The sequence below is a fragment of the Hypanus sabinus genome, chromosome 7 (genome assembly GCF_030144855.1).
Source record: "Hypanus sabinus isolate sHypSab1 chromosome 7, sHypSab1.hap1, whole genome shotgun sequence".
Classification (NCBI taxonomy): Eukaryota; Metazoa; Chordata; class Chondrichthyes; order Myliobatiformes; family Dasyatidae; genus Hypanus; species Hypanus sabinus.
In genome coordinates, this window is record NC_082712.1 from 112,940,280 (window position 1) to 113,228,637 (window position 288,358).

Below are 288,358 nucleotides of genomic sequence, written 5' to 3' on the forward strand. Positions count from 1 at the left end.
ATAGACAGAGTGCTGTTGTCAGCTTTGTGTGTGTTTGATAGAGAGAGTGCTGTTGTCAGATGTGTGTGTTTCTGTGTGATAGACAGAGTGCTGATGTCAGCTGTGTGATTGTGTGATAGAGAAAGTGCTGTTGTCAGATGTGTGTGTGCGTGATAGACAGAGTGCTGTTGTCAGATGTGTGTGTGTGTGATAGAGAGATTGCTGTTGTTGGATGTGTGTGTGTGTGACAGACAGAGTGCTGTTGTCAGCTTTGTGTGTGTGTGATAGAGAGAGTGCTGTTGTCAGATGTGTGTGTTTCTGTGTGATAGAGAGAATGCTGTTGTCAGATGTGTGTGTGTGATAGAGAGAGTGCTGTTATCAGATGTGTGTGTGTGTGTGACTGAGAGAGTGCTGTTTTCAGATGTGTGTGAGTATGTGACAGAGTGTGATGTTGTCAGATGTTTGTGACTGTGTGATAGAGATTGTGATGTTTTTGGATGCGTGTGAGTGTGATAGTGAGAGAGCTGCTGTCATATGTGTGTGAGTGTGATAGAGAGAGTGCTGTTGTCAGATGTGTGTGTGTGTGTGATAGAGAGATTGCTGTTGTTGGATGTGTGTGTGTGTGTGTGATAGACAATGTGCTGTTGACAGATGTCTGTGTGTGTGTGATAGAGAGAGTGCTGTTGTCAGGTGTGTGTGTTTGTGTGTGATAGAGAGAATGCTGTTGTCAGATGTGTGTGTGAGTGGTAGAGAGAGTGCTGTTGTCAGATGTGTGTGTGTGTGACAGAGAGAGTGCTGTTTATAAATGTGTTTGTGTGTGATAGAAAGTGTGATGTTGTCAGATCTGTGTGTGTGGGTGATTGAGTGCTGTTGTCATATGTGTGTGTTTGTGATAGAGAGAGTGCTGTTGTCAGATGTGTGTATGTGACAGAGAGAGTGCTGTTGTCAGATGTGTGTGTGTGTGTGATAGAGAGATTGCTGTTGTTGGATGTGTGTGTGTGTGATAGACAGTGTGCTGTTGACATATGTCTGTGTGTGTGTGATCGAGAGAGTGTTGTTGTCAGATGTGTGTGTGTTTGATAGAGAGAGTGATGTTGTCAGATGTGTTTGTGTGTGATAGAGAGAATGCTGTTGTCAGATGTGTGTGTGTTTGATAGAGAGAGTGATGTTGTCAGATGTGTGTGTGTGTGACAGAGAGAGTGCTGTTTTCAGATGTGTGTGTGAGAGAGAGAGAGAGAGTGCTGTTGTCAGATGTGTGTGTGTGTGATAGAGTGCTGTTGTCAGATCTGTGTGTTTGGGTGGTAGAGAGAGGGCTGTTGTCAGATGTGTGTGTGTGATAGAGACAGTAATGTCAGATGTGTGTGAGTGTGATAGAGAGAGTGCTGTTGTCAGATGTGTGTGAGTGTGATAGAGAGAGTGCTGTTGTCAAATGTGTATGTGTGTGATAGAGAGAGTGATGTTGTCAGATGTGTGTGTTTGTGTGAGAGAGTGATGTTGTCAGTTGTGTATGTGTGTGATAGAGAGAGTGCTGTTGTCAGATGTGTGTACTTGTGTGTGATAGAGAGAGTGCTGTTGTCAGATGTGTGTGAGTGTGATAGAGAGAGTGCTGTTGTCAGATGTGTATGTGTGTGATAGAGAGAGTGCTGTTGTCAGATGTGTGTGTGTGTGTGATAGAGAGAGTGCTGTTGTCAGATGTGTATGTGTGTGATAGAGAGAGTGCTGTTGTCAGATGTGTGTGTTTGTGTGAGAGAGTGATGTTGTCAGATGTGAATGTGTGTGATAGAGAGAGTGCTGTTGTCAGATGTGTGTGTTTGTGTGAGAGAGTGATGTTGTCAAATGTGTGTGTGTGTGATAGAGAGAGTGCTGTTGTTCGATGTGTGTGAGTGTGATAGGGAGAGTGATGTTGTCAGATGAGTGTGTGTGATAGAGAGTGTGATGTTGTCAGATGTGTGTGAGTGTGTGACAGAGTGTGATTTTGTCAGATGTGTGTGAGTGTGATAGACAGAGTACTGTTGTCAGATGTGTGTGTGTGTGTGATAGAGAGATTGCTGTTGTTGGATGTGTGTGTGTGTGTGATAGACAGAGTGCTGTTGTCAGCTTTGTGTGTGTTTGATAGAGAGAGTGCTGTTGTCAGATGTGTGTGTTTCTGTGTGATAGACAGAGTGCTGATGTCAGCTGTGTGATTGCGTGATAGAGAAAGTGCTGTTGTCAGATGTGTGTGTGCGTGATAGACAGAGTGCTGTTGTCAGATGTGTGTGTGTGTGATAGAGAGATTGCTGTTGTTGGATGTGTGTGTGTGTGACAGACAGAGTGCTGTTGTCAGCTTTGTGTGTGTGTGATAGAGAGAGTGCTGTTGTCAGATGTGTGTGTTTCTGTGTGATAGAGAGAATGCTGTTGTCAGATGTGTGTGTGTGATAGAGAGAGTGCTGTTATCAGATGTGTGTGTGTGTGTGACTGAGAGAGTGCTGTTTTCAGATGTGTGTGAGTATGTGACAGAGTGTGATGTTGTCAGATGTTTGTGACTGTGTGATAGAGATTGTGATGTTTTTGGATGTGTGTGAGTGTGATAGTGAGAGAGCTGCTGTCATATGTGTGTGAGTGTGATAGAGAGAGTGCTGTTGTCAGATGTGTGTGTGTGTGTGTGATAGAGAGATTGCTGTTGTTGGATGTGTGTGTGTGTGTGATAGACAATGTGCTGTTGACAGATGTCTGTGTGTGTGTGATAGAGAGAGTGCTGTTGTCAGGTGTGTGTGTTTGTGTGTGATAGAGAGAATGCTGTTGTCAGATGTGTGTGTGAGTGGTAGAGAGAGTGCTGTTGTCAGATGTGTGTGTGTGTGACAGAGAGAGTGCTGTTTATAAATGTGTTTGTGTGTGATAGAAAGTGTGATGTTGTCAGATCTGTGTGTGTGGGTGATTGAGTGCTGTTGTCATATGTGTGTGTTTGTGATAGAGAGAGTGCTGTTGTCAGATGTGTGTATGTGACAGAGAGAGTGCTGTTGTCAGATGTGTGTGTGTGTGTGATAGAGAGATTGCTGTTGTTGGATGTGTGTGTGTGTGATAGACAGTGTGCTGTTGACATATGTCTGTGTGTGTGTGATCGAGAGAGTGTTGTTGTCAGATGTGTGTGTGTTTGATAGAGAGAGTGATGTTGTCAGATGTGTTTGTGTGTGATAGAGAGAATGCTGTTGTCAGATGTGTGTGTGTTTGATAGAGAGAGTGATGTTGTCAGATGTGTGTGTGTGTGACAGAGAGAGTGCTGTTTTCAGATGTGTGTGTGAGAGAGAGAGAGAGAGTGCTGTTGTCAGATGTGTGTGTGTGTGATAGAGTGCTGTTGTCAGATCTGTGTGTTTGGGTGATAGAGAGAGGGCTGTTGTCAGATGTGTGTGTGTGATAGAGACAGTAATGTCAGATGTGTGTGAGTGTGATAGAGAGAGTGCTGTTGTCAGATGTGTGTGAGTGTGATAGAGAGAGTGCTGTTGTCAGATGTGTATGTGTGTGATAGAGAGAGTGATGTTGTCAGATGTGTGTGTTTGTGTGAGAGAGTGATGTTGTCAGATGTGTATGTGTGTGATAGAGAGAGTGCTGTTGTCAGATGTGTGTACTTGTGTGTGATAGAGAGAGTGCTGTTGTCAGATGTGTGTGAGTGTGATAGAGAGAGTGCTGTTGTCAGATGTGTATGTGTGTGATAGAGAGAGTGCTGTTGTCAGATGTGTGTGTGTGTGTGATAGAGAGAGTGCTGTTGTCAGATGTGTATGTGTGTGATAGAGAGAGTGCTGTTGTCAGATGTGTGTGTTTGTGTGAGAGAGTGATGTTGTCAGATGTGTATGTGTGTGATAGAGAGAGTGCTGTTGTCAGATGTGTGTGTTTGTGTGAGAGAGTGATGTTGTCAAATGTGTGTGTGTGTGATAGAGAGAGTGCTGTTGTTCGATGTGTGTGAGTGTGATAGGGAGAGTGATGTTGTCAGATGAGTGTGTGTGATACAGAGAGTACTGTTGTCAGATGTGTGTGCGTGTGATAGAGAGAGTGCCGTTGTTCGATGTGTGTGAGTGTGATAGAGAGAGTGCTGTTGTCAGATGTGTGTGAGTGTGATAGAGAGAGTGCTGTTGTCAGATGTGTGTGTGTGTGATAGAGAGAGTGCTGTTGTCAGATGTGTGTGAGTGTGATAGAGAGTGTGCTGTTGTCAGATGTGTGTACTTGTGTGTGATAGAGAGAGTGATATTGTCAGATGTGTGTATGTGTGATAGACAGACTGCTTTTGTCAGATGTGTGTGAGTGTGATAGAGATAGTGATGTTGTCAGATGTGTGTGTGTGTGTGTGATAGAGAGAGTGCTGTTGTCAGATGTGTGTGTGATAGAGAGATTGCTGTTGTTCGATGTGTGTGAGTGTGATAGAGAGAGTGCTGTTGTCAGATGTGTGTGTTTGTGTGAGAGAGTGATGTTGTCAAATGTGTGTGTGTGTGATCGAGAGAGTGCTGTTGTTCGATGTGTGTGAGTGTGATAGGGAGAGTGATGTTGTCAGATGAGTGTGTGTGATACAGAGAGTACTGTTGAAAGATGTGTGTGTGTGTGATAGATAGAGTGCTGTTGTTCGATGTGTGTGAGTGTGATAGACAGAGCGCTGTTGTCAGATGTGTGTGAGTGTGATCGAGAGAGTGCTGTTGTCAGATGTGTGTGAGTGTGATAGAGAGAGTGATGTTGTCAGATGTGTGTGTTTGTGTGAGAGAGTGATGTTGTCAAATGTGTGTGTGTGTGATAGAGAGAGTGCTGTTGTTCGATGTGTGTGAGTGTGATAGAGAGAGTGCTGTTTTCAGATATGTTTGTGTGTGACAGAGAGAGTGCTGTTGTCAGATGTGTGTGTGTGTGTGTGTGAGAGAGAATGCTGTTATCAGATGTGTGTGTGTGTGACAGAGAGAGTGCTGTTGTCAGATGTGTGTGTGTGTGTGTGAGAGAGAATGCTGTTATCAGATATGTTTGTGTGTGACAGAGAGAGTGCTGTTTTCAGATGTGTTTGTGTGTGACAGAGAGAGTGCTGTTGTCAGATGTGTGTGTGTGTGTGTGAGAGAGAATGCTGTTATCAGATGTGTGTGTGTGTGACAGAGAGAGTGCTGTTGTCAGATGTGTGTGTGTGTGTGTGAGAGAGAATGCTGTTATCAGATATGTTTGTGTGTGACAGAGAGAGTGCTGTTTTCAGATGTGTTTGTGTGTGACAGAGAGGGTGCTATTCTGAGATGTGTGTGTGTGTGTGTGACAGAGTGTGATGTTGTCAGATGTGTGTGTGTGATAGAGAGAGTGCTGTAGTCAGATGTGTGTGAGTGAGTGACAGAGTGTGATTTTGTCAGATGTTTGTGACTGTGTGATAGAGAGAGTGATGTTGTCTTATGTGTGTGAGTGTGATAGAGAGTGTGATGTTGTCAGATGTGTGTGAGTGAGTGACAGAGTGTGATTTTGTCAGATGTTTGTGACTGTGTGATAGAGAGAGTGATGTTGTCTTATGTGTGTGAGTGTGATAGACAGAGTGCTGTTGTCAGATGTGTGTGTGTGTGTGATAGAGAGATTGCTGTTGTTGGATATGTGTGTGTGATAGACAATGTGCTGTTGACAGATGTCTGAGTGTGTGATAGAGAGAGTGCTGTTGTCAGGTGTGTGTGTTTGTGTGTGATAGAGAGAATGCTGTTGTCAGATGTGTGTGTGTGTGGTAGAGAGAGTGCTGTTGTCAAATGTGTGTGTGTGTGACAGAGAGAGTGCTGTTTTTAGATGTGTTTGTGTGTGATAGAGAGTGTGATGTTGTCAGATCTGTGTGTGTGGGTGATAGAGTGCTGTTGTCATATGTGTGTGTTTGTGACAGAGAGAGTGCTGTTGTCAGATGTGTGTATGTGACTGAGAGAGTGCTGTTGTCAGATGTGAGTGTGTGTGATAGCGAAAGTGTTTTTGTCAGATGTGTGTGTGTGATAGAGAGAGTTATGTTTTCAGATGTGTGTGTGTGTGATAGAGAGATTGCAGTTGTTGGATGTGTGTGTGTGATAGACACTGTGCTGTTGACATATGTCTGTGTGTGTATGATAGAGAGAGTGTTGTCAGATGTATGTGTTTGTGTGTGATAGAGAGAACGCTGTTGTCAGATGTGTGTGTGTTTGATAGAGAGAGAGATGTTGTCAGATGTGTGTGTGTGTGACAGAGAGTACTGTTGTCAGATGTGTGTGTGATAGAGAGATTGCTGTTGTTCGATGTGTGTGAGTGTGATAGAGAGAGTGATGTTGTCAGATGTGTGTGTTTGTGTGAGAGAGTGATGTTGTCAAATGTGTGTGTGTGTGATAGAGAGAGTGCTGTTGTTCGATGTGTGTGAGTGTGATAGGGAGAGTGATGTTGTCAGTTGTGTGTGAGTGTGATAGAGAGAGTGCTGTTGTCAGATGTGTGTGAGTGTGATAGAGAGAGTGATGTTGTCAGAAGTGTGTGAGTGTGAGTGTGATAGACAGAGTGCTGTTATCAGATGTGTGTGTGTGTGACAGAGTGTGATGTTGTCAGATGTTTGTGACTGTGTGATAGAGATTGTGATGTTGTCGGATGTGTGTGAGTGTGATTGTGAGAGTGCTGCTGTCATATGTGTGTGTGTGTGATAGAGAGATTGCTGTTGTTGGATGTGTGTGTGTGTGACAGACAGAGTGCTGTTGTCAGCTTTGTGTGTGTGTGATAGAGAGAGTGCTGTTGTCAGATGTGTGTGTTTCTGTGTGATAGAGAGAATGCTGTTGTCAGATGTGTGTGTGTGATAGAGAGAGTGCTGTTATCAGATGTGTGTGTGTGTGTGACTGAGAGAGTGCTGTTTTCAGATGTGTGTGAGTATGTGACAGAGTGTGATGTTGTCAGATGTTTGTGACTGTGTGATAGAGATTGTGATGTTTTTGGATGTGTGTGAGTGTGATAGTGAGAGAGCTGCTGTCATATGTGTGTGAGTGTGATAGAGAGAGTGCTGTTGTCAGATGTGTGTGTGTGTGTGATAGAGAGATTGCTGTTGTTGGATGTGTGTGTGTGATAGACAATGTGCTGTTGACAGATGTCTGTGTGTGTGTGATAGAGAGAGTGCTGTTGTCAGGTGTGTGTGTTTGTGTGTGATAGAGAGAATGCTGTTGTCAGATGTGTGTGTGAGTGGTAGAGAGAGTGCTGTTGTCAGATGTGTGTGTGTGTGACAGAGAGAGTGCTGTTTATAAATGTGTTTGTGTGTGATAGAAAGTGTGATGTTGTCAGATCTGTGTGTGTGGGTGATTGAGTGCTGTTGTCATATGTGTGTGTTTGTGATAGAGAGAGTGCTGTTGTCAGATGTGTGTATGTGACAGAGAGAGTGCTGTTGTCAGATGTGTGTGTGTGTGTGATAGAGAGATTGCTGTTGTTGGATGTGTGTGTGTGTGATAGACAGTGTGCTGTTGACATATGTCTGTGTGTGTGTGATCGAGAGAGTGTTGTTGTCAGATGTGTGTGTGTTTGATAGAGAGAGTGATGTTGTCAGATGTGTTTGTGTGTGATAGAGAGAATGCTGTTGTCAGATGTGTGTGAGTGTGATAGAGAGAGTGATGTTGTCAGATGTGTGTGTGTGTGACAGAGAGAGTGCTGTTTTCAGATGTGTGTGTGTGAGAGAGAGAGAGAGAGTGCTGTTGTCAGATGTGTGTGTGTGTGATAGAGTGCTGTTGTCAGATCTGTGTGTTTGGGTGATAGAGAGAGGGCTGTTGTCAGATGTGTGTGTGTGATAGAGACAGTAATGTCAGATGTGTGTGAGTGTGATAGAGAGAGTGCTGTTGTCAGATGTGTGTGAGTGTGATAGAGAGAGTGCTGTTGTCAGATGTGTATGTGTGTGATAGAGAGAGTGATGTTGTCAGATGTGTGTGTTTGTGTGAGAGAGTGATGTTGTCAGATGTGTATGTGTGTGATAGAGAGAGTGCTGTTGTCAGATGTGTGTGTGAGAGAGAGAGAGAGAGTGCTGTTGTCAGATGTGTGTGTGTGTGATAGAGTGCTGTTGTCAGATCTGTGTGTTTGGGTGATAGAGAGAGGGCTGTTGTCAGATGTGTGTGTGTGATAGAGACAGTAATGTCAGATGTGTGTGAGTGTGATAGAGAGAGTGCTGTTGTCAGATGTGTGTGTGTGATAGAGAGAGTGCTGTAGTCAGATGTGTGTGAGTGAGTGACAGAGTGTGATTTTGTCAGATGTTTGTGACTGTGTGATAGAGAGAGTGATGTTGTCTTATGTGTGTGAGTGTGATAGAGAGTGTGATGTTGTCAGATGTGTGTGAGTGAGTGACAGAGTGTGATTTTGTCAGATGTTTGTGACTGTGTGATAGAGAGAGTGATGTTGTCTTATGTGTGTGAGTGTGATAGACAGAGTGCTGTTGTCAGATGTGTGTGTGTGTGTGATAGAGAGATTGCTGTTGTTGGATATGTGTGTGTGATAGACAATGTGCTGTTGACAGATGTCTGAGTGTGTGATAGAGAGAGTGCTGTTGTCAGGTGTGTGTGTTTGTGTGTGATAGAGAGAATGCTGTTGTCAGATGTGTGTGTGTGTGGTAGAGAGAGTGCTGTTGTCAAATGTGTGTGTGTGTGACAGAGAGAGTGCTGTTTTTAGATGTGTTTGTGTGTGATAGAGAGTGTGATGTTGTCAGATCTGTGTGTGTGGGTGATAGAGTGCTGTTGTCATATGTGTGTGTTTGTGACAGAGAGAGTGCTGTTGTCAGATGTGTGTATGTGACTGAGAGAGTGCTGTTGTCAGATGTGAGTGTGTGTGATAGCGAAAGTGTTTTTGTCAGATGTGTGTGTGTGATAGAGAGAGTTATGTTTTCAGATGTGTGTGTGTGTGATAGAGAGATTGCTGTTGTTGGATGTGTGTGTGTGATAGACACTGTGCTGTTGACATATGTCTGTGTGTGTATGATAGAGAGAGTGTTGTCAGATGTATGTGTTTGTGTGTGATAGAGAGAACGCTGTTGTCAGATGTGTGTGTGTTTGATAGAGAGAGAGATGTTGTCAGATGTGTGTGTGTGTGACAGAGAGTACTGTTGTCAGATGTGTGTGTGATAGAGAGATTGCTGTTGTTCGATGTGTGTGAGTGTGATAGAGAGAGTGATGTTGTCAGATGTGTGTGTTTGTGTGAGAGAGTGATGTTGTCAAATGTGTGTGTGTGTGATAGAGAGAGTGCTGTTGTTCGATGTGTGTGAGTGTGATAGGGAGAGTGATGTTGTCAGTTGTGTGTGAGTGTGATAGAGAGAGTGCTGTTGTCAGATGTGTGTGAGTGTGATAGAGAGAGTGATGTTGTCAGAAGTGTGTGAGTGTGAGTGTGATAGACAGAGTGCTGTTATCAGATGTGTGTGTGTGTGACAGAGTGTGATGTTGTCAGATGTTTGTGACTGTGTGATAGAGATTGTGATGTTGTCGGATGTGTGTGAGTGTGATTGTGAGAGTGCTGCTGTCATATGTGTGTGTGTGTGATAGAGAGATTGCTGTTGTTGGATGTGTGTGTGTGTGACAGACAGAGTGCTGTTGTCAGCTTTGTGTGTGTGTGATAGAGAGAGTGCTGTTGTCAGATGTGTGTGTTTCTGTGTGATAGAGAGAATGCTGTTGTCAGATGTGTGTGTGTGATAGAGAGAGTGCTGTTATCAGATGTGTGTGTGTGTGTGACTGAGAGAGTGCTGTTTTCAGATGTGTGTGAGTATGTGACAGAGTGTGATGTTGTCAGATGTTTGTGACTGTGTGATAGAGATTGTGATGTTTTTGGATGTGTGTGAGTGTGATAGTGAGAGAGCTGCTGTCATATGTGTGTGAGTGTGATAGAGAGAGTGCTGTTGTCAGATGTGTGTGTGTGTGTGATAGAGAGATTGCTGTTGTTGGATGTGTGTGTGTGATAGACAATGTGCTGTTGACAGATGTCTGTGTGTGTGTGATAGAGAGAGTGCTGTTGTCAGGTGTGTGTGTTTGTGTGTGATAGAGAGAATGCTGTTGTCAGATGTGTGTGTGAGTGGTAGAGAGAGTGCTGTTGTCAGATGTGTGTGTGTTTGACAGAGAGAGTGCTGTTTATAAATGTGTTTGTGTGTGATAGAAAGTGTGATGTTGTCAGATCTGTGTGTGTGGGTGATTGAGTGCTGTTGTCATATGTGTGTGTTTGTGATAGAGAGAGTGCTGTTGTCAGATGTGTGTATGTGACAGAGAGAGTGCTGTTGTCAGATGTGTGTGTGTGTGTGATAGAGAGATTGCTGTTGTTGGATGTGTGTGTGTGTGATAGACAGTGTGCTGTTGACATATGTCTGTGTGTGTGTGATCGAGAGAGTGTTGTTGTCAGATGTGTGTGTGTTTGATAGAGAGAGTGATGTTGTCAGATGTGTTTGTGTGTGATAGAGAGAATGCTGTTGTCAGATGTGTGTGAGTGTGATAGAGAGAGTGATGTTGTCAGATGTGTGTGTGTGTGACAGAGAGAGTGCTGTTTTCAGATGTGTGTGTGAGAGAGAGAGAGAGAGTGCTGTTGTCAGATGTGTGTGTGTGTGATAGAGTGCTGTTGTCAGATCTGTGTGTTTGGGTGATAGAGAGAGGGCTGTTGTCAGATGTGTGTGTGTGATAGAGACAGTAATGTCAGATGTGTGTGAGTGTGATAGAGAGAGTGCTGTTGTCAGATGTGTGTGAGTGTGATAGAGAGAGTGCTGTTGTCAGATGTGTATGTGTGTGATAGAGAGAGTGATGTTGTCAGATGTGTGTGTTTGTGTGAGAGAGTGATGTTGTCAGATGTGTATGTGTGTGATAGAGAGAGTGCTGTTGTCAGATGTGTGTACTTGTGTGTGATAGAGAGAGTGCTGTTGTCAGATGTGTGTGTGTGTGTGATAGAGAGAGTGCTGTTAGTTGTGTGTGTGTGAGATAGAGAGAGTGCTGTTGTCAGGTGTGTGTGTGTGATAGAGGGAGTGCTGTTGTCAGATGTGTGTGTTTGTGTGAGAGAGTGATGTTGTCAGATGTGTATGTGTGTGATAGAGAGAGTGCTGTTGTCAGATGTGTGTGTTTGTGTGAGAGAGTGATGTTGTCAAATGTGTGTGTGTGTGATAGAGAGAGTGCTGTTGTTCGATGTGTGTGAGTGTGATAGGGAGAGTGATGTTGTCAGATGAGTGTGTGTGATACAGAGAGTACTGTTGTCAGATGTGTGTGCGTGTGTTAGAGAGAGTGCCGTTGTTCGATGTGTGTGAGTGTGATAGAGAGAGTGCTGTTGTCAGATGTGTGTGAGTGTGATAGAGAGAGTGCTGTTGTCAGATGTGTGTGTGTGTGATAGAGAGAGTGCTGTTGTCAGATGTGTGTGAGTGTGATAGAGAGAGTGCTGTTGTCAGATGTGTGTACTTGTGTGTGATAGAGAGAGTGATATTGTCAGATGTGTGTATGTGTGATAGACAGACTGCTTTTGTCAGATGTGTGTGAGTGTGATAGAGATAGTGATGTTGTCAGATGTGTGTGTGTGTGATAGAGAGAGTGCTGTTGTCAGATGTGTGTGTGATAGAGAGATTGCTGTTGTTCGATGTGTGTGAGTGTGATAGAGAGAGTGCTGTTGTCAGATGTGTGTGTTTGTGTGAGAAAGTGATGTTGTCAAATGTGTGTGTGTGTGATCGAGAGAGTGCTGTTGTCAGATGTGTGTGTTTGTGTGAGAGAGTGATGTTGTCAAATGTGTGTGTGTGTGATCGAGAGAGTGCTGTTGTTCGATGTGTGTGAGTGTGATAGGGAGAGTGATGTTGTCAGTTGAGTGTGTGTGATACAGAGAGTACTGTTGAAAGATGTGTGTGTGTGTGATAGATAGAGTGCTGTTGTTCGATGTGTGTGAGTGTGATAGACAGAGCGCTGTTGTCAGATGTGTGTGAGTGTGATCGAGAGAGCGCTGTTGTCAGATGTGTGTGAGTGTGATAGAGAGAGTGATGTTGTCAGATGTGTGTGTTTGTGTGAGAGAGTGATGTTGTCAAATGTGTGTGTGTGTGATAGAGAGAGTGCTGTTGTTCGATGTGTGTGTGTGATAGAGTGAGTGCTGTTGTCAGATGTGTGTGAGTGTGATAGAGAGAGTGCTGTTTTCAGATATGTTTGTGTGTGACAGAGAGAGTGCTGTTGTCAGATGTGTGTGTGTGTGTGTGAGAGAGAATGCTGTTATCAGATGTGTGTGTGTGTGACAGAGAGAGTGCTGTTGTCAGATGTGTGTGTGTGTGTGTGTGAGAGAGAATGCTGTTATCAGATATGTTTGTGTGTGACAGAGAGAGTGCTGTTTTCAGATGTGTTTGTGTGTGACAGAGAGAGTGCTGTTGTCAGATGTGTGTGTGTGTGTGTGTGAGAGAGAATGCTGTTATCAGATGTGTGTGTGTGTGACAGAGAGAGTGCTGTTGTCAGATGTGTGTGTGTGTGTGAGAGAGAATGCTGTTATCAGATATGTTTGTGTGTGACAGAGAGAGTGCTGTTTTCAGATGTGTTTGTGTGTGACAGAGAGGGTGCTATTCTGAGATGTGTGTGTGTGTGTGACAGAGTGTGATGTTGTCAGATGTGTGTGTGTGATAGAGAGAGTGCTGTAGTCAGATGTGTGTGAGTGAGTGACAGAGTGTGATTTTGTCAGATGTTTGTGACTGTGTGATAGAGAGAGTGATGTTGTCTTATGTGTGTGAGTGTGATAGAGAGTGTGATGTTGTCAGATGTGTGTGAGTGAGTGACAGAGTGTGATTTTGTCAGATGTTTGTGACTGTGTGATAGAGAGAGTGATGTTGTCTTATGTGTGTGAGTGTGATAGACAGAGTGCTGTTGTCAGATGCGTGTGTGTGTGTGATAGAGAGATTGCTGTTGTTGGATATGTGTGTGTGATAGACAATGTGCTGTTGACAGATGTCTGAGTGTGTGATAGAGAGAGTGCTGTTGTCAGGTGTGTGTGTTTGTGTGTGATAGAGAGAATGCTGTTGTCAAATGTGTGTGTGTGTGACAGAGAGAGTGCTGTTTTTAGATGTGTTTGTGTGTGATAGAGAGTGTGATGTTGTCAGATCTGTGTGTGTGGGTGATAGAGTGCTGTTGTCATATGTGTGTGTTTGTGACAGAGAGAGTGCTGTTGTCAGATGTGTGTATGTGACTGAGAGAGTGCTGTTGTCAGATGTGAGTGTGTGTGATAGCGAAAGTGTTTTTGTCAGATGTGTGTGTGTGATAGAGAGAGTTATGTTTTCAGATGTGTGTGTGTGTGATAGAGGGATTGCTGTTGTTGGATGTGTGTGTGTGATAGACACTGTGCTGTTGACATATGTCTGTGTGTGTATGATAGAGAGAGTGTTGTTGTCAGATGTATGTGTTTGTGTGTGATAGAGAGAACGCTGTTGTCAGATGTGTGTGTGTTTGATAGAGAGAGAGATGTTGTCAGATGTGTGTGTGTGTGACAGAGAGAGTGCTGTTTTCAGATGTGTTTGTGTGTGATAGAGAGTGTGATGTTGTCAGATGTGTGTGAGTGTGTGACAGAGTGTGATTTTGTCAGATGTGTGTGAGTGTGATAGAAAGAGTACTGTTGTCAGATGTGTGTGTGTGTGTGATAGAGAGATTGATGTTGTTGGATGTGTGTGTGTGTGATAGACAGTGCTGTTGTCAGCTTTGTGTGTGTGTGATAGAGAGAGTGCTGTTGTCAGATGTGTGTGTTTCTGTGTGATAGAGAGAATGCTGTTGTCAGATGTGTGTGTGTGATAGAGAGAGTGCTGTTATCAGATGTGTGAGTGTGACAGAGAGAGTGCTGTTGTCAGATGTGTATGTGTGTGATAGAGAGAGTGCTGTTGTCAGATGTGTGTACTTGTGTGTGATAGAGAGATTGCTGTTGTTGGATGTGTGTGTGTGTGATAGACAGTGTGCTGTTGACATATGTCTGCGTGTGTGTGATAGAGACAGTGTTGTTGTCAGATGTATGTGTTTGTGTGTGATAGAGAGTGTGATGTTGTCAGATGTGTGTGAGTGTGTGACAGAGTGTGATTTTGTCAGATGTGTGTGAGTGTGATAGACAGAGTACTGTTGTCAGATGTGTGTGTGTGTGTGATAGAGAGATTGCTGTTGTTGGATGTGTGTGTGTGTGTGATAGACAGAGTGCTGTTGTCAGCTTTGTGTGTGTGTGATAGAGAGAGTGCTGTTGTCAGATGTGTGTGTTTCTGTGTGATAGAGAGAATGCTGTTGTCAGATGTGTGTGTGTGATAGAGAGAGTGCTGTTATCAGATGTGTGTGTGTGTGTGACTGAGAGAGTGCTGTTTTCAGATGTGTGTGAGTATGTGACAGAGTGTGATGTTGTCAGATGTTTGTGACTGTGTGATAGAGATTGTGATGTTTTTGGATGTGTGTGAGTGTGATAGTGAGAGAGGTGCTGTCATATGTGTGTGAGTGTGATAGAGAGAGTGCTGTTGTCAGATGTGTGTGTGTGTGTGATAGAGAGATTGCTGTTGTTGGATGTGTGTGTGTGTGATAGACAATGTGCTGTTGACAGATGTCTGTGTGTGTGTGATAGAGAGAGTGCTGTTGTCAGGTGTGTGTGTTTGTGTGTGATAGAGAGAATGCTGTTGTCAGATGTGTGTGTGAGTGGTAGAGAGAGTGCTGTTGTCAGATGTGTGTGTGTGTGACAGAGAGAGTGCTGTTTATAAATGTGTTTGTGTGTGATAGAAAGTGTGATGTTGTCAGATCTGTGTGTGTGGGTGATTGAGTGCTGTTGTCATATGTGTGTGTTTGTGATAGAGAGAGTGCTGTTGTCAAATGTGTGTATGTGACAGAGAGAGTGCTGTTGTCAGATGTGTGTGTGTGTGTGATAGAGAGATTGCTGTTGTTGGATGTGTGTGTGTGTGATAGACAGTGTGCTGTTGACATATGTCTGTGTGTGTGTGATCAAGAGAGTGTTGTTGTCAGATGTGTGTGTGTTTGATAGAGAGAGTGATGTTGTCAGATGTGTTTGTGTGTGATAGAGAGAATGCTGTTGTCAGATGTGTGTGTGTTTGATAGAGAGAGTGATGTTGTCAGATGTGTGTGTGTGTGACAGAGAGAGTGCTGTTTTCAGATGTGTGTGTGAGAGAGAGAGAGAGAGTGCTGTTGTCAGATGTGTGTGTGTGTGATAGAGTGCTGTTGTCAGATCTGTGTGTTTGGGTGATAGAGAGAGGGCTGTTGTCAGATGTGTGTGTGTGATAGAGACAGTAATGTCAGATGTGTGTGAGTGTGATAGAGAGAGTGCTGTTGTCAGATGTGTGTGAGTGTGATAGAGAGAGTGCTGTTGTCAGATGTGTATGTGTGTGATAGAGAGAGTGATGTTGTCAGATGTGTGTGTTTGTGTGAGAGAGTGATGTTGTCAGATGTGTATGTGTGTGATAGAGAGAGTGCTGTTGTCAGATGTGTGTACTTGTGTGTGATAGAGAGAGTGCTGTTGTCAGATGTGTGTGAGTGTGATAGAGAGAGTGCTGTTGTCAGATGTGTATGTGTGTGATAGAGAGAGTGCTGTTGTCAGATGTGTGTGTGTGTGTGATAGAGAGAGTGCTGTTGTCAGATGTGTATGTGTGTGATAGAGAGAGTGCTGTTGTCAGATGTGTGTGTTTGTGTGAGAGAGTGATGTTGTCAGATGTGTATGTGTGTGATAGAGAGAGTGCTGTTGTCAGATGTGTGTGTTTGTGTGAGAGAGTGATGTTGTCAAATGTGTGTGTGTGTGATAGAGAGAGTGCTGTTGTTCGATGTGTGTGAGTGTGATAGGGAGAGTGATGTTGTCAGATGAGTGAGTGTGATACAGAGAGTACTGTTGTCAGATGTGTGTGCGTGTGATAGAGAGAGTGCCGTTGTTCGATGTGTGTGAGTGTGATAGAGAGAGTGCTGTTGTCAGATGTGTGTGAGTGTGATAGAGAGAGTGCTGTTGTCAGATGTGTGTGTGTGTGATAGAGAGAGTGCTGTTGTCAGATGTGTGTGAGTGTGATAGAGAGAGTGCTGTTGTCAGATGTGTGTACTTGTGTGTGACAGAGAGAGTGATATTGTCAGATGTGTGTATGTGTGATAGACAGACTGCTTTTGTCAGATGTGTGTGAGTGTGATAGAGATAGTGATGTTGTCAGATGTGTGTGTGTGTGATAGAGAGAGTGCTGTTGTCAGATGTGTGTGTGATAGAGAGATTGCTGTTGTTCGATGTGTGTGAGTGTGATAGAGAGAGTGCTGTTGTCAGATGTGTGTGTTTGTGTGAGAGAGTGATGTTGTCAAATGTGTGTGTGTGTGATCGAGAGAGTGCTGTTGTTCGATGCGTGTGAGTGTGATAGGGAGAGTGATGTTGTCAGATGAGTGTGTGTGATACAGAGAGTACTGTTGAAAGATGTGTGTGTGTGTGATAGATAGAGTGCTGTTGTTCGATGTGTGTGAGTGTGATAGACAGAGCGCTGTTGTCAGATGTGTGTGAGTGTGATCGAGAGAGTGCTGTTGTCAGATGTGTGTGAGTGTGATAGAGAGAGTGATGTTGTCAGATGTGTGTGTTTGTGTGAGAGAGTGATGTTGTCAAATGTGTGTGTGTGTGATAGAGAGAGTGCTGTTGTTCGATGTGTGTGAGTGTGATAGAGTGAGTGCTGTTGTCAGATGTGTGTGAGTGTGATAGAGAGAGTGCTGTTTTCAGATATGTTTGTGTGTGACAGAGAGAGTGCTGTTGTCAGATGTGTGTGTGTGTGCGTGAGAGAGAATGCTGTTATCAGATGTGTGTGACAGAGAGAGTGCTGTTGTCAGATGTGTGTGTGTGTGTGTGAGAGAGAATGCTGTTATCAGATATGTTTGTGTGTGACAGAGAGAGTGCTGTTTTCAGATGTGTTTGTGTGTGACAGAGAGAGTGCTGTTGTCAGATGTGTGTGTGTGTGTGTGTGTGAGAGAGAATGCTGTTATCAGATGTGTGTGTGTGTGACAGAGAGAGTGCTGTTGTCAGATGTGTGTGTGTGTGTCTGAGAGAGAATGCTGTTATCAGATATGTTTGTGTGTGACAGAGAGAGTGCTGTTTTCAGATGTGTTTGTGTGTGACAGAGAGGGTGCTATTCTGAGATGTGTGTGTGTGTGACAGAGTGTGATGTTGTCAGATGTGTGTGTGTGATAGAGAGAGTGCTGTTGTCAGATGTGTGTGAGTGAGTGACAGAGTGTGATTTTGTCAGATGTTTGTGACTGTGTGATAGAGAGAGTGATGTTGTCTTATGTGTGTGAGTGTGATAGAGAGTGTGATGTTGTCAGATGTGTGTGAGTGAGTGACAGAGTGTGATTTTGTCAGATGTTTGTGACTGTGTGATAGAGAGAGTGATGTTGTCTTATGTGTGTGAGTGTGATAGAGAGTGTGATGTTGTCAGATGTGTGTGAGTGAGTGACAGAGTGTGATTTTGTCAGATGTTTGTAACTGTGTGATAGTGAGAGTGATGTTGTCAGATGTGTGTGATTGTGATTGACAGAGTGCTGCAGTCAGATGTGTGTGTGTGAGTGTGATAGACAGAGTGCTGTTTTCAGATGTGTGTGTGTGTGACAGAGTGTGATGTTGTCAGATGTGTGTGTGTGTGATAGACAGAGTGCTGTTATCAGATGTGTGTGTGTGTGACAGAGTGTGATGTTGTCAGATGTTTGTGACTGTGTGATAGAGATTGTGATGTCGGATGTCTGTGAGTGTGATTGTGAGAGTGCTGCTGTCATATGTGTGTGAGTGTGATAGACAGAGTGCTGTTGTCAGATGTGTGTGTGTGTGTGTGTGTGTGTGTGTGTGTGTGTGTGTGATAGAGAGATTGCTGTTGTTGGATGTGTGTGTGTGATAGACAATGTGCTGTTGACAGATGTCTGAGTGTGTGATAGAGAGAGTGCTGTTGTCAGGTGTGTGTGTTTGTGTGTGATAGAGAGAATGCTGTTGTCAGATGTGTGTGTGTGTGACAGAGAGAGTGCTGTTTATAGATGTGTTTGTGTGTGATAGAGAGTGTGATGTTGTCAGATCTGTGTGTGTGGGTGATAGAGTGCTGTTTTCATATGTGTGAGTTTGTGACAGAGAGAGTGCTGTTGTCAGATGTGTGTATGTGACTGAGAGAGTGCTGTTGTCAGATGTGACTGTGTGTGATAGAGAGAGTTATGTTTTCAGATGTGTGTGTGTGTGATAGAGAGATTGCTGTTGTTGGATGTGTGTGTGTGATAGACAGTGTGCTGTTGACATATGTCTGTGTGTGTGTGATAGAGAGAGTGTTGTTGTCAGATGTATGTGTTTATGTGTGATAGAGAGAACGCTGTTGTCAGATGTGTGTGTGTTTGATAGAGAGAGAGATGTTGTCAGATGTGTGTGAGTGTGATAGAGAGAGTGCTGTTGTTCGATGTGTGTGAGTGTGATAGAGAGAGTGCTGTTGTCAGATGTGTGTGAGTGTGATAGAGAGAGTGCTGTTGTCAGATGTGTGTGTGTGTGTGATAGAGAGAGTGCTGTTGTCAGATGTGTATGTGTGTGATAGAGAGAGTGCTGTTGTCAGATGTGTGTGTGTGTGTGCGATAGAGAGAGTGCTGTTGTCAGATGTGTATGTGTGTGATAGAGAGAGTGCTGTTGTCAGATGTGTGTGAGTGTGATAGAGAGAGTGCTGTTGTCAGATGTGTGTGTTTGTGTGAGAGAGTGATGTTGTCAGATGTGTATGTGTGTGATAGAGAGAGTGCTGTTGTCAGATGTGTGTGTTTGTGTGAGAGAGTGATGTTGTCAAATGTGTGTGTGTGTGATAGAGAGAGTGCTGTTGTTCGATGTGTGTGAGTGTGATAGGGAGAGTGATGTTGTCAGATGAGTGTGTGTGATACAGAGAGTACTGTTGTCAGATGTGTGTGCGTGTGATAGAGAGAGTGCCGTTGTTCGATGTGTGTGAGTGTGATAGAGAGAGTGCTGTTGTCAGATGTGTGTACTTGTGTGTGATAGAGAGAGTGATATTGTCAGATGTGTGTATGTGTGATAGACAGACTGCTTTTGTCAGATGTGTGTGAGTGTGATAGAGATAGTGATGTTGTCAGATGTGTGTGTGTGTGATAGAGAGAGTGCTGTTGTCAGATGTGTGTGTGATAGAGAGATTGCTGTTGTTCGATGTCTGTGAGTGATAGAGAGAGTGCTGTTGTCAGATGTGTGTGTGAGTATGATAGAGAGAGTGCTGTTGTCAGATGTGTGTGTTTGTGTGAGAGAGTGATGTTGTCAAATGTGTGTGTGTGTGATCGAGAGAGTGCTGTTGTTCGATGTGTGTGAGTGTGATAGGGAGAGTGATGTTGTCAGATGAGTGTGTGTGATACAGAGAGTACTGTTGAAAGATGTGTGTGTGTGTGATAGATAGAGTGCTGTTGTTCGATGTGTGTGAGTGTGATAGACAGAGCGCTGTTGTCAGATGTGTGTGAGTGTGATCGAGAGAGTGCTGTTGTCAGATGTGTGTGAGTGTGATAGAGAGAGTGATGTTGTCAGATGTGTGTGTTTGTGTGAGAGAGTGATGTTGTCAAATGTGTGTGTGTGTGATAGAGAGAGTGCTGTTGTTCGATGTGTGTGAGTGTGATAGAGTGAGTGCTGTTGTCAGATGTGTGTGAGTGTGATAGAGAGAGTGCTGTTTTCAGATATGTTTGTGTGTGACAGAGAGAGTGCTGTTGTCAGATGTGTGTGTGTGTGTGTGAGAGAGAATGCTGTTATCAGATGTGTGTGTGTGTGACAGAGAGAGTGCTGTTTTCAGATGTGTTTGTGTGTGACAGAGAGACTGCTGTTGTCAGATGTGTGTGTGTGTGTGTGAGAGAGAATGCTGTTATCAGATGTGTGTGTGTGTGACAGAGAGAGTGCTGTTGTCAGATGTGTGTGTGTGTGTGTGAGAGAGAATGCTGTTATCAGATATGTTTGTGTGTGACAGAGAGAGTGCTGTTTTCAGATGTGTTTGTGTGTGACAGAGAGGGTGCTATTCTGAGATGTGTGTGTGTGTGTGTGACAGAGTGTGATGTTGTCAGATGTGTGTGTGTGATAGAGAGAGTGCTGTTGTCAGATGTGTGTGAGTGAGTGACAGAGTGTGATTTTGTCAGATGTTTGTGACTGTGTGATAGAGAGAGTGATGTTGTCTTATGTGTGTGAGTGTGATAGAGAGTGTGATGTTGTCAGATGTGTGTGAGTGAGTGACAGAGTGTGATTTTGTCAGATGTTTGTGACTGTGTGATAGAGAGAGTGATGTTGTCTTATGTGTGTGAGTGTGATAGAGAGTGTGATGTTGTCAGATGTGTGTGAGTGAGTGACAGAGTGTGATTTTGTCAGATGTTTGTGACTGTGTGATAGAGAGAGTGATGTTGTCAGATGTGTGTGAGTGTGATTGACAGAGTGCTGCAGTCAGATGTGTGTGTGTGAGTGTGATAGACAGAGTGCTGTTTTCAGATGTGTGTGTGTGTGACAGAGTGTGATGTTGTCAGATGTGTGTGTGTGTGATAGACAGAGTGCTGTTATCATATGTGTGTGTGTGTGACAGAGTGTGATGTTGTCAGATGTTTGTGACTGTGTGATAGAGATTGTGATGTCGGATGTCTGTGAGTGTGATTGTGAGAGTGCTGCTGTCATATGTGTGTGAGTGTGATAGACAGAGTGCTGTTGTCAGATGTGTGTGTGTGTGTGTGTGTGTGTGTGTGATAGAGAGTTTGCTGTTGTTGGATGTGTGTGTGTGATAGACAATGTGCTGTTGACAGATGTCTGAGTGTGTGATAGAGAGAGTGCTGTTGTCAGGTGTGTGTGTTTGTGTGTGATAGAGAGAATGCTGTTGTCAGATGTGTGTGTGTGTGACAGAGAGAGTGCTGTTTATAGATGTGTTTGTGTGTGATAGAGAGTGTGATGTTGTCAGATCTGTGTGTGTGGGTGATAGAGTGCTGTTGTCATATGTGTGTGTTTGTGACAGAGAGAGTGCTGTTGTCAGATGTGTGTATGTGACTGAGAGAGTGCTGTTGTCAGATGTGAGTGTGTGTGATAGAGAGAGTTATGTTTTCAGATGTGTGTGTGTGTGATAGAGAGATTGCTGTTGTTGGATGTGTGTGTGTGATAGACAGTGCTGTTGTCAGCTTTGTGTGTGTGTGTGTGATAGAGAGAGTGCTGTTGTCAGATGTGTGTGTTTCTGTGTGATAGAGAGAATGCTGTTGTCAGATGTGTGTGTGTGATAGAGACAGTGCTATTATCAGATGTGTGAGTGTGACAGAGAGAGTGCTGTTGTCGGATGTGTATGTGTGTGATAGAGAGAGTGCTGTTGTCAGATGTGTGTGTGTGTGTGATAGAGAGAGTGCTGTTGTCAGATGTGTATGTGTGTGATAGAGAGAGTGCTGTTGTCAGATGTGTGTGTTTGTGTGAGAGAGTGATGTTGTCAAATGTGTGTGTGTGTGATAGAGAGTGTGCTGTTGTTCGATGTGTGTGAGTGTGATAGGGAGAGTGATGTTGTCAGATGAGTATGTGTGATACAGAGAGTACTGTTGTCAGATGTGTGTGCGTGTGATAGAGAGAGTGCTGTTGTTCGATGTGTGTGAGTGTGATAGAGAGAGTGCTGTTGTCAGATGTGTGTGAGTGTGATAGAGAGAGTGATGTTGTCAGATGTGTGTACTTGTGTGTGATAGAGAGAGTGATATTGTCAGATGTGTGTATGTGTGATAGACAGACTGCTTTTGTCAGATGTGTGTGAGTGTAATAGAGAGAGTGATGTTGTCAGATGTGTGTGTGATAGAGTGCTGTTATCAGATCTGTGTGTGTGGGTGATAGAGAGAGTGCTGTTGTCAGATGTGTGTGTGTGATACAGAGAGTACTGTTGTCAGATGTGTGTGTGATAGAGAGATTGCTGTTGTTCGATGTGTGTGAGTGTGATAGAGAGAGTGATGTTGTCAGATGTGTGTGTTTGTGTGAGAGAGTGATGTTGTCAAATGTGTGTGTGTGATAGAGAGAGTGCTGTTGTTCGATGTGTGTGAGTGTGATAGGGAGAGTGATGTTGTCAGATGTGTGTGAGTGTGATAGAGAGAGTGCTGTTGTCAGATGTGTGTGAGTGTGATAGAGAGAGTGATGTTGTCAGATGTGTGTGAGTGTGAGTGTGATAGACAGAGTGCTGTTGTCAGATGTGTGTGTGTGTGTGTGTGTGATAGAGAGATTGCTGTTGTTGGATGTGTGTGTGTGTATGATAGACAATGTGCTGTTGACAGATGTCTGTGTGTGTGTGATAGAGAGAGTGCTGTTGTTCGATGTGTGTGAGTGTGATAGAGAGAGTGCTGTTGTCAGATGTGTGTGAGTGTGATATTGAGAGTGCTGCTGTCAGATGTGTGTGTGTGTGATAGAGAGAGTGCTGTATTCAGATGTGTGTGAGTGTGTGACAGAGTGTGATGTTGTCAGATGTTTGTGACTGTGTGATAGAGATTGTGATGTTGTCGGATGTGTGTGAGTGTGATTGTGAGAGTGCTGCTGTCATATGTGTGTGAGTGTGATAGACAGAGTGCTGTTGTCAGATGTGTGTGTGTGTGTGTGATAGAGAGATTGCTGTTGTTGGATGTGTGTGTGTGTGTGATAGACAATGTGCTGTTGACAGATGTCTGTGTGTGTGTGATAGGGAGAGTGATGTTGTCAGATGTGTGTGTGTGTGATAGAGAGAGTGCTGTTGTCAGATGTGTGTGAGTGTGATAGAGAGAGTGATGTTGTCAAATGTGTGTGAGTGTGATAGACAGAGTGCTGTTGTCAGATGTGTGTGTGTGTGACAGAGAGAGTGCTGATGTCAGGTGTGTGTGTGACAGAGAGAGTGCTGTTGTCAGATGTGAGTGTGTGTGACAGCGAAAGTATTTTTGTCAGATGTGTGTGTGTGTGATAGAGAGTGTTGTCAGATGTGTGTGTGTGTGATAGACAGAGTGCTGTTGTCAGATGTGTGTGTGTGTGTGATAGAGAGATTGCTGTTGTTGGATGTGTGTGTGTGTGATAGACAGTGTGCTGTTGACATATGTCTGCGTGTGTGTGATAGAGAGAGTGTTGTTGTCAGATGTATGTGTTTGTGTGTGATAGAGAGAATGCTGTTATCAGATGTGTGTGTGTGTGTGATAGAGAGTATGATGTTGTCAGATGTGTGTGAGTGTGTGACAGAGTGTGATTTTGTCAGATGTGTGTGAGTGTGATAGACAGAGTACTGTTGTCAGATGTGTGTGTGTGTGTGATAGAGAGATTGCTGTTGTTGGATGTGTGTGTGTGTGATAGACAGTGTGCTGTTGACATATGTCTGCGTGTGTGTGATAGAGACAGTGTTGTTGTCAGATGTATGTGTTTGTGTGTGATAGAGAGAATGCTGTTATCAGATGTGTGTGTGTGTGTGATAGAGAGTGTGATGTTGTCAGATGTGTGTGAGTGTGTGACAGAGTGTGATTTTGTCAGATGCGTGTGAGTGTGATAGACAGAGTACTGTTGTCAGATGTGTGTTTGTGTGTGATAGAGAGATTGCTGTTGTTGGATGTGTGTGTGTGTGTGATAGACAGAGTGCTGTTGTCAGCTTTGTGTGTGTGTGATAGAGAGAGTGCTGTTGTCAGATGTGTGTGTTTCTGTGTGATAGAGAGAATGCTGTTGTCAGATGAGTGTGTGTGATAGACAGAGTGCTGTTTTCAGATGTGTGTGAGTGAGTGACAGAGTGTGATTTTGTCAGATGTTTGTGACTGTGTGATAGAGATTGTGATGTTGTCGGATGTGTGTGAGTGTGATTGTGAGAGTGCTGCTGTCATATGTGTGTGAGTGTGATAGACAGAGTGCTGTTGTCAGATGTGTGTGTGTGTGTGTGTGTGATAGAGAGATTGCTGTTGTTGGATGTGTGTGTGTGTGATAGACAATGTGCTGTTGACAGATGTCTGTGTGTGTGTGATAGAGAGAGTGCTGTTGTCAGATGTGTGTGAGTGTGATATTGAGAGTGCTGCTGTCATATGTGTGTGAGTGTGATAGACAGAGTGCTGTTATCAGATGTGTGTGTGTGTGACAGAGAGAGTGCTGTTTTCAGATGTGTGTGAGTGTGTGACAGAGTGTGATGTTGTCAGATGTTTGTGACTGTGTGATAGAGATTGTGATGTTGTCAGATGTGTGTGAGTGTGATTGTGAGAGTGCTGCTGTCATATGTGTGTGAGTGTGATAGACAGAGTGCTGTTGTCAGATGTGTGTGTGTGTGTGATAGAGAGATTGCTGTTGTTGGATGTGTGTGTGTGTGATAGACAATGTGCTGTTGACAGATGTCTGTGTGTGTGTGATAGAGAGAGTGCTGTTGTCAGGTGTGTGTGTTTGTGTGATAGAGAGATTGCTCTTGTTGGATGTGTGTGTGTGTGATAGACAATGTGCTGTTGACAGATGTCTGTGTGTGTGTGATAGAGAGAGTGCTGTTGTCAGGTGTGTGTGTTTGTGTGTGAGAGAGAATGCTGTTGTCAGATGTGTGTGTGTGTGGTAGAGAGAGTTCTGTTGTCAGATGTGTGTGTGTGTGACAGAGAGAGTGCTGTTTATAGATGTGTTTGTGTGTGATAGAGAGTGTGATGTTGTCAGATGTGTGTGTGTGTGATAGTGAGAGTGCTGATGTCAGGTGTGTGTGTGACAGAGAGAGTGCTGTTGTCAGATGTGAGTGTGTGTGTCAGCGAAAGTATTTTTGTCAGATGTGTGTGTGTGTGATAGACAGAGTGCTGATGCCAGCTGTGTGATTGTGTGATAGAGAAAGTGCTGTTGTCAGATGTGTGTGTGCATGATAGACAGAGTGCTGTTGTCAGATGTGTGTGTGTGTGTGTGATAGAGAGATTGCTGTTGTTGGATGTGTGTGTGTGTGATAGACAGTGTGCTGTTGACATATGTCTGCGTGTGTGTGATAGAGACAGTGTTGTTGTCAGATGTATCTGTTTGTTTGTGATAGAGAGAATGCTGTTATCAGATGTGTGTGTGTGATAGAGAGTGTGATGTTGTCAGATGTGTGTGAGTGTGTGACAGAGTGTGATTTTGTCAGATGTGTGTGAGTGTGATAGACAGAGTACTGTTGTCAGATGTGTGTGTGTGTGATAGAGAGATTGCTGTTGTTGGATGTGTGTGTGTGTGTGATAGACAGAGTGCTGTTGTCAGCTTTGTGTGTGTGTGATAGAGAGAGTGCTGTTGTCAGATGTGTGTGTTTCTGTGTGATAGAGAGAATGCTGTTGTCAGATGTGTGTGTGTGATAGAGAGAGTGCTGTTATCAGATGTGTGTGTGTGTGTGATAGAGAGTGTGCTGTTTTCAGATGTGTGTGAGTGTGTGACAGAGTGTGATGTTGTCAGATGTTTGTGACTGTGTGATAGAGAGAGTGCTGTTTTCAGATGTGTGTGAGTGTGTGACAGAGTGTGATGTTGTCAGATGTTTGTGACTGTGTGATAGAGAGAGTGCTGTTTTCAGATGTGTGTGAGTGTGTGACAGAGTGTGATGTTGTCAGATGTTTGTGACTGTGTGATAGAGATTGTGATGTTGTCAGATGTGTGTGAGTGTGATTGTGAGAGTGCTGCTGTCATATGTGTGTGAGTGTGATAGACAGAGTGCTGTTGTCAGATGTGTGTGTGTGTGTGATAGAGAGATTGCTGTTGTTGGATGTGTGTGTGTGTGATAGACAGTGTGCTGTTGACATATGTCTGCGTGTGTGTGATAGAGACAGTGTTGTTGTCAGATGTATGTGTTTGTGTGTGATAGAGAGAATGCTGTTATCAGATGTGTGTGTGTGTGTGATAGAGAGTGTGATGTTGTCAGATGTGTGTGAGTGTGTGACAGAGTGTGATTTTGTCAGATGTGTGTGAGTGTGATAGACAGAGTACTGTTGTCAGATGTGTGTTTGTGTGTGATAGAGAGATTGCTGTTGTTGGATGTGTGTGTGTGTGTGATAGACAGAGTGCTGTTGTCAGCTTTGTGTGTGTGTGATAGAGAGAGTGCTGTTGTCAGATGTGTGTGTTTCTGTGTGATAGAGAGAATGCTGTTGTCAGATGTGTGTGTGTGATAGACAGAGTGCTGTTTTCAGATGTGTGTGAGTGAGTGACAGAGTGTGATTTTGTCAGATGTTTGTGACTGTGTGATAGAGATTGTGATGTTGTCGGATGTGTGTGAGTGTGATTGTGAGAGTGCTGCTGTCATATGTGTGTGAGTGTGATAGACAGAGTGCTGTTGTCAGATGTGTGTGTGTGTGTGATAGAGAGATTGCTGTTGTTGGATGTGTGTGTGTGTGTGATAGACAGAGTGCTGTTTTCAGATGTGTGTGAGTGAGTGACAGAGTGTGATTTTGTCAGATGTGTGTGAGTGTGTGACAGAGTGTGATTTTGTCAGATGAGTGTGAGTGTGATAGACAGAGTACTGTTGTCAGATGTGTGTTTGAGTGTGATAGAGAGATTGCTGTTGTTGGATGTGTGTGTGTGTGTGATAGACAGAGTGCTGTTGTCAGCTTTGTGTGTGTGTGATAGAGAGAATGCTGTTGTCAGATGTGTGTGTGTGATAGACAGAGTGCTGTTTTCAGATGTGTGTGAGTGAGTGACAGAGTGTGATGTTGTCAGATGTTTGTGACTGTGTGATAGAGATTGTGATGTTGTCGGATGTGTGTGAGTGTGATTGTGAGAGTGCTGCTGTCATATGTGTGTGAGTGTGATAGACAGAGTGCTGTTGTCAGATGTGTGTGTGTGTGTGATAGAGAGATTGCTATTGTTGGATGTGTGTGTGTGTGTGATAGACAATGTGCTGTTGACAGATGTCTGTGTGTGTGTGATAGAGAGAGTGCTGTTGTCAGATGTGTGTGAGTGTGAGTGTGATAGACAGAGTGCTGTTATCAGATGTGTGACTGTGTGACAGAGAGAGTGCTGTTTTCAGATGTGTGTGAGTGTGTGACAGAGTGTGATGTTGTCAGATGTTTGTGACTGTGTGATAGAGATTGTGATGTTGTCAGATGTGTGTGAGTGTGATTGTGAGAGTGCTGCTGTCATATGTGTGTGAGTGTGATAGACAGAGTGCTGTTGTCAGATGTGTGTGTGTGTGTGATAGAGAGATTGCTGTTGTTGGATGTGTGTGTGTGTGATAGACAGTGTGCTGTTGACATATGTCTGCGTGTGTGTGATAGAGACAGTGTTGTTGTCAGATGTATGTGTTTGTGTGTGATAGAGAGAATGCTGTTATCAGATGTGTGTGTGTGTGTGATAGAGAGTGTGATGTTGTCAGATGTGTGTGAGTGTGTGACAGAGTGTGATTTTGTCAGATGTGTGTGAGTGTGATAGACAGAGTACTGTTGTCAGATGTGTGTTTGTGTGTGATAGAGAGATTGCTGTTGTTGGATGTGTGTGTGTGTGTGATAGACAGAGTGCTGTTGTCAGCTTTGTGTGTGTGTGATAGAGAGAGTGCTGTTGTCAGATGTGTGTGTTTCTGTGTGATAGAGAGAATGCTGTTTTCAGATGTGTGTGAGTGAGTGACAGAGTGTGATTTTGTCAGATGTTTGTGACTGTGTGATAGAGATTGTGATGTTGTCAGATGTGTGTGAGTGTGATTGTGAGAGTGCTGCTGTCATATGTGTGTGAGTGTGATAGACAGAGTGCTGTTGTCAGATGTGTGTGTGTGTGATAGAGAGATTGCTGTTGTTGGATGTGTGTGTGTGTGTGATAGACAATGTGCTGTTGACAGATGTCTGTGTGTGTGTGATAGAGAGAGTGCTGTTGTCAGGTGTGTGTGTTTGTGTGTGAGAGAGAATGCTGTTGTCAGATGTGTGTGTGTGTGGTAGAGAGAGTTCTGTTGTCAGATGTGTGTGTGTGTGACAGAGAGAGTGCTGTTTATAGATGTGTTTGTGTGTGATAGAGAGTGTGATGTTGTCAGATGTGTGTGTGTGTGATAGTGAGAGTGCTGATGTCAGGTGTGTGTGTGACAGAGAGAGTGCTGTTGTCAGATGAGAGTGTGTGTGACAGCGAAAGTATTTTTGTCAGATGTGTGTGTGTGTGATAGACAGAGTGCTGATGCCAGCTGTGTGATTGTGTGATAGAGAAAGTGCTGTTGTCAGATGTGTGTGTGCATGATAGACAGAGTGCTGTTGTCAGATGTGTGTGTGTGTGTGATAGAGAGATTGCTGTTGTTGGATGTGTGTGTGTGTGTGTGATAGACAGTGTGCTGTTGACATATGTCTGCGTGTGTGTGATAGAGACAGTGTTGTTGTCAGATGTATCTGTTTGTGTGTGATAGAGAGAATGCTGTTATCAGATGTGTGTGTGTGTGTGATAGAGAGTGTGATGTTGTCAGATGTGTGTGAGTGTGTGACAGAGTGTGATTTTGTCAGATGTGTGTGAGTGTGATAGACAGAGTACTGTTGTCAGATGTGTGTTTGTGTGTGATAGAGAGATTGCTGTTGTTGGATGTGTGTGTGTGTGTGATAGACAGAGTGCTGTTGTCAGCTTTGTGTGTGTGTGATAGAGAGAGTGCTGTTGTCAGATGTGTGTGTTTCTGTGTGATAGAGAGAATGCTGTTGTCAGATGTGTGTGTGTGATAGACAGAGTGCTGTTTTCAGATGTGTGTGAGTGAGTGACAGAGTGTGATTTTGTCAGATGTTTGTGACTGTGTGATAGAGATTGTGATGTTGTCGGATGTGTGTGAGTGTGATTGTGAGAGTGCTGCTGTCATATGTGTGTGAGTGTGATAGACAGAGTGCTGTTGTCAGATGTGTGTGTGTGTGTGATAGAGAGATTGCTGTTGTTGGATGTGTGTGTGTGTGTGATAGACAGAGTGCTGTTTTCAGATGTGTGTGAGTGAGTGACAGAGTGTGATTTTGTCAGATGTGTGTGAGTGTGTGACAGAGTGTGATTTTGTCAGATGAGTGTGAGTGTGATAGACAGAGTACTGTTGTCAGATGTGTGTTTGAGTGTGATAGAGAGATTGCTGTTGTTGGATGTGTGTGTGTGTGTGATAGACAGAGTGCTGTTGTCAGCTTTGTGTGTGTGTGATAGAGAGAATGCTGTTGTCAGATGTGTGTGTGTGATAGACAGAGTGCTGTTTTCAGATGTGTGTGAGTGAGTGACAGAGTGTGATGTTGTCAGATGTTTGTGACTGTGTGATAGAGATTGTGATGTTGTCGGATGTGTGTGAGTGTGATTGTGAGAGTGCTGCTGTCATATGTGTGTGAGTGTGATAGACAGAGTGCTGTTGTCAGATGTGTGTGTGTGTGTGATAGAGAGATTGCTATTGTTGGATGTGTGTGTGTGTGTGATAGACAATGTGCTGTTGACAGATGTCTGTGTGTGTGTGATAGAGAGAGTGCTGTTGTCAGATGTGTGTGAGTGTGAGTGTGATAGACAGAGTGCTGTTATCAGATGTGTGACTGTGTGACAGAGAGAGTGCTGTTTTCAGATGTGTGTGAGTGTGTGACAGAGTGTGATGTTGTCAGATGTTTGTGACTGTGTGATAGAGATTGTGATGTTGTCAGATGTGTGTGAGTGTGATTGTGAGAGTGCTGCTGTCATATGTGTGTGAGTGTGATAGACAGAGTGCTGTTGTCAGATGTGTGTGTGTGTGTGATAGAGAGATTGCTGTTGTTGGATGTGTGTGTGTGTGATAGACAGTGTGCTGTTGACATATGTCTGCGTGTGTGTGATAGAGACAGTGTTGTTGTCAGATGTATGTGTTTGTGTGTGATAGAGAGAATGCTGTTATCAGATGTGTGTGTGTGTGTGATAGAGAGTGTGATGTTGTCAGATGTGTGTGAGTGTGTGACAGAGTGTGATTTTGTCAGATGTGTGTGAGTGTGATAGACAGAGTACTGTTGTCAGATGTGTGTTTGTGTGTGATAGAGAGATTGCTGTTGTTGGATGTGTGTGTGTGTGTGATAGACAGAGTGCTGTTGTCAGCTTTGTGTGTGTGTGATAGAGAGAGTGCTGTTGTCAGATGTGTGTGTTTCTGTGTGATAGAGAGAATGCTGTTTTCAGATGTGTGTGAGTGAGTGACAGAGTGTGATTTTGTCAGATGTTTGTGACTGTGTGATAGAGATTGTGATGTTGTCAGATGTGTGTGAGTGTGATTGTGAGAGTGCTGCTGTCATATGTGTGTGAGTGTGATAGACAGAGTGCTGTTGTCAGATGTGTGTGTGTGTGATAGAGAGATTGCTGTTGTTGGATGTGTGTGTGTGTGTGATAGACAATGTGCTGTTGACAGATGTCTGTGTGTGTGTGATAGAGAGAGTGCTGTTGTCAGGTGTGTGTGTTTGTGTGTGAGAGAGAATGCTGTTGTCAGATGTGTGTGTGTGTGGTAGAGAGAGTTCTGTTGTCAGATGTGTGTGTGTGTGACAGAGAGAGTGCTGTTTATAGATGTGTTTGTGTGTGATAGAGAGTGTGATGTTGTCAGATGTGTGTGTGTGTGATAGTGAGAGTGCTGATGTCAGGTGTGTGTGTGACAGAGAGAGTGCTGTTGTCAGATGAGAGTGTGTGTGACAGCGAAAGTATTTTTGTCAGATGTGTGTGTGTGTGATAGACAGAGTGCTGATGCCAGCTGTGTGATTGTGTGATAGAGAAAGTGCTGTTGTCAGATGTGTGTGTGCATGATAGACAGAGTGCTGTTGTCAGATGTGTGTGTGTGTGTGATAGAGAGATTGCTGTTGTTGGATGTGTGTGTGTGTGTGATAGACAGTGTGCTGTTGACATATGTCTGCGTGTGTGTGATAGAGACAGTGTTGTTGTCAGATGTATCTGTTTGTGTGTGATAGAGAGAATGCTGTTATCAGATGTGTGTGTGTGTGTGATAGAGACTGTGATGTTGTCAGATGTGTGTGAGTGTGTGACAGAGTGTGATTTTGTCAGATGTGTGTGAGTGTGATAGACAGAGTACTGTTGTCAGATGTGTGTGTGTGTGTGTGATAGAGAGATTGCTGTTGTTGGATGTGTGTGTGTGTGTGATAGACAGAGTGCTGTTGTCAGCTTTGTGTGTGTGTGATAGAGAGAGTGCTGTTGTCAGATGTGTGTGTTTCTGTGTGATAGAGAGAATGCTGTTGTCAGATGTGTGTGTGTGATAGAGAGAGTGCTGTTATCAGATGTGTGTGTGTGTGTGACAGAGTGTGATGTTGTCAGATGTTTGTGACTGTGTGATAGAGATTGTGATGTTGTCGGATGTGTGTGAGTGTGATTGTGAGAGTTCTGCTGTCATATGTGTGTGAGTGTGATAGACAGAGTGCTGTTGTCAGATGTGTGTGTGTGTGTGTGATAGAGAGATTGCTGTTGTTGGATGTGTGTGTGTGTGTGATAGACAATGTGCTGTTGACAGATGTCTGTGTGTGTGTGATAGAGAGAGTGCTGTTGTCAGGTGTGTGTGTTTGTGTGTGATAGAGAGAATGCTGTTGTCAGATGTGTGTGTGAGTGGTAGAGAGAGTGCTGTTGTCAGATGTGTGTGTGTGTGTGACAGAGAGAGTGCTGTTTATAGATGTGTTTGTGTGTGATAGAGAGAGTGCTGTTGTCAGATGTGTATGTGTGTGATAGAGAGAGTGCTGTTGTCAGATGTGTGTGTTTGTGTGAGAGAGTGATGTTGTCAAATGTGTGTGTGTGTGATAGAGAGAGTGCTGTTGTTCGATGTGTGTGAGTGTGATAGGGAGAGTGATGTTGCCAGATGAGTGTGTGTGATACAGAGAGTACTGTTGTCAGATGTGTGTGCGTGTGATAGAGAGAGTGCTGTTGTTCGATGTGTGTGAGTGTGATAGAGAGAGTGCTGTTGTCAGATGTGTGTGAGTGTGATAGAGAGAGTGCTGTTGTCAGATGTGTGTACTTGTGTGTGATAGAGAGAGTGATATTGTCAGATGTGTGTATGTGTGATAGACAGACTGCTTTTGTCAGATGTGTGTGAGTGTGATAGAGAGAGTGATGTTGTCAGATGTTTGTGTGTGTGATAGAGTGCTGTTATCAGATCTGTGTGTGTGTGTGATAGAGAGAGTGCTGTTGTCAGATGTGTGTGTGTGATACAGAGAGTACTGTTGTCAGATGTGTGTGTGATAGAGAGATTGCTGTTGTTCGATGTGTGTGAGTGTGATAGGGAGAGTGCTGTTGTCAGATGTGTGTGAGTGTGATAGAGAGAGTGATGTTGTCAGATGTGTGTGTTTGTGTGAGAGAGTGATGTTGTCAAATGTGTGTGTGTGTGATAGAGAGAGTGCTGTTGTCAGATGTGTGTGAGTGTGATAGAGAGAGTGATGTTGTCAGATGTGTGTGAGTGTGAGTGTGATAGACAGAGTGCTGTTATCAGATGTGTGTGTGTGTGACAGAGTGTGATGTTGTCAGATGTTTGTGACTGTGTGATAGAGATTGTGATGTTGTCGGATGTGTGTGAGTGTGATTGTGAGAGTGCTGCTGTCATATGTGTGTGAGTGTGATAGACAGAGTGCTGTTGTCAGATGTGTGTGTGTGTGTGATAGAGAGATTGCTGTTGTTGGATGTGTGTGTGTGTGTGTGTGATAGACAATGTGCTGTTGACAGATGTCTCTGTGTGTGTGATAGAGAGAGCGCTGTTGTCAGGTGTGTGTGTTTGTGTGTGAGAGAGAATGCTGTTGTCAGATGTGTATGTGTGTGGTAGGGAGAGTTCTGTTGTCAGATGTGTGTGTGTGTGACAGAGAGAGTGCTGTTTATAGATGTGTTTGTGTGTGATAGAGAGTGTGATGTTGTCAGATTTGTGTGTGTGTGATAGTGAGAGTGCTGATGTCAGGTGTGTGTGTGACAGAGAGAGTGCTGTTGTCAGATGTGAGTGTGTGTGACAGCGAAAGTATTTTTGTCAGATGTGTGTGTGTGTGATAGACAGAGTGCTGATGCCAGCTGTGTGATTGTGTGATAGAGAAAGTGCTGTTGTCAGATGTGTGTGTGTGTGTGTGATAGAGAGATTGCTGTTGTTGGATGTGTGTGTGTGTGATAGACAGTGTGCTGTTGACATATGTCTGCGTGTGTGTGATAGAGACAGTGTTGTTGTCAGATGTATCTGTTTGTGTGTGATAGAGAGAATGCTGTTATCAGATGTGTGTGTGTGTGTGATAGAGAGTGTGATGTTGTCAGATGTGTGTGAGTGTGTGACAGAGTGTGATTTTGTCAGATGTGTGTGAGTGTGATAGACAGAGTACTGTTGTCAGATGTGTGTGTGTGTGTGATAGAGAGATTGCTGTTGTTGGATGTGTGTGTGTGATAGACAGAGTGCTGTTGTCAGCTTTGTGTGTGTGTGATAGAGAGAGTGCTGTTGTCAGATGTGTGTGTTTCTGTGTGATAGAGAGAATGCTGTTGTCAGATGTGTGTGTGTGATAGAGAGAGTGATGTTGTCAGATATGTTTGTGTGTGATAGAGAGTGTGATGTTGTCAGATGTGTGTGAGTGAGTGACAGAGTGTGATGTTGTCAGATGTTTGTGACTGTGTGATAGAGATTGTGATGTTGTCGGATGTGTGTGAGTGTTATTGTGAGAGTTCTGCTGTCATATGTGTGTGAGTGTGATAGAGAGAGTGCTGTTGTCAGATGTGTGTGTGATAGAGAGAGTGCTGTTGTTCGATGTGTGTGAGTGTGATAGAGAGAGTGTTGTTGTCAGATGTGTGTGAGTGTGAGTGTGATAGACAGAGTGCTGTTATCAGATGTGTGTGTGTGTGACAGAGAGAGTGCTGTTTTCAGATGTGTGTGTGTGTGACAGAGTGTGATGTTGTCAGATGTTTGTGACTGTGTGATAGAGATTGTGATGTTGTCGGATGTGTGTGAGTGTGATTGTGAGAGTGCTGCTGTCATATGTGTGTGAGTGTGATAGACAGAGTGCTGTTGTCAGATGTGTGTGTGTGTGATAGAGAGATTGCTGTTGTTGTATGTGTGTGTGTGTGTGTGATAGACAATGTGCTGTTGACAGATGTCTGTGTGTGTGTGATAGAGAGAGTGCTGTTGTCAGGTGTGTGTGTTTGTGTGTGAGAGAGAATGCTGTTGTCAGATGTGTATGTGTGTGGTAGGGAGAGTTCTGTTGTCAGATGTGTGTGTGTGTGACAGAGAGAGTGCTGTTTATAGATGTGTTTGTGTGTGATAGAGAGTGTGATGTTGTCAGATTTGTGTGTGTGTGATAGTGAGAGTGCTGATGTCAGGTGTGTGTGTGACAGAGAGAGTGCTGTTGTCAGATGTGAGTGTGTGTGTGTGATAGAGAGATTGCTGTTGTTGGATGTGTGTGTGTGTGATAGACAGTGTGCTGTTGACATATGTCTGCGTGTGTGTGATAGAGACAGTGTTGTTGTCAGATGTATCTGTTTGTGTGTGATAGAGAGAATGCTGTTATCAGATGTGTGTGTGTGTGTGATAGAGAGTGTGATGTTGTCAGATGTGTGTGAGTGTGTGACAGAGTGTGATTTTGTCAGATGTGTGTGAGTGTGATAGACAGAGTACTGTTGTCAGATGTGTGTTTGTGTGTGATAGAGAGATTGCTGTTGTTGGATGTGTGTGTGTGTGTGATAGACAGAGTGCTGTTGTCAGCTTTGTGTGTGTGTGATAGAGAGAGTGCTGTTGTCAGATGTGTGTGTTTCTGTGTGATAGAGAGAATGCTGTTGTCAGATGTGTGTGTGTGATAGACAGAGTGCTGTTTTCAGATGTGTGTGAGTGAGTGACAGAGTGTGATTTTGTCAGATGTTTGTGACTGTGTGATAGAGATTGTGATGTTGTCGGATGTGTGTGAGTGTGATTGTGAGAGTGCTGCTGTCATATGTGTGTGAGTGTGATAGACAGAGTGCTGTTGTCAGATGTGTGTGTGTGTGTGATAGAGAGATTGCTGTTGTTGGATGTGTGTGTGTGTGTGATAGACAGAGTGCTGTTTTCAGATGTGTGTGAGTGAGTGACAGAGTGTGATTTTGTCAGATGTGTGTGAGTGTGTGACAGAGTGTGATTTTGTCAGATGAGTGTGAGTGTGATAGACAGAGTACTGTTGTCAGATGTGTGTTTGAGTGTGATAGAGAGATTGCTGTTGTTGGATGTGTGTGTGTGTGTGATAGACAGAGTGCTGTTGTCAGCTTTGTGTGTGTGTGATAGAGAGAATGCTGTTGTCAGATGTGTGTGTGTGATAGACAGAGTGCTGTTTTCAGATGTGTGTGAGTGAGTGACAGAGTGTGATGTTGTCAGATGTTTGTGACTGTGTGATAGAGATTGTGATGTTGTCGGATGTGTGTGAGTGTGATTGTGAGAGTGCTGCTGTCATATGTGTGTGAGTGTGATAGACAGAGTGCTGTTGTCAGATGTGTGTGTGTGTGTGATAGAGAGATTGCTATTGTTGGATGTGTGTGTGTGTGTGATAGACAATGTGCTGTTGACAGATGTCTGTGTGTGTGTGATAGAGAGAGTGCTGTTGTCAGATGTGTGTGAGTGTGAGTGTGATAGACAGAGTGCTGTTATCAGATGTGTGACTGTGTGACAGAGAGAGTGCTGTTTTCAGATGTGTGTGAGTGTGTGACAGAGTGTGATGTTGTCAGATGTTTGTGACTGTGTGATAGAGATTGTGATGTTGTCAGATGTGTGTGAGTGTGATTGTGAGAGTGCTGCTGTCATATGTGTGTGAGTGTGATAGACAGAGTGCTGTTGTCAGATGTGTGTGTGTGTGTGATAGAGAGATTGCTGTTGTTGGATGTGTGTGTGTGTGATAGACAGTGTGCTGTTGACATATGTCTGCGTGTGTGTGATAGAGACAGTGTTGTTGTCAGATGTATGTGTTTGTGTGTGATAGAGAGAATGCTGTTATCAGATGTGTGTGTGTGTGTGATAGAGAGTGTGATGTTGTCAGATGTGTGTGAGTGTGTGACAGAGTGTGATTTTGTCAGATGTGTGTGAGTGTGATAGACAGAGTACTGTTGTCAGATGTGTGTTTGTGTGTGATAGAGAGATTGCTGTTGTTGGATGTGTGTGTGTGTGTGATAGACAGAGTGCTGTTGTCAGCTTTGTGTGTGTGTGATAGAGAGAGTGCTGTTGTCAGATGTGTGTGTTTCTGTGTGATAGAGAGAATGCTGTTTTCAGATGTGTGTGAGTGAGTGACAGAGTGTGATTTTGTCAGATGTTTGTGACTGTGTGATAGAGATTGTGATGTTGTCGGATGTGTGTGAGTGTGATTGTGAGAGTGCTGCTGTCATATGTGTGTGCGTGTGATAGACAGAGTGCTGTTGTCAGATGTGTGTGTGTGTGATAGAGAGATTGCTGTTGTTGGATGTGTGTGTGTGTGTGATAGACAATGTGCTGTTGACAGATGTCTGTGTGTGTGTGATAGAGAGAGTGCTGTTGTCAGGTGTGTGTGTTTGTGTGTGAGAGAGAATGCTGTTGTCAGATGTGTGTGTGTGTGGTAGAGAGAGTTCTGTTGTCAGATGTGTGTGTGTGTGACAGAGAGAGTGCTGTTTATAGATGTGTTTGTGTGTGATAGAGAGTGTGATGTTGTCAGATGTGTGTGTGTGTGATAGTGAGAGTGCTGATGTCAGGTGTGTGTGTGACAGAGAGAGTGCTGTTGTCAGATGAGAGTGTGTGTGACAGCGAAAGTATTTTTGTCAGATGTGTGTGTGTGTGATAGACAGAGTGCTGATGCCAGCTGTGTGATTGTGTGATAGAGAAAGTGCTGTTGTCAGATGTGTGTGTGCATGATAGACAGAGTGCTGTTGTCAGATGTGTGTGTGTGTGTGATAGAGAGATTGCTGTTGTTGGATGTGTGTGTGTGTGTGATAGACAGTGTGCTGTTGACATATGTCTGCGTGTGTGTGATAGAGACAGTGTTGTTGTCAGATGTATCTGTTTGTGTGTGATAGAGAGAATGCTGTTATCAGATGTGTGTGTGTGTGTGATAGAGAGTGTGATGTTGTCAGATGTGTGTGAGTGTGTGACAGAGTGTGATTTTGTCAGATGTGTGTGAGTGTGATAGACAGAGTACTGTTGTCAGATGTGTGTGTGTGTGTGTGATAGAGAGATTGCTGTTGTTGGATGTGTGTGTGTGTGTGATAGACAGAGTGCTGTTGTCAGCTTTGTGTGTGTGTGATAGAGAGAGTGCTGTTGTCAGATGTGTGTGTTTCTGTGTGATAGAGAGAATGCTGTTGTCAGATGTGTGTGTGTGATAGAGAGAGTGCTGTTATCAGATGTGTGTGTGTGTGTGACAGAGTGTGATGTTGTCAGATGTTTGTGACTGTGTGATAGAGATTGTGATGTTGTCGGATGTGTGTGAGTGTGATTGTGAGAGTTCTGCTGTCATATGTGTGTGAGTGTGATAGACAGAGTGCTGTTGTCAGATGTGTGTGTGTGTGTGTGATAGAGAGATTGCTGTTGTTGGATGTGTGTGTGTGTGTGATAGACAATGTGCTGTTGACAGATGTCTGTGTGTGTGTGATAGAGAGAGTGCTGTTGTCAGGTGTGTGTGTTTGTGTGTGATAGAGAGAATGCTGTTGTCAGATGTGTGTGTGAGTGGTAGAGAGAGTGCTGTTGTCAGATGTGTGTGTGTGTGTGACAGAGAGAGTGCTGTTTATAGATGTGTTTGTGTGTGATAGAGAGAGTGCTGTTGTCAGATGTGTATGTGTGTGATAGAGAGAGTGCTGTTGTCAGATGTGTGTGTTTGTGTGAGAGAGTGATGTTGTCAAATGTGTGTGTGTGTGATAGAGAGAGTGCTGTTGTTCGATGTGTGTGAGTGTGATAGGGAGAGTGATGTTGCCAGATGAGTGTGTGTGATACAGAGAGTACTGTTGTCAGATGTGTGTGCGTGTGATAGAGAGAGTGCTGTTGTTCGATGTGTGTGAGTGTGATAGAGAGAGTGCTGTTGTCAGATGTGTGTGAGTGTGATAGAGAGAGTGCTGTTGTCAGATGTGTGTACTTGTGTGTGATAGAGAGAGTGATATTGTCAGATGTGTGTATGTGTGATAGACAGACTGCTTTTGTCAGATGTGTGTGAGTGTGATAGAGAGAGTGATGTTGTCAGATGTTTGTGTGTGTGATAGAGTGCTGTTATCAGATCTGTGTGTGTGTGTGATAGAGAGAGTGCTGTTGTCAGATGTGTGTGTGTGATACAGAGAGTACTGTTGTCAGATGTGTGTGTGATAGAGAGATTGCTGTTGTTCGATGTGTGTGAGTGTGATAGGGAGAGTGCTGTTGTCAGATGTGTGTGAGTGTGATAGAGAGAGTGATGTTGTCAGATGTGTGTGTTTGTGTGAGAGAGTGATGTTGTCAAATGTGTGTGTGTGTGATAGAGAGAGTGCTGTTGTCAGATGTGTGTGAGTGTGATAGAGAGAGTGATGTTGTCAGATGTGTGTGAGTGTGAGTGTGATAGACAGAGTGCTGTTATCAGATGTGTGTGTGTGTGACAGAGTGTGATGTTGTCAGATGTTTGTGACTGTGTGATAGAGATTGTGATGTTGTCGGATGTGTGTGAGTGTGATTGTGAGAGTGCTGCTGTCATATGTGTGTGAGTGTGATAGACAGAGTGCTGTTGTCAGATGTGTGTGTGTGTGTGATAGAGAGATTGCTGTTGTTGGATGTGTGTGTGTGTGTGTGTGATAGACAATGTGCTGTTGACAGATGTCTCTGTGTGTGTGATAGAGAGAGCGCTGTTGTCAGGTGTGTGTGTTTGTGTGTGAGAGAGAATGCTGTTGTCAGATGTGTATGTGTGTGGTAGGGAGAGTTCTGTTGTCAGATGTGTGTGTGTGTGACAGAGAGAGTGCTGTTTATAGATGTGTTTGTGTGTGATAGAGAGTGTGATGTTGTCAGATTTGTGTGTGTGTGATAGTGAGAGTGCTGATGTCAGGTGTGTGTGTGACAGAGAGAGTGCTGTTGTCAGATGTGAGTGTGTGTGACAGCGAAAGTATTTTTGTCAGATGTGTGTGTGTGTGATAGACAGAGTGCTGATGCCAGCTGTGTGATTGTGTGATAGAGAAAGTGCTGTTGTCAGATGTGTGTGTGTGTGTGTGATAGAGAGATTGCTGTTGTTGGATGTGTGTGTGTGTGATAGACAGTGTGCTGTTGACATATGTCTGCGTGTGTGTGATAGAGACAGTGTTGTTGTCAGATGTATCTGTTTGTGTGTGATAGAGAGAATGCTGTTATCAGATGTGTGTGTGTGTGTGATAGAGAGTGTGATGTTGTCAGATGTGTGTGAGTGTGTGACAGAGTGTGATTTTGTCAGATGTGTGTGAGTGTGATAGACAGAGTACTGTTGTCAGATGTGTGTGTGTGTGTGATAGAGAGATTGCTGTTGTTGGATGTGTGTGTGTGATAGACAGAGTGCTGTTGTCAGCTTTGTGTGTGTGTGATAGAGAGAGTGCTGTTGTCAGATGTGTGTGTTTCTGTGTGATAGAGAGAATGCTGTTGTCAGATGTGTGTGTGTGATAGAGAGAGTGATGTTGTCAGATATGTTTGTGTGTGATAGAGAGTGTGATGTTGTCAGATGTGTGTGAGTGAGTGACAGAGTGTGATGTTGTCAGATGTTTGTGACTGTGTGATAGAGATTGTGATGTTGTCGGATGTGTGTGAGTGTTATTGTGAGAGTTCTGCTGTCATATGTGTGTGAGTGTGATAGAGAGAGTGCTGTTGTCAGATGTGTGTGTGATAGAGAGAGTGCTGTTGTTCGATGTGTGTGAGTGTGATAGAGAGAGTGTTGTTGTCAGATGTGTGTGAGTGTGAGTGTGATAGACAGAGTGCTGTTATCAGATGTGTGTGTGTGTGACAGAGAGAGTGCTGTTTTCAGATGTGTGTGTGTGTGACAGAGTGTGATGTTGTCAGATGTTTGTGACTGTGTGATAGAGATTGTGATGTTGTCGGATGTGTGTGAGTGTGATTGTGAGAGTGCTGCTGTCATATGTGTGTGAGTGTGATAGACAGAGTGCTGTTGTCAGATGTGTGTGTGTGTGATAGAGAGATTGCTGTTGTTGTATGTGTGTGTGTGTGTGTGATAGACAATGTGCTGTTGACAGATGTCTGTGTGTGTGTGATAGAGAGAGTGCTGTTGTCAGGTGTGTGTGTTTGTGTGTGAGAGAGAATGCTGTTGTCAGATGTGTATGTGTGTGGTAGGGAGAGTTCTGTTGTCAGATGTGTGTGTGTGTGACAGAGAGAGTGCTGTTTATAGATGTGTTTGTGTGTGATAGAGAGTGTGATGTTGTCAGATTTGTGTGTGTGTGATAGTGAGAGTGCTGATGTCAGGTGTGTGTGTGACAGAGAGAGTGCTGTTGTCAGATGTGAGTGTGTGTGACAGCGAAAGTATTTTTGTCAGATGTGTGTGTGTGTGATAGAGAGAGTGTTGTCAGATGTGTGTGTGTGTGATAGACAGAGTGCTGATGCCAGCTGTGTGATTGTGTGATAGAGAAAGTGCTGTTGTCAGATGTGTGTGTGCATGATAGACAGAGTGCTGTTGTCAGATGTGTGTGTGTGTGTGATAGAGAGATTGCTGTTGTTGGATGTGTGTGTGTGCGATAGACAGTGTGCTGTTGACATATGTCTGCGTGTGTGTGATAGAGACAGTGTTGTTGTCAGATGTATCTGTTTGTGTGTGATAGAGAGAATGCTGTTATCAGATGTGTGTGTGTGTGATAGAGAGTGTGATGTTGTCAGATGTGTGTGAGTGTGTGACAGAGTGTGATTTTGTCATATGTGTGTGAGTGTGATAGACAGAGTACTGTTGTCAGATGTGTGTGTGTGTGTGATAGAGAGATTGCTGTTGTTGGATGTGTGTGTGTGTGTGATAGACAGAGTGCTGTTGTCAGCTTTGTGTGTGTGTGATAGAGAGAGTGCTGTTGTCAGATGTGTGTGTTTCTGTGTGATAGAGAGAAAGCTGTTGTCAGATGTGTGTGTGTGATAGAGAGAGTGATGTTGTCAGATATGTTTGTGTGTGATAGAGAGTGTGATGTTGTCAGATGTGTGTGAGTGAGTGACAGAGTGTGATGTTGTCAGATGTTTGTGACTGTGTGATAGAGATTGTGATGTTGTCGGATGTGTGTGAGTGTGATTGTGAGAGTTCTGCTGTCATATGTGTGTGAGTGTGATAGACAGAGTGCTGTTGTCAGATGTGTGTGTGTGTGTGTGATAGAGAGATTGCTGTTGTTGGATGTGTGTGTGTGTGTGATAGACAATGTGCTGTTGACAGATGTCTGTGTGTGTGTGATAGAGAGAGTGCTGTTGTCAGGTGTGTGTGTTTGTGTGTGATAGAGAGAATGCTGTTGTCAGATGTGTGTGTGAGTGGTAGAGAGAGTGCTGTTGTCAGATGTGTGTGTGTGTGACAGAGAGAGTGCTGTTTATAGATGTGTTTGTGTGTGATAGAGAGAGTGCTGTTGTCAGATGTGTATGTGTGTGATAGAGAGAGTGCTGTTGTCAGATGTGTGTGTTTGTGTGAGAGAGTGATGTTGTCAAATGTGTGTGTGTGTGTGATAGAGAGAGTGCTGTTGTTCGATGTGTGTGAGTGTGATAGAGAGAGTGCTGTTGTCAGATGTGTGTACTTGTGTGTGATAGAGAGAGTGATATTGTCAGATGTGTGTATGTGTGATAGACAGACTGCTTTTGTCAGATGTGTGTGAGTGTGATAGAGAGAGTGATGTTGTCAGATGTGTGTGTGTGTGATAGAGTGCTGTTATCAGATCTGTGTGTGTGGGTGATAGAGAGAGTGCTGTTGTCAGATGTGTGTGTGTGATACAGAGAGTACTGTTGTCAGATGTGTGTGTGATAGAGAGTTTGCTGTTGTTCGATGTGTGTGAGTGTGATAGACAGAGTGATGTTGTCAGATGTGTGTGTTTGTGTGAGAGAGTGATGTTGTCAAATGTGTGTGTGTGTGATAGAGAGAGTGCTGTTGTTCGATGTGTGTGAGTGTGATAGGGAGAGTGATGTTGTCAGTTGTGTGTGAGTGTGATAGAGAGAGTGCTGTTGTCAGATGTGTGTGAGTGTGATAGAGAGAGTGATGTTGTCAGATGTGTGTGAGTGTGAGTGTGATAGACAGAGTGCTGTTATCAGATGTGTGTGTGTGTGACAGAGTGTGATGTTGTCAGATGTTTGTGACTGTGTGATAGAGATTGTGATGTTGTCGGATGTGTGTGAGTGTGATTGTGAGAGTGCTGCTGTCATATGTGTGTGAGTGTGATAGACAGAGTGCTGTTGTCAGATGTGTGTGTGTGTGACAGAGTGTGATGTTGTCAGATGTTTGTGACTGTGTGATAGAGATTGTGATGTTGTCGGATGTGTGTGAGTGTGATTGTGAGAGTGCTGCTGTCATATGTGTGTGAGTGTGATAGACAGAGTGCTGTTGTCAGATGTGTGTGTGTGTGTGATAGAGAGATTGCTGTTGTTGGATGTGTGTGTGTGTGTGATAGACAATGTGCTGTTGACAGATGTCTGTGTGTGTGTGATAGAGAGAGTGCTGTTGTCAGGTGTGTGTGTTTGTGTGTGAGAGAGAATGCTGTTGTCAGAAGGGTATGTGTGTGGTAGAGAGAGTGCTGTTTATAGATGTGTTTGTGTGTGATAGAGAGTGTGATGTTGTCAGATGTGTGTGTGTGTGATAGTGAGAGTGCTGATGTCAGGTGTGTGTGTGACAGAGAGAGTGCTGTTGTCAGATGTGAGTGTGTGTGACAGCGAAAGTATTTTTGACAGATGTGTGTGTGTGTGATAGAGAGAGTGTTGTCAGATGTGTGTGTGTGTGATAGACAGAGTGCTGATGCCAGCTGTGTGATTGTGTGATAGAGAAAGTGCTGTTGTCAGATGTGTGTGTGCATGATAGACAGAGTGCTGTTGTCAGATGTGTGTGTGTGTGTGATAGAGAGATTGCTGTTGTTGGATGTGTGTGTGTGTGATAGACAGTGTGCTGTTGACATATGTCTGCGTGTGTGTGATAGAGACAGTGTTGTTGTCAGATGTATCTGTTTGTGTGTGATAGAGAGAATGCTGTTATCAGATGTGTGTGTGTGTGATAGAGAGTGTGATGTTGTCAGATGTGTGTGAGTGTGTGACAGAGTGTGATTTTGTCAGATGTGTGTGAGTGTGATAGACAGAGTACTGTTGTCAGATGTGTGTGTGTGTGTGATAGAGAGATTGCTGTTGTTGGATGTGTGTGTGTGTGTGATAGACAGAGTGCTGTTGTCAGCTTTGTGTGTGTGTGATAGAGAGAGTGCTGTTGTCAGATGTGTGTGTTTCTGTGTGATAGAGAGAATGCTGTTGTCAGATGTGTGTGTGTGATAGAGAGAGTGATGTTGTCAGATATGTTTGTGTGTGATAGAGAGTGTGATGTTGTCAGATGTGTGTGAGTGAGTGACAGAGTGTGATGTTGTCAGATGTTTGTGACTGTGTGATAGAGATTGTGATGTTGTCGGATGTGTGTGAGTGTGATTGTGAGAGTTCTGCTGTCATATGTGTGTGAGTGTGATAGACAGAGTGCTGTTGTCAGATGTGTGTGTGTGTGTGTGATAGAGAGATTGCTGTTGTTGGATGTGTGTGTGTGTGTGATAGACAATGTGCTGTTGACAGATGTCTGTGTGTGTGTGATAGAGTGCTGTTGTCAGGTGTGTGTGTTTGTGTGTGATAGAGAGAATGCTGTTGTCAGATGTGTGTGTGAGTGGTAGAGAGAGTGCTGTTGTCAGATGTGTGTGTGTGTGACAGAGAGAGTGCTGTTTATAGATGTGTTTGTGTGTGATAGAGAGAGTGCTGTTGTCAGATGTGTATGTGTGTGATAGAGAGAGTGCTGTTGTCAGATGTGTGTGTTTGTGTGAGAGAGTGATGTTGTCAAATGTGTGTGTGTGTGTGATAGAGAGAGTGCTGTTGTTCGATGTGTGTGAGTGTGATAGGGAGAGTGATGTTGTCAGATGAGTGTGTGTGATACAGAGAGTACTGTTGTCAGATGTGTGTGCGTGTGATAGAGAGAGTGCTGTTGTTCGATGTGTGTGAGTGTGATAGAGAGAGTGCTGTTGTCAGATGTGTGTGAGTGTGATAGAGAGAGTGCTGTTGTCAGATGTGTGTATGTGTGATAGACAGACTGCTTTTGTCAGATGTGTGTGAGTGTGATAGAGAGAGTGATGTTGTCAGATGTGTGTGTGTGTGATAGAGTGCTGTTATCAGATCTGTGTGTGTGGGTGATAGAGAGAGTGCTGTTGTCAGATGTGTGTGTGTGATACAGAGAGTACTGTTGTCAGATGTGTGTGTGATAGAGAGATTGCTGTTGTTCGATGTGTGTGAGTGTGATAGAGAGAGTGATGTTGTCAGATGTGTGTGTTTGTGTGAGAGAGTGATGTTGTCAAATGTGTGTCTGTGTGATAGAGAGAGTGCTGTTGTTCGATGTGTGTGAGTGTGATAGGGAGAGTGATGTTGTCCGATGTGTGTGAATGTGATGGAGAGAGTGCTGTTGTCAGATGTGTGTGAGTGTGATAGAGAGAGTGATGTTGTCAGATGTGTGTGAGTGTGAGTGTGATAGACAGAGTGCTGTTATCAGATGTGTGTGAGTGTGTGACAGAGTGTGATGTTGTCAGATGTTTGTGACTGTGTGATAGAGATTGTGATGTTGTCGGATGTGTGTGAGTGTGATTGTGAGAGTGCTGCTGTCATATGTGTGTGAGTGTGATAGACAGAGTGCTGTTGTCAGATGTGTGTGTGTGATAGACAGAGTGCTGTTATCAGATGTGTGTGTGTGTGACAGAGTGTGATGTTGTCAGATGTTTGTGACTGTGTGATAGAGATTGTGATGTTGTCGGATGTGTGTGAGTGTGATTGTGAGAGTGCTGCTGTCATATGTGTGTGAGTGTGATAGACAGAGTGCTGTTGTCAGATGTGTGTGTGTGTGTGATAGAGAGATTGCTGTTGTTGGATGTGTGTGTGTGTGTGATAGACAATGTGCTGTTGACAGATGTCTGTGTGCGTGTGATAGAGAGAGTGCTGTTGTTCGATGTGTGTGAGTGTGATAGAGAGAGTGCTGTTGTCAGATGTGTGTGAGTGTGATAGACAGAGTGCTGTTGTCAGATGTGTGTGTGTGTGTGATAGAGAGATTGCTGTTGTTGGATGTGTGTGTGTGTGTGATAGACAATGTGCTGTTGACAGATGTCTGTGTGTGTGTGATAGAGAGAGTGCTGTTGTCAGGTGTGTGTGTTTGTGTGTGATAGAGAGAATGCTGTTGTCAGATGTGTGTGTGAGTGGTAGAGAGAGTGCTGTTGTCAGATGTGTGTGTGTGTGACAGAGAGAGTGCTGTTTATAGATGTGTTTGTGTGTGATAGAGAGTGTGATGTTGTCAGATCTGTGTGTGTGGGTGATTGAGTGCTGTTGTCATATGTGTGTGTTTGTGATAGAGAGAGTGCTGTTTTCAGATGTGTGTATGTGACAGAGAGAGTGCTGTTGTCAGATGTGTGTGTGTGTGTGATAGAGAGATTGCTGTTGTTGGATGTGTGTGTGTGTGATAGACAGTGTGCTGTTGACATATGTCTGTGTGTGTGTGATCGAGAGAGTGTTGTTGTCAGATGTGTGTGTGTTTGATAGAGAGAGTGATGTTGTCAGATGTGTTTGTGTGTGATAGAGAGAATGCTGTTGTCAGATGTGTGTGTGTTTGATAGAGAGAGTGATGTTGTCAGATGTGTGTGTGTGATAGAGACAGTAATGTCAGATGTGTGTGAGTGTGATAGAGAGAGTGCTGTTGTCAGATGTGTGTGAGTGTGATAGAGAGAGTGCTGTTGTCAGATGTGTATGTGTGTGATAGAGAGAGTGATGTTGTCAGATGTGTGTGAGTGTGATAGAGAGAGTGATGTTGTCAGATGTGTGTGTTTGTGTGAGAGAGTGATGTTGTCAGATGTGTATGTGTGTGATAGAGAGAGTGCTGTTGTCAGATGTGTGTGAGTGTGATAGAGAGAGTGATGTTGTCAGATGTGTGTGTTTGTGTGAGAGAGTGATGTTGTCAAATGTGTGTGTGTGTGATAGAGAGAGTGCTGTTGTTCGATGTGTGTGAGTGTGATAGAGAGAGTGCTGTTGTCAGATGTGTGTGAGTGTGATAGAGAGAGTGCTGTTGTTCGATGTGTGTGAGTGTGATAGAGAGAGTGCTGTTGTCAGATGTGTGTGTGTGTGTGTGATAGAGAGATTGCTGTTGTTGGATGTGTGTGTGTGTGATAGACAATGTGCTGTTGACAGATGTCTGTGTGTGTGTGATAGAGAGAGTGCTGTTGTCAGGTGTGTGTGTTTGTGTGTGATAGAGAGAATGCTGTTGTCAGATGTGTGTGTGAGTGGTAGAGAGAGTGCTGTGGTCAGATGTGTGTGTGTGTGACAGAGAGAGTGCTGTTTATAGATGTGTTTGTGTGTGATAGAGAGTGTGATGTTGTCAGATCTGTGTGTGTGGGTGATTGAGTGCTGTTGTCATATGTGTGTCTGTGACAGAGAGAGTGCTGTTGTCAGATGTGTGTGTGTGTGTGTGATAGAGAGATTGCTGTTGTTGGATGTGTGTGTGTGATAGACAGTGTGCTGTTGACATATGTCTGTATGTGTGTGATTGAGAGAGTGTTGTTGTCAGATGTGTGTGTGTTTGATAGAGAGAGTGATGTTGTCAGATGTGTTTGTGTGTGATAGAGAGAATGCTGTTGTCAGATGTGTGTGTGTTTGATAGAGAGAGTGATGTTGTCAGATGTGTGTGTGTGTGACAGAGAGAGTGCTGTTTTCAGATGTGTGTGTGTGTGAGAGAGAGAGAGTGCTGTTGTCAGATGTGTGTGTGGGTGATAGAGTGAGAGTGCTGTTGTCAGATGTGTGTGGGTGATAGAGAGAGTGCTGTTGTCAGATGTGTGTGAGTGTGATAGAGAGAGTGATGTTGTCAAATGTGTGTGAGTGTGATAGAGAGAGTGATGTTGTCAGATGTGTGTGTTTGTGTGAGAGAGTGATGTTGTCAGATGTGTATGTGTGTGATAGAGAGAGTGCTGTTGTCAGATGTGTGTGAGTGTGATAGAGAGAGTGCTTTTGTCAGATGTGTATGTGTGTGATAGAGAGAGTGCTGTTGTCAGATGTGTGTGTGTGTGTGTGTGATAGAGAGAGTGCTGTTGTCAGATGTGTATGTGTGTGATAGAGAGAGTGCTGTTGTCAGATGTGTATGTGTGTGATAGAGAGAGTGCTGTTGTCAGATGTGTGTGTGTGTGTGTGATAGAGAGAGTGCTGTTGTCAGATGTGTATGTGTGTGATAGAGAGAGTGCTGTTGTCAGATGTGTGTGTTTGTGTGAGAGAGTGATGTTGTCAAATGTGTGTGTGTGTGATAGAGAGAGTGCTGTTGTTCGATGTGTGTGAGTGTGATAGGGAGAGTGATGTTGTCAGATAAGTGTGTGTGATACAGAGAGTACTGTTGTCAGATGTGTGTGCGTGTGATAGAGAGAGTGCTGTTGTTCGATGTGTGTGAGTGTGATAGAGAGAGTGCTGTTGTCAGATGTGTGTGAGTGTGATAGAGAGAGTGATGTTGTCAGATAAGTGTGTGTGATACAGAGAGTACAGTTGTCAGATGTGTGTGCGTGTGATAGAGAGAGTGCTGTTGTTCGATGTGTGTGAGTGTGATAGAGAGAGTGATGTTGTCAGATGTGTGTGTTTGTGTGAGAGAGTGATGTTGTCAGATGTGTATGTGTGTGATAGAGTGCTGTTGTCAGATGTGTGTGAGTGTGATAGAGAGAGTGCTGTTGTCAGATGTGTATGTGTGTGATAGAGAGAGTGCTGTTGTCAGATGTGTGTGTGTGTGTGTGTGTGATAGAGAGAGTGCTGTTGTCAGATGTGTATGTGTGTGATAGAGAGAGTGCTGTTGTCAGATGTGTATGTGTGTGATAGAGAGAGTGCTGTTGTCAGATGTGTGTGTGTGTGTGTGTGATAGAGAGAGTGATGTTGTCAGATGTGTGTGTGTGATAGAGACAGTAATGTCAGATGTGTGTGAGTGTGATAGAGAGAGTGCTGTTGTCAGATGTGTGTGAGTGTGATAGAGAGAGTGCTGTTGTCAGATGTGTATGTGTGTGATAGAGAGAGTGATGTTGTCAGATGTGTGTGAGTGTGATAGAGAGAGTGATGTTGTCAGATGTGTGTGTTTGTGTGAGAGAGTGATGTTGTCAGATGTGTATGTGTGTGATAGAGAGAGTGCTGTTGTCAGATGTGTGTGAGTGTGATAGAGAGAGTGATGTTGTCAGATGTGTGTGTTTGTGTGAGAGAGTGATGTTGTCAAATGTGTGTGTGTGTGATAGAGAGAGTGCTGTTGTTCGATGTGTGTGAGTGTGATAGGGAGAGTGATGTTGTCAGATAAGTGTGTGTGATACAGAGAGTACTGTTGTCAGATGTGTGTGCGTGTGATAGAGAGAGTGCTGTTGTTCGATGTGTGTGAGTGTGATAGAGAGAGTGCTGTTGTCAGATGTGTGTGAGTGTGATAGAGAGAGTGATGTTGTCAGATAAGTGTGTGTGATACAGAGAGTACAGTTGTCAGATGTGTGTGCGTGTGATAGAGAGAGTGCTGTTGTTCGATGTGTGTGAGTGTGATAGAGAGAGTGATGTTGTCAGATGTGTGTGTTTGTGTGAGAGAGTGATGTTGTCAGATGTGTATGTGTGTGATAGAGAGAGTGCTGTTGTCAGATGTGTGTGAGTGTGATAGAGAGAGTGCTGTTGTCAGATGTGTATGTGTGTGATAGAGAGAGTGCTGTTGTCAGATGTGTGTGTGTGTGTGTGTGTGATAGAGAGAGTGCTGTTGTCAGATGTGTATGTGTGTGATAGAGAGAGTGCTGTTGTCAGATGTGTATGTGTGTGATAGAGAGAGTGCTGTTGTCAGATGTGTGTGTGTGTGTGTGTGATAGAGAGAGTGATGTTGTCAGATGTGTGTGTGTGATAGAGACAGTAATGTCAGATGTGTGTGAGTGTGATAGAGAGAGTGCTGTTGTCAGATGTGTGTGAGTGTGATAGAGAGAGTGATGTTGTCAGATAAGTGTGTGTGATACAGAGAGTACAGTTGTCAGATGTGTGTGCGTGTGATAGAGAGAGTGCTGTTGTTCGATGTGTGTGAGTGTGATAGAGAGAGTGATGTTGTCAGATGTGTGTGTTTGTGTGAGAGAGTGATGTTGTCAGATGTGTATGTGTGTGATAGAGAGAGTGCTGTTGTCAGATGTGTGTGAGTGTGATAGAGAGAGTGCTGTTGTCAGATGTGTATGTGTGTGATAGAGAGAGTGCTGTTGTCAGATGTGTGTGTGTGTGTGTGTGTGAGATAGAGAGAGTGCTGTTGTCAGATGTGTATGTGTGTGATAGAGAGAGTGCTGTTGTCAGATGTGTATGTGTGTGATAGAGAGTGTGCTGTTGTCAGATGTGTATGTGTGTGATAGAGAGAGTGCTGTTGTCAGATGTGTGTGTGTGTGTGTGTGATAGAGAGAGTGATGTTGTCAGATGTGTGTGTGTGATAGAGACAGTAATGTCAGATGTGTGTGAGTGTGATAGAGAGAGTGCTGTTGTCAGATGTGTGTGAGTGTGATAGAGAGAGTGCTGTTGTCAGATGTGTATGTGTGTGATAGAGAGAGTGATGTTGTCAGATGTGTGTGAGTGTGATAGAGAGAGTGATGTTGTCAGATGTGTGTGTTTGTGTGAGAGAGTGATGTTGTCAGATGTGTATGTGTGTGATAGAGAGAGTGCTGTTGTCAGATGTGTGTGAGTGTGATAGAGAGAGTGATGTTGTCAGATGTGTGTGTTTGTGTGAGAGAGTGATGTTGTCAAATGTGTGTGTGTGTGATAGAGAGAGTGCTGTTGTTCGATGTGTGTGAGTGTGATAGGGAGAGTGATGTTGTCAGATAAGTGTGTGTGATACAGAGAGTACTGTTGTCAGATGTGTGTGCGTGTGATAGAGAGAGTGCTGTTGTTCGATGTGTGTGAGTGTGATAGAGAGAGTGCTGTTGTCAGATGTGTGTGAGTGTGATAGAGAGAGTGATGTTGTCAGATAAGTGTGTGTGATACAGAGAGTACAGTTGTCAGATGTGTGTGCGTGTGATAGAGAGAGTGCTGTTGTTCGATGTGTGTGAGTGTGATAGAGAGAGTGATGTTGTCAGATGTGTGTGTTTGTGTGAGAGAGTGATGTTGTCAGATGTGTATGTGTGTGATAGAGAGAGTGCTGTTGTCAGATGTGTGTGAGTGTGATAGAGAGAGTGCTGTTGTCAGATGTGTATGTGTGTGATAGAGAGAGTGCTGTTGTCAGATGTGTGTGTGTGTGTGTGTGTGATAGAGAGAGTGCTGTTGTCAGATGTGTATGTGTGTGATAGAGAGAGTGCTGTTGTCAGATGTGTATGTGTGTGATAGAGAGAGTGCTGTTGTCAGATGTGTGTGTGTGTGTGTGTGATAGAGAGAGTGATGTTGTCAGATGTGTGTGTGTGATAGAGACAGTAATGTCAGATGTGTGTGAGTGTGATAGAGAGAGTGCTGTTGTCAGATGTGTGTGAGTGTGATAGAGAGAGTGCTGTTGTCAGATGTGTATGTGTGTGATAGAGAGAGTGATGTTGTCAGATGTGTGTGAGTGTGATAGAGAGAGTGATGTTGTCAGATGTGTGTGTTTGTGTGAGAGAGTGATGTTGTCAGATGTGTATGTGTGTGATAGAGAGAGTGCTGTTGTCAGATGTGTGTGAGTGTGATAGAGAGAGTGATGTTGTCAGATGTGTGTGTTTGTGTGAGAGAGTGATGTTGTCAAATGTGTGTGTGTGTGATAGAGAGAGTGCTGTTGTTCGATGTGTGTGAGTGTGATAGAGAGAGTGCTGTTGTCAGATGTGTGTGAGTGTGATAGAGAGAGTGCTGTTGTTCGATGTGTGTGAGTGTGATAGAGAGAGTGCTGTTGTCAGATGTGTGTGTGTGTGTGTGATAGAGAGATTGCTGTTGTTGGATGTGTGTGTGTGTGATAGACAATGTGCTGTTGACAGATGTCTGTGTGTGTGTGATAGAGAGAGTGCTGTTGTCAGGTGTGTGTGTTTGTGTGTGATAGAGAGAATGCTGTTGTCAGATGTGTGTGTGAGTGGTAGAGAGAGTGCTGTGGTCAGATGTGTGTGTGTGTGACAGAGAGAGTGCTGTTTATAGATGTGTTTGTGTGTGATAGAGAGTGTGATGTTGTCAGATCTGTGTGTGTGGGTGATTGAGTGCTGTTGTCATATGTGTGTCTGTGACAGAGAGAGTGCTGTTGTCAGATGTGTGTGTGTGTGTGTGATAGAGAGATTGCTGTTGTTGGATGTGTGTGTGTGATAGACAGTGTGCTGTTGACATATGTCTGTATGTGTGTGATTGAGAGAGTGTTGTTGTCAGATGTGTGTGTGTTTGATAGAGAGAGTGATGTTGTCAGATGTGTTTGTGTGTGATAGAGAGAATGCTGTTGTCAGATGTGTGTGTGTTTGATAGAGAGAGTGATGTTGTCAGATGTGTGTGTGTGTGACAGAGAGAGTGCTGTTTTCAGATGTGTGTGTGTGTGAGAGAGAGAGAGTGCTGTTGTCAGATGTGTGTGTGGGTGATAGAGTGAGAGTGCTGTTGTCAGATGTGTGTGGGTGATAGAGAGAGTGCTGTTGTCAGATGTGTGTGAGTGTGATAGAGAGAGTGATGTTGTCAAATGTGTGTGAGTGTGATAGAGAGAGTGATGTTGTCAGATGTGTGTGTTTGTGTGAGAGAGTGATGTTGTCAGATGTGTATGTGTGTGATAGAGAGAGTGCTGTTGTCAGATGTGTGTGAGTGTGATAGAGAGAGTGCTTTTGTCAGATGTGTATGTGTGTGATAGAGAGAGTGCTGTTGTCAGATGTGTGTGTGTGTGTGTGTGATAGAGAGAGTGCTGTTGTCAGATGTGTATGTGTGTGATAGAGAGAGTGCTGTTGTCAGATGTGTATGTGTGTGATAGAGAGAGTGCTGTTGTCAGATGTGTGTGTGTGTGTGTGATAGAGAGAGTGCTGTTGTCAGATGTGTATGTGTGTGATAGAGAGAGTGCTGTTGTCAGATGTGTGTGTTTGTGTGAGAGAGTGATGTTGTCAAATGTGTGTGTGTGTGATAGAGAGAGTGCTGTTGTTCGATGTGTGTGAGTGTGATAGAGAGAGTGATGTTGTCAGATAAGTGTGTGTGATACAGAGAGTACAGTTGTCAGATGTGTGTGCGTGTGATAGAGAGAGTGCTGTTGTTCGATGTGTGTGAGTGTGATAGAGAGAGTGATGTTGTCAGATGTGTGTGTTTGTGTGAGAGAGTGATGTTGTCAGATGTGTATGTGTGTGATAGAGAGAGTGCTGTTGTCAGATGTGTGTGAGTGTGATAGAGAGAGTGCTGTTGTCAGATGTGTATGTGTGTGATAGAGAGAGTGCTGTTGTCAGATGTGTGTGTGTGTGTGTGTGTGATAGAGAGAGTGCTGTTGTCAGATGTGTATGTGTGTGATAGAGAGAGTGCTGTTGTCAGATGTGTATGTGTGTGATAGAGAGAGTGCTGTTGTCAGATGTGTGTGTGTGTGTGTGATAGAGAGAGTGCTGTTGTCAGATGTGTGTGAGTGTGATAGAGAGAGTGATGTTGTCAGATAAGTGTGTGTGATACAGAGAGTACTGTTGTCAGATGTGTGTGCGTGTGATAGAGAGAGTGCTGTTGTTCGATGTGTGTGAGTGTGATAGAGAGAGTGATGTTGTCAGATGTGTGTGTTTGTGTGAGAGAGTGATGTTGTCAGATGTGTATGTGTGTGATAGAGAGAGTGCTGTTGTCAGATGTGTGTGAGTGTGATAGAGAGAGTGCTGTTGTCAGATGTGTATGTGTGTGATAGAGAGAGTGCTGTTGTCAGATGTGTGTGTTTGTGTGAGAGAGTGATGTTGTCAAATGTGTGTGTGTGTGATAGAGAGAGTGCTGTTGTTCGATGTGTGTGAGTGTGATAGGGAGAGTGATGTTGTCAGATAAGTGTGTGTGATACAGAGAGTACTGTTGTCAGATGTGTGTGCGTGTGATAGAGAGAGTGCTGTTGTTCGATGTGTGTGAGTGTGATAGAGAGAGTGATGTTGTCAGATGTGTGTGTATGTGTTAGAGATAGTGATGTTATCAGATCTGTGTGTGTGGGTGATAGAGAGAGTGCTGTTGTCAGATGTGTGTGTGATAGAGAGAGTGATGTTGTCAGATGTGTGTGTTTGTGTGAGAGAGTGATGTTGTCAAATGTGTGTGTGTGTGATAGAGAGAGTGCTGTTGTTCGATGTGTGTGAGTGTGATAGAGAGAGTGATGTTGTCAGATGTGTGTGTGTGTGATAGAGAGAGTGATGTTGTTCGATGTGTGTGTGTGTGATAGAGAGAGTGCTGTTGTCAGATGTGTGTGTGATAGAGAGAGTGCTGTTGTTCGATGTGTGTGAGTGTGATAGAGAGAGTGATGTTGTTCGATGTGTGTGAGTGTGATAGAGTGATGTTGTCAGATGTGTGTGTTTGTGTGTGATAGAGAGAGTGATATTGTCAGATGTGTGTATGTGTGATAGAGAGATTGCTGTTGTTCGATGTGTGTGAGTGTGATAGAGAGAGTGATGTTGTCAGATGTGTGTGTTTGTGTGTGATAGAGAGAGTGATATTGTCAGATGTGTGTGTGTGTGATCGAGAGAGTGCTGTTGTTCGATGTGTGTGAGTGTGATAGGGAGAGTGATGTTGTCAGATGAGTGTGTGTGATACAGAGAGTACTGTTGAAAGATGTGTGTGCGTGTGATAGACAGAGCGCTGTTGTCAGATGTGTGTGTGTGTGATAGAGAGATTGCTGTTGTTCGATGTGTGTGAGTGTGATAGACAGAGCGCTGTTGTCAGATGTGTGTGAGTGTGATAGAGAGAGCGCTGTTGTCAGATGTGTGTGTGTGTGATAGAGAGATTGCTGTTGTTCGATGTGTGTGAGTGTGATAGACAGAGCGCTGTTGTCAGATGTGTGTGAGTGTGATAGAGAGAGTGATGTTATCAGATGTGTGTGTTTGTGTGAGATAGTGATGTTGTCAGATGTGTGTGTGTGTGATAGAGAGATTGCTGTTGTTCGATGTGTGTGAGTGTGATAGAGAGAGTGATGTTGTCAGATGTGTGTGTTTGTGTGTGATAGAGAGAGTGATATTGTCAGATGTGTGTATGTGTGATAGAGAGATTGCTGTTGTTCGATGTGTGTGAGTGTGATAGAGAGAGTGATGTTGTCAGATGTGTGTGTTTGTGTGTGATAGAGAGAGTGATATTGTCAGATGTGTGTGTGTGTGATAGACAGAGCGCTGTTGTCAGATGTGTGTGAGTGTGATAGAGAGAGTGCTGTTGTCAGATGTGTGTACTTGTGTGTGATAGAGAGAGTGATATTGTCAGATGTGTGTATGTGTGATAGACAGACTGCTTTTGTCAGATGTGTGTGAGTGTGATAGAGAGAGTGATGTTGTCAGATGTGTGTGTGATAGAGTGCTGTTATCAGATCTGTGTGTGTGGGTGATAGAGAGAGTGCTGTTGTCAGATGTGTGTGTGTGATAGGGAGAGTGCTGTTGTCAGATGTGTGTGAGTGTGTGACAGAGTGTGATGTTGTCAGATGTTTGTGACTGTGTGATAGAGATTGTGATGTTGTCGGATGTGTGTGAGTGTGATTGTGAGAGTGCTGCTGTCATATGTGTGTGAGTGTGATAGACAGAGTGCTGTTGTCAGATGTGTGTGTGTGTGTGATAGAGAGATTGCTGTTGTCAGATGTGTGTGTGTGTGATAGAGAGAGTGCTGTTGTCAGGTGTGTGTGTGTGTGATAGAGAGAGTGATGTTGTCAGATGTATGTGAGTGTGATAGAGAGAGTGCTGTTATCAGATGTGTGTGTGTGTGACAGAGTGTGATGTTGTCAGATGTTTGTGACTGTGTGATAGAGATTGTGATGTTGTCGGATGTGTGTGAGTGTGATTGTGAGAGTGCTGCTGTCATATGTGTGTGAGTGTGATAGACAGAGTGCTGTTTTCAGATGTGTGTGTGTGTGATAGAGAGAGTGCTGTTGTCAGATGTGTGTGTGTGTGTGATAGAGAGAGTGCTGTTGTTGGATTTGTGTGTGTGGACTGAGTTGGGGACAGATTGAGGGGTCACATCTTTCCAGTACGAGTGTTTTCTGCACACACAAAGCCTGGCACTGTGATCTGTGGGACTAATACTAAAGAGGTGAGAACCATCTCTGACTGTAAGTCTTTGTACCCTGGCTCTTTGCCTATGACCATCAGTTGTCACTGGTTCTCTCTTCTCCTCTCACCGGTGATAAGAGTAAAGCACAACACACATGCATGTGTAGCAAATACAGAAAAGAAATCCTGAGGGTTTGTGCGTTTATGTGGAGTAAATCTGATCTGTGACGAGTGTGGAGTGGTTTCCTGCATCGATGTGATATGTAAGTAACCTGTAGGTGTTAAGCTGTTTTTTATATGAGATGTATGTGCTGTGAGAACTTTGTGGATGTATAGGCGGTGTCCGCTCCACTGGAGTGAACTCGTGTACTTCAGGGTGGATATGTCGAGCTGCTCTGACTATTGTCTGTGTCTGATTTCCTTGTGAATCATTTCCAATAAAAAAGCTATTCTGATACAAAGCGTCGGGAGCTGGAGTGGTTGAACTTCGAACAGGCGCAGGCGAGCCTTGCTTTCCAATATGATCACGGCTGATCTGGCCCCAGGCTCTTCTCCCTTTCTCAGACATCCCCGTAACCCTCACTTCCTTGGTAGAATAAAGAACACAGAACAGCTCTGGATGTTGTACCAACCTACCTAAATTGGTAATTAAATGACCAAAGTAAACTCACCTCTTCTGCCTACACAATATACAAATCCCTGCGCTCCCTGTACGTCATGTGCTGATCTAGAAGCTTCTATGTACGTACCTCCACCAGCACCCCTAGCAGCACATTCCTGACATCCTCCGTGTTCTTTTAAAAATAGATCTGCCCCACACATCTCCTTTGAAACACATACCTTGTGGTATTAGACATTTCGAACTTGGGTAAAAGATACTGCTAACTACCATATCTATGCCTCTAATAATTTAAAAAAACTTCTATCAGGCTCCCCTCAGTGCCCACCACTCCAGAGAAAGCAGCCCTCACCTTACAGCATGTCCTCTAGGTCAGGCAGCATCCTGCTAAAGTTCTACAACCTCTCCAAAGCCTCAGTACCCTTCCTATAGTCCAGATGCAGCCTAACTGGACTTCATAAAGCTGCAATATAATTTTCTGACTCCTGAACTCATTGCCATTACTAATAATAGCATGCCATGCTCCTTCTATACCACCCTATCAACTTGTGCAGCCACTTTCAGAGAGTCATAGACTCGAACTTACTGTACATAAATATATCTAGTCCTCTCTCAGTTCCTCCACATCTCCTGGAGCAGGGAATTCCAGACGCCCACCACTTCCTATACACCTCATTTTAGAATAACCTGCCCCCCCCCCCCCGTAGTAGATCCACCCACCAGTGAAACCATCTCAACTTCAACCATCCACCAGCAAGTTAAATGTTTTGAAAAGATTACCCTTGGCTTCAAAGTACGTTACCCTAGTTTCTTCAGTTCCTCATGAAAAGACAATCTTTTCATCCTAGGAATTATCCTGGCGTAGCCTTCTTCAGTGTCTTTCTAAGGTTATTCCTTCTTAAACAAGGAGACCAAAGTTGTGCACTATAGTCCAGATGTGCCCTCACCCTGTATAATTGTAAACACACTTCCCTGTTACTAAACTCCAACCCTCTTGCAATAAAGGCCTAGATGCCATTTGGCTTCCAAATGCCTTGCTGCACCTGTCAAAAAATATTTTGTGATTCATGCTTGGGAACGTTTTTGCAAAAGTTCACCATTTAGACAAAGATCTTCCTTCAGTTTCCTTTAACCCAATTCATGATCTGACACCTTCTTAAGTTAAATTCCACTTGCCAATATTTCACTCACTCACTCAATCTAAACCAGTTGCAACCACCAGATATTCTCATTACAACGTGTCTTCCCACCTGTCACTGGCATCACTGACTAGATCCTCAATTGCTGGTGTGAGACACTGACTATTATGTTGCCACTTTCAGAAAACCTTGGACCCATATCCCAGGGTCCATCTGTTCCACAACAAACCTCAGGGCCCTGCCATTCACTGTGTAACTCCTGTCCTGGTCAAACTTCCCAAAATGCATCACCTCACATTTGTCTGAGCGAAATTTCCATCTGTCATTGCTTTGCCCTTTTTCCCAGTCCATCTGTACCCTACTGTAATCTTAGCCCTAGAGTCATTAAAAAATACAGCCAGAAACAGGCTTTTTGGCCTATCTAGTCTATCTGACCCATTTAAATTGCCTACTCCCATTGCCCCTAGCCACCCTACGCCTACTATCCATATACCCATCTAAACTTCTCTTAAATGTTGAAATTGAGTTCACGTGATCATTCCACACTCACAGCCCTTTGAGTGAAGATGTTTGCCCTCATGTTCCCCTTAAACTTTTCACCTTTCACCCTCAACCCTTGACCTCAACAGAAGAAGCCTGCTTGCATTTACCCTATCTATACCACTTATAATTTAGTATACCTCTATTAAATCTCCCCTAAATCTACATTTCAATAAACAGAGTCCTAACCTATTCAATCTTTCCTTATAACTCAGGTTCTAGTCTGGCAACATCCTTGTAAACTTTCTCTGTATCCTTTCAACCTTATTTACATCTTTTCTGCAAGTCCAAAACTGCACACAATACTCCATATTAGTCCTCACCGAAGTCTTATACAATTTCAACATAACATCCCATCTTCTGCACTTTAATTTATGAAGGCCAATGTGCTAAAAGCTTTCTTTATGACTCTATCTACTTTCAATGAATTATGGACCTCCACTCCCAGAACCATTTGTTCTACAACACTCCTCAGTGCCCTACCATTCACTGTGTAAGACCTACCCCGATTGGTCCTCCCAAAAAGGAATATCTCACACTTATCTGCATTAAATTTCATCTGCCATTTTCCAGCAGGTCCAGATCCCTCTGCAAACCATGATAGTCTTCTTTGCTGTCCTCTACACTCTCAATCATGGAGTCATCTGCAAATTTGCTAATCCAGTTAACCACATTATTGTTATAGATGACAAACAACAATGGACCCAACACCGATCCCTGCAGCACTTCCCCAGTCACAGGTTTCCAGTCAGAGAGGCAACCATCTACTACCACTCTCTGGCTTCTCCCAAAAGCCAATATCTAATCCAATTTACTACCTTATCCTGAATATTGAGTGACTGAACCTTCCTGACCAACCTCCCATGCGGGACCTTGTCAAATGCCTTGCTAAAGTCCATGTAGACATCATCCACCACTTTGCTTCATCAACTTTCCTGGTAACCTCTTCAACAAAACTCCTTAAGTTTTCCATCTTCAGAAGTTTTCTGATGACTCTGCCATAGTTGGATGCATCAGCAAGGGAGATGAGGCTGAGTACAGGGCTACGGTGGGAAACTTTGTCACATGGTGCGAGCAGAATCATCTGCATCTTAATGTGAAAAAGACTAAGGAGCTGGTGGTGGACCAGAGGAGGGTTAAGGCACCAGTGACCCCTGTTTCCATCCAAGGGGTCAGTGTGGACATGGTGGAGGATTACAAATACCTGGGGATACGAATGGACAATAAACTGGACTGGTCAAAGAACACTGAGGCTGTCTACAAGAAGGGTCAGAGCCGTTTCTATTTCCTGAGGAGACTGAGGTCCTTTAACATTTGCCAGACAATGCTGAGGATGTTCTACAAGTCTGTGGTGGCCAGTGCTATTGTAGCGATGTGCTACACACAGCGCTGAAGTAACGACATGCAATCGGTAAGTTGTTTCAAGACGAGCTTATTCAAACTTCGCGGCGCTGGCATTTAATCCCTCGCGCCCGCCCTCTCTGGGAGGAAATGACGTCAGAGGTGCAATACCAAAGTCTCCCCCCGCGCGCTGGCTACTTGTGAGCCGGTTCGGCTGCGCAGAAAGTGGGTCGCCACATAATCCCCCCCCCAGAACCGGCGATACACCCCCCCAATGTCCACAGTCAGGATCAGCCTCTGTTTGGGAGGTCTGCCTCTGCGCTGCAGTGCCTGAACCTCAACTGGCTGCGCCGTCCACATGGGCTGGTTTGAGTCGGTCCACCTTGAAAACCTCCTCTTTTCCCCCCAATGTCCAGAACGTACGTGGACCCGTTGTTGTTGATCACCTGGAATGGCCCCTCGTACGGCCACTGTAGCGGTGCTCGGTGTCCACCCCTTCGTACAAACACAAACTTACAGTTCTGCTGGTCTTTGGGTACATGGGTCGGGGTCTGTCTGTGCTGTGAAGTCGGTACGGGGGTCAGGTTGCCGAGCCTTTCGCATGGTCTGTCCAGGACAGCTGCGGGTTCTTCCTCTTGCCCCCTTGGGGCTGGTATGAACTCACCTGGGATGGCCAGGGGCACGCCGTAGACCAACTCGGCCAACGAGGCGTGCAGATCCTCTTTGGGCGTTGTGCGAATTCCAAGCAGGACCCAGGGAAGCTCGTCCACCCAGTTAGGTCCTCTCAGGCGGGCCATGAGAGCCGACTTCAAGTGATGGTGGAAGCGTTCCACCAGTCTGTTCGACTGCAGGTGGTAGGCAGTTGTGTGGTGTAGCTGCGTTCCTAACAGGCTGGCCACAGCCGACCATAGGCTGGAGGTGAACTGGGCACCTCTGTCGGAGGTAATGTGGGCCGGTACCCCGAAGCATGCTACCCAGGTTGCGATCAGTGCTCGGACGCAGGAATCAGCAGATGTGTCGGGGAGCGGGACCGCCTCTGGCCACCTCGTGAACCGGTCTACCATAGTTAGGAGGTACCATGCTCCTCGGGACACTGGTAGGGGGCCCACGATATCCACATGAATGTGGTTGAACCTCCGGTGGGTGGGTTCGAACTGCTGTGGCGGGGCTTTAGTGTGCCGCTGCACCTTGGCTGTTTGGCACTGCGTGCACATTCTGGCCCATTCACTGACCTGCTTGCGAAGTCCGTGCCACGCGAACTTGCTGGAGACCAGCCGGACGGTTGTCCTGATAGATGGGTGCGCCAAACCGTGTATGGAGTCGAAAACTCGCCGCCTCCAGGCTGCCAGGACAATGGGGCGAGGTTGGCCAGTAGCCACATCGCACAGGAGGGTCCTCTCACCTGGGCCTACGAGAAAGTCCTGCAGCTGCAAACCCAAGACTGCGGTCCTGTAGCTGGGCATCCCATCGTCTGCCTGCTGCGCCTCTGCCAGTGCTGCATAGTCCACCCCCAGGGACAGGGCCTGGACAGCTGGTCTGGAGAGTGCATCCACCACGACGTTGTTCTTCCCCGAGACATGCTGGATGTCCGTCGTGTACTCGGAGATGTAGGACAGATGTCGCTGCTGGCGAGCCGACCAGGGATCAGACACCTTCGTGAATGCGAAGGTCAACGGTTTGTGGTCCGTGAACGTGGTGATCTGCCTGCCTTCTAAGAAGTACCTGAAATGCCAGATTGCCAGATATAGTGCCAACAGCTCCCGGTCGAAAGCACTGTACTTGAGTTCGGGTGGTCGTAGGTGCTTGCTGAAGAACACCAGGGGTTGCCAGCGCCCCTTGATGAGCTGCTCCAGCACCCCACCGACTGCTGTGTCGGATATGTCCACCGTGAGTGCGGTTGGAACGTCCGTTCTGGGGTGCACCAGCATCGCGGCATCTGCCAAGGTTTCCTTGGCTTTAACGAAAGCGGCCACAGCCTTCTCGTCTCAAGTAATGTCCTTGCCTTTACCAGACATCAGGGTGTATAAAGGGCGCATGATACGGGCTGCTGAGGGGAGGAAACGGTGGTAGAAATTCACCACACCAACGAACTCCTGTAGGTCTTTGACCGTGTTGGGCCAGGCAAAGCGGCGGATCGCGTCTACCTTGGCGGGCAGAGGTGTTGCCCCGTCTTTGGTAATCCTGTCGATGGTATCGAGACTGAACTGGCATTTGGCCGGGTTGATCATGAGGCCGAAATCACTCAGGCGGGAGTAGAGCTGGTGGAGGTGAGACAGATGCTCCTGGCGACTACTGCTGGCTGTAAGGATGTCGTCCAAATAAATGAACGCAAAGTCCAGGTCACATCCCACCGCGTCCATTAGCCGCTGGAACGTCTGTGCGGCATTCTTCAGGCTGAACGGCATTCGGAGGAATTCGAACAGGCGGAACGGGGTGGTGAGTGCTGTTTTGGGGATGTCTTCAGGGTGCACCAGGATTTGATGGTATCCCCGGACGAGGTCTACTTTGGAAATGATTGGAAAGGTTTGCTGCAAAGTCCTGTATGTGCGGCACGGGGTAGGTATCCGGTGTTGTAGCCTCGTTCAGTCTGCGGTAGTCGTCGCATGGTCTCCAACCCCCAGCTGCTTTGTGCACCATGTGCAGGGGGGAGGCCCATGGGCTGTCAGACCTCCGTACGATCCCCAATTCCTCCATCCTCTTGAACTCCTCCTTCACCAGCCGGAGCTTTTCCGGGGTGAGCCTTCGTGTGCGGGCTTGGAGGGGTGGTCCCTGGGTCGGGATGTGGTGCTGTATCCCGTGTCTGGGCATGGCTGCCGTGAACTGCGGTGCCAGAATTGATGGAAAGTCCGCCAGGATTCTGGTGAATTCGTTGTCTGACAGCGTGATGGAGTCCAGGTGTGGGGCCGGCAACTTGGCTTCACCCAGGGAGAACATTTGGAAAGTCTCGGCATGTACCAGTCTTTTCCCTTGCAAGTCGACCAGCAGGCTGCGAGCTCGCAAGAAGTCCGCCCCCAGGAGTGGTTGGGCCACCGCGGCCAGTGTGAAGTCCCGCTTGAACTGGCTGGCACCCAACTGCAGCTGCACTGTGCGGGTGCCATAGGTCCGTATCGTGCTGCCATTTGCAGCCCTCAGGGTGGGTCCTGGCTTCCTGTTGCGGGTGTCGTACCCTGTCGGGGACAAGACGCTGATCTCCGCTCCGGTGTCGACCAAGAAGCGGCGTCCCGACTGTTTGTCCCAGACGTACAAGAGGCTGTCCTGGTGGCCAGCCGCCATAGTCATTAGTGGCAGCGGGCTATGGCCCTGGCCTTGCAGGGCGGGTGACAACGGTGGGCTTCTGTGCCCCACCGCTGGTGGTAGAAACACCACTGTTCACTGGCCTCCTCACTCCTGCCTGTGTTGTGTGTGCCCCCCTGCCAGGCTTGGTCTGGTCCGCTGTTGGGCGCGTGGCCTGGTAATCTGACGGACGGACACCACGCTCTCTCTCTTGGCTTTCCATAGTACGTCTACCCAGGCCGCCACCTTCCGGGGGTCGCTGAAATCTGTGTCGGCCAGCAGCAGATGTATGTCCTCGGGCAGTTGCTCCAGGAACGCTTGCTCGAACATGAGGCAGGGCTTGTGTCCGTCAGCCAGGGACAGCATCTCGTTCATCAATGCTAACGGCAGCCTGTCTCCCAAACCATCCAGGTGAAGCAGGCGGGCACCCTGCTCACGCCGTGAGAGGCCAAAGGTCCCAATGAGCAGCGCTTTGAATGCTTCATATTTGCCTTCTTCCGGGGGTGACTGTATGAAATCCTCAACCTGGGCAGCCATCTCCTGGTCAAGGGCGCTCACCATGTGGTAGTAACGTGTGGAATCAGAGGATATCTGCCAAATCTGGAACTGGGCTTCTGCTTGGCTAACGACACGCGTGGTCGCAGCGTCCAGAAAGTCGGCAGCTTTAGCGAAACTGCGTGAACAGATGAAGAGTTGGTCATCTTTGGTCCAAATCCCATTTGGACCGTCGGGGTCACCAATGTAGCGATGTGCTAAACACAGCACTGAAATAACGACACGCAGTCGGTAAGTCGTTTCGAGACTAGTTTATTCAAACTTTGCTGCGCTGGCATTTAATCCCTCGCGCCCGCCCTCTCCGGGCGGAAATGATGTCAGAGGTGCATTACCAAAGTCTCCCCCCGCACGCTGGCTATTTGTGAGCCGGTTCACCTGTGCAGAAAGTGGGTCGCCACACTATCATGTTTGCTGTTGTGTGCTGGGGCAGCAGGGTGAGGGTAGCAGACACCAACAAACTCATTTGTAAGGCCTGTGATGTTGTGGGGGTGGAACTGGACTCTGACGTTGGTGTCTGAAAAGAGGATGCTGTCCAAGTTGCATGCCATCTTGGACAATGTCTCCCATCCACTCCATAATGTACTGGTTAGGCACAGGAGTATGTTCAGCCAGAGACTCATTCCACCGAGATGTAACACTGAGCGTCATAGGAAGTCATTCCTGCCTGTGGCCATCAAACTTTACAACTCCTCCTTCTGAGTATCAGACACTCTGAGCCAATAGGCTGGTCCTGGACTTATTTCCACTTGGAATTATTTACTTATTATTATTTAATTATTTATGGTTTTATATTGTTATATTTCTACTCTATTCTTGGTAGGTGCGACTGTAACAAAACCCAATTTCCCTCGGGATCAATAAAGTATATCTGTCTGTCTGGTTAGACACAACCTACCACACACAAAGCTGACTGTCCCTAATCAGTCCCTATCTATCCAAATACTCATATATCTGGTCCCTTAGAATACCTTCCAATAACTTTCCCACTACTGATGTCAGGCGCAACAGCCTATAATTTCCTGGTTTACTTTTAAAGCATTTCTTAAACAGTGAAACAACATAGGCTATCCTCTAATCTGCCAGTATTTCACCTGTCGCTAAGGATGATTTCAATATCTCAGCTCGGGCCCCTGAAATTTCTGTACTTGCCCCCCACAGGGTCCAAGAGAACACCTTGTTGGGTTTTGGGGATTTATCCACCTTAACTTGCCTCAAGACAACAAAACCTCCTCCTCTGTTGTCTGTATAGAGTTCATGTTGCTTTGCCTCACTTCCATGGTCTCCCCCATCCCTTTCCGCTCCACACATAAATACCATTCTGATCACCCCTTCTTCTCACCCTCCTGATTTCTTTCCTAAGTGTTCTCTTGCAGTTCTTATACTCCAGAAACACCTCATCTGTTCCTACTTTCTCAGCACATCCTTTTGTTTTAACAAGGGCCTCAATATCTGTTGAAAGCCAAGGCTCCCTAAATCTGTTATCTCTACCTTTTATTCTGACAGGAACATACAAACTTTGTTGTGACATTTTCTCTGACTAGCAATGCCAGCCATCCCACTGTCAAAACCGTCCTGCTCTGTCGCATCTAAAGGAGTGCAGTCCCGGAGTATTGAGCTGCCAGTCCTTCCCCTCCTGCAACCGAGTCTCACTAATGTCTACAATATCGTAATTTATAATTCCAGGTGTTAATCCCTGCCTTGAGCTCATCTGCTTTTCCTGCAATACTTCTTTCATTGAAACACAGACAGTTCAGTCCCAGCACATGCAACCTTTCGATTCTTGACTTTCTTTGAGGTCTTAACAACATCTGTGTCCACAACCTCTCCATTATCTGTCAGGCACTCTGGTTCCCATCCTCCTGGGACTCGAGCTTAAACCCCACCATATAGCATTAACAAACATTCCCACTAGGATTTTAGACCCCTCCCAGTTCTAGTGCAAACCATCTGCTCTGTACAGGTCTGACCTTCTCTGGAAGGGAGATCAATGATCCAAAATCTGGCCCTCCCTCCTACTCCAATTCCTTAGCAACATATTATATGATCTTCCCATTTCTGAGCTAACTAGCATGTGGCACGGCCAGCAGTCCTGAGATCACACCTCTGGAGGTTCTGGCCTTTTAACTGGCCCTGAACTCACTTTGCAGAACCCCGTCACTCTTCCTACCTACATGGACAACTACCTCTGTCTGCTCACCCACCCACTAAAGAATGTTCCGGATCCTTGCACCAGTGAAGCAACGTACCACCTGGGATCCTCATCCTTGCCCACAGAACCTCCTTTCTGTTCCCTTTGACTAATGAATTCCCCAATTACGGCAGCTCTTCACTTATTCCCGCTTCCTTACTGAGCCACAGACCTGACTGCTGTAACTTTCCTCTGCTAGGTCATCCCCCGCCCAAACAAGTGGTATATTTATCATTGAGGGGGGTGGCCACGGGGTAGTCTGCACTGCACTGGCTGTTTAACGTAACCCCTTACCCCATCCCATCAGCCATTCGCCTTTGCCCTGCATCTTGGATGTAACTACCTCTCTATATGTTTTAGCACCCCCCTCAGCTTCCCGAATGATCCAGAGTTCATCCATTTCCAGCTCTGTCCTTAACACAGAGCGTCAGAAGCTGCAGCTGGACCCTCCTCATGCAGGCTTAGTCATCGGGGTCACTGGACGTGCCCATTCCTTTCCACATCATTCAGCTGGCATCGCTACTGTACTAACTGTGCAAATATACAGAAGGAAACAATAAAATGACTGGGAAATAATTTACCTATAGCTTTCTCATCTTTTCTTAATTAAAACTCTCATCGCCGAAGCCTCAAAGAAACGCTCTAACACCGTCCACTCCAACAAAGGCCGCTCTGCTTACCCCGCCTGACTTTTATTTGTTCTTGGACCCTGACTGACCACTGCTCAAAACACCAGACTGCCGCGGATCAGTCGGCAAACCAGAGTGAGACACATCTTCTCACACTTCTGATCGCTGCTCAAAGTCTTCACTGACCACTTCAGTGTCATCTACAGAGTTAATAATCCTACCATTTACACTCTCATCCAAATCGGCAATACGCCGACATCGAAGTCGGGTGGCTGAGGCTGTGGCTCTGTCAGCTGATGACGGTGCTGTTCCCTGCTTTCCTTGTTGGAGTGAAGGGTTTCTTGGAAGCAGAGTGAACTGTGAGGAGGATGCTAATAGATTTTTAAGCAGAAGATGGAGAGGCTGTTGGAAGTGGAGGAGAAGAGGTGACTGATGTTTTAAGCCGAAGAGATGTAAACTGCAGGTGTGAGTTCTAAGAGGAAGTGAACGGTGAGATGTGCAAGCTTTGTTGAAAGCGGCAGAGCAGTTTAAGGAAGTAGTTCCCCAAGCAGAGAGGACTGAGGGCTCTTACACCAGCACAGGGAACAGAGAGTTCTTCCCCAAGTAAACGGGGCCAAGGGCTTTTACCCAAGTGGTAGTGAGAACTTTACCCAAGCAGAGGTGGCCAAGGGCTTTTCCACAGAGTTGTGGAGTTCAGAAACAAGGTGAGTCTTTCTAAAGCACCAGCTGGAGTACAGTGGGCAGGGAGGACGTGGAATTCTTCAGAGAAGGCACAGAGTAATTCACCAGATTGATTCCTGTGAGGAATGATTCTTTGGTGTAGTGAAGAAATGGACTCAGGTAGATTCGTGTAGGCTCAGAACATGAGAGGAAGGTGCATTAAGACTGGAAGGATTGAATTCACAGGGCAGAGGGGAGAGGCCAGGGAATGGGAGTGGCTAGGTAGGTCACTCAATGGGCTGAGTGTCCTGACACTCAGTGGACATGGTGCTCTGTGACAATTGTGAGGAGTGACCGTCCTGGCTGAGTTGTTTCCATGGCAACAAAGGCAAGTGAGAGGAGACACAGAAAGTTCTGCAGATCCTGGCCCGAAACCTCGGCTGCTTCTTCCCCTCATGGATGCTGCCAGACCGGCTGAGCTCCTCCAGCAATCCGAGCGTGTTGCTGGACAGTGTGAACGGGAAGGAGGTCCTTCACGGAACGGTCATCGTGGGCGGCAACTGAAGTTCGTTGGTAGAGGGAGCTTTGTGCGAATGATCTCACTCCACAGTGATGGGGCCGAGGAGGGGTGGGACTTAGAAAATAGGAAATAGGAGCAGGAGTCGGCCATCTGGCCCACTGAACCTGCTCCGCCATTCACTAAGATCATGGCTGATCTGGCCATGGACTCATCTCCACCTACCTGCCTTTTCCCCATAATTCTCCTACTATGGAAAACTCTATCCAACCTTGTCTTATTTACTGAGGTAGCCTCCACTGCTTCATTGGGCAGAGAGTTCCACCAATTTGCCACACTCGGGGAAAAGCAGTTCCTCCTCATCTCCGTCCTAAATCTACTCCCCCCCGAATCGTGAGGCCATGTCCCCTTCTTCTAGTTGCTGTTTGCTGTGGAGGGAGAGACATCCTCGTGTTTAAACACGAACCCCAAAAACATAAAATGAAGAGCCGAAACCTGCAGCGCTACCCCCGCAAGTGCTGAGAACTGGGATTCACTGACGCTCCACCATGGCTAGTAGATACTTGATGGTCTGAACGGCCTGCCGTGAATTTCCATGGAACATTCCTAGTTGTCCATGCTGCTGTCCGGTGGTCACACACAAACACACACACCTGGATAACACACAGAATATAAGTCCTGTTTTTGCTTAAACTGGATCAGAATGGGTACCAGAACCAGCGGATCTCAGCGACATTTCTCTCCCTGCGCGAATGGTGTCGCCTCCCTCCCGGGCGACGAGACCCTGAAGCGTTGCTGGCTCCTTGGCTCCTCCTGATGGAGGGTGGGTGTATTGCAGGCATCACTGACCAAACCATCCTCCGGGTCACATCACAGATTTATTGATCATTGTTGAGGTAAAGAAGTCAACATTGTCGAACTACTGCTGCACTTACACTGGGTAGAACACACATGCACACACACACACACACACACACACACTGACACACACACACACACACACACACACACACACGCACACGCACAAGCACACGCATGCACACGCATTCATTGATTCAAAAAGTCAGAGAGGGAGAGAGGAACACACAAACATACAGACATGATACACGACGGTGGTTGTCCGTTGTCATGTTCGATGATGACAGGGAACCCGGGCGGCAGAGTTTCAAAGCCGTTGCACTGGGACATTTCCACTCAGAAGTCCGGGTCACAACTGGGTTACAGTGTTTCACACACACACACACACACACACACACACACACACACACACCAAACACAAGCACGCATTCACAAACATTCAGAATGAAGGCTCACATATAAATACACACACACTTGCAAATACACACAACACTTATATGGCCGTACACACATTTCCAGGCGTGTGTGTGCACACCCACAAACACATGGAATTACACACAATTACAGTCACACATATGGATAGAATGACACATTTACAGTCAAAAACACACACAGGCACACTTAAATGGACTTACAAAGACACAGGCGCACATACAAATGCACATAGACACACAGCCAGATATCTCTCTCTCTCTCTCTCTCTCTCTCTCACACACACACACACACACACACACACACAGATCTCTCTCCTTCACTCTCTCTCTCTCGCACACACACACACAGATAGATCTTTATACACACTCTCTCTCTCTCTCTCTCACACACACAGACTGATCTTTAAATTCTCTCTCTCTCTCTCTCACACACACACAGACAGATCTTTACATTCTCTCTCACACACACAGATAGATCTTTACTCTCTCTCTCCTTCACTCTCTCTCACATACACACACAGACAGATCTCTCTCCTTCACTCTCTCTCTCTCACACACACACACACACACACACACACACACAGATCTTTACACTCTCACACACTCTCGAGCGCGCAGAGCACACACAGTTTCTGAATACAATAGTACTGTACTAGAAAGGCACAAATCCAAGCGAGAGAAACAGAACATGATGCAGAAATTACAAAATAAACCCCTGACGCGGGGTTCAGAGTTCGCATGGCCAGTGGTCCGTCGGTCAGTCGCACCAGGCTCCTCACACCTTCTTCGGCTTGAGGCCCACTTGGTAATAGTAATAGACGCTGATGATGATGAAGAGACCCCTGCTGAACAGAAGTAGTGACGCTCCCCAGGCCAGCGCTCCCACTTCAAACAGCGTGATGCTCGTAACTGCAACAGAATAAAAGATCCCGGTGTAAACCTGCGGTGGAGGGTTTCTGGAGCTGGAGTGACTGCTCCCACCACAATCCAAATTATCAATGAAAGCCGGGTCAAGATGCGTTATTGATAATACAGGGTGACAACAGCTCAAACATAAATCACACCACTCTTTAGCACTGTGGTCACATAGTGGTTCTTCACATATAATATTGTCTTCATACGTGTATTACGAGGATCTTGATTAGCTGGGTAAATGGGCTCAGTAATACCAAATGGAGATTTATTCAAATTAGTTCGAGAAGGGTCACCACGCCATAGCATAGTGGTTAGCACAATGTGTTACAGTGCCAGCAATTTGGATTCAGTTCTGCCAAACTCTGTGAGGAATTTGTACGTCCTCTGCGTAACCATGTGAGTTTCCTCCGGGTCCTCCCACGTTCCAAGGGTTAATTGGTCATGTGTATAATTGGGCAGTGTGGGCTCATTACCGTGCTGTACCTCTAAATAAAAACGTTGCATTTTGTAAAGTAAGATCAAGCTGGGACTTTCACAGTGAATGGCGAAGCCCCAGGGAGTTCAGATAAATGGTTCCCTGAAGGTGGAGTCACAGTGTGATGAAGGCGGCTCAGGCACACTGGTCTTAACGCAGGTTGCAGTGGACAAGACACTGGGGTGCATTAGGAGTACTGGGCATAGTTTGTGTCGTCCTGGTGAGGGGAAGACGTCATTCCGCTGGAAGGAGTGCAAGTGTTTATGGGAATGTACCAGGACTGAAGGCATGAGCAAAACGAAGAGGTTGGTCTTTATGGAGACTCTGAGAGCTGATCTTATCTGGGTGTATACAATCATTAGGGGCACAGATAGGATGAATGTGCATGGTCTTTTCCAAAGGTTGGAGAATCAAAAACATAGGTTTAAGGTGAGGGAACAAAAATACTAATAGGAACTTAGGGGCAACTTTTAAACTGTTTTTTACATAGTGGGTGGTACGTACATGGAATGAACTGCGGGGGAGTGAAAGGTTAAGTCAGCTACAGTGTAAGCTGTGGTTCTGAAGCGATGGGGGCTCTGCCTGTAGACTTGTGAACTGGAAGGGGTTTTGTTCAGCAGTGCATCATGCCTGAAGTCTAGCACTCCCAGCAGGTCCGGCAGCATCTATGGACAGACGTGGATCGCCAATGTTTCAAGGCCGAGACACTTCCTCACCAGCTGGTTTGCACCCAGTGAATAGCATCTGGAGCGAGAGACCTGCAGGAAAAGTTGACCAGCACTGCCATCTGCTGGTCTGATCCTGCCACTTCAGGGAGGAGACTGTGGTGCGGAAACCCTGTCCAGGGACCAGTCTGAGATCCCGCCTGTATGTTGTACCTGTGTGTACTCTCCCAGTTTACATTGCGTTGACTTCCTCTGCACTTTCTTCTGGCATTTTTACCGTGTTCTTTCTCAATTCATTGTGTAAATGATTTGATCTGTGTGAACAGTATTCAGGAAAAGCTTTCCACCGTAATAAACCAATTCCAATTCTAAATCCAGATTGCAGTCTTGAAGCCAGATTCCCCTTCAGTCCCCTTCCCTTGTGGTGGAGGCCTCCTGCCCAAGACTGCCCACACTCCCACGCGAATGAGAGGAGAGAGGATGGGGGAGAACAAGCAGTATCCAAACTCAGGGAGACACAAGAGACTTCAGAACCTGGATCAGGACTGGGAGTGTAAAGGACAAAGAGGCTGCATAGAGAGGAGAGGGGGGAAGGTTGGCAGGCATAGGAGAAGACACAAGGGATTCTAAAGGTGAAGGAAACACTGAGATGTCGCTCACGGACTGCTGGGGAATTGCAGCTTGGATGGAGGGGAATGAACCCTGGATATTCTGGGCTCAGAATCTTCCTCTGGACTCGGTGCAGGTGATGGAGAGAAGAGTGGGAGTAGTTACAGAGAGCAACAGGAGATGGAATCTGATCAGAGAGCAAGTTAGAACATGAGAGGAGGGGAGAGAAGGAAGCTGGCCAAAGGTGAACAGTGGGAGCTGTGGATGGCTTAGGGGACGAAGATGGCAGGCGGGAGCAGGCAGTTACGGATGGGGAAGAAATTGGGAGCTGAGGACTGCAGGGGTGGGGCGGGCAAAGTGGGGCAGAAAGAAGTGAGTGTGCAAGACGACTTGGGTGGATCAGAAAGGGAAAGAAAGGAATGGGGATGTGCTGGGGTGTGGGAGAGCAGGTAGCAGGCATCTGCAGTGTTGAATGTTCATGCATCCCAAGCATAATGACTAGGAAGAGGTGTGGGAGACACCAGTGTAGAGGTGTGGGAGACACCAGTGTAGAGGTGTGGGAGACACCAGTGTAGAGGTGTGGGAGACACCAGTGTAGAGGTGTGGGGGACACCAGTGTAGAGGTGTGGGAGACATCAGTGTAGAGGTGTGGGAGACACCAGTGTAGAGGTGTGGGAGGATCATCAGTGTAGAGGTGTGGGAGACACCAGTGTAGAAGTGTGGGAGGATCATCAGTGTAGAGGTGTGGGAGACACCAGTGTAGAGGTGTGGGAGACACCAGTGTAGAGGTGTGGGAGGAACACCAGTGTAGAGGTGTGGGAGACACCAGTGTAGAGGTGTGGGAGACACCAGTGTAGAGGTGTGGGAGGATCACCAGTGTAGAGGAGTGGGAGGATCACCAGTGTAGAGGTGTGGGAGGATCACCAGTGTAGAGGTGTGGGAGACACCAGTGTAGAGGTGTGGGAGGATCATCAGTGTAGAGGTGTGGGAGACACCAGTGTAGAGGTGTGGGAGACACCAGTGTAGAGGTGTGGGAGACACCAGTGTAGAGGTGTGGGAGACACCAGTGTAGAGGTGTGGGAGGATCACCAGTGTAGAGGTGTGGGAGACACCAGTGTAGAGGTGTGGGAGACACCAGTGTAGAGGTGTGGGAGGATCATCAGTGTAGAGGTGTGGGAGACACCAGTGTAGAGGTGTGTGAGGAACACCAGTGTAGAGGTGCGGGAGGAACACCAGTGTAGAGGTGTGGGAGACACCAGTGTAGAGGTGTGGGAGGAACACCAGTGTAGAGGTGCGGGAGGAACACCAGTGTAGAGGTGTGGGAGGATCACCAGTGTAGAGGTGTGGGGGGATCACCAGTGTAGAGGAGTGGGAGGATCACCAGTGTAGAGGTGTGGGAGACACCAGTGTAGAGGTGTGGGAGACACCAGAGTAGAGGTGTGGGAGACACCAGTGTAGAGGTGTGGGAGACACCAGTGTAGAGGTGTGGGAGGATCACCAGTGTAGAGGTGTGGGAGAATCACCAGTGTAGAGGTGTGGGAGGATCATCAGTGTAGAGGTGTGGGAGACACCAGTGTAGAGGTGTGGGAGACACCAGTGTAGAGGTGTGGGAGGATCATCAGTGTAGAGGTGTGGGAGACACCAGTGTAGAGGTGTGGGAGACACCAGTGTAGAGGTGTGGGAGGATCACCTGTGTAGAGGTGTGGGAGACACCAGTGTAGAGGTGTGGGGGGATCACCAGCGTAGAGGAGTGGGAGACACCAGTGTAGAGGTGTGGGAGACACCAGTGTAGAGGTGTGGGAGACACCAGTGTAGAGGTGTGGGAGACACCAGTGTAGAGGTGTGGGAGGATCACCAGTGTAGAGGTGTGGGGGACATCAGCGTAGAGGTGTGGGAGGATCACCAGTGTAGAGGTGTGGGGGACACCAGTGTAGAGGTGTGGGGGACATCAGCGTAGAGGTGTGGGAGGATCACCAGTGTAGAGGAGTGGGAGACACCAGTGTAGAGGTGTGGGAGACACCAGTGTAGAGGTGTGGGAGGATCACCAGTGTAGAGGTGTGGGAGGATCACCAGTGTAGAGGTGTGGGAGACACCAGCGTAGAGGTGTGGGAGACACCAGTGTAGAGGAGTGGGAGACACCAGTGTAGAGGTGTGGGAGACAGCAGTGTAGAGGTGTGGGAGACACCAGTGTAGAGGTGTGGGAGGATCACCAGTGTAGAGGTGTGGGAGGATCACCAGTGTAGAGGTGTGGGAGACACCAGTCTAGAGGTGTGGGAGACACCAGTGCAGAGGTGTGGGAGACACCAGTGCAGAGGTGTGGGAGGATCACCAGTGTAGAGGTGTGGGAGGATCACCAGTGTAGAGGTGTGGGAGGATCACCAGTGTAGAGGTGTGGGGGACACCAGTGTAGAGGTGTGGGGGACACCAGTGTAGAGGTGTGGGAGACACCAGTGTAGAGGTGTGGGAGGATCACCAGTGTAGAGGTGTGGGAGGAACACCAGTGTAGAGGTGTGGGAGACACCAGTGTAGAGGTGTGGGAGGAACACCAGTGTAGAGGTGTGGGAGGATCACCAGTGTAGAGGTGTGGGAGACACCAGTGTAGAGGTGTGGGAGACACCAGTGTAGAGGTGTGGGAGACACCAGTGTAGAGGTGTGGGAGACACCAGTGTAGAGGTGTGGGAGAATCACCAGTGCAGAGGTGTGGGAGGATCACCAGTGTAGAGGTGTGGGAGGATCACCAGTGTAGAGGTGTGGGAGGATCACCAGTGTAGAGGTGTGGGAGGATCACCAGTGTAGAGGTGTAGGAGGATCACCAGTGTAGAGGTGTGGGAGACACCAGTGTAGAGGTGTGGGAGGAACACCAGTGTAGAGGTGTGGGAGACACCAGTGTAGAGGTGTGGGAGGAACACCAGTGTAGAGGTGTGGGAGGATCACCAGTGTAGAGGTGTGGGAGGATCACCAGTGTAGAGGTGTGGGAGGATCACCAGTGTAGAGGTGTGGGAGACACCAGTGTAGAGGTGTGGGAGACACCAGTGTAGAGGTGTGGGAGGATCACCAGTGTAGAGGTGTGGGAGGATCACCAGTGTAGAGGAGTGGGAGGATCACCAGTGTAGAGGTGTGGGAGACACCAGTGTAGTGGTGTGGGAGACACCAGTGTAGAGGTGCGGGAGACACCAGTGTAGAGGTGCGGGAGACACCAGTGTAGAGGTGCGGGAGACACCAGTGTAGAGGTGCGGGAGACACCAGTGTAGAGGTGCGGGAGACACCAGTGTAGAGGTGCGGGAGACACCAGTGTAGAGGTGTGGGAGACACCAGTGTAGAGGTGTGGGAGGATCACCAGTGTAGAGGTGTGGGGGACATCAGCGTAGAGGTGTGGGAGGATCACCAGTGTAGAGGTGTGGGGGACACCAGTGTAGAGGTGTGGGGGACATCAGCGTAGAGGTGTGGGAGGATCACCAGTGTAGAGGAGTGGGAGACACCAGTGTAGAGGTGTGGGAGACACCAGTGTAGAGGTGTGGGAGGATCACCAGTGTAGAGGTGTGGGAGGATCACCAGTGTAGAGGTGTGGGAGACACCAGCGTAGAGGTGTGGGAGACACCAGTGTAGAGGAGTGGGAGACACCAGTGTAGAGGTGTGGGAGACACCAGTGTAGAGGTGTGGGAGACACCAGTGTAGAGGTGTGGGAGGATCACCAGTGTAGAGGTGTGGGAGGATCACCAGTGTAGAGGTGTGGGAGACACCAGTCTAGAGGTGTGGGAGGATCACCAGTGTAGAGGTGTGGGAGGATCACCAGTGTAGAGGTGTGGGGGACACCAGTGTAGAGGTGTGGGAGACACCAGTGTAGAGGTGTGGGAGGATCACCAGTGTAGAGGTGTGGGAGGAACACCAGTGTAGAGGTGTGGGAGACACCAGTGTAGAGGTGTGGGAGGATCACCAGTGTAGAGGTGTGGGAGGATCACCAGTGTAGAGGTGTGGGAGACACCAGTGTAGAGGTGTGGGAGACACCAGTGTAGAGGTGTGGGAGACACCAGTGTAGAGGTGTGGGAGACACCAGTGTAGAGGTGTGGGAGACACCAGTGTAGAGGTGTGGGAGGATCACCAGTGTAGAGGTGTGGGAGGATCACCAGTGTAGAGGTGTGGGAGGATCACCAGTGTAGAGGTGTGGGAGGATCACCAGTGTAGAGGTGTGGGAGGATCACCAGTGTAGAGGTGTAGGAGGATCACCAGTGTAGAGGTGTGGGAGACACCAGTGTAGAGGTGTGGGAGGAACACCAGTGTAGAGGTGTGGGAGACACCAGTGTAGAGGTGTGGGAGGAACACCAGTGTAGAGGTGTGGGAGGATCACCAGTGTAGAGGTGTGGGAGGATCACCAGTGTAGAGGTGTGGGAGACACCAGTGTAGAGGTGTGGGAGACACCAGTGTAGAGGTGTGGGAGGATCACCAGTGTAGAGGTGTGGGAGGATCACCAGTGTAGAGGTGTGGGAGACACCAGTGTAGAGGTGCGGGAGACACCAGTGTAGAGGTGCGGGAGACACCAGTGTAGAGGTGCGGGAGACACCAGTGTAGAGGTGCGGGAGACACCAGTGTAGAGGTGCGGGAGACACCAGTGTAGAGGTGCGGGAGACACCAGTGTAGAGGTGCGGGAGACACCAGTGTAGAGGTGCGGGAGACACCAGTGTAGAGGTGCGGGAGACACCAGTGTAGAGGTGCGGGAGACACCAGTGTAGAGGTGCGGGAGACACCAGTGTAGAGGTGCGGGAGACACCAGTGTAGAGGTGCGGGAGACACCAGTGTAGAGGTGCGGGAGACACCAGTGTAGAGGTGCGGGAGACACCAGTGTAGAGGTGTGGGAGGATCACCAGTGTAGAGGTGTGGGAGGATCACCAGTGTAGAAGTGTGGGAGACACCAGTGTAGAGGTGTGGGAGACACCAGTGTAGAGGTGTGGGAGACACCAGTGTAGAGGTGTGGGAGACACCAGTGTAGAGGTGTGGGAGACAACAGTGTAGAGGTGTGGGAGACACCAGTGTAGAGGTGTGGGAGACACCAGTGTAGAGGTGTGGGAGACACCAGTGTAGAGGTGTGGGAGACACCAGTGTAGAGGTGTGGGAGACACCAGTGTAGAGGTGTGGGGGACACCAGTGTAGAGGTGTGGGGGACACCAGTGTAGAGGTGTGGGAGACACCAGTGTAGAGGTGTGGGAGACACCAGTGTAGTGGTGTGGGAGACACCAGTGTAGTGGTGTGGGAGACACCAGTGTAGAGGTGTGGGAGACACCAGTGTAGAGGTGTGGGAGGATCACCAGTGTAGAGGTGTGGGAGACACCAGTGTAGAGGTGTGGGAGGATCACCAGTGGAGGTGTGGGAGATACCAGTGTAGAGGTGTGGGAGATACCAGTGTAGAGGTGTGGGAGGATCACCAGTGTAGAGGTGTGGGAGATACCAGTGTAGAGGTGTGGGAGGATCACCAGTGTAGAGGTGTGGGAGATACCAGTGTAGAGGTGTGGGAGGATCACCAGTGTAGAGGTGTGGGAGACACCAGTGTAGAGGTGCGGGAGGATCACCAGTGTAGAGGTGTGGAAGGATCACCAGTGTAGAGGTGTGGGAGGATCACCAGTGTAGAGGTGTGGGAGGAACACCAGTGTAGAGGTGTGGGAGACACCAGTGTAGAGGTGTGGGAGACACCAGTGTAGAGGTGTGGGAGACACCAGTGTAGAGGTGTGGGAGGATCACCAGTGTAGAGGTGTGGGAGGAACACCAGTGTAGAGGTGTGGGAGACACCAGTGTAGAGGTGTAGAGGTGTGGGAGACACCAGTGTAGAGGTGTGGGAGACACCAGTGTAGAGGTGTGGGAGACACCAGTGTAGAGGTGTGGGGGGATCACCAGTGTAGAGGTGTGGGGGGATCACCAGTGTAGAGGTGTGGGAGACACCAGTGTAGAGGTGTGGGAGACACCAGTGTAGAGGTGTGGGAGGATCACCAGTGTAGAGGTGTGGGAGGAACACCAGTGTAGAGGTGTGGGAGACACCAGTGTAGAGGTGTAGAGGTGTGGGAGACACCAGTGTAGAGGTGCGGGAGACACCAGTGTAGAGGTGCGGGAGACACCAGTGTAGAGGTGCGGGAGGAACACCAGTGTAGAGGTGCGGGAGGATCACCAGTGTAGAGGTGTGGGAGGATCACCAGTGTAGAGGTGTGGGAGGATCACCAGTGTAGAGGTGTGGGAGACACCAGTGTAGAGGTGTGGGAGGATCACCAGTGTAGAGGTGTGGGAGGATCACCAGTGTAGAGGTGTGGGAGACACCAGTGTAGAGGTGTGGGAGACACCAGTGTAGAGGTGTGGGAGACACCAGTGTAGAGGTGTGGGAGACACCAGTGTAGAGGTGTGGGAGGATCACCAGTGTAGAGGTGTGGGAGGATCACCAGTGTAGAGGTGTGGGATGATCACCAGTGTAGAGGTGTGGGAGGATCACCAGTGTAGAGGTGTGGGAGGATCACCAGTGTAGAGGTGTAGGAGGATCACCAGTGTAGAGGTGTGGGAGACTCCAGTGTAGAGGTGTGGGAGGAACACCAGTGTAGAGGTGTGGGAGACACCAGTGTAGAGGTGTGGGAGGAACACCAGTGTAGAGGTGTGGGAGGATCACCAGTGTAGAGGTGTGGGAGGATCACCAATGTAGAGGTGTGGGAGACATCAGTGTAGAGGTGTGGGAGACACCAGTGTAGAGGTGTGGGAGACACCAGTGTAGAGGTGTGGGAGACACCAGTGTAGAGGTGTGGGAGACACCAGTGTAGAGGTGTGGGAGGATCACCAGTGTAGAGGTGTGGGAGATACCAGTGTAGAGGTGTGGGAGGATCACCAGTGTAGAGGTGTGGGAGGAACACCAGTGTAGAGGTGTGGGAGATACCAGTGTAGAGGTGTGGGAGGATCACCAGTATAGAGGTGTGGGAGACACCAGTGTAGAGGTGAAGGGAGGATCACCAGTGTAGAGGTGTGGGAGGATCACCAGTGTAGAGGTGTGGGAGGAACACCAGTGTAGAGGTGTGGGAGGAACACCAGTGTAGAGGTGTGGGAGGAACACCAGTGTAGAGGTGTGGGAGGAACACCAGTGTAGAGGTGTGGGAGGATCACCAATGTAGAGGTGTGGGAGACACCAGTGTAGAGGTGTCGGGGGATCACCAGTGTAGAGGTGTGGGAGACACCAGTGTAGAGGTGTGGGAGACACCAGTGTAGAGGTGTGGGGGGATCACCAGTGTAGAGGTGTGGGAGACACCAGTGTAGAGGTGTGGGAGACACCAGTGTAGAGGTGTGGGAGACACCAGTGTAGAGGTGTGGGAGACACCAGTGTGGAGGTGTGGGAGACACCAGTGTAGAGGTGTGGGAGACACCAGTGTAGAGGTGTGGGAGACACCGGTGTAGAGGTGTGGGAGACACCGGTGTAGAGCTGTGGGAGACACCGGTGTAGAGGTGTGGGAGACACCCGTGTAGAGGTGTGGGAGACACCGGTGTAGAGGTGTGGGAGACACCGGTGTAGAGGTGTGGGAGACACCAGTGTAGAGGTGTCGGAGACACCAGTGTAGAGGTGTGGCAGACACCAGTGTAGAGGTGTGGCAGACACCAATGTAGAGGTGTGGGAGACACCAGTGTAGAGGTGTGGGGGACACCAGTGTAGAGGTGTGGGAGACACCACTGTAGAGGTGTGGGAGACACCAGTGTAGAGGTGTGGGAGACACCAGTGTAGAGGTGTGGGAGACACCAGTGTAGTGGTGTGGGAGACACCAGTGTAGAGGTGTGGGAGACACCAGTGTAGAGGTGTGGGAGGATCACCAGTGTAGAGGTGTGGGAGACACCAGTGTAGAGGTGTGGGGGACACCAGTGTAGAGGTGTGGGAGACACCAGTGTAGAGGTGTGGGAGACACCAGTGTAGAGGTGTGGGACGATCACCAGTGTAGAGATGTCGGAGACACCAGTGTAGAGGTGTGGGGGACACCAGTGTAGAGGTGTGGGAGACACCAGTGTAGAGGTGTGGGAGACACCAGTGTAGAGGTGTGGGAGACACCAGTGTAGAGGTGTGGGAGACACCAGTGTAGAGGTGTGGGAGGATCACCAGTGTAGAGGTGTGGGAGACACCCGTGTAGAGGTGTGGGAGACACCAGTGTAGAGGTGCGGGAGACACCAGTGTAGAGGTGCGGGAGACACCAGTGTAGAGGTGTGGGAGGATCACCAGTGTAGAGGTGTGGGAGGATCACCAGTGTAGAAGTGTGGGAGACACCAGTGTAGAGGTGTGGGAGACACCAGTGTAGAGGTGTGGGAGACACCAGTGTAGAGGTGTGGGAGACACCAGTGTAGAGGTGTGGGAGACAACAGTGTAGAGGTGTGGGAGACACCAGTGTAGAGGTGTGGGAGACACCAGTGTAGAGGTGTGGGAGACACCAGTGTAGAGGTGTGGGAGACACCAGTGTAGAGGTGTGGGAGACACCAGTGTAGAGGTGTGGGGGACACCAGTGTAGAGGTGTGGGGGACACCAGTGTAGAGGTGTGGGAGACACCAGTGTAGAGGTGTGGGAGACACCAGTGTAGTGGTGTGGGAGACACCAGTGTAGTGGTGTGGGAGACACCAGTGTAGAGGTGTGGGAGACACCAGTGTAGAGGTGTGGGAGGATCACCAGTGTAGAGGTGTGGGAGACACCAGTGTAGAGGTGTGGGAGGATCACCAGTGGAGGTGTGGGAGATACCAGTGTAGAGGTGTGGGAGATACCAGTGTAGAGGTGTGGGAGGATCACCAGTGTAGAGGTGTGGGAGATACCAGTGTAGAGGTGTGGGAGGATCACCAGTGTAGAGGTGTGGGAGATACCAGTGTAGAGGTGTGGGAGGATCACCAGTGTAGAGGTGTGGGAGACACCAGTGTAGAGGTGCGGGAGGATCACCAGTGTAGAGGTGTGGAAGGATCACCAGTGTAGAGGTGTGGGAGGATCACCAGTGTAGAGGTGTGGGAGGAACACCAGTGTAGAGGTGTGGGAGACACCAGTGTAGAGGTGTGGGAGACACCAGTGTAGAGGTGTGGGAGACACCAGTGTAGAGGTGTGGGAGGATCACCAGTGTAGAGGTGTGGGAGGAACACCAGTGTAGAGGTGTGGGAGACACCAGTGTAGAGGTGTAGAGGTGTGGGAGACACCAGTGTAGAGGTGTGGGAGACACCAGTGTAGAGGTGTGGGAGACACCAGTGTAGAGGTGTGGGTGGATCACCAGTGTAGAGGTGTGGGGGGATCACCAGTGTAGAGGTGTGGGAGACACCAGTGTAGAGGTGTGGGAGACACCAGTGTAGAGGTGTGGGAGGATCACCAGTGTAGAGGTGTGGGAGGAACACCAGTGTAGAGGTGTGGGAGACACCAGTGTAGAGGTGTAGAGGTGTGGGAGACACCAGTGTAGAGGTGCGGGAGACACCAGTGTAGAGGTGCGGGAGACACCAGTGTAGAGGTGCGGGAGGAACACCAGTGTAGAGGTGCGGGAGGATCACCAGTGTAGAGGTGTGGGAGGATCACCAGTGTAGAGGTGTGGGAGGATCACCAGTGTAGAGGTGTGGGAGGAACACCAGTGTAGAGGTGTGGGAGACACCAGTGTAGAGGTGTGGGAGGATCACCAGTGTAGAGGTGTGGGAGGATCACCAGTGTAGAGGTGTGGGAGACACCAGTGTAGAGGTGTGGGAGACACCAGTGTAGAGGTGTGGGAGACACCAGTGTAGAGGTGTGGGAGACACCAGTGTAGAGGTGTGGGAGGATCACCAGTGTAGAGGTGTGGGAGGATCACCAGTGTAGAGGTGTGGGATGATCACCAGTGTAGAGGTGTGGGAGGATCACCAGTGTAGAGGTGTGGGAGGATCACCAGTGTAGAGGTGTAGGAGGATCACCAGTGTAGAGGTGTGGGAGACTCCAGTGTAGAGGTGTGGGAGGAACACCAGTGTAGAGGTGTGGGAGACACCAGTGTAGAGGTGTGGGAGGAACACCAGTGTAGAGGTGTGGGAGGATCACCAGTGTAGAGGTGTGGGAGGATCACCAATGTAGAGGTGTGGGAGACATCAGTGTAGAGGTGTGGGAGACACCAGTGTAGAGGTGTGGGAGACACCAGTGTAGAGGTGTGGGAGACACCAGTGTAGAGGTGTGGGAGACACCAGTGTAGAGGTGTGGGAGGATCACCAGTGTAGAGGTGTGGGAGATACCAGTGTAGAGGTGTGGGAGGATCACCAGTGTAGAGGTGTGGGAGGAACACCAGTGTAGAGGTGTGGGAGATACCAGTGTAGAGGTGTGGGAGGATCACCAGTATAGAGGTGTGGGAGACACCAGTGTAGAGGTGAAGGGAGGATCACCAGTGTAGAGGTGTGGGAGGATCACCAGTGTAGAGGTGTGGGAGGAACACCAGTGTAGAGGTGTGGGAGGAACACCAGTGTAGAGGTGTGGGAGGAACACCAGTGTAGAGGTGTGGGAGGAACACCAGTGTAGAGGTGTGGGAGGATCACCAATGTAGAGGTGTGGGAGACACCAGTGTAGAGGTGTGGGAGACACCAGTGTAGAGGTGTGGGAGACACCAGTGTGGAGGTGTGGGAGACACCAGTGTAGAGGTGTGGGAGACACCAGTGTAGAGGTGTGGGAGACACCGGTGTAGAGGTGTGGGAGACACCGGTGTAGAGCTGTGGGAGACACCGGTGTAGAGGTGTGGGAGACACCCGTGTAGAGGTGTGGGAGACACCGGTGTAGAGGTGTGGGAGACACCGGTGTAGAGGTGTGGGAGACACCAGTGTAGAGGTGTCGGAGACACCAGTGTAGAGGTGTGGCAGACACCAGTGTAGAGGTGTGGCAGACACCAATGTAGAGGTGTGGGAGACACCAGTGTAGAGGTGTGGGGGACACCAGTGTAGAGGTGTGGGAGACACCACTGTAGAGGTGTGGGAGACACCAGTGTAGAGGTGTGGGAGACACCAGTGTAGAGGTGTGGGAGACACCAGTGTAGTGGTGTGGGAGACACCAGTGTAGAGGTGTGGGAGACACCAGTGTAGAGGTGTGGGAGGATCACCAGTGTAGAGGTGTGGGAGACACCAGTGTAGAGGTGTGGGGGACACCAGTGTAGAGGTGTGGGAGACACCAGTGTAGAGGTGTGGGAGACACCAGTGTAGAGGTGTGGGACGATCACCAGTGTAGAGATGTCGGAGACACCAGTGTAGAGGTGTGGGGGACACCAGTGTAGAGGTGTGGGAGACACCAGTGTAGAGGTGTGGGAGACACCAGTGTAGAGGTGTGGGAGACACCAGTGTAGAGGTGTGGGAGACACCAGTGTAGAGGTGTGGGAGGATCACCAGTGTAGAGGTGTGGGAGACACCCGTGTAGAGGTGTGGGAGACACCGGTGTAGAGGTGTGGGAGACACCGGTGTAGAGGTGTGGGAGACACCAGTGTAGAGGTGTCGGAGACACCAGTGTAGAGGTGTGGCAGACACCAGTGTAGAGGTGTGGCAGACACCAATGTAGAGGTGTGGGAGACACCAGTGTAGAGGTGTGGGGGACACCAGTGTAGAGGTGTGGGAGACACCACTGTAGAGGTGTGGGAGACACCAGTGTAGAGGTGTGGGAGACACCAGTGTAGAGGTGTGGGAGACACCAGTGTAGTGGTGTGGAAGACACCAGTGTAGAGGTGTGGGAGACACCAGTGTAGAGGTGTGGGAGGATCACCAGTGTAGAGGTGTGGGAGACACCAGTGTAGAGGTGTGGGGGACACCAGTGTAGAGGTGTGGGAGACACCAGTGTAGAGGTGTGGGAGACACCAGTGTAGAGGTGTGGGAGACACCAGTGTAGAGGTGTGGGACGATCACCAGTGTAGAGATGTCGGAGACACCAGTGTAGAGGTGTGGGGGACACCAGTGTAGAGGTGTGCGAGACACCAGTGTAGAGGTGTGGGAGACACCAGTGTAGAGGTGTGGGAGACACCAGTGTAGAGGTGTGGGAGACACCAGTGTAGAGGTGTGGGAGGATCACCAGTGTAGAGGTGTGGGAGATACCAGTGTAGAGGTGTGGGAGGATCACCAGTGTAGAGGTGTGGGAGGAACACCAGTGTAGAGGTGTGGGAGATACCAGTGTAGAGGTGTGGGAGGATCACCAGTGTAGAGGTGTGGGAGACACCAGTGTAGAGGTGCGGGGGACACCAGTGTAGAGGTGTCGGGGGATCACCAGTGTAGAGGTGTGGGAGACACCAGTGTAGAGGTGTGGGAGACACCAGTGTAGAGGTGTGGGGGGATCACCAGTGTAGAGGTGTGGGAGACACCAGTGTAGAGGTGTGGGAGACACCAGTGTAGAGGTGTGGGAGACACCAGTGTAGAGGTGTGGGAGACACCAGTGTGGAGGTGTGGGAGACACCAGTGTGGAGGTGTGGGAGACACCAGTATAGAAGTGTGGGAGACAGCAGTGTAGAGGTGTGGGGGGATCACCAGTGTAGAGGGGTGGGAGACACCAGTGTAGAGGTGTGGGAGGATCACCAGTGTAGAGGTGTGGGAGGATCACCAGTGTAGAGGTGTGGGAGGAACACCAGTGTAGAGGTGTGGGAGACACCAGTGTAGAGGTGTAGAGGTGTGGGAGACACCAGTGTAGAGGTGTGGGAGACACCAGTGTAGAGGTGCGGGAGGAACACCAGTGTAGAGGTGTGGGAGATACCAGTGTAGAGGTGTGGGAGACACCCGTGTAGAGGTGTGTGAGACACCAGCATCGAGGTGTGGGAGACACCAGTGTAGAGGAGTAGGAGACACCAGTGTAGAGGTGTGGGAGACACCAGTGTAGTGGTGTGGGAGGATCACCAGTGTAGAGGTGCGGGAGACACCAGTGTAGAGGTGTGGGAGACACCAGTGTAGAGGTGTTTGGGATCACCAGTGTAGAGGTGTGGGAGCCACCAGTGTAGAGGTGTGGGAGGATCACCAGTGTAGAGGTGTGGGAGGATCACCAGTGTAGAGGTGTGGGAGGATCACCAGTGTAGAGGTGTGGGAGGATCACCAGTGTAGAGGTGTGGGAGGAACACCAGTGTAGAGGTGTGGGAGGAACACCAGTGTAGAGGTGTGGGAGGATCACCAGTGTAGAGGTGTGGGAGACACCAGTGTAGAGGTGTGGGGGGATTACCAGTGTAGAGGTGTGGGAGACACCAGTGTAGAGGTGTGGGAGACACCAGTGTAGAGGTGTGGGGGGATCACCAGTGTAGAGGTGTGGGAGACACCAGTGTAGAGGTGTGGGAGACACCAGTGTAGAGGTGTGGGAGGATCACCAGTGTAGAGATGTGGGAGGAACACCAGTGTAGAGGTGTGGGAGACACCAGTGTAGAGGTGTAGAGGTGTGGGAGACACCAGTGTAGAGGTGTGGGAGACACCAGCGTCGAGGTGTGGGAGACACCAGTGTAGAGGAGTGGGAGACACCAGTGTAGAAGTGCGGGAGGAACACCAGTGTAGAGGTGTGGGAGATACCAGTGTAGAGGTGTGGGAGACACCCGTGTAGAGGTGTGTGAGACACCAGCGTCGAGGTGTGGGAGACACCAGTGTAGAGGAGTGGGAGACACCAGTGTAGAGGTGTGGGAGGATCACCAGTGTAGAGGTGTGGGAGACACCAGTGTAGAGGTGTGGGAGACACCAGTGTAGAGGTGTGGGAGACACCAGTGTAGCGGTGTGGGAGGATCACCAGTGTAGAGGTGTGGGAGGAACACCAGTGTAGAGGTGTGGGAGACAGCGGTGTAGAGGTGTGGGAGGGTCACCAGTGTAGAGGTGTGGGAGACACCAGTGTAGAGGTGTGGGAGACACCAGTGTAGAGGTGTGGGAGGATCACCAGTGTAGAGGTGTGGGAGGATCACCAGTGTAGAGGTGTGGGAGACACCAGTGTAGAGGTGTGGGAGGATCACCAGTGTAGTGGTGTTTGAGGATCACCAGTGTAGAGGTGTGGGAGATACCAGTGCAGAGGTGCGGGAGACACCAGTGTAGAGGTGTGGCAGAATCACCAGTGTAGAGGTGTGGGAGGATCACCAGTGTAGAGGTATGGGAGGATCACCAGTGTAGAGGTCTGGGAGACACCAGTGTAGAGGTGTGGGAGGATCACCAGTGTAGAGGTGTGGGAGACACCAGTGTAGAGGTGTGGGAGGATCACCAGTGCAGAGGTGTGGGAGGATCACTAGTGTAGAGGTGTGGGAGACACCAGTGTAGAGGTGTGGGAGGATAACCAGTGTAGAGGTGTGGGAGATACCAGTGCAGAGGTGTGGGAGGATCACCAGTGTAGAGGTGTGGGAGGGTCACCAGTTTAGAGGTGTGGGGGGATCACCAGTGTAGAGGTGTGGGAGACACCAGTGCAGAGGTGTGGGAGGAACACCAGTGTAGAGGTGTGGGAGGAACACCAGTGTAGAGGTGTGGGAGGATCACCAGTGTAGAGGTGTGGGAGGAACACCAGTGTAGAGGTGTGGGAGGATCACCAGTGTAGAGGTGTGGGAGGATCACCAGTGTAGAGATGTCGGAGACACCAGTGTAGAGGTGTGGGAGGAACACCAGTGTAGAGGTGTGGGAGACACCAGTGTAGAGGTGTGGGAGACACCAGTGTAGAGGTGTGGGAGGATCACCAGTGTAGAGGTGTGGGAGGATCACCAGTCTAGAGGTGTGGGAGGATCACCAGTGTAGAGGTGTGGGGGACACCAGTGTAGAGGTGTGGGAGACACCAGTGTAGAGGTGTGGGAGGATCACCAGTGTAGAGGTGTGGGAGACACCAGTGTAGAGGTGTGGGAGGATCACCAGTGCAGAGGTGTGGGAGGATCACTAGTGTAGAGGTGTGGGAGACACCAGTGTAGAGGTGTGGGAGGATAACCAGTGTAGAGGTGTGGGAGATACCAGTGCAGAGGTGTGGGAGGATCACCAGTGTAGAGGTGTGGGAGGGTCACCAGTTTAGAGGTGTGGGGGGATCACCAGTGTAGAGGTGTGGGAGACACCAGTGCAGAGGTGTGGGAGGAACACCAGTGTAGAGGTGTGGGAGGAACACCAGTGTAGAGGTGTGGGAGGATCACCAGTGTAGAGGTGTGGGAGGAACACCAGTGTAGAGGTGTGGGAGGATCACCAGTGTAGAGGTGTGGGAGGATCACCAGTGTAGAGATGTCGGAGACACCAGTGTAGAGGTGTGGGAGGAACACCAGTGTAGAGGTGTGGGAGACACCAGTGTAGAGGTGTGGGAGACACCAGTGTAGAGGTGTGGGAGGATCACCAGTGTAGAGGTGTGGGAGGATCACCAGTCTAGAGGTGTGGGAGGATCACCAGTGTAGAGGTGTGGGGGACACCAGTGTAGAGGTGTGGGAGACACCAGTGTAGAGGTGTGGGAGGATCACCAGTGTAGAGGTGTGGGAGGATCACCAGTGTAGAGGTGTGGGGGGATCACCAGTGTAGAGGTGTGGGAGACACCAGTGCAGAGGTGTGGGAGGAACACCAGTGTAGAGGTGTGGGAGCAACACCAGTGTAGAGGTGTGGGAGGATCACCAGTGTAGAGGTGTGGGAGGAAAACCAGTGTAGAGGTGTGGGAGGATCACAAGTGTAGAGGTGTGGGAGGATCACCAGTGTAGAGGAGTGGGAGACACCAGTGTAGAGGAGTGGGGGACACCAGTGTAGAGGTGTGGGAGACACCAGTGTAGAGGTGTGGGGGACACCAGTGTAGAGGAGTGGGAGACACCAGTGTAGAGGTGTGGGGGACACCAGTGTAGATGAGTGGAGGACACCAGTGTAGAGGTGTGCGGGACACCAGTGTAGAGGTGTGGGAGACACCAGTGTAGAGGTCTGGGAGACACCAGAATTGATGAGTGGAGGACACCAGTGTAGAGGTGTGGGGGACACCAGTGTAGAGGTGTGGGAGACACCAGTGTAGATGTCTGGGAGACACCAGAGTAGAGGTCTGGGGGACACCAGTGTAGAGGTGTGGGGAACACCAGTGTAGAGGTGTGGGAGACATCAATGTAGAGGTGCGGGGGACACCAGTGTAGAGGTGCGGGAGACACCAGTGTAGAGGTGTGGGAGCCACCAGTGTAGAGGTGTGGGAGGATCACCAGTGTAGAGGTGTGGGGGACACCAGTGTAGAGGTGTGGGAGGATCACCAGTGTAGAGGTGTGGGAGGATCACCAGTGTAGAGGTGTGGGAGACACCAGTGTAGAGGTGTGGGAGGATCACCAGTGTAGAGGTGTGGGAGGATCACCAGTGTAGAGGTGTGGGAGGATCACCAGTGTAGAGGTGTGGGAGACACCAGTGCAGAGGTGTGGGAGGAACACCAGTGTAGAGGTGTGGGAGGAACACCAGTGTAGAGGTGTGGGAGGATCACCAGTGTAGTGGTGTGGGAGGAACACCAGTGTAGAGGTGTGGGACGATCACCAGTGTAGAGATGTCGGAGACACCAGTGTAGAGGTGTGGGGGACACCAGTGTAGAGGTGTGGAGGGCACCAGTGTAGAGGTGTGGGACGATCACCAGTGTAGAGATGTCGGAGACACCAGTGTAGAGGTGTGGGGGACACCAGTGTAGAGGTGTGGGAGGATCACCAGTGTAGTGGTGTGGGAGGAACACCAGTGTAGAGGTGTGGGACGATCACCAGTGTAGAGATGTCGGAGACACCAGTGTAGAGGTGTGGGGGACACCAGTGTAGAGGTGTGGGGGACACCAGTGTAGAGGTGTGGAGGGCACCAGTGTAGAGGTGTGCGGGACACCAGTGCAGAGGTGTGGGAGACACCAGTGTAGAGGTGTGGGAGAATAACCAGTGTAGAGGTGTGGGGGACACCAGTGTAGACGTGTGGGGGGATCAACAGTATAGAGGTGTGGGAGACACCAGTGTAGAGGTGTGGGAGACACCAGTGTAGAGGTGTCGGGGGATCACCAGTGTAGAGGTGTGGGAGACACCAGTGTAGAGGTGTGGGAGACACCAGTGTAGAGGTGTGGGGGGATCACCAGTGTAGAGGTGTGGGAGACACCAGTGTAGAGGTGTGGGAGACACCAGTGTAGAGGTGTGGGAGGATCACCAGTGTAGTGGTGTGGGAGGATCAGCAGTGTAGAGGTGTGGGACGATCACCAGTGTAGAGATGTCGGAGACACCAGTGTAGAGGTGTGGGGGACACCAGTGTAGAGGTGTGGGGGACACCAGTGTAGAGGTGTGGAGGGCACCAGTGTAGAGGTGTGCGGGACACCAGTGCAGAGGTGTGGGAGACACCAGTGTAGAGGTGTGGGAGGATCACCAGTGTAGAGGTGTGGGGGACACCAGTGTAGAGGTGTGGGGGGATCAACAGTATAGAGGTGTAGGAGACACCAGTGTAGAGGTGTGGGAGACACCAGTGTAGAGGTGTCGGGGGATCACCAGTGTAGAGGTGTGGGAGACACCAGTGTAGAGGTGTGGGAGACACCAGTGTAGAGGTGTGTGGGGATCACCAGTGTAGAGGTGTGGGAAACACCAGTGTAGAGGTGTGGGAGACACCAGTGTAGAGGTGTGGGAGACACCAGTGTAGAGGTGTGGGAGACACCAGTGTGGAGGTGTGGGAGACACCAGTGTGGAGGTGTGGGAGACACCAGTATAGAAGTGTGGGAGACACCAGTGTAGAGGTGTGGGAGGATCACCAGTGTAGAGGTGTGGGAGACACCAGTGTAGAGGTGTGGGAGGATCACCAGTGTAGAGGTGTGGGAGGATCACCAGTGTAGAGGTGTGGGAGGAACACCAGTGTAGAGGTGTGGGAGACACCAGTGTAGAGGTGTAGAGGTGTGGGAGACACCAGTGTAGAGGTGTGGGAGACACCAGTGTAGAGGTGCGGGAGGAACACCAGTGTAGAGGTGTGGGAGATACCAGTGTAGAGGTGTGGGAGACACCCGTGTAGAGGTGTGTGAGACACCAGCGTGGAGGTGTGGGAGACACCAGTGTAGAGGAGTGGGAGACACCAGTGTAGAGGTGTGGGAGGATCACCAGTGTAGAGGTGTGGGAGACACCAGTGTAGAGGTGTGGGAGACACCAGTGTAGAGGTGTGGGGGACACCAGTGTAGAGGTGTGGGAGACACCAGTGTAGAGGTGTGGGAGGATCACCAGTGTAGAGGTGTGGGAGGAACACCAGTGTAGAGTTGTGGGATGAACACCAGTGTAGAGGTGTGGGAGGATCACCAGTGTAGAGGTGTGGGAGACACCAGTGTAGAGGTGTGGGAGACACCAGTGTAGAGGTGTGGGGGGATCACCAGTGTAGAGGTGTGGGAGACACCAGTGTAGATGTGTGGGAGACACCAGTGTAGAGGTGTGGGGGGATCACCAGTGTAGAGGTGTGGGAGACACCAGTGTAGAGGTGTGGGAGACACCAGTGTAGAGGTGTGGGAGGATCACCAGTGTAGAGGTGTGGGAGGAACACCAGTGTAGAGGTGTGGGAGGATCACCAGTGTAGAGGTGTGGGAGACACCAGTGTAGAGGTGTGGGAGACACCAGTGTAGAGGTGTGGGAGATACCAGTGTAGAGGTGTGGGAGACACCAGTGTAGAGGTGTGGGAGACACCAGTGTAGAGGTGTGGGAGGAACACCAGTGTAGAGGTGTGTGAGACACCAGCGTCGAGGTGTGGGAGACACCAGTGTAGAGGTGTGGGAGACACTAGTGTAGAGGTGTGGGAGACACCAGTGTAGAGGTGTGGGAGACACCAGTGTAGAGGTGTGGGAGACACCAGTGTAGAGGTGTGGGAGACACCAGTGTAGAGGTGTGGGAGACACCGGTGTAGAGGGGTGGGAGACACCAGTGTAGAGGTGTGGGAGGATCACCAGTGTAGAGGTGTGGGAGGATCACCAGTGTAGAGGTGTGGGAGGATCACCAGTGTAGAGGTGTGGGAGGATCACCAGTGTAGAGGTGTGGGAGGATCACCAGTGTAGAGGTGTGGGAGGATCACCAGTGTAGAGGTGTGGGAGACACCAGTGTAGAGGTGTGGGAGGATCACCAGTGTAGAGGTGTGGGAGGATCACCAGTGTAGAGGTGTGGGAGACACCAGTGTAGAGGTGTGGGAGGATCACCAGTGTAGAGGTGTGGGAGGATCACCAGTGTAGAGGTGTGGGAGACACCAGTGTAGAGGTGTGGGAGGATCACCAGTGTAGAGGTGTGGGAGATACCAGTGCAGAGGTGTGGGAGAATCACCAGTGTAGAGGTGTGGGAGACACTAGTGTAGAGGTGTGAAAGACACCAGTGTAGAGGTGTGGGAGGAACACCAGTGTAGAGGTGTGGGAGGCACCAGTGTAGAGGTGTGGGAGGATCACCAGTGTAGAGGTGTGGGAGACACCAGTGTAGAGGTGTGGGAGGATCACCAGTGTAGAGGTGTGGGAGGATCACCAGTGTAGAGGTGTGGGGGGATCACCAGTGTAGAGGTGTGGGAGACACCAGTGCAGAGGTGTGGGAGGAACACCAGTGTAGAGGTGTGGGAGGAACACCAGTGTGGAGGTGTGGGAGGATCACCAGTGTAGAGGTGTGGGGGACACCAGTGTAGAGGTGTGGGGGGATCAACAGTATAGAGGTGTAGGAGACACCAGTGTAGAGGTGTGGGAGACACCAGTGTAGAGGTGTCGGGGGATCACCAGTGTAGAGGTGTGGGAGACACCAGTGTAGAGGTGTGGGAGACACCAGTGTAGAGGTGTGTGGGGATCACCAGTGTAGAGGTGTGGGAAACACCAGTGTAGAGGTGTGGGAGACACCAGTGTAGAGGTGTGGGAGACACCAGTGTAGAGGTGTGGGAGACACCAGTGTGGAGGTGTGGGAGACACCAGTGTGGAGGTGTGGGAGACACCAGTATAGAAGTGTGGGAGACACCAGTGTAGAGGTGTGGGAGGATCACCAGTGTAGAGGTGTGGGAGACACCAGTGTAGAGGTGTGGGAGGATCACCAGTGTAGAGGTGTGGGAGGATCACCAGTGTAGAGGTGTGGGAGGAACACCAGTGTAGAGGTGTGGGAGACACCAGTGTAGAGGTGTAGAGGTGTGGGAGACACCAGTGTAGAGGTGTGGGAGACACCAGTGTAGAGGTGCGGGAGGAACACCAGTGTAGAGGTGTGGGAGATACCAGTGTAGAGGTGTGGGAGACACCCGTGTAGAGGTGTGTGAGACACCAGCGTGGAGGTGTGGGAGACACCAGTGTAGAGGAGTGGGAGACACCAGTGTAGAGGTGTGGGAGGATCACCAGTGTAGAGGTGTGGGAGACACCAGTGTAGAGGTGTGGGAGACACCAGTGTAGAGGTGTGGGGGACACCAGTGTAGAGGTGTGGGAGACACCAGTGTAGAGGTGTGGGAGGATCACCAGTGTAGAGGTGTGGGAGGAACACCAGTGTAGAGTTGTGGGATGAACACCAGTGTAGAGTTGTGGGAGGATCACCAGTGTAGAGGTGTGGGAGACACCAGTGTAGAGGTGTGGGAGACACCAGTGTAGAGGTGTGGGGGGATCACCAGTGTAGAGGTGTGGGAGACACCAGTGTAGATGTGTGGGAGACACCAGTGTAGAGGTGTGGGGGGATCACCAGTGTAGAGGTGTGGGAGACACCAGTGTAGAGGTGTGGGAGACACCAGTGTAGAGGTGTGGGAGGATCACCAGTGTAGAGGTGTGGGAGGAACACCAGTGTAGAGGTGTGGGAGGATCACCAGTGTAGAGGTGTGGGAGACACCAGTGTAGAGGTGTGGGAGACACCAGTGTAGAGGTGTGGGAGATACCAGTGTAGAGGTGTGGGAGACACCAGTGTAGAGGTGTGGGAGACACCAGTGTAGAGGTGTGGGAGGAACACCAGTGTAGAGGTGTGTGAGACACCAGCGTCGAGGTGTGGGAGACACCAGTGTAGAGGTGTGGGAGACACTAGTGTAGAGGTGTGGGAGACACCAGTGTAGAGGTGTGGGAGACACCAGTGTAGAGGTGTGGGAGACACCAGTGTAGAGGTGTGGGAGACACCAGTGTAGAGGTGTGGGAGACACCGGTGTAGAGGGGTGGGAGACACCAGTGTAGAGGTGTGGGAGGATCACCAGTGTAGAGGTGTGGGAGGATCACCAGTGTAGAGGTGTGGGAGGATCACCAGTGTAGAGGTGTGGGAGGATCACCAGTGTAGAGGTGTGGGAGGATCACCAGTGTAGAGGTGTGGGAGGATCACCAGTGTAGAGGTGTGGGAGACACCAGTGTAGAGGTGTGGGAGGATCACCAGTGTAGAGGTGTGGGAGGATCACCAGTGTAGAGGTGTGGGAGACACCAGTGTAGAGGTGTGGGAGGATCACCAGTGTAGAGGTGTGGGAGGATCACCAGTGTAGAGGTGTGGGAGACACCAGTGTAGAGGTGTGGGAGGATCACCAGTGTAGAGGTGTGGGAGATACCAGTGCAGAGGTGTGGGAGAATCACCAGTGTAGAGGTGTGGGAGACACTAGTGTAGAGGTGTGAAAGACACCAGTGTAGAGGTGTGGGAGGAACACCAGTGTAGAGGTGTGGGAGACACCAGTGTAGAGGTGTGGGAGGATCACCAGTGTAGAGGTGTGGGAGACACCAGTGTAGAGGTGTGGGAGGATCACCAGTGTAGAGGTGTGGGAGGATCACCAGTGTAGAGGTGTGGGGGGATCACCAGTGTAGAGGTGTGGGAGACACCAGTGCAGAGGTGTGGGAGGAACACCAGTGTAGAGGTGTGGGAGGAACACCAGTGTGGAGGTGTGGGAGGATCACCAGTGTAGAGGTGTGGGAGACACCAGTGTAGAGGTGTGGGGGGATCCCCAGTGTAGAGGTGTGGGAGACACCAGTGCAGAGGTGTGGGAGGAACACCAGTGTAGAGGTGTGGGAGGAACACCAGTGTAGAGGTGTGGGAGGATCACCAGTGTAGAGGTGTGGGAGGAACACCAGTGTAGAGGTGTGGGAGGATCACCAGTGTAGAGGTGTGGGAGGATCACCAGTGTAGAGATGTCGGAGACACCAGTGTAGAGGTGTGGGGGACACCAGTGTAGAGGTGTGGGGGACATCAGTGTAGAGGTGTGGGAGGATCACCAGTGTAGAGGTGTGGGAGGAACACCAGTGTAGAGGTGTGGGAGACACCAGTGTAGAGGTGTGGGAGGAACACCAGTGTAGAGGTGTGGGAGACACCAGGGTAGAGTTGTGGGAGGAACACCAGTGTAGAGTTGTGGGAGGATCACCAGTGTAGAGGTGTGGGAGGAATACCAGTGTAGAGGTGTGGGAGGATCACCAGTGTAGAGGTGTGGGAGGAACACCAGTGTAGAGGTGTGGGAGACACTAGTGTAGAGGTGTGGGAAACACCAGTGTAGAGTTGTGGGAGGATCACCAGTGTAGAGATGTGGGAAACACCAGTGTAGAGTTGTGGGAGGATCACCAGTGTAGAGGTGTGGGAGGAACACCAGTGTAGAAGTGTGGGAGACACCAGTGTAGAGGTGTGGGAGACACCAGTGTAGAGGTGCGGGAGGATCACCAGTGTAGAGTTGTGGGAGGATCACCAGTGTAGAGGTGTGGGAGACACCAGTGTAGAGGTGTGGGAGACACCAGTGTAGAGGTGTGGGAGGATCACCAGTGTCTAGGTGTGGGACACCAGTGTAGAGGTGTGGGAGGAACACCAGTGTAGAGGTGTGGGAGGATCACTAGTGTAGAGGTGTGGGGGACACCAGTGTAGAGGTGTGGGAGGATCACCAGTGTGGAGGTGTGGGAGACACCAGTGTAGAGGTGTGGCTGGTACGCCAGTGTAGGGGTGTCGGAGACAACAGAGTAGAGGAGTGGGAGACACCAGTGTAGAGGAGTGGGAGACACAAGTGTAGAGGTGTGGGGCACACCAGTGTAGAGGTGTGGGGGACACCAGTGTAGAGGTGTGGAGGGCACCAGTGTAGAGGTGTGCGGGACACCAGTGCAGAGGTGTGGGAGACACCAGTGTAGAGGTGTGGGAGGATCACCAGTGTAGTGGTGTGGGGGACACCAGTGTAGAGGTGTGGGGGGATCAACAGTATAGAGGTGTAGGAGACACCAGTGTAGAGGTGTGGGAGACACCAGTGTAGAGGTGTCGGGGGATCACCAGTGTAGAGGTGTGGGAGACACCAGTGTAGAGGTGTGGGAGACACCAGTGTAGAGGTGTGTGGGGATCACCAGTGTAGAGGTGTGGGAAACACCAGTGTAGAGGTGTGGGAGACACCAGTGTAGAGGTGTGGGAGACACCAGTGTAGAGGTGTGGGAGACACCAGTGTGGAGGTGTGGGAGACACCAGTGTGGAGGTGTGGGGGACACCAGTATAGAAGTGTGGGAGACACCAGTGTAGAGGTGTGGGAGGATCACCAGTGTAGAGGTGTGGGAGACACCAGTGTAGAGGTGTGGGAGGATCACCAGTGTAGAGGTGTGGGAGGATCACCAGTGTAGAGGTGTGGGAGGAACACCAGTGTAGAGGTGTGGGAGACACCAGTGTAGAGGTGTAGCGGTGTGGGAGACACCAGTGTAGAGGTGTGGGAGACACCAGTGTAGAGGTGCGGGAGGAACACCAGTGTAGAGGTGTGGGAGATACCAGTGTAGAGGTGTGGGAGACACCCGTGTAGAGGTGTGTGAGACACCAGCGTGGAGGTGTGGGAGACACCAGTGTAGAGGAGTGGGAGACACCAGTGTAGAGGTGTGGGAGGATCACCAGTGTAGAGGTGTGGGAGACACCAGTGTAGAGGTGTGGGAGACACCAGTGTAGAGGTGTGGGGGACACCAGTGTAGAGGTGTGGGAGACACCAGTGTAGAGGTGTGGGAGGATCACCAGTGTAGAGGTGTGGGAGGAACACCAGTGTAGAGTTGTGGGATGAACACCAGTGTAGAGGTGTGGGAGGATCACCAGTGTAGAGGTGTGGGAGACACCAGTGTAGAGGTGTGGGAGACACCAGTGTAGAGGTGTGGGGGGATCACCAGTGTAGAGGTGTGGGAGACACCAGTGTAGATGTGTGGGAGACACCAGTGTAGAGGTGTGGGGGGATCACCAGTGTAGAGGTGTGGGAGACACCAGTGTAGAGGTGTGGGAGACACCAGTGTAGAGGTGTGGGAGGATCACCAGTGTAGAGGTGTGGGAGGAACACCAGTGTAGAGGTGTGGGAGGATCACCAGTGTAGAGGTGTGGGAGACACCAGTGTAGAGGTGTAGAGGTGTGGGAGACACCAGTGTAGAGGTGTGGGAGATACCAGTGTAGAGGTGTGGGAGACACCAGTGTAGAGGTGTGGGAGACACCAGTGTAGAGGTGTGGGAGGAACACCAGTGTAGAGGTGTGTGAGACACCAGCGTCGAGGTGTGGGAGACACCAGTGTAGAGGTGTGGGAGACACTAGTGTAGAGGTGTGGGAGACACCAGTGTAGAGGTGTGGGAGACACCAGTGTAGAGGTGTGGGAGACACCAGTGTAGAGGTGTGGGAGACACCAGTGTAGAGGTGTGGGAGACACCGGTGTAGAGGGGTGGGAGACACCAGTGTAGAGGTGTGGGAGGATCACCAGTGTAGAGGTGTGGGAGGATCACCAGTGTAGAGGTGTGGGAGGATCACCAGTGTAGAGGTGTGGGAGGATCACCAGTGTAGAGGTGTGGGAGGATCACCAGTGTAGAGGTGTGGGAGGATCACCAGTGTAGAGGTGTGGGAGGATCACCAGTGTAGAGGTGTGGGAGACACCAGTGTAGAGGTGTGGGAGGATCACCAGTGTAGAGGTGTGGGAGGATCACCAGTGTAGAGGTGTGGGAGACACCAGTGTAGAGGTGTGGGAGGATCACCAGTGTAGAGGTGTGGGAGGATCACCAGTGTAGAGGTGTGGGAGACACCAGTGTAGAGGTGTGGGAGGATCACCAGTGTAGAGGTGTGGGAGACACCAGTGTAGAGGTGTGGGAGGATCACCAGTGTAGAGGTGTGGGAGGATCACCAGTGTAGAGGTGTGGGGGGATCACCAGTGTAGAGGTGTGGGAGACACCAGTGCAGAGGTGTGGGAGGAACACCAGTGTAGAGGTGTGGGAGGAACACCAGTGTGGAGGTGTGGGAGGATCACCAGTGTAGAGGTGTGGGAGACACCAGTGTAGAGGTGTGGGGGGATCCCCAGTGTAGAGGTGTGGGAGACACCAGTGCAGAGGTGTGGGAGGAACACCAGTGTAGAGGTGTGGGAGGAACACCAGTGTAGAGGTGTGGGAGGATCACCAGTGTAGAGGTGTGGGAGGAACACCAGTGTACAGGTGTGGGAGGATCACCAGTGTAGAGGTGTGGGAGGATCACCAGTGTAGAGATGTCGGAGACACCAGTGTAGAGGTGTGGGGGACACCAGTGTAGAGGTGTGGGGGACATCAGTGTAGAGGTGTGGGAGGATCACCAGTGTAGAGGTGTGGGAGGAACACCAGTGTAGAGGTGTGGGAGACACCAGTGTAGAGGTGTGGGAGGAACACCAGTGTAGAGGTGTGGGAGACACCAGGGTAGAGTTGTGGGAGGAACACCAGTGTAGAGTTGTGGGAGGATCACCAGTGTAGAGGTGTGGGAGGAATACCAGTGTAGAGGTGTGGGAGGATCACCAGTGTAGAGGTGTGGGAGGAACACCAGTGTAGAGGTGTGGGAGACACTAGTGTAGAGGTGTGGGAAACACCAGTGTAGAGTTGTGGGAGGATCACCAGTGTAGAGATGTGGGAAACACCAGTGTAGAGTTGTGGGAGGATCACCAGTGTAGAGGTGTGGGAGGAACACCAGTGTAGAAGTGTGGGAGACACCAGTGTAGAGGTGTGGGAGACACCAGTGTAGAGGTGCAGGAGGATCACCAGTGTAGAGTTGTGGGAGGATCACCAGTGTAGAGGTGTGGGAGACACCAGTGTAGAGGTGTGGGAGACACCAGTGTAGAGGTGTGGGAGGATCACCAGTGTCTAGGTGTGGGAGACACCAGTGTAGAGGTGTGGGAGGAACACCAGTGTAGAGGTGTGGGAGGATCACTAGTGTAGAGGTGTGGGGGACACCAGTGTAGAGGTGTGGGAGGATCACCAGTGTGGAGGTGTGGGAGGATCACCAGTGTAGAGGTGTGGGAGACACCAGTGTAGAGGTGTGGGAGGATCACCAGTGTAGAGGTGTGGGAGACACCAGTGTAGAGGTGTGGGAGGATCACCAGTGTAGAGGTGTGGGAGGATCACCAGTGTAGAGGTGTGGGAGACACCAGTGTAGAGGTGTGGGAGACACCAGTGTAGAGGTGTGGGGGGATCACCAGTGTAGAGGTGTGGGAGACACCAGTGTAGATGTGTGGGAGACACCAGTGTAGAGGTGTGGGGGGATCACCAGTGTAGAGGTGTGGGAGACACCAGTGTAGAGGTGTGGGAGACACCAGTGTAGAGGTGTGGGAGGATCACCAGTGTAGAGGTGTGGGAGGAACACCAGTGTAGAGGTGTGGGAGGATCACCAGTGTAGAGGTGTGGGAGACACCAGTGTAGAGGTGTAGAGGTGTGGGAGACACCAGTGTAGAGGTGTGGGAGATACCAGTGTAGAGGTGTGGGAGACACCAGTGTAGAGGTGTGGGAGACACCAGTGTAGAGGTGTGGGAGGAACACCAGTGTAGAGGTGTGTGAGACACCAGCGTCGAGGTGTGGGAGACACCAGTGTAGAGGTGTGGGAGACACTAGTGTAGAGGTGTGGGAGACACCAGTGTAGAGGTGTGGGAGACACCAGTGTAGAGGTGTGGGAGACACCAGTGTAGAGGTGTGGGAGACACCAGTGTAGAGGTGTGGGAGACACCGGTGTAGAGGGGTGGGAGACACCAGTGTAGAGGTGTGGGAGGATCACCAGTGTAGAGGTGTGGGAGGATCACCAGTGTAGAGGTGTGGGAGGATCACCAGTGTAGAGGTGTGGGAGGATCACCAGTGTAGAGGTGTGGGAGGATCACCAGTGTAGAGGTGTGGGAGGATCACCAGTGTAGAGGTGTGGGAGGATCACCAGTGTAGAGGTGTGGGAGACACCAGTGTAGAGGTGTGGGAGGATCACCAGTGTAGAGGTGTGGGAGGATCACCAGTGTAGAGGTGTGGGAGACACCAGTGTAGAGGTGTGGGAGGATCACCAGTGTAGAGGTGTGGGAGGATCACCAGTGTAGAGGTGTGGGAGACACCAGTGTAGAGGTGTGGGAGGATCACCAGTGTAGAGGTGTGGGAGACACCAGTGTAGAGGTGTGGGAGGATCACCAGTGTAGAGGTGTGGGAGGATCACCAGTGTAGAGGTGTGGGGGGATCACCAGTGTAGAGGTGTGGGAGACACCAGTGCAGAGGTGTGGGAGGAACACCAGTGTAGAGGTGTGGGAGGAACACCAGTGTGGAGGTGTGGGAGGATCACCAGTGTAGAGGTGTGGGAGACACCAGTGTAGAGGTGTGGGGGGATCCCCAGTGTAGAGGTGTGGGAGACACCAGTGCAGAGGTGTGGGAGGAACACCAGTGTAGAGGTGTGGGAGGAACACCAGTGTAGAGGTGTGGGAGGATCACCAGTGTAGAGGTGTGGGAGGAACACCAGTGTACAGGTGTGGGAGGATCACCAGTGTAGAGGTGTGGGAGGATCACCAGTGTAGAGATGTCGGAGACACCAGTGTAGAGGTGTGGGGGACACCAGTGTAGAGGTGTGGGGGACATCAGTGTAGAGGTGTGGGAGGATCACCAGTGTAGAGGTGTGGGAGGAACACCAGTGTAGAGGTGTGGGAGACACCAGTGTAGAGGTGTGGGAGGAACACCAGTGTAGAGGTGTGGGAGACACCAGGGTAGAGTTGTGGGAGGAACACCAGTGTAGAGTTGTGGGAGGATCACCAGTGTAGAGGTGTGGGAGGAATACCAGTGTAGAGGTGTGGGAGGATCACCAGTGTAGAGGTGTGGGAGGAACACCAGTGTAGAGGTGTGGGAGACACTAGTGTAGAGGTGTGGGAAACACCAGTGTAGAGTTGTGGGAGGATCACCAGTGTAGAGATGTGGGAAACACCAGTGTAGAGTTGTGGGAGGATCACCAGTGTAGAGGTGTGGGAGGAACACCAGTGTAGAAGTGTGGGAGACACCAGTGTAGAGGTGTGGGAGACACCAGTGTAGAGGTGCAGGAGGATCACCAGTGTAGAGTTGTGGGAGGATCACCAGTGTAGAGGTGTGGGAGACACCAGTGTAGAGGTGTGGGAGACACCAGTGTAGAGGTGTGGGAGGATCACCAGTGTCTAGGTGTGGGAGACACCAGTGTAGAGGTGTGGGAGGAACACCAGTGTAGAGGTGTGGGAGGATCACTAGTGTAGAGGTGTGGGGGACACCAGTGTAGAGGTGTGGGAGGATCACCAGTGTGGAGGTGTGGGAGGATCACCAGTGTAGAGGTGTGGGAGACACCAGTGTAGAGGTGTGGGAGGATCACCAGTGTAGAGGTGTGGGAGACACCAGTGTAGAGGTGTGGGAGGATCACCAGTGTAGAGGTGTGGGAGGATCACCAGTGTAGAGGTGTGGGGGGATCACCAGTGTAGAGGTGTGGGAGACACCAGTGCAGAGGTGTGGGAGGAACACCAGTGTAGAGGTGTGGGAGGAACACCAGTGTGGAGGTGTGGGAGGATCACCAGTGTAGAGGTGTGGGAGACACCAGTGTAGAGGTGTGGGGGGATCCCCAGTGTAGAGGTGTGGGAGACACCAGTGCAGAGGTGTGGGAGGAACACCAGTGTAGAGGTGTGGGAGGAACACCAGTGTAGAGGTGTGGGAGGATCACCAGTGTAGAGGTGTGGGAGGAACACCAGTGTAGAGGTGTGGGAGGATCACCAGTGTAGAGGTGTGGGAGGATCACCAGTGTAGAGATGTCGGAGACACCAGTGTAGAGGTGTGGGGGACACCAGTGTAGAGGTGTGGGGGACATCAGTGTAGAGGTGTGGGAGGATCACCAGTGTAGAGGTGTGGGAGGAACACCAGTGTAGAGGTGTGGGAGACACCAGTGTAGAGGTGTGGGAGGAACACCAGTGTAGAGGTGTGGGAGACACCAGGGTAGAGTTGTGGGAGGAACACCAGTGTAGAGTTGTGGGAGGATCACCAGTGTAGAGGTGTGGGAGGAATACCAGTGTAGAGGTGTGGGAGGATCACCAGTGTAGAGGTGTGGGAGGAACACCAGTGTAGAGGTGTGGGAGACACTAGTGTAGAGGTGTGGGAAACACCAGTGTAGAGTTGTGGGAGGATCACCAGTGTAGAGATGTGGGAAACACCAGTGTAGAGTTGTGGGAGGATCACCAGTGTAGAGGTGTGGGAGGAACACCAGTGTAGAAGTGTGGGAGACACCAGTGTAGAGGTGTGGGAGACACCAGTGTAGAGGTGCGGGAGGATCACCAGTGTAGAGTTGTGGGAGGATCACCAGTGTAGAGGTGTGGGAGACACCAGTGTAGAGGTGTGGGAGACACCAGTGTAGAGGTGTGGGAGGATCACCAGTGTCTAGGTGTGGGAGACACCAGTGTAGAGGTGTGGGAGGAACACCAGTGTAGAGGTGTGGGAGGATCACTAGTGTAGAGGTGTGGGGGACACCAGTGTAGAGGTGTGGGAGGATCACCAGTGTGGAGGTGTGGGAGACACCAGTGTAGAGGTGTGGCTGGTACGCCAGTGTAGGGGTGTCGGAGACAACAGAGTAGAGGAGTGGGAGACACCAGTGTAGAGGAGTGGGAGACACAAGTGTAGAGGTGTGGGGGACACCAGTGTAGAAGTGTGGGGGACACCAGTGTAGAGGTGTGGAGGGCACCAGTGTAGAGGTGTGCGGGACACCAGTGCAGAGGTGTGGGAGACACCAGTGTAGAGGTGTGGGAGGATCACCAGTGTAGTGGTGTGGGGGACACCAGTGTAGAGGTGTGGGGGGATCAACAGTATAGAGGTGTAGGAGACACCAGTGTAGAGGTGTGGGAGACACCAGTGTAGAGGTGTCGGGGGATCACCAGTGTAGAGGTGTGGGAGACACCAGTGTAGAGGTGTGGGAGACACCAGTGTAGAGGTGTGTGGGGATCACCAGTGTAGAGGTGTGGGAAACACCAGTGTAGAGGTGTGGGAGACACCAGTGTAGAGGTGTGGGAGACACCAGTGTAGAGGTGTGGGAGACACCAGTGTGGAGGTGTGGGAGACACCAGTGTGGAGGTGTGGGAGACACCAGTATAGAAGTGTGGGAGACACCAGTGTAGAGGTGTGGGAGGATCACCAGTGTAGAGGTGTGGGAGACACCAGTGTAGAGGTGTGGGAGGATCACCAGTGTAGAGGTGTGGGAGGATCACCAGTGTAGAGGTGTGGGAGGAACACCAGTGTAGAGGTGTGGGAGACACCAGTGTAGAGGTGTAGCGGTGTGGGAGACACCAGTGTAGAGGTGTGGGAGACACCAGTGTAGAGGTGCGGGAGGAACACCAGTGTAGAGGTGTGGGAGATACCAGTGTAGAGGTGTGGGAGACACCCGTGTAGAGGTGTGTGAGACACCAGCGTGGAGGTGTGGGAGACACCAGTGTAGAGGAGTGGGAGACACCAGTGTAGAGGTGTGGGAGGATCACCAGTGTAGAGGTGTGGGAGACACCAGTGTAGAGGTGTGGGAGACACCAGTGTAGAGGTGTGGGGGACACCAGTGTAGAGGTGTGGGAGACACCAGTGTAGAGGTGTGGGAGGATCACCAGTGTAGAGGTGTGGGAGGAACACCAGTGTAGAGTTGTGGGATGAACACCAGTGTAGAGGTGTGGGAGGATCACCAGTGTAGAGGTGTGGGAGACACCAGTGCAGAGGTGTGGGAGACACCAGTGTAGAGGTGTGGGGGGATCACCAGTGTAGAGGTGTGGGAGACACCAGTGTAGATGTGTGGGAGACACCAGTGTAGAGGTGTGGGGGGATCACCAGTGTAGAGGTGTGGGAGACACCAGTGTAGAGGTGTGGGAGACACCAGTGTAGAGGTGTGGGAGGATCACCAGTGTAGAGGTGTGGGAGGAACACCAGTGTAGAGGTGTGGGAGGATCACCAGTGTAGAGGTGTGGGAGACACCAGTGTAGAGGTGTAGAGGTGTGGGAGACACCAGTGTAGAGGTGTGGGAGATACCAGTGTAGAGGTGTGGGAGACACCAGTGTAGAGGTGTGGGAGACACCAGTGTAGAGGTGTGGGAGGAACACCAGTGTAGAGGTGTGTGAGACACCAGCGTCGAGGTGTGGGAGACACCAGTGTAGAGGTGTGGGAGACACCAGTGTAGAGGTGTGGGAGACACCAGTGTAGAGGTGTGGGAGACACCAGTGTAGAGGTGTGGGAGACACCAGTGTAGAGGTGTGGGAGACACCAGTGTAGAGGTGTGGGAGACACCGGTGTAGAGGGGTGGGAGACACCAGTGTAGAGGTGTGGGAGGATCACCAGTGTAGAGGTGTGGGAGGATCACCAGTGTAGAGGTGTGGGAGGATCACCAGTGTAGAGGTGTGGGAGGATCACCAGTGTAGAGGTGTGGGAGGATCACCAGTGTAGAGGTGTGGGAGGATCACCAGTGTAGAGGTGTGGGAGACACCAGTGTAGAGGTGTGGCAGGATCACCAGTGTAGAGGTGTGGGAGGATCACCAGTGTAGAGGTGTGGGAGACACCAGTGTAGAGGTGTGGGAGGATCACCAGTGTAGAGGTGTGGGAGGATCACCAGTGTAGAGGTGTGGGAGACACCAGTGTAGAGGTGTGGGAGGATCACCAGTGTAGAGGTGTGGGAGATACCAGTGCAGAGGTGTGGGAGAATCACCAGTGTAGAGGTGTGGGAGACACTAGTGTAGAGGTGTGAAAGACACCAGTGTAGAGGTGTGGGAGGAACACCAGTGTAGAGGTGTGGGAGACACCAGTGTAGAGGTGTGGGAGGATCACCAGTGTAGAGGTGTGGGAGACACCAGTGTAGAGGTGTGGGAGGATCACCAGTGTAGAGGTGTGGGAGGATCACCAGTGTAGAGGTGTGGGGGGATCACCAGTGTAGAGGTGTGGGAGACACCAGTGCAGAGGTGTGGGAGGAACACCAGTGTAGAGGTGTGGGAGGAACACCAGTGTGGAGGTGTGGGAGGATCACCAGTGTAGAGGTGTGGGAGACACCAGTGTAGAGGTGTGGGGGGATCCCCAGTGTAGAGGTGTGGGAGACACCAGTGCAGAGGTGTGGGAGGAACACCAGTGTAGAGGTGTGGGAGGAACACCAGTGTAGAGGTGTGGGAGGATCACCAGTGTAGAGGTGTGGGAGGAACACCAGTGTAGAGGTGTGGGAGGATCACCAGTGTAGAGGTGTGGGAGGATCACCAGTGTAGAGATGTCGGAGACACCAGTGTAGAGGTGTGGGGGACACCAGTGTAGAGGTGTGGGGGACATCAGTGTAGAGGTGTGGGAGGATCACCAGTGTAGAGGTGTGGGAGGAACACCAGTGTAGAGGTGTGGGAGACACCAGTGTAGAGGTGTGGGAGGAACACCAGTGTAGAGGTGTGGGAGACACCAGGGTAGAGTTGTGGGAGGAACACCAGTGTAGAGTTGTGGGAGGATCACCAGTGTAGAGGTGTGGGAGGATCACCAGTGTAGAGGTGTGGGAGGAACACCAGTGTAGAGGTGTGGGAGGATCACCAGTGTAGAGGTGTGGGAGACACCAGTGTAGAGGTGTAGAGGTGTGGGAGACACCAGTGTAGAGGTGTGGGAGATACCAGTGTAGAGGTGTGGGAGACACCAGTGTAGAGGTGTGGGAGACACCAGTGTAGAGGTGTGGGAGGAACACCAGTGTAGAGGTGTGTGAGACACCAGCGTCGAGGTGTGGGAGACACCAGTGTAGAGGTGTGGGAGACACCAGTGTAGAGGTGTGGGAGACACCAGTGTAGAGGTGTGGGAGACACCAGTGTAGAGGTGTGGGAGACACCAGTGTAGAGGTGTGGGAGACACCAGTGTAGAGGTGTGGGAGACACCGGTGTAGAGGGGTGGGAGACACCAGTGTAGAGGTGTGGGAGGATCACCAGTGTAGAGGTGTGGGAGGATCACCAGTGTAGAGGTGTGGGAGGATCACCAGTGTAGAGGTGTGGGAGGATCACCAGTGTAGAGGTGTGGGAGGATCACCAGTGTAGAGGTGTGGGAGGATCACCAGTGTAGAGGTGTGGGAGGATCACCAGTGTAGAGGTGTGGGAGACACCAGTGTAGAGGTGTGGGAGGATCACCAGTGTAGAGGTGTGGGAGGATCACCAGTGTAGAGGTGTGGGAGACACCAGTGTAGAGGTGTGGGAGGATCACCAGTGTAGAGGTGTGGGAGGATCACCAGTGTAGAGGTGTGGGAGACACCAGTGTAGAGGTGTGGGAGGATCACCAGTGTAGAGGTGTGGGAGATACCAGTGCAGAGGTGTGGGAGAATCACCAGTGTAGAGGTGTGGGAGACACTAGTGTAGAGGTGTGAAAGACACCAGTGTAGAGGTGTGGGAGGAACACCAGTGTAGAGGTGTGGGAGACACCAGTGTAGAGGTGTGGGAGGATCACCAGTGTAGAGGTGTGGGAGACACCAGTGTAGAGGTGTGGGAGGATCACCAGTGTAGAGGTGTGGGAGGATCACCAGTGTAGAGGTGTGGGGGGATCACCAGTGTAGAGGTGTGGGAGACACCAGTGCAGAGGTGTGGGAGGAACACCAGTGTAGAGGTGTGGGAGGAACACCAGTGTGGAGGTGTGGGAGGATCACCAGTGTAGAGGTGTGGGAGACACCAGTGTAGAGGTGTGGGGGGATCCCCAGTGTAGAGGTGTGGGAGACACCAGTGCAGAGGTGTGGGAGGAACACCAGTGTAGAGGTGTGGGAGGAACACCAGTGTAGAGGTGTGGGAGGATCACCAGTGTAGAGGTGTGGGAGGAACACCAGTGTAGAGGTGTGGGAGGATCACCAGTGTAGAGGTGTGGGAGGATCACCAGTGTAGAGATGTCGGAGACACCAGTGTAGAGGTGTGGGGGACACCAGTGTAGAGGTGTGGGGGACATCAGTGTAGAGGTGTGGGAGGATCACCAGTGTAGAGGTGTGGGAGGAACACCAGTGTAGAGGTGTGGGAGACACCAGTGTAGAGGTGTGGGAGGAACACCAGTGTAGAGGTGTGGGAGACACCAGGGTAGAGTTGTGGGAGGAACACCAGTGTAGAGTTGTGGGAGGATCACCAGTGTAGAGGTGTGGGAGGAATACCAGTGTAGAGGTGTGGGAGGATCACCAGTGTAGAGGTGTGGGAGGAACACCAGTGTAGAGGTGTGGGAGACACTAGTGTAGAGGTGTGGGAAACACCAGTGTAGAGTTGTGGGAGGATCACCAGTGTAGAGATGTGGGAAACACCAGTGTAGAGTTGTGGGAGGATCACCAGTGTAGAGGTGTGGGAGGAACACCAGTGTAGAAGTGTGGGAGACACCAGTGTAGAGGTGTGGGAGACACCAGTGTAGAGGTGCGGGAGGATCACCAGTGTAGAGTTGTGGGAGGATCACCAGTGTAGAGGTGTGGGAGACACCAGTGTAGAGGTGTGGGAGACACCAGTGTAGAGGTGTGGGAGGATCACCAGTGTCTAGGTGTGGGAGACACCTGTGTAGAGGTGTGGGAGGAACACCAGTGTAGAGGTGTGGGAGGATCACTAGTGTAGAGGTGTGGGGGACACCAGTGTAGAGGTGTGGGAGGATCACCAGTGTGGAGGTGTGGGAGACACCAGTGTAGAGGTGTGGCTGGTACGCCAGTGTAGGGGTGTCGGAGACAACAGAGTAGAGGAGTGGGAGACACCAGTGTAGAGGAGTGGGAGACACAAGTGTAGAGGTGTGGGAAGAATGCCAGTGTAGAGGTGTGGGAGACACCAGTGTAGAGGTGTGGGAGGAACACCAGTGTAGAGGTGTGGGAGACACCAGTGTAGAGGTGTGGGAGACACCAGTGTAGAGGTGTGGGAGGAACACCAGTGTAGAGGTATGGGAGACATCAGTGTAGAGGTGTGGGAGGAACACCAGTATAGAGGTGTGGACAGGGGACTGGCATATGGGAGTACTCCGGTACAGTGGACTGGGGTACGGGACTACTAGGGAACAGGGGACTGTGGTATGGGAGTAATCGGGATCACGGACTGGGGTATGGGAGTACTCGGGAACAGGGGACTGAGTTATGGTTGTACTCGGGTACAGTAGTACTCGGGAACAGGGGACTGGGGTATGGGAGTACTCGGGGACAGGGGACTGGCATATGGGAGTACTCCGGTACAGTGGACTGGGGTACGGGAGTTCTAGGGAACAGGGGACTGGGATACGGGAGTACTCAGTTACAGGCACTGGGGTACGGGAGTACTCAGGTACAGGGACTGGGGTACGGGAGTACTCGGGAACAGGGGACTGGGGTATGTGAGTAATCGGGAACAGGGGACTGGGGAACGGGAGTGCTCAGGTACAGGGACTGGGGTATGGGAGTACTCGGTTACAGGGGACTGGGGTATGGGTGTACTCAGGAACAGGGGACTGGGGTATGGGATTACTCGGGTACAGGGTACTGGGGTACGGGAGTATGCGGGAACAGGGGACTCGGGTATGGTAGTTCTCGGGTACAGGGTACTGGGGTATGGGAGTACTCGGGAACAGGGGACTGGGGTACAGGAATATTCGGGTACAGGGGACTGGGGTATGGGAGTACTCGGGAACAGGGGACTGGTGTATGGTTGTACTCGGGTACAGGGGACTGGGTATGGGAGTACTCGGGAACAGGGAATTGGGGTACGGGAGAACTCGGGAATAGGGGACTGGGGTATGGTAGTTCTCATGTACAGGGGACTGGGGTACGGGAGTACTCGGGAAAAGGGGACTGGGGTATGGGAGGACTCGGGAACAGGGGAATGGTGTACGGGAGTACTCGGGAACATGGGACTGGGGTATGGGAGTACTCGCTTACAGGGGACTGGGGTACGGGAGTACTCAAGAACAGGGGACTGGGGTACGGTAGTTCTCGGGAACAGGGGACTGGGGAACGGGAGTGCTCAGGTACAGGGACTGGGGTATGGGAGTACTCGGTTACAGGGTACAGGGGTACGGGAGTACTCGGGAACAGGGGACTGGGGTATGGTAGTTCTCGGGTACAGGGTACTGGGGTAGTGGAGTACTCGGGTACAGGGGACTAGGGTACAGGAGTATTCGGGTACAGGGGACTGGGGTATGGGAGTACTCGGGAACAGGGGACTGGTGTATGGTTGTACTCGGGTACAGGGGACTGGGTATGGGAGTACTCGGGAACAGGGAATTGGGGTACGGGAGAACTCAGGAACAGGGGATTGGGGTATGGTAGTTCTCGTGTACAGGGGACTGGGGTATGGGAGTACTCAGGAACAGGGGACTGGGGTATGGGAGGACTCGGGAACAGGGGAATGGTGTACGGGAGTACTCGGGAACATGGGACTGGGGTATGGGAGTACTCGGTTACAGGGTTCTGGGGTATGGGAGTACTCGCGAACAGGGGACTGGGGTACGGGAGTACTCGGGTACAGGTATTGGGGTATGGGAGTACTCGGGTACAGGGACTAGGTTACGGGAGTACTCGGGTTCAGGGGACTGGGGTGCGGTTGTACTTGGGTACAGGGGACTGTGGTATGGGAATACGGGAACAGGGGACTGGGGTACTGGAGTACTCGGGTACAGGTATTGGGGTACGGCAGTACTCGGGTACAGGTATTGGGGTATGGGAGTACTCGGGTACAGGGACAAGGGTACGGTTGAACGGGTACAGGGGACTGGGGTATGGGAGTAATCGGGAACAGGGGACTGGGGAACGGGAGTACTCGGGAACAGGGGACAGGGGTATGGGAGTACTCGGAATCACGGACTGGGGTACGGGACTACTAGGGAACAGGGGACTGGGGTATGGGAGTACTCGGGATCACGGACTGGGGTACGGGGGTACTCGGGAACAGGGGACTGAGTTATGGTTGTACTTGGGTACAGGAGTACTCGGGAACAGGGAACTGGGATATGGTAGTACTCGGGGACAGGGGACTGGCATATGGGAGTACTCCGGTACAGTGGACTGGGGTACAGGAGTACTAGGGAACAGGGGACTAGGATACGGGAGTACTCAGGTACAGGCACTGGGGTACGGGAGTACTCAGGTACAGGGACTGGGGTACGGGAGTACTCGGGAACAGAGGACTGGGGTATGTTAGTAATCGGGAACAGGGGACTGGGGAACGGTAGTTCTCGGGTACAGCGGACTGGGGTACGGGAGTATTCAGGAACAGGGGACTGGGGTATGGGTGTACACAGGAACAGGGGACTGGGGTATGGGATTACTCGGGTACAGGGTACTGGGGTACGGGAGTACTCGGGAACAGGGGACTGGGGTATGGTAGTTCTCGGGTACAGGGTACTGGGGTATGGGAGTACTCGGTAACAGGGGACTGGGGTACAGGAGTATTCGGGTACAGGGGACTGGGGTACGGGAGTACTCGGGAACAGGGGACTGGTGTATGGTTGTATTCGGGTACAGGGGACTGGGGTACGGGAGTACTGGGGAACAGTGGACAGGGTTACTGGAGTACTCGTGTACAGGGCACTGGGGTATGGGAGTACTCGGGTACAGGGGACTGGGGTACGGGAGTACTTGGGAACAGGGGACTGGGGTATGGTAGTTCTCGGGTACAGGGGACTGGGGTATGCTTCTACTCTGGAAAAGGGGACTGGGGTACAGGAGTACTCGGGCACAGGGGACTGGGGTATGCTTCTACTCTGGAAAAGGGGACTGGGGTACGGAAGTACTCGGGTACAGACGTCTGGGGTACGGCAGTACTCAGGTACAGGGACTGGGGTATGGGAGTACTCGGGTACAGGGTACTGGGGTATGGGAGTATTTGTGTACAGACGACTGGGGTACGGGAGTATTCGGGAACAGGGGACTGGGGAACGGGAGTGCTCAGGTACAGGGACTGGGGTATGGGAGTACTCGGTTACAGGGGACTGGGGTATGGGTGTACTCAGGAACAGGGGACTGGGGTATGGGATTACTCGGGTACAGGGTACTGGGGTACGGGAGTATGCGGGAATAGGGGACTGGGGTATGGTAGTTCTCGGGTACAGGGTACTGGGGTATGGGAGTACTCGGGAACAGGGGACTGGGGTACAGGAATATTCGGGTACAGGGGACTGGGGTACGGGAGTATTCGGGAACAGGGGACTGGTGTATGGTTGTATTCGGGTACAGGGGACTGGGGTACGGGAGTACTGGGGAACAGTGGACAGGGTTACTGGAGTACTCGTCTACAGGGCACTGGGGTATGGGAGTACTCGGGTACAGGGGACTGGGGTACGGGAGTACTTGGGAACAGGGGACTGGGGTATGGTAGTTCTCGGGTACAGGGGACTGGGGTATGCTTCTACTCTGGAAAAGGGGACTGGGGTACAGGAGTACTCGGGCACAGGGGACTGGGGTATGCTTCTACTCTGGAAAAGGGGACTGGGGTACGGAAGTACTCGGGTACAGACGTCTGGGGTACGGCAGTACTCAGGTACAGGGACTGGGGTATGGGAGTACTCGGGTACAGGGTACTGGGGTATGGGAGTATTTGTGTACAGACGACTGGGGTACGGGAGTATTCGGGAACAGGGGACTGGGGAACGGGAGTGCTCAGGTACAGGGACTGGGGTATGGGAGTACTCGGTTACAGGGGACTGGGGTATGGGTGTACCCTCAGGAACAGGGGACTGGGGTATGGGATTACTCGGGTACAGGGTACTGGGGTATGGGAGTATGCGGGAACAGGGGACTGGGGTATGGTAGTTCTCGGGTACAGGGTATGGGGTATGGGAGGACTCGAGAACAGGGGACTGGGGTACAGGAATATTCGGGTACAGGGGACTGGGGTACGGGAGTATTCGGGAACAGGGGACTGGTGTATGGTTGTATTCGGGTACAGGGGACTGGGTATGGGAGTACTTGGGAACAGGGAATTCGGGTACGGGAGAACTCGGGAACAGGGGACTGGGGTATGGTAGTTCTCGTGTACAGGGGACTGGGGTACGGGAGTACTCGGGAAAAGGGGACTGGGGTATGGGAGGACTCGGGAACAGGGGAATGGTGTACGGGAGTACTCGGGAACATGGGACTGGGGTATGGGAGTACTCGCTTACAGGGGACTGGGGTACGGGAGTACTCAAGAACAGGGGACTGGGGTACGGTAGTTCTCGGGTACAGGGGACTGGGGGGGGCGGGAGTATTCAGGAACAGGGGACTGGGGTATGGGTGTACTCAGGAACAGGATACTGGGGTACGGGAGTACACGGGAACAGGGGACTGGGGTATGGTAGTTCTCGGGTACAGGGTACTGGGGTAGTGGAGTACTCGGGTACAGGGGACTGGGGTACAGGAGTATTCGGGTACAGGGGACTGGGGTATGGGAGTACTCGGGAACAGGGGACTGGTGTATGGTTGTACTCGGGTACAGGGGACTGGGTATGGGAGTACTCGGGAACAGGGAATTGGGGTACGGGAGAACTCGGGAACAGGGGATTGGGGTATGGTAGTTCTCGTGTACAGGGGACTGGGGTATGGGAGTACTCAGGAACAGGGGACTGGGGTATGGGAGGACTCGGAAACAGGGGAATGGTGTACGGGAGTACTCGGGAACATGGGACTGGGGTATGGGAGTACTCGGTTACAAGGTACTGGGGTATGGGAGTACTCGCGAACAGGGGACTGGGGTACGGGAGTACTCGGGTACAGGTATTGGGGTATGTGAGTACTCGGGTACAGGGACTAGGTTTCGGGAGTACTCGGGTTCAGGGGACTGGGGTGCAGTTGTACTTGGGTACAGGGGACTGTGGTATGGGAATACTCGGGAACAGGGGACTGGGGTACTGGAGTACTCGGGTACAGGTATTGGGGTACGGCAGTACTCGGGTACAGGTTTTGGGGTATGGGAGTACTCGGGTACAGGGACAAGGGTATGGTTGAACTTGGGTACAGGGGACTGGGGTATGGGAGTACTCGGGTACAGGGACTGGGGTACAGGAGTATTCAGGAACAGGGGACTGGGGTATAGGAGTACTCGGGTACAGGGTACTGGGGTACGGGAGTACTCGGGTATAGGGGACTGGGGTATGGGAGTACTCAGGTACAGGGACTGGGGCACGGGAGTACTCGAGAACAAGGGACTGGGGTATGGGAGTAATCGGGAACAGGGGACTGGGGAACGGGAGTACACGGGAACAGGGGACTGGGGTATGGTAGTTCTCGGGTACAGGGTACTGGGGTAGTGGAGTACTCGGGTACAGGGGACTGGGGTACAGGAGTATTCGGGTACAGGGGACTGGGGTATGGGAGTACTCGGGAACAGGGGACTGGTGTATGGTTGTACTCGGGTACAGGGGACTGGGTATGGGAGTACTCGGGAACAGGGAATTGGGGTACGGGAGAACTCGGGAACAGGGGATTGGGGTATGGTAGTTCTCGTGTACAGGGGACTGGGGTATGGGAGTACTCAGGAACAGGGGACTGGGGTATGGGAGGACTCGGAAACAGGGGAATGGTGTACGGGAGTACTCGGGAACATGGGACTGGGTTATGGGAGTACTCGGTTACAAGGTACTGGGGTATGGGAGTACTCGCGAACAGGGGACTGGGGTACGGGAGTACTCGGGTACAGGTATTGGGGTATGGGAGTACTCGGGTACAGGGACTAGGTTTCGGGAGTACTCGGGTTCAGGGGACTGGGGTGCGGTTGTACTTGGGTACAGGGGACTGTGGTATGGGAATACTCGGGAACAGGGGACTGGGGTACTGGAGTACTCGGGTACAGGTATTGGGGTACGGCAGTACTCGGGTACAGGTTTTGGGGTATGGGAGTACTCGGGTACAGGGACAAGGGTATGGTTGAACTTGGGTACAGGGGACTGGGGTATGGGAGTACTCGGGTACAGGGACTGGGGTACAGGAGTATTCAGGAACAGGGGACTGGGGTATAGGAGTACTCGGGTACAGGGTACTGGGGTACGGGAGTACTCGGGTATAGGGGACTGGGGTATGGGAGTACTCAGGTACAGGGACTGGGGCACGGGAGTACTCGAGAACAAGGGACTGGGGTATGGGAGTAATCGGGAACAGGGGACTGGGGAACGGGAGTACTCGGGAACAGGGGACTGGGGTATGGGAGTACTCGGAATCACGGACTGGGGTACGGGACTACTAGGGAACAGGGGACTGGGGTATGGTTGTACTCGGGTACAGGAGTACTCGGGATCAGGGAACTGGGATATGGGAGTACTCGGGGACAGGGGACTGGCATATGGGAGTACTCCGGTACAGTGGACTGGGGTACGGGAGTACTAGGGAACAGGGGACTGGGGAACGGTAGTTCTCGGGTACAGCGGACTGGGGTACGGGAGTATTCAGGAACAGGGGACTGGGGTATGGGTGTACACAGGAACAGGGGACTGGGGTATGGGATTACTCGGGTACAGGGTACTGGGGTACGGGAGTACTCGGGAACAGGGGACTGAGGTATGGTAGTTCTCGGGTACAGGGTACTGGGGTATGGGAGTACTCGGGAACAGGGGACTGGGGTACAGGAGTATTCGGGTACAGGGGACTGGGGTACGGGAGTACTCGGGAACAGGGGACTGGTGTATGGTTTTATTCGGGTACAGGGGACTGGGTATGGGAGTACTCGGGAACAGGGAATTGGGGTACGGGAGAACTCGGGAACAGGGGACTGGGGTATGGTAGTTCTCGTGTACAGGGGACTGGGGTACGGGAGTACTCGGGAACAGGGGACTGGGATATGGGAGGACTCGGGAACAGGGGAATGGTGTACGGGAGTACTCGGGAACAGGGGACTGACTGGTTTACTGGAGTACTCGGGAACAGGGGACTGGGGTACGGGAGTATTCAGGAACAGGGGACTGGGGTATGGGTGTACTCAGGAACAGGGGACTGGGGTACGGGAGTATTCAGGAACAGGGGACTGGGGTATGGGTGTACTCAGGAACAGGGGACTGGGGTACGGGAGTATTCAGGAACAGGGGACTGGGGTATGGGTGTACTCAGGAACAGGGGACTGGGGTATGGGTGTACTCGGGTACAGGGGACTGGGGTACGGGAGTACTCAGGAACCGGGTACTGGGTTACGGGAGTACTCAGGCACAGGGACTGTGGCACGGGACTATTCGGGTACAGGGGACTGGAGTACGGGAGTCCTCAGGAACAGGGGACTGACTGGGTTACTTGAGTACTCGGGAACAGGGGACTGGGGTATGGGAGTACTCGTGTATAGGGACTGGGGCATGGGAGTTCTCGGGTACAAGGGACTGGGGTACGGGAGTACTCGAGTACAGGGGACTGGGGTATGGGAGTACTCGGGAACAGGGGACTGGGGTATGGGAGTACTCGGGAACAGGGGACTGGGGTACAGGAGTACTGGGGAACAGTGGACAGGGTTACTGGAGTACTCGTGTACAGGGCACTGGGGTATGGGAGTACTCGGGTACAGGGGACTGGGGTACGGGAGTACTTGGGAACAGGGGACTGGGGTATGGTAGTTCTCGGGTACAGGGGACTGGGGTATGCTTCTACTCTGGAAAAGGGGACTGGGGTACAGGAGTACTCGGGCACAGGGGACTGGGGTACGGAAGTACTCGGGTACAGACGTCTGGGGTACGGCAGTACTCAGGTACAGGGACTGGGGTATGGGAGTACTCGGGTACAGGGTACTGGGGTACGGGAGTACTCGGGTACAGTGGACTGGCGTATGCGATTACTCGGGTACAGGGACTGGGGTATGGGAGTACTCGGGTAGAGGGGACTGCGGTACGGGAGTACTCGGGTGCAGGGTACTGGGGTAAGGGAGTACTCGGGTAGAGGGTACTGGGGTACGGGAGTACTCGGGTACAGGGGACTGGGGTACGGGAGTATTTGGGTACTGGGGTCTGGAATACGGGAGTATTCGGGTACAGAGGACTGGGGTACGGGAGTATTCGGGTACAGAGGACTGGGGTACGGGAGTACTCGGGTCCATTGGTCTGGGGTACAGGAGTATCAGGAACAGGGGACTGGGGTATGGGAGTATTCGGGTACAGAGGACTGGGGTACGGGAGTACTCAGGCACAGTGGACTGTGGTACGGGAGTATTCGGGAACAGGGGGCTGGGGTACAGGAGTATTCGGGAACAGGGGACTGGGGTGCGGTTGTACTTGGGTACAGGGGACTGTGGTATGGGAATACTCGGGAACAGGGGACTGGGGTACTGGAGTACTCGGGTACAGGTATTGGGGTACGGCAGTACTCGGGTACAGGTATTGGGGTATGGGAGTACTCGGGTACAGGGACAAGGGTACGGTTGAACTTGGGTACAGGGGACTGGGGTATGGGAGTACTCGGGTACAGGGACTGGGGTACAGGAGTATTCAGGAACAGGGGACTGGGGTATAGGAGTACTCGGGTACAGGGTACTGGGGTACGAGAGTACTCGGGTATAGTGGACTGGGATACGGGAGTACTCAGGTACAGGGACTGGGGCACGGGAGTACTCGAGAACAAGGGACTGGGGTATGGGAGTAATCGGGAACAGGGGACTGGGGAACGGGAGTACTCGGGAACAGGGGACTGGGGTATGGGAGTACTCGGAATCACGGACTGGGGTACGGGACTACTAGGGAACAGGGGACTGGGGTACAGGAGTATTCGGGTACAGGGGACTGGGGTACGGGAGTACTCGGGAACAGGGGACTGGTGTATGGTTTTATTCGGGTACAGGGGACTGGGTATGGGAGTACTCGGGAACAGGGAATTGGGGTACGGGAGAATTCGGGAACAGGGGACTGGGGTATGGTAGTTCTCGTGTACAGGGGACTGGGGTACGGGAGTACTCGGGAACAGGGGACTGGGATATGGGAGAACTCGGGAACAGGGGAATGGTGTGCGGGAGTACTCGGGAACAGGGGACTGACTGGTTTACTGGAGTACTCGGGAACAGGGGACTGGGGTACGGGAGTACTCGTGTATAGGGACTGGGGCATGAGAGTACTCGGGTACAGGGGACTGGGGTACGGGAGTATTCAGGAACAGGGGACTGGGGTATGGGTGTACTCAGGAACAGGGGACTGGGGTACGGGAGTACTCAGGAACAGGGTACTGGGTTACGGGAGTACTCAGGCACAGGGACTGTGGCACGGGACTATTCGGGTACAGGGGACTGGTTTACTGGAGTACTCGGGAACAGGGGACTGGGGTACGGGAGTACTCGTGTATAGGGACTGGGGCATGAGAGTACTCGGGTACAGGGGACTGGGTTACTTGAGTACTCGGGAACAGGGGACTGGGGTATGGGAGTACTCGTGTATAGGGACTGGGGCATGGGAGTTCTCGGGTACAAGGGACTGGGGTACGGGAGTACTCGAGTACAGGGGAATGGGGTACGGGAGTATTCAGGAACAGGGGACTGGGGTATGGGAGTACTCGGGAACAGGGGACTGGGGTACAGGAGTACTGGGGAACAGTGGACAGGGTTCCTGGAGTACTCGTGTACAGGGCACTGGGGTATGGGAGTACTCGGGTACAGGGGACTGGGGTACGGGAGTACTTGGGAACAGGGGACTGGGGTATGGTAGTTCTCGGGTACAGGGGACTGGGGTATGCTTCTACTCTGGAAAAGGGGACTGGGGTACAGGAGTACTCGGGCACAGGGGACTGGCATATGGGAGTACTCCGGTACAGGGGACTGGGATACGGGAGTACTCAGGTACAGGCACTGGAGTACGGGAGTACTCAGGTACAGGGACTGGGGTACGGGAGTACTCGGGAACAGAGGACTGGGGTATGTGAGTAATCGGGAACAGGGGACTGGGGAACGGTAGTTCTCGGGTACAGCGGACTGGGGTAAGGGAGTATTCAGGAACAGGGGACTGGGGTATGGGTGTACACAGGAACAGGGGACTGGGGTATGGGATTACTCGGGTACAGGGTACTGGGGTATGGGAGTACTCGGGTACAGGGACAAGGGTACGGTTGAACTTGGGTACAGGGGACTGGGGTATGGGAGTACTCGGGTACAGGGACTGGGGTACAGGAGTATTCAGGAACAGGGGACTGGGGTATAGGAGTACTCGGGTACAGGGTACTGGGGTACTAGAGTACTCGGGTATAGGGGACTGGGGTACGGGAGTACTAGGGAACAGGGGACTGGGATACGGGAGTACTCAGGTACAGGCACTGGGGTACGGGAGTACTCAGGTACAGGGACTGGGGTACGGGAGTACTCGGGAACAGAGGACTGGGGTATGTGAGTAATCGGGAACAGGGGACTGGGGAACGGTAGTTCTCGGGTACAGCGGACTGGGGTACGGGAGTATTCAGGAACAGGGGACTGGGGTATGGGTGTACACAGGAACAGGGGACTGGGGTATGGGATTACTCGGGTACAGGGTACTGGGGTATGGGAGTACTCGGGTACAGGGACAAGGGTACGGTTGAACTTGGGTACAGGGGACTGGGGTATGGGAGTACTCGGGTACAGGGACTGGGGTACAGGAGTATTCAGGAACAGGGGACTGGGGTATAGGAGTACTCGGGTACAGGGTACTGGGGTACGAGAGTACTCGGGTATAGGGGACTGGGGTACGGGAGTACTAGGGAACAGGGGACTGGGATACGGGAGTACTCAGGTACAGGCACTGGGGTACGGGAGTACTCAGGTACAGGGACTGGGGTACGGGAGTACTCGAGAACAAGGGACTGGGGTATGGGAGTAATCGGGAACAGGGGACTGGGGAACGGGAGTACTCGGGAACGGGACTGGGGTATGGGAGTACTCGGAATCACGGACTGGGGTACGGGACTACTAGGGAACAGGGGACTGGTGTATGGTTTTATTCGGGTACAGGGGACTGGGTATGGGAGTACTCGGGAACAGGGAATTGGGGTACGGGAGAATTCGGGAACAGGGGACTGGGGTATGGTAGTTCTCGTGTACAGGGGACTGGGGTACGGGAGTACTCGGGAACAGGGGACTGGGATATGGGAGGACTCGGGAACAGGGGAATGGTGTGCGGGAGTACTCGGGAACAGGGGACTGACTGGTTTACTGGAGTACTCGGGAACAGGGGACTGGGGTACGGGAGTACTCGTGTATAGGGACTGGGGCATGAGAGTACTCGGGTACAGGGGACTGGGGTACGGGAGTATTCAGGAACAGGGGACTGGGGTATGGGTGTACTCAGGAACAGGGGACTGGGGTACGGGAGTACTCAGGAACAGGGTACTGGGTTACGGGAGTACTCAGGCACAGGGACTGTGGCACGGGACTATTCGGGTACAGGGGACTGGTTTACTGGAGTACTCGGGAACAGGGGACTGGGGTACGGGAGTACTCGTGTATAGGGACTGGGGCATGAGAGTACTCGGGTACAGGGGACTGGGTTACTTGAGTACTCGGGAACAGGGGACTGGGGTATGGGAGTACTCGTGTATAGGGACTGGGGCATGGGAGTTCTCGGGTACAAGGGACTGGGGTACGGGAGTACTCGAGTACAGGGGAATGGGGTACGGGAGTATTCAGGAACAGGGGACTGGGGTATGGGAGTACTCGGGAACAGGGGACTGGGGTACAGGAGTACTGGGGAACAGTGGACAGGGTTACTGGAGTACTCGTGTACAGGGCACTGGGGTATGGGAGTACTCGGGTACAGGGGACTGGGGTACGTGAGTACTTGGGAACAGGGGACTGGGGTATGGTAGTTCTCGGGTACAGGGGACTGGGGTATGCTTCTACTCTGGAAAAGGGGACTGGGGTACAGGAGTACTCGGGCACAGGGGACTGGGGTACGGAAGTACTCGGGTACAGACGTCTGGGGTACGGCAGTACTCAGGTACAGGGACTGGGGTATGGGAGTACTCGGGTACAGGGTACTGGGGTACGGGAGTACTCGGGTAGAGGGGACTGCGGTACGGGAGTACTCGGGTGCAGGGTACTGGGGTAAGGGAGTACTCGGGTAGAGGGTACTGGGGTACGGGAGTACTCGGGTACAGGGGACTGGGGTATGGGTGTATTCGGGTACTGGGGTCTGGAATACGGGAGTATTCGGGTACAGAGGACTGGGGTACGGGAGTATTCGGGTACAGAGGACTGGGGTACGGGAGTACTCGGGTCCATTGGTCTGGGGTACAGGAGTATCAGGAACAGGGGACTGGGGTATGGGAGTATTCGGGTACAGAGGACTGGGGTACGGGAGTACTCAGGCACAGTGGACTGTGGTACGGGAGTATTCGGGAACAGGGGACTGGGGTACAGGAGTATTCTGGAACAGGGGACTGGGGTGCGGTTGTACTTGGGTACAGGGGACTGTGGTATGGGAATACTCGGGAACAGGGGACTGGGGTACTGGAGTACTCGGGTACAGGTATTGGGGTATGGCAGTACTCGGGTACAGGTATTGGGGTATGGGAGTACTCGGGTACAGGGACAAGGGTACGGTTGAACTTGGGTACAGGGGACTGGGGTATGGGAGTACGGGTACAGGGACTGGGGTACAGGAGTATTCAGGAACAGGGGACTGGGGTATAGGAGTACTCGGGTACAGGGTACTGGGGTACGGGAGTACTCGGGTATAGGGGACTGGGGTACGGGAGTACTCAGGTACAGGGACTGGGGCACGGGAGTACACGAGAACAAGGGACTGGGGTATGGGAGTAATCGGGAACAGGGGACTGGGGAACGGGAGTACTCGGGAACAGGGGACTGGGGTATGGGAGTACTCGGAATCACGGACTGGGGTACGGGACTACTAGGGAACAGGGGACTGTGGTATGGGAGTACTCGGGATCACGGACTGGGGTACGGGGGTACTCGGGAACAGGGGACTGAGTTATGGTTGTACTCAGGTACAGGAGTACTCGGGAACAGGGAACTGGGATATGGGAGTACTCGGGGACAGGGGACTGGCATATGGGAGTACTCCGGTACAGTGGACTGGGGTACGGGAGTACTAGGGAACAGGGGACTGGGATACGGGAGTACTCAGGTACAGGCACTGGGGTACGGGAGTACTCAGGTACAGGGACTGGGGTACGGGAGTACTCGGGAACAGAGGACTTGGGTATGTGAGTAATCGGGAACAGGGGACTGGGGAACGGTAGTTCTCGGGTACAGCGGACTGGGGTACGGGAGTATTCAGGAACAGGGGACTGGGGTATGGGTGTACACAGGAACAGGGGACTGGGGTATGGGATTACTCGGGTACAGGGTACTGGGGTATGGGAGTACTCGGGTACAGGGACAAGGGTACGGTTGAACTTGGGTACAGGGGACTGGGGTATGGGAGTACTCGGGTACAGGGACTGGGGTACAGGAGTATTCAGGAACAGGGGACTGGGGTATAGGAGTACTCGGGTACAGGGTACTGGGGTACGAGAGTACTCGGGTATAGGGGACTGGGGTACGGGAGTACTAGGGAACAGGGGACTGGGATACGGGAGTACTCAGGTACAGGCACTGGGGTACGGGAGTACTCAGGTACAGGGACTGGGGTACGGGAGTACTCGGGAACAGAGGACTGGGGTATGTGAGTAATCGGGAACAGGGGACTGGGGAACGGTAGTTCTCGGGTACAGCGGACTGGGGTACGGGAGTATTCAGGAACAGGGGACTGGGGTATGGGTGTACACAGGAACAGGGGACTGGGGTATGGGATTACTCGGGTACAGGGTACTGGGGTATGGGAGTACTCGGGTACAGGGACAAGGGTACGGTTGAACTTGGGTACAGGGGACTGGGGTATGGGAGTACTCGGGTACAGGGACTGGGGTACAGGAGTATTCAGGAACAGGGGACTGGGGTATAGGAGTACTCGGGTACAGGGTACTGGGGTACGAGAGTACTCGGGTATAGGGGACTGGGGTACGGGAGTACTAGGGAACAGGGGACTGGGATACGGGAGTACTCAGGTACAGGCACTGGGGTACGGGAGTACTCAGGTACAGGGACTGGGGTACGGGAGTACTCGAGAACAAGGGACTGGGGTATGGGAGTAATCGGGAACAGGGGACTGGGGAACGGGAGTACTCGGGAACGGGACTGGGGTATGGGAGTACTCGGAATCACGGACTGGGGTACGGGACTACTAGGGAACAGGGGACTGGTGTATGGTTTTATTCGGGTACAGGGGACTGGGTATGGGAGTACTCGGGAACAGGGAATTGGGGTACGGGAGAATTCGGGAACAGGGGACTGGGGTATGGTAGTTCTCGTGTACAGGGGACTGGGGTACGGGAGTACTCGGGAACAGGGGACTGGGATATGGGAGGACTCGGGAACAGGGGAATGGTGTGCGGGAGTACTCGGGAACAGGGGACTGACTGGTTTACTGGAGTACTCGGGAACAGGGGACTGGGGTACGGGAGTACTCGTGTATAGGGACTGGGGCATGAGAGTACTCGGGTACAGGGGACTGGGGTACGGGAGTATTCAGGAACAGGGGACTGGGGTATGGGTGTACTCAGGAACAGGGGACTGGGGTACGGGAGTACTCAGGAACAGGGTACTGGGTTACGGGAGTACTCAGGCACAGGGACTGTGGCACGGGACTATTCGGGTACAGGGGACTGGTTTACTGGAGTACTCGGGAACAGGGGACTGGGGTACGGGAGTACTCGTGTATAGGGACTGGGGCATGAGAGTACTCGGGTACAGGGGACTGGGTTACTTGAGTACTCGGGAACAGGGGACTGGGGTATGGGAGTACTCGTGTATAGGGACTGGGGCATGGGAGTTCTCGGGTACAAGGGACTGGGGTACGGGAGTACTCGAGTACAGGGGAATGGGGTACGGGAGTATTCAGGAACAGGGGACTGGGGTATGGGAGTACTCGGGAACAGGGGACTGGGGTACAGGAGTACTGGGGAACAGTGGACAGGGTTACTGGAGTACTCGTGTACAGGGCACTGGGGTATGGGAGTACTCGGGTACAGGGGACTGGGGTACGTGAGTACTTGGGAACAGGGGACTGGGGTATGGTAGTTCTCGGGTACAGGGGACTGGGGTATGCTTCTACTCTGGAAAAGGGGACTGGGGTACAGGAGTACTCGGGCACAGGGGACTGGGGTACGGAAGTACTCGGGTACAGACGTCTGGGGTACGGCAGTACTCAGGTACAGGGACTGGGGTATGGGAGTACTCGGGTACAGGGTACTGGGGTACGGGAGTACTCGGGTAGAGGGGACTGCGGTACGGGAGTACTCGGGTGCAGGGTACTGGGGTAAGGGAGTACTCGGGTAGAGGGTACTGGGGTACGGGAGTACTCGGGTACAGGGGACTGGGGTATGGGTGTATTCGGGTACTGGGGTCTGGAATACGGGAGTATTCGGGTACAGAGGACTGGGGTACGGGAGTATTCGGGTACAGAGGACTGGGGTACGGGAGTACTCGGGTCCATTGGTCTGGGGTACAGGAGTATCAGGAACAGGGGACTGGGGTATGGGAGTATTCGGGTACAGAGGACTGGGGTACGGGAGTACTCAGGCACAGTGGACTGTGGTACGGGAGTATTCGGGAACAGGGGACTGGGGTACAGGAGTATTCTGGAACAGGGGACTGGGGTGCGGTTGTACTTGGGTACAGGGGACTGTGGTATGGGAATACTCGGGAACAGGGGACTGGGGTACTGGAGTACTCGGGTACAGGTATTGGGGTATGGCAGTACTCGGGTACAGGTATTGGGGTATGGGAGTACTCGGGTACAGGGACAAGGGTACGGTTGAACTTGGGTACAGGGGACTGGGGTATGGGAGTACGGGTACAGGGACTGGGGTACAGGAGTATTCAGGAACAGGGGACTGGGGTATAGGAGTACTCGGGTACAGGGTACTGGGGTACGGGAGTACTCGGGTATAGGGGACTGGGGTACGGGAGTACTCAGGTACAGGGACTGGGGCACGGGAGTACTCAGGTACAGGGACTGGGGTACGGGAGTACTCGGGAACAGAGGACTTGGGTATGTGAGTAATCGGGAACAGGGGACTGGGGAACGGTAGTTCTCGGGTACAGCGGACTGGGGTACGGGAGTATTCAGGAACAGGGGACTGGGGTATGGGTGTACACAGGAACAGGGGACTGGGGTATGGGATTACTCGGGTACAGGGTACTGGGGTATGGGAGTACTCGGGTACAGGGACAAGGGTACGGTTGAACTTGGGTACAGGGGACTGGGGTATGGGAGTACTCGGGTACAGGGACTGGGGTACAGGAGTATTCAGGAACAGGGGACTGGGGTATAGGAGTACTCGGGTACAGGGTACTGGGGTACGAGAGTACTCGGGTATAGGGGACTGGGGTACGGGAGTACTAGGGAACAGGGGACTGGGATACGGGAGTACTCAGGTACAGGCACTGGGGTACGGGAGTACTCAGGTACAGGGACTGGGGTACGGGAGTACTCGGGAACAGAGGACTGGGGTATGTGAGTAATCGGGAACAGGGGACTGGGGAACGGTAGTTCTCGGGTACAGCGGACTGGGGTACGGGAGTATTCAGGAACAGGGGACTGGGGTATGGGTGTACACAGGAACAGGGGACTGGGGTATGGGATTACTCGGGTACAGGGTACTGGGGTATGGGAGTACTCGGGTACAGGGACAAGGGTACGGTTGAACTTGGGTACAGGGGACTGGGGTATGGGAGTACTCGGGTACAGGGACTGGGGTACAGGAGTATTCAGGAACAGGGGACTGGGGTATAGGAGTACTCGGGTACAGGGTACTGGGGTACGAGAGTACTCGGGTATAGGGGACTGGGGTACGGGAGTACTAGGGAACAGGGGACTGGGATACGGGAGTACTCAGGTACAGGCACTGGGGTACGGGAGTACTCAGGTACAGGGACTGGGGTACGGGAGTACTCGAGAACAAGGGACTGGGGTATGGGAGTAATTGGGAACAGGGGACTGGGGAACGGGAGTACTCGGGAACGGGACTGGGGTATGGGAGTACTCGGAATCACGGACTGGGGTACGGGACTACTAGGGAACAGGGGACTGGTGTATGGTTTTATTCGGGTACAGGGGACTGGGTATGGGAGTACTCGGGAACAGGGAATTGGGGTACGGGAGAATTCGGGAACAGGGGACTGGGGTATGGTAGTTCTCGTGTACAGGGGACTGGGGTACGGGAGTACTCGGGAACAGGGGACTGGGATATGGGAGGACTCGGGAACAGGGGAATGGTGTGCGGGAGTACTCGGGAACAGGGGACTGACTGGTTTACTGGAGTACTCGGGAACAGGGGACTGGGGTACGGGAGTACTCGTGTATAGGGACTGGGGCATGAGAGTACTCGGGTACAGGGGACTGGGGTACGGGAGTATTCAGGAACAGGGGACTGGGGTATGGGTGTACTCAGGAACAGGGGACTGGGGTACGGGAGTACTCAGGAACAGGGTACTGGGTTACGGGAGTACTCAGGCACAGGGACTGTGGCACGGGACTATTCGGGTACAGGGGACTGGTTTACTGGAGTACTCGGGAACAGGGGACTGGGGTACGGGAGTACTCGTGTATAGGGACTGGGGCATGAGAGTACTCGGGTACAGGGGACTGGGTTACTTGAGTACTCGGGAACAGGGGACTGGGGTATGGGAGTACTCGTGTATAGGGACTGGGGCATGGGAGTTCTCGGGTACAAGGGACTGGGGTACGGGAGTACTCGAGTACAGGGGAATGGGGTACGGGAGTATTCAGGAACAGGGGACTGGGGTATGGGAGTACTCGGGAACAGGGGACTGGGGTACAGGAGTACTGGGGAACAGTGGACAGGGTTACTGGAGTACTCGTGTACAGGGCACTGGGGTATGGGAGTACTCGGGTACAGGGGACTGGGGTACGTGAGTACTTGGGAACAGGGGACTGGGGTATGGTAGTTCTCGGGTACAGGGAACTGGGGTATGCTTCTACTCTGGAAAAGGGGACTGGGGTACAGGAGTACTCGGGCACAGGGGACTGGGGTACGGAAGTACTCGGGTACAGACGTCTGGGGTACGGCAGTACTCAGGTACAGGGACTGGGGTATGGGAGTACTCGGGTACAGGGTACTGGGGTACGGGAGTACTCGGGTAGAGGGGACTGCGGTACGGGAGTACTCGGGTGCAGGGTACTGGGGTAAGGGAGTACTCGGGTAGAGGGTACTGGGGTACGGGAGTACTCGGGTACAGGGGACTGGGGTATGGGTGTATTCGGGTACTGGGGTCTGGAATACGGGAGTATTCGGGTACAGAGGACTGGGGTACGGGAGTATTCGGGTACAGAGGACTGGGGTACGGGAGTACTCGGGTCCATTGGTCTGGGGTACAGGAGTATCAGGAACAGGGGACTGGGGTATGGGAGTATTCGGGTACAGAGGACTGGGGTACGGGAGTACTCAGGCACAGTGGACTGTGGTACGGGAGTATTCGGGAACAGGGGACTGGGGTACAGGAGTATTCTGGAACAGGGGACTGGGGTGCGGTTGTACTTGGGTACAGGGGACTGTGGTATGGGAATACTCGGGAACAGGGGACTGGGGTACTGGAGTACTCGGGTACAGGTATTGGGGTATGGCAGTACTCGGGTACAGGTATTGGGGTATGGGAGTACTCGGGTACAGGGACAAGGGTACGGTTGAACTTGGGTACAGGGGACTGGGGTATGGGAGTACGGGTACAGGGACTGGGGTACAGGAGTATTCAGGAACAGGGGACTGGGGTATAGGAGTACTCGGGTACAGGGTACTGGGGTACGGGAGTACTCGGGTATAGGGGACTGGGGTACGGGAGTACTCAGGTACAGGGACTGGGGCACGGGAGTACTCAGGTACAGGGACTGGGGTACGGGAGTACTCGGGAACAGAGGACTTGGGTATGTGAGTAATCGGGAACAGGGGACTGGGGAACGGTAGTACTCGGGAACAGGGGACTGGGGTATGGGAGTACTCGGAATCACGGACTGGGGTACGGGACTACTAGGGAACAGGGGACTGTGGTATGGGAGTACTCGGGATCACGGACTGGGGTACGGGGGTACTCGGGAACAGGGGACTGAGTTATGGTTGTACTCGGGTACAGGAGTACTCGGGAACAGGGAACTGGGATATGGGAGTACTCAGGTACAGGCACTGGGGTACGGGAGTACTAGGGAACAGGGGACTGGGATACGGGAGTACTCAGGTACAGGCACTGGGGTACGGGAGTACTCAGGTACAGGGACTGGGGTACGGGAGTACTCGGGAACAGAGGACTGGGGTATGTGAGTAATCGGGAACAGGGGACTGGGGAACGGGAGTACTCGTGTATAGGGACTGGGGCATGAGAGTACTCGGGTACAGGGGACTGGGGTACGGGAGTATTCAGGAACAGGGGACTGGGGTATGGGTGTACTCAGGAACAGGGGACTGGGGTACGGGAGTACTCAGGAACAGGGTACTGGGTTACGGGAGTACTCAGGCACAGGGACTGTGGCACGGGACTATTCGGGTACAGGGGACTGGTTTACTGGAGTACTCGGGAACAGGGGACTGGGGTACGGGAGTACTCGTGTATAGGGACTGGGGCATGAGAGTACTCGGGTACAGGGGACTGGGTTACTTGAGTACTCGGGAACAGGGGACTGGGGTATGGGAGTACTCGTGTATAGGGACTGGGGCATGGGAGTTCTCGGGTACAAGGGACTGGGGTACGGGAGTACTCGAGTACAGGGGAATGGGGTACGGGAGTATTCAGGAACAGGGGACTGGGGTATGGGAGTACTCGGGAACAGGGGACTGGGGTACAGGAGTACTGGGGAACAGTGGACAGGGTTACTGGAGTACTCGTGTACAGGGCACTGGGGTATGGGAGTACTCGGGTACAGGGGACTGGGGTACGGGAGTACTTGGGAACAGGGGACTGGGGTATGGTAGTTCTCGGGTACAGGGGACTGGGGTATGCTTCTACTCTGGAAAAGGGGACTGGGGTACAGGAGTACTCGGGCACAGGGGACTGGGGTACGGAAGTACTCGGGTACAGACGTCTGGGGTACGGCAGTACTCAGGTACAGGGACTGGGGTATGGGAGTACTCGGGTACAGGGTACTGGGGTACGGGAGTACTCGGGTGCAGGGTACTGGGGTAAGGGAGTACTCGGGTACAGGGGACTGGGGTACGGGTGTATTCGGGTACTGGGGTCTGGAATACGGGAGTATTCGGGTACAGAGGACTGGGGTACGGGAGTATTCGGGTACAGAGGACTGGGGTACGGGAGTACTCGGGTCCATTGGTCTGGGGTACAGGAGTATCAGGAACAGGGGACTGGGGTATGGGAGTATTCGGGTACAGAGGACTGGGGTACGGGAGTACTCAGGCACAGTGGACTGTGGTACGGGAGTATTCGGGAACAGGGGACTGGGGTACAGGAGTATTCTGGAACAGGGGACTGGGGTGCGGTTGTACTTGGGTACAGGGGACTGTGGTATGGGAATACTCGGGAACAGGGGACTGGGGTACTGGAGTACTCGGGTACAGGTATTGGGGTACGGCAGTACTCGGGTACAGGTATTGGGGTATGGGAGTACTCGGGTACAGGGACAAGGGTACGGTTGAACTTGGGTACAGGGGACTGGGGTATGGGAGTACGGGTACAGGGACTGGGGTACAGGAGTATTCAGGAACAGGGGACTGGGGTATAGGAGTACTCGGGTACAGGGTACTGGGGTATGGGAGTACTCGGGTATAGGGGACTGGGGTACGGGAGTACTCAGGTACAGGGACTGGGGCACGTGAGTACACGAGAACAAGGGACTGGGGTATGGGAGTAATCGGGAACAGGGGACTGGGGAACGGGAGTACTCGGGAACAGGGGACTGGGGTATGGGAGTACTCGGAATCACGGACTGGGGTACGGGACTACTAGGGAACAGGGGACTGTGGTATGGGAGTACTCGGGATCACGGACTGGGGTACGGGGGTACTCGGGAACAGGGGACTGAGTTATGGTTGTACTCGGGTACAGGAGTACTCGGGAACAGGGAACTGGGATATGGGAGTACTCGGGGACAGGGGACTGGCATATGGGAGTACTCCGGTACAGTGGACTGGGGTACGGGAGTACTAGGGAACAGGGGACTGGGATACGGGAGTACTCAGGTACAGGCACTGGGGTACAGGAGTACTCAGGTACAGGGACTGGGGTACGGGAGTACTCGGGAACAGAGGACTGGGGTATGTGAGTAATCGGGAACAGAGGACTGGGGTACGGGAGTACTCGGGTCCATTGGTCTGGGGTACAGGAGTATCAGGAACAGGGGACTGGGGTATGGGAGTATTCGGGTACAGAGGACTGGGGTACGGGAGTACTCAGGCACAGTGGACTGTGGTACGGGAGTATTCGGGAACAGGGGACTGGGGTACAGGAGTATTCGGGAACAGGGGACTGGGGTGCGGTTGTACTTGGGTACAGGGGACTGTGGTATGGGAATACTCGGGAACAGGGGACTGGGGTACTGGAGTACTCGGGTACAGGTATTGGGGTACGGCAGTACTCGGGTACAGGTATTGGGGTATGGGAGTACTCGGGTACAGGGACAAGGGTACGGTTGAACTTGGGTACAGGGGACTGGGGTATGGGAGTACGGGTACAGGGACTGGGGTACAGGAGTATTCAGGAACAGGGGACTGGGGTATAGGAGTACTCGGGTACAGGGTACTGGGGTATGGGAGTACTCGGGTATAGGGGACTGGGGTACGGGAGTACTCAGGTACAGGGACTGGGGCACGTGAGTACACGAGAACAAGGGACTGGGGTATGGGAGTAATCGGGAACAGGGGACTGGGGAACGGGAGTACTCGGGAACAGGGGACTGGGGTATGGGAGTACTCGGAATCACGGACTGGGGTACGGGACTACTAGGGAACAGGGGACTGTGGTATGGGAGTACTCGGGATCACGGACTGGGGTACGGGGGTACTCGGGAACAGGGGACTGAGTTATGGTTGTACTCGGGTACAGGAGTACTCGGGAACAGGGAACTGGGATATGGGAGTACTCGGGGACAGGGGACTGGCATATGGGAGTACTCCGGTACAGTGGACTGGGGTACGGGAGTACTAGGGAACAGGGGACTGGGATACGGGAGTACTCAGGTACAGGCACTGGGGTACAGGAGTACTCAGGTACAGGGACTGGGGTACGGGAGTACTCGGGAACAGAGGACTGGGGTATGTGAGTAATCGGGAACAGGGGACTGGGGAACGGTAGTTCTCGGGTACAGCGGACTGGGGTACGGGAGTATTCAGGAACAGGGGACTGGGGTATGGGTGTACACAGGAACAGGGGACTGGGGTATGGGATTACTCGGGTACAGGGTACTGGGGTACGGGAGTACTCGGGAACAAGGGACTGGGGTACAGGAGTATTCGGGTACAGGGGACTGGGGTACGGGAGTACTTGGGAACAGGGGACTGGTGTATGGTTGTGTTCGGGTACAGGGGACTGGGTATGGGAGTACTCGGGAACAGGGAATTGGGGTACGGGAGAACTCGGGAATAGGCGACTGGGGTACGGGAGTACTCAGGTACAGGGACTGGGGCACAGGAGTACTCGAGAACAAGGGACTGGGGTATGGGAGTAATCGGGAACAGGGGACTGGGGAACGGGAGTATTCGGGAACAGGGGACTGGGGTATGGGAGTACTCGGAATCACGGACTGGGGTACGGGACTACTAGGGAACAGGGGACTGGGTTATGGGAGTACTCGGGATCACGGACTGGGGTACGGGGGTACTCGGGAACAGGGGACTGAGTTATGGTTGTACTCGGGTACAGGAGTACTCGGGAACAGGGAACTGGGATATGGGAGTACTCGGGGACAGGGGACTGGCATATGGGAGTATTCCGGTAAAGTGGACTGGGGTACGGGAGTACTAGGGAACAGGGGACTGGGATACGGGAGTACTCAGGTACAGGCACTGGGGTACGGGAATACTCAGGTACAGGGACTGGGGTACGGGAGTACTCGGGAACAGAGGACTGGGGTATGTGAGTAATCGGGAACAGGGGACTGGGGAACGGTAGTTCTCGGGTACAGCGGACTGGGGTACGGGAGTATTCAGGAACAGGGGACTGGGGTATGGGTGTACACAGGAACAGGGGACAGGGGTATGGGATTACTCGGGTACAGGGTACTGGGGTACGGGAGTACTCGGGAACAGGGGACTGTGGTATGGTAGTTCTCGGGTACAGGGTACTGGGGTATGGGAGTACTCGGGAACAGGGGACTGGGGTACAGGAGTATTCGGGTACAGGGGACTGGGGTACGGGAGTACTCGGGAACAGGGGACTGGTGTATGGTTGTGTTCGGGTACAGGGGACTGGGTATGGGAGTACTCGGGAACAGGGAATTGGGGTACGGGAGAACTCGGGAACAGGGGACTGGGGTACAGGAGTATTCGGGTACAGGGGACTGTGGTACGGGAGTACTCGGGAACAGGGGACTGGTGTATGGTTGTATTCGGGTACAGGGGACTGGGTATGGGAGTACTCGGGAACAGGGGACTGGTGTATGGTTGTATTCGGGTACAGGGGACTGGGGTATGGGAGTACTCGGTTACAGGGTACAGGGGTACGGGAGTACTCGGGAACAGGGGACTGGGGTATGGTAGTTCTCGGGTACAGGGTACTGGGGTAGTGGAGTACTCGGGTACAGGGGACTAGGGTACAGGAGTATTCGGGTACAGGGGACTGGGGTATGGGAGTACTCGGGAACAGGGGACTGGTGTATGGTTGTACTCGGGTACAGGGGACTGGGTATGGGAGTACTCGGGAACAGGGAATTGGGGTACGGGAGAACTCAGGAACAGGGGATTGGGGTATGGTAGTTCTCGTGTACAGGGGACTGGGGTATGGGAGAACTCAGGAACAGGGGACTGGGGTATGGGAGGACTCGGGAACAGGGGAATGGTGTACGGGAGTACTCGGGAACATGGGACTGGGGTATGGGAGTACTCGGTTACAGGGTTCTGGGGTATGGGAGTACTCGCGAACAGGGGACTGGGGTACGGGAGTACTCGGGTACAGGTATTGGGGTATGGGAGTACTCGGGTACAGGGACTAGGTTACGGGAGTACTCGGGTTCAGGGGACTGGGGTGCGGTTGTACTTGGGTACAGGGGACTGTGGTATGGGAATACTTGGGAACAGGGGACTGGGGTACTGGAGTACTCGGGTACAGGTATTGGGGTACGGCAGTACTCGGGTACAGGTATTGGGGTATGGGAGTACTCGGGTACAGGGACAAGGGTACGGTTGAACGGGTACAGGGGACTGGGGTATGGGAGTACTCGGGTACAGGGACTGGGGTACAGGAGTACTCGAGAACAAGGGACTGGGGTATGGGAGTAATCGGAAACAGGGGACTGGGGAACGGGAGTACTCGGGAACAGGGGACAGGGGTATGGGAGTACTCGGAATCACGGACTGGGGTACGGGACTACTAGGGAACAGGGGACTGGGGTATGGGAGTACTCGGGATCACGGACTGGGGTACGGGGGTACTCGGGAACAGGGGACTGAGTTATGGTTGTACTTGGGTACAGGAGTACTCGGGAACAGGGAACTGGGATATGGGAGTACTCGGGGACAGGGGACTGGCATATGGGAGTACTCCGGTACAGTGGACTGGGGTACAGGAGTACTAGGGAACAGGGGACTAGGATACGGGAGTACTCAGGTACAGGCACTGGGGTACGGGAGTACTCAGGTACAGGGACTGGGGTACGGGAGTACTCGGGAACAGAGGACTGGGGTATGTTAGTAATCGGGAACAGGGGACTGGGGAACGGTAGTTCTCGGGTACAGCGGACTGGGGTACGGGAGTATTCAGGAACAGGGGACTGGGGTATGGGTGTACACAGGAACAGGGGACTGGGGTATGGGATTACTCGGGTACAGGGTACTGGGGTACGGGAGTACTCGGGAACAGGGGACTGGGGTATGGTAGTTCTCGGGTACAGGGTACTGGGGTATGGGAGTACTCGGTAACAGGGGACTGGGGTACAGGAGTATTCGGGTACAGGGGACTGGGGTACGGGAGTACTCGGGAACAGGGGACTGGTGTATGGTTGTATTCGGGTACAGGGGACTGGGGTACGGGAGTACTGGGGAACAGTGGACAGGGTTACTGGAGTACTCGTGTACAGGGCACTGGGGTATGGGAGTACTCGGGTACAGGGGACTGGGGTACGGGAGTACTTGGGAACAGGGGACTGGGGTATGGTAGTTCTCGGGTACAGGGGACTGGGGTATGCTTCTACTCTGGAAAAGGGGACTGGGGTACAGGAGTACTCGGGCACAGGGGACTGGGGTATGCTTCTACTCTGGAAAAGGGGACTGGGGTACGGAAGTACTCGGGTACAGACGTCTGGGGTACGGCAGTACTCAGGTACAGGGACTGGGGTATGGGAGTACTCGGGTACAGGGTACTGGGGTATGGGAGTATTTGTGTACAGACGACTGGGGTACGGGAGTATTCGGGAACAGGGGACTGGGGAACGGGAGTGCTCAGGTACAGGGACTGGGGTATGGGAGTACTCGGTTACAGGGGACTGGGGTATGGGTGTACTCAGGAACAGGGGACTGGGGTATGGGATTACTCGGGTACAGGGTACTGGGGTACGGGAGTATGCGGGAATAGGGGACTGGGGTATGGTAGTTCTCGGGTACAGGGTACTGGGGTATGGGAGTACTCGGGAACAGGGGACTGGGGTACAGGAATATTCGGGTACAGGGGACTGGGGTACGGGAGTATTCGGGAACAGGGGACTGGTGTATGGTTGTATTCGGGTACAGGGGACTGGGGTACGGGAGTACTGGGGAACAGTGGACAGGGTTACTGGAGTACTCGTGTACAGGGCACTGGGGTATGGGAGTACTCGGGTACAGGGGACTGGGGTACGGGAGTACTTGGGAACAGGGGACTGGGGTATGGTAGTTCTCGGGTACAGGGGACTGGGGTATGCTTCTACTCTGGAAAAGGGGACTGGGGTACAGGAGTACTCGGGCACAGGGGACTGGGGTATGCTTCTACTCTGGAAAAGGGGACTGGGGTACGGAAGTACTCGGGTACAGACGTCTGGGGTACGGCAGTACTCAGGTACAGGGACTGGGGTATGGGAGTACTCGGGTACAGGGTACTGGGGTATGGGAGTATTTGTGTACAGACGACTGGGGTACGGGAGTATTCGGGAACAGGGGACTGGGGAACGGGAGTGCTCAGGTACAGGGACTGGGGTATGGGAGTACTCGGTTACAGGGGACTGGGGTATGGGTGTACTCAGGAACAGGGGACTGGGGTATGGGATTACTCGGGTACAGGGTACTGGGGTATGGGAGTATGCGGGAACAGGGGACTGGGGTATGGTAGTTCTCGGGTACAGGGTACTGGGGTATGGGAGGACTCGAGAACAGGGGACTGGGGTACAGGAATATTCGGGTACAGGGGACTGGGGTACGGGAGTATTCGGGAACAGGGGACTGGTGTATGGTTGTATTCGGGTACAGGGGACTGGGTATGGGAGTACTTGGGAACAGGGAATTCGGGTACGGGAGAACTCGGGAACAGGGGACTGGGGTATGGTAGTTCTCGTGTACAGGGGACTGGGGTACGGGAGTACTCGGGAAAAGGGGACTGGGGTATGGGAGGACTCGGGAACAGGGGAATGGTGTACGGGAGTACTCGGGAACATGGGACTGGGGTATGGGAGTACTCGCTTACAGGGGACTGGGGTACGGGAGTACTCAAGAACAGGGGACTGGGGTACGGTAGTTCTCGGGTACAGGGGACTGGGGGGGCGGGAGTATTCAGGAACAGGGGACTGGGGTATGGGTGTACTCAGGAACAGGATACTGGGGTACGGGAGTACACGGGAACAGGGGACTGGGGTATGGTAGTTCTCGGGTACAGGGTACTGGGGTAGTGGAGTACTCGGGTACAGGGGACTGGGGTACAGGAGTATTCGGGTACAGGGGACTGGGGTATGGGAGTACTCGGGAACAGGGGACTGGTGTATGGTTGTACTCGGGTACAGGGGACTGGGTATGGGAGTACTCGGGAACAGGGAATTGGGGTACGGGAGAACTCGGGAACAGGGGATTGGGGTATGGTAGTTCTCGTGTACAGGGGACTGGGGTATGGGAGTACTCAGGAACAGGGGACTGGGGTATGGGAGGACTCGGGAACAGGGGAATGGTGTACGGGAGTACTCGGGAACATGGGACTGGGGTATGGGAGTACTCGGTTACAAGGTACTGGGGTATGGGAGTACTCGCGAACAGGGAATTGGGGTACGGGAGAACTCAGGAACAGGGGATTGGGGTATGGTAGTTCTCGTGTACAGGGGACTGGGGTATGGGAGAACTCAGGAACAGGGGACTGGGGTACGGGAGTACTCGGGTACAGGTATTGGGGTATGGGAGTACTCGGGTACAGGGACTAGGTTTCGGGAGTACTCGGGTACAGGGACAAGGGTACGGTTGAACTTGGGTACAGGGGACTGGGGTATGGGAGTACTCGGGTACAGGGACTGGGGTACAGGAGTATTCAGGAACAGGGGACTGGGGTATAGGAGTACTCGGGTACAGGGTACTGGGGTACGGGAGTACTCGGGTATAGGGGACTGGGGTATGGGAGTACTCAGGTACAGGGACTGGGGCACGGGAGTACTCGAGAACAAGGGACTGGGGTATGGGAGTAATCGGGAACAGGGGACTGGGGAACGGGAGTACTCGGGAACAGGGGACTGGGGTATGGGAGTACTCGGAATCACGGACTGGGGTACGGGACTACTAGGGAACAGGGGACTGGGGTATGGTTGTACTCGGGTACAGGAGTACTCGGGATCAGGGAACTGGGATATGGGAGTACTCGGGGACAGGGGACTGGCATATGGGAGTACTCCGGTACAGTGGACTGGGGTACGGGAGTACTAGGGAACAGGGGACTGGGGAACGGTAGTTCTCGGGTACAGCGGACTGGGGTACGGGAGTATTCAGGAACAGGGGACTGGGGTATGGGTGTACACAGGAACAGGGGACTGGGGTATGGGATTACTCGGGTACAGGGTACTGGGGTACGGGAGTACTCGGGAACAGGGGACTGAGGTATGGTAGTTCTCGGGTACAGGGTACTGGGGTATGGGAGTACTCGGGAACAGGGGACTGGGGTACAGGAGTATTCGGGTACAGGGGACTGGGGTACGGGAGTACTCGGGAACAGGGGACTGGTGTATGGTTTTATTCGGGTACAGGGGACTGGGTATGGGAGTACTCGGGAACAGGGAATTGGGGTACGGGAGAACTCGGGAACAGGGGACTGGGGTATGGTAGTTCTCGTGTACAGGGGACTGGGGTACGGGAGTACTCGGGAACAGGGGACTGGGATATGGGAGGACTCGGGAACAGGGGAATGGTGTACGGGAGTACTCGGGAACAGGGGACTGACTGGTTTACTGGAGTACTCGGGAACAGGGGACTGGGGTACGGGAGTACTCGTGTATAGGGACTGGGGCATGAGAGTACTCGGGTACAGGGGACTGGGGTACGGGAGTATTCAGGAACAGGGGACTGGGGTATGGGTGTACTCAGGAACAGGGGACTGGGGTACGGGAGTATTCAGGAACAGGGGACTGGGGTATGGGTGTACTCAGGAACAGGGGACTGGGGTATGGGTGTACTCGGGTACAGGGGACTGGGGTACGGGAGTACTCAGGAACCGGGTACTGGGTTACGGGAGTACTCAGGCACAGGGACTGTGGCACGGGACTATTCGGGTACAGGGGACTGGAGTACGGGAGTCCTCAGGAACAGGGGACTGACTGGGTTACTTGAGTACTCGGGAACAGGGGACTGGGGTATGGGAGTACTCGTGTATAGGGACTGGGGCATGGGAGTTCTCGGGTACAAGGGACTGGGGTACGGGAGTACTCGAGTACAGGGGACTGGGGTATGGGAGTACTCGGGAACAGGGGACTGGGGTATGGGAGTACTCGGGAACAGGGGACTGGGGTACAGGAGTACTGGGGAACAGTGGACAGGGTTACTGGAGTACTCGTGTACAGGGCACTGGGGTATGGGAGTACTCGGGTACAGGGGACTGGGGTACGGGAGTACTTGGGAACAGGGGACTGGGGTATGGTAGTTCTCGGGTACAGGGGACTGGGGTATGCTTCTACTCTGGAAAAGGGGACTGGGGTACAGGAGTACTCGGGCACAGGGGACTGGGGTACGGAAGTACTTGGGTACAGACGTCTGGGGTACGGCAGTACTCAGGTACAGGGACTGGGGTATGGGAGTACTCGGGTACAGGGTACTGGGGTACGGGAGTACTCGGGTACAGTGGACTGGCGTATGCGATTACTCGGGTACAGGGACTGGGGTATGGGAGTACTCGGGTAGAGGGGACAGCGGTACGGGAGTACTCGGGTGCAGGGTACTGGGGTAAGGGAGTACTCGGGTAGAGGGTACTGGGGTACGGGAGTACTCGGGTACAGGGGACTGGGGTACGGGAGTATTCGGGTACTGGGGTCTGGAATACGGGAGTATTCGGGTACAGAGGACTGGGGTACGGGAGTATTCGGGTACAGAGGACTGGGGTACGGGAGTACTCGGGTCCATTGGTCTGGGGTACAGGAGTATCAGGAACAGGGGACTGGGGTATGGGAGTATTCGGGTACAGAGGACTGGGGTACGGGAGTACTCAGGCACAGTGGACTGTGGTACGGGAGTATTCGGGAACAGGGGGCTGGGGTACAGGAGTATTCGGGAACAGGGGACTGGGGTGCGGTTGTACTTGGGTACAGGGGACTGTGGTATGGGAATACTCGGGAACAGGGGACTGGGGTACTGGAGTACTCGGGTACAGGTATTGGGGTACGGCAGTACTCGGGTACAGGTATTGGGGTATGGGAGTACTCGGGTACAGGGACAAGGGTACGGTTGAACTTGGGTACAGGGGACTGGGGTATGGGAGTACTCGGGTACAGGGACTGGGGTACAGGAGTATTCAGGAACAGGGGACTGGGGTATAGGAGTACTCGGGTACAGGGTACTGGGGTACGAGAGTACTCGGGTATAGTGGACTGGGGTACGGGAGTACTCAGGTACAGGGACTGGGGCACGGGAGTACTCGAGAACAAGGGACTGGGGTATGGGAGTAATCGGGAACAGGGGACTGGGGAACGGGAGTACTCGGGAACAGGGGACTGGGGTATGGGAGTACTCGGAATCACGGACTGGGGTACGGGACTACTAGGGAACAGGGGACTGGGGTACAGGAGTATTCGGGTACAGGGGACTGGGGTACGGGAGTACTCGGGAACAGGGGACTGGTGTATGGTTTTATTCGGGTACAGGGGACTGGGTATGGGAGTACTCGGGAACAGGGAATTGGGGTACGGGAGAATTCGGGAACAGGGGACTGGGGTATGGTAGTTCTCGTGTACAGGGGACTGGGGTACGGGAGTACTCGGGAACAGGGGACTGGGATATGGGAGGACTCGGGAACAGGGGAATGGTGTGCGGGAGTACTTGGGAACAGGGGACTGACTGGTTTACTGGAGTACTCGGGAACAGGGGACTGGGGTACGGGAGTACTCGTGTATAGGGACTGGGGCATGAGAGTACTCGGGAACAGGGGACTGAGTTATGGTTGTACTCAGGTACAGGAGTACTCGGGAACAGGGAACTGGGATATGGGAGTACTCGGGGACAGGGGACTGGCATATGGGAGTACTCCGGTACAGTGGACTGGGGTACGGGAGTACTAGGGAACAGGGGACTGGGATACGGGAGTACTCAGGTACAGGCACTGGGGTACGGGAGTACTCAGGTACAGGGACTGGGGTACGGGAGTACTCGGGAACAGAGGACTGGGGTATGTGAGTAATCGGGAACAGGGGACTGGGGAACGGTAGTTCTCGGGTACAGCGGACTGGGGTACGGGAGTATTCAGGAACAGGGGACTGGGGTATGGGTGTACACAGGAACAGGGGACTGGGGTATGGGATTACTCGGGTACAGGGTACTGGGGTATGGGAGTACTCGGGTACAGGGACAAGGGTACGGTTGAACTTGGGTACAGGGGACTGGGGTATGGGAGTACTCGGGTACAGGGACTGGGGTACAGGAGTATTCAGGAACAGGGGACTGGGGTATAGGAGTACTCGGGTACAGGGTACTGGGGTACTAGAGTACTCGGGTATAGGGGACTGGGGTACGGGAGTACTAGGGAACAGGGGACTGGGATACGGGAGTACTCAGGTACAGGCACTGGGGTACGGGAGTACTCAGGTACAGGGACTGGGGTACGGGAGTACTCGGGAACAGAGGACTGGGGTATGTGAGTAATCGGGAACAGGGGACTGGGGAACGGTAGTTCTCGGGTACAGCGGACTGGGGTACGGGAGTATTCAGGAACAGGGGACTGGGGTATGGGTGTACACAGGAACAGGGGACTGGGGTATGGGATTACTCGGGTACAGGGTACTGGGGTATGGGAGTACTCGGGTACAGGGACAAGGGTACGGTTGAACTTGGGTACAGGGGACTGGGGTATGGGAGTACTCGGGTACAGGGACTGGGGTACAGGAGTATTCAGGAACAGGGGACTGGGGTATAGGAGTACTCGGGTACAGGGTACTGGGGTACGAGAGTACTCGGGTATAGGGGACTGGGGTACGGGAGTACTAGGGAACAGGGGACTGGGATACGGGAGTACTCAGGTACAGGCACTGGGGTACGGGAGTACTCAGGTACAGGGACTGGGGTACGGGAGTACTCGAGAACAAGGGACTGGGGTATGGGAGTAATCGGGAACAGGGGACTGGGGAACGGGAGTACTCGGGAACGGGACTGGGGTATGGGAGTACTCGGAATCACGGACTGGGGTACGGGACTACTAGGGAACAGGGGACTGGTGTATGGTTTTATTCGGGTACAGGGGACTGGGTATGGGAGTACTCGGGAACAGGGAATTGGGGTACGGGAGAATTCGGGAACAGGGGACTGGGGTATGGTAGTTCTCGTGTACAGGGGACTGGGGTACGGGAGTACTCGGGAACAGGGGACTGGGATATGGGAGGACTCGGGAACAGGGGAATGGTGTGCGGGAGTACTCGGGAACAGGGGACTGACTGGTTTACTGGAGTACTCGGGAACAGGGGACTGGGGTACGGGAGTACTCGTGTATAGGGACTGGGGCATGAGAGTACTCGGGTACAGGGGACTGGGGTACGGGAGTATTCAGGAACAGGGGACTGGGGTATGGGTGTACTCAGGAACAGGGGACTGGGGTACGGGAGTACTCAGGTACAGGGTACTGGGTTACGGGAGTACTCAGGCACAGGGACTGTGGCACGGGACTATTCGGGTACAGGGGACTGGTTTACTGGAGTACTCGGGAACAGGGGACTGGGGTACGGGAGTACTCGTGTATAGGGACTGGGGCATGAGAGTACTCGGGTACAGGGGACTGGGTTACTTGAGTACTCGGGAACAGGGGACTGGGGTATGGGAGTACTCGTGTATAGGGACTGGGGCATGGGAGTTCTCGGGTACAAGGGACTGGGGTACGGGAGTACTCGAGTACAGGGGAATGGGGTACGGGAGTATTCAGGAACAGGGGACTGGGGTATGGGAGTACTCGGGAACAGGGGACTGGGGTACAGGAGTACTGGGGAACAGTGGACAGGGTTACTGGAGTACTCGTGTACAGGGCACTGGGGTATGGGAGTACTCGGGTACAGGGGACTGGGGTACGTGAGTACTTGGGAACAGGGGACTGGGGTATGGTAGTTCTCGGGTACAGGGGACTGGGGTATGCTTCTACTCTGGAAAAGGGGACTGGGGTACAGGAGTACTCGGGCACAGGGGACTGGGGTACGGAAGTACTCGGGTACAGACGTCTGGGGTACGGCAGTACTCAGGTACAGGGACTGGGGTATGGGAGTACTCGGGTACAGGGTACTGGGGTACGGGAGTACTCGGGTAGAGGGGACTGCGGTACGGGAGTACTCGGGTGCAGGGTACTGGGGTAAGGGAGTACTCGGGTAGAGGGTACTGGGGTACGGGAGTACTCGGGTACAGGGGACTGGGGTATGGGTGTATTCGGGTACTGGGGTCTGGAATACGGGAGTATTCGGGTACAGAGGACTGGGGTACGGGAGTATTCGGGTACAGAGGACTGGGGTACGGGAGTACTCGGGTCCATTGGTCTGGGGTACAGGAGTATCAGGAACAGGGGACTGGGGTATGGGAGTATTCGGGTACAGAGGACTGGGGTACGGGAGTACTCAGGCACAGTGGACTGTGGTACGGGAGTATTCGGGAACAGGGGACTGGGGTACAGGAGTATTCGGGAACAGGGGACTGGGGTGCGGTTGTACTTGGGTACAGGGGACTGTGGTATGGGAATACTCGGGAACAGGGGACTGGGGTACTGGAGTACTCGGGTACAGGTATTGGGGTATGGCAGTACTCGGGTACAGGTATTGGGGTATGGGAGTACTCGGGTACAGGGACAAGGGTACGGTTGAACTTGGGTACAGGGGACTGGGGTATGGGAGTACGGGTACAGGGACTGGGGTACAGGAGTATTCAGGAACAGGGGACTGGGGTATAGGAGTACTCGGGTACAGGGTACTGGGGTACGGGAGTACTCGGGTATAGGGGACTGGGGTACGGGAGTACTCAGGTACAGGGACTGGGGCACGGGAGTACACGAGAACAAGGGACTGGGGTATGGGAGTAATCGGGAACAGGGGACTGGGGAACGGGAGTACTCGGGAACGGGACTGGGGTATGGGAGTACTCGGAATCACGGACTGGGGTACGGGACTACTAGGGAACAGGGGACTGGTGTATGGTTGTGTTCGGGTACAGGGGACTGGGTATGGGAGTACTCGGGAACAGGGAATTGGGGTACGGGATAACTCGGGAATAGGGGACTGGGGTACGGGAGTACTCAGGTACAGGGACTGGGGCACGGGAGTACTCGAGAACAAGGGACTGGGGTATGGGAGTAATCGGGAACAGGGGACTGGGGAACGGGAGTACTCGGGAACAGGGGACTGGGGTATGGGAGTACTCGGAATCACGGACTGGGGTACGGGACTACTAGGGAACAGGGGACTGGGTTATGGGAGTACTCGGGATCACGGACTGGGGTACGGGGGTACTCGGGAACAGGGGACTGAGTTATGGTTGTACTCGGGTACAGGAGTACTCGGGAACAGGGAACTGGGATATGGGAGTACTCGGGGACAGGGGACTGGCATATGGGAGTATTCCGGTAAAGTGGACTGGGGTACGGGAGTACTAGGGAACAGGGGACTGGGATACGGGAGTACTCAGGTACAGGCACTGGGGTACGGGAGTACTCAGGTACAGGGACTGGGGTACGGGAGTACTCGGGAACAGAGGACTGGGGTATGTGAGTAATCGGGAACAGGGGACTGGGGAACGGTAGTTCTCGGGTACAGCGGACTGGGGTACGGGAGTATTCAGGAACAGGGGACTGGGGTATGGGTGTACACAGGAACAGGGGACAGGGGTATGGGATTACTCGGGTACAGGGTACTGGGGTACGGGAGTACTCGGGAACAGGGGACTGTGGTATGGTAGTTCTCGGGTACAGGGTACTGGGGTATGGGAGTACTCGGGAACAGGGGACTGGGGTACAGGAGTATTCGGGTACAGGGGACTGGTGTATGGTTGTGTTCGGGTACAGGGGACTGGGTATGGGAGTACTCGGGAACAGGGAATTGGGGTACGGGAGAACTCGGGAACAGGGGACTGGGGTACAGGAGTATTCGGGTACAGGGGACTGTGGTACGGGAGTACTCGGGAACAGGGGACTGGTGTATGGTTGTATTCGGGTACAGGGGACTGGGTATGGGAGTACTCGGGAACAGGGAATTGGGGTACGGGAGTACTCGGGAACATGGGACTGGGGTATGGGAGTACTCGGTTACAGGGTACTGGGGTATGGGAGTACTCGCGAACAGGGGACTGGGGTACGGGAGTACTCGGGTACAGGTATTGGGGTATGGGAGTACTCGGGTACAGGGACTAGGTTACGGGAGTACTCGGGTTCAGGGGACTGGGGTGCGGTTGTACTTGGGTACAGGGGACTGTGGTATGGGAATACTCGGGAACAGGGGACTGGGGTACTGGAGTACTCGGGTACAGGTATTGGGGTACGGCAGTACTCGGGTACAGGTATTGGGGTACAGGAGTATTCAGGAACAGGGGACTGGGGTATAGGAGTACTCGAGTACAGGGTACTGGGGTACGGGAGTACTCGGGTATAGGGGACTGGGGTACGGGAGTACTCAGGTACAGGGACTGGGGCACGGGAGTACTCGAGAACAAGGGACTGGGGTATGGGAGTAATCGGGAACAGGGGACTGGGGAACGGGAGTACTCGGGAACAGGGGACTGGGGTATGGGAGTACTCGGGTACAGGGTACTGGGGTACGGGAGTACTCGGGTAGAGGGGACTGCGGTACGGGAGTACTCGGGTGCAGGGTACTGGGGTAAGGGAGTACTCGGGTAGAGGGTACTGGGGTACGGGAGTACTCGGGTACAGGGGACTGGGGTATGGGTGTATTCGGGTACTGGGGTCTGGAATACGGGAGTATTCGGGTACAGAGGACTGGGGTACGGGAGTATTCGGGTACAGAGGACTGGGGTACGGGAGTACTCGGGTCCATTGGTCTGGGGTACAGGAGTATCAGGAACAGGGGACTGGGGTATGGGAGTATTCGGGTACAGAGGACTGGGGTACGGGAGTACTCAGGCACAGTGGACTGTGGTACGGGAGTATTCGGGAACAGGGGACTGGGGTACAGGAGTATTCGGGAACAGGGGACTGGGGTGCGGTTGTACTTGGGTACAGGGGACTGTGGTATGGGAATACTCGGGAACAGGGGACTGGGGTACTGGAGTACTCGGGTACAGGTATTGGGGTATGGCAGTACTCGGGTACAGGTATTGGGGTATGGGAGTACTCGGGTACAGGGACAAGGGTACGGTTGAACTTGGGTACAGGGGACTGGGGTATGGGAGTACGGGTACAGGGACTGGGGTACAGGAGTATTCAGGAACAGGGGACTGGGGTATAGGAGTACTCGGGTACAGGGTACTGGGGTACGGGAGTACTCGGGTATAGGGGACTGGGGTACGGGAGTACTCAGGTACAGGGACTGGGGCACGGGAGTACACGAGAACAAGGGACTGGGGTATGGGAGTAATCGGGAACAGGGGACTGGGGAACGGGAGTACTCGGGAACGGGACTGGGGTATGGGAGTACTCGGAATCACGGACTGGGGTACGGGACTACTAGGGAACAGGGGACTGGTGTATGGTTGTGTTCGGGTACAGGGGACTGGGTATGGGAGTACTCGGGAACAGGGAATTGGGGTACGGGATAACTCGGGAATAGGGGACTGGGGTACGGGAGTACTCAGGTACAGGGACTGGGGCACGGGAGTACTCGAGAACAAGGGACTGGGGTATGGGAGTAATCGGGAACAGGGGACTGGGGAACGGGAGTACTCGGGAACAGGGGACTGGGGTATGGGAGTACTCGGAATCACGGACTGGGGTACGGGACTACTAGGGAACAGGGGACTGGGTTATGGGAGTACTCGGGATCACGGACTGGGGTACGGGGGTACTCGGGAACAGGGGACTGAGTTATGGTTGTACTCGGGTACAGGAGTACTCGGGAACAGGGAACTGGGATATGGGAGTACTCGGGGACAGGGGACTGGCATATGGGAGTATTCCGGTAAAGTGGACTGGGGTACGGGAGTACTAGGGAACAGGGGACTGGGATACGGGAGTACTCAGGTACAGGCACTGGGGTACGGGAGTACTCAGGTACAGGGACTGGGGTACGGGAGTACTCGGGAACAGAGGACTGGGGTATGTGAGTAATCGGGAACAGGGGACTGGGGAACGGTAGTTCTCGGGTACAGCGGACTGGGGTACGGGAGTATTCAGGAACAGGGGACTGGGGTATGGGTGTACACAGGAACAGGGGACAGGGGTATGGGATTACTCGGGTACAGGGTACTGGGGTACGGGAGTACTCGGGAACAGGGGACTGTGGTATGGTAGTTCTCGGGTACAGGGTACTGGGGTATGGGAGTACTCGGGAACAGGGGACTGGGGTACAGGAGTATTCGGGTACAGGGGACTGGGGTACGGGAGTACTCGGGAACAGGGGACTGGTGTATGGTTGTGTTCGGGTACAGGGGACTGGGTATGGGAGTACTCGGGAACAGGGAATTGGGGTACGGGAGAACTCGGGAACAGGGGACTGGGGTACAGGAGTATTCGGGTACAGGGGACTGTGGTACGGGAGTACTCGGGAACAGGGGACTGGTGTATGGTTGTATTCGGGTACAGGGGACTGGGTATGGGAGTACTCGGGAACAGGGAATTGGGGTACGGGAGTACTCGGGAACATGGGACTGGGGTATGGGAGTACTCGGTTACAGGGTACTGGGGTATGGGAGTACTCGCGAACAGGGGACTGGGGTACGGGAGTACTCGGGTACAGGTATTGGGGTATGGGAGTACTCGGGTACAGGGACTAGGTTACGGGAGTACTCGGGAACAGGGGACTGGGGTACTGGAGTACTCGGGTACAGGTATTGGGGTACGGCAGTACTCGGGTACAGGTATTGGGGTACAGGAGTATTCAGGAACAGGGGACTGGGGTATAGGAGTACTCGAGTACAGGGTACTGGGGTACGGGAGTACTCGGGTATAGGGGACTGGGGTACGGGAGTACTCAGGTACAGGGACTGGGGCACGGGAGTACTCGAGAACAAGGGACTGGGGTATGGGAGTAATCGGGAACAGGGGACTGGGGAACGGGAGCACTCGGGAACAGGAGACTGGGGTATGGGAGTACTCGGAATCACGGACTGGGGTACGGGACTACTAGGGAACAGGGGACTGGGGTATGGGAGTACTCGGGATCACGGACTGGGGTACGGGGGTACTCGGGAACAGGGGACTGAGTTATGGTTGTACTCGGGTACAGGAGTACTCGGGAACAGGGAACTGGGATATGGGAGTACTCGGGGACAGGGGACTGGCATATGGGAGTACTCCGGTACAGTGGACTGGGGTACGGGAGTACTAGGGAACAGGGGACTGGGATACGGGAGTACTCAGGTACAGGCACTGGGGTACGGGAGTACTCAGGTACAGGGACTGGGGTACGGGAGTACTCGGGAACAGAGGACTGGGGTATGTGAGTAATCGGGAACAGGGGACTGGGGAACGGTAGTTCTCGGGTACAGCGGACTGGGGTACGGGAGTATTCAGGAACAGGGGACTGGGGTATGGGTGTACACAGGAACAGGGGACTGGGGTATGGGATTACTCGGGTACAGGGTACTGGGGTACGGGAGTACTCGGGAACAGGGGACTGTGGTATGGTAGTTCTCGGGTACAGGGTACTGGGGTATGGGAGTACTCGGGAACAGGGGACTGGTGTATGGTTGTATTCGGGTACAGGGGACTGGGTATGGGAGTACTCGGGAACAGGGAATTGGGGTACGGGAGAACTCGGGAACAGGGGACTAGGGTATGGTAGTTCTCGTGTACAGGGGACTGGGGTACGGGAGTACTCGGGAACAGGGGACTGGGGTATGGGAGGACTCGGGAACAGGGGAATGGTGTTCGGGAGTAATCGGGAACAGGGGACTGACTGGTTTACTGGAGTACTCGGGAACAGGGGACTGGGGTACGGGAGTACTCGTGTATAGGGACTGGGGCATGAGAGTACTCGGGTACAGGGGACTGGGGTACGGGAGTATTCAGGAACAGGGGACTGGGGTATGGGTGTACTCAGGAACAGGGGACTGGGGTATGGGAGGACTCGGGAACAGGGGAATGGTGTACGGGAGTACTCAGGAACATGGGACTGGGGTATGGGCGTACTCGGTTACAGGGGACTGGGGTACAGGAGTACTCAAGAACAGGGGACTGGGGTACGGTAGTTCTCGGGTACAGGGGACTGGGGTGCAGGAGTATTCAGGAACAGGGGACTGGGGTATGGGTGTACTCAGGAACAGGGTACTGGGGTACGGGAGTACTCAGGAACAGGGGACTGGGGTATGGGCGTTCTCGGGTACAGGGGACTGGGGAACGGGAGAACTCGGGAACAGGGGACTGGGGTATGGGAGTACTCGGGTACAGGGGACTGGGGTACGGGAGTACTCGGGAACAGGGGACTGACTGGTTTACTGGAGTACTCGGGAACAGGGGACTGGGGTACGGGAGTACTCGTGTATAGGGACTGGGGCATGAGAGTACTCGGGTACAGGGGACTGGGGTAGGGGAGTATTCAGGAACAGGGGACTGGGGTATGGGTGTACTCAGGAACAGGGGACTGGGGTAGGGGAGTATTCAGGAACAGGGTACTGGGTTACGGGAGTACTCAGGCACAGGGGACTGTGGCACGGGACTATTCGGGTACAGGGGACTGGAGTACGGGAGTCCTCAGGAACAGGGGACTGACTGGGTTACTTGAGTACTCGGGAACAGGGGACTGGGGCATGGGAGTTCTCGGTACAGGGGACTGGGGTACGGGAGTATTCAGGAACAGGGGACTAGGGTATGGGTGTACACAGGAACAGGGGACTGGGGTATGGTAGTTCTCGTGTACAGGGGACTGGGGTACGGGAGTACTCGGGAACAGGGGACTGGGATATGGGAGGACTCGGGAACAGGGGAATGGTGTGCGGGAGTACTCGGGAACAGGGGACTGACTGGTTTACTGGAGTACTCGGGAACAGGGGACTGGGGTACGGGAGTACTCGTGTATAGGGACTGGGGCATGAGAGTACTCGGGTACAGGGGACTGGGGTACGGGAGTATTCAGGAACAGGGGACTAGGGTATGGGTGTACTCAGGAACAGGGGACTGGGGTATGGGAGTACTCGGGAACAGGGGACTGGGGTACGGGAGTACTGGGGAACAGTGGACAGGGTTACTGGAGTACTCGTGTACAGGGCACTGGGGTATGGGAGTACTCGGGTACAGGGGACTGCGGTACGGGAGTACTTGGGAACAGGGGACTGGGGTATGGTAGTTCTCGGGTACAGGGGACTGGGGTATGCTTCTACTCTGGAAAAGGGGACTGGGGTACAGGAGTACTCGGGCACAGGGGACTGGGGTACGGAAGTACTCGGGTACAGATGTCTGGGGTACGGCAGTACTCAGGTACAGGGATTGGGGTATGGGAGTATTTGTGCACAGAGGACTGGGGTATGGGAGTATTCGGGTACAGAGGACTGGTGTATGGGAGTACTCGGGCACAGGGGACTGGGGTACGGGAGTACTCGGGAACAGGGTCTGGGGTACGGGAGTACTCGGGTACAGTGGACTGGCGTATGCGATTACTCGGGTACAGGGACTGGTGTATGGGAGTACTCGGGAATAGGGTACTGGGGTATGGGAGTACTCGGGTAGAGGGGACTGCGGTACGGGAGTACTCGGGTGCAGGGTACTGGGGTATGGGAGTACTCGGGTAGAGGGTACTGGGGTACGGGAGTACTCGGGTACAGGGGACTGGGGTACGGGAGTATTCGGGTACTGGGGTCTGGAATACAGGAGTATTCGGGTACAGAGGACTGGGGTACGGGAGTATTCGGGTACAGAGGACTGGGGTACGGGAGTACTTGGGTCCATTGGTCTGGGGTACAGGAGTATCAGGAACAGGGGACTGGGATATGGGAGTATTCGGGTACAGAGGACTGGGGTACGGGAGTACTCAGGCACAGTGGACTGTGGTACGGGAGTATTCGGGAACAGGGGACTGGGGTACAGGAGTATTCGGGAACAGGGGACTGGGGCACGGGAGTATTCGGGAACAGGGTACTGGTGTATGGTTGTATTCGGGTACAGGGGACTGGGTATGGGAGTACTTGGGAACAGGGAATTCGGGTACGGGAGAACTCGGGAACAGGGGACTGGGGTATGGTAGTTCTCGTGTACAGGGGACTGGGGTACGGGAGTACTCGGGAAAAGGGGATTGGGGTATGGGAGGACTCGGGAACAGGGGACTGGGGCACGGGAGTATTCGGGAACAGGGTACTGGTGTATGGTTGTATTCGGGTACAGGGGACTGGGTATGGGAGTACTTGGGAACAGGGAATTCGGGTACGGGAGAACTCGGGAACAGGGGACTGGGGTATGGTAGTTCTCGTGTACAGGGGACTGGGGTACAGGAGTATTCGGGAACAGGGGACTGGGGCACGGGAGTATTCGGGAACAGGGTACTGGTGTATGGTTGTATTCGGGTACAGGGGACTGGGTATGGGAGTACTTGGGAACAGGGAATTCGGGTACGGGAGAACTCGGGAACAGGGGACTGGGGTATGGTAGTTCTCGTGTACAGGGGACTGGGGTACGGGAGTACTCGGGAAAAGGGGATTGGGGTATGGGAGGACTCGGGAACAGGGGAATGGTGTACGGGAGTACTCGGGAACATGGGACTGGGGTATGGGAGTACTCGCTTACAGGGGACTGGGGTACGGGAGTACTCAAGAACAGGGGACTGGGGTACGGTAGTTCTCGGGTACAGGGGACTGGGGGGGCGGGAGTATTCAGGAACAGGGGACTGGGGTATGGGTGTACTCAGGAACAGGGTACTGGGGTACGGGAGTACTCGGGAACAGGGGACTGGGGTATGGTAGTTCTCGGGTACAGGGTACTGGGGTATGGGAGTACTCGGGAACAGGGGACTGGTGTATGGTTGTACTCGGGTACAGGGGACTGGGTATGGGAGTACTCGGGAACAGGGAATTGGGGTACGGGAGAACTCGGGAACAGGGGATTGGGGTATGGTAGTTCTCGTGTACAGGGGACTGGGGTATGGGAGTACTCAGGAACAGGGGACTGGGGTATGGGAGGACTCGGGAACAGGGGAAAGGTGTACGGGAGTACTCGGGAACATGGGACTGGGGTATGGGAGTACTCGGTTACAGGGTACTGGGGTATGGGAGTACTCGCGAACAGGGGACTGGGGTACGGGAGTACTCGGGTACAGGTATTGGGGTATGGGAGTACTCGGGTACAGGGACTAGGTTATGGGAGTACTCGGGTTCAGGGGACTGGGGTGCGGTTGTACTTGGGTACAGGGGACTGTGGTATGGGAATACTCGGGAACAGGGGACTGGGGTACTGGAGTACTCGGGTACAGGTATTGGGGTACGGCAGTACTCGGGTACAGGTATTGGGGTATGGGAGTACTCGGGTACAGGGTCAAGGGTACGGTTGAACTTGGGTACAGGGGACTGGGGTATGGGAGTACTCGGGTACAGGGACTGGGGTACAGGAGTATTCAGGAACAGGGGACTGGGGTATAGGAGTACTCGGGTACAGGGTACTGGGGTATGGGAGTACTCGGGTATAGGGGACTGGGGTACGGGAGTACTCAGGTACAGGGACTGGGGCACGGGAGTACTCGAGAACAAGGGACTGGGGTATGGGAGTAATCGGGAACAGGGGACTGGGGAACGGGAGTACTCGGGAACAGGGGACTGGGGTATGGGAGTACTCGGAATCACGGACTGGGGTACGGGACTACTAGGGAACAGGGGACTGGGGTATGGTTGTACTCGGGTACAGGAGTACTCGGGATCAGGGAACTGGGATATGGGAGTACTCGGGGACAGGGGACTGGCATATGGGAGTACTCCGGTACAGTGGACTGGGGTACGGGAGTACTAGGGAACAGGGGACTGGGATACGGGAGTACTCAGGTACAGGCACTGGGGTACGGGAGTACTCAGGTACAGGGACTGGGGTACGGGACTACTCGGGAACAGAGGACTGAGGTATGTGAGTAATCGGGAACAGGGGACTGGGGAACGGTAGTTCTCGGGTACAGCGGACTGGGGTACGGGAGTATTCAGGAACAGGGGACTGGGGTATGGGTGTACACAGGAACAGGGGACTGGGGTATGGGATTACTCGGGTACAGGGTACTGGGGTACGGGAGTACTCGGGAACAGGGGACTGGGGTATGGTAGTTCTCGGGTACTGGGGACTGGGGTACGGGAGTACTCGGGAACAGGGGACTGGTGTATGGTTTTATTCGGGTACAGGGGACTGGGTATGGGAGTACTCGGGAACAGGGAATTGGGGTACGGGAGAACTCGGGAACAGGGGACTGGGGTATGGGATTACTCAGGTACAGGGACTGGGGAACTGGAATACTCGGGAACAGGGGACTGTGGTATGGGATTACTCGGGTACAGGGGACTGGGGTACTGGAGTACTCGGGAACCGGGGACTGGGGTATGGTTGTACTCGGGCACAGGATACTGGGGTACGGGAGTACTCGGGAACAGGGGACTGGGGTATGGTAGTTCTCGGGTACAGGGTACTGGGGTATGGGAGTACTCGGGAACAGGGGACTGGGGTACAGGAGTATTCGGGTACAGGGGACTGGGGTACGGGAGTACTCGGGAACAGGGGACTGGTGTATGGTTGTATTCGGGTACAGGGGACTGGGTATGGGAGTACTCGGGAACAGGGAATTGGGGTACGGGAGAACTCGGGAACAGGGGACTGGGGTATGGTAGTTCTCGTGTACAGGGGACTGGGGTACGGGAGTACTCGGGAACAGGGGACTGGGGTATGGGAGGACTCGGGAACAGGGGAATGGTGTACGGGAGGACTCGGGAACAGGGGACTGACTGGTTTACTGGAGTACTCGGGAACAGGGGACTGGGGTACGGGAGTACTCGTGTATAGGGACTGGGGCATGAGAGTACTCGGGTACAGGGGACTGGGGTACGGGAGTATTCAGGAACAGGGGACTGGGGTATGGGTGTACTCAGGAACAGGGGACTGGGGTACGGGAGTACTCAGGAACAGGGTACTGGGTTACGGGAGTACTCAGGCACAGGGGACTGTGGCACGGGACTATTCGGGTACAGGGGACTGGAGTACGGGAGTCCTCAGGAACAGGGGACTGACTGGGTTACTTGAGTACTCGGGAACAGGGGACTGGGGTATGGGAGTACTCGGATACAGGGTACTGGGGTATGGGAGTATTTGTGTACAGAGGACTGGGGTACGGGAGTATTCGGGAACAGGGGACTGGGGAACGGGAGTGCTCAGGTACAGGGACTGGGGTATGGGAGTACTCGGTTACAGGGGACTGGGGTACGGGAGTATGCGGGAACAGGGGACTGGGGTATGGTAGTTCTCGGGTACAGGGTACTGGGGTATGGGAGTACTCGGGAACAGGGGACTGGGGTACAGGAATATTCGGGTACAGGGGACTGGGGTACGGGAGTATTCGGGAACAGGGTACTGGTGTATGGTTGTATTCGGGTACAGGGGACTGGGTATGGGAGTACTTGGGAACAGGGAATTCGGGTACGGGAGAACTCGGGAACAGGGGACTGGGGTATGGTAGTTCTCGTGTACAGGGGACTGGGGTACGGGAGTACTCGGGAAAAGGGGATTGGGGTATGGGAGGACTCGGGAACAGGGGAATGGTGTACGGGAGTACTCGGGAACATGGGACTGGGGTATGGGAGTACTCGCTTACAGGGGACTGGGGTACGGGAGTACTCAAGAACAGGGGACTGGGGTACGGTAGTTCTCGGGTACAGGGGACTGGGGGGGCGGGAGTATTCAGGAACAGGGGACTGGGGTATGGGTGTACTCAGGAACAGGGTACTGGGGTACGGGAATACTCGGGAACAGGGGACTGGGGTATGGTAGTTCTCGGGTACAGGGTACTGGGGTATGGGAGTACTCGGGAACAGGGGACTGGTGTATGGTTGTACTCGGGTACAGGGGACTGGGTATGGGAGTACTCGGGAACAGGGAATTGGGGTACGGGAGAACTCGGGAACAGGGGATTGGGGTATGGTAGTTCTCGTGTACAGGGGACTGGGGTATGGGAGTACGCAGGAACAGGGGACTGGGGTATGGGAGGACTCGGGAACAGGGGAAAGGTGTACGGGAGTACTCGGGACCATGGGACTGGGGTATGGGAGTACTCGGTTACAGGGTACTGGGGTATGGGAGTACTCGCGAACAGGGGACTGGGGTATGGGAGTACTCGGGTACAGGTATTGGGGTATGGGAGTACTCGGGTACAGGGACTAGGTTACGGGAGTACTCGGGTTCAGCGGACTGGGGTGCGGTTGTACTTGGGTACAGGGGACTGTGGTATGGGAATACTCGGGAACAGGGGACTGGGGTACTGGAGTACTCGGGTACAGGTATTGGGGTACGGCAGTACTCGGGTACAGGTATTGGGGTATGGGAGTACTCGGGTACAGGGACAAGGGTACGGTTGAACTTGGGTACAGGGGACTGGGGTATGGGAGTACTCGGGTACAGGGACTGGGGTACAGGAGTATTCAGGAACAGGGGACTGGGGTATAGGAGTACTCGGGTACAGGGTACTGGGGTATGGGAGTACTCGGGTATAGGGGACTGGGGTACGGGAGTACTCAGGTACAGGGACTGGGGCACGGGAGTACTCGAGAACAAGGGACTGGGGTATGGGAGTAATCGGGAACAGGGGACTGGGGAACGGGAGTACTCGGGAACAGGGGATTGGGGTATGGGAGTACTCGGAATCACGGACTGGGGTACGGGACTACTAGGGAACAGGGGACTGGGGTATGGTTGTACTCGGGTACAGGAGTACTCGGGATCAGGGAACTGGGATATGGGAGTACTCGGGGACAGGGGACTGGCATATGGGAGTACTCCGGTACAGTGGACTGGGGTACGGGAGTACTAGGGAACAGGGGACTGGGATACGGGAGTACTCAGGTACAGGCACTGGGGTACGGGAGTACTCAGGTACAGGGACTGGGGTACGGGACTACTCGGGAACAGAGGACTGGGGTATGTGAGTAATCGGGAACAGGGGACTGGGGATCGGTAGTTCTCGGGTACAGCGGACTGGGGTACGGGAGTATTCAGGAACAGGGGACTGGGGTATGGGTGTACACAGGAACAGGGGACTGGGGTATGGGATTACTCGGGTACAGGGTACTGGGGTACGGGAGTACTCGGGAACAGGGGACTGGGGTATGGTAGTTCTCGGGTACAGGGGACTGGGGTACGGGAGTACTCGGGAACAGGGGACTGGTGTATGGTTTTATTCGGGTACAGGGGACTGGGTATGGGAGTACTCGGGAACAGGGAATTGGGGTACGGGAGAACTCGGGAACAGGGGACTAGGGTATGGTAGTTCTCGTGTACAGGGGACTGGGGTACGGGAGTACTCGGGAACAGGGGACTGGGGTATGGGAGGACTCGGGAACAGGGGAATGGTGTTCGGGAGTAATCGGGAACAGGGGACTGACTGGTTTACTGGAGTACTCGGGAACAGGGGACTGGGGTACGGGAGTACTCGTGTATAGGGACTGGGGCATGAGAGTACTCGGGTACAGGGGACTGGGGTACGGGAGTATTCAGGAACAGGGGACTGGGGTATGGGTGTACTCAGGAACAGGGGACTGGGGTACGGGAGTACTCAGGAACAGGGTACTGGGTTACGGGAGTACTCAGGCACAGGGGACTGTGGCACGGGACTATTCGGGTACAGGGGACTGGAGTACGGGAGTCCTCAGGAACAGGGGACTGACTGGGTTACTTGAGTACTCGGGAACAGGGGACTGTGGTATGGGAGTACTCGTGTATAGGGACTGGGGCATGGGAGTTCTCGGGTACAAGGGACTGGGGTACGGGAGTACTCGAGTACAGGGGACTGGGGTACGGGAGTATTCAGGAACAGGGGACTAGGGTATGGGTGTACTCAGGAACAGGGGACTGGGGTATGGGAGTACTCGGGAACAGGGGACTGGGGTACGGGAGTACTGGGGAACAGTGGACAGGGTTACTGGAGTACTCGTGTACAGGGCACTGGGGTATGGGAGTACTCGGGTACAGGGGACTGGGGTATGGGAGTACTTGGGAACAGGGGACTGGGGTATGGTAGTTCTCGGGTACAGGGGACTGGGGTATGCTTCTACTCTGGAAAAGGGGACTGGGGTACAGGAGAACTCGGGCACAGGGGACTGGGGTACGGAAGTACTTGGGTACAGACGTCTGGGGTACGGCAGTACTCAGGTACAGGGATTGGGGTATGGGAGTATTTGTGCACAGAGGACTGGGGTATGGGAGTACTCGGGAACAGGGGACTGGGGTACAGGAGTACTTGGGAACAGGGGACTGGGGTATGGTAGTTCTCGGGTACAGGGGACTGGGGTATGCTTCTACTCTGGAAAAGGGGACTGGGGTACAGGAGTACTCGGGCACAGGGGACTGGGGTACCGAAGTACTCGGGTACAGACGTCTGGGGTACGGCAGTACTCAGGTACAGGGACTGGGGTATGGGAGTACTCGGGTACAGGGTACTGGGGTATGGGAGTATTTGTGTACAGAGGACTGGGGTACGGGAGTATTCGGGTACAGAGGACTGGGGTATGGGAGTACTCGGGCACAGGGGACTGGGGTACGAGAGTACTCGGGAACAGGGTCTGGGGTACGGAAGTACTCGGGTACAGTGGACTGGCGTATGCGATTACTCGGGTACAGGGACTGGGGTATGGGAGTACTCGGGAATAGGGTACTGGGGTATGGGAGTACTCGGGTAGAGGGGACTGCGGTACGGGAGTACTCGGGTGCAGGGTACTGGGGTATGGGAGTACTCGGGTAGAGGGTACTGGGGTACGGGAGTACTCGGGTACAGGGGACTGTGGTACGGGAGTATTCGGGTACAGAGGACTGGGGTACGGGAGTACTCGGGTCCATTGGTCTGGGGTACAGGAGTATCAGGAACAGGGGACTGCGGTATGGGAGTATTCGGGAACAGGGGACTGGGGTACAGGAGTATTCGGGAACAGGGGACTGGTGTATGGTTGTACTCGGCTACAGGGGACTGGGGTATGCGAGGACTCGGGAACAGGGGATTGGGGTATGGTAGTTCTCGTGTACAGGGGACTGGGGTATGGGAGTACTCAGGAACAGGGGACTGGCGTATGGGAGGACTCGGGAACAGGGGAATGGTGTAGGGGAGTACTCGGGAACATGGGACTGGGGTATGGGAGTACTCGGTTACAGGGTACTGGGGTATGGGAGTACTCGCGAACAGGGGACTGGGGTATGGGAGTACTCGGGTACAGGGACTAGGTTACGGGAGTACTCGGGTTCAGGGGACTGGGGTGCGGTTGTAGTTGGGTACAGGGGACTGTGGTATGGGAATACTCGGGAACAGGGGACTGGGGTACTGGAGTACTCGGGTACAGGTATTGGGGTACGGCAGTACTCGGGTACAGGTATTGGGGTATGGGAGTACTCGGGTACAGGGACAAGGGTACGGTTGAACTTGGGTACAGGGGACTGGGGTATGGGAGTACTCGGGTACAGGGACTGGGGTACAGGAGTATTCAGGAACAGGGGACTGGGGTATAGGAGTACTCGGGTACAGGGTACTGGGGTACGGGAGTACTCGGGTATAGGGGACTGGGGTACGGGAGTACTCAGGTACAGGGACTGGGGCACGGGAGTACTCGAGAACAAGGGACTGGGGTATGGGAGTAATCGGGAACAGGGGACTGGGGAACGGGAGTACTCGGGAACAGGAGACTGGGGTATGGGAGTACTCGGAATCACGGACTGGGGTACGGGACTACTAGGGAACAGGGGACTGGGGTATGGGAGTACTCGGGATCACGGACTGGGGTACGGGGGTACTCGGGAACAGGGGACTGAGTTATGGTTGTACTCGGGTACAGGAGTACTCGGGAACAGGGAACTGGGATATGGGAGTACTCGGGGACAGGGGACTGGCATATGGGAGTACTCCGGTACAGTGGACTGGGGTACGGGAGTACTAGGGAACAGGGGACTGGGATACGGGAGTACTCAGGTACAGGCACTGGGGTACGGGAGTACTCAGGTACAGGGACTGGGGTACGGGAGTACTCGGGAACAGAGGACTGGGGTATGTGAGTAATCGGGAACAGGGGACTGGGGAACGGCAGTTCTCGGGTACAGCGGACTGGGGTACGGGAGTATTCAGGAACAGGGGACTGGGGTATGGGTGTACACAGGAACAGGGGACTGGGGTATGGGATTACTCGGGTACAGGGTACTGGGGTACGGGAGTACTTGGGAACAGGGGACTGGGGTATGGTAGTTCTCGGGTACAGGGTACTGGGGTATGGGAGTACTCGGGAACAGGGGACTGGGGTACAGGAGTATTCGGGTACAGGGGACTGGGGTACGGGAGTACTCGGGAACAGGGGACTGGTGTATGGTTGTATTCGGGTACAGGGGACTGGGTATGGGAGTACTCGGGAACAGGGAATTGGGGTACGGGAGAACTCGGGAACAGGGGACTGGGGTATGGGAGTACTCGGGTACAGGGTACTGGGGTATGGGAGCATTTGGGTACAGAGGACTTGGGTATGGGAGTTTTCGGGTACAGAGGACTGGGGTACGGGAGTACTCAGGCACAGGGGACTAGGGTACGTGAGTATTCGGGTACAGGGGACTGGGGTACGGGAGTACTCAGGAACAGGGACTGGGGTACGTGAGTACTCGGGTACATGGGACTTGGGTACGGGAGTACTTGGGAACAGGGGACTGGGTTACTGGAGTACTCGGGTACAGGGGACTGGGGTACAGGAGTACTCGGGAGCACAGGACTGGGGTATGGGATTACTCGTGTACAGGGACTGGGGCATGGTTGTACTCGGGCACAGGGACTGTGGTACGGGAGTACTCGGGTGCAGGGGACTGGGTTACAGGAGTATTCGGGTACAGGGGACTGAGGTATGGGAGTATTCGGGTACAGGGGTCTGGAGTACGGGAGTACTCAGGCACAGGGGACTGGGGTACGGGAGTATTCGGGTACAGGGGACTGGGGTACAGGAGTTTTCGGGTACAGGGGACTGGGGTACGGGAGTACTCGGGAACAGGGGACTGGTGTATGGTTGTACTCGGGTACAGGGGACTGGGTATGGGAGTACTCGGGAACAGGGGATTGGGGTATGGGAGAACTCGGGTACAGGGGACTGGGTATGGGAGTACTCGGGTACAGGGGACTGGGTATGGGAGTACTCGGGAACAGTGGACTGGGGTATGGGATTACTCGGGTACAGGGACTGGGGTACTGGAGTACTCCGGAACCAGTGATTGGGGTATGGGATTACTCGGGTACAGGGGACTGGGGTACTGGAGTACTCGGGAACCGGCGACTGGGGCATGGTTGTACTCAGGCACAAGAACTGGGGTATGGTTGTACTCGGGCACAGGGACTGGGGTACGGGAGAACTCAGGAACAGGGACTGGGGTACGTGAGTACTCGGGAACAGGGGATTGGGGTATGGTAGTTCTCGTGTACAGGGGACTGGGGTATGGGAGGACTCGGGAACAGGGGAATGGTGTACGGGAGTACTCGGGAACATGGGACTGGGGTATGGGAGTACTCGGTTACAGGGTACTGGGGTATGGGAGTACTCGCGAACAGGGGACTGGGGTACGGGAGTACTCGGGTACAGGTGTTGGGGTATGGGAGTACTCGGGTACAGGGACTAGGTTACGGGAGTACTCGGGTTCAGGGGACTGGGGTGCGGTTGTACTTGGGTACAGGGACTGGGGTACAGGAGTATTCAGGAACAGGGGACTGGGGTATAGGAGTACTCAGGTACAGGGTACTGGGGTATGGGAGTACTCGGGTACAGGGGACTGGGGTACAGGAGTATTCGGGTACAGGGGACTGGGGTATGGGAGTACTCGGGAACAGGGGACTGGTGTATGGTTGTACTCGGGTACAGGGGACTGGGTATGGGAGTACTCGGGAACAGGGAATTGGGGTACGGGAGAACTCGGGAACAGGGGAATGGTGTACGGGAGTACTCGGGAACATGTGACTGGGGTATGGGAGTACTCGGTTACAGGGTACTGGGGTATGGGAGTACTCGCGAACAGGGGACTGGGGTACGGGAGTACTCGGGTACAGGTATTGGGGTATGGGAGTACTCGGGTACAGGGACTAGGTTACGGGAGTACTCGGGTTCAGGGGACTGGGGTGCGGTTGTACTTGGGTACAGGGGACTGTGGTATGGGAATACTCGGGAACAGGGGACTGGGGTACTGGAGTACTCGGGTACAGGTATTGGGGTACGGCAGTACTCGGGTACAGGTATTGGGGTATGGGAGTACTCGGGTACAGGGACAAGGGTACGGTTGAACTTGGGTACAGTGGACTGGGGTATGGGAGTACTTGGGTACAGGGACTGGGGTACAGGAGTATTCAGGAACAGGGGACTGGGGTATAGGAGTACTCGGGTACAGGGTACTGGGGTATGGGAGTACTCGGGTATAGGGGACTGGGGTACGGGAGTACTCAGGTACAGGGACTGGGGCACGGGAGTACTCGAGAACAAGGGACTGGGGTATGGGAGTATTCGGGTACAGAGGACTGGGGTACGGGAGTACTCGGGTCCATTGGTCTGGGGTACAGGAGTATCAGGAACAGGGGACTGGGGTATGGGAGTATTCGGGAACAGGGGACTGGGGTACAGGAGTATTCGGGAACAGGGGACTGGTGTATGGTTGTACTCGGCTACAGGGGACTGGGGTATGCGAGGACTCGGGAACAGGGGATTGGGGTATGGTAGTTCTCGTGTACAGGGGACTGGGGTATGGGAGTACTCAGGAACAGGGGACTGGGGTGTGGGAGGACTCGGGAACAGGGGAATGGTGTAGGGGAGTACTCGGGAACATGGGACTGGGGTATGGGAGTACTCGGTTACAGGGTACTGGGGTATGGGAGTACTCGCGAACAGGGGACTGGGGTACGGGAGTACTCGGGTACAGGTATTGGGGTATGGGAGTACTCGGGTACAGGGACTAGGTTACGGGAGTACTCGGGTTCAGGGGACTGGGGTGCGGTTGTAGTTGGGTACAGGGGACTGTGGTATGGGAATACTCGGGAACAGGGGACTGGGGTACTGGAGTACTCGGGTACAGGTATTGGGGTACGGCAGTACTCGGGTACAGGTATTGGGGTATGGGAGTACTCGGGTACAGGGACAAGGGTACGGTTGAACTTGGGTACAGGGGACTGGGGTATGGGAGTACTCGGGTACAGGGACTGGGGTACAGGAGTATTCAGGAACAGGGGACTGGGGTATAGGAGTACTCGGGTACAGGGTACTGGGGTACGGGAGTACTCGGGTATAGGGGACTGGGGTACGGGAGTACTCAGGTACAGGGACTGGGGCACGGGAGTACTCGAGAACAAGGGACTGGGGTATGGGAGTAATCGGGAACAGGGGACTGGGGAACGGGAGTACTCGGGAACAGGAGACTGGGGTATGGGAGTACTCGGAATCACGGACTGGGGTACGGGACTACTAGGGAACAGGGGACTGGGGTATGGGAGTACTCGGGATCACGGACTGGGGTACGGGGGTACTCGGGAACAGGGGACTGAGTTATGGTTGTACTCGGGTACAGGAGTACTCGGGAACAGGGAACTGGGATATGGGAGTACTCGGGGACAGGGGACTGGCATATGGGAGTACTCCGGTACAGTGGACTGGGGTACGGGAGTACTAGGGAACAGGGGACTGGGATACGGGAGTACTCAGGTACAGGCACTGGGGTACGGGAGTACTCAGGTACAGGGACTGGGGTACGGGAGTACTCGGGAACAGAGGACTGGGGTATGTGAGTAATCGGGAACAGGGGACTGGGGAACGGTAGTTCTCGGGTACAGCGGACTGGGGTACGGGAGTATTCAGGAACAGGGGACTGGGGTATGGGTGTACACAGGAACAGGGGACTGGGGTATGGGATTACTCGGGTACAGGGTACTGGGGTACGGGAGTACTTGGGAACAGGGGACTGGGGTATGGTAGTTCTCGGGTACAGGGTACTGGGGTATGGGAGTATTCAGGAACAGGGACTGGGGTACGTGAGTACTCGGGTACATGGGACTTGGGTACGGGAGTACTTGGGAACAGGGGACTGGGTTACTGGAGTACTCGGGTACAGGGGACTGGGGTACAGGAGTACTCGGGAGCACAGGACTGGGGTATGGGATTACTCGTGTACAGGGACTGGGGCATGGTTGTACTCGGGCACAGGGACTGTGGTACGGGAGTACTCGGGTGCAGGGGACTGGGGTACGAGAGTACTCGGGAATAGGGGACTGGGGTATGGTTGTACTTGGGCACAGGGACTGGGGTACGGGAGTACTCAGGAACAGGGACTGGGGTACGTGAGTACTCGGGTACAGGGAACTTGGGTATGGGAGTACTCGGGAACAGGGGACTGGGGTATGGTTGGACTCGGGTACAGGGGACTGGGTTACAGGAGTATTCGGGTACAGGGGACTGAGGTATGGGAGTATTCGGGTACAGGGGTCTGGAGTACGGGAGTACTCAGGCACAGGGGACTGGGGTACGGGAGTATTCGGGTACAGGGGACTGGGGTACAGGAGTATTCGGGTACAGGGGACTGGGGTACGGGAGTACTCGGGAACAGGGGACTGGTGTATGGTTGTACTCGGGTACAGGGGACTGGGTATGGGAGTACTCGGGAACAGGGGATTGGGGTATGGGAGAACTCGGGTACAGGGGACTGGGTATGGGAGTACTCGGGTACAGGGGACTGGGTATGGGAGTACTCGGGAACAGTGGACTGGGGTATGGGATTACTCGGGTACAGGGACTGGGGTACTGGAGTACTCCGGAACCAGTGATTGGGGTATGGGATTACTCGGGTACAGGGGACTGGGGTACTGGAGTACTCGGGAACCGGCGACTGGGGCATGGTTGTACTCAGGCACAAGAACTGGGGTATGGTTGTACTCGGGCACAGGGACTGGGGTACGGGAGAACTCAGGAACAGGGACTGGGGTACGTGAGTACTCGGGAACAGGGGATTGGGGTATGGTAGTTCTCGTGTACAGGGGACTGGGGTATGGGAGGACTCGGGAACAGGGGAATGGTGTACGGGAGTACTCGGGAACATGGGACTGGGGTATGGGAGTACTCGGTTACAGGGTACTGGGGTATGGGAGTACTCGCGAACAGGGGACTGGGGTACGGGAGTACTCGGGTACAGGTGTTGGGGTATGGGAGTACTCGGGTACAGGGACTAGGTTATGGGAGTACTCGGGTTCAGGGGACTGGGGTGCGGTTGTACTTGGGTACAGGGGACTGTGGTATGGGAATACTCGGGAACAGGGGACTGGGGTACTGGAGTACTCGGGTACAGGTATTGGGGTACGGCAGTACTCGGGTACAGGTATTGGGGTATGGGAGTACTCGGGTACAGGGACAAGGGTACGGTTGAACTTGGGTACAGGGGACTGGGGTATGGGAGTACTCGGGAACAGGGTACTGGGGTACGGGAGTACTCGGAATCACGGACTGGGGTACGGGACTACTAGGGAACAGGGGACTGGGGTATGGTTGTACTCGGGTACAGGGTACTGGGGTACGGGAGTACTCGGGAACAGGGGACTGCGGTATGGTAGTTCTCGGGTACAGGGTACTGGGGTAGTGGAGTACTCGGGTACAGGGGACTGGGGTACAGGAGTATTCGGGTACAGGGGACTGGGGTATGGGAGTACTCGGGAACAGGGGACTGGTGTATGGTTGTACTCGGGTACAGGGGACTGGGTATGGGAGTACTCAGGAACAGGGGATTGGGGTACGGGAGAACTCGGGAACAGGGGATTGGGGTATGGTAGTTCTCGTGTACAGGGGACTGGGGTATGGGAGTACTCAGGAACAGGGGACTGGGGTATGGGAGGACTCGGGAACAGGGGAATGGTGTACGGGAGTACTCGGGAACATGGGACTGGGGTATGGGAGTATTCGGTTACAGGGTACTGGGGTATGGGAGTACACGCGAACAGGGGACTGGGGTACGGGAGTACTCGGGTACAGGTATTGGGGTATGGGAGTACTCGGGTACAGGGACTAGGTTACGGGAGTACTCGGGTTCAGGGGACTGGGGTGCGGTTGTACTTGGGTACAGGGGACTGTGGTATGGGAATACTCGGGAACAGGGGACTGGGGTACTGGAGTACTCGGGTACAGGTATTGGGGTATGGCAGTACTCGGGTACAGGTATTGGGGTATGGGAGTACTCGGGTACAGGGACAAGGGTACGGTTGAACTTGGGTACAGGGGACTGGGGTATGGGAGTACTCGGGTAGAGGGACTGGGGTACAGGAGTATTCAGGAACAGGGGACTGGGGTATAGGAGTACTCGGGTACAGGGGACTGGGGTATGGGAGTACTCGGGAACAGGGGACTGGTGTATGGTTGTACTCGGGTACAGGGGACTGGGTATGGGAGTACTCGGGAACAGGGATTTGGGGTACGGGAGAACTCGGGAACAGGGGATTGGGGTATGGTAGTTCTCGTGTACAGGGGACTGGGGTATGGGAGGACTCGGGAACAGGGGAATGGTGTACGGGAGTACTCGGGAACTTGGGACTGGGGTATGGGAGTACTCGGTTACAGGGTACTGGGGTGTGGGAGTACTCGCGAACAGGGGAACTGGGATACAGGAGTACTCGGGTACAGGGGACTGGGGTACGGGAGTACTCGGGAACAGGGGACTGGGGTATGGTTGTACTCGGGCACAGGGACTGGGGTACGGGAGTACTCGGGAACAGGGGACTGGGGTATGGTTGTACTCGGGCACAGGGACTGGGGTACGGGAGAACTCAGGAACAGGGACTGGGGTACGTGAGTACTCGGGAACAGGGGACTGGGGTATGGGAGTATTCGGGAACAGGGGACTTGGGTATGGTTGTACTCAGGCTCAGGGACTAGGGTACGAGAGTACTCAGGAACAGGGACTGGGGTACGTGAGTACTCGGGTACAAGGGACTGGGTTACTGGAATACTCGGGTACAGGGGACTGGGGTATGGGAGTACTCGGGCACAGGGGACTGGGGTACGGAAGTACTCGGGTACAGGGGTCTGGCGTATGGGAGTACTCGGGTACAGGATACTGGGGTATGGGAGTACTCGGGTACATGGGACTGGGGTACTGAAGTACTGCGGAACAGGGGACTGGGGTATGGTTGGACTCGGGTACAGCGGACTGGGGTACGGGAGTACTCGGGTACAGGGGTCTGGCGTATGGGAGTACTCGGGTACAGGGGACTAGGGTACGGGAGTACTCGGGCACAGGGGTCTGGGGTGCGGGAGTACTCGGGTACAGGGGACTAGGGTATGGGAGTACTCGGGCACAGGGGTCTGGGGTACGGGAGTACTCAGGAACAGGGACTGGGGTACGTGAGTACTCGGGTACATGGGACTTGGGTACGGGAGTACTTGGGAACAGAGGACTGGGTTACTGGAGTACTCGGGTACAGAGGACTGGGGTACAGGAGTACTCAGGAACAGGGACTGGTGTACGTGAGTACTCGGGTACATGGGACTTGGGTACGGGAGTACTTGGGAACAGGGGACTGGGTTACTGGAGTACTCCGGTACAGGGGACTGGGGTACAGGAGTACTCTGGAGCAGAGGACTGGGGTATGGGATTACTCGGGTACAGGGACTGGGGCATGGTTGTATTCGGGCACAGGAACTGGGGTACGGGAGTACTCAGGAACAGGGACTGGGGTACGTGAGTACTCGGGTACAGGGGACTTGGGTACGGGAGTACTTGGGAACAGGGGACTGGGTTACTGGAGTACTCCGGTACAGGGGACTGGGGTACAGGAGTACTCTGGAGCAGAGGACTGGGGTATGGGATTACTCGGGTACAGGGACTGGGGCATGGTTGTATTCGGGCACAGGAACTGGGGTACGGGAGTACTCAGGAACAGGGACTGGGGTACGTGAGTACTCGGGTACAGGGGACTTGGGTACGGGAGTACTTGGGAACAGGGGACTGGGTTACTGGAGTACTCGGGTACAGGGGACTCGGGTACAGGGGACTGGGATACAGGAGTACTCGGGAGCAGGGGACTGGGGTATGGGATTACTCGGGTACAGGGACTGGGGCATGGTTGTACTCGGGCACAGGGACTGTGGTACGGGAGTACTCGGGTGCAGGGGACTGGGGTACGAGAGTACTCGGGAATAGGGGACTGGGGTATGGTTGTACTTGGGCACAGGGACTGGGGTACGGGAGTACTCAGGAACAGGGACTGGGGTCCGTGAGTACTTGGGTACAGGGAACTTGGGTATGGGAGTACTCGGGAACAGGGGACTGGGGTATGGTTGGACTCGGGTACAGGGGATTGGGTTACAGGAGTATTCGGGTACAGGGGACTGAGGTATGGGAGTATTCGGGTACAGGGGTCTGGAGTACGGGAGTACTCAGGCACAGGGGACTGGGGTACGGGAGTATTCGGGTACAGGGGACTGGGGTACAGGAGTATTCGGGTACAGGGGACTGGGGTACGGGAGTACTCGGGAACAGGGGACTGGTGTATGGTTGTACTCGGGTACAGGGGACTGGGTATGGGAGTACTCGGGAACAGGGGATTGGGGTATGGGAGAACTCAGGTATAGGGGACTGGGTATGGGAGTACTCGGGTACAGGGGACTGGGTATGGGAGTACTCGGGAACAGTGGACTGGGGTATGGGATTACTCGGGTACAGGGACTGGGGTACTGGAGTACTCCGGAACCAGTGATTGGGGTATGGGATTACTCGGGTACAGGGTACTGGGGTACTGGAGTACTGGAGTACTCGGGAACCGGCGACTGGGGCATGGTTGTACTCAGGCACAAGAACTGGGGTATGGTTGTACTCGGGCACAGGGACTGGGGTACGGGAGAACTCAGGAACAGGGACTGGGGTACGTGAGTACTCGGGAACAGTGGATTGGGGTATGGTTGTATTCGGGTACAGGGGACTGGGTAAGGGAGTACTCGGGTACAAGGGACTGTTTATGGGAGTACTCGGGAACAGGGGACTGGGGTATGGGATTACTCGTGTACAGGGACTGGGGTACTGGAGTACTCGGGATCCGGGGACTGGGGCATGGTTGTACTCAGGCACAGGAACTGGGGTACGGGAGTACTCGGGTACAGTGGACTGGGGTATGGGAGTATTCGGGAACAGGGAACTTGGGTATGGTTGTACTCGGGCACAGGGACTAGGGTACATGAGTACTCGGGTACAGGGGACTGGGTTACTGGAGTACTCGGGTACAGGGGACTGGGGTATGGGAGTACTCGGGTACAGGGGACTGGGGTACGGAAGTACTGCGGAACAGGGGACTGGGGTATGGTTGGACTCGGGTACAGCGGACTGGGGTACGGCAGTACTCGGGCACAGGGGACTGGGGTACAGAAGTACTCGTGTACAGGGGTCTGGCGTATGGGAGTACTCGGGTACAGGGGACTAGGGTACGGGAGTACTCGGGCACAGGGTTCTGGGGTACGGGAGTACTCGGGTACAGGGGACTAGGATACGGGAGTACTCGGGCACAGGGGTCTGGGGTACGGGAGTACTCAGGAACAGGGACTGGGGTACGTGAGTACTCGGGTACATGGGACTTGGGTACGGGAGTACTTGGGAACAGAGGACTGGGTTACTGGAGTACTCGGGTACAGAGGACTGGGGTACAGGAGTACTCAGGTACAGGGGACTGGGTTATGGGAGTATTCGGGTACAGGGGACTGGGGTACGGGAGTACTCAGGAACAGGGACTGGGGTACGTGAGTACTCTGGTACATGGGACTTGGGTACGGGAGTACTTGGGAACAGGGGACTGGGTTACTGGAGTACTCGGGTACAGGGGACTGGGGTACAGGAGTACTCGGGAGCAGAGGACTGGGGTATGGGATTACTCGGGTACAGGGACTGGGGCATGGTTGTATTCGGGCACAGGGACTGGGGTACGGGAGTACTCAGGAACAGGGACTGGGGTACGTGAGTACTCGGGTACAGGGGACTTGGGTACGGGAGTACTTGGGAACAGGGGACTGGGTTACTGGAGTACTCGGGTACAGGGGACTCAGGTACAGGGGACTGGGATACAGGAGTACTCGGGAGCAGGGGACTGGGGTATGGGATTACTCGTGTACAGGGACTGGGGCATGGTTGTACTTGGGCACAGGGACTGTGGTACGGGAGTACTCGGGTGCAGGGGACTGGGGTACGAGAGTACTCGGGAATAGGGGACTGGGGTATGGTTGTACTCGGGCACAGGGACTGGGGTACGGGAGTACTCAGGAACAGGGACTGGGGTACGTGAGTACTCGGGTACAGGGGACTTGGGTATGGGAGTACTCTGGAACAGGGGACTGAGTTACTGGTGTACTTGGGTACAGGGGACTGTGTACGGGAGTACTTGGAGACAGGGGACTGGGGTATGGTTGGAGTCGGGTACAGGGGACTGGGATACTGGAGTATTCGGGTACAGAGGACTGGGGTACGGGAGTACTCGGTTACAGGGACTGGGGTACGGGAGTACTCAGGAACTGTGTACAGGGGTATGGGAGTATTCGGGTACAGGGGACTGGGGTACAGGAGTATTCGGGTACAGGGGACTGGGGTATGGGAGTATTCGGGTTCAGAGGTCTGGAGTACGGGAGTACTCAGGCACAGGGGACTGGGGTACGGGAGTATTCGGGTACAGGGGACTGGGGTACAGGAGTATTCAGATACAGGGGACTGGGTATGGGAGTATTCGGGAACAGGGGACTGGGGTATGGGATTATTCGGGTAGAGGGACTGGGGTACTGGAGTACTCGGGAACCGGGGACTGGGGCATGGTTGTACTCGGGCACAGGGACTGGGGTACAGGAGTATTCGGGTACAGGGGACTGGGGTACGGGAGTACTCGTGTAGAGGGTACTGTGGTACGGGAGTACTCGGGTACAGGGGACTGGGGTACGGGAGTACTCGTGTAGAGGGGACTGGGTTACTGGAGTACTCGGGTACAGGGGACTGGGGTACAGGAGTACTCGGGAGCAGAGGACTGGGGTATGGGATTACTCGGGTACAGGGACTGGGGCATGGTTGTATTCGGGCACAGGGACTGGGGTACGGGAGTACTCAGGAACAGGGACTGGGGTACGTGAGTACTCGGGTACAGGGGACTTGGGTACGGGAGTACTTGGGAACAGGGGACTGGGTTACTGGAGTACTCGGGTACAGGGGACTCGGGTACAGGGGACTGGGATACAGGAGTACTCGGGAGCAGGGGACTGGGGTATGGGATTACTCGGGTACAGGGACTGGGGCATGGTTGTACTCGGGCACAGGGACTGTGGTACGGGAGTACTCGGGTGCAGGGGACTGGGGTACGAGAGTACTCGGGAATAGGGGACTGGGGTATGGTTGTACTTGGGCACAGGGACTGGGGTACGGGAGTACTCAGGAACAGGGACTGGGGTACGTGAGTACTCGGGTACAGGGAACTTGGGTATGGGAGTACTCGGGAACAGGGGACTGGGGTATGGTTGGACTCGGGTACAGGGGACTGGGTTACAGGAGTATTCGGGTACAGGGGACTGAGGTATGGGAGTATTCGGGTACAGGGGTCTGGAGTACGGGAGTACTCAGGCACAGGGGACTGGGGTACGGGAGTATTCGGGTACAGGGGACTGGGGTACAGGAGTATTCGGGTACAGGGGACTGGGGTACGGGAGTACTCGGGAACAGGGGACTGGGGTATGGTTGTACTCGGGCACAGGGACTGGGGTACGGGAGTACTCGGGAACAGGGGACTGGGGTATGGTTGTACTCGGGCACAGGGACTGGGGTACGGGAGAACTCAGGAACAGGGACTGGGGTACGTGAGTACTCGGGAACAGGGGACTGGGGTATGGGAGTATTCGGGAACAGGGGACTTGGGTATGGTTGTACTCAGGCTCAGGGACTAGGGTACGAGAGTACTCAGGAACAGGGACTGGGGTACGTGAGTACTCGGGTACAAGGGACTGGGTTACTGGAGTACTCGGGTACAGGGGACTGGGGTATGGGAGTACTCGGGCACAGGGGACTGGGGTACGGAAGTACTCGGGTACAGGGGTCTGGCGTATGGGAGTACTCGGGTACAGGATACTGGGGTATGGGAGTACTCGGGTACATGGGACTGGGGTACTGAAGTACTGCGGAACAGGGGACTGGGGTATGGTTGGACTCGGGTACAGCGGACTGGGGTACGGGAGTACTCGGGCACAGGGGACTGGGGTACGGAAGTACTTGGGTACAGGGGTCTGGCGTATGGGAGTACTCGGGTACAGGGGACTAGGGTACGGGAGTACTCGGGCACAGGGGTCTGGGGTGCGGGAGTACTCGGGTACAGGGGACTAGGGTATGGGAGTACTCGGGCACAGGGGTCTGGGGTACGGGAGTACTCAGGAACAGGGACTGGGGTACGTGAGTACTCGGGTACATGGGACTTGGGTACGGGAGTACTTGGGAACAGAGGACTGGGTTACTGGAGTACTCGGGTACAGAGGACTGGGGTACAGGAGTACTCGGGTACAGGGGACTGGGTTATGGGAGTATTCGGGTACAGGGGACTGGGGTACGGGAGTACTCAGGAACAGGGACTGGTGTACGTGAGTACTCGGGTACATGGGACTTGGGTACGGGAGTACTTGGGAACAGGGGACTGGGTTACTGGAGTACTCAGGTACAGGGGACTGGGGTACAGGAGTACTCTGGAGCAGAGGACTGGGGTATGGGATTACTCGGGTACAGGGACTGGGGCATGGTTGTACTCGGGCACAGGGACTGTGGTACGGGAGTACTCGGGTGCAGGGGACTGGGGTACGAGAGTACTCGGGAATAGGGGACTGGGGTATGGTTGTACTTGGGCACAGGGACTGGGGTACGGGAGTACTCAGGAACAGGGACTGGGGTACGTGAGTACTCGGGTACAGGGAACTTGGGTATGGGAGTACTCGGGAACAGGGGACTGGGGTATGGTTGGACTCGGGTACAGGGGATTGGGTTACAGGAGTATTCGGGTACAGGGGACTGAGGTATGGGAGTATTCGGGTACAGGGGTCTGGAGTACGGGAGTACTCAGGCACAGGGGACTGGGGTACGGGAGTATTCGGGTACAGGGGACTGGGGTACAGGAGTATTCGGGTACAGGGGACTGGGGTACGGGAGTACTCGGGAACAGGGGACTGGTGTATGGTTGTACTCGGGTACAGGGGACTGGGTATGGGAGTACTCGGGAACAGGGGATTGGGGTATGGGAGAACTCAGGTATAGGGGACTGGGTATGGGAGTACTCGGGTACAGGGGACTGGGTATGGGAGTACTCGGGAACAGTGGACTGGGGTATGGGATTACTCGGGTACAGGGACTGGGGTACTGGAGTACTCCGGAACCAGTGATTGGGGTATGGGATTACTCGGGTACAGGGGACTGGGGTATGGTTGTACTCGGGCACAGGGACTGGGGTACGGGAGTACTCAGGAACAGGGACTGGGGTACGTGAGAACTCGGGTACAGGGGACTTGGGTATGGGAGTACTCGGGAACAGTGGACTGGGGTATGGGATTACTCGGGTACAGGGACTGGGGTACTGGAGTACTCCGGAACCAGTGATTGGGGTATGGGATTACTCGGGTACAGGGTACTGGGGTACTGGAGTACTGGAGTACTCGGGAACCGGCGACTGGGGCATGGTTGTACTCAGGCACAAGAACTGGGGTATGGTTGTACTCGGGCACAGGGACTGGGGTACGGGAGAACTCAGGAACAGGGACTGGGGTACGTGAGTACTCGGGAACAGGGGATTGGGGTATGGTTGTATTCGGGTACAGGGGACTGGGTAAGGGAGTACTCGGGTACAAGGGACTGTTTATGGGAGTACTCGGGAACAGGGGACTGGGGTATGGGATTACTCGTGTACAGGGACTGGGGTACTGGAGTACTCGGGATCCGGGGACTGGGGCATGGTTGTACTCAGGCACAGGAACTGGGGTACGGGAGTACTCGGGTACAGTGGACTGGGGTATGGGAGTATTCGGGAACAGGGAACTTGGGTATGGTTGTACTCGGGCACAGGGACTAGGGTACATGAGTACTCGGGTACAGGGGACTGGGTTACTGGAGTACTCGGGTACAGGGGACTGGGGTATGGGAGTACTCGGGTACAGGGGACTGGGGTACGGAAGTACTGCGGAACAGGGGACTGGGGTATGGTTGGACTCGGGTACAGCGGACTGGGGTACGGCAGTACTCGGGCACAGGGGACTGGGGTACAGAAGTACTCGTGTACAGGGGTCTGGCGTATGGGAGTACTCGGGTACAGGGGACTAGGGTACGGGAGTACTCGGGCACAGGGTTCTGGGGTACGGGAGTACTCGGGTACAGGGGACTAGGGTACGGGAGTACTCGGGCACAGGGGTCTGGGGTACGGGAGTACTCAGGAACAGGGACTGGGGTACGTGAGTACTCGGGTACATGGGACTTGGGTACGGGAGTACTTGGGAACAGAGGACTGGGTTACTGGAGTACTCGGGTACAGAGGACTGGGGTACAGGAGTACTCAGGTACAGGGGACTGGGTTATGGGAGTATTCGGGTACAGGGGACTGGGGTACGGGAGTACTCAGGAACAGGGACTGGGGTACGTGAGTACTCTGGTACATGGGACTTGGGTACGGGAGTACTTGGGAACAGGGGACTGGGTTACTGGAGTACTCGGGTACAGGGGACTGGGGTACAGGAGTACTCGGGAGCAGAGGACTGGGGTATGGGATTACTCGGGTACAGGGACTGGGGCATGGTTGTATTCGGGCACAGGGACTGGGGTACGGGAGTACTCAGGAACAGGGACTGGGGTACGTGAGTACTCGGGTACAGGGGACTTGGGTACGGGAGTACTTGGGAACAGGGGACTGGGTTACTGGAGTACTCGGGTACAGGGGACTCAGGTACAGGGGACTGGGATACAGGAGTACTCGGGAGCAGGGGACTGGGGTATGGGATTACTCGTGTACAGGGACTGGGGCATGGTTGTACTTGGGCACAGGGACTGTGGTACGGGAGTACTCGGGTGCAGGGGACTGGGGTACGAGAGTACTCGGGAATAGGGGACTGGGGTATGGTTGTACTCGGGCACAGGGACTGGGGTACGGGAGTACTCAGGAACAGGGACTGGGGTACGTGAGTACTCGGGTACAGGGGACTTGGGTATGGGAGTACTCTGGAACAGGGGACTGAGTTACTGGTGTACTTGGGTACAGGGGACTGTGTACGGGAGTACTTGGAGACAGGGGACTGGGGTATGGTTGGAGTCGGGTACAGGGGACTGGGATACTGGAGTATTCGGGTACAGAGGACTGGGGTACGGGAGTACTCGGTTACAGGGACTGGGGTACGGGAGTACTCAGGAACTGTGTACAGGGGTATGGGAGTATTCGGGTACAGGGGACTGGGGTACAGGAGTATTCGGGTACAGGGGACTGGGGTATGGGAGTATTCAGGTTCAGAGGTCTGGAGTACGGGAGTACTCAGGCACAGGGGACTGGGGTACGGGAGTATTCGGGTACAGGGGACTGGGGTACAGGAGTATTCAGATACAGGGGACTGGGTATGGGAGTATTCGGGAACAGGGGACTGGGGCATGGTTGTACTCGGGCACAGGGACTGGGGTACAGGAGTATTCGGGTACAGGGGACTGGGGTACGGGAGTACTCGTGTAGAGGGTACTGTGGTACGGGAGTACTCGGGTACAGGGGACTGGGGTACGGGAGTACTCGTGTAGAGGGGACTGGGTTACTGGAGTACTCGGGTACAGGGGACTGGGGTACAGGAGTACTCGGGAGCAGAGGACTGGGGTATGGGATTACTCGGGTACAGGGACTGGGGCATGGTTGTATTCGGGCACAGGGACTGGGGTACGGGAGTACTCAGGAACAGGGACTGGGGTACGTGAGTACTCGGGTACAGGGGACTTGGGTACGGGAGTACTTGGGAACAGGGGACTGGGTTACTGGAGTACTCGGGTACAGGGGACTCGGGTACAGGGGACTGGGATACAGGAGTACTCGGGAGCAGGGGACTGGGGTATGGGATTACTCGGGTACAGGGACTGGGGCATGGTTGTACTCGGGCACAGGGACTGTGGTACGGGAGTACTCGGGTGCAGGGGACTGGGGTACGAGAGTACTCGGGAATAGGGGACTGGGGTATGGTTGTACTTGGGCACAGGGACTGGGGTACGGGAGTACTCAGGAACAGGGACTGGGGTACGTGAGTACTCGGGTACAGGGAACTTGGGTATGGGAGTACTCGGGAACAGGGGACTGGGGTATGGTTGGACTCGGGTACAGGGGACTGGGTTACAGGAGTATTCGGGTACAGGGGACTGAGGTATGGGAGTATTCGGGTACAGGGGTCTGGAGTACGGGAGTACTCAGGCACAGGGGACTGGGGTACGGGAGTATTCGGGTATAGGGGACTGGGGTACAGGAGTATTCGGGTACAGGGGACTGGGGTACGGGAGTACTCGGGAACAGGGGACTGGTGTATGGTTGTACTCGGGTACAGGGGACTGGGTATGGGAGTACTCGGGAACAGGGGATTGGGGTATGGGAGTACTCGGGTACAGGGGACTGGGTATGGGAGTACTCGGGTACAGGGGACTGGGTATGGGAGTATTCGGGAACAGGGGACTGGGGTATGGGATTACTAAGGTACAGCGGACTGGGGTACTGGAGTACTCGGGAACCGGGGACTGGGGCATGGTTGTACTCGGGCACAGGGACTGGGGTACAGGAGTATTCGGGTACAGGGGACTGGGGTACGTGAGTACTCGGGAACAGGGGACTGGGGTATGGTTGTACTCGGTCACAGGGACTGGGGTACGGGAGTACTCGTGTAGAGGGTACTGGGGTACGGGAGTACTCGGGTACGGGGACTGGGGTACGGGAGTATTAGGGTACAGGGACTGGGGTACGGGAGTACTCGGGTACAGGGGACTGGGTATGGGAGTACTCCGGAACAGAGGATTGGGGTACGGGATTATTCGTGTACAGAGGACTGGGGTATGGGATTACTCGGGTACCGGGGACTGGGGTACTGCAGTACTCGGGAACTGGGGACAGTGGCATGGTTGTACTCGGGCACAGGGACTGGGGTATGGGAGTACTTGGGTACAGGGGACTGGGGTACGGGAGTACTCGGGAACAGGGGAATGGGGTATGGTTGTACTCGGTCACAGGGACTGGGGTACGGGAGTACTCGTGTAGAGGGTACTGGGGTACGGGAGTACTCGGGTACAGGGGAATGGGGTATGGTTGTACTCGGTCACAGGGACTGGGGTACGGGAGTACTCGTGTAGAGGGTACTGGGGTACGGGAGTACTCGGGTACAGGGACTGGGGTACGAGAGTATTAGGGTACAGGGACTGGGGTACGGGAGTACTCGGGTACAGGGGACTGTGTATGGGAGTACTCCGGAACAGAGGATTGGGGTACGGGAGAACTCAGGTACAGGGGACTGGGTATGGGAGTACTCGGGTACAGGGGACTTGGTATGGGAGTATTCGGGAACAGGGGACTGGGATATGGGATTATTCGGGTACAGGGACTGGGGTACTGGAGTACTCGGGAACAGGGGACTGCGGTATGGGATTACTCGGGCACAGGAGTACTCGGGAACAGGGGACTGGGGTATGGTTGTACTCGGGCAAAGGGACTGGGGAATGGGAGTACTCGGGTACAGGGGACTGGGGTACGGGAGTACTCGTGTAGAGGGTACTGGGGTACGGGAGTACTCGGGTACAGGGACTGGGGTACGGGAGTATTAGGGTACAGAGGACTGGGGTATGGGATTATTCGTGTACAGAGGACTGGGGTATGGGATTACTCGGGTACAGGGGACTGGGGTACTGCAGTACTCGGGAAACGGGGACTGTTGCATGGTTGTACTCGGGCACAGGGACTGGGGTATGGGAGTACTTGGGTACAGGGGACTGGGGTACGGGAGTACACGGGAACAGGGGACTGGGGTATGGGATTATTCGGGTACAGGGACTGGGGTACTGGAGTACTCGGGAACAGGGGACTGCGGTATGGGATTACTAGGGTACAGCGGACTGGGGTACTGGAGTACTCGGGAACCGGGGACTGGGGCATGGTTGTACTCGGGCACAGGGACTGGGGTACAGGAGTATTCGGGTACAGGGGACTGGGGTACGTGAGTACTCGGGAACAGGGGACTGGGGTATGGTTGTACTCGGTCACAGGGACTGGGGTACGGGAGTACTCGTGTAGAGGGTACTGGGGTACGGGAGTACTCGGGTACAGAGACTGGGGTACGGGAGTATTAGGGTACAGGGACTGGGGTACGGGAGTACTCGGGTACAGGGGACTGGGTATGGGAGTACTCCGGAACAGAGGATTGGGGTACGGGATTATTCGTGTACAGAGGACTGGGGTATGGGATTACTCGGGTACAGGGGACTGGGGTACTGCAGTACTCGGGAACCGGGGACAGTGGCATGGTTGTACTCGGGCACAGGGACTGGGGTATGGGAGTACTTGGGTACAGGGGACTGGGGTACGGGAGTACTCGGGAACAGGGGACTGGGGTATGGTTGTACTCGGTCACAGGGACTGGGGTACGGGAGTACTCGGTCACAGGGACTGGGGTACGGGAGTACTCGGGTACAGGGGACTGGGTATGGGAGTACTCCGGAACAGAGGATTGGGGTACGGGAGAACTCAGGTACAAGGGACTGGGTATGGGAGTACTCGGGTACAGGGGACTTGGTATGGGAGTATTCGGGAACAGGGGACTGGGATATGGGATTATTCGGGTACAGGGACTGGGGTACTGGAGTACTCGGGAACAGGGGACTGCGGTATGGGATTACTCGGGCACAGGAGTACTCGGGAACAGGGGACTGGGGTATGGTTGTACTCGGGCAAAGGGACTGGGGAATGGGAGTACTCGGGTACAGGGGACTGGGGTACGGGAGTACTCGTGTAGAGGGTACTGGGGTACGGGAGTACTCGGGTACAGGGACTGGGGTACGGGAGTATTAGGGTACAGAGGACTGGGGTATGGGATTATTCGTGTACAGAGGACTGGGGTATGGGATTACTCGGGTACAGGGGACTGGGGTACTGCAGTACTCGGGAAACGGGGACTGTTGCATGGTTGTACTCGGGCACAGGGACTGGGGTATGGGAGTACTTGGGTACAGGGGACTGGGGTACGGGAGTACACGGGAACAGGGGACTGGGGTACGTGAGTACTCGGGAACAGGGGACTGGGGTATGGTTGTACTCGGTCACAGGGACTGGGGTACGGGAGTACTCGTGTAGAGGGTACTGGGGTACGGGAGTACTCGGGTACAGAGACTGGGGTACGGGAGTATTAGGGTACAGGGACTGGGGTACGGGAGTACTCGGGTACAGGGGACTGGGTATGGGAGTACTCCGGAACAGAGGATTGGGGTACGGGATTATTCGTGTACAGAGGACTGGGGTATGGGATTACTCGGGTACAGGGGACTGGGGTACTGCAGTACTCGGGAACCGGGGACAGTGGCATGGTTGTACTCGGGCACAGGGACTGGGGTATGGGAGTACTTGGGTACAGGGGACTGGGGTACGGGAGTACTCGGGAACAGGGGACTGGGGTATGGTTGTACTCGGTCACAGGGACTGGGGTACGGGAGTACTCGGTCACAGGGACTGGGGTACGGGAGTACTCGGGTACAGGGGACTGGGTATGGGAGTACTCCGGAACAGAGGATTGGGGTACGGGAGAACTCAGGTACAAGGGACTGGGTATGGGAGTACTCGGGTACAGGGGACTTGGTATGGGAGTATTCGGGAACAGGGGACTGGGATATGGGATTATTCGGGTACAGGGACTGGGGTACTGGAGTACTCGGGAACAGGGGACTGCGGTATGGGATTACTCGGGCACAGGAGTACTCGGGAACAGGGGACTGGGGTATGGTTGTACTCGGGCAAAGGGACTGGGGAATGGGAGTACTCGGGTACAGGGGACTGGGGTACGGGAGTACTCGTGTAGAGGGTACTGGGGTACGGGAGTACTCGGGTACAGGGACTGGGGTACGGGAGTATTAGGGTACAGAGGACTGGGGTATGGGATTATTCGTGTACAGAGGACTGGGGTATGGGATTACTCGGGTACAGGGGACTGGGGTACTGCAGTACTCGGGAAACGGGGACTGTTGCATGGTTGTACTCGGGCACAGGGACTGGGGTATGGGAGTACTTGGGTACAGGGGACTGGGGTACGGGAGTACACGGGAACAGGGGACTGGGGTATGGTTGTACTCGGTCACAGGGACTGGGGTACGGGAGTACTCGTGTAGAGGGTACTGGGGTACGGGAGTACTCGGGTACAGGGACTGGGGTACGGGAGTATTAGGGTACAGGGACTGGGGTACGGGAGTACTCCGGTACAGGGGACTGGGTATGGGAGTACTCCGGAACAGAGGATTGGGGTACGGGAGAACTCAGGTACAGGGGACTGGGTATGGGAGTACTCGGGTACAGGGGACTCGGGTATGGTTGGACTCGGGTACAGGGGACTGGGATATGGGAGTCCTCGGGTACAGGGACTGGGGTTTGGTTGTACTCGGGAACAGGGGATTGGGGTACGAGAGTATTCGGGTACAGGGGACTGGGTTATGGGAGTATTCGGGTACAGGGGACTGGTGTACGGGAGTACTCGGGAACAGGGGACTGGGTTATGGTTGTACTCAGGTACAGGGACTGGGGTACGGGAGTACTCAGGAACAGGGACTGGGGTACGTGAGTACTCGGGAACAGGGGACTGGGGTATGGTTGTATTCGGGTACAGGGGACTGGGTTACAGGAGTACTCGGGTACAAGGGACTGTTTATGGGAGTACTCGGGAACAGGGGACTGGGGTATGGGATTACTCGTGTACAGGGACTGGGGTACTGGAGTACATGGGAAAAGGGGACTGGGGTATGGGAATACTCGGGTACGGGGACTGGGGTACAGGAGTACTCGGGAACCAGGGACTGGGGCATGGTTGTACTCGGGCACAGGAACTGGGGTACGGGAGTACTCGGGTACAGGGGACTGGGGTATGGGAGTATTCGGGAACAGGGGACTTGGGTATGGTTGTAGTCGGGCACAGGGACTAGGGTACGAGAGTACTCAGGAACAGGGACTGGGGTACGTGAGTACTCGGGCACAGGGGACTGGGTATGGGAGTACTCGGGAACAGGGGATTGGGGTACGGAAGTACTCGGGTACAGGGGTCTGGCGTATGGGAGTACTCGGGTACAGGGTACTGGGGTATGGGAGTACTCGGGTACAGGGGACTGGGGTACGGAAGTACTGCGGAACAGGGGACTGGGGTATGTTTGGACTCGGGTACAGCGGACTGGGGTACGGGAGTACTCGGGCACAGGGGACTGGGGTACGGGAGTATTCGGGTACAGGGGACGGGTACAGGAGTATTCGGGTATAGGGGACTGGGGTACGGGAGTACTCGGGAACAGGGGACTGGTGTACGGTTGTACTCGGGTACAGGGGACTGGGTATGGGAGTACTCGGGAACAGGGGATTGGGGTACGGGAGTACTCGGGAACAGGTGACTGGGGTATGGTTGTACTCGGGTACAGGGGACTGGATATGGGAGTACTCGGGAACAGGGGATTGGGGTACGGGAGTACTTGGAACAGGGGACTGGGTTACTGGAGTACTCGGGTACAGGGACTCATGTACGCGAGTACTCGGGTACAGGGGACTGTGGTATGGGAGTACTCGGGCACAGGGACTGGGGTATGGGAGTACTTGGGTACAGGGGACTGGGGTACGGGAGTACTCGGGAACAGGGGACTGGGGTATGGTTGTACTCGGTCACAGGGACTGGGGTACGGGAGTACTCGTGTAGAGGGTACTGGGGTACGGGAGTACTCGGGTACGGGGACTGGGGTACGGGAGTATTAGGGTACAGGGACTGGGGTACGGGAGTACTCGGATACAGGGGACTGGGTATGGGAGTACTCCGGAACAGAGGATTGGGGTACGGGATTATTCGTGTACAGAGGACTGGGGTATGGGATTACTCGGGTACCGGGGACTGGGGTACTGCAGTACTCGGGAACCGGGGACAGTGGCATGGTTGTACTCGGGCACAGGGACTGGGGTATGGGAGTACTTGGGTACAGGGGACTGGGGTACGGGAGTACTCGGGAACAGGGGAATGGGGTATGGTTGTACTCGGTCACAGGGACTGGGGTACGGGAGTACTCGTGTAGAGGGTACTGGGGTACGGGAGTACTCGGGTACAGGGGAATGGGGTATGGTTGTACTCGGTCACAGGGACTGGGGTACGGGAGTACTCGTGTAGAGGGTACTGGGGTACGGGAGTACTCGGGTACAGGGACTGGTGTACGAGAGTATTAGGGTACAGGGACTGGGGTACGGGAGTACTCGGGTACAGGGGACTGGGTATGGGAGTACTCCGGAACAGAGGATTGGGGTACGGGAGAACTCAGGTACAGGGGACTGGGTATGGGAGTACTCGGGTACAGGGGACTTGGTATGGGAGTATTCGGGAACAGGGGACTGGGATATGGGATTATTCGGGTACAGGGACTGGGGTACTGGAGTACTCGGGAACAGGGGACTGCGGTATGGGATTACTCGGGCACAGGAGTACTCGGGAACAGGGGACTGGGGTATGGTTGTACTCGGGCAAAGGGACTGGGGAATGGGAGTACTCGGGTACAGGGGACTGGGGTACGGGAGTACTCGTGTAGAGGGTACTGGGGTACGGGAGTACTCGGGTACAGGGACTGGGGTACGGGAGTATTAGGGTACAGAGGACTGGGGTATGGGATTATTCGTGTACAGAGGACTGGGGTATGGGATTACTCGGGTACAGGGGACTGGGGTACTGCAGTACTCGGGAAACAGGGACTGTTGCATGGTTGTACTCGGGCACAGGGACTGGGGTATGGGAGTACTTGGGTACAGGGGACTGGGGTACGGGAGTACACGGGAACAGGGGACTGGGGTATGGGATTATTCGGGTACAGGGACTGGGGTACTGGAGTACTCGGGAACAGGGGACTGCGGTATGGGATTACTAGGGTACAGCGGACTGGGGTACTGGAGTACTCGGGAACCGGGGACTGGGGCATGGTTGTACTCGGGCACAGGGACTGGGGTACAGGAGTATTCGGGTACAGGGGACTGGGGTACGTGAGTACTCGGGAACAGGGGACTGGGGTATGGTTGTACTCGGTCACAGGGACTGGGGTACGGGAGTACTCGTGTAGAGGGTACTGGGGTACGGGAGTACTCGGGTACAGAGACTGGGGTACGGGAGTATTAGGGTACAGGGACTGGGGTACGGGAGTACTCGGGTACAGGGGACTGGGTATGGGAGTACTCCGGAACAGAGGATTGGGGTACGGGATTATTCGTGTACAGAGGACTGGGGTATGGGATTACTCGGGTACAGGGGACTGGGGTACTGCAGTACTCGGGAACCGGGGACAGTGGCATGGTTGTACTCGGGCACAGGGACTGGGGTATGGGAGTACTTGGGTACAGGGGACTGGGGTACGGGAGTACTCGGGAACAGGGGACTGGGGTATGGTTGTACTCGGTCACAGGGACTGGGGTACGGGAGTACTCGGTCACAGGGACTGGGGTACGGGAGTACTCGGGAACAGGGGACTGGGGTATGGTTGTACTCGGTCACAGGGACTGGGGTACGGGAGTACTCGGTCACAGGGACTGGGGTACGGGAGTACTCGGGTACAGGGGACTGGGTATGGGAGTACTCCGGAACAGAGGATTGGGGTACGGGAGAACTCAGGTACAAGGGACTGGGTATGGGAGTACTCGGGTACAGGGGACTTGGTATGGGAGTATTCGGGAACAGGGGACTGGGATATGGGATTATTCGGGTACAGGGACTGGGGTACTGGAGTACTCGGGAACAGGGGACTGCGGTATGGGATTACTCGGGCACAGGAGTACTCGGGAACAGGGGACTGGGGTATGGTTGTACTCGGGCAAAGGGACTGGGGAATGGGAGTACTCGGGTACAGGGGACTGGGGTACGGGAGTACTCGTGTAGAGGGTACTGGGGTACGGGAGTACTCGGGTACAGGGACTGGGGTACGGGAGTATTAGGGTACAGAGGACTGGGGTATGGGATTATTCGTGTACAGAGGACTGGGGTATGGGATTACTCGGGTACAGGGGACTGGGGTACTGCAGTACTCGGGAAACGGGGACTGTTGCATGGTTGTACTCGGGCACAGGGACTGGGGTATGGGAGTACTTGGGTACAGGGGACTGGGGTACGGGAGTACACGGGAACAGGGGACTGGGGTACGTGAGTACTCGGGAACAGGGGACTGGGGTATGGTTGTACTCGGTCACAGGGACTGGGGTACGGGAGTACTCGTGTAGAGGGTACTGGGGTACGGGAGTACTCGGGTACAGAGACTGGGGTACGGGAGTATTAGGGTACAGGGACTGGGGTACGGGAGTACTCGGGTACAGGGGACTGGGTATGGGAGTACTCCGGAACAGAGGATTGGGGTACGGGATTATTCGTGTACAGAGGACTGGGGTATGGGATTACTCGGGTACAGGGGACTGGGGTACTGCAGTACTCGGGAACCGGGGACAGTGGCATGGTTGTACTCGGGCACAGGGACTGGGGTATGGGAGTACTTGGGTACAGGGGACTGGGGTACGGGAGTACTCGGGAACAGGGGACTGGGGTATGGTTGTACTCGGTCACAGGGACTGGGGTACGGGAGTACTCGGTCACAGGGACTGGGGTACGGGAGTACTCGGGTACAGGGGACTGGGTATGGGAGTACTCCGGAACAGAGGATTGGGGTACGGGAGAACTCAGGTACAAGGGACTGGGTATGGGAGTACTCGGGTACAGGGGACTTGGTATGGGAGTATTCGGGAACAGGGGACTGGGATATGGGATTATTCGGGTACAGGGACTGGGGTACTGGAGTACTCGGGAACAGGGGACTGCGGTATGGGATTACTCGGGCACAGGAGTACTCGGGAACAGGGGACTGGGGTATGGTTGTACTCGGGCAAAGGGACTGGGGAATGGGAGTACTCGGGTACAGGGGACTGGGGTACGGGAGTACTCGTGTAGAGGGTACTGGGGTACGGGAGTACTCGGGTACAGGGACTGGGGTACGGGAGTATTAGGGTACAGAGGACTGGGGTATGGGATTATTCGTGTACAGAGGACTGGGGTATGGGATTACTCGGGTACAGGGGACTGGGGTACTGCAGTACTCGGGAAACGGGGACTGTTGCATGGTTGTACTCGGGCACAGGGACTGGGGTATGGGAGTACTTGGGTACAGGGGACTGGGGTACGGGAGTACACGGGAACAGGGGACTGGGGTATGGTTGTACTCGGTCACAGGGACTGGGGTACGGGAGTACTCGTGTAGAGGGTACTGGGGTACGGGAGTACTCGGGTACAGGGACTGGGGTACGGGAGTATTAGGGTACAGGGACTGGGGTACGGGAGTACTCCGGTACAGGGGACTGGGTATGGGAGTACTCCGGAACAGAGGATTGGGGTACGGGAGAACTCAGGTACAGGGGACTGGGTATGGGAGTACTCGGGTACAGGGGACTCGGGTATGGTTGGACTCGGGTACAGGGGACTGGGATATGGGAGTCCTCGGGTACAGGGACTGGGGTTTGGTTGTACTCGGGAACAGGGGATTGGGGTACGAGAGTATTCGGGTACAGGGGACTGGGTTATGGGAGTATTCGGGTACAGGGGACTGGTGTACGGGAGTACTCGGGAACAGGGGACTGGGTTATGGTTGTACTCAGGTACAGGGACTGGGGTACGGGAGTACTCAGGAACAGGGACTGGGGTACGTGAGTACTCGGGAACAGGGGACTGGGGTATGGTTGTATTCGGGTACAGGGGACTGGGTTACAGGAGTACTCGGGTACAAGGGACTGTTTATGGGAGTACTCGGGAACAGGGGACTGGGGTATGGGATTACTCGTGTACAGGGACTGGGGTACTGGAGTACATGGGAAAAGGGGACTGGGGTATGGGAATACTCGGGTACGGGGACTGGGGTACAGGAGTACTCGGGAACCAGGGACTGGGGCATGGTTGTACTCGGGCACAGGAACTGGGGTACGGGAGTACTCGGGTACAGGGGACTGGGGTATGGGAGTATTCGGGAACAGGGGACTTGGGTATGGTTGTAGTCGGGCACAGGGACTAGGGTACGAGAGTACTCAGGAACAGGGACTGGGGTACGTGAGTACTCGGGCACAGGGGACTGGGTATGGGAGTACTCGGGAACAGGGGATTGGGGTACGGAAGTACTCGGGTACAGGGGTCTGGCGTATGGGAGTACTCGGGTACAGGGTACTGGGGTATGGGAGTACTCGGGTACAGGGGACTGGGGTACGGAAGTACTGCGGAACAGGGGACTGGGGTATGTTTGGACTCGGGTACAGCGGACTGGGGTACGGGAGTACTCGGGCACAGGGGACTGGGGTACGGGAGTATTCGGGTACAGGGGACGGGTACAGGAGTATTCGGGTATAGGGGACTGGGGTACGGGAGTACTCGGGAACAGGGGACTGGTGTACGGTTGTACTCGGGTACAGGGGACTGGGTATGGGAGTACTCGGGAACAGGGGATTGGGGTACGGGAGTACTCGGGAACAGGTGACTGGGGTATGGTTGTACTCGGGTACAGGGGACTGGATATGGGAGTACTCGGGAACAGGGGATTGGGGTACGGGAGTACTTGGAACAGGGGACTGGGTTACTGGAGTACTCGGGTACAGGGACTCATGTACGCGAGTACTCGGGTACAGGGGACTGTGGTATGGGAGTACTCGGGCACAGGGACTGGGGTATGGGAGTACTTGGGTACAGGGGACTGGGGTACGGGAGTACTCCGGAACAGGGGACTGGGGTATGGTTGTACTCGGTCACAGGTACTGGGGTATGGGAGTACTCATGAACAGGGACTGGGGTACATGAGTACTCGGGTACAGGGGCTCGTGTACGGGAGTTCTCGGGTACAGGGGACTGGGGTATGGGAGTACTCGGGAATAGGGGACTCGGGTATGGTTGGACTCGGGTACAGGGGACTGGGATACGGGAGTCCTCGGGTACAGGGACTGGGGTTTGGTTGTACTCGGGAACAGGGGATTGGGGTACGAGAGTATTCGGGTACAGGGGACTGGGTTATGGGAGTATTCGGGAACAGGGGACTGGGTTATGGTTGTACTCGGGTACAGGGACTGGGGTACGGAAGTACTCAGGAACAGGGACTGGGGTACGTGAGTACTCGGGAACAGGGGACTGGGGTATGGTTGTATTCGGGTACAGGGGACTGGGTATGGGAGTACTCGGGTACAAGGGACTGTTTATGGGAGTACTCGGGAACAGGGGTCTGGGGTATGGGATTACTCGTGTACAGGAACTGGGGTACTGGAGTACATGGGAAAAGGGGACTGGGGTATGGGAATACTCGGGTACGGGGACTGGGGTACTGGAGTACTCGGGAACTGGGGACTGGGGCATGGTTGTACTCGGGCACGGGAACTGAGGTACGGGAGTACTCGGGTACAGGGGACTGGGGTATGGGAGTATTCGGGAACAGGGGACTTGGGTATGGTTGTAGTCGGGCACAGGGACTAGGGTACGAGAGTACTCAGGAACAGGGACTGGGGTACGTGAGTACTCGGGTACAGGGGACTGGGTTACTGGAGTACTCGGGTACAGCGGACTGGGGTACGGGAGTACTCGGGCACAGGGGACTGGGGTACGGAAGTACTCGGGTACAGGGGTCTGGCGTATGGGAGTACTCGGGTACAGGGGACTAGGGTACGGGAGTACTCGGGCACAGGGGTCTGGGGTACGGGAGTGCTCGGGAACAGGGACTGGGGTATGGGAGTACTCGGGCACAGGGGACTGGGGTACGGGAGTACTTGGGTACAGTGGACTGGCGTATGCGATTACTCAGGTACAGGGACTGGGGTATGGGAGTACTCAGGTAGAGGGGACTGCGGTACGGGAGTACTCGGGTACAGGGGACTGGGGTACTGGAGTATTCGGGTACTGGGGACTGGGATACTGGAGTATTCGGGTAGAGAGGACTGGGGTACAGGAGTACTCGGGTACAGGGACTGGGGTACGGGAGTACTCAGGAACAGTGTTCTGGTGTATGGGAGTATTCGGGTACAGGGGACTGGGGTACAGGGGACTGGGTTATGGGAGTATTCGGGTACAGAGGTCTGGAGTACGGGAGTACTCAGGCACAGGGGACTGGGGTATGGGAGTATTCGGGTACAGGGGACGGGTACAGGAGTATTCGGGTACAGGGGACTGGGGTACGGGAGTACTCGGGAACAGGGGACTGGGGTATGGTTGGACTTGGGTACAGGGACTGGGGTTTGGTTGTACTTGGGAACAGGGGATTGGGGTACGAGAGTATTCGGGTACAGAGGACTGGGGTACGGGAGTACTTGGGTACAGGGACTGGGGTACGGGAGTACTCAGGCACAGGGGACTGGGGTACAGTAGTATTCGGGTACAGGGGACTGGGGTACGGAAGTATTCGGGTACAGGGGACTGGGGTACGGGAGTACTCGGGAACAGGGGACTGGGTATGGGAGTACTCGGGTACAGGGGACTGGGTATGGGAGTACTCGGGAACAGGGGACTGGGGTATGGTTGTACTCGGGTACAGGGGACTGGGTATGGGAGTACTCGGGAACAGGGGACTGGGTATGGGAGTACTCGGGTACAGGGGACTGGGTATGGGAGTACTCGGGAACAGGGGACTGGGTATGGGAGTACTCGGGTACAGGGGACTGGGTATGGGAGTACTCGGGAACAGGGGACTGGGGTATGGTTGTACTCGGGCACAGGGACTGGGGTACGGGAATACTCGGGTACAGGGGACTTGGGTATGGGAGTACTTGGGAACAGGGGACTGGGTTACTGGAGTACTCGGGTACAGGGGACTGGGGTATGGTTGAACGGGTACAGGGGACTGGGTTACGGGAGTCCTCGGGTACAGGGACTGGGGTTTGGTTGTACTCGGGAATAGGGGATTGGGGTAGAGGAGTACTCGGGTTCAGGGGACTGGGGTACGGGAGTACTAGGGTACAGGGACTCGGTATGGGAGTACTCAGGTACATGGATTGTGTACGGGAGTACTCAGGTACAGGGGACTAGGGTACGGTTGTATGGGTACAGGGGACTGGGGTATGGTTGTACTCGGGAATAGGGGATTGGGGTAGAGGAGTACTCGGGTTCAGGGGACTGGGGTACGGGAGTACTAGGGTACAGGGGACTAGGGTACGGTTGTATGGGTACAGGGGACTGGGGTATGGTTGTACTCGGGAATAGGGGATTGGGGTAGAGGAGTACTCGGGTTCAGGGGACTGGGGTACGGGAGTACTAGGGTACAGGGACTCGGTATGGGAGTACTCAGGTACATGGATTGGGGTACGGGAGTACTCAGGTACACGGGACTGGTGTACGGGAATACTAGGGTACAGGGACTGGGTATGGGAGTACTCGGGTACAGGGATTGGGGTACGGGAGAACTCAGTCACAGGGACTGTGTATGGGAATACTAGATTGCCGGGTTACTATGATACAGAAATATGGGGTTAAGCGTGTTCGGATGCAGGTGTACTCTGTTACTGGGTCTGGGATACGGTGACTGTATTATCGGGAGCCGGTGACCGACTGTGTGGGGATGGGAGTGTTGGATTGGAGGTACAATTGGTGTCAGCACTGGGTCTCAGGCTGTGTTTTGTGAACTCACCTATCAGCTGCACAGCGAAGTAACAGGCTTCCGTCAGCAGCGTCCAGCGGATCACAACCTTCTCCGCCGTGTACAGCGCGTTCCACATGATGAGGGACAGGCCTGCAGGATCACACCAGAGGGAGGAGCTGGTGAGTCCTTCACCTGGGACCCCGCCGTCCACTCCTAACCCCACGTCTACGGGTCCCTCTGACTCGTGCGTAAAATCGAGACCAATAGTGCTTTCGGTCAACACGGGGAAACGGTTGGGCAGGAAGTCTGGAACACCTGGTGTGGAGTGAGAGTTAAACGGACAGAGTTTGGGAGAGGGAGCCCAGTCAAAGGCTTGGCTGAGACCAGATGGGTGAAGGGAGGTAAGTTGGGAATGGGGGGTCCCTGCTGCAACAGAGAGGACGGTGCGGTCGTGGGGGGCTTTGCTCCCTGACAGGAACCGAGAACCTGCTGAAGCCACTGCCCCTGCTCTGGGGAGGGGGCAAAGCTGGCCTTGGTTCTAAAGTGGTGAGAGGGACTAGGGCAGAGGTGTGCCTTCGTACTTGTGGGCCCTGAGGAACGCCTGGTATCAGGGTGCTGGCTGTTGTGAAATCAGCCCAATGGTAGGGCGTGTGTGGAGGGATTCGGGGTAGGGTGTAGACCTCCAGGCAATGCTCGGTAGCAGCCAGGGGCTCTGTGAGAGGAGAGGACCGCCTGACGGACAATACACATTCAGCTACTGCCGCTGTTGGAGAGGCCTTGTGGGTTCCACACTGGGACATCAGACACCCCAGGAGCTGGCGGAAGGAAGTTGCTCTCCAGGCTGACAATCCCAGAAGGAGATGGCGATCTGCGCTGGCTTGTGCCAACAGTGGGTTTATGTGGAGTGGGGACCTCTTGTGTTTATGCAAAGCGGACTGATTTCTGCAACACGTGTAATGGTCTGCATAAGGTACAGTGCCCTCTGTCTGGTTCAGCATGCAGTGGCATGTGTTTTGTTAACAGGATAGGGTAATCCGTTTGCACAAGGATATTGAGGAAGGGTATAGAATGTTTACATTAAAGATGGGTGAATGTTTGGTGTAGAGGGGATGTGTTAAAAAGGACTGGTCCCTGGACGTTGGGTGTAGAGGTGTTGTGTTAAGGGGGAGTGGTTTGTGGATGTGGGTGTAGAAGAAAAGTGTAATGGGGGAATAGTCCCTGGACATTGGGTCTGGTGGGGTTGTGTTAAAGTGGAGGGCTGCTGTAAATTTGTGTGTGTACTGGGATTATTTAGAAAGGGTCCTTGGGGTAGAGCTCTGCAGCTGATACTTACTGAGCAGGGCTCCTCCGTACAGTCTCACAGATATCTTGCTGCCTGAACCACCGTCATCAAACACTGTGTCATACAGCCGGTCGGGGAAGATTAGCGCCTGGCAAAAGGACAGGAAGACTTATTGACAATGCCCCTGAATGGATGCTCTGGTCTCAGCACAACCAACAGACGAATTCTTGAACTGGGAGTGGTATATACTGATTTTTCCTGCACTGGGTGGTATATACCAGTACTTACCGCACTGGGAGTGGTTTATACTGGGATTTCCCGCACTGTGAATGGTATATACTGGGGTTTCCCATACTGAGTGTCGTTTCTACCAGAATTTTCCACACTGTGAGTGGTTTCTGCTGGGATTTCCCACACTGGGATGGGTATATACTGGGATTTCCTGCACTGGGAATGGTATATACTGGGATTTCCCACTCTGGGAGTGGTGTGTTCTGGCGTTTCCTGCACTGGGAGTGGTATATTCTGGCATTTTCCGCACTGGGAGTGGTATATTCTAAGTTTTCCTGCACTGGGTGATATATACCAGTATTTACCACACTGGGAGTGGTTTCTACTGGGATTTCCTTCACTGGAAGTGGTATATTCTGGCATTTTTCACACTGGGAGTGGTATATACGAGTTTTCCTGCACTGGGTGATATATACCAGTATTTAGCACACTGGGAGTGGTTTCTACTGGGAGTGGTATATTCTGGCATTTTTCACACAGGGAGTGGTATATACTGAGTTTTCCTGCACTGGGTGGTATATGCCAGTATTTACTGCACTGGGAGTGGTTTCTACTGGGATTTCCTTCTTGGGGGGTGGTATATACCAGGAATTTCCACACTGGGAGTGGTGTAAGCTTGGATTTCCTGTACTGGGAGTGGTACATACCAGGAATTTCCACACTGGGAGTGGTATATACTAAGATTTCCCACACTGGGAGTAGTTTCTACTAGGATTTCCTGCACTGAGAGTGGTTTCTGCTGAGATTTCCTGCACTGGGATGCTATATTCTGGGATTTCCTGCACTGGGAGTGGTATTTACCTGGATTTCCTGCACTGGGAATTGTATATACTGGAATTTCCTGCACTGGGAACGGTATATACTGGGATTTCCTGTACTGGGAGTGGTATATACCAGGAATTTATACACTGGGAGTGATATATACTAAGATTTTCCACACTGGAGTGGTTTCTACCAGGATTTCCTGCACTGGGAATGGTATATACTGGGGTTTCCCATACTGAGTGTCGTTTCTACCAGAATTTTCCACACTGGGAGTGGTTTCTGCTGGGAGTCCCTGCACTGGGGTAGGTATATACTGGAATTTCCCGCACTGGGAATGGTATATACTGCGATTTCCCACTCTGGGAGAGGCGTATACTGGCGTTTCCTGCACTGGGAGTGGGAAATAAAAGGAATTTCCACCTTGGGAGCAGTGTAAGCTGTGATTTCCTGTACTGGGAGTGGTATATTCTGGCATTTTCAACATTGGGTGGTATATATCAGTATTTACTGCACTGGGAGTGGTTTCTACTGGGATTTCCTGTACTGGGAGTGGTTTCTGCTGGGATTTCCTGCACTAGGATGCTATATTCTGGGATTTCCTGCACTGGGTGGTATACACCGGGATTTGTGCCAAATGTGAACGTTTGAGCTGAGGAAGTCTTCATGATGTGGAATATTTCCCAACAATCAGAATGCTGGAGGAACTCAGCAGGTCCGGCCACACAGATGCAGTTTTTGGCTCATGAGGCTCAGGATATATTTGGCAATAAGCTGACTGCCCGAAACCTCTCTGTACTGGCAGAGGAAATCGACAGAATGGAATCAGCTTCCCCGCCCACACTGCCATGTGAGACTGCATTCACAGTAACGTCCTGTCCCTGTCGGACGGATCCTTAGCTAGCCACTCCTCGGCATGTGAATAGAACAGTGGGGACGCAGTCACCGGTACTCACCATGATGGCCACAACACTGAACATGATGGCTGACACTGCCTGCCACAACCTAAATGGAGTTAAACAGACTGATTAGTGCATGCATTGTGACATCCCCTCCCACGCACACACACTCACACACATCCCCCACACACCGCCCCCACACACACACACTCACACACACCCACCCCACACACACACACACTCACACACACTCACCCCACACACACACACACACTCACACACACACCACCCCTCCCACACACACACACTCACACACACCCCCCACACACCCACCCCACACACTCACCACCCCCCACACACACACACCCCTCCCCACACACACACACCCACCCCACACACACACACCCCTCCCCCCACACACACACCCTCCACTCACACACTCACTCACACCCCACACAGACCCCACACACACACCGCCCCCCACACACACACCCCACACACATACACCCCTCCCCACACATACCCCCCACACACACCCCACACACATACACCCCTCCCCACACACACCCCATACCCCCACACACACACACCACACACACACACCCCTCCCCACACACACACACCCACCCCACACACACACACCCCTCCCCCCCACACACACACCCTCCACTCACACACTCACACACCCCACACAGACCCCACACACACACCACCCCCCACACACACACCCCACACACATACACCCCTCCCCACACACACCCCCCACACACACCCCATACCCCCACACACACACACACACCCCTCCCCACACACACACTCCCTCCACATACACCCCTCCCCACACACACCCCCCACACACACCCCATACACCCACAGACCCACCCCACACACACACACCCCTCCCCCCACACACACACACCCCTTCCCCAACACACACACACCCCACACACCCACACATCCCCACACACCCACACATCCCCACACACCAACCCTCCCCACACACACACACACACACACACCACACACCCACCCCCCCACACACACACACACACCCTCCACACCCACCCCCCCACACACACACACACACACACACACACCCTCCACACACACCCCTTCCCCAACACACACACACACCCCACACACCCACACATCCCCACACACCCACACATCCCCACACACCCACACACCAACCCTCCCCACACACACACACCACCCCTCCACACACCCCCACACACACCCCCAACAAACACACTACCCCCACACACCCACACACCATCCCACACACACACACTCACACACCAGCACCCCAACACACACACACCCACACACACAGAACCCCCCCCACACACAACCTCCACACACCCACACACACACCCCCCACACACACCACCCCCCCACACTCACACCCCACACACCCACCCCCCCCACACACACACACGCACTCTACACACACCCCCCACACACACACCCTACACACACACCACCACCCCACACACACACCCCCACACACAACCCCCACACACCCACACACACCCCACACACACACCACCCCCCAACACACACACACACACACACACCACACACACACCCCTCCCCACACACCCACTGCACACAAACACACCACCCACCCCACACACACACACCCACACAAACAACCCCCACACACCCACACACACAACCCCCACACACCCACACACACCCCACACACACCACTCCCCCACACACGTACACCCCCACACACCACACACCCACCCCACACACACACCACCCCCCCACACACACACACACCCACACACACAGACCCCCCACGTACACACCCACTCCACACACACCACCACCCCCACACACACACACCCACACACCCACACACACCCCACACACACACCACCCCCCAACACACACACACACACACACACCACACACACACCCCTCCCCACACACCCACTGCACACAAACACACCACCCACCCCACACACACACACCCACACAAACAACCCCCACACACCCACACACACAACCCCCACACACCCACACACACCCCACACACACCACTCCCCCACACACGTACACCCCCACACACCACACACCCACCCCACACACACACCACCCCCCCACACACACACACACCCACACACACAGACCCCCCACGTACACACCCACTCCACACACACCACCACCCCCACACACACACACCCACACACACACACCCACCCCACACACACACCCCTCCCCACACACGCACACCCTCCACATACACCCCTCCCCACACACACCCCACACACACCCCTCCCCACACACACCCCACACACACACCCCATACACCCACACACACACCCCTCCCCACACACACACACACACACACACACACACAGCCTCCACACACACCCCTTCCCACACACACACATACACCCCACACGCCCACACATCCCCACACACACACCCAACGAACACACTACCCCCACACACCCACACATCAACCCTCCCCACACAGACACACACACCCCACACACCCACCCCCCTCCCACAAACACACACACACCACCCCCTGCACACACACCACCACACACACCCCTAATGAACACACTACCTCCACACACCCACACACCACCACACACCACCCCCTCACACACACACACCCTCCACATACTCCCCTCCCCACACACAACCCACACACACACCCCATACACCCACACACACACACACACACACAGCCTCCACACACACCCCTTCCCACACACACACACACACACACACCCCACACACCCACACATCCCCACACACACACACACACACACACACACACCCCCAATGAACACACTACCTCCACACACCCACACACTCCCACACACCACCCCCCACACACACAGACCCCCCCGCACACCCATCCCACACACACACCACCCCCCCCACACACACACCCCCACACACCACACACCCACCCCTCTCCACACACCCATCACACACACACACCACCCACCCACACACACACACCCACACACACAGACACACCCACGCACCCACACACTCACACACCCACCGCACACACACACACTCCACATACACCCCTCCCCACACACACCCCAGACACACACCCCATACACCCACACACAAACCCACACACACACCTCCCCACACACACACACACACACCCTCCACACACACCCCTTCCCACACACACACAAACATGCACCCCACACACCCACACACACCCCCAACGAACACACTACCCCCACACACCCACACACCAACCCTCCCCAAACACACACACACCCCACACACCCACCCCCCACACACACACACTACACACACACCCCACACACACCCCACCCCCCACACACACCCCCACACACACCACCAACGAACACACACACACACACCCACACGCACATCCAATGAACACACTACCCCCACCACACTACCCCACACACCCACACTCCCCCACACACCACCCCCCCACACACACACCCACACACACACCCCACACACACAGACACCCCCACACACAAACACAACCCCCACATACCCACACACACACACCCCACACACAGACCCCCCACACACACACCCCACGCACACACAACACCCCCACACACACATACCCCCACACACACCCCACACACCCACACACACACACACAACCCCCACACACCCACACACACAACCCCCCCACACACACAGACACACCCACACACAGACCCCCCCCCACACAAACCCCACACACACACACCAACCCCCACACACATACCAACACCCTCCCACACACCCCCCACACACACACACACCCACACACACAACCCCCACACACCCACACACCCCTCCCCATACACACCCACACACAACCCCCCAAACACCCACACCCCACACACGCACACCCACACACGCACACCCACACACACACCACCCCCCCACACACACACACACACACCCACACGCACATCCAATGAACACACTACCCCCACCACACTACCCCACACACCACCCCCCCACACACACACACCCACACACACCCCACACACACAGACCCCCCCACACACAAACTCAACCCCCACATACCCACACACACACCCCACACACAGACCCCCCCACACACACACCCCACGCACACACACCACCCCCACACACACACCCCACACACACACACCCACACACACAGACCCCCCCCCACACACACAACCCCCACATACCCACACACACACCCCACACACAGACCCCACACACACACACCCCACGCACACACACCACCTCCACACACACATACCCACACACACACCCCACACACCCACACACCACCCCCCCACACACACACACACCCACACACACCCCACACACACAGACCCCCCCACACACAAACTCAACCCCCACATACCCACACACACACCCCACACACAGACCCCCCCACACACACACCCCACGCACACACACCACCCCCACACACACACCCCACACACGCACACCCACACACACAGACCCCCCCACACACACACAACCCCCACATACCCACACACACACCCCACACACAGACCCCACACACACACACCCCACGCACACACACCACCTCCACACACACATACCCACACACACACCCCACACACCCACACACACAACTCCCACACACCCACACACACACAACCCCCCCACACACACCCCCCCACACACACACACACACACACACAACCCCCACACACCCACACACAACCCCCCCAAACACACACACCCCACACACGCACACCCACACACCCACCCCACACACACACACACACCCACACACACCCCTCCCCAAACACACAGCCCACACACCCACCCCACACACACACCACCCCCCACACACACCCCACACACCCACCCCTCCCCACACACACACCCCCCACACAACCACTCCACACACACTCCCCACACACAAACACCCTCCACACACACCCCTCCCCACACACACACCCCACACAACCACTCCACACACACTCCCCACACACAAACACCCTCCACACACACCCCTCCCCACACAACCACCCCACACACACACACACACACACACCCACACACACGGACCCCCCCCCCCACACACAGCCCACACACACACCACCCCCCCACACACACCCCTCCCCACACACACACACACACACACACCCTCCACACACACCCCTTCCCACACACACACACACACACACACACACACACACACACCCCACACATCCCCACACACCCACACACACCCCCAACGAACTCACACACACCCCACACACCCACCCCCCACACAATCACCCCACACACACACCACCCCCCCACACACACACCCCCAACGAACACACTACCCCCACACACCCACACACCCCAACACACCCACACACCCCCACACACACCCACACACCACCCCCCCACACACACCACCACCGCACACACACACACACCCACACACCCCCCCACACACACACACACCCACACACCACACATACCCCACACACCCCTCCCCACACACACACACCCACACACAACCCCCCCAAACACTCACACCCACACACCCTCCACACACACCCCTCCCGACACACACACACACACCCACACACACAACCCCCACACACCCACACACACACCACCCCTCCACACACACACCCCCAACACACTCACACACACAGACCCCCCCCACACACACACACCACCCCCACACACACATACCACACACACACCCCACACACACAGACCCCCCCACACAAACACCCCATGCACACACACCACCCCCACACACACCTACCCACACACACACCCCCACACACCACACATACCCCACACACCCCTCCCCACACACACACACCCACACACAACCCCCCCACTCACACCCACACACCCTCCACACACACCCCTCCCGACACACACACACATATTCACCCCACACACCCACACACCCCCCCAATGAACACACTACCCCCATGCACCCACACACCCACACACCACCCCCACACACACACCCCCCCACACACCCCCCACACACCCACACACCACCCCCACACACACACCCCCCCACACACCCACACACACACCCCACACACACCCCCCCACACACACACACACACACACACACACACACACACACACACACACACCCACACACCACACACACCCCACACACCCCTCCCCACACACACACCCACACACAACCCCCCCAAACACACACACCCACACACCCTCCACACACACCCCTCCCCACACACACACACCCACACACAACCCCCCCAAACACTCACACCCACACACCCTCCACACACACCCCTCCCGACACACACACACACCCACACACACAACCCCCACACACCCACACACACACCACCCCTCCACACACACACCCCCAACACACTCACACACACAGACCCCCCCCACACACACACACCACCCCCACACACACAGACCCCCCCACACATACACCCCATGCACACACACCACCCCCACACACACCAACCCACACACACACCCCCCACACACCACACGTACCCCACACACCCCTCCCCACACACACACACCCACACACAACCCCCCCACTCACACCCACACACCCTCCACACACACCCCTCCCGACACACACACACATACTCACCCCACACACCCACCCAATGAACACACTACCCCCATGCACCCACACACCCACACACCACCCCCACACACACACCCCCCCACACACCCCCCACACACCCACACACACACCCCACACACACCACCCCCCCCACACACACACACACCCACCCACACACCACACACACCCCACACACCCCTCCCCACACACACACACCCACACACAACCCCCCCAAACACACACACCCACACACCCTCCACACTCACCCCTCCCCACACACACACACACATACACACCCCACACACCCACACACACCCCCAATGAACACACTACCCCCACACCCACACACACACCCCACACACACCACCCCCCCACACACACCACCCCCCCCACACACACACATACACACACATCCACACACACACACACATACACACCCCACACAGACCCCCCACACACACTCCACCCCTCCACACACAAACACCTACACACACACCTGCACACACAACCCCCCCAAACACACACACCCGCACACACACCACCCCCACATGCACACACCCACCCCCCCCACACACACATACACACCCCCACACACACACATACACACCCCCACACACACACACGCCCACACACCACACACACATCCCACACCCCTCCCTACACACACTCTCCACACACACACCCACACACAACCCCCCAAACACACACACCCACACACAACCTCCCACACACACACAGCACACAACCCCACACACACATTCAGACACTCCCCCACACAGACACCCTCATACAACCCTTCCCAAACACACACACACCCACACACGACCCGCCCAAACACACACACCCACACACAACCCCCCACACACACTCAGACACCCCCCACACATACACACACAAACTCAGACACCCCCCCCACACACACAGACACCCCCACACACATTCACACACCCCCCACACACACACTCAGACACCCCCCCCCCACACACACTCAGTCACCCCTCCTCACACACACACTCAGACACATCCCCCCCACACACACACCCCTAAAACTGACACACACAAACAATTACACTCATAAAGAAATTTAGAGGCACAGAAGCACATTCATAAATAAATTAGATACATATACACTCAAATGTATACACATACATTAATAAACAAAAATACACACAAGTACATTTTGGAAAACACAAACAAAAACACACACATTTGTCTTCCGTGTGCTTTGGAGTGATTATGGTGACTGGTCCCTCCAGTGGAGGAATGAACTCCACTATGTGACTCATCTCGAGCTGAGAGCTGGGCTGCCACCGAGCAGCAGGTACCAGCCAGTACCCGCAGGGGGCAGCAGAGTACACATCATTCTCCGGCCCAAGCTCAAACTTTCCAACTGATTTGTCACACGGTTCACAATTTATTTCAAAGGATCAATATCTGGACATTGGATTATGTGAAAACCTTCTTTATGACAGTAATCGCAGAAAACTTTGCATTATGATATCTTGCCAACGGGAAATCATGCCAAGCTTCGCACACGCATACAATGCTGGAGGAACCCAGCAGGCCAAGCGGCCATCTGTGGTGAAGGTCACAGTTGATGTTTTGGACTGAAACCCTTCATCGGGACTGGGAAAAAAATGAGGAGTCAGAGTAAGAAGGTACTGGGATGGGAGGAAGAACCGGGAAGTTGGGTGGGTGTGAAGCAAAGAACCGGGAATTTGATTAGCGAAAGAGATACAGGGTTAGAGAAGGGGGAATATGATAGCAGAGGACAGAAGGCTATGGAAGTAAGAAAAGGGGAGGAGCCGCAGAGGGAGGTGATAAGGTGAGAAGGGGAAATAGTAATGGGGAAGGAGGGCGGGGGGCATTACTGGAAGATTGAGAAATCGATGTTCATGGCATCAGGCCGGCCGGAAGCTGCTCAGATGGAACACAAGGTGTTGCTTTTCCGACCCGAGTGTGAACTCATCGTGACAGTAGGGCAGACCATGGAGTGACATGTCGGAATGGGAATGGGTGGCCACCGGGTGGGAGATCCCTTCTCTCTGGATGGCATGAACATCGATTTCTTGAACTTCCATAATGCTTACTCACACCTCCACCCCCCCCACAACCACACTCAGGTTGGAGGAAAAACTCATTATATTCCATCTGGATAGCCCCCAGCCTTGTGGCACGAACTCCCGGTAATGCCTTCCTCTTCCCCATTCCCATTTCCCTCTCTCACCTTGCCGATCACCTCCTTCTGGAGCTCCCCCCCCCTTTCTTTTTCCAAGGCCTTCTGTCCTTTTCTGTCAGATTCCCCCTTCTCCAGCCCTGTATCTCTTTCACCAATCAACTTCCCAGCTCTTTACTTCACCCCTCACCCTCCCGGTTTCACCTGCCACCTCGTGTTTCTTCCTCCCCTCCCCACACCACTTTCTAACTCTGACTCCTCATCTTTTTTTCTCCAGTCCTGATGAAGGGTCTCGGTCCAAAACATTGACTGTGCTCTTTTCCATAGATGCTGACTGACCTGCTGAGTTCCTGCAGCATTTCTCGGCATCTGCAGATTTTCTCTTGTTTTTCCATCACACTAGATGGTTCGAATGATGTAATTGTACAGCAGATGCAATGGACTGAATGGCCCAGCCCTGCTCTATGTCTAATGCTAGGGATGTTCTTTGCCAGATATAAAAAAATTGGACAGGTATATGGACAGGAAAGGAATGGAGGGTTATGGGCTGAGTGCGGGTTGGTGGGACTAGGTGAGAATAAATGTTCAGCACGGATTAGAAGGGCCGAGATGGCCTGTTTCCGTGCTGTAATTGTTACATGGTTACAGGTATTCTCCCAGTGACCCATGGCTTGCAGAGCCACCACTTCTACCAAGCTGCTGTGAATCATGGCTCAGTCCCTAACCCGAGCACAGAAGAGTATCAGTGGGACAGAGAGCACCTCGTGTTACTGTGCTGCATTTAGATTCACAGAGTCACAGAGTTATTGAGTAAGCCCTTCAGCTCATCTCATCCATCCCCGAGGTAGTCCCATTTCTCTGCATCTACTCTATTCCCTCCCCCCTCCCAAATCTTTCCTGCCCATCTACCTGTCCAAATGTCTTTTAAATATTGTACCTGTACCATGTCTATCACTTCCTCTGGCAGCTCATTCCACATGTACACTGCCCTCCGTGTGAAGAACATCTGCTTTGGAAAGAAACCTTCTGAATCCTGTATTCTTCTGGTCTCTCACTCCTACCTCAGAGGATGGTGGGATGAGGTGATCTCACATTTAAGAAGCAGCTGGATGAACAGCTGAATCCCAAGTCACTGACGACTGTGGATGAGATATAGACGGGTGGTTGCTGATCAGCACGGAAGGGTCTGCTTCTGGGCAATATTAACCTGATGATCCAATCATGAAACATAGCAGGTAAAAAGTGAGGCTGCCCAACCTCGCCTGATAAGAGGAACTGTTATACCAGGTCTAGCAAACCTCCAAACTCTTCAAAAGGAGATCAATCTGGTACACAGACATCTGGGTTTGGCCTCAGGTCTCGGCCCGAAACATCGACTGTGCTCTTTTCCACAGATGCTGCCTGGCCTGCTGAGTTCCTCCAGCATTTTGTGTGTGTTGCTGGCATTGCCAGCATTGGCAGATTTTCTCCTGTTTGTCGCACCAAATCATTGTTCCAATTGTCATCTCAGCCAGTTTCAGGACTTTTTATTTTGAAATCAAGTTTCTAGGCTAGTTTCAAAGTGTTTTGCTTCGAGTTCCAAATGCATGGCCAGATTTGGCTCGAATGCCTCACATCATTTTGGAATTGTAACTGATTTATTGTTGTGCAGTGAAAAAGTCGTCTTGGATACTGTTCATGCAGATCAGATCATTACACATGCAGAGTAGACTGTAACAGCGACAGAGAAGCTGCAGTACGGGCAGGCCACAAGGTGCAAGATCATAACCAGGTAGATTGTCTGAGCTTGTAGAAGTTTAAGCCAAGAGCTGGTGGGACTGACAGCATCTCACTGCAGGCTGGTGTAGTGGGAGGAATAGCCCCTTCACCATTACTTCCATCCAGAGGTTACTGGCAGGCAGTGTCTTGAGGCTTGGGCAGGAAGCAAATAGGGTTAGGAAGTGCCGATCCGTGGTAAGGTGGAAAAACGTGAATGGGAACGTAACCCATGGGGCGGAGGGCAGCTCCCTCTCGATTCAGTATGAACAGCCCCAGTGCAGGAGAGAGAAACAAATCCCACTGTTCTTCCAACGCTTACAGAATGGTAACACTAAATCCGTTTGAAGTTTGAGAAGGGACGGTATGTCACCAAAGACAAGTTACTAATGTATCATGGAGAGTATTCTGACTGTTACATCACTGCCTAGTGGAGAGGCTCCAATGCACAGGAGCACAGGAGGCTGGAGACTCAGCCAGCTCTGTCACACGCACAACCCTCCTCACTACCGAGGGCACCCATCAGTAAGCACTGTCACATCTGGGGCTTCCCATTTCTACCAAGCAGGAACCTACACTCAATGATTCTTCCCCTTTGCCATCAGATTTTTGAATAATCCATGAACTCTGAACATACCTCAAATTCCTTTATTTTGTTACACTATTTATATCTGTAACTGATAGTCATTTTATATCTTTGGACTTTATTCCTGTTGCAAAACAACAAATCTCACATCATCTAAGCCAGTGATGATAAACCTGATCCTGACTCTGACGTTGCATCTGAATATTGAACATCATACCTGAGTCCCAGAGGCTCTCGCATAGCAAATTTCATTTCATTACCCAGGACTTGGCTGATCTGAAAAAGAAAAGATATGCAGTAAACAATTTTTGTCACCCAGACCGAATTCCCAGAGTTTTCAGGACACTCTACATTTCCCGGTCCCTCCACACAAAAGGAGAGTTGGTATCGGACTCCCAAATCCCTGCTGGCACTCTCTGGTTTCACATCCTGCTGCTGTTTGGTGAGATGACCAACTCCCCATTTCTGATGATCTTTCTGATAGGCGGTTACACCAGTCGTCCATTGAATTTCCACACAGCTCAGATCAATGGGCTTTTAATGAGGAAATCCAGGTGCCTGTGTCCCGCCGATACACACATTCAGCCTACTCAGCATTGAACTCTCAGCTAACCCTCTGTAAGCTCCAGTCTGGAAGAGCTCATTTATCTGTTTTGTCTATTAGGGTCTACATTGCTTGAGATGACTTTTGATACTGGTTGTCACCACGTTTCGATTTTGATATGGTTCCTGTTACTACGTTTATCATGACTTCAGGAATAGTGCCTGGTGCTTAGCAGACCCTGTAATGGTATTTAATGTTTACCAAGTAAAGTGAGCCACAGTAGTGTAGCAGTTACTGTGACGCTACTACTGCTTGGGGTGTCGGAGTTTGGCGTTCAGTCCTGGTGTCCTCTGGAAGGGTCTCAGTACTGGGTGTTTTCTCTGGGTCCCTCAGTTTCCTACCACAGTCCAAAGACATACTGGGTAGGTTTACTGGTCATTGTAAATTGTCCCACAATTAGGTTAGGGCTAAATCAGGGTGCCGGGCAGTTCAGCTCAAAGGACTGGAAAGCTTCCTCCATGCTGTACCTCAAAAAAAAGTAGTTAGTGTTTACAGGCTTCCTGTGATGCACTGGTTATGTCAATTGCATTTGTGTTATTGAACAATAATTCTAAATTAAGTTACATAATGGAACATTATGGATTACAAAATGGGCTCCTGATGTAGACTAACACAGTGCATGACATTCCTATAGTTTGTTTTAGACAAATGGACTACTGTTGCAGTCCATTATTGAGATTGTCTAACTGATCAATAGTGTTTTAAATAATTTGATAAATAAAGTGTTCATTGTAAAATAAACCATCTGAAAAGACCACTGGTGTTTATTGGGGTTGTGTGAAAGGCCACTGGTGTTTATTGGGTTGTGTGAAAGGCCACTGGTGTTTATTGGGTAGTGTGAAAGACCACCGGTGTTTATTGGGTTGTGTGAAAGACCACTGGTGTTTATTGGGGTTGTGTGAAAGACCACTGGTGTTTATTGGGTTGTGTGAAAGGCCACTGGTGTCTATTGGGTTGTGTGAAAGGCCACTGGTGTTTATTGGGTTGTGTGAAAGGCCACTGGTGTTTATTGGGTTGTGTGAAAGGCCACTGGTGTTTATTGGGTTGTGTGAAAGGCCACTGGTGTTTATTGGGTAGTGTGAAAGACCACCGGTGTTCATTGGGTTGTGTGAAAGACCACTGGTGATTATTGGGGTTGTGTGAAAGACCACTGGTGTTTATTGGGTTGTGTGAAAGGCCACTGGCGTTTATTGGGGTTGTGTGAAAGGCCACTGGTGTTTATTGGGTTGTGTGAAAGGCCACTGGTGTTTATTGGGTTGTGTGAAAGGCCACTGGTGTTTATTGGGTTGTGTGAAAGGCCACTGGTGTTTATTGGGGTTGTGTGAGAGGCCACTGGTGTTTATTGGGTTGTGTGAGAGGCCACTGGTGTTTATTGGGTTGTGTGAAAGGCCACTGGTGTTTATTGGGGTTGTGTGAAAGAGCCACTGGTGTTTATTGGGTTGTGTGAAAGGCCACTGGTGTTTATTGGGGTTGTGTGAAAGGCCACTGGTGTTTATTGGGTTGTGTGAAAGGCCACTGGTGTTTATTGGGGTTGTGTGAAAGGCCACTGGTGTTTATTGGGTTGTGTGAAAGGCCACTGGTGTTTATTGGGGTTGTGTGAAAGAGCACTGGTGTTTATTGGGGTTGTGTGAAAGAGCACTGGTGTTTATTGGGTTGTGTGAAAGACCACTGGTGTTTATTGGGTTGTGTGAAAGGCCACTGGTGTTTATTGGGTTGTGTGAAAGGCCACTGGTGTTTATTGGGTTGTGTGAAAGGCCACTGGTGTTTATTGGGCTGTGTGAAAGGCCACTGGTGTTTATTGGGTTGTGTGAAAGGCCACTGGTGTTTATTGGGGTTGTGTGAAAGGCCACTGGTGTTTATTGGGTTGTGTGAAAGGCCACTGGTGTTTATTGGGTTGTGTGAAAGAGCACTGGTGTTTATTGGGTTGTGTGAAAGACCACTGGTGTTTATTGGGTTGTGTGAAAGGCCACTGGTGTTTATTGGGTTGTGTGAAAGGCCACTGGTGTTTATTGGGTTGTGTGAAAGGCCACTGGTGTTTATTGGGCTGTGTGAAAGGCCACTGGTGTTTATTGGGGTTGTGTGAAAGACCACTGGTGTTTATTGGGTTGTGTGAAAGACCACTGGTGTTTATTGGGTTGTGTGAAAGACCACTGGTGTTTATTGGGTTGTGTGAAAGGCCACTGGTGTTTATTGGGTTGTGTGAAAGGCCACTGGTGTTTATTGGGGTTGTGTGAAAGGCCACTGGTGTTTATTGGGTTGTGTGAAAGAGCACTGGTGTTTATTGGGTTGTGTGAAAGAGCACTGGTGTTTATTGGGTTGTGTGAAAGGCCACTGGTGTTTATTGGGTTGTGTGAAAGGCCACTGGTGTTTATTGGGTTGTGTGAGAGGCCACTGGTGTTTATTGGGTTGTGTGAAAGGCCACTGGTGTTTATTGGGGTTGTGTGAAAGGCCACTGGTGTTTATTGGGGTTGTGTGAAAGAGCCACTGGTGTTTATTGGGTTGTGTGAAAGGCCACTGGTGTTTATTGGGTTGTGTGAAAGGCCACTGGTGTTTATTGGGGTTGTGTGAAAGAGCACTGGTGTTTATTGGGGTTGTGTGAAAGGCCACTGGTGTTTATTGGGTTGTGTGAAAGGCCACTGGTGTTTATTGGGTTGTGTGAAAGGCCACTGGTGTTTATTGGGTTGTGTGAAAGAGCACTGGTGTTTATTGGGGTTGTGTGAAAGGCCACTGGTGTTTATTGGGTTGTGTGAAAGACCACTGGTGTTTATTGGGTTGTGTGAAAGAGCACTGGTGTTTATTGGGTTGTGTGAAAGACCACTGGTGTTTATTGGGTTGTGTGAAAGGCCACTGGTGTTTATTGGGTTGTGTGAAAGGCCACTGGTGTTTATTGGGTTGTGTGAAAGAGCACTGGTGTTTATTGGGTTGTGTGAAAGAGCACTGGTGTTTATTGGGTTGTGTGAAAGGCCACTGGTGTTTATTGGGTTGTGTGAAAGGCCACTGGTGTTTATTGGGTTGTGTGAGAGGCCACTGGTGTTTATTGGGTTGTGTGAAAGGCCACTGGTGTTTATTGGGGTTGTGTGAAAGGCCACTGGTGTTTATTGGGGTTGTGTGAAAGAGCCACTGGTGTTTATTGGGTTGTGTGAAAGGCCACTGGTGTTTATTGGGTTGTGTGAAAGGCCACTGGTGTTTATTGGGGTTGTGTGAAAGAGCACTGGTGTTTATTGGGGTTGTGAGAAAGGCCACTGGTGTTTATTGGGTTGTGTGAAAGGCCACTGGTGTTTATTGGGTTGTGTGAAAGGCCACTGGTGTTTATTGGGTTGTGTGAAAGGCCACTGGTGTTTATTGGGTTGTGTGAAAGAGCACTGGTGTTTATTGGGGTTGTGTGAAAGGCCACTGGTGTTTATTGGGTTGTGTGAAAGACCACTGGTGTTTATTGGGTTGTGTGAAAGACCACTGGTGTTTATTGGGTTGTGTGAAAGACCACTGGTGTTTATTGGGTTGTGTGAAAGGCCATTGGTGTTTATTGGGTTGTGTGAAAGGCCACTGGTGTTTATTGGGTTGTGTGAAAGGCCATTAGTGTTTATTGGGTTGTGTGAAAGGCCACTGGTGTTTATTGGGTTGTGTGAAAGACCACTGGTGTTTATTGGGGTTGTGTGAAAGGCCACTGGTGTTTATTGGGTTGTGTGAAAGACCACTGGTGTTTATTGGGTTGTGTGAAAGAGCACTGGTGTTTATTGGGTTGTGTGAAAGACCACTGGTGTTTATTGGGTTGTGTGAAAGGCCACTGGTGTTTATTGGGTTGTGTGAAAGGCCACTGGTGTTTATTGGGTTGTGTGAAAGAGCACTGGTGTTTATTGGGTTGTGTGAAAGAGCACTGGTGTTTATTGGGTTGTGTGAAAGGCCACTGGTGTTTATTGGGTTGTGTGAAAGGCCACTGGTGTTTATTGGGTTGTGTGAGAGGCCACTGGTGTTTATTGGGTTGTGTGAAAGGCCACTGGTGTTTATTGGGGTTGTGTGAAAGGCCACTGGTGTTTATTGGGGTTGTGTGAAAGAGCCACTGGTGTTTATTGGGTTGTGTGAAAGGCCACTGGTGTTTATTGGGTTGTGTGAAAGGCCACTGGTGTTTATTGGGGTTGTGTGAAAGAGCACTGGTGTTTATTGGGGTTGTGAGAAAGGCCACTGGTGTTTATTGGGTTGTGTGAAAGGCCACTGGTGTTTATTGGGTTGTGTGAAAGGCCACTGGTGTTTATTGGGTTGTGTGAAAGGCCACTGGTGTTTATTGGGTTGTGTGAAAGAGCACTGGTGTTTATTGGGGTTGTGTGAAAGGCCACTGGTGTTTATTGGGTTGTGTGAAAGACCACTGGTGTTTATTGGGTTGTGTGAAAGACCACTGGTGTTTATTGGGTTGTGTGAAAGACCACTGGTGTTTATTGGGTTGTGTGAAAGGCCATTGGTGTTTATTGGGTTGTGTGAAAGGCCACTGGTGTTTATTGGGTTGTGTGAAAGGCCATTAGTGTTTATTGGGTTGTGTGAAAGGCCACTGGTGTTTATTGGGTTGTGTGAAAGACCACTGGTGTTTATTGGGGTTGTGTGAAAGGCCATTAGTGTTTATTGGGTTGTGTGAAAGGCCACTGGTGTTTATTGGGTTGTGTGAAAGGCCATTAGTGTTTATTGGGTTGAGTGAAAGGCCACTGGTGTTTATTGGGGTTGTGTGAAAGGCCACTGGTGTTTATTGGGGTTGTGTGAAAGACCACTGGTGTTTATTGGGGTTGTGTGAAAGACCACTGGTGTTTATTGGGGTTGTGTGAAAGACCACTGGTGTTTATTGGGGTTGTGTGAAAGTCCACTGGTGTTTATTGGGGTTGTGTGAAAGACCACTGGTGTTTATTGGGGTTGTGTGAAAGGCCACTGGTGTTTATTGGGGTTGTGTGAAAGGCCACTGGTGTTTATTGGGTTGTGTGAAAGGCCACTGGTGTTTATTGGGTTGTGTGAAAGGCCACTGGTGTTTATTGGGGTTGTGTGAAAGTCCACTGGTGTTTATTGGGGTTGTGTGAAAGGCCACTGGTGTTTATTGGGGTTGTGTGAAAGGCCACTGGTGTTTATTGGGTTGTGTGAAAGAGCATTGGTGTTTATTGGGTTGTGTGAGAGGCCACTGGTGTTTATTGGGGTTGTGTGAAAGGGCACTGGTGTTTATTGGGGTTGTGTGAAAGGCCACTGGTGTTTATTGGGGTTGTGTGAAAGAGCACTGGTGTTTATTGGGTTGTGTGAGAGGCCACTGGTGTTTATTGGGGTTGTGTGAAAGGCCACTGGTGTTTATTGGGGTTGTGTGAAAGGCCACTGGTGTTTATTGGGGTTGTGTGAAAGAGCACTGGTGTTTATTGGGTTGTGTGAAAGAGCACTGGTGTTTATTGGGTTGTGTGAAAGGCCATTAGTGTTTATTGGGTTGTGTGAAAGGCCACTGGTGTTTATTGGGTTGTGTGAAAGACCACTGGTGTTTATTGGGGTTGTGTGAAAGGCCATTAGTGTTTATTGGGTTGTGTGAAAGGCCACTGGTGTTTATTGGGTTGTGTGAAAGGCCATTAGTGTTTATTGGGTTGAGTGAAAGGCCACTGGTGTTTATTGGGGTTGTGTGAAAGGCCACTGGTGTTTATTGGGGTTGTGTGAAAGTCCACTGGTGTTTATTGGGGTTGTGTGAAAGACCACTGGTGTTTATTGGGGTTGTGTGAAAGACCACTGGTGTTTATTGGGGTTGTGTGAAAGACCACTGGTGTTTATTGGGGTTGTGTGAAAGTCCACTGGTGTTTATTGGGGTTGTGTGAAAGACCACTGGTGTTTATTGGGGTTGTGTGAAAGGCCACTGGTGTTTATTGGGGTTGTGTGAAAGGCCACTGGTGTTTATTGGGTTGTGTGAAAGGCCACTGGTGTTTATTGGGTTGTGTGAAAGACCACTGGTGTTTATTGGGGTTGTGTGAAAGACCACTGGTGTTTATTGGGGTTGTGTGAAAGACCACTGGTGTTTATTGGGGTTGTGTGAAAGTCCACTGGTGTTTATTGGGGTTGTGTGAAAGTCCACTGGTGTTTATTGGGGTTGTGTGAAAGTCCACTGGTGTTTATTGGGGTTGTGTGAAAGGCCACTGGTGTTTATTGGGGTTGTGTGAAAGGCCACTGGTGTTTATTGGGTTGTGTGAAAGAGCACTGGTGTTTATTGGGTTGTGTGAGAGGCCACTGGTGTTTATTGGGGTTGTGTGAAAGGCCACTGGTGTTTATTGGGGTTGTGTGAAAGGCCACTGGTGTTTATTGGGGTTGTGTGAAAGAGCACTGGTGTTTATTGGGTTGTGTGAGAGGCCACTGGTGTTTATTGGGGTTGTGTGAAAGGCCACTGGTGTTTATTGGGGTTGTGTGAAAGGCCACTGGTGTTTATTGGGGTTGTGTGAAAGAGCACTGGTGTTTATTGGGTTGTGTGAAAGAGCACTGGTGTTTATTGGGTTGTGTGAAAGACCACTGGTGTTTATTGGGTTGTGTGAAAGGCCATTAGTGTTTATTGGGGTTGTGTGAAAGAGCCACTGGTGTTTATTGGGTTGTGTGAAAGGCCACTGGTGTTTATTGGGTTGTGTGAAAGGCCATTAGTGTTTATTGGGGTTGTGTGAAAGGCCACTGGTGTTTATTGGGGTTGTGTGAAAGGCCACTGGTGTTTATTGGGGTTGTGTGAAAGGCCACTGGTGTTTATTGGGGTTGTGTGAAAGAGCACTGGTGTTTATTGGGTTGTGTGAAAGAGCACTGGTGTTTATTGGGTTGTGTGAAAGACCACTGGTGTTTATTGGGGTTGTGTGAAAGGCCACTGGTGTTTATTGGGTTGTGTGAAAGGCCACTGGTGTTTATTGGGGTTGTGTGAAAGGCCACTGGTGTTTATTGGGGTTGTGTGAAAGGCCACTGGTGTTTATTGGGGTTGTGTGAAAGGCCACTGGTGTCTATTGGGTTGTGTGAAAGACCACTGGTGTTTATTGGGTTGTGTGAAAGGCCACTGGTGTTTATTGGGGTTGTGTGAAAGGCCACTGGTGTTTATTGGGGTTGTGTGAAAGGCCACTGGTGTTTATTGGGGTTGTGTGAAAGACCACTGGTGTTTATTGGGTTGTGTGAAAGAGCACTGGTGTTTATTGGGTTGTGTGAAAGACCACTGGTGTTTATTGGGGTTGTGTGAAAGGCCACTGGTGTTTATTGGGTTGTGTGAAAGGCCACTGGTGTTTATTGGGGTTGTGTGAAAGAGCACTGGTGTTTATTGGGTTGTGTGAAAGACCACTGGTGTTTATTGGGTTGTGTGAAAGGCCACTGGTGTTTATTGGGTTGTGTGAAAGGCCACTGGTGTTTATTGGGGTTGTGTGAAAGGCCACTGGTGTTTATTGGGTTGTGTGAAAGAGCTCTGGTGTTTATTGGGGTTGTGTGAAAGACCACTGGTGTTTATTGGGTTGTGTGAAAGGCCACTGGTGTTTATTGGGGTTGTGTGAAAGGCCACTGGTGTTTATTGGGTTGTGTGAAAGGCCACTGGTGTTTATTGGGTTGTGTGAAAGGCCACTGGTGTTTATTGGGGTTTTGTGAAAGAGCACTGGTGTTTATTGGGGTTGTGTGAAAGACCACTGGTGTTTATTGGGTTGTGTGAAAGGCCACTGGTGTTTATTGGGTTGTGTGAAAGGCCACTGGTGTTTATTGGGTTGTGTGAAAGGCCACTGGTGTTTATTGGGTTGTGTGAAAGGCCACTGGTGTTTATTGGGTTGTGTGAAAGGCCACTGGTGTTTATTGGGGTTGTGTGAAAGGCCACTGGTGTTTATTGGGTTGTATGAAAGGCCACTGGTGTTTATTGGGGTTGTGTGAAAGGCCACTGGTGTCTATTGGGTTGTGTGAAAGGCCACTGGTGTTTATTGGGTTGTGTGAAAGGCCACTGGTGTTTATTGGGTTGTGTGAAAGGCCACTGGTGTTTATTGGGGTTGTATGAAAGGCCACTGGTGTTTATTGGGGTTGTGTGAAAGGCCACTGGTGTTTATTGGGTTGTATGAAAGGCCACTGGTGTTTATTGGGGTTGTGTGAAAGGCCACTGGTGTCTATTGGGTTGTGTGAAAGGCCACTGGTGTTTATTGGGTTGTGTGAAAGGCCACTGGTGTCTATTGGGTTGTGTGAAAGGCCACTGGTGTTTATTGGGGTTGTGTGAAAGGCCACTGGTGTCTATTGGGTTGTGTGAAAGGCCACTGGTGTTTATTGGTTTGTGTGAAAGGCCACTGGTGTTTATTGGGGTTGTGTGAAAGGCCACTGGTGTTTATTGGGGTTGTGTGAAAGATCACTGGTGTTTATTGGGTTGTGTGAAAGGCCACTGGTGTTTATTGGGTTGTGTGAAAGGCCACTGGTGTTTATTGGGGTTGTGTGAAAGAGCACTGGTGTTTATTGGGGTTGTGTGAAAGAGCACTGGTGTTTATTGGGTTGTGTGAAAGGCTACTGGTGTTTATTGGGTTGTGTGAAAGGCCACTGGTGTTTATTGGGTTGTGTAATAAATCATTGTTACTCAATGGGATGTGAAAGGGACTGTGCCATTTAATGAACCATTAGTGGTTATTAAGGTTCTGAAAGCCACCGTTTAAGTTTATTCAGATGCTGAAATGGATGACTAATATTCATTATAGTCATGTAATGAACCATTTGTGTTAATTGTTATTCTATTATTGGCCATTAGCATTTACAGGGATGGGTGTAATGGACTATTAGAGTTGGTGTAATAAACATCACAGACTTGAGTGGAACACCAACACAGAGGCTGTTTACAAGAAGGACCAGAGTTACCTGTATTTGCTGAGGGGACTGAGGTCCTCCTTCACACGTTGTACCGGTCTGTTGTTGCCAGTGCAATATTCTATGTGGTGGTGTGCTGGGGCAATGGCATCAACACGGGTGATGCCAACAGGCTCATTGAACAGGTTAGAAAGGCTGGTCTGTTATAGGAGTCAAACTGGTCATACTGGAGGCTGTGATAGAACAAAGGACCCTGTGGGAAATTCTGGCAATTCCGAATGTTTCTCACCCTCTGCATGCCACCTTGGCTGAACAGAGGAGCACTTTTAGTAACAGACTAAAAGAGAGCTATACAGGCCATTCTTACTCTTGGCCATTAGTCTGAGTCAGCCTATAGCCGGGGAAGTGATGACCGCCTTCTGTTAGACTGAGAGAACTTATTTTTTAAATTTTTTCTTACTTCTCTTCTAATATTCGTATATTGGTGCGATTGTAATGCTTCTGTGACTCTGTAATTCCCTTTGGGATCAATAAAGGATCTATCTATCTATCTGTCTAAACAACAATGCGACTGTCTACTTCCTGAGGTTATGCAAGGAATCATTGACTGTTAGTGATTGGAAAATTGCAAATGTCACTTCACTCTTCAAGAATGGAGAGCAGCAGAAGAAAGGAAATTACAGGGTAGTTAGTCTGGCCTCTGTGGTTGGCACCTGAGAAAATAGGCCACAGTCAGCATGGTTTCCATAAGGGAGAATGTTACCTGACAAATCTGTTGGAATTCTTTGAAGAAATTACAAGCAGGATAGACAAAGGTGAATCAGTGGATGTTGTACACTTGGATTTTCAGAAGGCCTTTGACAAGTTGCCACACGAGGCTGCTTAACAAGTTAAGACACCATGGTATTACAGGAAAGGTACTGGAATGGATAGAACATTGGCTGATTGGCAGGAGGCAAAGAGTGGGAATAAAGGGTGCCTTTTCTGGTTGGCTGCCAGTGGCTAGCATTATTCCACAGGGGTCTGTGGTGGGACCACTTCTTTTTACTTTATATGTCAATGATTTGGATGAAGGATTTGATGGCTTTGTGGCCAAGTTTGCAGATGGTACAAAGATAGATGGAGGGGCAGCTAGTGTTGAGGAAGCAGAGAGGCTACAGAAGGATTTAGGCAGATTAGAAGAATGGGCAAAGTAGTTGCAGATTGAATACAGTGTCGGGAAGTGTATGGTCATAAAAGTGTAGACTATTTTCCGAGTGGAGAGAAAACTGAAAAATCTGAGGTACGAAAGGACTTGGGAGTCCTTGCACAGGATTCCCTAAAAGTTAATTTGCAGGTTGAGTTGGTGGTGAGGAAGGCAAATGCAATGTTAGCATTCATTTCAAGAGAATTAGAATATAAAAGCAAGGATGTGATGTTGAGGCTTTATAAAGCACTGGTGAGGCCTCACTTGGAGTACTGCGAGCAGTTTGGGGGCCTTATCTGAGAAAGGGTGTGCTGACATTGGAGAGAGCACAAAGAAGGTTCATGAGGGTGATTCTGGGATTGAAAGGCTTGTTATATGAAGAGCATTTGACGGCTCTGGGCTTCTACTCACTAGATTTTGCAGAACGAGGGAGGGTCTCATTGAAACCTATCGGATGTTGAAATTCCTCGACAGAGTAGATTTGGAAAAGATGTTTCCGATGGTGGGATATTCTGAGACCAGAGGACACAGCCTCAGAATACAGGGACGTCCATTTAGAATGGAAATGAGGAGGGATTTCTTTAGCTAGAGAGTATTGAACCTCTAGCTAAAGAGGTTTTTGTCACAGGCCGCTGTGGAGGCCAGGTTATTTAAGGTTGAGCTTGATAGATTCTTCCTTACTCAGGGCATGAAGGGATAAGGAGAGAAGGCAGGAAATTGGGGCTGAGAGGGAAATGGATCAGCCTTGATAATGGTGGACCAGACTCGATGGGCCAAATGTCCTTATTCTGCCCCTATATCTTATGGTCTTAAATCAAACAAACAGCAAAACTGTAAAGGATGAATTCACTACTCAGTATGTTGAGAGATCAAGCTTTATTAGATCTAAAGATTAGGCAGGGCTGGTATTCTCCAGAGTTTTAAAGCAGAAGAGATGCATTTATTGAAAGATGCAAAATCACTCAGGGGATTCAGAGAGTAGATTCAGGGATAATATTTTCTCTGGCCTGGGTGTCAGAACTGGCCATCTAGGACTACGAAAAGAAGAAACTTTGGCAACCCAACTGGTGACCTGCCTTTGGAACTGTCCCCAGAAGAAGGTTTTAAAGGCTTGGTCACTGTGTTTATTTGGAAGAAAGGCTGAATGTATGTGGGATTTTAAGGGAATTGATAAATGTGGCATTCTTGAAGAAAAGTGGCATTGTGGTAAAAATTCAAGATATTTTGAAACAAAGCAGTGTGCAAGAGGAGTTCAGCTCTTGTTTCTGTCTGATATTCTTTATTACACTTTTTGCATTTATCAGGCTCTGCGGCTGACAGTTGGTGTCTAATGGGCCGTTAGTCTTCGTTGTGAAATGGATCTGCCTTCTCCTGGGCCGTGTCTTGCTTACTGTCATTGTGAAATAAACCACTCTTGTTCGCAGACGAGTATAGAGTAAGTGTTTCATGATGTTGTGAATGGGACTGCTCGTGTTTATTGGGGTTGTTTATTTGCTTTCTGCTAGTGTTTAAATTGTTTGTGAAACAGGTCATTAGTATTTATTAGCTGTAAAATGAACCACCAACCAGGACTTAATTTACTACTTTAACATAGTGCCCGTGTTCAGCAGGGTTTCTGAAATGGGCTACTGGTGATTTCGAAAGTAGTGAAGTCAGTGTCTAGTGATAAAATTCTGTAATTGCTGGAAACCTGATATAAAATGAGTGAGTCAGCAGTTCTGGAGCAGTGGGAGAACCAGCATTAATATTTCAGCTCAAGGACCTTTCATCGGAACTGTTTACCGTTTCCACTGAAAGCTCATCGGCCTGACTTTGTTCTTCCCTTCACAGATGCTGTCTGATTTGCTGAGTCCTCCCAGCAATCTTTGTTTCATGAATGAACACAGTGGCCTTAGTCAATCTGTAACATGCCTGGAATTACTGGATGTAAGATGCTGCCATGTGGGTTTTCAGTTGCTGTGATATTTACACGTTCTGTCATTTGCTGTACTTTTACAGCAGGAAGTATTTATTGATCTCCTCGGGCTGATGCAGTTGGTATTTGGAAGAGGCAGTCTGGGAGGAGCCAGCAGCGAGTCCCGGCTGGGACGGGAAGTGCGGTTGTTTGACATCACTCTGCCTGAGCTGCTGCAAAGGGTATGCTTGCTGTTACCCGTTCATACCATGTCCAACAAGCTCTGAAAATTAACAGTTCAGTTAAATTGTTAATCATGACATTTCAGCTGTTGAGTGTAAGAGAAGTACACAAGTATAAGGGATAGAGATAGGGTGAATGGAATGCTTGCAGACTTTTTCTCATCAGATTCTGTGAGCTAGAACCTGAAGTGATAGGTTTGGAGCAGAGGAGTAAAATATTCAAGGGGCATCTGAGGAGCAGTGTCTTCATCTGAGGGTGGTGCGAGTATGGATTGAGCTGTAACCGCAAGTAGTGGACGTGGACTCAATTGAAACATTTAAGCGAAGCTTGGTCAGGTACCTGGATGAGAGGGGAATGAAGGGCTATGATCCCGATGCAGATAGATGAGATTAGGCAGAACAGGCTGGCATGAACTAAGTGGGCTGAAGGGCCTGTTTCTGTGCGGTAGAGCTCTATGACTCTATAAAAGATTTCCGTGCCGTACTGTAACACTAACTCCAAATTAAACAGAGTCACGGGCAGAGCAGTAGAAGCCCAGGCGCGCAGATGTGATCCACTCTTCAACTCTCGACTCCCTTCACATATCGAAGCTGCAGCCTGGAGAGGAGGTACTTCCCTGGAAAAGAAACTGGGTTTCCTTTTGACCAATTCCATTTACGTGGAGGCTTCAGAAGAATGTTTTAATCTTTGAACACTTTTGAGGTCTGGGTGTCACTGGAAAGGCTGACACTTACAGCCCATCCCACATTGCCATGGAGTTATGAAGATTTACAGCACAAAAGCAGGCCCTTCAGCCCATTGAGTTCATGACAACCCATTTTCACCCATCCTACACTGATCCCATTCTATTCTCCTCAGATTCCCATCAACTCCCACAAGATTCTACCACTCACCTACACATCAGGTACAATTTACAGAGGGTAATTAACCTACTGTAAATTGTAGGTCAATTTCCTACCGGTGGGATGTGGTAGGAAAACCCATGTAGTCAGAGGCAGACCTCACAGAGCCCAGCATTGAACCTATGTCACTCAAGCCATGAACAGCAGCTCTATCAGCCTCTTCTGAAAAGGTGTGGTGGTGGGTGAGGGTGAGCTGGCTTCCTGAAACATTCCAGACTTTCTGGTGAAGTTGCAGGGGAGGGAGTCCCCACATGTAGACCCCGCAGCGATGAAGGACTGGCGATATATTTCCAGGTCAAGACAGCGTGCTGACTGGGAAGGGGCCTGCAAACACCTGTAAAGATCTATGAGAAAACTTTGTTGTGAGACAACAGGCAAGTGTTTCTGCTCTCCGAGTTCCTCATATAGAAACAAGAGGGGAAGTCGTGACTCAGGATAAACACGTTTCTTGGTGTGAAACAGCAAAAGGTCTGGAGCTTTATAAAGTGGGCTAAGAGTGGCTAAGCTCTTGCATGTGAGAAAAAAATTAGAATCAAAATATCACAAGACAAATTTTCCCTGCAAATCGGAAATATAAAAGCTGTCAGAAATGCCCATCAACAGAGAAGAAGAGGTAACATTTCAGGTCAGTGACTCTGAAAGCTAACTCTGCTTCTCTCCCCACAGATGTTTCTTGACCCCACTGAGAATTTCCAGCATTTTCCCCTTTTATTTATAAATATATAATCAGAATCTGCTTTAATGTGTCATGAAATTTGTTCACCCACGACTGTGTGGCTAGGCACAAATCCAGCGCCATCTATAAGGTTGTGATGATACAGCCATGGTTGGCAGAATCTCAGAAAGTGACGAGAGGGCTTACAGGAGCAAGATATACCAGTTAGTTGAGTGGTATTGCAACAACAACCTTGCACTCCATGTCAGAAGGCTGAAGAGCTGATTGTGGACTTCAGGAAGGGTAAGACTACAGAATCCAAACCAATCCTCAGAGAGGGATCAGAAGTGGAGAGAGTGAGCAGCTTCAAGCTCCTGGCTGTCTGTATCTCTGAGGGCATAACCTGGAAACAACATATCGACACAGCTATAAAGAAGGCAAATCAGTGGCTCTGTTTCATCAGGAGTTTCTGGAGATTTGGTCTGTCTTCTAGAAAACTTCTTCAAATGTACCGCAGAGTGCATTCTGACTGGCTGCATCACGGTCTGGTATGGGAGGGGTTTCTGCACAAGTCATCTCCATCACTAGCCTCTGCAGTTTCCAAGGGGTGGTGTCTTAGGAAGGCGGTGTCCATCAATCTGACTATTTCTGAATATCTCAGTACAATGTTTTTCCACAGATAGTGGCGGGTGGTGGTGGTGGAGGCAGGTATGAAAGAGGTGTTTAAGAGGCTCTTAGATAGGCATCTGAATGTACAGAGGATGGCAGTATATGGACGATGTGTGCACAGAAGGGATCAGTTTAGTCCGGCATTTAAATAAATCACTTCAGCACAACATCAAGGGTCAAAGGGCATGGTGTGTATGTTTACACTGTATGTATATGAGCAAGAATTATCCAAACTCTGTCATTTCTCGTGTGGATAATGAAAACTTATTGCTTATGGGAAAAAGAATGATAAAGGGATGCATGGCTGTGGAAGAATTTTGGGATTCCATGGACACAGAATGATTGAATGAATTTAAGCTGAAGAAAACTGATGTGGATTAATGAATGACAAATATCCTGTACCTGAGCCATCAAGGTAGTCACTAACACTGTGGATCAAGAAGTCTTTACAGATCTTTCAGAAGGGCTTTAATAAGACTCCTGCCAGGAAACCATGTATAGTAAACTACACTGCATAGGTGCTGAGCCTGTGACTGTTGATTGGAAATTAGGTGAGAGGAGCAGGGAGAAAGATAAAGGATTTATTCTGTGAATGGCAAAATGGTGCGCAGAGGGCTTAGGTGGAACCTCACCTCAAACTTGAAGGTGGAAAGGAGAGTATATCTAAGTCTGCCCCCCCCCCGATTATTATTGCATGAAGGGAGCAGAACACCAGGAGACAATATCAGAATCAGAATGAGGCTTATTATCACTGAACCTGAAGCGAGGCTTGATCTATCTAAGAGTCGTGCCAATTTGGGAAGAGTGATTACGGGCTGGGAGCGGCCCAGAGCGTATTGCTGTGGCGGGGTCAGGCTTGAGTTTGGGGGTCAGCCCGGAGCCTGGACAATTTAAACACTGGGCCAGACGGACTGATAAGGCAGGGGGTTGGGACCGGAGGCAAGGTTCTGCTCTGTGAAGTTTTACTCCGTCCCCCTTGGCACCAATGCTGAGGCTGTGTTGTGCCCGGCTGCTGTGTGCTGAGTGTCTGCCAGCTTTCTGGCAGTTTGCCTCTGTCTGATGGACTGGGACCGAGACTATGGGCCCACGCCGGCTCTCCGCGCTTCAGATTTACGGACTCAATTTCATCTGAATGCTAATGCTCACTTTATTCTTCGCACAATTCAGTTTTTCTCTCTCTCTGTGCATTGGCTGTTGGTGTCCTTTTTCAAATTGAGTTTGTTCAGGTTTCTGGTTTTGTGGCTGCCTGTTAAGCAGAAGAATCTCAAGATTGTATAATGTACACATACTTTGATAATGTACTTTGAACTTTGGATATGTTGTGAAATCTGTTGCCTTGTTGGCAAGAGACAGTACGAGACATAAATGATTACTATGAAGCTACAATAAAAAACAAATAAATAATGTAATGTAAATGTGTTTGTGGGGTCACGGACTGTTCAGAAATCTGTTGCAGAGGGGAATTCTATAGTAAATGATGGGACTGTATGACATTCTATCTGAGGAAGAAGACTTGGTCAGCATGCACAAGCTGGGCTGACAGACGGATTCTGAGCTTTATAACTCAATGACTGAAAAATTACCATGTACCCTTAAAGGTGAAAGATTTGGATTTAGATGTCTATTGCATGATTCATAGGTGTCATCACTAGAGAGTAGCAGATAGGTGCAGAGGGAATTCAGGGAGATAGGGCAGAAGGTATTCGGGGAGATAGATAGGGCAGTGGGTCTTCGGGGAAATAGGGTTAGAGGGTATTTGGGGTGATAGGGCAGAGGGTATTCGGGGAGATAGATAGGGCAGTGGGTCTTCGGGGAAATAGGGTTAGAGGGTATTTGGGGTGATAGGGCAGAGGGTATTCGGGGAGATAGATAGGGCAGTGGGTCTTAGGGGAAATAGGGTTAGAGGGTATTTGGGGTGATAGGGCAGAGGGTATTCGGGGAGATAGATAGGGCAGTGGGTCCGGGGAAATAGGGTTAGAGGGTATTTGGGGTGATAGGGCAGAGGGTATTCAGGAAGATAGGGCAGAGGGTATTCAGGGAGATAAGGCAGAGAATATTCAGGGTGATAGGGCAGAGGGTATTCAAGGAGATAGGGCAGTGGGTCTTCGGGGAGATAGGGCAGAGGGTATTCGGGGAGATAGATAGGGCAGAGGGTATTCGGGGAGATAGATAGGGCAGAGGGTATTCGGGGAGATAAGTGGAGAAGTTAATCGAGGTCTAATAGAAGAATCTGCCATGCCCATGGAAGTGGGACTAACACAGACATGGCTTGTCTCAATCAGAATGTTACACTCAGTTTTGTTGGGAATGTACCTCAGCAAAAGTTCTTGGAGAAAGTACACAGTAAATTCACCAAAATGAAAACAACGTTAGAGTTGAATAAAGAGAAAATTTGCATGAAGAGTTTCCTTTTGGTCAGAAGATGAGAGGGCTGTTGGTGTGGAGCAGAGAAGGTGAGATGTTTATAAATTTAGAAGTGCCAAAAAGGGAAGATAGACAGAAGAGATAGGTGAGAAATCCAACCAAAAGGAGCATAAATTTCACAAGAGTGTCAGGTCAATTTGGAGAGACATTAGGAAGCAATTTTTCAGACAAAATTGAATGAAGATCTGGTATTCTGCTGCAGCTTTTAGTATCCAGACTTACAGTGAAGGTACAGACTGATAGAAAAAGGAACATTATGCAGGGTTAAAAGGAAGGTTAAGCAGCATGATCTAGCTGAAAGGGTTAAGTGGCCTTTTTTGAAGGAGACAGTGTTTATTCCCATCCCTAGCTACCTTTGACAAGCTGTAGTCAGTAACCTTTGACCAGCGCTGTGCTTCTGGTGAAGCTGCTCCCACCATCCTGGTGGGCAATGAGATCCGGGATTTGGACCGAGCAACGTCTTTCCAAGACAGGGCGGAACGAGACTTGGAGGGGGTACTGTTGGTTGTGGAATTCCCACGTGGCAGAGATCGCGACGTCTGAGAGCCCGGGTGAGTATCAGCAGGGTACTTTGTCGAGGGTGCTCACTGATGCCAAAGGAACGTGCGTGGTGGTCAAGTGGCTCCAGAGCCATTGGAGCTGTGCTCATCCAGGTGAATGGGGAGTAGTCCTGCTGATTTGTGCAATTCCAATGCAAGGGACTGCAGAAAGTTGTGGACACAGCCCTCCCCACACCACTGAGAGCACCTGCAGAAGGCACTGCCTCAGTCAGGGGGATTCTATCACCCAGGACGCCCACCATCTGGGTCACATCCTCTTCTTGCTGCTGCCGTTGGGCAGGAGGTACCGAAGCTTGAAGTCCGATACCCCCAGGTTCAGGAACAGCTACCTTCCTGCAACCATTAGGTTCATGAACCAACTTGCACAACCTTAACCCTACCTCAGCCATGGATCACGACAGACTACCTCCAGCATGACCACGGCCTTGTTTCTGATTGTCTCTCTTTGCTGCCCTGTGTTAGTTTATACAGTATATAATGGGTATCACGTATGTTGTCTGGGTTTATGAGTCTGTGAAGCTGCCGGAGGAAAGTCTTTTGTTGTAGCTTGCTGTACTTGTGCACACTACATAGACTGGAACTGACTTGCTTTTGGGCTGTCAACAGGTCAGCCACTCCCTGTGGAAACACAGCCTCTCTCCTGCCCTTGTGACCGTGATATTTATGTGCTGCACCAGCTGGGTTGAGCTTCTGGTCGACAGTGACCCTTGGGATTTTGGTGGTGTGCTAGTAGTACAATTGACTGTCAAGGATAAGAGGTTTGATTCTCTGTTACTGGAGACAGGTGCTACTTGGCACTTCTGTTATCACTGATTTAGGTACATAGACTTGTACGGAGTGGGATTCCCATGAATGGGAGCCCTGGATATTTGATTCACATTCATAACGGACCATTGCCTCCATCAGCCTTTTGATTTATAGTCTAAAAGTAAGAATGCCAATAGTAAACAGAGTCTGTTAAAGCTTGTTCATCCACTTTCTTGATAATTACTGGACCTACATTTTAACTCAGTCCCTCGAGTCCCGGTGAGCCTCCTCTGCACTCCCTCGGGCATCTCTCCTGTAGCAGAGTGGTCAAAACTGACCACAGTATTCTGAATGCAGCCTTATCAACAGGACGTTGGTACAACTGCAACATCGAAATCCATCTCTTACACTGTGAACTCTGACTTGTGATGGCCAGCATGCAAAAGCCTTTTCCATCACTGTCTACCTGTGATGTCACTTTCAGGCAACCATGTATTTTTACTGCTAGGTCCCCATGTTCCACAGTTCTCCCCAGGACCACACCATTCACTATAAAATTCCTACCCCAACATAGTGCAACACCTCCAACATCTGAATTATCAATGTGCACGAATGGTTCCATTTCAAGGACCCAATCAATATGTATCTCTCATTCAACATAGCTTGAGAAAGACAACCTGGTCATCACCACGTTGCTGCTCATGGGATCTGCCATATATTCCAAATAGCAACTTCCTTTCAACTATGTTATAAAAAACATTCTGCTGTAGCGAAAGATGCTTTGTAAATGCAATCCCTTTCATTTGGCTGGCCCACTGCGCAGATTAATGCAGCACTGTGTATTGTATGTCAAGGGAATTAAAATGATCTCGCCCCATAATAAAGGAACCATTCTGGATTGCAGTCAATAACAGAACTGCATTGTGTAGACTAATACCTACACAAAAGGGCTTAAAGTGGATTGTATAGATTCATGTGCACTTTATGAGAGTAGTGGATGGAGCCATTGTGCTCTAGATGGTCATTTTACAGAAGTTTGTGTGTGTGTGTGTGTGTGTGTGTGTGTGTGTGTGTGTGTATTAAAAGGCTGTTAAGTGCTAAAAAAGAGCCTTGAAATAATGTAGAATAATTTCTTCGAAAAGCCTGCTGCCCAGATTCTGTGCCAATGAAACAAGAAGTTAATTTCAGCTGAGTGTCCATTTTTACTCTCTGCTTGCACTACCGCAGATTAGGACAAACTACCCTGGTTTCCAACATGGCCTATCAGCTTCCTGAGTGACAAGATAGTACCAAGGGTTCAGCTAGTGGACTTCTGCTTGAGTCCTTGGCTCTTGGCTCTCCTTGGCCAAGACAAAGGGTCTTGGCTGAAATGTTTGTTCATTTCCATCGAAGCTGCCTGACCTGCTGAGTTTCTCCAGCATTTTGTGTGTGTTGCTTCAGCTATTGGAGGAGGTCCTTAACACTGTGCTGTTGATAGTATGGAAGTTCAGTTCAGTCAAACCTGTCAGGGAATATTGTTGTCATCACATGAACTCAGCAAGCGCAGGGTTAATGACTGGCACACAGAGGTTATGTGACAGTATTGGTTAATCAATAACTCATTACTATTTGCCCTCTGCCAAAATAAACAGATGCAAATTATTTTAGAAAGATGTCTCATTGCCTGACTGGATGGTCAAATAATTGAATAACGGTGCCGGGGATGACTTGGAAGTGTTTGTGAGGAATGGGGTATCACTTTCGATTTAAGGCAAGACATTATGTCCATAGCTATGGCTCTCTTGTGTATTATACAGATACTTGCAGAATGCTGCATTTTGGAAAGTCAAAACCAGGTTCAAAGTTCAAAGTAAATTTATTATCAAAGTATATATATGTCACCATGTACAACCCTGAGATTAATTTTCTTGCAGACATACTCAATAAATCTATAGAATAATAACCATAATAAAATCAATGAAAGACTGCCCAACTGGGGTGCTCAACCAGCGTGCAGAAGACAATGAACTGTGCAAATACAAGAAGAAGAAATAATAATAATAAATAAATAAGCAATAAATATCAAGAACATGAGATGAAGAGTCTCCGAAAGTGAGTCCACTGGTTGTGGGAACATTTCAATGATAGGGTGTGAAGTTATCTCCTTTGGTTCAAGAGCCTAATGACTGAGGAATGATAACTGTTCTTGAACCTGGTGGTGTGACTTTCATAGTGGATGGTGGGGCCCTGAGGGGTACTACAGAGCAGAGTGACCTTGCAGATAAGGTGCATGGCTCCCTGGAAGTGAAGTCACAAGTTAAGAGGGTGTTGAAGAAGGTTTTTGGCAATGAGTATAGAAGGTGAATTGTGCAAGGTCTCACTTGGACTATTGAGCAAACACGAGGAAATCTGCAGATGCTAGAAATTCAAACAACACACACAAAATGCTGGTGGAACGCAACAGGCCAGGCAGCATCTATAGGGAGAAGCACTGTCGACATTTCGGGCCGAGACCCTTGTGTTCCACCAGCATTTTGTGTGTGTTGCTTGGACTATTGAGTTTGATTCTGGTCACCCTGCAATAGGAAAGATGTTACTAAAGTAGAAAGATTTCAGAAAAGATCTACAAGGATGTTCCCAGGACTTAAGGGGCTGGGTTATAGGTGAGGTTGGACAAGCAAGGGCAATTTCCCTTGCTGCATAGGACACTGAGGACACGTATTATAAAATTGTGAAGTCTGAATGAGAGCATTCAGACCTCTTTCCAGGACTGGGAAATCTAGAGAGAGTAGGCTAAAGCTGAGATGGGAAAGATGTAGTAGAATCTCGAGGGGCAACTTTTCTTTTTCACACTGAGGATAGTGAGTATGTGGTAATGAGCTGCTGAGGCAGGTACAATAGCAACATCTAAAAGACGGTTGGGTAGGTACACAGATTGGTAAGGTTCAGGAGTCAAATCGGTAGAGATAGTTAAGAGCACCAAATTTCTTGGTGTTCACCTGGCGGAGAATCTCACCTGGTCCCTCAACACCAGCTCCATAGCAAAGAAAGCCCAGCAGCGTCTCTACTTTCTGTGAAGGCTGAGGAAAGCCCATCTCCCACCCCCCATCCTCATCACATTCTACAGGGGTTGTATTGAGAGCATCCTGAGCAGCTGCATCACTGCCTGGTTCAGAAATTGCACCATCTCGGATCGCAAGACCCTGCAGCGGATAGTGAGGTCAGCTGAGAAGAGCATCGGGGTCTCTCTTCCCGCCATTACGGACATTTACACTACACGTTGCATCCGCAAAGCAAACAGCATTATGAAGGACCCCACGCACCCCTCATACAAACTCTTCTCCCTCCTGCCATCTGGGAAAAGGCACCGAAGCATTCAGGCTCTCACGACCAGACTATGTAACAGTTTCTTCCCCCACGCTTTCAGACTCCTCAATACCCACAGCCTGGACTGACACCTTACTGCCCTATTGTCCTGTTTATTATTAATCATTTTGGCTGAAGGGCCTGTCCTGTGTCACATGAATGAACTGCAGGGAGAGGGTCAATGTCTTCCTGGGGTCCAAAACAGTGATACCAGACTGCAAGTCACATTGCTGGCTTCTATCCTCACAGGAAGGCACTGTCAAGTTTGCATCGTCTGAAAATCAAGTTAGAAGTTTCCAAAATAAAGTCACCAAAGCTAGAGCAACCCTCCTGTAAGAAATGATTATCATGGTGTCCCACCCCTTTCAGAGCATTGAAAACCTCAGCATCCAGTTGCTTCCTGCTCTAAGCCAGGGGCTACACATGACTCTCTCTCCACACGTGCTGCCAGACCTGCCCTCTCCATGTCCCTTCCCTATTAATAGCAGCAGCATATCCAAAAGTAATGGTATCATAAATAACGAGTGTTATGTTGAGGTTGCACTGTATTGCAGATGCTGAAACTCTGAAAAGGGACACAATGTTGGAAGCTCTCGGCAGGCCAGGTAGAATCTGTGGAGAGAGAGGCAGCATTACTATTTAGGTCAGAGAACCCTTCATCAAAACCCAGAAATTCTGATGAAAGGTTTATTTTGTATTTTTTTAGATTTTCAGAATCTTGAGCATTTTGTGCTTTTGACATGAAAATAATCCTTTTCTACCTTCAAAATCAATTTTCACTGAGCTGGTGTCAATTCGCAAGTCATTAGGCTGAGTCTCACTTGCTTTTTCCGGTTACTTGGAAAACAATGAGTGAAGAGTGAAGTATTGGATGAGACGGTACAGTGGTCTGGCCACAGACTCACGTCTACTGTCACAATGAGGCTACTCACAGTTGGAAGGATCAACACCTCCAACCTAGTGACATGAACATTGATTCCTTCAACTTATTTCTCCCCCCCCCCCTTCCCTCGTCTACCTATCACCTCCCCCACTGCCCTCCTCCTCCTTCCTTTTCTCTCATGGCCCACTCTCCTCTCCTATCAGATTCGTTCTTCCTTAGCCTTTTATCTTTTCCACCTATCACCTCCCAGCTTCTCACTCCATGCTCCCTCCCTCACTCAGCTACTTTCCCCCTCACCTGGCTTCACCTCTCACTTTCTAGTTTGCACTCCTTTCCCTCTACCCTCCACCTACTTACTGTGGCTTCTTCCACCTTCCTTTCACTGCCCTGAAGGACAATCTCGGCCCAAAACATCCGCTGCTTACTTCCTTCATAGATGCTACACAACCTGCTGAGTTCCTCCAGCATTTTGTATGCAGTACTGTTCTCTGATGTAGGGACGGCAGAGCAGGGGAGCCCTGTGTAGCTTCAGTCTGTCCCGAAATAAAGGGTCAGCAGAGATGAGAAGAAAAACCTTCATCAAAGGGTGGTGAATCTTGGGAATTCCATACTCTAGAGAGCTGTCGAGCTTGGGCGCTTTGTCATGTATTGAGAAATCCTACTCAGAGAAATACAGCAATAATGAAACCAGAGTGGACAGTGAGGAAGGCTATCAAAGCTTGCAGTGTGATCTGGACCAACTGGAAAAATGGGCTGAAAGGCAACAGGTGGAATTTAAGTGTGAGGTGTACTTTGGCAGGACAAACTTACACAGTGAATGGTAGGGTACTGAGGAGTGCAGTAGAACAGAGGGATCTGGGAATACAGGTCTATTAATTCCTTGAAAATGGTCTCACAGGTAGATAGGGTCATAAAGAGAGCTTTTGGTAAATTGGTCTTCATAAATCAGAGTACTGAGTACAGGAAATGGGATGTTATGTTTAAGTTGTACAAGACATTGGTGAGGCTGAATTTGGAGTATTGTGTGTAGTTCTGGTCACCTACCTACAGGAAAGATATCCATGCTTGAAAGAGTGCAGAGTAAAGGTGGAATCACCCAGTCCCTGGCCCCCAATTCCACCGTTACCCAGTCCCTGGCCCCCGATTCCACCGTTACCCAGTCCCTGGCCCTCAATTCCACCGTTACCCAGTCCCTGGCCCTCGATTCCACCGTTACCCAGTCCCTGGCTCCTGATCCCACCGTTACCCAGTCCCTGGCCCTCAATTCCACCGTTACCCAGTCCCTGGCCCTCGATTCCACCGTTACCCAGTCCCTGGCTCCTGATCCCACCGTTACCCGATCCCTGGCCCTCAATTCCACCGTTACCCAGTCCCTGGCCCCTGATTCTACAGTTACCCAGTCCCTGGCCCCCGATTCCACCGTTACCCACTCCCTGACCCCTGATTCCACAGATACCCAGTCCATGGCCCCCAATTCCACCGTTACCCAGTCCCTGGCTCTCGATTCCACCGTTACCCAGTCCCTGGCCCTCGATTCCACCGTTACCCAGTCCCTGGCCCCCGATTCCACCGTTACCCAGTCCCTGGCCCCTGATTCTACTGTTACCCAGTCCCTGGCCCTCGATCCCCACAGAGACTGGGTAATGGCTGGATCGGGGGCCAGGGACTGGGTAATGGTGGTGTCAGGGGTCAGGGGCTGGATAAGGGTGGGATCAGGGATTGTGTATTGATAGGATGGGGGGTGCAGGGACTGAGTGATGAGGGGTTTGGGGAACCTGTGGGCATTGCCAGCAATCATGACACTGGGACTAGGCTGGTGTGGACTCAATGGGTCGACAGATCTGGTTCTGTTCTGTTGTGTTGTGTGACTCTGCGACGCCAGACTGATATCACAGCAAGCTGTCATCTCTGCACTTGCCCTACTCTGAGGGGAACAGGATCACCTGTGCTGAGACCCTCTACCTGCACACTGACTAACCAGTTGCGTGTGCCTCTTTGATCAAAAGGCAGTTTGCTTACTGGTTGCAGAGATGGTACAATCCATTCAAATTTTACTGACAGTTTGTTGGCAGTATAACAACCTCGAAAGTAAACAAAACTACCTCAAACACAACAGCATCTTAACCTGCTGAATATGTTGCAGTGTCAAGGCCTTGCTTGTAGCTTTGAATGGATGAAAAGCTTCCGTCAACAGATCTCTTAAGAGTCTGTCTGTATTTCTGTGCTGCAGTGGGGTAGTCCTGTCAGGCCGCAGAGCCAGCATGTGCCAGGTTTAACACATAGCTGTCGCTCGTCTGCTGGGAGTGAGAGGTCCCTTTATGACTCTGAAGGAGCAGTCCCTGGCTTTTAAAAGCAGGGCCGTGGAAAGAGTGAGTAATCCACTTTGCGAGCTGAACAACCCTCTGTTCTCAGCGCTTGGCTGCATTGCATGTGGGGGATCACTCTGAAAGGTTTACAGACAAGAGTTTGGCTCGCTAACCCAGGGGAGGCTACCTTTACAGTACCATTCACTACAGCTTAAAAGAGAGAGCAATTTCAGAGAAACCCACAAAATACTAACAGGGCTAGACAGATGTTTCCAATAGTTAAGACAGGAAAGGGTTAGAAGGATATGGGGCAAATGGGACTAGATTAGATGGGCATCTTGGTTGGCATGGGTGATTCTAATCACTGGTCAGTCAGTCATGGAAAATGTCATCAGCAGTGTTATCAGAAAACGCCCACTCACCCATGCCCCCCTTGGCTTTCGCCATGATATATTCAGCTCCAGACCTCCAGTGCCCACAGGCAGACCAGACGACTGGATTCCAGTGGTGAAGAGGGAGTGTATCAGTGTGGCACTGAGGTGCCCTTGTAAAACTTGAGTCAATGGGCATCAAGGGGAAAACTCTTTGAGGGTTGAAGTAATGCATCAGAGGAAGGAAGATGAATTCAGTCATCCATTATGTCACCCCGACAGGAGTTCCTCAAGGGACTGTGCTGGACCCAATAACCTTCCTTCCATCATGAGGATAGAAGTGGGGAATTTGTTCATGTTATAGAGTCTGAGCCATAGAGCAATACAGCACAGGTACAGGCCCCTTAGCTCAACCAGTCCATGCCAACCATGGTGTCCACCCAGCTAGTCCCAATTTCCTGCGTTTGGTTCATACCCTCGAAACCCCATTCCAGCATGCTGCCATTGCAGAGCTTCTTAAATGACGCTGTTGTACCTGCCTCAGCCACTTCTTGTAGCAGCTTGTTCCATATGCTTACCATCCTCTGAGTGTAAAAGTTGCCCTTCAGATCTCTTCTACCGTGTATCTCTCCCCTCTCACCCTAAACCTATGCCCCACAGTTTTGGACCCCTCGTTCTGGGAAAAAGTCTGTTACTATCCACCTTACCTCTGCCTCTCATAATTTTAAATATTTCTATAAGATCACTCCTCACTTTCCTCCATTCCCCAGCCTGGTCAACCTCTCCCTATAACTCGGGCTCTTTAGGGCTCCTTATTAACAATCAACACAGACACACCTCAAGGATGCATGCCTAGCCCGTTGCTCCACACTTTCTATACTCGTGACTGCGTAAGCTAGGTACAGTTCCCATGTCATCTATAAATACACTGTTGACCTCACTGTTGTTGGCACAATCTCAGATTACCCAGGCTATGCTCTTTTCTTGCTACTGCCATCAGGAAGGTGGTACAGGAGCCTCAGGAATCACACCACTAGGTTCAGGAACAGTTATTACCCCTCAACTACCAGGGTCTTGAACCAAAGGGGACAACCTCACTCACTTAACTTGCTCCATCAAAGAAATGTTTCCACAACCAATAGTCTCACTTTCAAAGACTCTTCATCTCATGTTCTCAATATTTGTTGATCATTTATTTGTTATTATTATTCCTTTCTTTTTGTGTTTGCACAGTTCATTGTCTTCTGCACACTGGTTGAACGCCCAAGTTGGGCAGTCATTCATTGATTCTGTAGATTTATTGAGAATGCCCAGAAGAAAATGAATGTCAGGGTTGTACATGGTGACATATCTGTACGCTGACGATTGATTTACCTTGAACTTTGAATTCTGAGGCTTGCAGGTTTGAGATAGATCAACTGGTTGAATGGTGTCACAACAACAGCCTCACACCCAGCGTCAGTGAAGCCAAAGAATCGATTGTGGACTTCAGGAAGGGAAAGTCAGGAGAACACACACCAGGTTTCACTGAGGGGTCAGCAGTGGAAAAGGTGAGCAGCCTCAGATTCTTGGGAGTCAACATCTCAGGAGATCTGTTCTGGTCCCCACATCATGCAGTCACAGAGAAGGCTATCCTTCATTAGGAGTTTGAGGAGATCTGGCATGCCACCAAAGACTCTTGCAAAGTTCTACAGACAAACTTCTCACATAAGATGGCGTGGGGAAAGCACAGTGATGATTTTCTTGCAGCAAACCAAACTATTAATCATGCTTTTTCTGGAAAACGATCACTGTAATCAATAGCATGTCACTTCATTTTTGGAGTTGAGGTTTTGAAATGTCTGTAGGACCTGGTATTTTTGTGGTGTGAACTGAAAGCTCGAAGGTGCGGGATGGTTGCGGAGTGGGGTGTAAGGGTCGAATGGAGGAGGCCTGGGTCTGTGAGTGGGAAATGAGCCAATCTTTGGCCACTGCTGGAGCAGACTCGGAGTGATTTAAAGTGGCAGAGCCAAGGTGAGGCAGAGTTGAGGTGGTGGGGCCTGGGTCCAAGAGTGAGGAACAAGCTAATGTTTGACCAATTTAAGCACTGGGCCATTGGGTACAGGCCGAATCAAGGTGGCGGGGCCCAGGTCCGAGAGCGAGGAATGACCCAAGGTTTGGACGATCTAAGCACCAGGCCTGATTGAAAAGATTAGGGTGGTGGAGCCGGAGGAGAGGGACAGGTCAGTGTCCAGCTCGCTGCTCCACAAGGTTTACTTGTCTCTGCGCTGAAGTGATGCTGTGGCCTGCAACTGGTGGGCTCCTGGATCAGCTGTAACTGGCTTTATAGCTGCGAACTTCATTTCTGAATGTTATTTGCTTACTCTTATAGTGTGTGCAATGTGTTTTTCTTTCTGTACATTTGGTGCTTGATGGTCTATTTTTGAATGGGTTCTATTGGGTCTCTTGGTATACATACATTGATAATAGATGTACTTTGAACTTTGACCACATTCTGATCGGTTACATCACAACTTGGTATGGAGGCCCCAAAGCACAGAGGTTGCAGAGGGTTGTTGACACAGTCACCATGGGAACACTCCTCTCCACACTGACGGCATCCTCAGGAAGCTGCAATCCTCACTATCAGGGACATGCCCTCTTCTCGTTACTATGACCAGGGAGGAGGTACAGGAGTCTGAGGTCCCACACTCAAAGATTTAGGAACAGCTCCTACCCTTCCAGCTATTTCTGAATGGTCCATGAACACGACCTCATTTTTTTGCACTGTTGACTTTTTTTGTCATTTATAGATTTTTTTGTTTTTGCGTCACCCTGCTTTTTCAGACCAACAAATTTCACATCCTGTGTCGGTAATAATCAACTTGATTCAGATTCTGACATTCTCATAAACCATTTCTGCAGTCTTTCCAGTTGAACACAGTAACTAATCAGTGTTCTAAATGCCATTTTCACCACCCTGCCCCTCTGTGAAACTCTTAGGTCTCTCTATCTTGCAACACTCTCTGGAGCTCTATAATTCACCCCACTGTGGGGTGGCACAGTAGCGTAGTGGTTAGCACAATGCTGTACAGTACAGGCGACCTGGGTTCAATTCCCACCGCTGCCTGTAAGGAGTTTGTACCTTCTTGCCACGACTGCATGGGTCTCCTCCAGGTGCTTCGGTTTTGTCCCACAGTCCAAAGACATACCAGTTGTTAGGTTAAGTAGTCATTGTAATTAACCTAAGAAATAAGCTAGGATTAAATGGGGGGAATCGCTGGCTCAAAGGGCCGGAAGGGCCTATTCTATGCTGTACCTCAATCAATAAATAAATTTATAATTCCTATGCATCACCTCACACTTACCTGTATTGAAATCCATTTACTTCTCCTCAGCCCACTTCCCGAACTGATCGGAATCTCCTGTAGTCTCTTTGACCTCACCATGTTCATTTGCAACTCCTCAGCAAAACTTCCAGGGACAGATAACATCCAGGACAGAGCTTGACCTACACGTGGCGTTCTATCACCAAGTCCCCCATAATCAACATCTTGGGGCCACCATTGATCAGAAGCTCAATTGGAACTGCTACATCGTGGCTACAAGAGCAGATTGGAGAACAGGTAGGTGTGATAAACAACTCATCTACTAATGGTCTTTCCACCATCTACAATGCACAAGCCAGGATGGTGAGGGAATACCCACTGTTTTCCTGGGTGAATGCAGCTCTATAAACTCACTCATAACAAACCAGGCTACTTATTTACCTCCATACAGACCACGTTAAACACTCACTCCACCACGAGGTCACACAGTGACTGCGGTGTGTACCACTTACAGAATGCAACGCAGATCTTTCTCAGGCTGCTCCTCCCAAACCCATGACCTCCAGAAGCAAGACAAACAAGCGGCAGATCACCACCGCCTGCAGCTTCCCTCTCCAAGTTGCACACCACTCTGATATGAGCATAAATCACTGTTCTTTCATCATTATTGGGTTTAAATCCTGCAACTCCCTCCATCATCATGAGAGGTTCTGCTGTGGAGGCTCACCCCTAACCTTCCCATGACAATCAGGGATTGGCAACACATGTATGTCTTTGCCCAGATCACAAAAAAAAATTATGACTGTAAATTGCTTTATCTGTCTTGTTTTAATGTCTTAACACTATATATAATGTTAAACTAAACAATTTAATGTATTCTCTCTCTCTCCATTGTTAAGTACAGTAAGATTCCATGAATCCACATGCTCGGACACTGGTGATGCTGGACTGGTAGATGGATGTTATTCCAATTAATATACCAACACACTTTTAATACAACTTTTTTTCTAGATGTTACACAGAGCAGTAGTATCGTAATTTTTCCAGTGAAATGTGGAAATCAGGGTCCCAGTATGTCAAAAGGAATATGGGAAGTGGGACCCCAGTTTAATTGAGATCTTGTAGAATTAGGGCCTCAATGTGTTTGAGGGAGCATGACAGCTGCCTCTAGATTTTTCTGTTATCATCTCAATAGCTTATTATTTTTATATCCCAGCATAAGTCATTTTGAAATTTAGTTTTTACTGAGGACACTTAGGCCAAAGTCATATTTTCTATTAAAGAACCCTGATGTCCCGGTTCCCCATTAATATTTATTTCCAATTGCATATCTAGTAAATGGATAGCAATAGTGAACATATCGATCTTTATCCAGAAAGATTAAATGAACTTTCTCCTCAGTATTTGAAATCTCTAATATCCCACAAAAAAAAACGAAATTGGAAGAACTGTGCATTCCAGAATAGCAATGACAAACGCATCCTGTTTGTCAATCCCCTGAACTGGATATTTTTGAGGAACATGATTTGGGAGAGTTATTTCAGACACACCTGAGCATTCTCAGCATGCAAACAGAATACCTCAAGTTATAGGCTGTGCATTAAATGGAAGAATACGACTACAGATTGTAAAGATATGCTTAACTGCTTGTTAGAAGGACCTTGAAAGACGCCATTCATTAAACTTTCAAAGCAAATAGAATCTGAGAATTTAAAAAAGGCGTATTTTATTTACTGGCTCTATCATCAAACCATTGAGATTATTAAGCTGAGGATCTCCCAGGTTCCCAGATTGCTGCGATCTACCCATCTTCCTGGAGCCACTCTCAACCTTTCGAATTGTTGTTCAGAGTGGAAGTCTATCAGAAACACTGCTGGATACACCCTACATCTCGAAAGACCCTCCCCAAAGTCTACTTCACTGCCAGACCTTGGACTCATCAAACAACATCACATGGATGATATTCCAGCTCCTCCTGCAACATCTTGACTCTCAGCCATGGGAGAGCTACCAGTCAACAGTCAGAGAGGACCAACAATGCCAGAAGTGTACAGAATACAGACCTGGATAGAGCAGACAGAAAAGTATGTTTCCATTAGCAGGAGAGTTCACAATATGGGGGCACTGCTCCAGAATAAAGAGACTCCCTTTAGTATTGAGATGAAGGGGCATTTCTTCAGCTTTAAGCTTATAAATCTGTGGGATTTATTGCCATGGGCAGCGGTGGAGACAAGCCATTGAGTGTACTAAAGGCGGAGATTGAAAGGTTTTTGATTGGTAAGGGGTTAAGGTGAAGCCAGGAGAATGGTGTTGGGAAAAATTAATCAGCCATGATTAATGGCAAGCAGGCTTGGTGACCCAAATGGCCTAATTCTGCTCCCATATCCTAAGCCCAAGGCAATGAGACTAGGGAAGATATTGCAGAAATCTCCACTTCCCATCGCTGAGAGATAAAGCTAGAGTGTATGGGTTATTGTTAAGTATTCGCAAAGACGAACGGCTAGCCTAGAGGAGCTGAATTGACCCATCTTCCGCTTGTGGTCTCTCTGTTGTTCAGGAAGCCTCACAGCTGACAGGAAGTCTCCGTCAATCATAGGAAGTTATGTCACCATCCCAGCAACTCAAGCCAAACAGGAGCTGAGATATTGTTTTCAATCAGGATGGACACTACTGGCTTCACAAATAATGCAAAGACTTCCACAACTCTGCAGCTGCTGGCATAGACTGAGGGAGGACATTGAAACGTGTGGCACAGACATGAACCAACAAAGCAATGGCCTCAGAGCAGTGCAAACCCATGATCAATCCAGATCTATGATGCTGTCTGTGTGGAGTTTGCATGTACTCCCTGGGAACACAACATCCTTGGGCTACCTCCCATGTCTTAAAAACAGGCAGGTTGGGAATTGGCCACTGTAAAATGAAGGTGAGTGTTAGAATCGGGGGAGGATGAATAGGAATGTGGACAAGATTAAAGATGGAATATAGTGTTGTATTGACCTCAAAACCTTCATTCATGTCCTTCCTAAAGAGTTTAGCCCAACAGTGAATTTGTCCACTTATTGGATCACACAGTCATCCTTATAAATCCACACACACAGATTCCTTATTTTAGAGCCACCTCAACTACTCAGTCTCCTTTAAGGATCGGTATAAATATACCTAGAAATCTCTGATTCTGCAAATTTCTCAAATTGAGATCAGATCAGTTTATTGTCCTAAACACCAGGGTGCAATGAAATTCCTTGTTTATGTACAGTTGACAGTGTGAACAGTATGGGTGATGAAAAATCAATACAGAGGCATGTGTGAAGCAAAGCAATTATGCAGAGTACAGTAGTACAGACTGAAGGAGTGCAAAAAGAAATGTTGAAGTGACAACGTAAAACACCCTATACTGCTGCTGCTTGATTGTTATATAGCAGATCACCTCAGACCTCTGGAGTGTGCCTACATCTTGCCAACTTGTTTAGAGTTTCCAAGACAGCTTGATTATACACCTCACTGCGGCAGCCTTTTCCTGCTTGTGGCATGTTCGTAACATTGAATGTTCTCCATTTTGAGAACAGAGCCTCCGGCCATTACCCAGTTGTCTCCTTCTCCCTCACTGTGAAACCTCCGGCCATTACTCTACTGTCTCCTCATCCCTCACTGTGAAACCTCCGGCCATTACCCAGTTGTCCCCTTATCCCTCACTGTGAAACCTCCGGCCATTACTCTACTGTCTCCTCATCCCTCACTGTGAAACCTCCGGCCATTACCCAATTGTCTCCTTATCCCTCACTGTGAAACCTCCGGCCATTACCCTACTGTCTCCTCATCCCACACTGTGAAACCTCCGGCCATTACCCTGTTGTCTCCTTCTCCCTCAGGGTGAAACCTCCGGCCATTACCCTGCTGTCTCCTTATCCCTCACTGTAAAACCTCCGGCCATTACCCTTCTGTCTCCTTATCCCTCACTATGAAACCTCCGGCCATTACCCAGTTGACTCCTTCTCCCTCACTGTGAAACCTCCGGCCATTACCCTGTTGTCTCCTTCTCCCTCACTGTGAAACCTCCGGCCATTACCCTGTTGTCTCCTTATCCCTCACAGTGAAAACTACGGCCATTACCCTGCTGTCTCCTTATCCCTCACAGTCAAACCTCCAGCAATTACCCTGTTGTCTCCTTATCCCTCACAGTGAAACCTCCGGCCATTACCGTTGTCTCCTTATCCCTCACAGTGAAACCTCCGGCCATTACCCTGTTGTCTCCTTATCCCTCAATGTGAAACCTCCGGCCATTACCCTGTTGTCTCCTTATCCCTCAATGTGAAACCTCCGGCCATTACCCTGTTGTCTCCTTATCCCTCAATGTGAAACCTCCGGCCATTACCCTGCTGTCTCCTTCTCCCTCACAGTGAAACCTCCGACCATTACCCTACTGTCTCCTCATCCCTCACTGTGAAACCTCCGGCCATTACCCTACTGTCTCCTTATCCCTCACTGTGAAACCTCCGGCCATTACCCTGCTGTCTCCTTATCCCTCACTGTGAAACCTCCGGCCATTACCCTGCTGTCTCCTTATCCCTCACTGTGAGACCTCCGACCATTACCCTACTGTCTCCTCATCCCTCACTGTGAAACCTCCGGCCATTACCCTACTGTCTCCTTATCCCTCACTGTGAAACCTCCAGCCATTACCCTACTGTCTCCTTATCCCTCACTGTGAAACCTCCGACCATTACCCTACTGTCTCCTCATCCCTCACTGTGAAACCTCCGACCATTACCCTGCTGTCTCCTTATCGCTCACAGTGAAACCACCGGCCATTACCCTGCTGTCTCTTTATCGCTCACAGTGAAACCTCCGACCATTACCCTACTGTCTCCTCATCCCTCACTGTGAAACCTCCGACCATTACCCTGCTGTCCCCTTATCCCTCACAGTGAAACCTCCGACCATTACCCTGTTGTCTCCTTATCCCTCACAGTGAAACCTCCGACCATTACCCTGCTGTCCCCTTATCCCTCACAGTGAAACCTCCGACCATTATCCTGTTGTCTCCTTATCCCTCACTGTGAAACCTCCGGCCATTACCCTGTTGTCTCCTTATCGCTCACAGTGAAACCTCCGACCATTACCATGCTGTCTCCTTATCCCTCACAGTGAAACCTCCGACCATTACCCTGCAGTCTCCTCATCCCTCAATGTGAAACCTCCGGCCATTACCCTGCTGTCTCCTCATCCCTCACTGTGAAACCTCCGGCCATTACCCTGATGTCTCCTTATCCCTCACTGTGAAACCTCAGGCCATTACCCTGCTGTCTCCTCGACCCTCACTGTGAAACCTCCGGCCATTACCCTGATGTCTCCTTATCCCTCACTGTGAAATCTCAGGCCATTACCCTGCTGTCTCCTTCCCCCTCACTGTGAAACCTCAGGCCATTACCCTGCTGTCTCCTTATCCCTCACTGTGAAACCTCCGGCAATTACCCAGTTGTCTCCTAATCCCCCACTGTGAAACCTGGGGCAATTACCCTGCTGACTCCTTATCCCTCACTGTGAAACCTCCGGCCATTACCCTGCTGCCTCCTTCTCCCACACTGTGAAAACTCAGGCCATTACCCTGTTGTCTCCTTATCCCTCACTGTGAAACCTCCGGCCATTACCCTGTTGTCTCCTCATCCCTCACAGTGAAACCTCCGGCAATTACCCTGCTGTCTCCTTATCCCTCACTGTGAAACCTCCGGCCATTACCCTGCTGTCTCCTTCCCCCTCACTGTGAAACCTCCGGCCATTACCCTATGGTCTCCTCATCCATCACAGTGAAACCTCCGGCAATTACCCTGCTGTCTCCATATCCCTCACTGTGAAACCTCCGGCCATTGCCCTGCTGTCTCCTTCCCCCTCACTGTGAAACCTCAGGCCATTACCCTGCTGTCTCCTTCCCCCTCACTGTGAAACCTCCGGCCATTACCCTGTTGTCTCCTTATCCCTCACTGTGAAACCTCCGGCAATTACCCTGTTGTCTCCTAATCCCCCACTGTGAAACCTCCAGCCATTACCCTGCTGTCTCCTTCTCCCTCACTGTGAAACCTCCGGCAATTACCCTGTTGTCTCCTAATCCCCCACTGTGAAACCTCCAGCCATTACCCTGCTGTCTCCATCTCCCTCACAGTGAAACCTCCGACCATTACCCTACTGTCTCCTTATCCCTCACTGTGAGACCTCCGGCAATTACCCTGCTGTCTCCTTCCCCCTCACTGTGAAACCTCCGGCCATTACCCTATGGTCTCCTCATCCATCACACTGAAACCTCCGGCAATTACCCTGCTGTCTCCATATCCCTCACTGTGAAACCTCCGGCCATTGCCCTGCTGTCTCCTTCCCCCTCACTGTGAAACCTCAGGCCATTACCCTGCTGTCTCCTTATCCCTCACTGTGAAACCTCCGGCCATTACCCTGCTGTCTCCTTCCCCCTCACTGTGAAACCTCAGGCCATTACCCTGTTGTCTCCTTATCCCTCACTGTGAAACCTCCGGCAATTACCCTGTTGTCTCCTAATCCCCCACTGTGAAACCTCCAGCCATTACCCTGCTGTCTCCTTATCCCTCACTGTGAAACCTCCGGCCATTACCCTGCTGTCTCCTTCCCCCTCACTGTGAAACCTCCGGCCATTACCCTGTTGTCTCCTTATCCATCACTGTGAGACCTCCGGCAATTACGCTGTTGTCTCCTTATCCCTCACTGTGAAACCTCCAGCCATTACCCTGTTGTCTCCTTATCCCTCACTGTGAGACGTCCGGCCATTACCCTGTGGTCTCCTTATCCCTCACTGTGAAACCTCCGGCAATTACCCCGCTGTCTCCTTCCCCCTCACTGTCAAACCTCCGGCCATTACCCTATGGTCTCCTCATCCATCACAGTGAAACCTCCGGCAATTACCCTGCTGTCTCCTTATCCCTCACTGTGAAACCTCCGGCCATTACCCTGCTGTCTCCTTCCCCCTCACTGTGAAACCTCAGGCCATTACCCTGCTGTCTCCTTATCCCTCACTGTGAAACCTCCGGCCATTACCCTGCTGTCTCCTTCCCCCTCACTGTGAAACCTCAGGCCATTACCCTGTTGTCTCCTTATCCCTCACTGTGAAACCTCCGGCAATTACCCTGTTGTCTCCTAATCCCCCACTGTGAAACCTCCAGCCATTACCCTGCTGTCTCCTTCTCCCTCACTGTGAAACCTCCGGCAATTACCCTGTTGTCTCCTAATCCCCCACTGTGAAACCTCCGGCCATTACCCTGCTGTCTCCTTCCCCCTCACTGTGAAACCTCCGGCCATTACCCTATGGTCTCCTCATCCCTCACAGTGAAACCTCCGGCAATTACCCTGCTGTCTCCTTATCCCTCACTGTGAAACCTCCGGCCATTACCCTGCTGTCTCCTTCCCCCTCACTGTGAAACCTCCGGCCATTACCCTGTTGTCTCCTTATCCATCACTGTGAGACCTCCGGCAATTACGCTGTTGTCTCCTTATCCCTCACTGTGAAACCTCCAGCCATTACCCTGTTGTCTCCTTATCCCTCACTGTGAGACGTCCGGCCATTACCCTGTGGTCTCCTTATCCCTCACTGTGAAACCTCCGGCAATTACCCTGCTGTCTCCTTCCCCCTCACTGTCAAACCTCCGGCCATTACCCTATGGTCTCCTCATCCATCACAGTGAAACCTCCGGCAATTACCCTGCTGTCTCCATATCCCTCACTGTGAAACCTCCGGCCATTGCCCTGCTGTCTCCTTCCCCCTCACTGTGAAACCTCAGGCCATTACACTGCTGTCTCCTTATCCCTCACTGTGAAACCTCCGGCCATTACCCTGCTGTCTCCTTCCCCCTCACTGTGAAACCTCCGGCCATTACCCTGTTGTCTCCTAATCCCCCACTGTGAAACCTCCAGCCATTACCCTGCTGTCTCCATCTCCCTCACAGTGAAACCTCCGACCATTACCCTACTGTCTCCTTATCCCTCACTGTGAGACCTCCGGCAATTACCCTGCTGTCTCCTTCCCCCTCACTGTGAAACCTCCGGCCATTACCCTATGGTCTCCTCATCCATCACACTGAAACCTCCGGCAATTACCCTGCTGTCTCCATATCCCTCACTGTGAAACCTCCGGCCATTGCCCTGCTGTCTCCTTCCCCCTCACTGTGAAACCTCAGGCCATTACCCTGCTGTCTCCTTATCCCTCACTGTGAAACCTCCGGCCATTACCCTGCTGTCTCCTTCCCCCTCACTGTGAAACCTCAGGCCATTACCCTGTTGTCTCCTTATCCCTCACTGTGAAACCTCCGGCAATTACCCTGTTGTCTCCTAATCCCCCACTGTGAAACCTCCAGCCATTACCCTGCTGTCTCCTTATCCCTCACTGTGAAACCTCCGGCCATTACCCTGCTGTCTCCTTCCCCCTCACTGTGAAACCTCCGGCCATTACCCTGTTGTATCCTTATCCATCACTGTGAGACCTCCGGCAATTACGCTGTTGTCTCCTTATCCCTCACTGTGAAACCTCCAGCCATTACCCTGTTGTCTCCTTATCCCTCACTGTGAGACGTCCGGCCATTACCCTGTGGTCTCCTTATCCCTCACTGTGAAACCTCCGGCAATTACCCCGCTGTCTCCTTCCCCCTCACTGTCAAACCTCCGGCCATTACCCTATGGTCTCCTCATCCATCACAGTGAAACCTCCGGCAATTACCCTGCTGTCTCCTTATCCCTCACTGTGAAACCTCCGGCCATTACCCTGCTGTCTCCTTCCCCCTCACTGTGAAACCTCCGGCCATTACCCTGCTGTCTCCTTCCCCCTCACTGTGAAACCTCAGGCCATTACCCTGTTGTCTCCTTATCCCTCACTGTGAAACCTCCGGCAATTACCCTGTTGTCTCCTAATCCCCCACTGTGAAACCTCCAGCCATTACCCTGCTGTCTCCTTCTCCCTCACTGTGAAACCTCCGGCAATTACCCTGTTGTCTCCTAATCCCCCACTGTGAAACCTCCGGCCATTACCCTGCTGTCTCCTTCCCCCTCACTGTGAAACCTCCGGCCATTACCCTATGGTCTCCTCATCCCTCACAGTGAAACCTCCGGCAATTACCCTGCTGTCTCCTTATCCCTCACTGTGAAACCTCCGGCCATTACCCTGCTGTCTCCTTCCCCCTCACTGTGAAACCTCCGGCCATTACCCTGTTGTCTCCTTATCCATCACTGTGAGACCTCCGGCAATTACGCTGTTGTCTCCTTATCCCTCACTGTGAAACCTCCAGCCATTACCCTGTTGTCTCCTTATCCCTCACTGTGAGACGTCCGGCCATTACCCTGTGGTCTCCTTATCCCTCACTGTGAAACCTCCGGCAATTACCCTGCTGTCTCCTTCCCCCTCACTGTCAAACCTCCGGCCATTACCCTATGGTCTCCTCATCCATCACAGTGAAACCTCCGGCAATTACCCTGCTGTCTCCTTATCCCTCACTGTGAAACCTCCGGCCATTACCCTGCTGTCTCCTTCCCCCTCACTGTGAAACCTCAGGCCATTACCCTGCTGTCTCCTTATCCCTCACTGTGAAACCTCCGGCCATTACCCTGCTGTCTCCTTCCCCCTCACTGTGAAACCTCAGGCCATTACCCTGTTGTCTCCTTATCCCTCACTGTGAAACCTCCGGCAATTACCCTGTTGTCTCCTAATCCCCCACTGTGAAACCTCCAGCCATTACCCTGCTGTCTCCTTCTCCCTCACTGTGAAACCTCCGGCAATTACCCTGTTGTCTCCTAATCCCCCACTGTGAAACCTCCGGCCATTACCCTGCTGTCTCCTTCCCCCTCACTGTGAAACCTCCGGCCATTACCCTATGGTCTCCTCATCCCTCACAGTGAAACCTCCGGCAATTACCCTGCTGTCTCCTTATCCCTCACTGTGAAACCTCCGGCCATTACCCTGCTGCCTCCTTCTCCCTCACTGTGAAAACTCAGGCCATTACCCTGTTGTCTCCTTATCCCTCACTGTGAAACCTCCGGCCATTACCGTTGTCTCCTTATCCCTCACAGTGAAACCTCCGGCCATTACCCTGTTGTCTCCTTATCCCTCAATGTGAAACCTCCGGCCATTACCCTGTTGTCTCCTTATCCCTCAATGTGAAACCTCCGGCCATTACCCTGTTGTCTCCTTATCCCTCAATGTGAAACCTCCGGCCATTACCCTGTTGTCTCCTTATCCCTCAATGTGAAACCTCCGGCCATTACCCTGCTGTCTCCTTCTCCCTCACAGTGAAACCTCCGACCATTACCCTGTTGTCTCCTTCTCCCTCACAGTGAAACCTCCGACCATTACCCTACTGTCTCCTCATCCCTCACTGTGAAACCTCCGGCCATTACCCTACTGTCTCCTTATCCCTCACTGTGAAACCTCCGGCCATTACCCTGCTGTCTCCTTATCCCTCACTGTGAAACCTCCGGCCATTACCCTGCTGTCTCCTTATCCCTCACTGTGAGACCTCCGACCATTACCCTACTGTCTCCTCATCCCTCACTGTGAAACCTCCGGTCATTACCCTACTGTCTCCTTATCCCTCACTGTGAAACCACCGGCCATTACCCTGCTGTCTCTTTATCGCTCACAGTGAAACCTCCGACCATTACCCTGCTGTCCCCTTATCCCTCACTGTGAAAACTCAGGCCATTACCCAGTTGTCTCCTAATCCCCCACTGTGAAACCTGGGGCAATTACCCTGCTGACTCCTTATCCCTCACTGTGAAACCTCCGGCCATTACCCTGCTGCCTCCTTCTCCCTCACTGTGAAAACTCAGGCCATTACCCTGTTGTCTCCTTATCCCTCACTGTGAAACCTCCGGCCATTACCCTGTTGTCTCCTCATCCCTCACAGTGAAACCTCCGGCAATTACCCTGCTGTCTCCTTATCCCTCACTGTGAAACCTCCGGCCATTACCCTGCTGTCTCCTTCCCCCTCACTGTGAAACCTCCGGCCATTACCCTGTTGTCTCCTCATCCCTCACAGTGAAACCTCCAGCCATTACCCTGTTGTCTCCTTATCCCTCACTGTGAGACGTCCGGCCATTACCCTGTGGTCTCCTTATCCCTCACTGTGAAACCTCCGGCAATTACCCTGCTGTCTCCTTCCCCCTCACTGTCAAACCTCCGGCCATTACCCTATGGTCTCCTCATCCATCACAGTGAAACCTCCGGCAATTACCCTGCTGTCTCCATATCCCTCACTGTGAAACCTCCGGCCATTGCCCTGCTGTCTCCTTCCCCCTCACTGTGAAACCTCCGGCCATTACCCTGTTGTCTCCTTATCCCTCACTGTGAAACCTCCGGCAATTACCCTGTTGTCTCCTAATCCCCCACTGTGAAACCTCCAGCCATTACCCTGCTGTCTCCTTCTCCCTCACTGTGAAACCTCCGGCAATTACCCTGTTGTCTCCTAATCCCCCACTGTGAAACCTCCAGCCATTACCCTGCTGTCTCCATCTCCCTCACAGTGAAACCTCCGACCATTACCCTACTGTCTCCTTATCCCTCACTGTGAGACCTCCGGCAATTACCCTGCTGTCTCCTTCCCCCTCACTGTGAAACCTCCGGCCATTACCCTATGGTCTCCTCATCCATCACACTGAAACCTCCGGCAATTACCCTGCTGTCTCCATATCCCTCACTGTGAAACCTCCGGCCATTGCCCTGCTGTCTCCTTCCCCCTCACTGTGAAACCTCAGGCCATTACCCTGCTGTCTCCTTATCCCTCACTGTGAAACCTCCGGCCATTACCCTGCTGTCTCCTTCCCCCTCACTGTGAAACCTCAGGCCATTACCCTGTTGTCTCCTTATCCCTCACTGTGAAACCTCCGGCAATTACCCTGTTGTCTCCTAATCCCCCACTGTGAAACCTCCAGCCATTACCCTGCTGTCTCCTTATCCCTCACTGTGAAACCTCCGGCCATTACCCTGCTGTCTCCTTCCCCCTCACTGTGAAACCTCCGGCCATTACCCTGTTGTATCCTTATCCATCACTGTGAGACCTCCGGCAATTACGCTGTTGTCTCCTTATCCCTCACTGTGAAACCTCCAGCCATTACCCTGTTGTCTCCTTATCCCTCACTGTGAGACGTCCGGCCATTACCCTGTGGTCTCCTTATCCCTCACTGTGAAACCTCCGGCCATTACCCTGCTGTCTCCTTCCCCCTCACTGTGAAACCTCCGGCCATTACCCTGTTGTCTCCTTATCCATCACTGTGAGACCTCCGGCAATTACGCTGTTGTCTCCTTATCCCTCACTGTGAAACCTCCAGCCATTACCCTGTTGTCTCCTTATCCCTCACTGTGAGACGTCCGGCCATTACCCTGTGGTCTCCTTATCCCTCACTGTGAAACCTCCGGCAATTACCCTGCTGTCTCCTTCCCCCTCACTGTCAAACCTCCGGCCATTACCCTATGGTCTCCTCATCCATCACAGTGAAACCTCCGGCAATTACCCTGCTGTCTCCTTATCCCTCACTGTGAAACCTCCGGCCATTACCCTGCTGTCTCCTTCCCCCTCACTGTGAAACCTCAGGCCATTACCCTGTTGTCTCCTTATCCCTCACTGTGAAACCTCCGGCAATTACCCTGTTGTCTCCTAATCCCCCACTGTGAAACCTCCAGCCATTACCCTGCTGTCTCCTTCTCCCTCACTGTGAAACCTCCGGCATTTACCCTGTTGTCTCCTAATCCCCCACTGTGAAACCTCCGGCCATTACCCTGCTGTCTCCTTCCCCCTCACTGTGAAACCTCCGGCCATTACCCTATGGTCTCCTCATCCCTCACAGTGAAACCTCCGGCAATTACCCTGCTGTCTCCTTATCCCTCACTGTGAAACCTCCGGCCATTACCCTGCTGCCTCCTTCTCCCTCACTGTGAAAACTCAGGCCATTACCCTGTTGTCTCCTTATCCCTCACTGTGAAACCTCCGGCCATTACCGTTGTCTCCTTATCCCTCACAGTGAAACCTCCGGCCATTACCCTGTTGTCTCCTTATCCCTCAATGTGAAACCTCCGGCCATTACCCTGTTGTCTCCTTATCCCTCAATGTGAAACCTCCGGCCATTACCCTGTTGTCTCCTTATCCCTCAATGTGAAACCTCCGGCCATTACCCTGTTGTCTCCTTATCCCTCAATGTGAAACCTCCGGCCATTACCCTGCTGTCTCCTTCTCCCTCACAGTGAAACCTCCGACCATTACCCTGTTGTCTCCTTCTCCCTCACAGTGAAACCTCCGACCATTACCCTACTGTCTCCTCATCCCTCACTGTGAAACCTCCGGCCATTACCCTACTGTCTCCTTATCCCTCACTGTGAAACCTCCGGCCATTACCCTGCTGTCTCCTTATCCCTCACTGTGAAACCTCCGGCCATTACCCTGCTGTCTCCTTATCCCTCACTGTGAGACCTCCGACCATTACCCTACTGTCTCCTCATCCCTCACTGTGAAACCTCCGGTCATTACCCTACTGTCTCCTTATCCCTCACTGTGAAACCACCGGCCATTACCCTGCTGTCTCTTTATCGCTCACAGTGAAACCTCCGACCATTACCCTGCTGTCCCCTTATCCCTCACAGTGAAACCTCCGACCATTACCCTGCTGTCCCCTTATCCCTCACAGTGAAACCTCCGACCATTGCCCTGCAGTCTCCTTATCCCTCACTGTGAAACCTCCGGCAATTACCCTGTTGTCTCCTTATCGCTCACAGTGAAACCTCCGACCATTGCCCTGCAGTCTCCTTATCCCTCACAGTGAAACCTCCGACCATTACCCTGCTGTCTCCTCATCCCTCACTGTGAAACCTCCGGCCATTACCCTGATGTCTCCTTATCCCTCACTGTGAAACCTCAGGCCATTACCCTGCTGTCTCCTCGACCCTCACTGTGAAACCTCCGGCCATTACCCTGCTGTCTCCTTATCCCTCACTGTGAAACCTCCGGCAATTACCCTGTTGTCTCCTAATCCCCCACTGTGAAACCTGGGGCAATTACCCTGCTGACTCCTTATCCCTCACTGTGAAACCTCCGGCCATTACCCTGCTGCCTCCTTCTCCCTCACTGTGAAAACTCAGGCCATTACCCTGTTGTCTCCTTATCCCTCACTGTGAAACCTCCGGCCATTACCCTGTTGTCTCCTCATCCCTCACAGTGAAACCTCCGGCAATTACCCTGCTGTCTCCTTATCCCTCACTGTGAAACCTCCGGCCATTACCCTGCTGTCTCCTTCCCCCTCACTGTGAAACCTCCGGCCATTACCCTGTTGTCTCCTTATCCATCACTGTGAGACCTCTGGCAATTACGCTGTTGTCTCCTTATCCCTCACTGTGAAACCTCCAGCCATTACCCTGTTGTCTCCTTATCCCTCACTGTGAGACGTCCGGCCATTACCCTGTGGTCTCCTTATCCCTCACTGTGAAACCTCCGGCAATTACCCTGCTGTCTCCTTCCCCCTCACTGTCAAACCTCCGGCCATTACCCTATGGTCTCCTCATCCATCACAGTGAAACCTCCGGCAATTACCCTGCTGTCTCCTTCCCCCTCACTGTGAAACCTCAGGCCATTACCCTGCTGTCTCCTTATCCCTCACTGTGAAACCTCCGGCCATTACCCTGCTGTCTCCTTCCCCCTCACTGTGAAATCTCAGGCCATTACCCTGTTGTCTCCTTATCACTCACTGTGAAACCTCCGGCAATTACCCTGTTGTCTCCTAATCCCCCACTGTGAAACCTCCAGCCATTACCCTGCTGTCTCCTTCTCCCTCACTGTGAAACCTCCGGCAATTACCCTGTTGTCTCCTAATCCCCCACTGTGAAACCTCCGGCCATTACCCTGCTGTCTCCTTCCCCCTCACTGTGAAACCTCCGGCCATTACCCTATGGTCTCCTCATCCCTCACAGTGAAACCTCCGGCAATTACCCTGCTGTCTCCTTATCCCTCACTGTGAAACCTCCGGCCATTACCCTGCTGCCTCCTTCTCCCTCACTGTGAAAACTCAGGCCATTACCCTGTTGTCTCCTTATCCCTCACTGTGAAACCTCCGGCCATTACCGTTGTCTCCTTATCCCTCACAGTGAAACCTCCGGCCATTACCCTGTTGTCTCCTTATCCCTCAATGTGAAACCTCCGGCCATTACCCTGTTGTCTCCTTATCCCTCAATGTGAAACCTCCGGCCATTACCCTGTTGTCTCCTTATCCCTCAACGTGAAACCTCCGGCCATTACCCTGTTGTCTCCTTATCCCTCAATGTGAAACCTCCGGCCATTACCCTGTTGTCTCCTCATCCCTCACTGTGAGACGTCCGGCAATTACCCTGCTGTCTCCTTCTCCCTCACAGTGAAACCTCCGACCATTACCCTACTGTCTCCTCATCCCTCACTGTGAAACCTCCGGCCATTACCCTGCTGTCTCCTTATCCCTCACTGTGAAACCTCCAGCCATTACCCTGCTGTCTCCTTATCCCTCACTGTGAGACCTCCGACCATTACCCTACTGTCTCCTCATCCCTCACTGTGAAACCTCCGGCCATTACCCTACTGTCTCCTTATCCCTCACTGTGAAACCTCCGGCCATTACCCTACTGTCTCCTCATCCCTCACTGTGAAACCTCCGACCATTACCCTACTGTCTGCTCATCCCTCACTGTGAAACCTCCGACCATTACCCTGCTGTCTCCTTATCCCTCACAGTGAAACCACCGGCCATTACCCTGCTGTCTCTTTATCGCTCACAGTGAAACCTCCGACCATTACCCTGCTGTCCCCTTATCCCTCACAGTGAAACCTCCGACCATTACCCTGTTGTCTCTTTATCCCTCACAGTGAAACCTCCGACCATTACCCTGTTGTCTCCTTATCGCTCACAGTGAAACCTCCAGCCATTACCCTGCAGTCTCCTCATCCCTCACTGTGAAACCTCCGGCCATTACCCTGATGTCTCCTTATCCCTCACTGTGAAACCTCAGGCCATTACCCTGCTGTCTCCTTCCCCCTCACTGTGAAACCTCAGGCCATTACCCTGATGTCTCCTTATCCCTCACTGTGAAACCTCAGGCCATTACCCTGCTGTCTCCTTCCCCCTCACTGTGAAACCTCAGGCCATTACCCTGCTGTCTCCTTATCCCTCACTGTGAAACCTCCGGCAATTACCCAGTTGTCTCCTAATCCCCCACTGTGAAACCTGGGGCAATTACCCTGCTGACTCCCTATCCCTCACTGTGAAACCTCCGGCCATTACCCTGCTGCCTCCTTCTCCCTCACTGTGAAACCTCCGGCATTTACCCTGTTGTCTCCTAATCCCCCACTGTGAAACCTCCGGCCATTACCCTGCTGTCTCCTTCCCCCTCACTGTGAAACCTCCGGCCATTACCCTATGGTCTCCTCATCCCTCACAGTGAAACCTCCGGCAATTACCCTGCTGTCTCCTTATCCCTCACTGTGAAACCTCCGGCCATTACCCTGCTGCCTCCTTCTCCCTCACTGTGAAAACTCAGGCCATTACCCTGTTGTCTCCTTATCCCTCACTGTGAAACCTCCGGCCATTACCGTTGTCTCCTTATCCCTCACAGTGAAACCTCCGGCCATTACCCTGTTGTCTCCTTATCCCTCAATGTGAAACCTCCGGCCATTACCCTGTTGTCTCCTTATCCCTCAATGTGAAACCTCCGGCCATTACCCTGTTGTCTCCTTATCCCTCAATGTGAAACCTCCGGCCATTACCCTGTTGTCTCCTTATCCCTCAATGTGAAACCTCCGGCCATTACCCTGCTGTCTCCTTCTCCCTCACAGTGAAACCTCCGACCATTACCCTGTTGTCTCCTTCTCCCTCACAGTGAAACCTCCGACCATTACCCTACTGTCTCCTCATCCCTCACTGTGAAACCTCCGGCCATTACCCTACTGTCTCCTTATCCCTCACTGTGAAACCTCCGGCCATTACCCTGCTGTCTCCTTATCCCTCACTGTGAAACCTCCGGCCATTACCCTGCTGTCTCCTTATCCCTCACTGTGAGACCTCCGACCATTACCCTACTGTCTCCTCATCCCTCACTGTGAAACCTCCGGTCATTACCCTACTGTCTCCTTATCCCTCACTGTGAAACCACCGGCCATTACCCTGCTGTCTCTTTATCGCTCACAGTGAAACCTCCGACCATTACCCTGCTGTCCCCTTATCCCTCACTGTGAAAACTCAGGCCATTACCCAGTTGTCTCCTAATCCCCCACTGTGAAACCTGGGGCAATTACCCTGCTGACTCCTTATCCCTCACTGTGAAACCTCCGGCCATTACCCTGCTGCCTCCTTCTCCCTCACTGTGAAAACTCAGGCCATTACCCTGTTGTCTCCTTATCCCTCACTGTGAAACCTCCGGCCATTACCCTGTTGTCTCCTCATCCCTCACAGTGAAACCTCCGGCAATTACCCTGCTGTCTCCTTATCCCTCACTGTGAAACCTCCGGCCATTACCCTGCTGTCTCCTTCCCCCTCACTGTGAAACCTCCGGCCATTACCCTGTTGTCTCCTCATCCCTCACAGTGAAACCTCCAGCCATTACCCTGTTGTCTCCTTATCCCTCACTGTGAGACGTCCGGCCATTACCCTGTGGTCTCCTTATCCCTCACTGTGAAACCTCCGGCAATTACCCTGCTGTCTCCTTCCCCCTCACTGTCAAACCTCCGGCCATTACCCTATGGTCTCCTCATCCATCACAGTGAAACCTCCGGCAATTACCCTGCTGTCTCCATATCCCTCACTGTGAAACCTCCGGCCATTGCCCTGCTGTCTCCTTCCCCCTCACTGTGAAACCTCCGGCCATTACCCTGTTGTCTCCTTATCCCTCACTGTGAAACCTCCGGCAATTACCCTGTTGTCTCCTAATCCCCCACTGTGAAACCTCCAGCCATTACCCTGCTGTCTCCTTCTCCCTCACTGTGAAACCTCCGGCAATTACCCTGTTGTCTCCTAATCCCCCACTGTGAAACCTCCAGCCATTACCCTGCTGTCTCCATCTCCCTCACAGTGAAACCTCCGACCATTACCCTACTGTCTCCTTATCCCTCACTGTGAGACCTCCGGCAATTACCCTGCTGTCTCCTTCCCCCTCACTGTGAAACCTCCGGCCATTACCCTATGGTCTCCTCATCCATCACACTGAAACCTCCGGCAATTACCCTGCTGTCTCCATATCCCTCACTGTGAAACCTCCGGCCATTGCCCTGCTGTCTCCTTCCCCCTCACTGTGAAACCTCAGGCCATTACCCTGCTGTCTCCTTATCCCTCACTGTGAAACCTCCGGCCATTACCCTGCTGTCTCCTTCCCCCTCACTGTGAAACCTCAGGCCATTACCCTGTTGTCTCCTTATCCCTCACTGTGAAACCTCCGGCAATTACCCTGTTGTCTCCTAATCCCCCACTGTGAAACCTCCAGCCATTACCCTGCTGTCTCCTTATCCCTCACTGTGAAACCTCCGGCCATTACCCTGCTGTCTCCTTCCCCCTCACTGTGAAACCTCCGGCCATTACCCTGTTGTATCCTTATCCATCACTGTGAGACCTCCGGCAATTACGCTGTTGTCTCCTTATCCCTCACTGTGAAACCTCCAGCCATTACCCTGTTGTCTCCTTATCCCTCACTGTGAGACGTCCGGCCATTACCCTGTGGTCTCCTTATCCCTCACTGTGAAACCTCCGGCCATTACCCTGCTGTCTCCTTCCCCCTCACTGTGAAACCTCCGGCCATTACCCTGTTGTCTCCTTATCCATCACTGTGAGACCTCCGGCAATTACGCTGTTGTCTCCTTATCCCTCACTGTGAAACCTCCAGCCATTACCCTGTTGTCTCCTTATCCCTCACTGTGAGACGTCCGGCCATTACCCTGTGGTCTCCTTATCCCTCACTGTGAAACCTCCGGCAATTACCCTGCTGTCTCCTTCCCCCTCACTGTCAAACCTCCGGCCATTACCCTATGGTCTCCTCATCCATCACAGTGAAACCTCCGGCAATTACCCTGCTGTCTCCTTATCCCTCACTGTGAAACCTCCGGCCATTACCCTGCTGTCTCCTTCCCCCTCACTGTGAAACCTCAGGCCATTACCCTGTTGTCTCCTTATCCCTCACTGTGAAACCTCCGGCAATTACCCTGTTGTCTCCTAATCCCCCACTGTGAAACCTCCAGCCATTACCCTGCTGTCTCCTTCTCCCTCACTGTGAAACCTCCGGCATTTACCCTGTTGTCTCCTAATCCCCCACTGTGAAACCTCCGGCCATTACCCTGCTGTCTCCTTCCCCCTCACTGTGAAACCTCCGGCCATTACCCTATGGTCTCCTCATCCCTCACAGTGAAACCTCCGGCAATTACCCTGCTGTCTCCTTATCCCTCACTGTGAAACCTCCGGCCATTACCCTGCTGCCTCCTTCTCCCTCACTGTGAAAACTCAGGCCATTACCCTGTTGTCTCCTTATCCCTCACTGTGAAACCTCCGGCCATTACCGTTGTCTCCTTATCCCTCACAGTGAAACCTCCGGCCATTACCCTGTTGTCTCCTTATCCCTCAATGTGAAACCTCCGGCCATTACCCTGTTGTCTCCTTATCCCTCAATGTGAAACCTCCGGCCATTACCCTGTTGTCTCCTTATCCCTCAATGTGAAACCTCCGGCCATTACCCTGTTGTCTCCTTATCCCTCAATGTGAAACCTCCGGCCATTACCCTGCTGTCTCCTTCTCCCTCACAGTGAAACCTCCGACCATTACCCTGTTGTCTCCTTCTCCCTCACAGTGAAACCTCCGACCATTACCCTACTGTCTCCTCATCCCTCACTGTGAAACCTCCGGCCATTACCCTACTGTCTCCTTATCCCTCACTGTGAAACCTCCGGCCATTACCCTGCTGTCTCCTTATCCCTCACTGTGAAACCTCCGGCCATTACCCTGCTGTCTCCTTATCCCTCACTGTGAGACCTCCGACCATTACCCTACTGTCTCCTCATCCCTCACTGTGAAACCTCCGGTCATTACCCTACTGTCTCCTTATCCCTCACTGTGAAACCACCGGCCATTACCCTGCTGTCTCTTTATCGCTCACAGTGAAACCTCCGACCATTACCCTGCTGTCCCCTTATCCCTCACAGTGAAACCTCCGACCATTACCCTGCTGTCCCCTTATCCCTCACAGTGAAACCTCCGACCATTGCCCTGCAGTCTCCTTATCCCTCACTGTGAAACCTCCGGCAATTACCCTGTTGTCTCCTTATCGCTCACAGTGAAACCTCCGACCATTGCCCTGCAGTCTCCTTATCCCTCACAGTGAAACCTCCGACCATTACCCTGCTGTCTCCTCATCCCTCACTGTGAAACCTCCGGCCATTACCCTGATGTCTCCTTATCCCTCACTGTGAAACCTCAGGCCATTACCCTGCTGTCTCCTCGACCCTCACTGTGAAACCTCCGGCCATTACCCTGCTGTCTCCTTATCCCTCACTGTGAAACCTCCGGCAATTACCCTGTTGTCTCCTAATCCCCCACTGTGAAACCTGGGGCAATTACCCTGCTGACTCCTTATCCCTCACTGTGAAACCTCCGGCCATTACCCTGCTGCCTCCTTCTCCCTCACTGTGAAAACTCAGGCCATTACCCTGTTGTCTCCTTATCCCTCACTGTGAAACCTCCGGCCATTACCCTGTTGTCTCCTCATCCCTCACAGTGAAACCTCCGGCAATTACCCTGCTGTCTCCTTATCCCTCACTGTGAAACCTCCGGCCATTACCCTGCTGTCTCCTTCCCCCTCACTGTGAAACCTCCGGCCATTACCCTGTTGTCTCCTTATCCATCACTGTGAGACCTCTGGCAATTACGCTGTTGTCTCCTTATCCCTCACTGTGAAACCTCCAGCCATTACCCTGTTGTCTCCTTATCCCTCACTGTGAGACGTCCGGCCATTACCCTGTGGTCTCCTTATCCCTCACTGTGAAACCTCCGGCAATTACCCTGCTGTCTCCTTCCCCCTCACTGTCAAACCTCCGGCCATTACCCTATGGTCTCCTCATCCATCACAGTGAAACCTCCGGCAATTACCCTGCTGTCTCCTTCCCCCTCACTGTGAAACCTCAGGCCATTACCCTGCTGTCTCCTTATCCCTCACTGTGAAACCTCCGGCCATTACCCTGCTGTCTCCTTCCCCCTCACTGTGAAATCTCAGGCCATTACCCTGTTGTCTCCTTATCACTCACTGTGAAACCTCCGGCAATTACCCTGTTGTCTCCTAATCCCCCACTGTGAAACCTCCAGCCATTACCCTGCTGTCTCCTTCTCCCTCACTGTGAAACCTCCGGCAATTACCCTGTTGTCTCCTAATCCCCCACTGTGAAACCTCCGGCCATTACCCTGCTGTCTCCTTCCCCCTCACTGTGAAACCTCCGGCCATTACCCTATGGTCTCCTCATCCCTCACAGTGAAACCTCCGGCAATTACCCTGCTGTCTCCTTATCCCTCACTGTGAAACCTCCGGCCATTACCCTGCTGCCTCCTTCTCCCTCACTGTGAAAACTCAGGCCATTACCCTGTTGTCTCCTTATCCCTCACTGTGAAACCTCCGGCCATTACCGTTGTCTCCTTATCCCTCACAGTGAAACCTCCGGCCATTACCCTGTTGTCTCCTTATCCCTCAATGTGAAACCTCCGGCCATTACCCTGTTGTCTCCTTATCCCTCAATGTGAAACCTCCGGCCATTACCCTGTTGTCTCCTTATCCCTCAACGTGAAACCTCCGGCCATTACCCTGTTGTCTCCTTATCCCTCAATGTGAAACCTCCGGCCATTACCCTGTTGTCTCCTCATCCCTCACTGTGAGACGTCCGGCAATTACCCTGCTGTCTCCTTCTCCCTCACAGTGAAACCTCCGACCATTACCCTACTGTCTCCTCATCCCTCACTGTGAAACCTCCGGCCATTACCCTGCTGTCTCCTTATCCCTCACTGTGAAACCTCCAGCCATTACCCTGCTGTCTCCTTATCCCTCACTGTGAGACCTCCGACCATTACCCTACTGTCTCCTCATCCCTCACTGTGAAACCTCCGGCCATTACCCTACTGTCTCCTTATCCCTCACTGTGAAACCTCCGGCCATTACCCTACTGTCTCCTCATCCCTCACTGTGAAACCTCCGACCATTACCCTACTGTCTGCTCATCCCTCACTGTGAAACCTCCGACCATTACCCTGCTGTCTCCTTATCCCTCACAGTGAAACCACCGGCCATTACCCTGCTGTCTCTTTATCGCTCACAGTGAAACCTCCGACCATTACCCTGCTGTCCCCTTATCCCTCACAGTGAAACCTCCGACCATTACCCTGTTGTCTCTTTATCCCTCACAGTGAAACCTCCGACCATTACCCTGTTGTCTCCTTATCGCTCACAGTGAAACCTCCAGCCATTACCCTGCAGTCTCCTCATCCCTCACTGTGAAACCTCCGGCCATTACCCTGATGTCTCCTTATCCCTCACTGTGAAACCTCAGGCCATTACCCTGCTGTCTCCTTCCCCCTCACTGTGAAACCTCAGGCCATTACCCTGATGTCTCCTTATCCCTCACTGTGAAACCTCAGGCCATTACCCTGCTGTCTCCTTCCCCCTCACTGTGAAACCTCAGGCCATTACCCTGCTGTCTCCTTATCCCTCACTGTGAAACCTCCGGCAATTACCCAGTTGTCTCCTAATCCCCCACTGTGAAACCTGGGGCAATTACCCTGCTGACTCCCTATCCCTCACTGTGAAACCTCCGGCCATTACCCTGCTGCCTCCTTCTCCCTCACTGTGAAAACTCAGGCCATTACCCTGTTGTCTCCTTATCCCTCACTGTGAAACCTCCGGCCATTACCCTGTTGTCTCCTCATCCCTCACAGTGAAACCTCCGGCAATTACCCTGCTGTCTCCTTATCCCTCACTGTGAAACCTCCGGCCATTACCCTGCTGTCTCCTTCCCCCTCACTGTGAATCCTCCGGCCATTACCCTATGGTCTCCTCATCCATCACAGTGAAACCTCCGGCAATTACCCTGCTGTCTCCATATCCCTCACTGTGAAACCTCCGGCCATTGCCCTGCTGTCTCCTTCCCCCTCACTGTGAAACCTCAGGCCATTACCCTGCTGTCTCCTTATCCCTCACTGTGAAACCTCCGGCCATTACCCTGCTGTCTCCTTCCCCCTCACTGTGAAACCTCCGGCCATTACCCTGTTGTCTCCTTATCCCTCACTGTGAAACCTCCGGCAATTACCCTGTTGTCTCCTAATCCCCCACTGTGAAACCTCCAGCCATTACCCTGCTGTCTCCTTCTCCCTCACTGTGAAACCTCCGGCAATTACCCTGTTGTCTCCTAATCCCCCACTGTGAAACCTCCAGCCATTACCCTGCTGTCTCCATCTCCCTCACAGTGAAACCTCCGACCATTACCCTACTGTCTCCTTATCCCTCACTGTGAGACCTCCGGCAATTACCCTGCTGTCTCCTTCCCCCTCACTGTGAAACCTCCGGCCATTACCCTATGGTCTCCTCATCCATCACAGTGAAACCTCCGGCAATTACCCTGCTGTCTCCATATCCCTCACTGTGAAACCTCCGGCCATTGCCCTGCTGTCTCCTTCCCCCTCACTGTGAAACCTCAGGCCATTACCCTGCTGTCTCCTTATCCCTCACTGTGAAACCTCCGGCCATTACCCTGCTGTCTCCTTCCCCCTCACTGTGAAACCTCAGGCCATTACCCTGTTGTCTCCTTATCCCTCACTGTGAAACCTCCGGCAATTACCCTGTTGTCTCCTAATCCCCCACTGTGAAACCTCCAGCCATTACCCTGCTGTCTCCTTATCCCTCACTGTGAAACCTCCGGCCATTACCCTGCTGTCTCCTTCCCCCTCACTGTGAAACCTCCGGCCATTACCCTGTTGTCTCCTTATCCATCACTGTGAGACCTCCGGAAATTACGCTGTTGTCTCCTTATCCCTCACTGTGAAACCTCCAGCCATTACCCTGTTGTCTCCTTATCCCTCACTGTGAGACGTCCGGCCATTACCCTGTGGTCTCCTTATCCCTCACTGTGAAACCTCCGGCAATTACCCTGCTGTCTCCTTCCCCCTCACTGTCAAACCTCCGGCCATTACCCTATGGTCTCCTCATCCATCACAGTGAAACCTCCGGCAATTACCCTGCTGTCTCCTTATCCCTCACTGTGAAACCTCCGGCCATTACCCTGCTGTCTCCTTCCCCCTCACTGTGAAACCTCAGGCCATTACCCTGCTGTCTCCTTATCCCTCACTGTGAAACCTCCGGCCATTACCCTGCTGTCTCCTTCCCCCTCACTGTGAAACCTCAGGCCATTACCCTGTTGTCTCCTTATCCCTCACTGTGAAACCTCCGGCAATTACCCTGTTGTCTCCTAATCCCCCACTGTGAAACCTCCAGCCATTACCCTGCTGTCTCCTTCTCCCTCACTGTGAAACCTCCGGCAATTACCCTGTTGTCTCCTAATCCCCCACTGTGAAACCTCCGGCCATTACCCTGCTGTCTCCTTCCCCCTCACTGTGAAACCTCCGGCCATTACCCTATGGTCTCCTCATCCCTCACAGTGAAACCTCCGGCAATTACCCTGCTGCCTCCTTCTCCCTCACTGTGAAAACTCAGGCCATTACCCTGTTGTCTCCTTATCCCTCACTGTGAAACCTCCGGCCATTACCGTTGTCTCCTTATCCCTCACAGTGAAACCTCCGGCCATTACCCTGTTGTCTCCTTATCCCTCAATGTGAAACCTCCGGCCATTACCCTGTTGTCTCCTTATCCCTCAATGTGAAACCTCCGGCCATTACCCTGTTGTCTCCTCATCCCTCACAGTGAAACCTCCGGCCATTACCCTGTTGTCTCCTTATCCCTCAATGTGAAACCTCCGGCCATTACCCTGTTGTCTCCTTATCCCTCAATGTGAAACCTCCGGCCATTACCCTGTTGTCTCCTTATCCCTCAATGTGAAACCTCCGGCCATTACCCTGCTGTCTCCTTCTCCCTCACAGTGAAACCTCCGACCATTACCCTACTGTCTCCTCATCCCTCACTGTGAAACCTCCGGCCATTACCCTACTGTCTCCTTATCCCTCACAGTGAAACCTCCGACCATTACCCTACTGTCTCCTCATCCCTCACTGTGAAACCTCCGGCCATTACCCTACTGTCTCCTTATCCCTCACTGTGAAACCTCCGGCCATTACCCTGCTGTCTCCTTATCCCTCACTGTGAGACCTCCGACCATTACCCTACTGTCTCCTCATCCCTCACTGTGAAACCTCCGGCCATTACCCTACTGTCTCCTTATCCCTCACTGTGAAACCTCCGGCCATTACCCTACTGTCTCCTCATCCCTCACTGTGAAACCTCCGACCATTACCCTACTGTCTCCTCATCCCTCACTGTGAAACCTCCGACCATTACCCTACTGTCTCCTCATCCCTCACTGTGAAACCTCCGGCCATTACCCTACTGTCTCCTCATCCCTCACTGTGAAACCTCCGACCATTACCCTACTGTCTCCTCATCCCTCACTGTGAAACCTCCGGCCATTACCCTGCCATCTCCTTATCCCTCACTGTGAAACCTCCAGCAATTACCCTGCAGTCTCCTCATCCCTCAATGTGAAACCTCGGGCCATTACCCTGCTGTCTCCTTATCCCTCACTGTGAAACCTCCGGCCATTACCCTGCTGTCTCCTTATCCCTCACAGTGAAACCTCCGACCATTACCCTGCTGTCCCCTTATCCCTCACAGTGAAACCTCCGACCATTACCCTGTTGTCTCCTTATCGCTCACAGTGAAACCTCCGACCATTACCCTGCCGTCTCCTTATCCCTCACTGTGAAACCTCCAGCCATTACCCTGCTGTCTCCTCATCCCTCACTGTGAAACCTCCGGCCATTACCCTGATGTCTCCTTATCCCTCACTGTGAAACCTCAGGCCATTACCCTGCTGTCTCCTCGACCCTCACTGTGAAACCTCCGGCCATTACCCTGATGTCTCCTTATCCCTCACTGTGAAACCTCAGGCCATTACCCTGCTGTCTCCTTCCCCCTCACTGTGAAACCTCAGGCCATTACCCTGCTGTCTCCTTATCCCTCACTGTGAAACCTCCGGCAATTACCCAGTTGTCTCCTAATCCCCCACTGTGAAACCTGGGGCAATTACCCTGCTGACTCCTTATCCCTCACTGTGAAACCTCCGGCCATTACCCTGCTGCCTCCTTCTCCCTCACTGTGAAAACTCAGGCCATTACCCTGTTGTCTCCTTATCCCTCACTGTGAAACCTCCGGCCATTACCCTGTTGTCTCCTCATCCCTCACAGTGAAACCTCCGGCAATTACCCTGCTGTCTCCTTATCCCTCACTGTGAAACCTCCGGCCATTACCCTGCTGTCTCCTTCCCCCTCACTGTGAAACCTCCGGCCATTACCCTATGGTCTCCTCATCCATCACAGTGAAACCTCCGGCAATTACCCTGCTGTCTCCATATCCCTCACTGTGAAACCTCCGGCCATTGCCCTGCTGTCTCCTTCCCCCTCACTGTGAAACCTCAGGCCATTACCCTGCTGTCTCCTTATCCCTCACTGTGAAACCTCCGGCCATTACCCTGCTGTCTCCTTCCCCCTCACTGTGAAACCTCCGGCCATTACCCTGTTGTCTCCTTATCCCTCACTGTGAAACCTCCGGCAATTACCCTGTTGTCTCCTAATCCCCCACTGTGAAACCTCCAGCCATTACCCTGCTGTCTCCATCTCCCTCACAGTGAAACCTCCGACCATTACCCTACTGTCTCCTTATCCCTCACTGTGAGACCTCCGGCAATTACCCTGCTGTCTCCTTCCCCCTCACTGTGAAACCTCCGGCCATTACCCTATGGTCTCCTCATCCATCACAGTGAAACCTCCGGCAATTACCCTGCTGTCTCCATATCCCTCACTGTGAAACCTCCGGCCACTGCCCTGCTGTCTCCTTCCCCCTCACTGTGAAACCTCAGGCCATTACCCTGCTGTCTCCTTATCCCTCACTGTGAAACCTCCGGCCATTACCCTGCTGTCTCCTTCCCACTCACTGTGAAACCTCAGGCCATTACCCTGTTGTCTCCTTATCCCTCACTGTGAAACCTCCGGCAATTACCCTGTTGTCTCCTAATCCCCCAATGTGAAACCTCCAGCCATTACCCTGCTGTCTCCTTATCCCTCACTGTGAAACCTCCGGCCATTACCCTGCTGTCTCCTTCCCCCTCACTGTGAAACCTCCGGCCATTACCCTGTTGTCTCCTTATCCATCACTGTGAGACCTCCGGCAATTACGCTGTTGTCTCCTTATCCCTCACTGTGAAACCTCCAGCCATTACCCTGTTGTCTCCTGATCCCTCACTGTGAGACGTCCGGCCATTACCCTGTGGTCTCCTTATCCCTCACTGTGAAACCTCCGGCAATTACCCTGCTGTCTCCTTCCCCCTCACTGTCAAACCTCCGGCCATTACCCTATGGTCTCCTCATCCATCACAGTGAAACCTCCGGCAATTACCCTGCTGTCTCCTTATCCCTCACTGTGAAACCTCCGGCCATTACCCTGCTGTCTCCTTCCCCCTCACTGTGAAACCTCCGGCCATTACCCTATGGTCTAATCATCCCTCACAGTGAAACCTCTGGCAATTACCCTGCTGTCTCCTTATCCCTCACTGTGAAACCTCCGGCCATTACCCTGCTGTCTCCTTCCCCCTCACTGTGAAACCTCCGGCCATTACCCTATGGTCTCCTCATCCCTCACAGTGAAACCTCCGGCAATTACCCAGCTGTCTCCTTATCACTCACTGTGAAACCTCCGGCCATTACCCTGCTGCCTCCTTCTCCCTCACTGTGAAAACTCAGGCCATTACCCTGTTGTCTCCTTATCCCTCACTGTGAAACCTCCGGCCATTACCCTGTTGTCTCCTTATCCCTCACTGTGAGACCTCCGGCAATTACGCTGTTGTCTCCTTATCCCTCACTGTGAAACCTCCGGCCATTACCCTGTTGTCTACTTATCCCTCACTGTGAGACGTCCGGCCATTACCCTGTGGTCTCCTTATCCCTCACTGTGAGACGTCCGGCAATTACCCTGCTGTCTCCTTCCCCCTCACTGTGAAACCTCCGGCCATTACCCTGTTGTCTCCTTATCCATCACTGTGAGACCTCCGGCAATTACGCTGTTGTCTCCTTATCCCTCACTGTGAAACCTCCAGCCATTACCCTGTTGTCTCCTTATCCCTCACTGTGAGACGTCCGGCCATTACCCTGTGGTCTCCTTATCCCTCACTGTGAAACCTCCGGCAATTACCCTGCTGTCTCCTTCCCCCTCACTGTCAAACCTCCGGCCATTACCCTATGGTCTCCTCATCCATCACAGTGAAACCTCCGGCAATTACCCTGCTGTCTCCTTCCCCCTCACTGTGAAACCTCAGGCCATTACCCTGCTGTCTCCTTATCCCTCACTGTGAAACCTCCGGCCATTACCCTGCTGTCTCCTTCCCCCTCACTGTGAAACCTCAGGCCATTACCCTGTTGTCTCCTTATCCCTCACTGTGAAACCTCTGGCAATTACCCTGTTGTCTCCTAATCCCCCACTGTGAAACCTCCAGCCATTACCCTGCTGTCTCCTTCTCCCTCACTGTGAAACCTCCGGCAATTACCCTGTTGTCTCCTAATCCCCCACTGTGAAACCTCCGGCCATTACCCTGCTGTCTCCTTCCCCCTCACTGTGAAACCTCCGGCCATTACCCTATGGTCTCCTCATCCCTCACAGTGAAACCTCCGGCAATTACCCTGCTGTCTCCTTATCCCTCACTGTGAAACCTCCGGCCATTACCCTGCTGCCTCCTTCTCCCTCACTGTGAAAACTCAGGCCATTACCCTGTTGTCTCCTTATCCCTCACTGTGAAACCTCCGGCCATTACCCTGTTGTCTCCTTATCCATCACTGTGAGACCTCCGGCAATTACGCTGTTGTCTCCTTATCCCTCACTGTGAAACCTCCAGCCATTACCCTGTTGTCTCCTGATCCCTCACTGTGAAACCTCCGGCCATTACCCTGTTGTCTACTTATCCCTCACTGTGAGACGTCCGGCCATTACCCTGTGGTCTCCTTATCCCTCACTGTGAAACCTCCGGCCATTACCCTGCTGTCTCCTTCCCCCTCACTGTGAAACCTCAGGCCATTACCCTGCTGTCTCCTTATCCCTCACTGTGAAACCTCCGGCCATTACCCTGCTGTCTCCTTCCCCCTCACTGTGAAACCTCAGGCCATTACCCTGTTGTCTCCTTATCCCTCACTGTGAAACCTCCGGCAATTACCCTGTTGTCTCCTAATCCCCCACTGTGAAACCTCCAGCCATTACCCTGCTGTCTCCTTCTCCCTCACTGTGAAACCTCCGGCAATTACCCTGTTGTCTCCTAATCCCCCACTGTGAAACCTCCAGCCATTACCCTGCTGTCTCCATCTCCCTCACAGTGAAACCTCCGACCATTACCATACTGTCTCCTTATCCCTCACTGTGAGACCTCCGGCAATTACGGTGTTGTCTCCTTATCCCTCACTGTGAAACCTCCAGCCATTACCCTGTTGTCTCCTTATCCCTCACTGTGAAACCTCCGGCCATTACCCCGTTGTCTACTTATCCCTCACTGTGAGACGTCCGGCCATTACCCTGTGGTCTCCTTATCCCTCACTGTGAGACGTCCGGCAATTACCCTGTTGTCTCCTTATACCTCACTATGCAAACTCCGGCAATTACCCTGTTGTCTCCTCGTCCCTCACTGTGAAACCTCCGGCCATTACCCTGCTGTCTCCTTATCCCTCACTGTGAAACCTCTGGCCATTAAATTGTTGTCTCCTTATTCCTCACTGTGAGACCTCCGGCATTTACGCTGTTGTCTCCTTATCCCTCACTGTGAGACCTCCGGCATTTACGCTGTTGTCTCCTTATACCTCACTGTGCAAACTCCGGCAATTACCCTGATGTCTCCTTATCCCTCACTGTGAAACCTCAGGCCATTACCCTGCTGTCTCCTTATCCCTCACTGTGAAACCTCCGGCAATTACCCAGTTGTCTCCTAATCCCCCACTGTGAAACCTGGGGCAATTACCCTGCTGACTCCTTATCCCTCACTGTGAAACCTACGGCAATTACCCTGTTGTCTCCTCATCCCTCACTGTGAAACCTCTGGCCATTACCCTGCTGTCTCCTTATCCCTCACAGTGAAACCTCCGGCCATTACCCTGTTGTCTCCTTATCCCTCACAGTGAAACCTCCGGCCATTAACTTGTTGTCTCCTTATTCCTCACTGTGAGACCTCCGGCAATTACGCTGTTGTCTCCTTATCCCTCACTGTGAAACCTCCGGCAATTACCCTGCTGTCTCCTTATCCCTCACTGTGAAACCTCCGGCCATTACTCTGCTGTCTCCTTCCCCCTCACTGTGAAACCTCCGGCCATTACCCTATGGTCTCCTCATCCATCACAGTGAAACCTCCAGGAATTACCCTGCTGTCTCCTTATCCCTCACTGTGAAACCTCCGGCCATTACCCTGCTGTCTCCTTCCCCCTCAATGTGAAACCTCAGGCCATTACCCTGCTGTCTCCTTATCCCTCACTGTGAAACCTCCGGCCATTACCCTGCTGTCTCCTTCCCCCTCACTGTGAAACCTCAGGCCATTACCCTGTTGTCTTCTTATCCCTCGCTGTGAAACCTCCGGCAATTACCCTGTTGTCTCCTAATCCCCCACTGTGAAACCTCCAGCCATTACCCTGCTGTCTCCTTCTCCCTCACTGTGAAACCTCCGGCAATTACCCTGTTGTCTCCTAATCCCCCACTGTGAAACCTCCGGCCATTACCCTGCTGTCTCCTTCCCCCTCACTGTGAAACCTCCGGCCATTACCCTATGGTCTCCTCATCCCTCACAGTGAAAACTCCGGCAATTACCCTGCTGTCTCCTTATCCCTCACTGTGAAACCTCCGGCCATTACCCTGCTGCCTCCTTCTCCCTCACTGTGAAAACTCAGGCCATTACCCTGTTGTCTCCTTATCCCTCACTGTGAAACCTCTGGCCATTACCCTGTTGTCTCCTTCCCCCTCACTGTGAAACCTCCGGCCATTACCCTGTTGTCTCCTCATCCCTCACAGTGAAACCTCTGGCAATTACCCTGCTGTCTCCTTATCCCTCACGGTGAAACCTCCGGCCATTACCCTATGGTCTCCTCATCCCTCACAGTGAAACCTCCGGCAATTACCCTGCTCTCTCCTTATCCCTCACTGTGAAACCTCCGGCCATTACCCTGCTGTCTCCTTCCCCCTCACTGTGAAACCTCCGGCCATTACCCTATGGTCTAATCATCCCTCACAGTGAAACCTCTGGCAATTACCCTGCTGTCTCCTTATCCCTCACTGTGAAACCTCCGGCCATTACCCTGCTGTCTCCTTCCCCCTCACAGTGAAACCTCCGGCAATTACCCTGCTCTCTCCTTATCCCTCACTGTGAAACCTCCGGCCATTACCCTGCTGTCTCCTTCCCCCTCACTGTGAAACCTCCGGCCATTACCCTATGGTCTAATCATCCCTCACAGTGAAACCTCTGGCAATTACCCTGCTGTCTCCTTATCCCTCACTGTGAAACCTCCGGCCATTACCCTGCTGTCTCCTTCCCCCTCACTGTGAAACCTCCGGCCATTACCCTATGGTCTCCTCATCCCTCACAGTGAAACCTCCGGCAATTACCCAGCTGTCTCCTTATCACTCACTGTGAAACCTCCGGCCATTACCCTGCTGCCTCCTTCTCCCTCACTGTGAAAACTCAGGCCATTACCCTGTTGTCTCCTTATCCCTCACTGTGAAACCTCCGGCCATTACCCTGTTGTCTCCTTATCCCTCACTGTGAGACCTCCGGCAATTACGCTGTTGTCTCCTTATCCCTCACTGTGAAACCTCCGGCAATTACCCTGTTGTCTACTTATCCCTCACTGTGAGACGTCCGGCCATTACCCTGTGGTCTCCTTATCCCTCACTGTGAGACGTCCGGCAATTACCCTGCTGTCTCCTTCCCCCTCACTGTGAAACCTCCGGCCATTACCCTGTTGTCTCCTTATCCATCACTGTGAGACCTCCGGCAATTACGCTGTTGTCTCCTTATCCCTCACTGTGAAACCTCCGGCAATTACCCTGCTGTCTCCTTCCCCCTCACTGTCAAACCTCCGGCCATTACCCTATGGTCTCCTCATCCATCACAGTGAAACCTCCGGCAATTACCCTGCTGTCTCCTTATCCCTCACTGTGAAACCTCCGGCCATTACCCTGCTGTCTCCTTCCCCCTCACTGTGAAACCTCAGGCCATTACCCTGCTGTCTCCTTATCCCTCACTGTGAAACCTCCGGCCATTACCCTGCTGTCTCCTTCCCCCTCACTGTGAAACCTCAGGCCATTACCCTGTTGTCTCCTTATCCCTCACTGTGAAACCTCTGGCAATTACCCTGTTGTCTCCTAATCCCCCACTGTGAAACCTCCAGCCATTACCCTGCTGTCTCCTTCTCCCTCACTGTGAAACCTCCGGCAATTACCCTGTTGTCTCCTAATCCCCCACTGTGAAACCTCCGGCCATTACCCTGCTGTCTCCTTCCCCCTCACTGTGAAACCTCCGGCCATTACCCTATGGTCTCCTCATCCCTCACAGTGAAACCTCCGGCAATTACCCTGCTGTCTCCTTATCCCTCACTGTGAAACCTCCGGCCATTACCCTGTTGTCTCCTTATCCATCACTGTGAGACCTCCGGCAATTACGCTGTTGTCTCCTTATCCCTCACTGTGAAACCTCCAGCCATTACCCTGTTGTCTCCTGATCCCTCACTGTGAAACCTCCGGCCATTACCCTGTTGTCTACTTATCCCTCACTGTGAGACGTCCGGCCATTACCCTGTGGTCTCCTTATCCCTCACTGTGAAACCTCCGGCCATTACCCTGCTGTCTCCTTCCCCCTCACTGTGAAACCTCAGGCCATTACCCTGCTGTCTCCTTATCCCTCACTGTGAAACCTCCGGCCATTACCCTGCTGTCTCCTTCCCCCTCACTGTGAAACCTCAGGCCATTACCCTGTTGTCTCCTTATCCCTCACTGTGAAACCTCCGGCAATTACCCTGTTGTCTCCTAATCCCCCACTGTGAAACCTCCAGCCATTACCCTGCTGTCTCCTTCTCCCTCACTGTGAAACCTCCGGCAATTACCCTGTTGTCTCCTAATCCCCCACTGTGAAACCTCCAGCCATTACCCTGCTGTCTCCATCTCCCTCACAGTGAAACCTCCGACCATTACCATACTGTCTCCTTATCCCTCACTGTGAGACCTCCGGCAATTACGGTGTTGTCTCCTTATCCCTCACTGTGAAACCTCCAGCCATTACCCTGTTGTCTCCTTATCCCTCACTGTGAAACCTCCGGCCATTACCCCGTTGTCTACTTATCCCTCACTGTGAGACGTCCGGCCATTACCCTGTGGTCTCCTTATCCCTCACTGTGAGACGTCCGGCAATTACCCTGTTGTCTCCTTATACCTCACTATGCAAACTCCGGCAATTACCCTGTTGTCTCCTCGTCCCTCACTGTGAAACCTCCGGCCATTACCCTGCTGTCTCCTTATCCCTCACTGTGAAACCTCTGGCCATTAAATTGTTGTCTCCTTATTCCTCACTGTGAGACCTCCGGCATTTACGCTGTTGTCTCCTTATCCCTCACTGTGAGACCTCCGGCATTTACGCTGTTGTCTCCTTATACCTCACTGTGCAAACTCCGGCAATTACCCTGATGTCTCCTTATCCCTCACTGTGAAACCTCAGGCCATTACCCTGCTGTCTCCTTCCTCCTCACTGTGAAACCTCAGGCCATTACCCTGCTGTCTCCTTATCCCTCACTGTGAAACCTCCGGCAATTACCCAGTTGTCTCCTAATCCCCCACTGTGAAACCTGGGGCAATTACCCTGCTGACTCCTTATCCCTCACTGTGAAACCTACGGCAATTACCCTGTTGTCTCCTCATCCCTCACTGTGAAACCTCTGGCCATTACCCTGCTGTCTCCTTATCCCTCACAGTGAAACCTCCGGCCATTACCCTGTTGTCTCCTTATCCCTCACAGTGAAACCTCCGGCCATTAACTTGTTGTCTCCTTATTCCTCACTGTGAGACCTCCGGCAATTACGCTGTTGTCTCCTTATCCCTCACTGTGAAACCTCCGGCAATTACCCTGCTGTCTCCTTATCCCTCACTGTGAAACCTCCGGCCATTACTCTGCTGTCTCCTTCCCCCTCACTGTGAAACCTCCGGCCATTACCCTATGGTCTCCTCATCCATCACAGTGAAACCTCCAGGAATTACCCTGCTGTCTCCTTATCCCTCACTGTGAAACCTCCGGCCATTACCCTGCTGTCTCCTTCCCCCTCAATGTGAAACCTCAGGCCATTACCCTGCTGTCTCCTTATCCCTCACTGTGAAACCTCCGGCCATTACCCTGCTGTCTCCTTCCCCCTCACTGTGAAACCTCAGGCCATTACCCTGTTGTCTTCTTATCCCTCGCTGTGAAACCTCCGGCAATTACCCTGTTGTCTCCTAATCCCCCACTGTGAAACCTCCAGCCATTACCCTGCTGTCTCCTTCTCCCTCACTGTGAAACCTCCGGCAATTACCCTGTTGTCTCCTAATCCCCCACTGTGAAACCTCCGGCCATTACCCTGCTGTCTCCTTCCCCCTCACTGTGAAACCTCCGGCCATTACCCTATGGTCTCCTCATCCCTCACAGTGAAAACTCCGGCAATTACCCTGCTGTCTCCTTATCCCTCACTGTGAAACCTCCGGCCATTACCCTGCTGCCTCCTTCTCCCTCACTGTGAAAACTCAGGCCATTACCCTGTTGTCTCCTTATCCCTCACTGTGAAACCTCTGGCCATTACCCTGTTGTCTCCTTCCCCCTCACTGTGAAACCTCCGGCCATTACCCTGTTGTCTCCTCATCCCTCACAGTGAAACCTCTGGCAATTACCCTGCTGTCTCCTTATCCCTCACGGTGAAACCTCCGGCCATTACCCTATGGTCTCCTCATCCCTCACAGTGAAACCTCCGGCAATTACCCTGCTCTCTCCTTATCCCTCACTGTGAAACCTCCGGCCATTACCCTGCTGTCTCCTTCCCCCTCACTGTGAAACCTCCGGCCATTACCCTATGGTCTAATCATCCCTCACAGTGAAACCTCTGGCAATTACCCTGCTGTCTCCTTATCCCTCACTGTGAAACCTCCGGCCATTACCCTGCTGTCTCCTTCCCCCTCACTGTGAAACCTCCGGCCATTACCCTATGGTCTCCTCATCCCTCACAGTGAAACCTCCGGCAATTACCCAGCTGTCTCCTTATCACTCACTGTGAAACCTCCGGCCATTACCCTGCTGCCTCCTTCTCCCTCACTGTGAAAACTCAGGCCATTACCCTGTTGTCTCCTTATCCCTCACTGTGAAACCTCCGGCCATTACCCTGTTGTCTCCTTATCCCTCACTGTGAGACCTCCGGCAATTACGCTGTTGTCTCCTTATCCCTCACTGTGAAACCTCCGGCAATTACCCTGTTGTCTACTTATCCCTCACTGTGAGACGTCCGGCCATTACCCTGTGGTCTCCTTATCCCTCACTGTGAGACGTCCGGCAATTACCCTGCTGTCTCCTTCCCCCTCACTGTGAAACCTCCGGCCATTACCCTGTTGTCTCCTTATCCATCACTGTGAGACCTCCGGCAATTACGCTGTTGTCTCCTTATCCCTCACTGTGAAACCTCCAGCCATTACCCTGTTGTCTCCTTATCCCTCACTGTGAGACGTCCGGCCATTACCCTGTGGTCTCCTTATCCCTCACTGTGAAACCTCCGGCAATTACCCTGCTGTCTCCTTCCCCCTCACTGTCAAACCTCCGGCCATTACCCTATGGTCTCCTCATCCATCACAGTGAAACCTCCGGCAATTACCCTGCTGTCTCCTTATCCCTCACTGTGAAACCTCCGGCCATTACCCTGCTGTCTCCTTCCCCCTCACTGTGAAACCTCAGGCCATTACCCTGCTGTCTCCTTATCCCTCACTGTGAAACCTCCGGCCATTACCCTGCTGTCTCCTTCCCCCTCACTGTGAAACCTCAGGCCATTACCCTGTTGTCTCCTTATCCCTCACTGTGAAACCTCTGGCAATTACCCTGTTGTCTCCTAATCCCCCACTGTGAAACCTCCAGCCATTACCCTGCTGTCTCCTTCTCCCTCACTGTGAAACCTCCGGCAATTACCCTGTTGTCTCCTAATCCCCCACTGTGAAACCTCCGGCCATTACCCTGCTGTCTCCTTCCCCCTCACTGTGAAACCTCCGGCCATTACCCTATGGTCTCCTCATCCCTCACAGTGAAACCTCCGGCAATTACCCTGCTGTCTCCTTATCCCTCACTGTGAAACCTCCGGCCATTACCCTGCTGCCTCCTTCTCCCTCACTGTGAAAACTCAGGCCATTACCCTGTTGTCTCCTTATCCCTCACTGTGAAACCTCTGGCCATTACCCTGTTGTCTCCTTATCCATCACTGTGAGACCTCCGGCAATTACGCTGTTGTCTCCTTATCCCTCACTGTGAAACCTCCAGCCATTACCCTGTTGTCTCCTGATCCCTCACTGTGAAACCTCCGGCCATTACCCTGTTGTCTACTTATCCCTCACTGTGAGACGTCCGGCCATTACCCTGTGGTCTCCTTATCCCTCACTGTGAAACCTCCGGCCATTACCCTGCTGTCTCCTTCCCCCTCACTGTGAAACCTCAGGCCATTACCCTGCTGTCTCCTTATCCCTCACTGTGAAACCTCCGGCCATTACCCTGCTGTCTCCTTCCCCCTCACTGTGAAACCTCAGGCCATTACCCTGTTGTCTCCTTATCCCTCACTGTGAAACCTCCGGCAATTACCCTGTTGTCTCCTAATCCCCCACTGTGAAACCTCCAGCCATTACCCTGCTGTCTCCTTCTCCCTCACTGTGAAACCTCCGGCAATTACCCTGTTGTCTCCTAATCCCCCACTGTGAAACCTCCAGCCATTACCCTGCTGTCTCCATCTCCCTCACAGTGAAACCTCCGACCATTACCATACTGTCTCCTTATCCCTCACTGTGAGACCTCCGGCAATTACGGTGTTGTCTCCTTATCCCTCACTGTGAAACCTCCAGCCATTACCCTGTTGTCTCCTTATCCCTCACTGTGAAACCTCCGGCCATTACCCCGTTGTCTACTTATCCCTCACTGTGAGACGTCCGGCCATTACCCTGTGGTCTCCTTATCCCTCACTGTGAGACGTCCGGCAATTACCCTGTTGTCTCCTTATACCTCACTATGCAAACTCCGGCAATTACCCTGTTGTCTCCTCGTCCCTCACTGTGAAACCTCCGGCCATTACCCTGCTGTCTCCTTATCCCTCACTGTGAAACCTCTGGCCATTAAATTGTTGTCTCCTTATTCCTCACTGTGAGACCTCCGGCATTTACGCTGTTGTCTCCTTATCCCTCACTGTGAGACCTCCGGCATTTACGCTGTTGTCTCCTTATACCTCACTGTGCAAACTCCGGCAATTACCCTGATGTCTCCTTATCCCTCACTGTGAAACCTCAGGCCATTACCCTGCTGTCTCCTTCCTCCTCACTGTGAAACCTCAGGCCATTACCCTGCTGTCTCCTTATCCCTCACTGTGAAACCTCCGGCAATTACCCAGTTGTCTCCTAATCCCCCACTGTGAAACCTGGGGCAATTACCCTGCTGACTCCTTATCCCTCACTGTGAAACCTACGGCAATTACCCTGTTGTCTCCTCATCCCTCACTGTGAAACGTCTGGCCATTACCCTGCTGTCTCCTTATCCCTCACAGTGAAACCTCCGGCCATTACCCTGTTGTCTCCTTATCCCTCACAGTGAAACCTCCGGCCATTAACTTGTTGTCTCCTTATTCCTCACTGTGAGACCTCCGGCAATTACGCTGTTGTCTCCTTATCCCTCACTGTGAAACCTCCGGCAATTACCCTGCTGTCTCCTTATCCCTCACTGTGAAACCTCCGGCCATTACTCTGCTGTCTCCTTCCCCCTCACTGTGAAACCTCCGGCCATTACCCTATGGTCTCCTCATCCATCACAGTGAAACCTCCAGGAATTACCCTGCTGTCTCCTTATCCCTCACTGTGAAACCTCCGGCCATTACCCTGCTGTCTCCTTCCCCCTCAATGTGAAACCTCAGGCCATTACCCTGCTGTCTCCTTATCCCTCACTGTGAAACCTCCGGCCATTACCCTGCTGTCTCCTTCCCCCTCACTGTGAAACCTCAGGCCATTACCCTGTTGTCTTCTTATCCCTCGCTGTGAAACCTCCGGCAATTACCCTGTTGTCTCCTAATCCCCCACTGTGAAACCTCCAGCCATTACCCTGCTGTCTCCTTCTCCCTCACTGTGAAACCTCCGGCAATTACCCTGTTGTCTCCTAATCCCCCACTGTGAAACCTCCGGCCATTACCCTGCTGTCTCCTTCCCCCTCACTGTGAAACCTCCGGCCATTACCCTATGGTCTCCTCATCCCTCACAGTGAAAACTCCGGCAATTACCCTGCTGTCTCCTTATCCCTCACTGTGAAACCTCCGGCCATTACCCTGCTGCCTCCTTCTCCCTCACTGTGAAAACTCAGGCCATTACCCTGTTGTCTCCTTCCCCCTCACTGTGAAACCTCCGGCCATTACCCTGTTGTCTCCTCATCCCTCACAGTGAAACCTCTGGCAATTACCCCGCTGTCTCCTTATCCCTCACGGTGAAACCTCCGGCCATTACCCTATGGTCTCCTCATCCCTCACAGTGAAACCTCCGGCAATTACCCTGCTCTCTCCTTATCCCTCACTGTGAAACCTCCGGCCATTACCCTGCTGTCTCCTTCCCCCTCACTGTGAAACCTCCGGCCATTACCCTATGGTCTAATCATCCCTCACAGTGAAACCTCTGGCAATTACCCTGCTGTCTCCTTATCCCTCACTGTGAAACCTCCGGCCATTACCCTGCTGTCTCCTTCCCCCTCACTGTGAAACCTCCGGCCATTACCCTATGGTCTCCTCATCCCTCACAGTGAAACCTCCGGCAATTACCCAGCTGTCTCCTTATCACTCACTGTGAAACCTCCGGCCATTACCCTGCTGCCTCCTTCTCCCTCACTGTGAAAACTCAGGCCATTACCCTGTTGTCTCCTTATCCCTCACTGTGAAACCTCCGGCCATTACCCTGTTGTCTCCTTATCCCTCACTGTGAGACCTCCGGCAATTACGCTGTTGTCTCCTTATCCCTCACTGTGAAACCTCCGGCCATTACCCTGTTGTCTACTTATCCCTCACTGTGAGACGTCCGGCCATTACCCTGTGGTCTCCTTATCCCTCACTGTGAGACGTCCGGCAATTACCCTGCTGTCTCCTTCCCCCTCACTGTGAAACCTCCGGCCATTACCCTGTTGTCTCCTTATCCATCACTGTGAGACCTCCGGCAATTACGCTGTTGTCTCCTTATCCCTCACTGTGAAACCTCCAGCCATTACCCTGTTGTCTCCTTATCCCTCACTGTGAGACGTCCGGCCATTACCCTGTGGTCTCCTTATCCCTCACTGTGAAACCTCCGGCAATTACCCTGCTGTCTCCTTCCCCCTCACTGTCAAACCTCCGGCCATTACCCTATGGTCTCCTCATCCATCACAGTGAAACCTCCGGCAATTACCCTGCTGTCTCCTTATCCCTCACTGTGAAACCTCCGGCCATTACCCTGCTGTCTCCTTCCCCCTCACTGTGAAACCTCAGGCCATTACCCTGCTGTCTCCTTATCCCTCACTGTGAAACCTCCGGCCATTACCCTGCTGTCTCCTTCCCCCTCACTGTGAAACCTCAGGCCATTACCCTGTTGTCTCCTTATCCCTCACTGTGAAACCTCTGGCAATTACCCTGTTGTCTCCTAATCCCCCACTGTGAAACCTCCAGCCATTACCCTGCTGTCTCCTTCTCCCTCACTGTGAAACCTCCGGCAATTACCCTGTTGTCTCCTAATCCCCCACTGTGAAACCTCCGGCCATTACCCTGCTGTCTCCTTCCCCCTCACTGTGAAACCTCCGGCCATTACCCTATGGTCTCCTCATCCCTCACAGTGAAACCTCCGGCAATTACCCTGCTGTCTCCTTATCCCTCACTGTGAAACCTCCGGCCATTACCCTGCTGCCTCCTTCTCCCTCACTGTGAAAACTCAGGCCATTACCCTGTTGTCTCCTTATCCCTCACTGTGAAACCTCCGGCCATTACCCTGTTGTCTCCTTATCCATCACTGTGAGACCTCCGGCAATTACGCTGTTGTCTCCTTATCCCTCACTGTGAAACCTCCAGCCATTACCCTGTTGTCTCCTGATCCCTCACTGTGAAACCTCCGGCCATTACCCTGTTGTCTACTTATCCCTCACTGTGAGACGTCCGGCCATTACCCTGTGGTCTCCTTATCCCTCACTGTGAAACCTCCGGCCATTACCCTGCTGTCTCCTTCCCCCTCACTGTGAAACCTCAGGCCATTACCCTGCTGTCTCCTTATCCCTCACTGTGAAACCTCCGGCCATTACCCTGCTGTCTCCTTCCCCCTCACTGTGAAACCTCAGGCCATTACCCTGTTGTCTCCTTATCCCTCACTGTGAAACCTCCGGCAATTACCCTGTTGTCTCCTAATCCCCCACTGTGAAACCTCCAGCCATTACCCTGCTGTCTCCTTCTCCCTCACTGTGAAACCTCCGGCAATTACCCTGTTGTCTCCTAATCCCCCACTGTGAAACCTCCAGCCATTACCCTGCTGTCTCCATCTCCCTCACAGTGAAACCTCCGACCATTACCATACTGTCTCCTTATCCCTCACTGTGAGACCTCCGGCAATTACGGTGTTGTCTCCTTATCCCTCACTGTGAAACCTCCAGCCATTACCCTGTTGTCTCCTTATCCCTCACTGTGAAACCTCCGGCCATTACCCCGTTGTCTACTTATCCCTCACTGTGAGACGTCCGGCCATTACCCTGTGGTCTCCTTATCCCTCACTGTGAGACGTCCGGCAATTACCCTGTTGTCTCCTTATACCTCACTATGCAAACTCCGGCAATTACCCTGTTGTCTCCTCGTCCCTCACTGTGAAACCTCCGGCCATTACCCTGCTGTCTCCTTATCCCTCACTGTGAAACCTCTGGCCATTAAATTGTTGTCTCCTTATTCCTCACTGTGAGACCTCCGGCATTTACGCTGTTGTCTCCTTATCCCTCACTGTGAGACCTCCGGCATTTACGCTGTTGTCTCCTTATACCTCACTGTGCAAACTCCGGCAATTACCCTGATGTCTCCTTATCCCTCACTGTGAAACCTCAGGCCATTACCCTGCTGTCTCCTTCCTCCTCACTGTGAAACCTCAGGCCATTACCCTGCTGTCTCCTTATCCCTCACTGTGAAACCTCCGGCAATTACCCAGTTGTCTCCTAATCCCCCACTGTGAAACCTGGGGCAATTACCCTGCTGACTCCTTATCCCTCACTGTGAAACCTACGGCAATTACCCTGTTGTCTCCTCATCCCTCACTGTGAAACCTCTGGCCATTACCCTGCTGTCTCCTTATCCCTCACAGTGAAACCTCCGGCCATTACCCTGTTGTCTCCTTATCCCTCACAGTGAAACCTCCGGCCATTAACTTGTTGTCTCCTTATTCCTCACTGTGAGACCTCCGGCAATTACGCTGTTGTCTCCTTATCCCTCACTGTGAAACCTCCGGCAATTACCCTGCTGTCTCCTTATCCCTCACTGTGAAACCTCCGGCCATTACTCTGCTGTCTCCTTCCCCCTCACTGTGAAACCTCCGGCCATTACCCTATGGTCTCCTCATCCATCACAGTGAAACCTCCAGGAATTACCCTGCTGTCTCCTTATCCCTCACTGTGAAACCTCCGGCCATTACCCTGCTGTCTCCTTCCCCCTCAATGTGAAACCTCAGGCCATTACCCTGCTGTCTACTTATCCCTCACTGTGAAACCTCCGGCCATTACCCTGCTGTCTCCTTCCCCCTCACTGTGAAACCTCAGGCCATTACCCTGTTGTCTTCTTATCCCTCGCTGTGAAACCTCCGGCAATTACCCTGTTGTCTCCTAATCCCCCACTGTGAAACCTCCAGCCATTACCCTGCTGTCTCCTTCTCCCTCACTGTGAAACCTCCGGCAATTACCCTGTTGTCTCCTAATCCCCCACTGTGAAACCTCCAGCCATTACCCTGCTGTCTCCTTCTCCCTCACAGTGAAACCTCCGACCATTACCCTACTGTCTCCTTATCCCTCACTGTGAAACCTCCGGCCATTACCCTGCCGTCTCCATATCCCTCACAGTGAAACCTCCGACCAGTACCCTGCTGTCTCCTTATCCCTCACTGTGAAACCTCCGAGAATTACCCTGCTGTCTCCTTATCCCTCACTGTGAAACCTCCGGCCATTACCCTGTTGCCTCCTTATCCCTCACTGTGAAACCTCAGGCCATTACCCTGTTGCCTCCTTATCCCTCAGTGTGAAACCTCCGACCATTACCCTACTATCTCCTTATCCCTCACTGTGAAACATCCGGCCATTACCCTGCTGTCTCCTTCTCCCTCACAGTGAATCCTCCGGCAATTACCCCTGCTGTCTCCTTATCCCTCACAGTGAAACCTCCGGCCATTTCCCTGCTGTCTCCTTCTCCCTCACAGTGAAACCTCCGGCCATTACCCCTGCTGTCTACTTATCCCTCACAGTGAAACCTCCGGCCATTACCCTGCTGTCTCCTCATCCCTCACTGTGAAACCTCAGGCAATTACCCTGTTGTCTCCTCATCCCTCATTGTGAAACCTCCGGCCATTACCCTGTTGTCTCTTTATCCCTCATTCTGAGACCTCCGGCAATTACGCTGTTGTCCCCTTATCCCTCACTGTGAAACCTCCGGCAATTACCCTGTTGTCTCCTTATCCCTCACTGTGAAACCTCCGGCAATTTCCCTGCTGACCCCTTATCCCTCACTGTGAAACCTCCGGCAATTACCCTGTTGTCTCCTCGTCCCTTACTGTGAAACCTCCGGCTATTACCCTGCTGTCTCCTTATCCCTCACAGTGAAAACTCCGGCCATTACCCTGTTGTCTCCTTATCCCTTACTGTGAAACCTCCGGCCATTACCATGTTGTCTCCTCATCCCTGACTGTGAAATCTCCGGCCATTACCCTGTTGTCTCCTTATCCCTCACTGTGAGACCTCAGGCAATTACGCTGTTGTCTCCTTATCTCTCACAGTGAAACCTCCGGCCATTAAGCAGTTGTCTCCTTATTCCTCACTGTGAGACCTCCGGCAATTTCCCTGTTGTCCCCTTATCCCTCACTGTGAAACCTCCGGACATTACCCTGTTGTCTCCTTATCCCTCACTGTGAAACCTCCGGCAATTACCCTGCTGTCTCCTCATCCCTCACTGTGAAACCTCTGGCCATTACCCTGTTGTCTCCTTCCCCCTCACTGTGAAACCTCCGGCCATTACCCTGTTGTCTCCTCATCACTCACAGTGAAACCTCTGGCAATTACCCTGCTGTCCCCTTATCCCTCACTGTGAAACCTCTGGCCATTACCCTATGGTCTCCTCATCCCTCACAGTGAAACCTCCGGCAATTACCCTGCTCTCTCCTTATCCCTCACTGTGAAACCTCCGGCCATTACCCTGCTGTCTCCTTCCCCCTCACTGTGAAACCTCCGGCCATTACCCTATGGTCTCCTCATCCCTCACAGTGAAAACTCCGGCAATTACCCTGCTGTCTCCTTATCCCTCACTGTGAAACCTCCGGCCATTACCCTGCTGCCTCCTTCTCCCTCACTGTGAAAACTCAGGCCATTACCCTGTTGTCTCCTTATCCCTCACTGTGAAACCTCTGGCCATTACCCTGTTGTCTCCTTCCCCCTCACTGTGAAACCTCCGGCCATTACCCTGTTGTCTCCTCATCCCTCACAGTGAAACCTCTGGCAATTACCCTGCTGTCTCCTTATCCCTCACTGAAACCTCCGGCCATTACCCTATGGTCTCCTCATCCCTCACAGTGAAACCTCCGGCAATTACCCTGCTCTCTCCTTATCCCTCACTGTGAAACCTCCGGCCATTACCCTGCTGTCTCCTTCCCCCTCACTGTGAAACCTCCGGCCATTACCCTATGGTCTAATCATCCCTCACAGTGAAACCTCTGGCAATTACCCTGCTGTCTCCTTATCACTCACTGTGAAACCTCCGGCCATTACCCTGCTGTCTCCTTCCCCCTCACTGTGAAACCTCCGGCCATTACCCTATGGTCTCCTCATCCCTCACAGTGAAACCTCCGGCAATTACCCAGCTGCCTCCTTCTCCCTCACTGTGAAAACTCAGGCCATTACCCTGTTGTCTCCTTATCCCTCACTGTGAAACCTCCGGCCATTACCCTGTTGTCTCCTTATCCCTCACTGTGAGACCTCCGGCAATTACGCTGTTGTCTCCTTATCCCTCACTGTGGAACCTCCGGCCATTACCCTGTTGTCTACTTATCCCTCACTGTGAGACGTCCGGCCATTACCCTGTGGTCTCCTTATCCCTCACTGTGAGACGTCCGGCAATTACCCTGTTGTCTCCTTATCCCTCACTGTGCAAACTCCGGCAATTACCCTGTTGTCTCCTCGACCCTCAGTGTGAAACCTCCGGCCATTACCCTGCTGTCTCCTTATCCCTCACAGTGAAAACTCCGGCCATTACCCTGTTGTCTTCTCATCCCTCACTGTGAAACCTCCGGACATTACCCTGCTGTCTCCTTATCCCTCACTGTGAAACCTCCGGCCATTACCCTGTTGTCTCCTCATCCCTCACAGTGAAACCTCTGGCAATTACCCTGCTGTCTCCTTATCCCTCACTGTGAAACCTCCGGCCATTACCCTATGGTCTCCTCATCCCTCACAGTGAAACCTCCGGCAATTACCCTGCTCTCTCCTTATCCCTCACTGTGAAACCTCCGGCCATTACCCTGCTGTCTCCTTCCCCCTCACTGTGAAACCTCCGGCCATTACCCTATGGTCTAATCATCCCTCACAGTGAAACCTCTGGCAATTACCCTGCTGTCTCCTTATCCCTCACTGTGAAACCTCCGGCCATTACCCTGCTGTCTCCTTCCCCCTCACTGTGAAACCTCCGGCCATTACCCTATGGTCTCCTCATCCCTCACAGTGAAACCTCCGGCAATTACCCAGCTGTCTCCTTATCACTCACTGTGAAACCTCCGGCCATTACCCTGCTGCCTCCTTCTCCCTCACTGTGAAAACTCAGGCCATTACCCTGTTGTCTCCTTATCCCTCACTGTGAAACCTCCGGCAATTACGCTGTTGTCTCCTTATCCCTCACTGTGAAACCTCCGGCCATTACCCTGTTGTCTACTTATCCCTCACTGTGAAAACTCAGGCCATTACCCTGTTGTCTCCTTATCCCTCACTGTGAGACCTCCGGCAATTACGCTGTTGTCTCCTTATCCCTCACTGTGAAACCTCCGGCCATTACCCTGTTGTCTACTTATCCCTCACTGTGAGACGTCCGGCCATTACCCTGTGGTCTCCTTATCCCTCACTGTGAGACGTCCGGCAATTACCCTGTTGTCTCCTTATCCCTCACTGTGCAAACTCCGGCAATTACCCTGTTGTCTCCTCGACCCTCAGTGTGAAACCTCCGGCCATTACCCTGCTGTCTCCTTATCCCTCACAGTGAAAACTCCGGCCATTACCCTGTCGTCTCCTCATCCCTCACTGTGAAACCTCCGGACATTACCCTGCTGTCTCCTTATCCCTCACTGTGAAACCTCTGGCCATTAACTTGTTGTCTCCTTATTCCTCACTGTGAGACCTCCGGCATTTACGCTGTTGTCTCCTTATCCCTCACTGTGAGACCTCCGGCCATTTCCCTGTTGTCCCCTTATCCCTCACAGAGAAACCTCCGGCCATTATCCCTGTGGTCTCCTCATACCTCACAGTGAAACCTCCGGCAATTACCCTGATGTCTCCTTATCCCTCACTGTGAAACCTCAGGCCATTACCCTGCTGTCTCCTTCCCCCTCACTGTGAAACCTCAGGCCATTACCCTGCTGTCTCCTTATCCCTCACTGTGAAACCTCCGGCAATTACCCAGTTGTCTCCTAATCCCCCACTGTGAAACCTGGGGCAATTACCCTGCTGACTCCTTATCCCTCACTGTGAAACCTACGGCAATTACCCTGTTGTCTCCTCATCTCTCACTGTGAAACCTCCGGCCATTACCCTGCTGTCTCCTTATCCCTCACAGTGAAACCTCCGGCCATTACCCTGTTGTCTCCTTATCCCTCACAGTGAAACCTCCGGCCATTAACTTGTTGTCTCCTTATTCCTCACTGTGAGACCTCCGGCAATTACGCTGTTGTCCCCTTATCCCTCACTGTGAAACCTCCGGCAATTACCCTGCTGTCTCCTTATCCCTCACTGTGAAACCTCCGGCCATTACTCTGCTGTCTCCTACCCCCTCACTGTGAAACCTCCGGCCATTACCCTATGGTCTCCTCATCCATCACAGTGAAACCTCCGGCAATTACCCTGCTGTCTCCTTATCCCTCACTGTGAAACCTCCGGCCATTACCCTGCTGTCTCCTTCCCCCTCACTGTGAAACCTCAGGCCATTACCCTGCTGTCTCCTTATCCCTCACTGTGAAACCTCCGGCCATTACCCTGCTGTCTCCTTCCCCCTCACTGTGAAACCTCAGGCCATTACCCTGTTGTCTCCTTATCCCTCACTGTGAAACCTCCGGCAATTACCCTGTTGTCTCCTAATCCCCCACTGTGAAACCTCCAGCCATTACCCTGCTGTCTCCTTCTCCCTCACTGAAACCTCCGGCCATTACCCTGTTGTCTCCTTATCCCTCACGCTGAGACCTCCGGCAATTACGCTGTTGTCTCCTTATCCCTCACTATGAAATCTCCAGCCATTACCCTGCTGTCTCCTTCCCCCTCACTGTGAAACCTCCGGCCATTACCCTATGGTCTCCTCATCCCTCACAGTGAAACCTCCGGCAATTACCCTGCTGTCTCCTTATCCCTCACTGTGAAATCTCCGGCCATTACCCTGCTGTCTCCTTCCCCCTCACTGTGAAACCTCAGGCCATTACCCTGTTGTCTCCTTATCCCTCACTGTGAAACCTCCGGCAATTACCCTGTTGTCTCCTAATCCCCCACTGTGAAACCTCCAGCCATTACCCTGCTGTCTCCTTCTCCCTCACTGTGAAACCTCCGGCCATGACCCTGTTGTCTCCTTCTCCCTCACAGTGAAACCTCCGGCCATTACCCTGCTGTCTCCTTCTCCCTCACAGTGAAACCTCCGACCATTACCCTGCTGTCTCCTTATCCCTCACAGTGAAACCTCCGGCCATTACCCTGCTGTCTCCTTATCCCTCACTGTGAAACCTCCAGCCATTACCCTGTTGACTCCTTATCCCTCACTGTGAGACGTCCGGCAATTACCCTGTTGTCTCCTTATCCCTCACTGTGAAACCTCCAGCCATTACCTGTTGTCTCCTTATCCCTCACTGTGAAACCTCCAGCCATTACCCTGTTGACTCCTTATCCCTCACTGTGACACGTCCGTCAATTACCCTGATGTCTCCTTATCCCTCACTGTGCAACCTCCGGCAATTACCCTGTTGTCTCCTCGTCCCTCACTGTGAACCTCCGGCCATTACCCTGCTGTCTCCTTATCCCTCACAGTGAAACCTCCGGCCATTACCCTGTTGTCTCCTCATCCCTCACTGTGAAAACTCCGGACATTACCCTGCTGTCTCCTTATCCCTCACTCTGAAACCTCCGGCCATTAACTTGTTGTCTCCTTATTCCTCACTGTGAGACCTCCGGCATTTACGCTGTTGTCTCCGTATCCCTCACTGTGAGACCTCCGGCCATTTCCCTGTTGTCCCCTTATCCCTCACTGTGAAACCTCCGGCCATTACCCTATGGTCTCCTCATCCCTCACAGTGAAACATCCGGCAATTACCCTGCTGTCTCCTTATCCCTCACTGTGAAAACTCCGGCCATTACCCTGCTGTCTCCTTCTCCCTCACTGTGAAACCTCAGGCCATTACCCTGTTGTCTCCTTATCCCTCACTGTGAAACCTCCGGCAATTACCATGTTGTCTCCTAATCCCCCACTGTGAAACCTCCAGCCATTACCCTGCTGTCTCCATCTCCCTCACTGTGAAACCACCGGCCATTACCCTGTTGTCTCCTTCTCCCTCACAGTGAAACCTCCGGCCATTACCCTGCTGTCTCCTCATCCCTCACAGTGAAACCTCCGGCCATTACCCTGCTGTCTCCTCATCCCTCACAGTGAAACCTCCGGCCATTACCCTGCTGTCTCCTCATCCCTCACAGTGAAACCTCCGGCCATTACCCTGTTGTCTCCTCATCCCTCACTGTGAAACCTCCGGACATTACCCTGCTGTCTCCTTATCCCTCACTGTGAAACCTCTGGCCATTAACTTGTTGTCTCCTTATTCCTCACTGTGAGACCTCCGGCATTTACGCTGTTGTCTCCTTATCCCTCACTGTGAGACCTCCGGCCATTTCCCTGTTGTCCCCTTATCCCTCACAGAGAATCCTCCGGCCATTATCCCTGTGGTCTCCTCATACCTCACAGTGAAACCTCCGGCAATTACCCAGATGTCTCCTTATCCCTCACTGTGAAACCTCAGGCCATTACCCTGCTGTCTCCTTCCCCCTCACTGTGAAACCTCAGGCCATTACCCTGCTGTCTCCTTATCCCTCACTGTGAAACCTCCGGCAATTACCCAGTTGTCTCCTAATCCCCCACTGTGAAACCTGGGGCAATTACCCTGCTGACTCCTTATCCCTCACTGTGAAACCTACGGCAATTACCCTGTTGTCTCCTCATCTCTCACTGTGAAACCTCCGGCCATTACCCTGCTGTCTCCTTATCCCTCACAGTGAAACCTCCGGCCATTGCCCTGTTGTCTCCTTATCCCTCACAGTGAAACCTCCGGCCATTAACTTGTTGTCTCCTTATTCCTCACTGTGAGACCTCCGGCAATTACGCTGTTGTCTCCTTATCCCTCACTGTGAAACCTCCGGCAATTACCCTGCTGTCTCCTTATCCCTCACTGTGAAACCTCCGGCCATTACTCTGCTGTCTCCTACCCCCTCACTGTGAAACCTCCGGCCATTACCCTATGGTCTCCTCATCCATCACAGTGAAACCTCCGGCAATTACCCTGCTGTCTCCTTATCCCTCACTGTGAAACCTCCGGCCATTACCCTGCTGTCTCCTTCCCCCTCACTGTGAAACCTCAGGCCATTACCCTGCTGTCTCCTTATCCCTCACTGTGAAACCTCCGGCCATTACCCTGCTGTCTCCTTCCCCCTCACTGTGAAACCTCAGGCCATTACCCTGTTGTTTCCTTATCCCTCACTGTGAAACCTCCGGCAATTACCCTGTGGTCTCCTAATCCCCCACTGTGAAACCTCCAGCCATTACCCTGCTGTCTCCTTCTCCCTCACTGTGAAACCTCCGGCAATTACCCTGTTGTCTCCTAATCCCCCACTGTGAAACCTCCAGCCATTACCCTGCTGTCTCCATCTCCCTCACTGTGAAACCTCCGGCCATTACCCTGTTGTCTCCTTCTCCCTCACAGTGAAACCTCCGGCCATTACCCTGCTGTCTCCTTATCCCTCACAGTGAAACCTCCGGCCATTACCCTGCTGTCTCCTTATCCCTCACTGTGAAACCTCCAGCCATTACCCTGTTGACTCCTTATCCCTCACTGTGAGACGTCCGGCAATTACCCTGTTGTCTCCTTATCCCTCACTGTGAAACCTCCAGCCATTACCTGTTGTCTCCTTATCCCTCACTGTGAAACCTCCAGCCATTACCCTGTTGACTCCTTATCCCTCACTGTGACACGTCCGTCAATTACCCTGATGTCTCCTTATCCCTCACTGTGCAACCTCCGGCAATTACCCTGTTGTCTCCTCGTCCCTCACTGTGAACCTCCGGCCATTACCCTGCTGTCTCCTTATCCCTCACAGTGAAACCTCCGGCCATTACCCTGTTGTCTCCTCATCCCTCACTGTGAAAACTCCGGACATTACCCTGCTGTCTCCTTATCCCTCACTGTGAAACCTCCGGCCATCAACTTGTTGTCTCCTTATTCCTCACTGTGAGACCTCCGGCATTTACGCTGTTGTCTCCTTATCCCTCACTGTGAGACCTCCGGCCATTTCCCTGTTGTCCCCTTATCCCTCACTGTGAAACCTCCGGCCATTACCCTATGGTCTCCTCATCCCTCACAGTGAAACCTCCGGCCATTAGCCTGTTGTCTACTTAACCCTCACTGTGAAAACTCAGGCCATTACCCTGTTGTCTCCTTATCCCTCACTGTGAGACCTCCGGCAATTACGCTGTTGTCTCCTTATCCCTCACTGTGAAACCTCCGGCCATTACCCTGTTGTCTACTTATCCCTCACTGTGAGACGTCCGGCCATTACCCTGTGGTCTCCTTATCCCTCACTGTGCGACGTCCGGCAATTACCCTGTTGTCTACTTATCCCTCACTGTGCAAACTCCGGCAATTACCCTGTTGTCTCCTCGACCCTCAGTGTGAAACCTCCGGCCATTACCCTGCTGTCTCCTTATCCCTCACAGTGAAAACTCCGGCCATTACCCTGTCGTCTCCTCATCCCTCACTGTGAAACCTCCGGACATTACCCTGCTGTCTCCTTATCCCTCACTGTGAAACCTCTGGCCATTAACTTGTTGTCTCCTTATTCCTCACTGTGAGACCTCCGGCATTTACGCTGTTGTCTCCTTATCCCTCACTGTGAGACCTCCGGCCATTTCCCTGTTGTCCCCTTATCCCTCACAGAGAAACCTCCGGCCATTATCCCTGTGGTCTCCTCATACCTCACAGTGAAACCTCCGGCAATTACCCTGATGTCTCCTTATCCCTCACTGTGAAACCTCAGGCCATTACCCTGCTGTCTCCTTCCCCCTCACTGTGAAACCTCAGGCCATTACCCTGCTGTCTCCTTATCCCTCACTGTGAAACCTCCGGCAATTACCCAGTTGTCTCCTAATCCCCCACTGTGAAACCTGGGGCAATTACCCTGCTGACTCCTTATCCCTCACTGTGAAACCTACGGCAATTACCCTGTTGTCTCCTCATCTCTCACTGTGAAACCTCCGGCCATTACCCTGCTGTCTCCTTATCCCTCACAGTGAAACCTCCGGCCATTACCCTGTTGTCTCCTTATCCCTCACAGTGAAACCTCCGGCCATTAACTTGTTGTCTCCTTATTCCTCACTGTGAGACCTCCGGCAATTACGCTGTTGTCCCCTTATCCCTCACTGTGAAACCTCCGGCAATTACCCTGCTGTCTCCTTATCCCTCACTGTGAAACCTCCGGCCATTACTCTGCTGTCTCCTACCCCCTCACTGTGAAACCTCCGGCCATTACCCTATGGTCTCCTCATCCATCACAGTGAAACCTCCGGCAATTACCCTGCTGTCTCCTTATCCCTCACTGTGAAACCTCCGGCCATTACCCTGCTGTCTCCTTCCCCCTCACTGTGAAACCTCAGGCCATTACCCTGCTGTCTCCTTATCCCTCACTGTGAAACCTCCGGCCATTACCCTGCTGTCTCCTTCCCCCTCACTGTGAAACCTCAGGCCATTACCCTGTTGTCTCCTTATCCCTCACTGTGAAACCTCCGGCAATTACCCTGTTGTCTCCTAATCCCCCACTGTGAAACCTCCGGCCATTACCCTGTTGTCTCCTTATCCCTCACGCTGAGACCTCCGGCAATTACGCTGTTGTCTCCTTATCCCTCACTATGAAACCTCCAGCCATTACCCTGCTGTCTCCTTCCCCCTCACTGTGAAACCTCCGGCCATTACCCTATGGTCTCCTCATCCCTCACAGTGAAACCTCCGGCAATTACCCTGCTGTCTCCTTATCCCTCACTGTGAAATCTCCGGCCATTACCCTGCTGTCTCCTTCCCCCTCACTGTGAAACCTCAGGCCATTACCCTGTTGTCTCCTTATCCCTCACTGTGAAACCTCCGGCAATTACCCTGTTGTCTCCTAATCCCCCACTGTGAAACCTCCAGCCATTACCCTGCTGTCTCCATCTCCCTCACTGTGAAACCTCCGGCCATGACCCTGTTGTCTCCTTCTCCCTCACAGTGAAACCTCCGGCCATTACCCTGCTGTCTCCTTCTCCCTCACAGTGAAACCTCCGACCATTACCCTGCTGTCTCCTTATCCCTCACAGTGAAACCTCCGGCCATTACCCTGCTGTCTCCTTATCCCTCACTGTGAAACCTCCAGCCATTACCCTGTTGACTCCTTATCCCTCACTGTGAGACGTCCGGCAATTACCCTGTTGTCTCCTTATCCCTCACTGTGAAACCTCCAGCCATTACCTGTTGTCTCCTTATCCCTCACTGTGAAACCTCCAGCCATTACCCTGTTGACTCCTTATCCCTCACTGTGACACGTCCGTCAATTACCCTGATGTCTCCTTATCCCTCACTGTGCAACCTCCGGCAATTACCCTGTTGTCTCCTCGTCCCTCACTGTGAACCTCCGGCCATTACCCTGCTGTCTCCTTATCCCTCACAGTGAAACCTCCGGCCATTACCCTGTTGTCTCCTCATCCCTCACTGTGAAAACTCCGGACATTACCCTGCTGTCTCCTTATCCCTCACTGTGAAACCTCCGGCCATTAACTTGTTGTCTCCTTATTCCTCACTGTGAGACCTCCGGCATTTACGCTGTTGTCTCCGTATCCCTCATTGTGAGACCTCCGGCCATTTCCCTGTTGTCCCCTTATCCCTCACTGTGAAACCTCCGGCCATTACCCTATGGTCTCCTCATCCCTCACAGTGAAACATCCGGCAATTACCCTGCTGTCTCCTTATCGCTCACTGTGAAAACTCCGGCCATTACCCTGCTGTCTCCTTCCCCCTCACTGTGAAACCTCAGGCCATTACCCTGTTGTCTCCTTATCCCTCACTGTGAAACCTCCGGCAATTACCATGTTGTCTCCTAATCCCCCACTGTGAAACCTCCAGCCATTACCCTGCTGTCTCCATCTCCCTCACTGTGAAACCACCGGCCATTACCCTGTTGTCTCCTTCTCCCTCACAGTGAAACCTCCGGCCATTACCCTGCTGTCTCCTTCTCCCTCACAGTGAAACCTCCGGCCATTACCCTGCTGTCTCCTTATCCCTCACAGTGAAACCTCCGGCCATTACCCTGCTGTCTCCTCATCCCTCAATGTGAAACCTCTGGCCATTACCCTGTTGTCTCCTCATCCCTCACTGTGAAACCTCCGGACATTACCCTGCTGTCTCCTTATCCCTCACTGTGAAACCTCTGGCCATTAACTTGTTGTCTCCTTATTCCTCACTGTGAGACCTCCGGCATTTACGCTGTTGTCTCCTTATCCCTCACTGTGAGACCTCCGGCCATTTCCCTGTTGTCCCCTTATCCCTCACAGAGAATCCTCCGGCCATTATCCCTGTGGTCTCCTCATACCTCACAGTGAAACCTCCGGCAATTACCCAGATGTCTCCTTATCCCTCACTGTGAAACCTCAGGCCATTACCCTGCTGTCTCCTTCCCCCTCACTGTGAAACCTCAGGCCATTACCCTGCTGTCTCCTTATCCCTCACTGTGAAACCTCCGGCAATTACCCAGTTGTCTCCTAATCCCCCACTGTGAAACCTGGGGCAATTACCCTGCTGACTCCTTATCCCTCACTGTGAAACCTACGGCAATTACCCTGTTGTCTCCTCATCTCTCACTGTGAAACCTCCGGCCATTACCCTGCTGTCTCCTTATCCCTCACAGTGAAACCTCCGGCCATTGCCCTGTTGTCTCCTTATCCCTCACAGTGAAACCTCCGGCCATTAACTTGTTGTCTCCTTATTCCTCACTGTGAGACCTCCGGCAATTACGCTGTTGTCTCCTTATCCCTCACTGTGAAACCTCCGGCAATTACCCTGCTGTCTCCTTATCCCTCACTGTGAAACCTCCGGCCATTACTCTGCGGTCTCCTACCCCCTCACTGTGAAACCTCCGGCCATTACCCTATGGTCTCCTCATCCATCACAGTGAAACCTCCGGCAATTACCCTGCTGTCTCCTTATCCCTCACTGTGAAACCTCCGGCCATTACCCTGCTGTCTCCTTCCCCCTCACTGTGAAACCTCAGGCCATTACCCTGCTGTCTCCTTATCCCTCACTGTGAAACCTCCGGCCATTACCCTGCTGTCTCCTTCCCCCTCACTGTGAAACCTCAGGCCATTACCCTGTTGTCTCCTTATCCCTCACTGTGAAACCTCCGGCAATTACCCTGTTGTCTCCTAATCCCCCACTGTGAAACCTCCAGCCATTACCCTGCTGTCTCCTTCTCCCTCACTGTGAAACCTCCGGCAATTACCCTGTTGTCTCCTAATCCCCCACTGTGAAACCTCCAGCCATTACCCTGCTGTCTCCATCTCCCTCACTGTGAAACCTCCGGCCATTACCCTGTTGTCTCCTTCTCCCTCACAGTGAAACCTCCGGCCATTACCCTGCTGTCTCCTTCTCCCTCACAGAGAAACCTCCGGCCATTACCCTGCTGTCTCCTTATCCCTCACAGTGAAACCTCCGGCCATTACCCTGCTGTCTCCTTATCCCTCACTGTGAAACCTCCAGCCATTACCCTGTTGACTCCTTATCCCTCACTGTGAGACGTCCGGCAATTACCCTGTTGTCTCCTTATCCCTCACTGTGAAACCTCCAGCCATTACCTGTTGTCTCCTTATCCCTCACTGTGAAACCTCCAGCCATTACCCTGTTGACTCCTTATCCCTCACTGTGACACGTCCGTCAATTACCCTGATGTCTCCTTATCCCTCACTGTGCAACCTCCGGCAATTACCCTGTTGTCTCCTCGTCCCTCACTGTGAACCTCCGGCCATTACCCTGCTGTCTCCTTATCCCTCACAGTGAAACCTCCGGCCATTACCCTGTTGTCTCCTCATCCCTCACTGTGAAAACTCCGGACATTACCCTGCTGTCTCCTTATCCCTCACTGTGAAACCTCCGGCCATTAACTTGTTGTCTCCTTATTCCTCACTGTGAGACCTCCGGCATTTACGCTGTTGTCTCCTTATCCCTCACTGTGAGACCTCCGGCCATTTCCCTGTTGTCCCCTTATCCCTCACTGTGAATCCTCCGGCCATTACCCTATGGTCTCCTCATCCCTCACAGTGAAACATCCGGCAATTACCCTGCTGTCTCCTTATCCCTCACTGTGAAAACTCCGGCCATTACCCTGCTGTCTCCTTCCCCCTCACTGTGAAACCTCAGGCCATTACCCTGTTGTCTCCTTATCCCTCATTGTGAAACCTCCGGCAATTACCATGTTGTCTCCTAATCCCCCACTGTGAAACCTCCAGCCATTACCCTGCTGTCTCCATCTCCCTCACTGTGAAACCACCGGCCATTACCCTGTTGTCTCCTTCTCCCTCACAGTGAAACCTCCGGCCATTACCCTGCTGTCTCCTTCTCCCTCACAGTGAAACCTCCGGCCATTACCCTGCTGTCTCCTTATCCCTCACAGTGAAACCTCCGGCCATTACCCTGCTGTCTCCTCATCCCTCACTGTGAAACCTCCGGACATTACCCTGCTGTCTCCTTATCCCTCACTGTGAAACCTCCGGCCATTAACTTGTTGTCTCCTTATTCCTCACTGTGAGACCTCCGGCATTTACGCTGTTGTCTCCTTATCCCTCACTGTGAGACCTCCGGCCATTTCCCTGTTGTCCCCTTATCCCTCACAGAGAATCCTCCGGCCATTATCCCTGTGGTCTCCTCATACCTCACAGTGAAACCTCCGGCAATTACCCAGATGTCTCCTTATCCCTCACTGTGAAACCTCAGGCCATTACCCTGCTGTCTCCTTCCCCCTCACTGTGAAACCTCAGGCCATTACCCTGCTGTCTCCTTATCCCTCACTGTGAAACCTCCGGCAATTACCCAGTTGTCTCCTAATCCCCCACTGTGAAACCTGGGGCAATTACCCTGCTGACTCCTTATCCCTCACTGTGAAACCTACGGCAATTACCCTGTTGTCTCCACATCTCTCACTGTGAAACCTCCGGCCATTACCCTGCTGTCTCCTTATCCCTCACAGTGAAACCTCCGGCCATTACCCTGTTGTCTCCTTATCCCTCACAGTGAAACCTCCGGCCATTAACTTGTTGTCTCCTTATTCCTCACTGTGAGACCTCCGGCAATTACGCTGTTGTCTCCTTATCCCTCACTGTGAAACCTCCGGCAATTACCCTGCTGTCTCCTTATCCCTCACTGTGAAACCTCCGGCCATTACTCTGCTGTCTCCTACCCCCTCACTGTGAAACCTCCGGCCATTACCCTATGGTCTCCTCATCCATCACAGTGAAACCTCCGGCAATTACCCTGCTGTCTCCTTATCCCTCACTGTGAAACCTCCGGCCATTACCCTGCTGTCTCCTTCCCCCTCACTGTGAAACCTCAGGCCATTACCCTGCTGTCTCCTTATCCCTCACTGTGAAACCTCCGGCCATTACCCTGCTGTCTCCTTCCCCCTCACTGTGAAACCTCAGGCCATTACCCTGTTGTCTCCTTATCCCTCACTGTGAAACCTCCGGCAATTACCCTGTTGTCTCCTAATCCCCCACTGTGAAACCTCCAGCCATTACCCTGCTGTCTCCTTCTCCCTCACTGTGAAACCTCCGGCCATTACCCTGTTGTCTCCTTGTCCCTCACGCTGAGACCTCCGGCAATTACGCTGTTGTCTCCTTATCCCTCACTGTGAAACCTCCAGCCATTACCCTGCTGTCTCCTTCCCCCTCACTGTGAAACCTCCGGCCATTACCCTATGGTCTCCTCATCCCTCACAGTGAAACCTCCGGCAATTACCCTGCTGTCTCCTTATCCCTCACTGTGAAACCTCCGGCCATTACCCTGCTGTCTCCTTCCCCCTCACTGTGAAACCTCCGGCAATTACCCTGTTGTCTCCTAATCCCCCACTGTGAAACCTCCAGCCATTACCCTGCTGTCTCCATCTCCCTCACTGTGAAACCTCCGGCCATTACCCTGCTGTCTCCTTCTCCCTCACAGTGAAACCTCCGGCCATTACCCTGCTGTCTCCTCATCCCTCAATGTGAAACCTCCGGCCATTACCCTGTTGTCCCCTTATCCCTCACTGTGAAACCTCCGGCCATTACCCTGCTGTCTCCTTATTCCTCACTGTGAAACCTCCAGCCATTACCCTGTTGACTCCTTATCCCTCACTGTGAGACGTCCGGCAATTACCCTGTTGTCTCCTTATCCCTCACTGTGAAACCTCCAGCCATTACCTGTTGTCTCCTTATCCCTCACTGTGAAACCTCCAGCCATTACCCTGTTGACTCCTTATCCCTGACTGTGAGACGTCCGTCAATTACCCTGATGTCTCCTTATCCCTCACTGTGCAACCTCCGGCAATTACCCTGTTGTCTCCTCGTCCCTCACTGTGAACCTCCGGCCATTACCCTGCTGTCTCCTTATCCCTCACAGTGAAACCTCCGGCCATTACCCTGTTGTCTCCTCATCCCTCACTGTGAAAACTCCGGACATTACCCTGCTGTCTCCTTATCCCTCACTGTGAAACCTCCGGCCATTAACTTGTTGTCTCCTTAATCCTCACTGTGAAACCTCCGGCAATTGCCCTGCTGTCTCCTTATCCCTCACTGTGAAACCTCCGGCCATTACCCTGCTGTCTCCTTCCCCCTCACTGTGAAACCTCAGGCCATTACCCTGTTGTCTCCTTATCCCTCACTGTGAAACCTCCGGCAATTACCCTGTTGTCTCCTAATCCCCCACTGTGAAACCTCCAGCCATTACCCTGCTGTCTCCATCTCCCTCACTGTGAAACCTCCGGCCATTACCCTGTTGTCTCCTTCTCCCTCACAGTGAAACCTCCGGCCATTACCCTGCTGTCTCCTTATCCCTCACTGTGAAACCTCCAGCCATTACCCTGTTGACTCCTTATCCCTCACTTTGAGACGTCCGGCAATTACCCTGTTGTCTCCTTATCCCTCACTGTGAAACCTCCAGCCATTACCCTGTTGTCTCCTTATCCCTCACTATGAAACCTCCAGCCATTACCCTGTTGACTCCTTATCCCTCACTGTGAGACGTCCGTCAATTACCCTGTTGTCTCCTTATCCCTCACTGTGCAACCTCCGGCAATTACCCTGTTGTCTCCTCGTCCCTCACTGTGAAACCTCCGGCCATTACCCTGCTGTCTCCTTATCCCTCACAGTGAAACCTCCGGCCATTACCCTGTTGTCTCCTCATCCCTCACTGTGAAACCTCCGGCCATTACCCTGTTGTCTCCTCATCCCTCACTGTGAAACCTCCGGACATTACCCTGCTGTCTCCTTATCCCTCACTGTGAGACCTCCGGCCATTTCCCCGTTGTCCCCTTATCCCTCACAGAGAATCCTCCGGCCATTATCCCTGTGGTCTCCTCATACCTCACAGTGAAACCTCCGGCAATTACCCTGATGTCTCCTTATCCCTCACTGTGAAACCTCAGGCCATTACCCTGCTGTCTCCTTCCCCCTCACTGTGAAACCTCAAGCCATTACCCTACTGTCTCCTTATCCCTCACTGTGAAACCTCCGGCAATTACCCAGTTGTCTCCTAATCCCCCACTGTGAAACCTGGGGCAATTACCCTGCTGACTCCTTATCCCTCACTGTGAAACCTACGGCAATTACCCTGTTGTCTCCTCATCCCTCACTGTGAAACCTCCGGCCATTACCCTGCTGTCTCCTTATCCCTCACAGTGAAACCTCCGGCCATTACCCTGTTGTCGCCTTATCCCTCACAGTGAAACCTCCGGCCATTAACTTGTTGTCTCCTTATTCCTCACTGTGAGACCTCCAGCCATTACCCTGCTGTCTCCTTCTCCCTCACTGTGAAACCTCCGGCCATTACCCTGTTGTCTCCTTATCCCTCACTGTGAGACCTCCGGCAATTACGCTGTTGTCCCCTTATCCCTCACTGTGAAACCTCCGGCCATTACCCTGCTGTCTCCTTATCCCTCACAGTGAAACCTCCGGCCATTACCCTGCTGTCTCCTCATCCCTCAATGTGAAACCTCCGGCCATTACCCTGTTGTCCCCTTATCCCTCACTGTGAAACCTCCGGCCATTACCCTGTTGTCTCCTCATCCCTCACTGTGAAACCTCCGGACATTACCCTGCTGTCTCCTTATCCCTCACTGTGAAACCTCCGGCCATTAACTTGTTGTCTCCTTATTCCTCACTGTGAGACCTCCGGCATTTACGCTGTTGTCTCCTTATCCCTCACTGTGAGACCTCCGGCCATTTCCCCGTTGTCCCCTTATCCCTCACAGAGAATCCTCCGGCCATTATCCCTGTGGTCTCCTCATACCTCACAGTGAAACCTCCGGCAATTACCCTGATGTCTCCTTCCCCCTCACTGTGAAACCTCAGGCCATTACCCTGCTGTCTCCTTATCCCTCACTGTGAAACCTCCGGCAATTACCCAGTTGTCTCCTAATCCCCCACTGTGAAACCTGGGGCAATTACCCTGCTGACTCCTTATCCCTCACTGTGAAACCTACGGCAATTACCCTGTTGTCTCCTCATCCCTCACTGTGAACCTCCGGACATTACCCTGCTGTCTCCTTATCCCTCACAGTGAAACCTCCGGCCATTACCCTGTTGTCTCCTTATCCCTCACAGTGAAACCTCCAGCCATTAACTTGTTGTCTCCTTATTCCTCACTGTGAGACCTCCGGCAATTACGCTGTTGTCTCCTTATCCCTCACTGTGAAACCTCCGGCAATTACCCTGCTGTCTCCTTATCCCTCACTGTGAAACCTCCGGCCATTACTCTGCTGTCCCCTACCCCCTCACTGTGAAACCTCCGGCCATTACCCTATGGTCTCCTCATCCATCACAGTGAAACCTCCGGCAATTACCCTGCTGTCTCCTTATCCCTCACTGTGAAACCTCCGGCCATTACCCTGCTGTCTCCTTCCCCCTCACTGTGAAACCTCAGGCCATTACCCTGCTGTCTCCTTATCCCTCACTGTGAAACCTCCGGCCATTACCCTGCTGTCTCCTTCCCCCTCACTGTGAAACCTCAGGCCATTACCCTGTTGTCTCATTATCCCTCAGTGTGAAACCTCCGGCAATTACCCTGTTGTCTCCTAATCCCCCACTGTGAAACCTCCAGCCACTACCCCGCTGTCTCCATCTCCCTCACTGTGAAACCTCCGGCCATTACCCTGTTGTCTCCTTCTCCCTCACAGTGAAACCTCCGGCCATTACCCTGCTGTCTCCTTCTCCCTCACAGTGAAACCTCCGGCCATTACCCTGCTGTCTCCTTATCCCTCACAGTGAAACCTCCGGCCATTACCCTGCTGTCTCCTCATCCCTCAATGTGAAACCTCCGGCCATTACCCTGTTGTCCCCTTATCCCTCACTGTGAAACCTCCGGCCATTACCCTGCTGTCTCCTTATCCCTCACTGTGAAACCTCCAGCCATTACCCTGTTGACTCCTTATCCCTCACTGTGAGACGTCCGGCAATTACCCTGTTGTCACCTTATCCCTCACTGTGAAACCTCCAGCCATTACCTGTTGTCTCCTTATCCCTCACTGTGCAACCTCCAGCCATTACCCTGTTGACTCCTTATCCCTCACTGTGAGACGTCCGTCAATTACCCTGATGTCTCCTTATCCCTCACTGTGCAACATCCGGC

The 288,358-nt window shown here is 52.2% G+C and overlaps 1 protein-coding gene across 1 annotated transcript; it reads right to left on the bottom strand.

Moving 5' to 3' along the window:
* Nucleotides 1–67,223: 67,223 nt before the first annotated feature.
* On the bottom strand, nt 67,224–198,678 carry tp53i11b (tumor protein p53 inducible protein 11b). The gene is made up of 5 exons (XM_059975423.1): nt 198,599–198,678; nt 187,363–187,411; nt 185,405–185,501; nt 184,120–184,221; nt 67,224–68,559 (listed from the first exon to the last, which is right to left on the bottom strand). Exons 1-5 carry the CDS (start codon nt 198,631–198,633, stop codon nt 68,426–68,428), a joined length of 417 nt encoding a protein of 138 aa, XP_059831406.1. The 5' UTR covers nt 198,634–198,678; the 3' UTR covers nt 67,224–68,425.
* Between the last annotated feature and the right edge of the window lie 89,680 nt (nt 198,679–288,358).

What these genes read in the sequence shown, in the direction of transcription:
- tp53i11b (XM_059975423.1), bottom strand. Translation starts at nt 198,633, where the DNA reads ATGAAATTTGCTATGCGAGAGCCTCTGGGACTCAG. An exon ending in CGAGAGCCTCTGGGACTCAG is followed by an intron (nt 187,412 to 198,598) that starts GTATGATGTTCA and finishes AACTCCATTTAG; the next exon opens with GTTGTGGCAGGCAGTGTCAG. An exon ending in TCAGTGTTGTGGCCATCATG is followed by an intron (nt 185,502 to 187,362) that starts GTGAGTACCGGT and finishes TCCTTTTGCCAG; the next exon opens with GCGCTAATCTTCCCCGACCG.